Raw genomic sequence first — 220,505 nt, 5'->3', positions numbered from 1 at the left:
CTAGGATGACCAGGTTCATACCTTGCAGCCTCAGTCCTTGCAGTGTCCCCTCCTCGCCTGGAGGGCAGCAGCTGCGTGGGTCCCGCTCCGTGCAGTATGGTCTTCCTTGCCGTGGGGCCTGGCGCCGTGCAGAGCCTGCCTTGATTGCCTCTGCCCTTTACCCAGTTACCTCCTTATCGAAGCAGGGATAGATGTAGGAAATGTTGAAATAAGGTAGTGCGCCACCTAAGAGACAGCTTCAACACTTCGTCAGCCCTCTCATCCGTTAAGCTACGCACCAAGGTGCTTGCTCCCGTGCGCCGGCGGCAGGACTTCAGCAGAGAAAACGCACCACCGCAGTGGCAAGCCCGACCAAGGAAGGTGGCAGGCAAATCTGCACAAAGCTCAGGAGGAAGCTGGGGTTGGGCAGACAGGGCGTGGCGGCTGCCAGGCAAAGGGAGCATTGTATAATGAGGTCCAGGGGCGGACGACTGGTGGTCTGGGATCCTCCCCAGAAATCTCGTGCAAAGGCGAGTCCCTATTCATAAAATTTATCTTCTCGATAGCTTTACCCTTTTTGCCCTATAGACGGTGTTCTCACTTCAGGGTTCTAAGAGGCTTACGTAAGTAAGTTCTTTGGGATCTTTGCATAGATCACCAAATAGGACCAATTTTAGTTTTTCTTAATGGGTTTAATTTTCTCTTTTTACTGGGTAGGTTCATCAGTGGCAAGACCACATTAAGAGTGACAAAAACCACACCCCTTGTATTGCTGCTGAAAGCAATCTTACACTAGTAAGCATATTGGCTATCTTTTATTATTTTGTTTTGTTTTGTTTTTTTGAGACAGGGGTTCTCTATGTAGCCTTGGCTGCCCTGGACTCACTTGTAGAACAGGCTGGCCTTGAATTCATAGAGATCTGTCTGCCTCTGCCTCCTGAGTGCTGGATTACAAGCCTGTAGTACTAAGCCCGGCTTTTAATTGTTTTTTAATTACTACTACTACTACTACTACTATTTAGCTTGCTGTACGCAGTCTCTAAGAGGGCTGCTAATGAGCCTACCTCTCGACAGGTGTGCCCTTACGGTCCCTCCTCCCCCAGGGCAGGTCTTCTTTTTACAAGAGAAATTTATACTTGACCTCAGGTACACAGCTGTATAAAGTAAGATTGCAAATGAATGGCAGGCAGCGGTGGCGCACACCTTTAATCTCAGCACTCAAGAGGCAGAGGCAAGTGGATCTCTGAGTTTGAGGCCAGCCTGATCTACAGAGGAGTTCCAGGACATGCAGAGCTACACGAGAGCAACTCTGTCTTGAAACACAAGCAAACAAAATAAACCTATCCTGAAATTAAATCGTGAAGAGGTTTATCTTCAAATGATTCTTTGGGAGTCAGGTATGGTGGCACATTCGTGTAAGGCCAACACCCAGGAGGTAAAGGCAGGAGGCTCAGGAGTTTAAAGCCATTTTCCTATGTAGGCCGTTCAAGCCAGCCTAGTGTACATGAGATCCTGTGAACAAGAACAACACCCCCAGCCAAAGAACCAACCACCCCCACACCACTTCTTTGGTGTCCATATCATTTTATCATTTATTAAGTACAAAATGGATGCTGCGAGCGCATCTTCAACGTAACGATTGGGGTTAATCGATACCTTGATTTTGATCATACTCAGCGCCAGGACAGTGTTCTGCATAACCATGTGCTGTGGAATAGCAGAAGTACATTTAGCCATTTAAAAAATTCTTCGAAAATATATCCTAAGTCCCAAGCCAAATTTCAGTTAGTGGCTTTCTAAAAGATGAAACTTAGTAACTCCAATAGTGATTAAAAAAAAAAAAAAAACCCAAACATTCTAAACATTGGATTCTTACAGGCTGAGGAAGAACTGTAGCAAAGTATTAAAAACATTTGGTTTTACTGGGTGTGGTGGTGCACACCTTTAATCCCAGCACTCGGGAGGCAGAGTCAGGAGGATCACTGTGAGTTTGAGGCCAGCCTGGTCTACAAATTGAGTCCAGGACAGCCAAGGCTACACAGAGAAATCCTGTCTCCAAAAACTAAAACCAAAACAACAAGAAAAAACAAACAACAACAAAACCCAACAAAAATATTTGGTTCCACAATCAAATACTTAAGAAAAATCACCATGCTTATAAAATGCAAGAGTCTTAAATCTGAGTGAAGGCATTTAGGTCTTGGTTCATGCTGAGCCAAATGCAGGTACTCATAATGCAAAGTGTGCACGCTATGTGTTCAGAGCAAACAGAGTGTGCACATTGCGTGTTCAGAGTAAAAGCTACAATGAAGTTACATGGTCCATCCAAGCTGAGACCTCTCAGAAACATCTAGGATTTGTTACTTGTTTGATTTCAAATTAACCTTTGGTGGCCATGCTTTCAGAATACTTTCATTATTTCCAATTTTTTTCCCCTGACACCCTCATCCTGTTACATAATCTGCCATTTGAGAAACCACGGCCAAGAGTTTATGTCTACCTAGTGATTTATTTTTAAGGATGCAAATATGCAAAGTGATGGAATGCCACTTGTGAGATTATGACCCTACCTTGGGTGCCCTCACTTACCTGCTCTGAAGAAAGCTGGGTGGCATGCTCTACGTGTTCCGTGGAAATGAACTGCCAGGAAAAGAGGCAGAGAAGAACTGGGGGCCTTAGTGCAATAGTTCCTGAGAAAGTAAATCCTCTGCAACGCTGTGAGAGCTGGGACTGTACCATCGCAGACAACTTCACTTCAACCCGAAAAAACCTCAAGCCAAAAGACTGAAAGATCCACCTGAGCCAAACCTGCATACTAGAAGATCCACTGGAGCCACACCTGGGTACCTAGAAGATCCACCTGAGCCACACCTGGGTACCTAGAAGATCCACCTGAGCCACACCTGGGTACCTAGAAGATCCACCTGAGCCACACCTGGGTACCTAGAAGATCCACCTGAGCCACACCTGGGTACCTAGAAGATCCACCTGAGTCACACCTGGGTACCTAGAAGATCCACCTGAGCCACACCTGGGTACCTAGAAGATCCACCTGAGCCACACCTGGGTACCTAGAAGATCCACCTGAGCCACACCTGGGTACCTAGAAGATCCACCTGAGCCACACCTGGGTACCTAGCCCTAAAACCTGTGAGACAAATATGGCTTGTTACATTCTGCATGCTCTGTTTTGCAGATATAGAACTAACCTTTTGTAATGTTGAGAAGTTCTCTTTAATTCTCATTTTCTTAGATAACAGGAAATGATTAATTATTTGCTTTAAAATAATGAATGAGTGCTGAATTTATCAAACTCTTTTCTTCATCTGTTTCTTTTTCCATTTCCATGTGTGTATGTGTTATGTGTATGCACATTTGCATGTATGTAGGTACCTGTGTGTGTGTGTTATGTGTATGCACATTTGCATGTATGTAGGTACATGTGTGTGTGTTATGTGTATGCACATTTGCATGTATGTAGGTACATGTGTGTGTGTTTGTGTGTGTGTGTGTTATGTGTATGCACATTTGCATGTATGTAGGTACATGTGTGTTATCAGGAAATCATCTTCCATGGTTCTTTGGTCTTATTCTTTTTTTCCTTCCTTCCTTTCTTTCTTTCTTTTTTTTTTTTTTTTTGTTTTTTTTGTTTTTTGAGACAGGGTTTCTCTGTGTAGCCTTGGCTGTCCTGGACTCACTTTGTAGACCAGGCTGGCCTCGAACTCACAGCGATCCGCCTGCCTCTGCCTCCCGAGTGCTGGGATTAAAGGTGTGTGCCACCACCGCCCGGCTGAGTAATGTTTGATTTTGGTTGATATATATTTTTAAAGATTTATGCATTTTATTTTATGTATGTATGTATGTGCACCACATGCATGCTTGGTCCCTGCAGAAGAGGGAATTGGGCATGTGGATGCTGGGAATTGAACTTGGGTCCTCTGCAAGAGCAGCAACAAGTAAGTTTAACTCCGGAGCCGACTCTGTAGCCCCATTGGTAGACATTCTTGGTTTTGAGATACGTTGTTCTGTATTTTTTCTAATGAAGCTGATTCACAAGTGAGTTGAAAGTATTTCCTGTTCTTGCATACTTAAAAGACACTGACTTTTGATCGAAACTATGAATTCCTTAAGTGTGGGGGATAATTTGCTAGTAATTCCACATAAGCCCGGCTTTTCTTTGTTGTAGTTGCAATTACAAGTTCCATTTCCTTAAGAAACTGGAGGACTCTGAAGGGCATTTATTTCTTCGTGAGAGAGGTTTGTTAGTCTCTTTTCTTCAATGGATTCATCTACCTCTCCTAGGTGAATGGATTTGCTAGGTTCCGTTGTTCAACATCATCACTTTGTGTTGCTGTCTGTTGGAGCTATAGTGGTGTTCTCTTTCTGCTTTCTGCTGTTGTTGTTGGTTAGAGTCGGCGTCTCAGTGTGGTCCCCAGGCTAGCCTGGAAATTTGTAATCCTCTTGCCTCAGTTTTCAGAGTGCTAAGGTTTTACAGGCTGTGCCATCATGCCAAGCTTTGCTTCATTCTGGATAGTGGTGCATGTTTTCTCTGAGTTTCAAGTGTCGATTTTGTTGATCTGTGTAAATGAACTAGCTTTGTTGTTGTTGATTTCCTTGTTTTATGTAATTTATTGATTTCATCTCTTTAACTTTTATTTTATTTTCTGCTGAAATTTTAGCTGTTTTATTTTTTAAAGATGGAAGCCTACATCATTAATTTTAGGCTCCTCCTCCTTCTCTTCCTAGTCGGCTTCTGCTTTTTCTGCTTCTTCTCCTCCTCCTCCTCCTCCTTCTTCTGGTTTTTCTAGACAGTGTTTCTCTGTGTAAAAGAACCTTGGCTCCTAAACTCGATTTGTAGACCAGGCTGGTCTTGAACTCACAGATTTGCCCATCTTTCCCTCCCAAGTGCTGGGATTAAAGGCGAGTGTCACCATGCCTGGCTGTGACTTCATATTTGATCTAGGGTTGATTTTTAAGTAAATTGTTTAATTCCCAATGATTTAAGAATTTTCCAGAGGACTCTCTCTAATTGATTTCCAGTTTAATTCCACTTTACCAGAGAACTCTCTCTAATTGATTTCCAGTTTAATTCCTTTTTTTTCCCCCAGAGAACTGGCTTTGTATAATTTAAATTATTTGAAATATGTTAAGGTTGGTCTTACCGCCCATAACATAGTGTGCATTGGTAACTCTTTCTTTTTGACCATTAAGAAGATACTTTAAAATGAAGTGAGGGTGTCACTGTGAATTTTTCCAGCACTACCTTGTAGAAAGTTCATATCAGGTTAAATAAAGTTTGTTTGGAAGATTAACTTTATGGACTCCGCAAGGTTCAGTGCCCAAGGACCGTGGAACATAGCCAGACCCAGTGGTAGTCGGAGTACTGGCTGCTTAGGCTTAAGCAGGCAGCGAACCAGAAAGCTAGCCTGACTTCCAGCCCAGAGTTGTTTTGTTTGGAGAGAAATTGGAACAAAATATTAGCAAACAACTTTGAAAGGGAGACAGGCAGTGCATGTCACCTCAGAAGACACCATGGGCATGGACTCTCAAACCAAAGGTCCTTTCAGTTGGCAAGTGCAGAACTGGCTTGGCGAGCAAAGTGTAACTCCCAGGGTGGAGCTCTCGGGAAGCTGAGGGATGGCCTGGCATGGGGGCTTTCTCCAAGCAAGAGCAAAGAGACCGTGCAGCCCGCCTCTTGTAGTGGTCTTTTCTTTGCGGTGCTGCCCCTGGGAGAGTATAAATCGCAGTAGAATTTTAGTCACTTTAGAGAATGACAAGCCAGGCATGGTGGTGCATGTCTTTAATCCCAGCACTCGGGAGGCAGAGGCAGAGGCAGGCGGATAGCTGTGAGTCTACAAAGTGAGTCTAGGACAGCCAGGGCAACACAGAGAAACCTTGTCTTGAAAAACCAAAAAAAGAGGCGGGGGAGAGAGAGAGAGAGAGAGAGAGAGAGAGAGAGAGAGAGAGAGAGAGAGAGAGAGCGCAAACCGTGGAGCATAACAAACGTGCATGGGTTTGGGGTCATACCAGGACTGCTACCTTCTTACCGGTGTCTGATCCCAGGTGAGGGATGCCAATGCCAACCATATTCAACAGCTGATGAGCATTTACTTCAAGATCAGCCCCCTGCTGAGCATATTTTTGCCCATGATCCTTACAGTAGCCTTACGTAAGACAATATTATCCTGAAGATTCAGAGGAGAAACTGGAGTCGGAGAGGATGAGGTCAGGAGACACAGCTCACAGGCTGTAGATGTTAAGGTGCTGGCGTTTTGACTCCAGAACCTTCCTTCCTGTTTGCCAATACTACCAAATGCATAGGGGTGGATATTGGGGGCTTCTCAGCTGGTCTCACTGGTCTTATCCCGTGCAATGTGACACATCCCTCCTTCCTCACTTAACCTTCTCAAGTGCCTCAGTGGCCTCCCCACGAGCAGCAGTCTCAACGCTCAGGAGGCTCCCTCTCCGTCGAGTTGGGCAGGATGCTGCTGCTGCTTCTGAGTGCTGATCCTAGGACCAATGCCATCAGTGTTACCCCCAGCTCTGTTTCTTATAAGGAAGAGGGGATTGAGTCACCGATGTTGAAGAAAATGACACAGTGTAGCAGCTTGAGGGAATCGCTTGCATTTATTTTTCCTTCTTTAAGTGAGTTTGGGAAGAAAATGGTTTTCAGGGCACATAAAAATAATCTTTAGTCATTACCGTGGGAACACACATCTCAGGCTCAGTGTCTACACTTTCTCCCACTGGTGTTCATCAACTTTAGTAGTTTCTAAATAGTAGTTACCTGTCTGTTCTATAGCAGTTGCTGAGGCCCTGAGTGTGGAAAGGGTCACTCTGCTACCTGGGCTTGAGACAGGTTTCAAACTCAGCTCTCCCTCTTTCCAAGTGGAGGAGGAAGGCCTAAATGCACCTTGGAGTGTCCTCTGCCTCCAGAGGTTTGGACCCTGGAGCAGACCTGATGGTCCAATCTCAACACGCAGCAACGTGAAGAGAAGTTACGGCCACAATCTTCCTGACCAGTCCCTGCAAAGCCACTACAGACCCAGGTGGAGAGAATGCTTTTCTTATTCACTGATACTGCTGAGGCTAGTGAATCAGTTTAAGTGTGAGGAGAATGTTAAGTTTAAAAGAGCTGAATGTCGCTGGGCATGGTGGCGCACACCTTTAATCTCAGCACTTGGGAGGCAGAAGCAGGTGGATTGCCAAGAGTTCGAGGCCAGCCTGGTCTACAAAGTGAGCCCAGGATAGCCAAGGCAACACAGAGAAACCCTGTCTCGAAAAACTTAAAAAAAAAAAAAAAGAGCTGAGTGTCTTTGATTTTACGTGTGGTCTCAGCCAACCAGCGAGTAAGATGTATTACTTCCCTGATAGCGTAACCTCAGTTTTTTTCATGTATGTTGTCCTGGCTGGGTTTGTTTGTCCACTTGACACAAGTTAGAGTCATCAAACAGAAAGGACCCTCCGTTGAGGAAATGCCTCCATGAGCTGTAGGGCATTTTCTCAATTAGTGACCAATAGGGGCGGGCCCAGCCCATTGTGGGTGGAGCCAATCTAGGCTGGTGGTCCTGGGTTCTATAAGAAAGCAGCTGAGCAAGCCAGGGGAAGCAGGACAGTAAACAGCATCCTCCATGGCCTCTGCATCAGCTGCTGCCTCAGGATTCTACCCTGTTTGAGTTCCTGTCATGGCTTTTTTCGATTGATCACCAGTGCTGTGGAAGTGTAAGCCAAATGAACAAACTTTTTCTTCCCCAACTATTTGTTGTTTGGTCATGGTGTTTCATCACAGCAACAGGAACCCTAAGACATATATGGAAACCAATCCTTTCAAAGCACCTCTAGGACAGTGGTTCTCAACCTGTGTGTCGAGACCCATTTGGCAAATCTCTATCTCCCAAAAATAGTTATATTACGATTCATAACAATAGCAAAATTACAGCTATGAAGTAGCAATGAAATTAATGTTATGATTGGGAGTCACCATAATGTGAGGAACTGTATTAAAGGGTCATAGCATTAGGAAGGTTGAGAAGCATTGTTCCAAGACCTTTCTTTGTTTTGTTTTTAATTGACTTATTTTCATGCATGCATATGTTTTGCCTGCATGTATGTATGTATACCATGTATGTGCCTGGTGCCCATTTACATCGGAAGAAGGGATTTGGTGCCCTGAAACTGGAGTTATGGATGTGAGTCATGTTGTAGGTGCTAGGAATTGAACCTGGGTTTTCTGCAAGAGCAGCAAGTGATGTCTGAAAAAGTCATAAGGAATCAGACTACTACCTACCTACCTAAAACTACCTACAATGTGTGGGGGGTGGAGGAAGCCCTGCGTGAGGGCAGTCCTGAGGGAATATATGCTCTTGACATGAGCCAAACATGTCAAGGACCCTAGCCTCAGACCAATGTGAAAATGGCCACGCCTCTCCCCACCACCCACCAGGGTGAGACTTGGAGGCAGATGGCCAAGCCTTCCCTCTGGGTCCACGTGGATGCGGACAGTGTGTGCCAAAAATCCTCAGCATAGCTCCCCCCTTGGGTATTGATTTATGGCCTGAAGACTGCTTCCTTACAGACTGCTCCTCCTGAGACTGGCTAAAGCTGCCTCCTTGGTCAAGCTTTATAGCATAAACCCTGACTACATGTTTGTAGTAACCCTGACCCCTTGTTCAGCTGCGTGCAGTAACCCTGGCTCTCTGTTTAACTCTATACAACACACAGCTTCTGGAGGGGCAGCAGCTTCTCCATCAAAGAGCACAGAGCACTGGAACCCAGTGTTTCTGTGTGTCCATGTGTCTGTTTTTTCCTCTATTCCCTTGCTAACCCACTCAGATCCATTCCTGGGGCTCTGCTGGAGCTAGCAGTAATACACGTAAGCTTAAGTATGATAATACAGATATGGCTTAAGTGACAATTCTCCCACTTGAGTGACAAGGCCCACCCTGAGAGCTACAGCCCACCTTAAAAAAAAACCAACCAAACAAAAAACAAACCCTAAAACTAGGCATGAGAAGCCCACTGTCGTGTTGTTGCTCAGGGTTGCCCAAGAAATTCCCAAACCAGTACAGGCTACTGCTATCACTGTTGGCTGCTCCCAGAGGTGGGACGTGAGTGCCTGTTGCTGAAGACACTGTGCACTTTGAGTTCAGCACCCAGAGGAGCTGAGCTGGATCTGACTGGAAAGTCACCTCCCTGACATCTATGGAACTAGAAGGGACCATGCGAGCTTCCGAAGGACGAAGGCAGCCACCAGTCCTACCTAGCTATGGTGCCTATGAGCCACAGTGATGACCAGAATGTATGACCAGTAACCCTAAGGTGCAGTAGTGGCACACGACTATGCCTTGGCAGTAACTAAGAGCTCTCTAATCAGGCTTAGGGCCTGCTCAGTTAGAGGGAAATCATGTCCGGTACTGGAAACCTTGCCAGGTTTCCCAGTGAGAACCAGGGCTAGGGAAGCCATGGATCGATGGGGAGAACCTACAACTACCAGTTTGCTAAACCAGCAGAATCCCCCAACCACATCCTGAATACCTGTCCTTCTCCCCCACAGAAGTGTTCTCAGCCCTCATCAAGGAAACTTGCCTTTGCAATGGCCAGAGACCATTACAGAAAACCACAACCAATCAAAATGCAGAGTTGTGGAGTCCAGTGCAACTGCTACATCTACAACACAGCTCTTGTAGCTAAGGCTCAGGGATCTTTTCAGAAGAGGGGGGCAGAAAGATTGTAGAATTCAGGGGAACAGGAAGTTTGCTGTGAGGTTGTCTCTCAAAGAAGCTACACCCACGGAGGCTCACTAACATGGCTGCCTAAACATGGCCTGGCCAAGGAACACACCAGTGGACATGCTAACGTGGAAAGGGAAAACTCACAAGGCCTCAAACATAGACAGAGAACCACAGGCAACTAATAAATACTCAGAGTGGAAGAAAGTCTTCCTGGGGGAAGAACACACTGTGTAAAAGCTGGGCCGTAGGGTGTTCTCTGCAACCTGGTGCTGGGGTGGAGACAGGCAGACTCCCTGGGGCTTGCTGGCCAGCTGGCCAAGCTCAAACTACAAGCTCCTTATCCAATGAGAGATCTTGTCTCAAAAAATAGAGTGGTGAACAATAGAGGAAGACACCCGATGCCGAGCTCCACACTCATGTACATATGTGTACACACACACACACACACACACACACACACACACACACACACACACACACATATGCTGAGTAACTGTGTTTAAGCTCTTCAAAACTGATTGGCATTTTATTAATTTTGTTTTCTTACTGTGTAAGAGCCCTGGCTGTCTTAGAACTCTCTTTGTAGACCAGGCTGGCCTGCAACTGACAGAGACCCACAATTAATTTTAAGAGCTATGTTAAGAGTCTTAGTGGTACTAGAACATCTCTGATCTAAGAGACAATACTAAGACACAGACATCTTCAGAGATTCCCTTGTATCTTCATAAAAGATACTGTAGGGAACCTCAGAAGTTGGCTGGACACCCCAAGACTAAGTTATCAACACCAAGGAGATGTATTTGCCCCAGAGGGTCAGAGATCACAAAGATAAGGGATAAAGACAACAAAGGAGAAGGGGAAGGAAACAAGAGGCGGGGGTGGTCAGGGGTATCTGTCTTGGAGGACAAAGGTCTGTCTCTGGATAGAGAGGAGGCAGATGTGGCACATAGGCAAGCTAAAAGGGGACACCCCTCCAGTGTTAGGGGACACCCCTCCAGTGTTAGGAGGAGGGGTTTAATTTTGATTGGGCATGTTAATTAGGTGAGCCAAAGGGGGCTTTTGTTTGGTGGACCTTGGTAGTCAGTCTCAGAAGGAGAAAGTGGCCAGATAAGGCACTAAACCCTGGGGGCTAGCTTTAGGTGTGTAAGCTACTGGTTGTTAGCAAGGCAGAGGGAATGGGGGAGAAGAGCAAGGCCTGCCAGAGCCACATGTTGGCGTGGGCTAAATGTCCTTCAGACTGACTCTGTTGAAAGTTCACAGGAAAAGTATGGAAAGCAATTGTATCTGCATTTGGCACTTTTGACATTCTAACCTTACAGGTCGTAGGAAGGGAGTCCCTGAGGTTAAGTGACATGGATGGTACTCGCTAGATGTTATCTTTGCCCCTTACATTGCTTTAGGTGGTGTGCTAGGCCCTCTCTGGGGACCCTGTTTATAAAGTGGTCCCCAAAGGCAGTCTGAGAGGCCAAATGTTGCCTCGGGAGGAATTGTCATTAACATTTTGCAGCTCCAAGTTTAGTCCAATTAGTTTTGTTGTTCTATTGGGGCTAGAATTCTCTAGAATCCATTTCCATTGGGTTCCGTGAAGAAGAGAATTGGTGAGAGAAAGGCTTCCTGCCGTTTGATGTACCTTAATCGTGGAAGTTCCCTCTAGCCAAGGCTTCCTTCTGCTCTTCCATCACCAGCCTTACTTCCCATCTTCAGAGATAGCAGCAGCTCCACATCTGCTCTCTCCACTTCACAGGACCTGGACTCCAGAAGCTGCCGTCAGCCAGGCAGCAGACCTTCCTAGGGTGTCAGAGCACCAACGTGGGCCTCTCAGAGATGCTCGGCCTCAGCAATCTCTGTCTTCATAGTTCTGCATCTCCAGCCTGATGGATACTGCTTCCAGGAGTTGGTACCCATGTCCTCCTGAAGCGGCTCCCTTAGCTTCCCCAGTTGCTACCTACGCTTTCCTGCAGTTGCTTCCTACTGGTATTATTTTGTGTCCTTTTTCTGCAGCCCTTTCACTGTGCAACAATTCTGTGTATTAATATACTCCTCTTAAACACTCAGAACATTTTTGCTTTCTTACCTAGACTGTCTGACACGATAGCTCAATCCATCTAGAATATGTGTTCATTTGACTTGGCCATTTCAGAAAACTGGTGGGTATTTGCACTTGGTTTGCATTTTACTGTGGATTCTAGGACCAAAGACTTTTTTCTACAAGTTATACTTGTGAACGAGTTACTCTGTAACATAGCGCAGTGGGCATTCTGCTGTAGTTCGTATAATTTACTAACCTGTAGCTCCTGATGCCATGTGTAGGCAACTGATCCTGAGAAACTTGCCACATAGGTTCCAATAGCCTCAGCAAAGGGTGCACAGGCTGCGGGATCCTAGGCTTCAGGGACCTTATCCAAGGGGGCTTCAAAGTCCACAGGTACTTAAAAGTTTGACAATCAGTGCTTTCTACAGAACACTTAATGTGGCAACTGGCGGCCCACCCTGGCAGGCGCTCAATGGACCCAAATCTATTTACTATTTACTCTATTGCAGTGTTTCTCAACCTATAGGTTGTGACCCCTTTGACAAACCTCTATCTCTAAAAAATATTTACATTACTATTCATAACAATAGCAAAACGACAGTTATGAAGTAGCAATGAAAATACTGTTATGGTTGGGGGTTACCACAACATGAGGAACTGTGTTAGGGTGGCAGTTAGGGAGATTGAGACCCACTGCTCTACTGTGTCCTTAAGTCATCACAAGATAACCACAGTGAAGCAGCTAGTCCAGGAAACGAGATTTGAGAAACATGACCAGGATGAAAGCCACAGACACCCAATTCAGCGTTGTTGTCAGAGTTTGCTAAATGCTGTGCTTGCTGAGGCTACTGGGCAATATGGGGTCAGTTTAGTGAGGAGGGTTTTGTTGAAGTGTCACTGGGTGGTGCATCATGGCTTCTTAGGCTATCCATCGCCTTCTTCAGCTCACAATCCCCTCCTCCTCCTGCACTGTGTGGGAACCCCTGTAGGACGGTCCTTGCAGACACGTTCTCCTCCACAGTCAACGATAACACAAGCTTTGTACTGACTCCTAACTGCTAAGGTGCCATTCTCTTTTAGATACCTGCACCCTCTAAAGATGTGGCTTTAACATAATGTGTGGGACGCTGTTAGGATATGAGATCTCGAGCTTGCCTGAGGCTCTTCTATCGTACCATACCCACCTATGTGAAGAGCCTGGCTGTTGGCATCAGAAATGATGTTTCTGCTTTACCGGCTGTGGGAACAGCATTGGCATCTACACATGCGGTACTGTCAGGCTTTTGACATGATGAGTCTTGTTTTCTGGTATAGTTTTGTACACTTTCAGAAAAATGACAATCTTCTGGCCAAATAGAACTCTACTTGTACACATACTACATTTACCTGTCCATAGGATAGACATGGGCTGAATCTGTGACTTGGTCTCTGTGGCTTGTGCCACAATGAACATGGAAATACATGTTAACTCTGTGGTAAGCTGACTGGGTATACGCAGAAGCAATGGAGCTGGACCATACAGTGGTTCTAATGGCAGTAATCTGAGGAAGCTCCACATTCCTTTCTGTAGTGGTTTTAACTGTATTCCTACTAGCTATATCCACTGAGAAAGACATGGAATCTCAATGTATTTCTTTTAAAGATTAATTGTACTCCGTGTGTATGAATGTTTTGCCTGCATACATATCACCCTAGCACATATTGGATCCCTTGGAACTGCTGTTACAAATGGTTGTGAGCCCCCATGTTGGTGCAGGGAATCAAACCCAGGTTCTCTGCAAGTTCAACAACTATTCTTAACCGCTGAGCCATCTCTCCAGCCCTCAATATAGTTTTGATTTGCCTTTCTATGATAGGACTTGTCTTCATGTATTTGTTATTTTTTTTCTGGTAAGAACTAACTTTTGTCCACTTTTTGACTGGATGAATTTTTTTGGCACTTGAGCTCTTTATATTTCTAGATACTAATCCATTAGAGGTATAGCTAGCAAAAGCTTTCTCCTGTATGCTTTCTTCATTGCTTCCTTGGCTATGAGGTTTTTAATTTCACGTAATTCTACTTGTCAATTCTAAATCTTTGCTGCTGGAATCCTTTCCATAATGTCCTTTCCTAGGCCAGTATATTGAAGCATATTCTGTATATTTTTCTTAGCAGTTTCAAAGACTCGGTCCTTTGGTCCATTTTGAATGGATTGTTGTACAGGGCAAGAGGAAGAATCTAGTTTTATTCTGCGTGTGGATGGCTAAGTTCTCAGTGCCATTTGTTGAAGAGGCTGTTGTTTTTCCAACCTGTGCTTTTGGTGTCAAACTGAAAGACCAGATGGCTGAAGCTGGGCTCGGTCCGAGGTCTGTTAGAAACCTGAAGGCATTGCCCACAGACACTTGAAGGCATCTGAGTTTGTATTCCCTGTTATGTAGCCAACCCGGTTTCTCTTTCATGCCAATGTCCTTGCAATCAATGATGTGATTTGGTCTTTTTGTTTTTATTAGATCTTTGAGTTTCAAGTGTCATATATGTTTTGATTACATTCATTTCCCCCAATATTTTTCATTAAATTCATTTTGTGTGTTGTATGTACCCATGTATATCTCTATGTATGTGTGTGCATACCACGGTGTTTAGCTTGTTAGCACTCTTTGATCTAGAATCTAATGTTCTTCAACACTGGAACATTTCCCTTTTTCTTTTCTTTCTTTCTTTCTTTTTTTTTTTAAAGTTTTTCAAGACAGGATTTCTCTGTGTGTAGATCAGGCTGGTCTCAAACTTACAGAGATTGGCCTACCTTTGCTTTCTGAGTGCTGGGACTAAAGGCATGTGCTAACACCACTCCGTTGGGATATTTCTCTTGAGACGGAATCTCACTATATGTAGGCTGGGCTGTTGGCCTCAACCTCCTGAATGTTGGAATCTATGTGTGGACCACCATGCTTGGTGAACTATGCAATTGATGTTTTGTTCTTTTTTTAAAAACTCTGAGACTGATGTTGGGCTTCCTGAGCCATTAATTTTCTTTTGCATTTTTCAAATATTTGAAATTAAAGTATAATCATATAATCTCTTCCTTCCCTTTAATTTTCTTAACTTTTATTCTTCAATATTTACATTTATTTGCCAAATTATTTTGAGAAATTTTCTTACTTTTATATTCTAAATCTTCAACTACTTATATTCTTCCCCAAAGCTCCTGAAGCATCTGCTCATGAGTCTTGGTTGTGACATCCTTCTGGCTGTGACACCACCCTGTGACATCTTCCGGCATTGCTATTACCCCAGCAGTTTGTTTCCTCTAGAGCTCTTCCCATCGCTTTCCCTTCTGTAACTCTTAACTGACTGCTCGTTTTTCCCAGCACAGGACAGAAGCCTGACTGCAAGCTCTGGGCACAGCATAGCCTCCACTTTTACTGTAATGTTCTCTAGCCATGCAGCTTATTAGCAGGCGGCCTGAAGCGTCAGGCTCTTTCTTGGGTCTTTTCATGTGCAGTGGCTCCTTGTACAGCATCGCTAGGATGGCTGCTGGGAGGTACAATAACAATATCGTCTTTGAATTTCCCCAATGTTGAGAATCATCCTCCTGTTATCTACTGCATACAGCATTCCTCAGTCAGAGGATCCCCTTAACACTTCCATATACACAGCCATGTGCGCTACTCAACTGTTATGGTGTGTGTGCCAGGTCTGCATGGGGGGAAAAACCCCTCTACTCAGTGAACCTCTTGCTGCTCCTGACCCCAAAATGTGCATTTTAAAGAACAAATACTCAATGGTTCATTTGTGTAACATTTTATTACTTGTATATTGCATAGTGAAGAGAGCAGAGTCGGAAGACTCTTGGTCTGGCTCAAGGACTAACCAGTATGAAATGGGTAAGTTGCTTAACTTTGTTAAACTCTTGTTTCCTCATTTGAAAACTGGAGATGACATCATGTGCTTTGTAAAACTGCTAAAGATGACAAAGGTATACTGTTTTCCTGTCAAGTGTCTGCTCAGAGTATTTCTACAGTTGGCTACTACTAGCCCCATGCTCATCACCTCAATGCTAACTGTTCTTAATCAATGCATCAAGACAGTTGGTACCAGAACACATCAATTCTGAACTCTAAGATTTGTAAAAGAAAAACAGACTAAAAAATGGCCCTATCCTTTTAAAATTTTAGTATACCGGCTTCTTAAAAAAGATAAAAACAGCATCATTTATCTATACTATCCCATCAGAAACTCCAATTCCACCTAAAGTATTTTTTCTTAAAGCTACTCACAATGAACACCTATGTATGTGAAAACCCCAAGATTACACACGCAATTACTTTGCAGTTCCCCATTGGCATAATATAAGTAAAATACATAATATGGGCAGTTAAATACTTTTCTCTAAAACATTAGGGATCATGATATATATGAAGATTAATTTCTTATGCATTATCCCTAACATTTAAAAAAAAAAAAAACCAAAATCACAGGTTTATTATACTGCTTGTCAAAAATACGGTAGTCACACCTAGACATTACATGTCCCTGCTAAGGCTTTCTGTCCACCATTGGTATTTCTGCACTAACCCTTACAACCATCAGCAGTTGAAAACACAAATTCTCTTTAAGGCAACCCTGCATGAAACTGTGTCATAAAATATTTTGTTAAATGAAACTGCATGTGCTGGGCCCCCAAACACATTGCCTGTAGCCTCTAAAGTACTACTCTGTAAAGGTAAACAAGTTTTTCACACATTATAAAAAAATTCAGCTGCTCTGCAACCTTCCTTTGCTAAAAGTTAGAAACATTACACCACTCCAGCAAGAGATTAATAAATAAGGATTAAATATTCTATCTTACAAAAACATACAGAATGGCCAATGTCAAAGTGAAAGGCAAGTTTGATAACTTCTTATCAAATTATGTTCACTAGGAGGGAGTAAGACATGGTATAAAACGAGAGCTCACTAAACTCTCTCTGAAGATAATCACGAGTATTTAAAAACACCATGGCACCTTGTTACAAACATTATTTTTTTAAAGGACTGTTTCTTGGAACTAGAGGACTATTTGTCTCATAGCTTTTATTAAGCAAACTTGATATAACCACCACACAGTGGCAAGAGATTGACTAGCTGTTTCCAGCTACTGAAATACTGAATTCTACCCTAATGTACAGATCATTTGATATAAAACCCACAACAATTAAAGCAAGTCACACTGCAGTCTGTATTGAATTCCCTTACAACACTCTTGCATTCAGTGGAGCATATTCATCTTCTTGTCACTTGGACTTCATCTCTGTTGCTTAGTAACTGTTTTCGTGTCCAGCCAGGATGTAGAGATTGCTGTGTGCCGTGGGGTTTTCTGTCGGCCTGCTTTCCAAAACAACAACTCTGAAATGAAACCAAGGAAAAGCTTAAGTGTTGAAAACAGGCTTCAGTGTTCGCATGATGTCCACCATAGCCAGCATCACCAGCTCCTTCCAGAGAGTTACACGGAATTCAAAGACACCAGCCAGAGGCATCAGGTGGTCCATAGCTTCAGCACAACTGTACAGTAGTGGTTTACGCAAGGGTTGAAATGGTCAGGGAGAGCCTCACCGTATTCCAACTAACCTGCAGCTGCTTACTCAGCTATGCCAACAACAGCTGTGACCAATGTCTTAGGGGTCAACACCAACAGGAAGAAGGGTCAGAGAAGGAACAGGATCCTAAGAGGACGTTTGAACTGCTCGGGGTCTTTGAAAACAAATGGTTTGAAACAGAGTGGAGAGATGCCTCACATCTCCCTTTCCCCTGGAGTAAAGACAGAGAGAGTCAGAGGACTGATAGGAAAAGGGAAAAAAATTTAAGAGCCACCCCATAGCATTTGACTGTGAGGAGGAAGGGCTTGAGAATAAAGTAAGGAATAGTCCACACAGAGGAGGCCGTCTAGAGGGGAAATGGAGGAGACAGTGCACACATATTGAATATGCTGGTAGCCTGTGAATTCTACGCAATAAAGTTATACCTTATTCATTGCGGAAAAGTAGAAGAAAAAAATAAAAATACCTACCTGTCCAGAGTTAACCACTATTAATATATAAGCAGGCACAGAGGCTTGCCGAGGGCCCCACTACCTAAGTTTTGTTCTTGGGACCCACATGGTGGAAAGAAGCAATTCTTGTAAATTGTCCTCTAACCTCCACATGCATGCACACAGACACAATAAATGTATTTTTTAAAAAAGAAAAAAGAAAACAAAATACAAAAACCTGCATGTCTATATAAAAGAATCAACGGGTGCCTAAGCAGGAGGATGAACAGAAGTCAACGGTTTGAAAACAGATGTGAGAGCCAACTGTGACAGAATAATGAGATATTAGAAAGAAAGGACAGTCGAGGAGAAAAGTCTGGGCAAAGGGGAGGAGAGGAAAGCATTAGCTGTGAGGTGTCACTGTCAGCCAGCAGAGTCCCTGCAGCAGGAGTTGGCACCTCCAATTTCTGCTGCCTCCTGTTTTTCGGCCACATTACTTACTGTCATGTCCATGGCTTTCTTATTCAGGAAGGTAACCACCATTTTTCAGGAATTCCTTTCTCCTTATAACCCCCTTAAAGAGTCATCAACTCTACTCCCCTGCTCCTTCCTCATGCCTAATGCTTCTGCAATGGTGTAGGCATGCTCTCCAGACCCCAGCCGAGCATCTTATGACATAAAACTAACACCAGATAGAAAGGAACACAGCAGGAAGACACAGTGGAGATAAAGGGACTTGAAATCTTGTGCAGTCAAAGGGGTGTGAACCCTACTATTACACACTTTGTCTTAGCTGAGTGTAACTGTCTCTCAAAGCACAAATCTCACCCCGAAAAGACTGCTAACCCAACAGACTAAATACAATTTTACTCTAAGTTGATGAGCCCTCTAAGAATTTTCGCAATCCAACATAGGCTGACAGTATAATCAAGAGAATGATCTTTGCTACTGTCACACAATCAAACACAACCAACTATACCTGTCTGATCCCAATAAGCGGAAAACTCTTGTTTCATCGGAAATTTCCTGGGTGACCTACGGAAGAAAACACCCATTAGGAACACTGTAGTCCTGATACTACTTACACAGTAATTTAACAATCTCTTAAATATAGCAAAAGAAAGAGAATAAATAATTTTTTTCAGAGATGTAATCCCCCAAATCAAATAAATTTCTGTAAGTTTGGTTTTTTGATGACTATCAGTAGGATTGGGCCAATGTTACAGAGCACCTGGTCTGGGTCAGCTACTTTCCATAACAACTGTGTGATATGCATTTGACTTCTATTGTACAAACAAATAAACAAACACAGCAAACCAAGGCCCTAGAGGTTAAGTAAGTTACGAGGTCATGTAAGTGTTACTTTCCAGGGAGGTGCTGTGGGGCACCGTGTTGTGCTGCCCAGCTGCCAGTGCCAGGCTGTCACCCACGATTAGAGGACACCTGCTATGGTATGCAATGGCTGCACCACTGCGCACAAACACTTCCCAAAGAGTGGGGAGTGGGGCAGCCTTTCTTTATCCAGGAGAGAAGCTGCAGTACGCAAAACTCTGTTCCCCTCCTCTAAAGGAGTTGCCGCCAAGGTACGATCCGCATCACTTCTTGACAGCCCTGTTGTACAGCAGGCGCCCACTTACGGGCATATACTTTTGATGTCCCGCCCTCTTTCTATTTCTATGTGTCTCCATACATCCCCTGTTTTCTAGATGCCTAGATAAACCACCTCCACTTGCATTGTTATCTTAGACTGGCTTTTGGAGGCACTCAAACTAAGTGTGGCTATGATTAGTATAAAAAGTCTATTAACAGGAGCTTGCAGTCTATCTGGAAAGACAGAATAAATGTCAATCTGCAAACAAGCTAGGTGCTGTATACTCCAGGTGGCTAATTTTCACGGTATGAGGCTGAGCTAATCTAATTACTGTGGAATGTTACTTTACGGCAGAGGTTAAACTCCACCTGGGTGGACATCAAAGGATGAGAACACAAGCGGACAGACAGAGGTGCAGAGAGTGTTACAGTGAGATGCAGTACAAGCAGCAGCGACATGGCTGGGAATGTGGGTCAGCACAAGACACCTTCCCAGCATGCCTGAGGCCTGGGTTTGAGTTCCCCAAAGACGGACATGATGCCACGGAAATAGCAGGTAAGAACAATTAGCATGGCTGGCTGTGGCGTGCTGTGCTGGTGGTGCATACGAACTTCGGAAAAAACTTGCTTTAAAAAGAAAATAATAGCCGGGTGGTGGTGGCGGCGGCGCACGCCTTTAATCCCAGCACTCGGGAGGCAGAGGCAGGTGGATCCCTGTGAGTTCGAGGCCACCCTGGTCTACAAAGTGAGTCCAGGACAGCCAAGGCTCCACAGAGAAACCCTGTCTTGAAAGAAAGAAAGAAAGAAAGAAAGAAAGAAAGAAAGAAAGAAGGAAGGAAGGAAAATAACAACAACAAAAGAACAATTAGCACTGTGACAGTAAGTAGGGCTATAAATTTCATTAAATACAGGGACCTGGTGATGGTTAGTGACAAGGGTCAGTAAATACACCAACACATCAGTGACCGCTGGTTTATGCCATTTTTCCTTAGATGTAAAAATATATTTATTTAGAGGTAAATATAAGGCTATAAATAAGGCATATTCAAATGCAAGCAGTTGCCTACACTTTCAGGCAGCTTACAGATGTATGAGCCGTTAGTGTAGAAGATGCCACACCTGGGAGATGCTTCTGTCAGGGTGGGAGGCAAACCCCACCTCCTGCACACAGGCATCTCATCACCTCAGCTAAAGGTGAGGCCTGAAGACCTTCTACACCCGTCTCTGCCATTTAACCAGGCGTGAGCCTACTCCACTGGATCATTCTGAGCCTTAAACATGCTAATATTTGTAAACTGCCTGGAACATAAAAGGTCTTATATACTATTTATAGGAAAAGTGTCTTCAATGTATATGTACTTAATATTTACTAAATGAACTTATTTTCTCTAGTTCTCTGATCTAATATATATTAACTTACAGTTTTAAAAGAAGCCATGCATTTACAGATGATGGAAAATATTCACTAAATGCAGCAATGCCAGCGGCTGTATTTTACAAATTACAAACTAAAGGAATAAGGTTGTGCTAACGTTTTGGAATTCCCTATGCTACTGGGAATTTAAAACCAAAATATCAAAGTGATCATATGAGAAGAGAGAACACAGGCGTGCAATCTGCCATGTCATGGCATAAACAAAGCAATGTGACTCAGAGAAGAAATGCATAAAATGAACATTTCACCATTAAAAATCTATGTAGGAGTCAACAGAGGTAAACTTACCTCATCTGATTTGAAGCTTTTACCCTGCATTCCATGTTTCCAGAAAGCCAGCACACTGTCTTGAAGGCACACTGAAAAGATGAGGGGGAAATGAAACAGAAGCAAAAACGATGGATGCACTACAGGTTCCCCTGAACTGTTTTTTTTTTTAAGAAAAGATTTATTTTTATTACTTTTAATCATGTGTATGTGTGCATGTGTGACGGGTGTGCCTGCAGTGTCTGAAGAGACCAGAGGCAAAGGAGTCCCTGGAAATGGAGTTACAGGCGACTGAAAGCAGGAGGGTCACAGCTGAGCTCTTCAACACTGAGCATCATCTCTCTGGCTCCTCCCTAACTGTTTTTTAACAAATGATAATGTAAGGCTTTTCAAATGCTCAGGGCAAAATTCCACTGTCTAGACCATTACTGTTTAACATTTTTGAGACTAAGACGTGTCTAAACTCAAGTAATTTACTCAGACAGTTAAGCAGCCTCCAAAGCTGTCTGTCATGGGCATTCCTCCAACATGGGCTGGCTTCTGATGGGCTGAATACTGGCAACTGGTTTCTCTTCCATATGTCGTATCTTCTATTTTAAGTGATTAAAACAATAAAAACTTGCAGTTGGGTTTTTGGATTTAAAAGAAGTTGTTCAAGTAGTGATCAAGCAAGTAAGTTTTATGTTCATATTTTTCATTATAAAAGTAGTTTAAAAAATAAACCTGTTTTATAACCCGAAATTTAATCACACATTGAATATCATGAACTGAAGTGAATTGCTAAACAAATATCTTAGTATTTTACTGACCATTCTGATAAATAGAATTAGAAAACCACAAATACAAACATAACAGTGGAAAAAGATTGAAAATTACTACTGTCCTTTTGTTTCTGCTAGGGAGCAGGGTTTGTGTATGCCAGACAGGTACAAATACACGACTTTTTCTTTTAAAAGATTTATTTATTTCATGTAAATGAGTGCTCTATTTGCATGTACACCTGCAGGCCTGAAGAAGGCAGCAGATCTCATTATAGATGGTTGTGAGCCACTATGTGGTTGCTGGGAATTGAACTCAGGGCCTCTAGAAGAACAGACAGTGCTCTTAACCTCTGAGCCATCTCTCCAGCCTGAATACATGGTTCTTATTAGAATAATGAGGACATGGCTAATGTGAGAATGCTGGGACGCAATTCAGCCTAATAAAAACAGAAGCATTTGATGATGACAGATGGCATGTGTTTGACTAGCTGTGATAAATGAAGAATCCAGGTACTTGTCTTATTTTTGAGACATAGTTTAAAGGGATCTTTTCTGAGACGATCCTTGCAACCATTTTAAGATTTATTTGAATGAGGTGATGGTGATTTAGGAGGAGAAAACTTCTGTACAACAATAAATATTCTCTGAACACTGACATATATGATGTCAGTGCATCTCAACTAAGACAAAGAGACTCTAGATCGACGCCGTTGTTTGCGGAGTTAAAGTGTCACTGCTCTGGCAGCTGGCTTATCTCTCTAAATGTGAGCTACCTTCACAGGGGACAGGTGGCGGTCACACCAGATGCAAAAAGACACCAAGGACTTGCAGGTGACAAAGTACACCTCAGCCTAGATAGATCCCCAAAACTCAAAGGCTAAAATTCACACTCAATGCCTTCTCTTCTTTTGCTCAGGGCAACCAGCTTGTCTCTAAAACGGGGTGCATTTCCTTGGGAGACAAGTAGCAGCTTAACCTACTCATCAGGTGCCACAGAGCCTAGAGGAGGACATTTAATTTAAAAGGTGGAAGTGTCCATCCCCTATGGAGAGAAGGGATGAGACAAAAACACCTGCAACAATTGTGAAAACCCAGGTACAAGGTGCCTAGGGTATGGATAAACTCCTTGAAAATGGGAGTTTATGTAAGTGTGTAAACCCAGGTACTAATGCCTAGGGTATACATGAGTTTATTTAAGGCTTAATGCCATTTCTTTTGCTCAGGGCAACCAGCTTGTCTCTAAAACGGGGTGTATTTCCTCGGGAGGCAAGTAGCGGCTTAACCTATTCATCAGGTGCCACAGAGCCTAGAGAATGACATTAAGAACTATACAATCTTGTTTTGATTTCAATTAAATAATGATTGTATGGTCTTTGGTAATGGTAATATTATACTTCCTTTTTGAAAGAGGTCAAAATAAAACAGACCTGGATGAAAAGGAGACTGCTCTACTGACTTAAGTCAGTCTATACACGTACATGAATTCAAACTACACTACTAACCTTGATTGTATAATGCTGTGCATCCTGCACACCTCATGTATTTATAGTTTTGGAATTGTATAACGCTTGTGAGAAATTATATAATTTCAGAACAAAAGTACCAGACACTAATGCTGGATCAGACCCGACAGGATTCATCCTCCAGCAAGCTGATAATGCTGACACGCTGCATTCCTCATGTTCCATCCACAAGTGCTTTGGCTGCTGTTCTCAACCAGAACATCTCCCAGGACAGCTTTGGAGAAAGCTCCTGATTCCAATATCCAGCATTTCAGACCGTCCCACACAGGACTTTTATTAAGCCTGAATTCTGCAACATTTAGAGACTGGACCACAAATGCGTCTCAGCTTGTTTAACCATTTTCCTAGTTTTATTTGGGCCCCTGTATAGGTATTATTTGTCCCAAATCAGCCTGAAGAAGCCTTAAAAAAGAGAATGCTGTCCCATTTCCCTTAAAGGGGGGTTGAGAAAGGTTTTTGGGCTATGGATGTTTATCTTCATTGGGAATTGGTTGTATTAATATTTGTTTTATTCAGAAGAGTATGAGGTTTGACTCAGGGGTTTTTCTCTGAGAATATAGAAATATATAGGGATGATAGGACTAAAGGTGGATTATTGAACCTACTCTTCAACTTAAGGCCTTAATTGTTACTCACAAGGCTATTTTTAATTCATTGGTATAGAATATTAGATAGTGATGTAAAATAAGTTTATTTTTAACTCATTGTACTATTCAGTTTTATCATAAGACTATATATCCTAGGTTTAATAGATAAGGTAAAATATTTAGATTAAGTCATCAAAAACCTCAGAGACCTATAGAATATGGCATTTAAAGAAATTTTATTTGTTTTGAGCATTCTTTGAAAATGAGACAGGCTGACTCCTGGCAACACCCATCCTGTCTCAAGGAAGGCAATGAGCATCGAAGAACCTCCTTATGGAGATGGCTTCAGATGTGGCAAACCAGCCACCAGGCAAAAATGTCCTTGTTTTCTGCCACAGACAGAATTCTGCCTGAAATGGGCAAGCTGGGATGCATGTGGAGTTGATGGCCTAGCTCTGCCAATACAGGGTAAGCAAGTCCTCAATAGTCCCTGCTTCACAAACATGTCTGTCAGAAAAGTGGGCCAGAAGGCTGAAGGTGATGCTCCAATGTGTTAAAGAGTTTCAAGTGACTGTTCAGTTAGCAAAGTGGCTCTGCCATTCCCCCCCCCCCACCCCAATTTTTGAAGCTGCTAACCTGCACTTCCTATTTACTCAGCTAATTAATTTTATTCCTTCTCAAGTCTCTGATGGGGTTGAAGACAGCGAAACATTATGAGTATTTAACATAATGATTGTTCTGTGGTTCTTGTGTATGTATATTGTATATTAGTGTAATGCTATAAATGTATAGGTAAAAGGTTTTTTTTTTATTAGACTAAAAAGGGGAATTGTGGAGGAATGCTGAGTAGATTTATCAACCATCAATAAAGTGCTGTTTAGCCAACCAGCTGGGCAGAAGGACAGGAGTGGAAGGCAGGACTTGTTGGGGGGAGGAAGAGCAAGTTCGGCAGTTGAGGGGAGAGATGGTTGACTGGGAAAGAAGACCAAGGGGAGAGATGGCTGGAGGAGCATCTTAGCTCAAATGCTTGGGGTATATGTATTATATAACAGTTTACAGTAGTTTGTTTATCATAGTTTAGGAGTTGATTTGTATTAGTTTAGATCCTGCCCAGCGTTGTGCTAGCAGCTTTAAAGTACGCTTCAGACTCTGTGTCTTTATTTAGCATCTTAGGTTGAACTGATACATTTCTACTGTAACATGAACATAATATCTTTTATTCACTCTGGTTCTAGTCCCCATGGTCCTCATGGACTCTACCACTGAGCTATGTCCTGTGAGCATTACCCTCTGTGCCATAAGAAAATTCTAGTTTAATATAAGAAACTCAGGTTCTAACTAGTTAAAGAGCTTTTTAACTAGTTAGAAACATTTTTAAGAGCCATATAAAGGTAATTATATGATATGCACATATATTTCTTTTATGGTAGAATCATATAATCAATTATCTAAACTATTTGAATCTATAATGTTTTTCTCACACCTTCTACATCCCTGTGAAAATACTGACATACCAGCAATAGAGATGAAAGTGGAATTAATTATAATTCCTTTGTTGTTTGAAACTGGGTCTCAGGATATAGTTTGGCTTGGAACTTGCACTAGGGGCCAAGCTGGCCTCAAAGTCACAGGGAACCACCTGCCTCTAACTCCCAAGTGCCAGGGTTTAAAAGTGTGCACCACCACACGCAACCTTATAAGGCTTTTTAAAACTCATATAATTAATGAGCATTTACTTATTTTTACTTTATGTATATGGGCGCTTTGTCTGCATCTCGTGTGTGCAGGGGCTGCAGAGGCCAGAATAGGAAATTGGATCCCTTGAGACTGAAGCTACAGGAACTTGTGAGCTGCCATGTGGGTGCTTGGAATTGAACCCAGGCCCCCTGCAAGAACAGGCAGTGTTCTTAACCTTGGAGGCATCACTTTGGCTCTAAACTTTCTATTTATGTAGAAACTGATCTAAAACAGTAATCATCAACACACAGGAACTGGGTTCTAGTGACAAAGAATTCCAGTGTACTACACAATGTTCACCTCACTCAGCAGCTTCATGACTTGGGAAGAGTTGGGAAAAGTGTAATTCACTTGGTACAACACTGGGAATATTGAGCATATTTAAAATCCAATACTCAGGGAGCCATGATCAAAGTGAATTACATGTATGAAACTTATAAAACACACAAAAAAAATCAAGATAAAATTGGTTGAAAATTTAGAACCATGTGCTAGTGCATGCAACACTAGCTCTCAGTTCTGAGCTCTGAGCTTGGGATGCTGGTCTACGCATCCCAAAGTGGAGCACGGACAGAGCCCCCGATATCCAAGGTCAGTGATAGAGAAGAAGACTCACCTACAGACTCGATGCGGAAGTCAAAGCTTAGCTCAGAGGCCAGCTTCTTACTTGACTTTAATTTTCCTTGTAGATTCACAATTTTTACAAATTCTTAAAGAAAAAAAAAAAAGTCAAGACTGGAAAAGAAAATTTCCCAAAATAAGTAAACCGTATTTTATATGAGTATCAAATAATATTCCTAATAAAGTTCAAAGATTTATCTTGATTTGGGTATGGTCAGTGAAAAATCATCATTGATATGTTTTAAAAGACAATTACAGCATCCTTTTTTAGTGAGACTTTGCTATTTTAAAATTATGTAGCACATACTGAACATCAGCATCTTCATTTTTAAGAAGTGGCTACTTTGATGCTCAAATATTTAGTTGTGATCTTTTCCCTCACAAATCCCCCTGTATTGGATAAGTAGTTCTTGAGCAATTCTCAACTCTGTCAGTCTGTCGGGCACATGGGGCCAGACGCTGTACTCCCACGCTCTGGGCTGGGGTCAAGCAAACACAGCCTCTTTCCCTCTGGTGCCTCTGACTTCTCATTTCCTCACAGTAGCTCAAGGAGACTGTAAAAAAGTACTCTTTGCTTTTCAGCTGCCCACTCCCATGAACTGAGATTACAAGCTTGTCTCCACTGCTGTCTACCAAAGCCAACCTATAAGCCACAGAGCTGGGAACATAGTTCCCAAAACTGCTTCTTTAGAAACGGAAATGGGTTTAGTCAGGAAGCAGGGAGTCTTGTTAATCAGTGTGTTCTTAAAACTGTGTTACAGTAGATGACAAAGATGAAGGCTAAGCTTGAGATCTTTGCTTGATGAGTCACCAATGTGGAGGGTTAGCAAGAAAGCCTCAGGCCTCTTGAATTCTTGTTATGCTTATTTGGTTAATAACAAAATTTGCATCAATTAGGATTAAACAACTTTTGATGCAGTTTCCTTATAGATAACGTTGTAACACTCCCACATTACTGGCATTTAGTGTCAAGTCCCTACCCAAGGGATGGCACTGAGTGAGGCCCAGCAGGCTTCGCTTTACTCTGCTGTGTTACTAGATGGAAACAGACTAATTACAGAAAATAGAGCCACGTTTCAAATTGAATCCCGACTGGGGACGGACAGTCCATCCTGTAGTACCCACTGCAGGATGGTTAGATGGGTTTTAGGAACCAGAGTGTCTCATCTGCAGAATCAAAGCAACACTGAAGCTAAGCTGTTTTTCCCTGCCTCCCCTGCTTACGCTGCAACATGCTCCCATGAACTTCTCTCCTGAAGAAGAGGTCATGGGCGGCAGGTGGAGGCGCCAGAGGCCTGAGTACGTTGGAACTGACACGCCTCCCAAAGTTCATGTTCAGTGATCCTAGGACCACAGTTTCCTGTGACCTTCTACTCTCATAGTTACAGCAAGAGGGAAGAGGTGACACAGATGTTCCCTAAGATGTGGGGCAGCGCTAATGTCCCCATACAAGTCAGGTGTAAAATGAAAAGATGGCACCAAGAGACAGAAACTCAGCCCCCTGCTGCAGTGACTTTAGCTGCTTAGTCATTACAAGCAGGTCGCATAGAGAGGAAGAGCTTGAGTGACAGATTCATCTTCACTAAACAGGCTGTTTATCAGGTAGTACACTCAAGACAAACCTTAAGTAATACTCACTGTCTAAACACACCAAAACAGTATCTCTCTCCAGCTGCGTCACGTGAATGGAATCCAGCTGCTGGCTGCCTAAGTGGGGAAAGGTAACAGTTAACAGCAGAGTCAGAACCTAGGGGTGATGACTCTTTGAAATACGGTGAGAACTGCACTTTGCCATGCTATCTCTGAGAAGAAGTATGCCTCTCAGCCTAGGCAACACATGTAATTTTTCTCAGCTAATCTATGTTCACACACTCACTCAACAAACACCAAGGAGTGACCCCTGAGGGCGGCTACCCTTGCAGTCAAGGACCATGCAATAATGAACCCGAATCTGCAAAGGAAGGGCTCCTAGAACAGAGCTCATTCCAATGCCACGGTTTTGCCAGCTGAAGGCTCTTGGCTCAACAACAAACATAGTTGAGAGATGGATTAACAATTACTTGTGAAAACGAAGCCTAATGAGGACAGAGGCTGGACTGAAAGGGTGCCTTACCCACGTGCGTGGGCGAGCTGATGATGACCTCAGAGGCCCGAGGCTGTCAGGAGGTAATATTGGTCTGTTTTAATTTTAGGTGGGACAATGTCAAAGGTGGACATAATATGACACTTATGGCATTAGAACATAATAAAGTCTCAAAAGCCAACTCAAAGTCTGAGATTCGAAGGAGCATTCAACAAATCTCTAGCCAAGAGACGTGACCTCCCACATACCACCCAGAAGAGAGGTTGTATATTGCCACTGGGTAACTGTGCAACAATCTCTGATGCTATGCCAACCAGCAAACAAACTGCTGGGCTATGGGATAGAAATCATTTGGGGTTTTGTTGTTGTTATTTTCAATTCTTTTTGAGATAGGGTTTCATTATGTTGCACTGCCTGCTTGAGTTAAAGGCCAGCGCCACCACACCCAGCCTGATCATGTTTTAACAAACTGATCCATACTCAGTTCTTGAGTGGTACTTGCCTAGCCAGGAACCATTTCTATTTAGGCTGCTTACTCTGGTGAAAGGAATGCTACTTCACACGCCTTTCCGTTAGCTTCGTAAGGGGCACACACCTAGCTGCAGAAGCCATTAAGCTGCAGAGAAAGGTGAGGTACGGGTACAATGGCTTTCTTATTTTTCCTTCACTTTGGCTTGGTCCACACACAGGGAGTTCACAGTTCTGGGCATGCCAGCTTGGTAAATTTTCAGTAATTCTGTGAGCCACAGAACGTTAGGCGGGTTGTTGGAGACTGAGTGTGGCGGTAGTGTTACTCTTAAGGTAGCCACTACAAATGTCTACAATAAGATGTCGCAGACCACCTCTGGGTCACACTGATTGTTCTCTGTGATGCGTGGGATAACACAATCCTTGGGCATGCTAGCTGCAGACACTACAACTGAGCTACACCCTAGTCTTATTCTGAAAGTGACGTTAATGTGGGGTCAGTGTTAGCTTAATGTATGTTATCAATAAAGCCACGAAGCATCAAATGCAATACTTCTACCACATTTCCTCACAATTCAGGGAAGACTGTAACCGTAGTCTGTAATAAAAGTGCCACAGGCAAAGTTTCCTTGAATTCTGTTTAAAAGTGGCCTAATAAACCAGATTTTTACAAAATAACACACCAGCATGATTAATGGGAAAATTAGGATTCCCTCTCTTCTCATCTATCCCATAGGTTTAAAAAATGAATTCTTCAAAATCCTCTCTGATAGCGCTTTTGAAACAGACATTTAGTTGTTGTTAACTAGCTACCCTGTGGAGCTAGAGCATCAGAACTCCTGCCCAAGCACAGCCTCCGACTGTCTGACACCTTTTCTCACCCTCACCCGCACTGCGGCAGTCAGTCTTCCTGGGGAGCCTCATCTTACTTGACTTGCAAGGCTCACTGCTTTTGGTGCCCGCCCCGCAGGTGAGAGCACGCGGCCCCTGAACTCTGACGGTCACTTAGCATGTTACCCGTATTCCAGTTAGCTCCACTCTTCTCCCCCTCTACTGAGGTCCCTGTGTGCATCCAGGGTGGCCTGGCTAATTATCCCCATCTTTGCCTCCTGCGTGCCAACACACCTAACACACGGTCACATGTTTTTAATGGTTGAGCAATGCTCCCCAGTGTAACCGTGCCATATTTTCTTTACCTGTCCATCTGCTGAAATCAGTCTAGGGTGATCTGCTCCTACCTGTGTTATTGTGGAGAATGCTGTAATAAACATGTGTGTGCAGCTCTCTTTGCAGCATACTGATTTTATTTTCTCTGGGAAAGAGACAGTGACCCAATAGTGAAACTGCTGTGTGACAGAGCGGTTCTATTTCTAGCTCTCTGAAAAGCCCCCAGGCTGTCTTCCATAATGGATCTATAACTGAGTCCCATGGCCAGCTCCTCTCTCATCCTCACCAGGGTTTGCTGTGCGGACAGGCATGAGATGATGTCTCGCCACAGCACTGATGACTTGCTTTCCCTGTTGGTTGGTGGCACTGGGTATTGTTTTCCTTTGAAAATTTTATTTTTGACTGATTTTTCCAAACTTAAACTGTGAGAAAAACTTCCCTGTCCTTCCAGAACTTTCTCCGAGACATGTGATCAACTCCTACATTAGCCAGCCAATCACAGAAAGAACAATGAATATTCTGATGGAAAAAAGTGTTAAGGCCATGTCTGAAGAGCATGCCCACCGAGTGTAAGGGTGGGTGGGTGGGTGGGGGTGTAGACAGGAGAAAGACAATAGGGAACTTTCTTAGCTTGAGATGCTAATAAAAATTTAAGAATATATTACAAAACATAACTAATTATTTATTTAGTAAGCCCAAAGATGAATTGGTAATGACTCAGACTTGAAATAAAAAACAAAACAAAACAAAACAACACAACTGTGTTTTGTGTATGATGTGTATAAGTGTTTGCCTGTATGTGTCTGTGCACCACACGCACTGTTTGGTGTCCACAGAAGCCAGAAGAGAGCATTAGATTCCCTGGAACTGGAGTTACAGAAGTCTGTAAGCCATCTTGTGGATTAAGCCCGGGTCCTCTGCAAGAGCAGTCAGAACTAGCTTTCTGGTCTGCCAACAATTCAGACTTTTAAATGTCAAGAATATTTAAAACTTCTCTAGTAAAATTAATTTGTATAAGACTTCCTTGGACAAGGGGCTATGAGATATTTGCTGTCAAATCTGACAGCCCGAGTTCAATTCCTAAACCCACATAACAGAAGAAGAGAAAGAACTGACTCCCACAGGTATGTGTACCACCCATAAATAAAAAGAGTAAAGTTCTTGGACAAACAGAGATGACAAACTATATGTAGATAATTTCTTGGGCTTCCTTGGAAAATGATACTTATATTTTTACTTAGGAGTCCACAATGGTTTGGCGTAAGTCTCTGCCTCTGATATAGGTAAAAGCATGAATATAACATAAAGTGAAAAATACTCACCTGCACCGATTTCTGTGAACCAGGAAGATGCAGAATTCAAGTTGATTGTCTCAAACTGAACTACCTGGTTTGAGTCCGCGCCTTTGCTGATGGCTACACAAACCATGGGGTACTCCTGCTCTGGTATCACCAGCATCTCAAAAACATTCAATGGACTTGGTAGAGGAAAATCAAAATGCTGCAACAAACAAGATAGCTATAGCAATCTCCGTTCATAACATGTTGTGTGAAGTCAGCTGAAAGGCAGGTTCTATAAAAGCTCGCTTCTCTGTGACAATGAGCAAGTGTGCCATTCAGAGAAACTTAGAGGACTGGCCACATTAATGTCTGTGGTTAGGAGGGTTCCGGAAGCTTATTAAGTAACAGGAAGTTACAGAGAAGATATTACTAAGAACATAAGACATCACACACACTCTCGAGGGGCTGTCCCTACGCAGCAGCAATTACAGTTTTAGCCTGTTGTAGTTATGTACGAAAGCCACACGTACCTTTATCAACATGAATTTCTGCATCGGTTCATACCACTGAAGAAGAACAATCCCAGACTGCAACGCTCCGCAGAGGTACTTATGTCCCGTGTAAGGGTTTCTAACTGAAAACAAAGAAAGAAATAAAAACCCTAGCTACATACACATCACTGAATTCTTTTGTGAGAAAATATGATTAATTTAGCTAAAAGTGACAACTGAACTACATTCACCTAAAAGCCGAGTGACTCTTCTTTTGAGACAGGGTCTCACTGTGTAGCCCTGGCAGGCCTGGAACTCGCTCTGTGGGCCAGTCTGGCTTTGAACTCACAGACTCCCCCTGCTTCTGCCTCCCGAGTGGTGGGATTACAGATGCGCACCATTTCACGCAGCTCAACTTATTTATTTACTTCTTAATGAAGGTAGTTGCTGGTGTAGGCAAACCTCAGTAGCATGTAATGTGAATCAACACCGCAACACAGATGAAGAAGAAGAAGAAACTCTTTGAAGGACTATTTTCAGTTGACAAACTACTGTCTTAACCAGAGTGACGAGAGGGAATGGAAAATAATGTTTTCATTTAAACAGAAAATACTAATCAGAGATCACATGTATTTATTTCTAAATACGCTTAATCTGCTGGTTCCTTAGCCACAGGGAATTGTTAATGAGATCCATAGCTCTAAAACATGCAAGTTACTCTGTAACTCCCACGCTGCTTCTAAATAAATGGAAAGAATAAACCTTACAGGTCTGCGGCAACTGCAAGTGTTACATAACGTCCACATGCCAGAGCAGCTTAGGGACAATGAAGATAATTTATCGCATTTATCACGTATACATGTATTAATTCATCTTGCTGGAACACCCTTGATTCAAATCTACAAAAACTCCTATCGGTCTGTCTCTTTCACCCACAGCACAGGACAGTTAGGTGAGCAGGGTCTTGCTCTAAGTGCTGCACAACTGCATCAAGTCTTTAGACTGCAGGCTTCTGCACCTTCCTGAGCCAGACCATAGTGTGAGGAGAGACTCGCGAGGCCCCCAGGAAGCTGAAATCTGTCACTAGAACGTCTCAGTCAGCGAAGGCTCAATATATATACTCATATAGGCTCATAATATATTAGGTTTATTATGGTGGTTCCACAGATTAAATCACTTGGTGACATGTCGGTGTGTGGAAGTACAATGGTTAAATCACCGAGTGACAGATGCACCATGACGTGACACATGACTGTAGCCAGAGCACATTGTGATTGAGTGTTTTGTTGTACAGAATATCTTTTCATGAAGATATGTACGCTCATTGGTCAGGCAACCAACCAAGTCCTGGAAGTTAGAAGTCCGAGATCAGAAAAGACTGGACCCGGCGCTGATTCCAGGTTTCATCACTCCCTCCTGAAAGTCGGTGTCAAGAATAATTTAGGGTAAGTGAGATGGTTTTAAGGAATGTGCCTCGGCTTCACGCCCACCCTGTAACACTCCTCTTCTGACAAGTGCCTGCTAAGCCTTTAGAGCGCCATGCTTGGACCTCACATCAGGCCTAACATCTAACAATGTAATTTAGGGTGGAGCCAGCAGCACCAGATCATTTTAGTAGGAGGAGCTGGTCATGCCTGGAAGACCAACTGTATGACTTGGTGGGGCTTTGGTATTTGTAGTAGCAGCCAGTCATCAGAGGGGCTGGAAACTAGCCTTGTGGATAGTCTCACATCATTGCCATGGAGCCTCAGTAAGAACTCTGAATGCTTGGACCAACACCTGACTGGCAATGCTGTGTGAACTGCTGTGGCACTGCGCCTGGCAGTCCTGTGTGCGCTGCCTCACGCTCTTCTTCACACTGCTGATTTTAACCTGGGTCACACCTATCAGTGAGCTCTGTGAGTCCTCATAGCCATTTCTGTACCCGGGGGAAGTTTGGGGTTAAGACTGACAGGAGACGGGAGGATAGTTTGTGTGGGTGATGCTGTTCCACAGCTGGTTAAGTTCTTATATTGACTTTTCTTCTTATTTATACTATGAGACTCTTCAAGTAATTTTAAAGACAGCAGAAGTTTTAAGCCTCTCGCTTGAGCAGCAGCACTGACTCACCTATGCAGCATCTGTGGCAGCCTTTCGTGTCGGGGATCTTTGTGGTTAAGGCAAACTTTCTGAAAACAGAAGACAACATGAACTCTCTCTACTGTGGCCTCCATATGGGGCGCACAGAGCAGCTGTACCAGAACCAAACAGGAAGAGGCTTAAAAAACCACCCTGGACTCTGACTTTAGACTATGATCTTACAGGATAAAGAACTCATTTTAAAACTCCCACAAATCATTTTTCATGCAGGAAACATGAGTTTTCTGCAGTTTGGAGGACATATAAATTAAGAAAAGGAAGTTATTTCACTAGACAAGGAACACTGGCAGCTTAAAAATAGACAGATAGCCTCACCCCCAGTAGTATCAAAACGGTATGTTGTACCTTGGCAGGATGCGGTCAGGAAATCTATGAGTTTGGATATGGGCAGCTAATCCTGGTTTTTTGGCTTGTTCAAACAAAGCAATAAGATTGTGAGAGTAGAGCTGAAAGGTTTTTCCTGTAAAAGAGAAAGAAGTTGCTTTTACTAGAATAAATTTCAATAGAAAACGACAATTTTCAAGTAAAAGAAAATGCAATTAGCTGGGCACAGTGATGCATACTTTTAGTCTCAAGAACCAGAAGGCAGAAGCAGGCAGATCTCTCTGAGTTCAAGGCCAGCCTGGTCTACAGAGTGAGTTCCAGGACAGACAGGGCTACATAGTGAGACCCTGACTCAAAAAAAAAAAAAAAAAAAAAGAGTTACCTTCTAAAGTGACGAGTCCAGTAATGTTCAAGGAGCAAGCAAAACAGAAAAACATGCAAAACACAACAAACAGACCTGGTTAATATTATTTTGAAGGTAATGTGCAAAGTTGTTTTTAAGCAAGTAGATAATTCTATTTAGAAATATTCTGACAAATAGGTGATCTGGGAAGAATAAATGTAAACCTGTTTTGCTAGTGGAGAAAGAGAAATTGTTAAACACAGTGTACACATTTGTTACAAACAGTTACAAGAATACACAAAACAGAAATCCTGTAATATTGTGATTATCTCTTTGGGACAGATGTGTCTATCTATCAGCAATTTATTCAATAACTTCCAACTAAAATTGATTGTGAATAAATTTTTAAATGCAGAGGTTACAATAACAGGAATGGTGAAATAAGCCCTAGTACAGTGATAAATTGAGTTGTAATTCATACATGTCAAATTGTAGCTATGTTTAGCAGGGGGTACACACAAACATCATCTGACTCCTCATAAATGGTGACAGAGTGACAACATGAGCCTTTCACCAGCAGAAACACACACAGAGGTATTCTATCCTCACAAGAGTTTCTGTGTTTTCTCAGAAGAGAACCGTTGGCCAAACAGGGCATCTTTCGTTTCTCTCCACCTCTCTCCATGCACTTGGACTTGCTTTGATGCTTATTCTGTTTCTGTTTTAGGAGTAATTCTAACTGCACTACAGAAACGAACTAATCATAAACTGTTCCCTGCCATCCCATGTTATTTCAAGAAAACATAAGGTGTACTATGTGTAATTCTAAAGCTATGGCTGAAGACAGCCATGTCTAATGATAAAAATAGTGAGTGTTACAGAGAAGCTATTCTCTGGGCAAAATTCAGAACCACTGCACAGCTATGCAGTGTGAGGGCCTGGGGGACTGAGCAGCCAGGCTGGAGAGGCCATGGAAGCTTCGACAATGGTTGTAGGAGCCATGGGCTCATGGAGGTAAAGTGGGAGACAAGGAGTAGATCCCCTTCATCAAGATGGACTACTGCCTGGTCAAGGGCATGAAGGTGAAATCCCTAGAGGGCAATCTGCCTGTTCTCCCTGCCATCAAGGTATCTGCAATCATTGACCTTTCCTGGATTATACCTAAAGGATTAGGTTCCAAAGATCATGTCAGCGCAGAAGTGACTCAGGACTGTGGGCCAGCTTCAAGGCTTTTGTTGCTACTGGAGCCGACAATGATCACACTAGTCTTGGTGGTAAGTGCTCCAGGAGGTGGCCACTGCCATCTGGGGGGCCATCATCTTGGCCAAGCTTTCACATTGTCCCTGTCCAGAGACCACTGGGGGGGGGGGGGGAACAGGCAAACCCCACACCATCCCAAGCAAGGTGATAGGCCACTGTGGCTCTGTGCTAGTGTGTCTCATCCCTGCTCCCAAAGGCACTGGCATCATCTCTGCTCTTGTGCCCACGATGCTGCTGCTGCTACACATCAGCCAGGGGCTGTACTGCTACCCTGGGCAACTTCACCTTTGATGTCATCTGCAAGACCCACAACCTGGCCCCAGACCTGGAAAGAGACTATGTTCACCAAGTCTCCCTTTTCAGGAATTCACTATCTGTGAAAATGCATACCCTGGTCTGGTTCAGAGGACCTAGGCTCCAGTTGTGGCTACCATATAAGGGATTTTATGTTAAAAGCAAAAACCACCCCCCACCAAAACAAAACAAAACAAAACAAAACAAAAAAACAAAGCAAAAAAACCCACCAAAAACCAAAAACAGACAAACAAACAAACAAACAAAAAAACTGAAGTGAAATAAGTCTAGTAAAAAAAAATTCAGAAGTCACTCAAATAGAATTGGGTTTGTTTCTTTTCACAAGAGAAATATATAAGTATTTGCTAAATGAAATAAAGAACGACAGGCTAATCATAATTAAAAACAGGGAGCTAAGTACTTTTTAGATCTGTGGGTCATGACCCCTTCGGGGGATGGAACAACCTTTTCACAGGGGCCGCCTAAGACCATGGGAAAACATAATGTTTTCATTATGACTATAACAGTGGCAAAATTACAGTGATGATGTAGCAACAAAAATAATTTTATAGTCGGGGGTCACCACAACAGGAGACACTGTATTAAAGGGTCACGGGCACTAGGAAGGTTGAGAACCGCTATTCTACAGGATCCCTGCTTCTTACAAGCCATTTATACATAAAGGCTGATTTTTCATAAATATTATTATTAACTCAAATACAGATTCCTGAAGAATCTCCACTGGGGAGAAACAGCAATTAGATATCTTGCACTACAAATGAAATCAACCAGCCTCCAGGTAGCTAGGTAAGTCTACTGGGTAAGAAAATATTGTTTGGAGGGTGTGGTGGCTGGCACAGGAATGGCTCCCAAAGGCTCATCTACTGAAGGCTGAGTCAGTAGGGAGTGGTGCTATTAGACCGGATTAGAAGGATGAGGGGGCATGGCCATGCTGGAAGCGCTTTAGTGGGGGTGGCTCTCAGCTCCTGCTTCGGTGCTGTGCGCTGCCATGCCCCTGCTGTGATGATGATGATGATGGACTAAGCAAGACTCCAATTAAACGCTTTCTCTTTATAAGAGCTGTTTTGGTCATAGTGTCTCTACACAGCAATAGAACAGTGACTAAGACAGTGGGTAAGAACTACAAGAAAAATGTCTAAAGATATGGTAACTTATCCAATCCTTTCGTTATCACCAGCTACCAAAAAACCCCTGACAGCGCTTAAACCTTTAGATAAGCTGTGTGTGTGGGTATGGCTGCCGATCCATGTACAGCGTAGGCCAGAGCTCAACACGGAATGCTGTTCCTTAGTCAATGTCTCTCTTGTTTAGGAGATAGCTTCTCTCCCTGGTCTGGAACTCACCTACCAGGCTAGGTTGTTGGCTACGAAGCCCAAGGAGCCTCCTCCCTCTGCCTCACTAGTACTGTAATCACCTATGTGCAGCACACCTGCTTTTTACATGAATGCTGAGGAGAGAACTCAGGTCCTCATGCTTGTTGGAAAATACTGTACAGACTGAGCTATCTATCTTGCCAGACCCCTAGATGAGAAGACTGTAAAGCATCAGGTTAAGGTCATATTGGTCCAGAACAGCATTTACTTAGCACTTTGGGCTGTTATTTTAACCCTCACAACAACCTCTGTGAGACTTTTGTTGTTCTGTTTTTAATGCCACTGTCCTGTTTTGACAATTAATAAAGTGAGGCTAAGAGTGGATGGTTTGCTGGAGTTCATGGAGAAAGGAGGTGGTGTGACCTTCTGCCTCTTCCCATTGCACTGCTAATGCCCAAAGGGAAGCAGGGTGCAGGCAGCAGAGGCGGAAGCTGTGAAAGGCAACGGGCTCGGAGATCAGCTCCCTGTTCCCTCCCTCAGGATTCGGATGCAGGGGAAGGGATGCGGGAAATGCAGCCTTCGCAGAAGACAGGGTCCTCTCTCAAACTGCAAATGGTGTCGTCATACAGTATACACTGAAATTACATTTCTCTGCCTGCCTATGTTTTCACAATCATGCGTACCTGATAATGACATGAGCGTATTGTTGATGACGTAGAGCCACGTACATTTCCGAGGAAACAGCTGAGGAGGAGAAGAAAGAAGACGACTATGACAGCATGGCGTCCATTCTCTCCTCTTACCCTGCCCCCACACCCCGGCAAGTCAAGGGCTGCTGCGGGGACATGATGGCAGAGCGTGCGCTTGGTCCCCAGCACCAAGCAAAACAAAACAAATGGCACTATAAAATACTTTCTTTGGGAAAATTACCAAAACTTTAAGAGAAAAAAGAAACCTTTCACCATGAACACGAAGACAGTGCCATGTCACCCCCCTTTGAGACCTCGACTCGGTGTATCTCTTGAATTGCATCTTCCTCAATGCCCACTCACACCCCAGCCTAAGCTATGAGCATAAACCCTTTTGCTCCTAAATCTTTCAGGGTGTATTTTTTTTTTAAAGCAAGTTTTATGCAACCATAATATGGTTTTTATTAAACCATAAAAATTAAGATTAGAACACATACAAATAGATTCAAAATTATGATACTTCTTTTATTCAATTTGTTCAAACTAATTCTTTAAGTTAAAATTCTTATTACCTGTTCCATAGTTGCTTCATGTAGCTCATTGAGATTCAATGTGTAAATACCATCTTCAGTTCCAAAAATGATGTACTGATCTGTAATAGCAAGTTACCGAGTTTATTATCATTTTCTGAAATTGCTCACTCAGATAAGAGCTATACGCAGTGAGGACACAGCATTAGTCAGCCACACGTTCACCGAGCACAATCATTTTCTAACATTCATGTCACCATGTCTCTTTCCCATGTTATAAACAGTTAATCTAAACTGTGTAAGACTTCACTACCAGTTCTGCCTTTCAACTGAACTTCAAACTGCTGTTGTGGTGGTGCACATGTGCAGGACACTGCAAATGCTCAAATACACACGGGAAACCCTGACACACACAGATGACAAATACGTCTCTTGTCTAGATGTTGGTTTCTGAATACTATTACCACTAAAAAGAACCAGAGACTCTAGGGTAAAAGACTGATACCGATTCTGAGGAAGGAAGGTAAGGGACTGTCCCCACACTGAAGGACACAGGCACCACCACTGCCCATAAATCCTGGGAAAATGTAAGTGCCACGATGAGTCACAGTGATAGGTCCAGGTGACTCACGGGGCCAAACGGAGTAAGCTGACAGGGAACTTTGAACTGAATGCCAAGACGGCAGGAACCAAAATAAGTGGAGTGAAATATAAGTAAGTTTCCTGATTTTGTTTTGAGCCCTCGTCTCAGTATATCGGACTGGTCTTGAACTGCACCCTCCTCATGTCTATTCACAGCCTACAGCTAAGCTATGAACACAAAACCCTTTCACTCCTAAATATTTCAGTGCGCAGTTTTTAAAGCTAGTTTTATACAACTACAGAGCACTGAGACTGAAATAGACACCCACTGCTGTAGACCCTGATGGCTGGTTACAAACTGCCTCATCCTTACAAACTGGGAACACGACAGTTGTGTTATTTCTTTAGCATCTTTACAGCAGTTCCTATAACCTGTTCAGTTAATGCCCTTGAACCAAAGCCTACCAGCTTAACTTGTCATAGGGTCCTCTGCACTACAGTATCTTTGGGTAAATCTAAAGTTAACAACTTCAGTTCACTAATTATAAAGACCTTCCCTACAGTAAACACTTTATAGGAGGATTATATACAATTCAGAAATTGTACCTTTTGTATCAGGGTGTATCCAGGAAGTTGCACAATTAATTTTCAAAGGGCAGCCATCAAAAACTTTGGAAAAACATGCTCCCATCTTGTTTATAAAGAAAGAAATATGGATTATCTTATTATGTAAGTTTAATATTTCTAGCAATCATGCAACGTCAAACTCTTTGAAGAAGTTTGGAGAAATACAGAAATACAGATTTTTAACAAAGTTAAACCTTTTCTACCAAGAGTCATGGTCTGACACTTTTTAGGGTCAAAGTATCAAATATACCAAACATCTACGTATTGAACAGGCTGCAGGAACTTTAAGTTATTTCTTCAGGACTAACACTATTAAAGTGATAATATTTCATTTTCTCCATCATCACTGCCGTGTAGCTCTCAAGTACATGCAACAGACAAGAAAACCGAGTTTGTATTCTAGACATCGACTGAATCACTGAGTACAAATCATAACCCTGTTCACATGGTTGGCAGCACCACCTCACAGTACAGAGAAGGGTTAACCTGAGCTTCCTATTGTTTTCTCACTGTGCATAGCTCAAGGGTGCGGACGGCTTCAGGGGAGAAAGACAGTTACCACACAGGCAGGAAGGCCCAGAAGTAATATCACACTAAAATTAAGCTGGTGTCTAGATGCTTAGCTGAGAACCCACGGCCGGAATCTATGAGTTCTCCATTTTGTTTCTCTTTTTGTTTTTTCTTTTCTCCTGTTTCTTTTTTTTTCTTTTGGTATCTGATTGCTCAGGTGTGGCCTGGAACTCACTGTGTGGGCCAGGCCAGACCCATGATCTTCTTGCCTTAGTCTACAGAGTATTAAGATTATTTAGACACCTACTCTTACATCCACTGTGATCTGACCACAGTACATTTGTATCTACCCACCAACTTTATATTTACAGTATTTTTTCTTTTAGTGGCCCAATGTACTTAACAGAAAATCTACTGCTTCTAAAGATAAAAAATCAGCACATGGACACATAAAAATAGTCCTCACCAGCACTTTTGGGGTCGGTGGAAGGCCATTGATGGTTGGTCTCTGTGGAAAAAAAAGTAGTTTTTAATACTGTGAGAAACCCTAGATTTAAAAACAAAACTTGAGCCCTTTATTAGTTCAGGTATTATATACTTGTTTTGAAATTATTTTTATTTTATGCATATAGGTATTTTGCCTGTATGTATGTATGTATGCATGTATGTATAACATGCGTGTATCTGGTGCCCATGGAGGACAGAAGAGTGTGCCAGGCCCCCTGGGACTGAAGTTACGGAAGTGCAAGAGCTATCACGTGGCTAAGGGAATTGAACCCTGGCCCTCTGGAAGAGTAGCCAGTGCTCTCAACTGCTGAACTATCTCCCTATACACATAAAGGGAACAGACCTGACCCCAGACCTCTGAGCTCTCGCGGTGCCTCTGCTCCGGCCCCTGGTAAGCTGGGCAACAGCCCACGGTGCCATGCTCTACTCTAGTTACTTGAGTTCCTATCCTCGCGTCCTTTCTATGAAAACCCCCTCAGACACAGCCAGTGCCGAACGCCTGCGGTACTCACAGGGAAGTCCCGCTTGTCCTTTTTTCGTGGTAGCTGCGGAGCTTGTGCTGATCCCTCTGTATTTTCGCTGATCAATTTTGAAATACCATCACCATTTCCTAAGGAAACCATGATTAAAAGTTGCATGAGCACACAAAGAAGACCATTCTCTGAAAAATAACTTTGTCTGCTCCATTATTTCCTTTCCTCTTGTGTGTGTGTGCGGGAGCACATCTCTGTTGGGTGAGTTAACTCGTCTTCGGCTTTGTCCTCTAGACGCTTAGGTTGTCCTGCATCCTTGTCGGTTGTGCTCTTAAGTTATGACACACATATTATGAGCGCGGATAAAATCTAGCCTGCACAGTGATGCGCACAAGGCCTTTCCCAAAAGAATTTCAATCTTCACTTGCAGTCCTATCTTCTCTTTAAGGTGTGTCCTCTTACAGCACACTAGACTGCTTCAAACCCGACCCAGACGCTTCTGTGCTGGTAGGAAGCCCTAAGCACAGGCTCTCCCTGCAGCAAGCTCAGCAAGCCCTTCACCACCTCCATTCTCTGCCCTCACCTCCCTCAGAAACGCCAGGGCTCCGCTCAAACAGTTACTGTTTTGGTAAACATCACATTAATTTTCTTTTCCTCTCTCCATCGTGCTATTTTTTTTTTAAATAATTACAGAGACCTGTCTGATTATGTCGTTTGGGCTGCTCTCTGCCCCTGGAGTACTGGGATAACAGACAAGCATCACCAGGCTCAGCCATCTTTTATAACGTATATGTTTAACAGGTATGACTTCTGTCATAGCCTCTAACCTCCTAGAGGGCGGAAATGAGGGTTTTTTCTCTGGATCCTATAATATTTACTAAGGGATTGAATAAGATTGAAATGGTCTGAATCTTTTATATCCCATTTGTGTATAATTAAAACACAGAAACAAAGGTTTGAACTGCAAAAGGACTGACTAAAGAAAAGAGATATTCTTAAACCCAGGAAGAGAATGGCTTTCCATCCCATCTGCCTGACTCATTCAGACCGCGGAATCTAGCTGTGCACTCCCCCGGGCCGCTGGCATGCTGGTCGTACCTATAGCAGATGCCTCTGGTACAGGAACACAGCTTGGGCTACTCTGTCTTCTGAGAACCTGAGGTGCTCTAGTCTCTGGATCAGGGCAACGTTTGATGGTTGATGATTTTTCTTCATCTGGGAGGCTGTCCTCAGGGTAACTGTTTATCCGTGGCTAATGACAAGAGGATAACAAAGCACTCTTTGAAGGGCCATAGTAATCTTCAGCAAAGTATTGCAGTGAGTCACTGCCCCACACAACTATGAACTTACATGTGGATTTTAAAATGAGTCCCAACCCCAAATCATAAAACTTTTATAACCAATAAAATTATGTAAGCAGATGCCAAGTATTTAACGAGCAGAAACTGACAAAGACTTAATGAAAAATGATTCGACTGAAATGTCAAATTAGGCTAATAAATAACTTTATATCCCCCCATGATAAATGAACTTTATATCTCCCCTATGTAGTCGAATACTTTCCAAAGAGCAAAAACTTCTTTCTTTCTGGCATCTATTGAAGTACATTGTTTCACATAAAATCTTTGCTATGTACTTTCTATCTCTACCGTCTAAAAAAAATAATCAACTTAAAAATGTGAACAAAGCCAGTGAAGTTATTTTCAAAATTTAATTATGGAAAGAAGGATTTATTGTTCACAACCCTTCAGCAGCTCACCTTAGGAGGCAGGGGAGGTGGTACTGCACGCTTGGAGGTGGATCTAACCAAAGAGAGAAACTTGACTTAGACGGTCACACAAGGCTTTAACATAGACGACACTATCACACATGCACTGAAATGTTTACACACAGAGGCTCTGAGAAACAAACAGATCATCATGGAGACCTAAGACCTCACAGTCCGCACAGCTATGAAAGACTGTGCAGTGGCACAAAGTCTTCTGCAGTTACATTTTGTTGCACTTAATGTGTAATTCAAGTTGGATTAAGCTTAGGAGAGAAAGATAAATTCAGGCTGTGGGTGCAGCTCGGGGGCAGAGCACATGGTTAGGATGGACATGGCTCTGGCTTTGTTTCCCAGCAACAAAAGAAACAAACAAGCCCTCCGGTTTCCTGGAGCCTGTGGAGACCTGCTTGGAACAGGACTTTGGAAAGGCAAGTGTGTGTCTGAAAGGTGATGGTGCAAGCCACTTTGCTGGAAATGAGGGAACATACAGATTTTTTTTTTTTTTAAAAAAGACAGGGTTCTTCTGTGTAGCCTTGGCTGTCCTGGACTAACTCTGTAGACCAGGCTGGCCTTGAACTCACGGCGATCCGCCTGCCTCTGCCTCCCAACTGCTGGGATTAAAGATGTGCGCCACCATGTCTGGCTTTCATAAAGACTTTTTAAACCAGAGGTGTTGATGCTTGAGATGAAATGAACTTTTACTTTATCCAGAGATGTGCTCATATGTGTAAAACAAAGAGCAATGCAGGGCGGCCTGGTGGCAAACCAACAAAACCTGGGTGGCCTGGAAGTGGTAAGTCAGGGGACCGGGGACAGTAACATGGTGCATGCCACACTCTAAGCTACCTTTTTTTTTTTTTTTTGTCAAAGCAGTGTATACAGAATACATGCACTGCTATATTCCCTAAAGAATTTAAACCAAATGAAGAGTAAATACACAAAACCAGGGTTGTGTATTTATAAAAAATTAAAAAATAAAATTGAACCTCCCTCCCACCAAAAATGGAGTATGATGCACATGCCTGTAATCCTAGGACCAAGACGGCAGAGGCAGGGTAGACCAGGGTAGACTAGGGCCTCAAGGCCAGCCTGGGGTACAGGAGACCCTACCTTAAAAAACAAAACACCAAACACCACCAACCAAATGAAAATAAAGCAAACAAAACCAGAACAACCAACAATGAAATTCAGAATTCTGGAGCCCATGGATGCACATGCCTGTATTATTAACCCTTTGTTTCTCAAAGGAGGCCCCTAGAGACCACTGAAATCTTTGAAGACCCTCTGCACCAGAACCTGCAGCTTAAGAGCTCCAGGTGACCGGCTGGCAGATCAAAGCCTGAGGGACAGTGACACAGCTTAATGGTCATGAACATTTCTCCAGAGTCTTTCAGTGAAGTGGGATACTGCCAAGGTCCTCAGATTCCATTTGCTAAGACTGTATTCAATAACAGGGGTTGGCAAACTTTTTGTAAGGGCCAGATCCTAAATAGCACGTACTTCAGATGGCATACAGCAGTCACCGCTCTGCTGATACAGTAAGAGAGCTACGGTAGCAGTACATAAAGTGGTTAAAGTGGTTGTGTTCTAAATAAAATTTGACTGACAATTTCATGCAATCTTTCTATACAACAAAATATTCTTTTATTTTCATCCATTCAAAGTGAAATATTTACTTTTAACTTAAGATTATATTTACTAATTTTATGTGTATGTGTACACATGTATATGTATGTCCACCATATGTGTGCACTGATTGCAGAGGCCAGAGAGGGCACTGGCTTCTCTGAAAGCGGAATTACAGGCAGTTGTGAGCTGTCTGATGTGGGTGCTGGGAACTGAACCCAGGTCCATTGGGAAGAAAGCAAGTGCTCTTAGCTGTTGAGCCATCTCTCCGCCTGATTCTCCCTTCCCGCCTCTCTACCCCACTGTTCCCCACACATTATTCTCAGAGAATGGGCACGACCTAGCCTAGACCCTCAGGCTACAGTTTGCCAACCTCTGCTCTACTGGCCTAATGTGGGGACCCAGAAGTCTACATTTTCAATGCATTCTCTAGTTTATTAAAATTCACAAACATGTAAACAGTTCAATGACTCACTGAGGCCAGCCCCTCAATTCACTGTTGAATACAGACAGGTCTAGAATATGAAGAGGCTACATCAGAGAAACAGAATGAGGCTCCCTGACCACCACTGCAGTGCTTTTCCCAATGACATCTTTTAATGCATTATCATTAGACATGGACTATTTGGGTTAAAACAGAAACCATGCTAGGAACGGTGGCACATGCCTGCAGCTCCTTGGGAAGCAGAGGAAGTTCAAGGCCAATCTGGCCTAACTAGGAAGTGCCAGGCAAGCCAGGGCTATATAACATGATCTTGTTGCAAAGAAAACAATTGAAAAACAAAAGATAGAAGAAAATAAACAGAAATCCCCCCAAACAAAAGAGACACTTTAAAAACCTTACTAAATAGTTCATGGCGCTTTTTGTCAACCGTAAGACAAATCCCCATCAAAGTTGTTCACATGACCAAGTTATTAATAGAAACAACTTACCTGCCCGTATTTGCACCGTCCACAAAAGGATTCCAATGTGATATAAAGTTTGGTTCAGATGAGAGTCCCTGTGCAGGTTACAGTTGAAATGTTACTTTCACAGACACTAAGCATGTTCATATCAACCCTTTGATTTACTAATTATGCATCAGCCATCTTATCTGGATCAAGAAAAACCCTGGTGTTGTGGCTGTCAGTTATCATGGCATCCAATCAGTTTTTACACTGCTCACAATTTGTTCTGTCATGTGACACATTTAGATGAGTGACTCATTACCATTTGATGTAAACCTAAGCACTTCCCCACAGCTACTAAATATAGCTTTCAATCTGACAAGCAAGACCAAACAACATAAAATAACCCACAAACATTTTAATTATTTGCATAACTACTCCATCAGCCAGGACAATTAGATAACCCATTAAACATGCATGGAAAATGCTGATGCATACAAACACGAGCAGAAAGAATGACAGTTAAAAGCCACTAGAAGCTACTTTTATTGACTAAAAAATCTAGATATTAAGGAACTTTCTAGGCCAAACCTAACATATCTTATTCAACCCCTTATACAAAGGGTACTATATAGTTAATCTTAACATGATGTCACTTCTGGTATGAAGACATGCTTGTCACCCCAGCACCAGGCAACGGAAGCAGGAGGATCTAGCAATTGCAGGGCAGCCTGGGATACACTGAGAGGCCCTCTCACCACCAACAGACGAAGCACATGAAGCTACAGTAACGAGCAGATAGCACCACAAGTGGTCCACTAACAGCCACGTGCCCAACCCCACAGATAAGACTTTAAACAGCAAAGCAATGCAAAAACGTGCCTACTAAAAACCCAAGAGAATCAGTAAAGACAAAGTTAGAAGCCGAGTGAGTCCAAGCTGTGTTTAGTAATTCATGCACACCCTTTGAAGACAGAGCTCTCATATGGGCGGTCAAACTACGCTGCCATGTAGTCCACCAAGATACCTACTTATGCATTTCTCACACTTTAGAGGATAAACTAGATTAGTAAAGTTACTATGCATAAAAAGTAGTTACTTTATGTCCTAGAATATATATCACTCTAAGTTTTCTCAAATTTTAACATGAAAATGTTTTAAAGTCACAGTTACCATTTCATCCCGGGCTTCTGTTTCTTTTCTCAGAGGAGGCTCAAACTGTAATTTGTCAACTGCAAAACATAGAACAAAGAAATACATGTATAAAAATGCTTATATATAAACTCATCATCTTAAGTGGTTAATTTAAGGAATGAATTGAGAATGAACCCTGTTGAGGGGGGGGGAATCTCTTATTTCTACCACAAAATACCTTTATATTTACCCAGATAAAGTGACAATCAGAGATTTCTCCTAGCTTCTATGCTTAATTCTTGGCTGAAATCAGGAAAAATTTAATGTACTTTTATGGAAAAGAAAATGTTTAAAATTTATTAGAAAAAAAAAAAAGCAAGCTTCAAGGTTTCTTCCCATGTTGCACAATGCTGTCTTGAGGCTGGGTGACAGCTCTGCGGCAGAGAGAGAACACCCAGCGACACTACGCACAGGTCATCTGCCAACAACGACATGCAGCTGCTTCTCTAAGGTCCTGTTCTGCGGTGCATTTTACTTGATCTTATCAGGATACTTTCAGAATTATTCCAAGTACTCAAAGAGCAGTATCTTTTAGATGAAATAGTCTAGAGTTACTTCATTACTTATTTATAATTATTATAATTAAAAAAAACTCATGTGACTAAAAGGCCAAAAAAGTTTTTTTTCAACTATTTACACCCACAAAGAAATATGATTTCTAAATGCAATCTTAAGCCAGTTGTTAAAAGGCTTCAATCAGACCTAGTTGTATTTGTTTCTAAAAACAAGATTTGTAAAAAGTAATGCAAAATAATAACAATTCATTATATGGAGCAAAAATAGTAAATCATAAATTTCCCTCCCTCACGTACTCCTTTCTTTCCTTCTTTCTTTTTCTTTCTTTCTTTCTTTCCTTCCTTCCTTTTTTTTTTTTTTTTTTAGAGATAGGGCCTGCTACATAACCCAGGCTGGCTTGGAATTCACTATGTGCATCTTAGGCTGGTTTCCAACTCCAGATCCTCCTCCTGCCTTAAACCCTTTAGTGCTGTGTGGGATGACAAGTGTGCACAATCATGTCTGGCTTACAAATTTCAGTATAAGAGAGGAAGACATTTCATAAAATACGTTATCTACTTAACACAACAATCTAAAAATAAAAGGCACTATTCATTAGTAACATTTAACATAGCCTACAAATATTTTTGAAAAAAAAAAACTTTATTTTTGTTTTTGTCTATCAATGCTTTTGCCCTAGGAGGCTAGGAGCTGCACGCGGTGGTGTGCAGCTGGGAGAGGACACTGTAGGCACGGCACAGTCTGCAGTATGAGGGCAGACATCTGAGATTCTGCCCCAGGAACCTTGTGAACACTAGAGAAACGGGACGGGAGCCTCAAAAGGGTCAGCCTAGCTGCGGGTAATTAACTCTGCTAAAGAAGAGGACAAAATTCAGATGATCAATATGGCGTTACGCTGCCCAAGATACAACAAAGAATAGTACAGGTGAAGGTGGAAAAAAAGGCCAAAGACAGACGAAGGAAAGAAGAAACGGACAAAGCCGATACAGGCAATCAGCAGACAGGAACTTTAACGATGTATCGTAAGAGGGCGTAAGACACAGACACTGCGTGAGCAGACAATCTCAGCATAGAAACAGAAATTAATTTCCAAGTACGTGTGTATATGTACACGTGTCATCTGCATTATGACTGAAGTTTATATATGGAAAATACTGAACCTGAAATAAAACTCACTGAATGGCTTAACAGCAGAATGGATATGGGAACCAGGCTCCTCCCATGGCAGCTGTGAAGGCAACGCCTCAGTGGTCTACGAAATGAGTGTGTTCATACCAAAGAAGGGTCTCACACACAAAGAAGCAGCAGGCAACCTTGATGAAAACACGGATCCATAGACCTAAGAACCTTAATGAAGCCCAGTGGGGTAAGAGAACCTGAGTCCAATTGGCTAACACTGGGTACCCTAAACGCGCCTCAACTATGGGCCTGAGACAAGTGCGGCAGCTGGAGCTGGGGCGGCATTTCTCCATGCTTGGGGCTCGACCAGTGAGGCCGTTTAACAAGCTTCACTGTCACGCAGGCCAAAGAAACAAAACACTTCAGTCTGTGTAAGGGTAAGAAGCCTGTAAAGCGTACTCATCTAACTTGTCTAAACTTAATTTTGTCTTTATAAAAAAACAAAAACAAACAAATAAACAAACAAAAGGCCAGAGTTTCACCATGTTGTCCTGGCTGGCCCTAACACTTGTCATCCTTCTGTCTCAAGCCTGTGAATTCTGGGATTATGTGCCACAATACTAACATGCCTATATCTTGGCCAGGGAGGCAGGGAGGGGTGAGGGAAAGGGGAGGGGAGTGGGGAGGGAAGGGGGCGAGGGAAAGAGGAAGGGAAGTGGGGAGGGGAATGGAATCCTTCCTGGCATCCACCAGACTGCGAGGACAAATACAAGCCCAAAGGCAAAGGCAGGAAGGAATGTAATTTCCCCCAAGGCTACTCCGCACGTGTTGCGTTTCATGTAATGAGCACCCTCTCTGAGCTATACAGCTTTCTCACTGGGAAACTGCTCTTTAGATCAGACTGTCAGGAACCTGCCTGTGTAACATCATGTTCATTACAGTGAATCATCGTGTTATGTCTGGAAGATCTAAGTCACTGACTCAAATCCAACCCAGACACCGAGCTTCAGATGAAGGCACTCCTAAACACAGCGCCCAGCTACAGGCTGCAGACTCCGAGCTTCAGATGAAGGCACTCCTAAACACAGCGCCCAGCTACAGGCTGCAGACTCCGAGCTTCAGATGAAGGCACTCCTAAACACAGTGCCCAGCTACAGGCTGCAGACTCCGAGCTTCAGATGAAGGCACTCCTAAACACAGTGCCCAGCTACAGGCTGCAGTCTACTTTCTCAGCAGACCTTTCTTTACTTTCATCATTTTAACTGAAATATGAAAAATAAGATATGAAATATGTGGCACAACAGATATGATGTGGAAAAGTTTATTGTATGAGCATGGGGGGAAGAAGAGGGTACCCCAAAGAGAGATATGAGAGAGAGAGAGAGACAGAGACAGACAGAGACAGAGAGAGAGGGACAGAGAAAGAGAGAATAAAGAGCTAAGAGAGGAAGAGGAAGAGGTAGGTGGGTTTGTCCTTTTATATACCCCTGGGCAGAGGCATGCCTAGCAGCAGGTAGGTAATGACGTCATAGGTTGCTAGGCAGATTGGGCTAGAATACTAACATCAACTTCACCTGAATTCTACTCCTTCTATTTCTTAGTTAGATAAGATGCCACATGGTTTCTATGGTATGCTTTATGTCACTGCAAGGAATTGATAATAAATATGACTTTGTTGAGCTATTTCTTTATCCCTGGCCAGTTTGGCACAGATATGATAAGGTTTTGATGTGAAATGTCCATGGTTGCTGGCTGATGAGCTTTTGGGAAGTGACTGGCTCACGAGGGCTGTGACCTCAAAATGGGTTAATTCTATGATAGCTTCATAAATGAAAAGACAGCAGCGAAGTGGTGGAGCCTAGCTCACGGGAGGGTCCCTGTCTGGCCAGGTGGAGCCTAGCTCACGGGAGGGTCCTTGTCGGGCCAGCTCATCTCACTCTCTCTGGTTTCTCATCCCATGTGGTGAACAGCTTTTTCCCATGATGGACCTCTGCACTGCTCTGCCTCAGTGCAGGTCCCAAACCAGGAGAGACGACTAACCACGGACTGAAACTCAAGACACCACAAGCCAAAGCAAGTCTTTCTACAGATACTTTGCTATATCAACAGCCAGGCTCAAAAAGTATCCCTGTCCAGCAAAGACACACAGTAAGGTACTAGGAATGATGATAACAACCCAACACAAAGCCAGCTGAACAATGTGTGCGCTGTAACACACAATATATGGACAGCCCACTACCACGTATTCCTAAGGCCACTACCACATATTCCCACACGACGGTGTGGACGATGCTCATGGATGTGGTCAAGTTAAAGGAAAGGGCCCCCATGTCATGCTGTTTGTCTAAAGGTCAAGAGCAGCTAAAAAGGAACCTGTGACAGGGATCAGAGTATCTATTAATCTGGAGAGAAAGGAGAGCAGGGGAGTACATGATGGACAGGGATAGACGGTGACAGAGCATGGCAGAGTCTGAGAGCACAGCCATGCTCTCCATAGTGAGCTGGAGGCAGTTACATCGGGGCACAGACAGTTAAATTTTTACCATGTGTCACATTTAAGATGATTGTTTTACTATATATAAGTTACCAGCTCAACTTAAGAAAACTGAAGCAGAAACCAGAAGAGAAATAAAACCTATTACACAAACAAGAACAGAGCCACAAAACACTCTGGTGTCTATGAAGGGGAGGTATCTAAATGTGAAGACAGGAAAAAAAATCAGTAAAATGACTTCTGATTTTATCTAAGGCGTACTCCATGAAATATCAGTATTCATAAGAACTAAGTCATGACCGTCTCAAAAATAAATAAGAGGCTCTTTAGTTAACAACGTCAACTCTGTTAATATATAAATTTAGTCACATATCAGTACAAATATAATTAAAAAGTAGATAATGAAGGGCTGGAGAGATGGCTCAGGGGTTAAGAGCACTGTCTGCTTTTCCAGAGGTCCTGAGTTCAATTCCCAGCAACCACATGGTGGCTCACAATCATCTATAATGTGATCTGATACCCTCCTCTGGCCTGCAGATGTACATGCAGGCAGAGCTCTGTATACATAATAATAATAAATAAGTAAATCTTTAAAAAAATCCTAGATAACAAGGTTCTAAAATTTATTTATATAATAATCAGATATAATTAAAAGACGAGCAATGTGTGCACCAGGGCAGCGAATAATGAGAAGCAGGAGGAGAGAGAGTCCTAGCAGGCGGGAGCAGCTGTAACACTCACAAGCGTGCTGCTGAGCATGAGCAGGCGCCTTACAGTGACGTAACAGAATGGCCAGAACACAAGTCCTATGACAGCCGTGGAGAGTTTGCACAGAGAAACAACACTACAAGTTTTAACAAACAGCACTGACACAAGAGGGCGGAAGCAACCAACCCAACTGATGCTGAGGCCTTGCTCTGAGCCTCTAACTTCATGTCAAAGTGTAAGCATCTAAACAGCGGATTGCAAAGTGCAACTACACCACAGAACATTCTTTTTGCAGCTTCAAAATCAAGAACATACCACAAGGGGCTGAAAAAAAAATGGCTCAGTGATTAAGAGCATTTATTAGTCTTGCATAGGACCTAGCTTTGGTTCTCAGCACCCACATGGTGGCTCACAACCACCCCTAACTCCAGGTGCAGCAGATCAAATACCCTTTTCTGACCTTTGCAGGCGCCAGGCACATTCATGGTACACCTGCATACATGCAAGCAAAACACTCATACAAATGAATAAAAAAATGAATAAAAGAAAGACTATAACATAAAGTGCAAAGGCTATAAATGAAAGACAAATTAGATTACATTAATAGATTATTATATAGCTACACAAGGTAAGTTCAATTTTATCAAAGGTTATCTTTGGTATCTGGGACCATGGACATTTTTCCTAAGAAGCAACAAGGCTCTGGGAAGACGGCTCAGCAGGCACACAATAATAAATAAATTTAGAAAGAAGGCAGCAAGCTGGGCACTAGCACTAACAAGACAGAGAGTCTTTAGTTATTATTGGCTTATCTATGGCAAGTCCTGCTGAGCAATGGATGAGGAAGACATTCTTTTAAAGAGCCAGGAGAACGGATTTAAGCTGAGGGTGGGCTGGGGAGGCAGTAGGGGAGGGCTCCCTACAGTCTCAGGGCTCTGGAGACTGAGGAGAAGCCACTATGAGTTTGAAGCTGGCCTAGGTAATATAGCCATCTCCCTAAAAATAAAAATAAAATGAAATGCAGACAGAGATTTAATGTTCATCTCTAAGAATTTTAATTGGTTTAATACTTAATGAATTATCTGATCTCATTATGGTTTTTGTATTGTTAGACATGCATCTCATTTTATTATGAACTACTTAAATCCCTTCAAACAATATTCGTGTGTCTAAGTCTGTAGACCAGGCTGGCCTTGAACTCAGAGATATGCCTGTCTCAGCCTCCCAAGTGTTGGGATATTGAAGATGTGTACCACCATTGTCCAGCCCTGCAAAGCTTCTAATTTTTAAAAAAAAATGCAACTGAGATGACAAAGGCGGTGATACAAAGTTTTTGTCTGTTTATGACGATTAATTCATTAAATAAAAAAAATAAAAATTATTAAGAGTCATTTTCATATTGATCTAAAATATTTAAAGCCTACCTGCACTATCTCCTACATTATGAAACAAACATGATTCAACCTGCTACACAGTGCGGAGCTATAAAGCCAATGCCAGTAAACAGTTGTTCTATTACATAAAAGTACAATTTAGCAACATAAAATACTATAGGAAAACAAGAAGTCAGAAAAATATTAACAATGGGATGAAAAAAATAAATAAATAAACCAATGGGATGACTGTAGGTTATGTGATGATATGCAATGCAAATTTTCTATATTTTAATTCTTGTACATTTCTAGCAGTGGGCAGTTATCTTTGTAATTAAAAATAAAAACTATTTAAAAACAATAACCAACAAAATTCTAATAAAACTAGAAAAGCAACCTATATTTTCAATATATTCTGAACTGTTAGAGTACGCAGCCTCGATTAGTCTAAGATTTTATAATCCAGTAAGAAATATAAGAATGCCCAGATCAACCCTCCAAGACCACAGATGGAAAACGCATAGCAAACACATACAATTTATTTCTGAAGCTGTCCGTTCAGCCCTGGAATTCCTGTTTGTAGATCTAATGGTATGACGAACGATGGCATGGGACTGTGAATAGAAGCACAACATACAAACTTAAACATTTCAACAACTAATACAAGGCTTACAAACTCTTCTTTAAATGCTTGCTTATTGGCAAATATGACTATCTACCAAAACATTTCTTCAAAGAAAACCAACAAGAATATAACAACCATTACTCTGTGTAAAACACTGAAGGGATTCAAAGTCAGCCACAAACCTTGTCCTCAGAGTTTAGTCTGGGAAGACACACGATACGGACGTGTTCAAATCAGACAATGGTCAGTGGTTTTTTTAAGGAAGAGTTACAAGCCTGGACAAGGGAAGCGAACCGAGGCGCAGATGCTCTGCACACAGTCTACGTAGGGCCTCAGGTACAGCAGGCGCTGGCTGGGCAGTGTTTGGAGATGCAGCAGACACAGGCTATGTTCACATGACGCAAGAAGGGAGCGTTGGGGAAAGTGGGGCTTGGTAACTATTTGAGCTCAGTGTGAACAGACTGGGTACGCCAGATCACAAAGGCCCTGGATGGCAGGTAATGCCTCTCAGTTTTTATTTTTTGAGCAGAAGGAAGTGTTCAGAGATTTTTACTGCAAGGGAGTGCAGGGATGGCTTCAAAGGGTTTTTTTTTTTTTTTAAACAGGTGTGTAAGGTACAGAGAGGAGAAATATCGGCCACAGGCCATGGGGCTAGAGAGGCAGCTCAGCAGTTAAGAGCAGCTTGACCTCTTCTAGGGGACCCCACAAGACAGCTCACAGCTGCCTGCACCTCCAGTTCCAGAGAATCTGATGCGTTTCTGGCCTCCATGGGCACCAGACACACCTGTGGTGCCCAGACAGAGACGGGGGCAAGAACCAAACACAAGCACTGATGCACATTAAAAGAAAGCGAGTATTATAAACCTAATGAGGAATCCCCTATTTCCACCTCTTAGCATGAGGCCTGGTTCGCCTGAAACTAAGCCTCAGGTGCAGCCCTCAGCTACCTAATTTCTGGTGGCTCTGACAGTGGCTTGAGTCGTTGCTTTTCCTCTCTCCATTTCAAGGTCCAGCATGGTGACAAAAGATCTCAAAAGCTGAAGTGAATGCACAGATCTGGGCTGAGGATGCTGTCAGATAGCTGGATGCCCCCCACCCCCGACCCTCGCATCTGCGCCACACTCCATACTGTACTCCAGGTCTGACTTTCCGCCTTATTCTCTCACTTCCGTCAGTTGTTCGGCGTTTTTGCTTGAGCATCAACTTCATTGATCCATTACTGTCTTACTCGCCGGTGGTGTCTGACCTTCCCTCTTCTCCCTGTCTAGTTTATATCTGATAGTCTAAAATTTTACGTAATCTCCTGTGACTCACATCTACATAGTTCAAATTCTCCCCTGACATCCAGCATCCGGCTCCTGACCAGACCTCTCGGCACGGAAGTCCTATGTAACGCGTGGTTCAGTAAAAAAGTGAACTCATTCTTCTCTGCAAACTTGACTCACGTTTTTACCCCACTAAGTGGTTATATGTACTGGTCTTCGAGTCAAAATCTGGTAGCAATTCTCGGCAGGTTCCTGGTGACTCTTGAGCGACTGTCATCTCTATCCTGCTCACACTGGTAGTTCTTTAACAGGTTTTCAGCAGAGGGACTCCCATTATGAATTCATGGATGTTTTGTAAGGACACATCTGTTCATGCCACTTCCCTCCCTACCACCCTTAGTCTACAGCCTCAGCACGGTTTGAGAGACAGTATCTGGCTTTGCAGCTTTGTGCCCCACGACTTATTTCTTACTCTAGCTAGGCTGAGTTTTCTTTAGACCTCCAAGTAGTCTACTTTCTCTATTACCGTCAGGTTCAAAACATGCTATTCTCTCCTCTACTTAAAATGCTTTATTATTGGGTTGGCAGGTTGGCTCAGGAGTTAAGGAGCACTGGCTGGTAGCTCACAACTGTCTGCAACTCTTTTAGAAGATCTACCACCCTCATCCAGGCAAAACACTTGTACCCTGAAAACGATTAAACCTAAAAACCCCAAAAAACAAAACAAAACAACAACAACCCCCCCCAAAAGAAACCCAACAACAAATAAAACAAACAAAACCTCACCTTAATCTTGCTCTCTCTCTTTCTAAATCGTCAAGTTTTTGGCTCAAATATCACTTTTCTATTGAGCTTTTCCTGTCCTATGTGTGGTACCCCCCTCACAGTGCCCTATATTTTCTACGACATAGAATTATCAGTCTTATAATTTTGTATGTTGATATTTCTGTATTTCTTTTGACAGTAACCCACCATCTTTGAATGTGGGGCCAGTGTCAGTCTTACATCACTGTGCCCCATGATATGCTAGGAGGTTTTGTGTTTCAAGGGCTGAAAAGAATGGCCTGTCACTAAACACTAACCAAAGAGGGAGGTCTCAGGAAGTAGGCCGGACAAGGGAAGCCCAACACACCTGCACGCAAGGGGTTTGTATATTTACAGTTGGGAGTCAAGTACTATTTAACTCAACACTTACGCTGTAACGCTGTAAGTTTTAAGTTAAAGGATTAAATCTATTTGTTGTTTTCAGAAAGGCAATCCATAAAGCAGCCCCAACTAGACTAGAACTCACAACGTAGCCTGGACTGGCTTTGCAGCAATTTTCCTGAGTCCTTGGTTTACAAGTTGAATGTCAATATGCCTGACGTAAAATTCTGTTAATCTTAATTTTTTAAAAATTGTACTTTTATATGTATGTGTTCATGTGTATACGTATGAAGATCTTCTGGGAGTCAGTTTCTCATTTCACCACATGAGGATCCGGAATCTAACTCTAGGGAATTTATGTGTGCCTAGTTTATTTAATGATTGCAATTCTACTTAATTTAACATCAAATACAATTATATAACAAGATTATAATTATATGAGGCATTGGGGGAACACAGATTATCTTTTAAAGATTCTCTAAGGACTACATTTATTAAGCACTTAAACAGAACAATAGTCCCTTATCCTAATTTACAAGTTGTGCTACTATATATGGTACCCTCAAAATAATTCTATAATATTTTCAGAGAAGATATGCAAAGTAGCAGAGTACCTGCATGTAACAAGAAACAATACTTAGGGCACCTCTGGGCTTCCAGGTGTGCGTGCGAGGTGTGGAGAGGATGACCTCATCTGAACCTCAGAGCTCGGAATGAGAAGAGGGCCAGGAAAAGCCTTAGCAGCTATCATTAGCTATATATTAATAATTAACATACAGTTACAATGTTAATTTTTATAGCTTAACCCGTTTTAACTACATTGAAGGAGTAAATTAGAAAACAAACTCTCAACTGGGTGTGGTGGGCCACGCCAGTAACACCAGTACTTGAGAGGTTGAGACAGGAAGACCTCTGAGAACTCAGTGCTAGCCTGTCCTACATACTGAATTCCAGACCAACCCCGACCCTATGAGACCTTGCCTACAAAGCCAAAAGTTAACAAATAACAGAAATAAACAACAGATGTTACAAATCTCAAGAAATTCTCAAGCACCTGCCTGCATCAGATTCTTACCTCCAAGTCGTCATCGTCACCTTCCGTGTAGTGTGCATGGCTGTCTGGATTGTTCACTTTGTCCAACAGTTCAACTGCCAGGGCCCGGGACAGACCTGACTGTCCAACAAAAGTGTGCTAGGTAAAAAGCAAACACAGTAACATTTCACAAACGTGCCTTCACATCTACAGCTTATAAAAACGTTACTTGTGATCTTTAAGTTAGTAACTCGTAAGAAGAGGTAAGCATGGAGTCTACAATGAGAGATGGAGAGTGCAGCAGTGGACACGTGGCATGAGATTAGAAGTGAACCATCTCTCTATGTACAGTAATTTAATCTATATTATGCTGTAAAATTATAGCCAGTTAAATGTCCATTTACATATTATACTGGTATGCAAGTGAATACTGTGGGATGTTTCAGAATAATAAAAAGCATGCATGTAATATATTTGCATGCATTTATTTCAGTTAAATTATGTTTTCTTAGGTTGCCATACTAATTAATTTCTCATACAAAGGTATTTTGCATATACAGGTAGAGTACATTATAAATTTGTATAAATTAAGAAAGGCAAGTTAATTTGAGATGATAACATTTTGGAGGTTTTTCTCACAGGCTGGGGTCATCTAACTACAGTCTCAGGGAAAATCTGGCATACTGCCTACTTCTGTGAATAAAGTTTTCTTGGGTATATAAAACTAGGCCCATGTATGTATACTGCCTATGGGTGCTTTTGTGTTACAATGGCCGAGCTGGATAGTTGTGACAGAAACTGTACAGTCTACAAAGGAAGAACTATTTAGCATCTGGTCCCTTAGAGAAAGTTTGCTGATCCCTGCTGAAGAGGTTAGTAGCAACATAACTTTTATGATATATACTTTTTAGCGACACGTCTAATTACCATGTGACTAAGACACCCTCGTGAGCCAATGACTTACAGTCAGAAGCCTTTCAGCCGTTGGTCTTTTCTTGGGGTTTTTAGTTAGTGCTATTTTGACAAAATTATGGAATGTTGATGACCTTCAAATAAAGAGAGATAGTATAAAAATATTTTACTAGTATTAGTTGTCAGCTATTACTATATAAAGTTAACTTAGGAACAGTTAGAAAGTTATAAATAGCAATTTTCCCCCTTACTCCTCTTAGTTCTATACAGGCCAAAAAAACTAAACACAGAACTCAGTATACCTCCTGGACATACATGCAGCCGTTTTGACTTTTAAGGACTCTAAGAAGCCCTATATAAAGGCTATGTCCGCTCAGTTCCCTGCTGTCCTCTCCCAGGGGCAGGGACAGCCACCCCTGGATTCGTCCCTTGACACCCGACCCTCCTAATACATCTCTTTTATGAGATTTGCCGCCTGGTGTGACTTTCTCATCAGAAGAAGCCAGGAAGCAATGAGGAAGGGAAGAAGTGGAGCTGGGCTGAGGCACCAGAGCTCCTCAGCTCGGCTGGGATCTCCTCCCTGGGAGCTGCAAGGCTTCTGCTGAGGAGGTTTCCTCTCAGAGCTGTGTGGTTCCTGTGTCTTAGGATGCCCTTCCATTGGGATACTTTCTCCCCTCAGGGCTGTGTGGTTCCTGGGCCTTTTTTTTTTTTTTTTTTTTTTTTTTTTGCCTAATTTAGAAATCATTTTTTTATTTGTGTAGCAAGTGAGATTACATGGAGGATAGCAAGACTTAATATGAGACAACTTAAATTCTAAAAGAATTTTTGGAATTCATAAGGAAAGGGCAAAGAAAAATGAGTGCTTTTAGCAACCCAAAGGATTTCCCTGCTATCTGCACTGACAAAGCAGGGAAAGGGAGAAGAAAAAAGTATGAAAAGAATTGTATTTTCATTACTAATCACAAGTGGGCTTCTTTCTGACACTGTCAAGATTCCACTAGGGGAGAATGGCTAAAGTAAGCCAGGCGTGGCGGTGCACGCCTTTAATCCCAGTGCGTGCAGATCACTGAGTTCCAGGCCAGACTGGTCTGCAGAGTGAGTCCAGGACAGCCAGGGCTACAAGAGAAATCCCATCTTAATGCATCTCCCTCCCCCAAAAAACCCAAAACAACAAAAACAAACACAAAACAAAACAAAAAGAACCAGGGAGTTGCCATAGGCAAGAGAACACACAGCACATCTCAGCAGAGAAAAGCCATCACTGTGTTTCCTGTGGTGGCATGACAGACACTCCAGAGAAACAGCCTGAGACCGGCAGGGAGTCTCTGAAGCTAACAGTATCTCTGGAATCTGACCATGCGCTAAGTGTTGATATACAACATTCATTATTCCTCAATGATACTAAGGCATCCTTGTCACAAAGCCTTCCCGTCCCAAATGGCTAGGAACCTACGGCCACTGTCGGTACTGACGGGCACACTACAGGGAAGCTGCCGCTCATTCTCGCCATCGTCCTACGCTGACCTTGCTCCTAAATGAAACTGTACCCTCACCAGCTATGACACATAATGCAGCTCGGGGCCTAGGGGGAGGGGCTGCTGGAGTCTGAACTCTCACAGTATAGACTGTCTCAGCAGGAAAACAAACACACAAATTTGGAGGCTCACAGACTGTCAAAAAAACCCAAACAACAACAACAATAACAATAACAACAACAACAACAAAACCCCTATGTACCTATGTAAGAACTATGTTTATGATATAGAAACTTTTATTTCCTGTTTTATTTTATAAAGTATATATAGACTTCAATCAGAATGATTTTCAATTTTCCCATATAATACTTATGAACTATAATGAGAGTTTCAAAAGAAAAATGATTGAGATGAAAATGAGCAGTATTTCCTTTGAGCATCATGGAGGAAGAACAAAGCCAGTAAGGACTAATTTTAAGCACCATAATACCTGGGAAACATTCAAATATCACAGAAAAGACTTCAATTCTGTCGGCCTGTATGATCTTAACTCACCATTTAGTTTTGTCCTTTAGTTTTGGAGGCTGAAAATTACTTTTTGACATTAAGAAGAGAGCCCTGAAATAGAAATTTTGGTTAAAAGCAATAGTAAGACACTTTCGTCATCGTAATTAATAGTCAGAACGAATATTCTGTTATAAACTTGTATAAGACTTCCTCATGGAAAGGCACTGAGATACTGCTTAAGACATGGAATTTTTGATATTCGTATTTTGTTTTCTAATGACACTGGGGATCAATTCCTAGACTACATACAAGCTAAACAAGCACCTCTACTGTGCCCATGGTCCTTAGCGTTTTTATATTCGGGTAGGTTTGGAATATTTCTACTAGCTTTAAAAAAGATGTCAAACAAACTCTTATTCACAAAACAAAGCGTAACGTGTCAATGTTTCATGACCATACAATTACCTATATAACTAAGATTATACTGTAGACATATTTATATAATTGTATATTAGTTTATAGCACAGGAATGACATGTTACTTTAATATATGATCTTAAAAAGCCTGTTATCCATAATAATTCTGGCAAATTACATCCATTTCTTGGTGTTTCTTTTATTTGGGCAGCAAATTCTTATATTACCTTCCTGTGCATAAGCTAACCCGTGAGTGCTCTATGTATTCACCTTTGACCTATTTTTCTATAAGAAGGACTTAAAGAATTTTTAAAATGTTATATTTCAGCATTTGCTACAAAAATCCCTTTTCATTGAACACTGCAAAGATATTCTCTATAAAAAAATGAAATAACTTAATAAAAACCTGAAAATGGGGAAAAGCCATGTTCTTATTATTTTAGATATATAAAAATATACCTTTTGAAATGCTTTTATCCAAATATTTATACCATTAGGTAATAGTATGTTGGGGTTATTTTGTTATTAATCAACTCTGCAGGTTCCTTTGGTTATTACATATATAACAGTTGGCCCAACTGCTAAATAACGTACAAAGATACTTATGTCACCCCACAGTTAGTTATAAATGGGTAATTCTTAACTCTTCTTTTCCCCTTCAAGTTTTTTTACTTTTACATTTATTTATTTAATGTGGGAGAGGCATGGCTGGACAACCTGTGGGAGCTGGTTCTCCGTCCACCCTGTGGGCCTGGGATCGAGCCTAGCCAGTCCTTTCCCTGTATAGCCTCCTGAGAGGTGCTGGCATCGAAGCTTCTGCATACTGTGACCGTGCAGACTGAGTCGGCTTCTGGATTGCCTTCTGCACAGTGGGGCATAAAGTCACTTTAATATGGTCTGAATCTACCGGCGCACTGGTCAGCGGTAGACTCTCCCGCGGCCTGCAGCCTTCAGGGCCCATGTGCTCCTTTAGTGTCTGTGTTGGTCATAAACTATTTGTGGTGGGTGAATGCGAATGGCCTGGTTATGAACTGCTTGCCAAGGCTTAGGTATGCTCTTGCTAGGGGAGGTGTGTCACTGGGAGTGGGCTTAGACGCTTCAAAAGCCCCTGTTAGGCCCAGTGTCTTTCTGTCTGCTGTCTGTGCGTCCAGATGTGACGTCTCAGCTACTATTCCCAACCTCTGAAAGTGTAACCACGCCCACAAGGAAATGCTTTCTTCTATAAGAGTTGCTTTGGTTATGACATCTCTTCATAGCAATGCAACGGTAACCAAGGCACTATTTTTGCCTACAGTCTTTGAAAAGCTCCCCATGTAGCATGTTCATCTGTGGCCAAGCATGTATTAGGGGGGCATGTCTCCCCTTCTGCTGCTTTTAGCTCAATATAGCCTTTCCTTCAAAATATCAAAAAATATTTTCAAAAACCTTCACTTTCTTTTTCTGGAAGAGAATTCATCTTAAAGCATAAATGACTATTATACTATGCCTGGATGCTTCATTATTCCTTAAACAAAGTAAAAGAAATTCAAGTCAGAACATGAGAATTCAAGTGTTTATATCACTTATAATTTCATACAGGTCAAAAAAAAAGAAAAAAGATGAATTGTTAGAGGAATTAAAGTGAAGACTCAAAAAAGACTTAAGGACAGGGTCTCTCACTGAACCTGGAGCTTTGCTTTGTCTAGAATGGCAGCCCGGGAACCTGCCTGTCCCCGTCACTCCAGGTACGTCATGTCATGCCCCACTTTTATGAGGGTGCTAGGGACAGTCTGTACTCATGTGTAGAAAGCAACCTACACTGCGGCACCCTCCAGACCCCTCAGCAGGCAACGTGACATTACTTCTGAGTCCCTTACAGCACTATTGCTAGTGTGATGCACATGGTTAGACATAAGCTCACAACCCCAGCTTCCTCCCCAGAGTGTTGTAAACAGTGACAACACCTCATTGGATGAAGGTCAAACATAGGTGGCTGAAGTTCTCCAAGCTCAATTGCTGTTATTCCAACTGCCCAGATATCACAGAGTTGGTTGTAGCCACCGTTCTTTTCCACTGCGGCAACTTCGGGAGCCATCCTAGAGGGAATCAGTGAGGACAGCAGTTTTTATTTCTTAAAATGATATAAAATATGCCACTTGTTGTTATGCTCATAAATGGGAAGAGGCTGGAAGGTAATTACTGGGAAAGAAGAAACCTCGCCCCCTGCCCCACACCCCGCTTCAGGAGTCAGTGGCTAGAGTGGTTAGGAGACATGTTGCTCTAGTCAAAGATCTTGGTTCAATCCTAGCACCCACATATGACTCACAGATTCCCCTGACTCCAGCTCTGGGTGATGTGAGGCTTTCTATGACCTTCGTGGGCACACACGTGGTACACATACATACATGTAGACAAAAAACCCATACATAGACACTAAAGTATAAATCTCTAAAAATCAAAAATAAGTAAAATTCACTATTTACAACTCTTGACACCCTCTTCTGAATCCCAGAGCTCCAAGAACACATGCTTTATGCCAGTCAGTGTTGGTAAGAGTGTAAGGAACACTAAACACCTTGTGCAGATCAAAAAGAAGTTCCCAAAGGAGGTGAAACTTCGAGAGTGAGTCAACAGGAAGCTGAGGGTGAAGAGTCTGCACATTTCAGAGGAAACTCCAGCAAGTGCAGGGCGCTATAGAGAGCGGAGGGGGCGGCAGGACTCATCCTGTGACTTATACACCGAGAAGGCACCAAACACTGACTGTCACTGTTGGGGACGAGTGCAGAAACAGCAAGCACTCTCTCTCTTGCTTAAACACATCACTAATTTTAGTAATTTATTTATTTTACAAATGTGTAAGTCTAGTCTGAAATAAAAAAACAAAACAAAACAAAAACCTCTTCGTATTGGAGGGCTTAGAGGGTGTGGAAAGAATATGGAAAAAAGACTGCCAAGATGGGCTAGGTATGAACAACCTACTTTTAGACTACAATATACAGTATATTTTATATACTTTTATAATATATAGTAAAACCAGGTGTGTGTGTGTGTGTGCGTGTGTGTGTGAAAATCATGTGGACCCACCAAGACTTAATTATGGAAGCAACTTCATTTAGAACTCTCACCAACATGAAGCAAAGTGTGAGAGGAGGTGAACCGGGCAGGCAGAGGAGCCACAGGGAAGCTCAAAAACCCAGGGTGTGATAGCAAACACCTATAACTACAGCCCTTGGGAGGCTGAAACAGGAGCTATGTTAGTTCCAGGACAGCCTGAGCTGCACAGAAGACCATGTCTCAATATGCAACCCCCCATCTCAAAGTAAATAGTGTTAACATCAAGGTCATAAGGTGTAGGTGACACTGCTCAGGTGAAACAGTCTCTTCTTATTTCCACTTTCAAGTGTATTATGGTTATATTGAATACCCCCAAGTTATTATTGCTTTTTAAAAACATTTTTGGATTTTTGAGACAGGGTTTCTCTGTGTTTCTCTGGCTGTCCTGGACTTGCTTTGTAGACCAGGGTGACCTTGAATTCACAGAGATCCAGCTGCCTGTGCCTCCTGAGTGCTGGGATTACAGGTGTGTGTCATTGTGCCTGGTCATTGTTATGCACAAAAAAATTATAATCTACATTTGACGAGATACATAGGTTATTTCAGCTTAAATGTGGAAAAAGTATATGTATTCTAAAGTGAGGACATATACATTTATACTAAACTTCTTCACTTTCTTGCTGTGCTGGGGATTGAACCCAAGGGCTCTGCTGTTGAGCTACACTCCTGGCCCTTCAAAATGTGAATATTAAAAATTGCTAACACAGAAATGTATAGGCTGTATGCAAGTGCTAAACAATAGCCATGGGCACAGGACAAAAAGGAGACCACAAGTACCACTGAGCCAGTGTGAGGCTCAGAAGAGACTGAACTGGGCCCAGACACAGCAAATGCATTCAACTTCTCTACCCAGTGGAGTGAGACTGTGAGCCCACTGCAATGGCAGCCTGACTGAGTCTGCTGTGCTTCCTAAGTCAAGAGAGACCTGAGCTTAGCCCAGTGAGCTCCATAAATGGTGGCGGTGTGTGCCTCTGAGGAGCAGCAGACTTAGGGTGGGCACAAGCAAAGGCTCTCCTGGGAAACAGAACCCACAGCTACAGTAGTTACAGATGTGTTAACATGGAGTACAGTCACAGAAAGTCATGAGGCTTTATAGATGATCTGACCTGTTTATATTTCCATTTAACTTTTATTTAAGTGATACCTGTTAAGGCTTTTTTGGTAATTAAAAGTGGTTAACTGAAGAAAATTATAAATATAGAGAACAATATGGGAGAAAACAAGCTGTGGTCTTGATGAAATACAGCTACTGTCTCTCATATTTTCATCATACAGTATTTTTTTCTAAGATTGTATTCTATTGCATTTGCTAATTTTAACTTTTTATTTTATTTTTTTAAATTATGTCCATCTTGAGCCTTTCTGCTCACAACTCATCTTGGACAACATCATTTTTAACACTATCATGTTAGTCCTATGAACTGACATGTAAAATTCCCTTAGTTTATTCAAGCCTCTCTTTTCTCTTGAATATCAATATTAAAATATTACAGAAAGCACTTTGTTTATATAAAAATGCACAAGCCTCTGATAAATTCCCACTAGTACAAGTGTTCAGACTAGAGGATGCAAACACTACTGAGAGGCTCTTAAAAGCCTTACTGACGAGGCGCTCTACCCATGTTCACGGGATGGGGAGGGTTCCTCACTGACTTCAAGCACTCCAATCCGACTGAAAAGAACGTCACTTCTCTGTGCTTATGTTCATCAATGGAAGTGTTCCTCATATTTTATGATTTCTTATGTGTTACTATAATAACTGCTGCTCAAGAGGCATTCTTAGTGGCATACTGAAGATTTTAAATAGCTGTGTCAATGTAGCCAGCCCTTCCTGTATTTTACTTGCCTTTTAGGTTTGTTTCAGCCAGCAGGCGCAACTGTCAAGTGGTGTGAACAGTCTTTTCCTGTAAAGTTTGATGCCAACAAAGGCTTCTTACATCTTTCCTTTTTCTTTGCTGTCCCGTGCCTTCCTTTTCTGAGACAGGGTCTCATATATCCCAGGCTGGTCTTGAACTTGCTTCTAGCTAAGAATGAACTTAAATGTCTGATTCTCCTGCACTTCCAAGTGGCCCCACCCCACTTTATGTGGCGCTGAGAAAGTTCTCTACCAATTGAGCTACATCTCCAGCCCACCTCATTCGTCTCCCCCACCCCCAGACAGGCTCTCACTATGCAATCCTGGCTGGCTTGGGGCTCACTAAGAAATCCTGGCTGGCCTCACACTCACAGAGCCTGCCTCTGCATTCCAAGAGCCTGTGCCTCCATGCCTGGCCCTGTCTTTACTTTTATATTTAACTCTATCCTCTGGAAGAGTAGTCAGTGCCCTTAATCACTGAGCCGTCTCTCCAGTCTCCATATATACTTCATTTTGGCATTATTTATGAGGTATAGAGGTATTCTAAATTATTTTCAAGATAATAAACTATCCAAATACTATATATTAGCAAACCCGACATTTAACACACACTTATTGGATGTCGCCTGCTGTAACATTCATTATATTATATTAAATATTAATTTTATTATTGCCTTCTTTTGAGTCAGGGTCTCATACTGAAGCCCAGGTTAGCCCCAAACTCAGCAATCCTCTTGCCTCAGTCTCCCTAATGCTGAGATTACAGGCATGACCCACATGACAGACTCACACTAATGTTTAATATGAGCTCTTCTGTTATACCTCAACTACTTGTCAATAAGGATGGCAGTGTCTTAGAGATCACTGTGGTAGTCCCTAGTAGGCTACACGATGCATGTGGAGCTTCTGGACCCTAGTATAAAGTGTATGGGTTTTAATACCCAGGAGCATAGTCCTCAATTAAAACAGAAAGTTAGAAGAGGTACTACAAGTCTTTCTTTTGAAAACTCCATACTCTCCACGTAGGCCCTTTACCACGGGGAGAGGTGGATGCTATGAAGAATCAAAGCTCCTAACGTAGTCAAAGCTAGGAAAGCACCAAGTAGCACACAAGTCTCTTAGCCTTTGATGGTCACTTGCATTATCAAGGTTCAGCACAAACCATAAAGAAATGAGAATAGAAAAAGGACAACCGTGACAGCGTCTTACCAGTAAGGGGTGCCAATGAAAGACTTCCTCTTTGCAATGGTAGCTGTGATTTTTGCAGCCACACCAAAGTCAGCTGGTGAAGGAAAAAACAGCAGAAAATTGGTAGGTTTTTTTTTGATACAACTACCTTCTAAGTTTTGTCCCTGGCACAGCATCATTAATATTTTAGGTATTAATGTCAAGGAGCTGTGCATAAATTCAGTACCAAGATCTGTTCTTACTTGGTTTATAACATAGTCATTAAAAGAAAACTTACTGAAATTTTACTAAAATGAAAATTTTATTTTATAAGGCTAATTAAATTATTTTAATTGTAAACACACTAAAGTTAATTTGGGGAAAAATGGCAAAACTAAAAACATGGGGAAAACATACACCTAAAGTCCTTTAATCCTAAAACCGTAGAAAGCTATTATTGTTGCTATTTTTTAGAATATTTTCCTATATTTGTTGTTAAACATGGTAGTAAAAATTAAATATACTATTTAGCTCAATTTTTTCCATTTAATATAGCAGATCTGCCCACATATTTTCATAAGTATTAATGATTTGATGAAAAGTATCCCATAGGTTTATATTTTTCTACCATATGTAATATGACTAATAGCTTTATGAAATGAGTTTTTTCACCTATAAGATTAACTTTCTCAAGTTCAGTAGATTTTTACTCCGTCAGGAATAAGACAGGTACCACAGGTTATGATTATTATGATTATATATAAAAAATTAAACCTATTCAAACTTAAATGTTATTTAAATTTTTGGTAAAAAAAATTTAAGAACTCAAAATAACATACCTAATTTCACATCACCATGGTCTGTTAATAAGATATTTGCACCCTAAGACAAAAGCACAAATACTATTAAACTAGCAACATAAAATTTCTTTCAAAACACGGCAATTTAAGTATATTAGATGGACTTACTTTGATATCTCTATGCATTTTGCCTTTAGTATGCAAATAGGCAAGACCCTGGAGGTAAAGAAGAATACGCGTTAGGAAGAGAGCATCAAACGTCTACCTCAGTAAGAAAAACTAGACAGCCTCATCGGGGGATGGGAGGGTCTCCGAGCACGATAATCTAACTCACTTTCTGGTAATACTGGAAAAGAATCAACATCACAGTTAAGACAATGAATGCGCTGGTCACTCCCCAAAGCTTCCTCCTCTTGGCTCTTTATGATTCTTCTCATTCCACCAACACTGGTGGCTTGTCCAGGTGTCCAGAGTTATTTGTCTAGTCTACCTGCTCATTTGTCAAGTTCACTGTTGTTCCCCTCAAACCCCCAGCTTTCAGGAAGTAGCATATACTGGCCTCTAAACTCAGTCTTCCTGCCTCAGTGTCTCCGAGTGCTGAGATAACAGGTGTAGGCACAAAGCCTGACTGCCTTGACAATTTCTTTAGCAACAAGAAGCCTGGTTGGATTTGACTGGACCTGGGTTGGTTCACTCTGGGGAGAACTGACACCTTCACCACACTAATCTAACCCATGGGACTGTCTAGTTATCTATGTGCTTAGGTCCTTAATTTCTCTCGGCACCATGTGGCTTTCGGTACCCAGGTGTCTATGCATTTCTGCTGCATTATCTGTGGGAACACCAAAGCCCTTATGCTCATGTAAGTAGTATTAAAGTTAACTAAAGTGTTGAGTAGTACTAAAGTACTGTCTGATCCACCTGACCTTTGAAATAATCTGAATCTTGCCAACACTGGCTCAAGCTTAACCTATTAGCTCTAGCGGCTGCTCTGTAGATTCTCTTGCATTTTCAGTAGTATGATTATGCAGCCTTGTGAATGAAGAGTTGTGTTTGCTATTTTCAGAATTGAGTTCCTTTCACACTTCAGAACCCCTCTACAAGGCTGGGGTTGACATCCTTGCTCGGTCAGTGTAGAGAAGATTTGGCTGCAGTGTTTTCATAGAGACTCTGTGTTGAGTTATCAAGTTCCTTCCACATGTGCTGTGCCTGGGGTGTTTTTACATTTCATGTTTTTAATCAGTGTACAAAGTAGCAGTTTTCCTTCTGGCTTTGCATACCTTTTTGGTGTCTCAATTTTCCTCAATTTCCTCACTGCACCCCCAGAGCTTTCCCACACTATTCTCCTCCCCCAACCCCCGTTACCTTCATATACAGAATGTTCTCCTCCCCCACCCCACCGCAGCCCCCCAAAGCCATTTTTCCTCTCACGGCTCCTTTCCAGCTTCCTGGCCTCCTCAGACATTCATACCCACGTGAACACACATACAGATCAGAAGCTAGGAGCCACACGTGAACACACATACAGATCAGAAGCTAGGAGCCACATGTGAAAGAGAAGATGCGGTATTTGTCTTCTGTATGCTCAGAAACTTAACCAGAATAAGCGCTGGATGTCACCAATGTTCCGTTCACTAACTTCACTACTGTTCACAATGCTCCATTTGGCTTTCCCTAAAGTTTATTCACAGTCATTTACTTGAAATGATGAGTGATGCGTTCAGTGACACTACAACCAAGGACCGTCCACTTTTTATACAGCATCTGTTTTGACATCTTGTTGGATTATCTTGGCTAGCTTATTTAAAAGGTTTCTGTGTGTTGCTGTATGGTTTACAGCACAACTGCCTTTGAGTGACATATAACTTTATTTATGGATACAAATCTTGTGAGTATGTGTCCATCTTTTATTCCTTTTAAAAATGATTTATTGTATGTGTATTTGTATTGTGCCTGCATGTAAGTCTGTGCGAGGGTGCCAAATCATTTGGAACTGGAGGTACAGACCGTTCTGAGCTGCCATGTGGGTGCTGGGAATTGAACCCAGGTCTCCTGAAGAACAGATAGTACTCTTCACCACTAAGCCATCTCTCCAGCCCCACACCTCCAGACTCTTGATCCACATGAGATAATTGTCACTCTTACTTAGACACACTGTAACTGCTACAATACACTAATTAGCAATGCTGTAAAAGTATTTGCAATATAAACTAATTTTTAAAAGCCTTCACATTTGTCCAAACATTTATGCATGTGGTAATCCCACAGTATTCACTTCTCTGACACATTTATATTTTTACCGGATGCTATTTGATTTTGCCTGGAGAACTTCCCTGCATTCTGAAAAGGTGGCCCCCTGTTGTAAACCTGGGAACAGTTTGTCATGGTTTGAACCTGTAATGTCCCTCACGTGTTCACTTGGGTGAACATCTGGTTCACTGAGACACTAAAGCCACCTAGTCAACGTGAGGTGTTAGGGCCAGCCTTTAAAGTTAGATCTAGCCATGGTCTAGCCCAAGTTCTCCACTTCCTGATCTGCTACGATGCGCACAAGGCACGCTGCAAGCTTCTGGGGCCACCAGGTTGTCCCGCCATGATGGATTGTACTATCCGAAACTGTGAGCCAAAATGAATCCCTCTGCCTTGTTTCTGTCTGTCACTGTGACAGGGGTTTGTCGTGACTTCCTCTAGGTGCTGAATTCTGGATGGACGCCTCTTTTCACCTATGAGCGTGACGGGAAGGCGCTCCAGCCCTGCGCTGTTTGTCTCCTCGTCTGCACTGTTCCCACTGAGACATCTGCAGCGCCCTGTCACCCTCCTCTTCGTTCTTCTGTACACGTTGTGCCTTTTGTCCTAAGAGTTTCTCCTTACATGAGCATTTAGATGGTGGTGGTGTGGCTTCCCCCACGCTTCCTGTACTAAGAGTTCACTGAATGTTTTGGATTAGTGGATCTAGTTTTCATCAAATTTGGAACTTTTTGTTCTAATCTAGTCAGCACATCATTTTATCAGCTGTGCCTTAGATTCATTGATTTTTTTCATCCTTATGACACTTCTTTGCATGCCCAATAATCATGAACGGTCCTTTTTTGAATACTGTATATTTTGGGGTTTAAAACACACCCTGACAATCTGCAGCGTCCTGTTCTGAAGACTCTAGCTGCACATGGGGTCACCTTCCTGCACCATGGTCTGGACATGTTCCCAAGGCCGTGGTGGACAACAAAGCCTTCCTTGCTTGTTTCCGACCTCTGGAGATGTCCTGTCTGCCATGACCTCCTGCTCCCTTCTTGAAAACCACTATTTTACATATGCTGCCAAGCTTCTCAGACTGTTTTGGGTAGTATGGGGATTGCTACTCTTTGTTACTCCATTTTGAGCAAATTCAGAAGTCTCTTAGCTAGACAGGACTTTAAAATTGGAACAGGGTTGGGAGGCCATTGCTTATAAGGCCTCATTTCACACACAGGGAGCTAAAACCATGTAAGAGGCTGAAGTCATAGTTACTGGACCTGACTAAAAATCCAAGTTGCCAATCTTTCTCTTTGGTTTACCATCCTATCTGTTGCTTAAAGAAACAATGAACTTCAGAACTAAAATATAAAGAAACTAATTTGTCAATAATTCTTTGCTAGGACTCCATAGTTAGGGTTGTATTTTATTAGCACAATATACTTCTTTTTAAAAATATTTGTTAGGTACATACTGTGGAAAAATAAATTTCTAGTCATTCCTCCTACTTGTATATATGGATTAAAACAAACAGAGATTGAAAATACTCGAGAGGAAACAATCTACCTCTACTATCCATACAGACTTCTTTGTTGTTACCCCTGAACAGCAGGAGAGCAATGGCTTACACAACACTTAATGGTGCACACGCTATTTAGTGTAAGTAATCTGCAGGTGATCTCAATGATCACAGGAACATGTGCTTAGCTTGTGTGTAAATATCATGCCATTTTATGTAAAAAAAAAAAAAAAGACATGCATACCTATAGATATCAGGACTCATGGGGATCCTGGAAACAAGCCCTTATGTGTACTACAGAGGATCACAGACACAGAGGGGAGTTTACCTGCATTAATCTCATAGTAGACTGGGAACAGTATGTCTTAGAGCACAAGAATATGCCCTGTAAAAACTGACTAGAAGTTTTCCTGGGTCAGATCAATTTAGGGTCATTTAAAAATACCAACTACTTAAGACATACAGAACACCAATTTCACTTTTAAACAGACCACAGTCTAGGAAGCACGTGGAGAATCAACACTGAACAAGTATCAAGTGCAAACCTCATCCCGCCCCTTACTACCACTTAATCTCCACTCATTTAAATGCCTTAAAGCAGATGAAAACAATATTGTTTACACTAACTTTTTTTTTTAATGAATTATCTTTCAGGTAACTAGAAAAATAACATAGAAATGCCTCAGATGACAGACACACTTTAGTACACTGACGCTTTCGTTGCTTCTGCAGTAAAGAAGCAAGCATGCTTTCAACAGTTGATGAAACTTAGGAAAGAACTCAGCCTGGCAAAAGCCCTCACGCTTCTCTAGGAGCATTCTCTTCACGCCCACGAAGCTTAAGGGGAAGGCTGCAACGTCACCACAGCTGACACGTATACGGACCCATCCGCAGTAAACAGTTCATAGGTAGGGCTTTCCTCAGCTTTGGTAGCAACCCGTGTCATCCAAGCACACTACCACACGTGGCCATCTGTACACCAGCATCAAAGATGACCACATGTGAACACTGTGCTTTTCAGCATCTGCCTGAATAAGTTCTTGTAAACCACTCACAAAAAAGGCAGTAGCTTCACAAAATTAAAACATGGAAGCTGAGCTGGGAGACTATTTTCTTTTACTCTTTTGCTTTTGGGCAAACTACCATTTTTACAGTTATTAACTGTGAAACTGCCTTTCTAGGTACTTAAGCAAATACGGTACCTGTAAGGTCTCTCTGCAGACATAGGCTATTTGCAATTCAGATAATGGTCCAGTAACTAGAAAGAAAGAACAAAAACCTCATATTGTCATTTGAAGTGAACATTAAAAACAGTCTAATTGTAAAATGTTAAAGCAGCACATATCACTGGATGCCTTCTCTTCTGCCTAAGAGCATAGAGTAGTTGAGTAATTAAAAAATAAAACAAGGGGACTAGAGAGATGGCTCAGCTTTTAAGAGCACTGTCTGCTCTTCCAGGTCCTGAGTTCAATTCCCAGCAACCACATGGTGGCTCACAACCATCTATAATATGATCTGATGCCCTCTTCTGGCATGCTGGTGTACATGCAGATAGAGCACTCATACATTAAATAAATAAATAAATAAATCTTTTAAAAAACAAAAAGCAAAACACTGAGAATTTTAAAGTCTATTTTGAAAATAAGAAGCTTATTCTTGGACAACTCTGGACAGTGAAAATGAAGTATCCATAATGCGCAAAACTTAGTGCAGCTGGCAGAGGAAGGCCACAAAGAGCCAGGGCTATACGTTCAGTCCCTAACACATTCTCAGTAACAAAGCCAAGAGTGTGGCTGACCCTGTGCATGGATGACACAGAGGTGCAGAGCCCTGGAGGGAGACCCTCTTCTGACCTCTAAGAACACCAGGCATACACAGTGCATGTGCACACATGCAAAATAGTCATAACACAAATAACACAAAACCTTAAAATGTGGGCCAGGTGCATACCTGTAATCCAGTACTTGGGGAAGCAGAGGCTGTGAGTTCAAGGCCAGCCTGGTCTACAAAGCAAGTCCAGAACAGCCTAGGATACACAGAGAAACCCTGTCTTGAAAAACCGACAAAACAAAACAACAACAACAACAACAACAACAACAAAAAAACCCTTAAAATTTAGTTTGGAAACTCTTCTAATGACCTCTTTATAATTTTTATTTTTATTTTATGTGTAATGGGTGCTGAAACTCACTGATGAATAGTGTCATATGTATATTTTTAGAAGCTGAGGTAATCTTTCTAGATTAATTCTTTACACATCTCTCAGAATAAGGAGGCCTGATTCAGTACCTTACCAAAGAATCAAAAGTAGCCAGATTATTTCTGGAAAGCAGATCTTTCTTTAACTTGAGAGAAGTCTGGAGCGCTGCGTACAGATGGTGAAACCCAATCTAGAACTGACATGAGCTCTTCGCACACAGCAACGACTCACTCATCACTTAACTGCTGGCTGATCACTCAGGAACATAAAGATTTGACTCTTAGCTGGTGGAACAGCAATGTAAGGAGTGATGCCATTTCACTAACAGCATCTAATTTACACACATGCACACACAAGCACATGCATGCACATACATCTTTCCAAAATAGAGTGTCTCTATGTAGCCCCAGCTGGCCTGCTGCTACTCTCTCTATGTAGATGAGGCTATGTTTTTCTTTAAAATTACTGTGTTTTTTAGTATAACACTTAAAGGAGTAATATTTCTTAAATTCAATTTAACTAAAAAATAATCAGGCTTTATTTTAATTTTACTTTATTTTAGGTTTTTTTTTTTTTTTTTTTTTTTTTTTTTTTTTGAGACAAGGTTCATTGTGTACCCTTGGCTGGTCTAGAACTAGCTCCACAAACCAGGCTGGCCTCTAACTCACAGAGAGACACCTATCTCTGCCCTCTCAGTGCTGGGGTTATAGGCATGCATCACCAACACCTGGCTAATAATCAGGTTTTAATATTGCAAACAGAAATTTCATGAAAATGTCTCAGAACAATGTTTTAAGCATAAAATGGAAAGTGGTAAAAATTACCAGCTGTATTTTCTAATATTTTCAACAGCTCTCTCTCTCTCTTTTTTTTTTTTTTTTTTTTTGTTTGTTGTTGTTGTTGTTGTTGTTTGGTTGGTTGGGTTTTCAAGACAGGGTTTCTCTGTGTAGCCTTGGCTGCCCTGGACTCACTTTGTAGACTAGGCTGGCCTCAAACTCACAGTGATACATCTGCCTCTGCCTCCCGAGTGCTGGAATTAAAGGTGTGTGTCACCACCACCTGGCTAACAGCTCTCATTTGTAAAAGCAAGGATGGGTAAAAAGTATAACTAACAACTTTAGATAAAAGTCATAATACTTTATAAAATATTGGAAAAGAATTTTAATTTAGTGGTATATAAATGTCATTATTTAACCAATATTTCTTTAAAATCAATAAAAGGTCAAAAGAGAGTAGTCATTCTGGTGGTTAATACATAAAACATGAAACATTAAGAGAAAAAGCATTTTTCCTTATTTTTTAAAAGTACGTTAATGCTTACTGAATTTTTTTTTCTTTTGAGATAGGGTCTTATGTAGCCCTGTTTGGCTGTGAGTCAGTCTCCTACATAATCAAGGATAACTTTGAACTCCTGATCTTCCCAGTTTACCTCTTAGGTGCTGGGATTATACAGATGTACCATGACATAGGCCCTTATTAAAACTCTTAGGAGACAATCTACACCACAGTATTTTCTGTAGTTGTAATATCTATGTGGTAAACATAAAAACAAAATAGAGAATAAGTAGCCAAGATGTTTTTGTTATTTGTTATAGTTCTTTGCTGTGATAAAATTAGACAACTTCAAAATATATAAATGAATGATACAATAAAACATATTTATTGTAATTCTGAATTTTACTTTTGTGTGCCACTTTTCCTCCTTTAGAGGCAGTGACTTAGGAATTTGGCATCTTATCCTCCCATTTTGCTCCCACTAAGATATATATATATATCTTAAAAATTCAAAAGCCTAAGCATGACCAACTGTGCTATGCATATTTTTGAGGAGAAATATTCAGGCTAGCATATATACTTAAGTCATATACTGTCAGCTGCAGTTAGTTTCTGCCATCATTGGTACCTGATATAAAAACTTAGATCTTTATAGGGTACAAAAGTGGAAGAGCACTTCTGTTTTTACATCTGTCATAGCTGTTTCAGAAGCTGCATCAATAAACTTTGATGACTTTCAATGTAAAGATTTAAGCACAAAAATATTTTCACATATTTCACATAATTCTTAATAAATTATACATATTTGAAATAGGCCCTTCACTAGTCCATATTAAACAAAGAAGAAAAATATTCATAAAGATTCATACTTTAGTTAGTTTTACAACTTTTGCAAATCAAGAATAATCAATCATACCAAAACTTAAACTGTAGAGGCCGCACAAAAACTACTCTAAAACAGGTTATGAAGAAAAGCCATGTATAACTGAGAAACTGACTAAATTAGTAGAATACTTAATATTCTTTCTTTTCAAGGTCCTATATTTGAATAAAAATATCATAGTCATAGTAAGCAGGACACAGTGGCGCATGCTGTAATCCTGGAACTCAGGAGGCAGAGGCAGATGGATCGGTGTGAGTTTGAGGCCAGCCTGGTCTACAAAGCGAGTCCAGGACAGCTGAGGCTACACAGAGAAACCCTGTCTCCAAAAACTAAAAAAAAAAAAAAAAAAAAAAAGTCAGAGTAACAAATCCTTCCTATAGCTCTGTGCAGGTCCCTTCTTTTTATGACTGCCCTATTAACAAAGCTTAGGCAGTGCCCTCTGCACGTGCCGTTTTACTTTCTTAGAAACTACACCTACGTAGTACTTATTTAATTTTAGGCAGACTTTCAGTTTCCAGGCCAGACTGGCTAAAACTCTGGGCCCTTCTGATTGTGTCTCACGAGCATTTGGGGTAACCATGCCACATGAAAAGTAAAACTCATATTCTACAGGTATTTATGGATTTCCAAGCTCAAGCTCAAGCAAAATCCGCTAACTAATCTAGAGCAACAGTAAGAATTCTGAGTTTTTAAACATGTCTCTGGGGACAGGGTGAATCTACACAACTCCTTTCCCTTGTTAGCTAGAGATGTTAAACAGCGATCACAAAGCAGGCTTGCGGAGGGACCGCTGTCTCAACAGTACCGTGATAAATATCTTGAAGTGATCCGCCACCACAGTACTCCATGCAAATCCACAGCTTCTCCCTGCTAATGTGAGAGAGAAAGGGAAGTGTATGAGCCTGTAAGTCCAGCGACTCGCACGGGGGTTCAGGGTGCTATGCAGAGAAGTGGAAACTGCCAGAGCCATCGATCCTTAGCACAGATGAGAGCACATCGGTTTCAGATTTGTGGTGATCATCACTCATACTGCTCTATTAAGGCTGCCAGACAAGGCGTGGCCATTTAAACAGAGGTGCAAACATCAACACAGCAGGGACAATGTTTTCAAAATGTGCACACACGGTGGCATTTACACAAGGAGGAGGGAGGGTGGTAGGAAAAAGAATGTGAGAAACAGAGATGACACTCTTGGATTTTTACCTGAGATAGCTCCCAAAGTAGGCTACAATGTTGCAGTGTTTACATTCCTTAACCATAAATATTTCTTGTTGAATCAAAGAAAAATCATCACCTGAAAAACAAAATAAGTTGGTCATCATGTTACTCCAAATATGAAGAAATACGAGAAGACTGTGTTTTGCATCTTTTGGAAGGGTACTACTGAGCTGTCTGTCACACTCATTTGATGTATGGCATAGTTTAATGCTTAAGTTTTTTAAAACATTTAATAATATACATTATAAAAATACCTCACGCATGCTAGGATAGCACTCCTACCACGGAGCTATAGCCCATCTCTTTGTGGGTGGCCTATGCATTAATGAAAATGGGGTAATGAAGTCACCCAGTACTTTATTTCACCAGGGAGGAAGAAGGGATGGTGAGCATTTGTGCGCATGCCCGTGAAGTTCAGAGGTCAGTGCTGGGTGTTTCCTCTATCACTTTCCACTTATTTTTTGAATAGGGGCTTGGTGACTAGGCAAGACTAGCCTGTGAGTCCCAGAAATCCTCTTGTCTCTGTCCCCCAGTACCGGGGTTGCAGACACACCAGCAGCAGCAGCTTTTTATGTGCTAGGGATTCAGACTCAGTACCTATTCTCAGACAACAAACACTCTACACACTGAGCCATCTTCCTAACCCCGAAATCACCCACTACTACAGCAATATACCTTTATGCTGTTTTAAACAAAATCTCCATCATTTGGTTCTTACCAATAAAGTCTCGGGAGCTAGTTGCTGGGGTGAAAGCCTGCTAGCTCAGAGAGGTTGAGAAGGCACCCAGCTGACCTTCTTCCTCAGTCCTTGTCCCAGAAGGAATCCTCCTTCTCCCAGGCCATCTCAAAAACCCCTCAAATTGAATGTCTCTCCTTCTACTTCCTGTGCATCTCCCTATCCACCATCCTGACTTCCTCGTACTCTCTAATTTTTCTTAATAATCCTATGTTCACTTCCTGTCAACTGGTTGCTTGTTCCATCTCTTGACCTATGGTTGATTTTTATTTAATCCTGTTTACAATAGTCAAGCAGAAAGCTCTTAAGATTAAGGTGTGTGCTAAGGCTAGGCCACACCACAACTAGAAACAAGTTTTTCCAGTAAATATCACAATCTCGGGGTTCACAGTGTGACCAAATAGACTGCAATACCTTTATGTACAACAGTGTTTGCTTTATGAAATTGGGTTTGATATCCAATACATATCTATTTAGATCATATTTTCTCACCAGACTGTTCCATTTTCATGCGTACATGCATACTGTTCAATCTATATTTCACCTATAACAACATGTAATGTTCACAACTTTGTGGATTCGGTTCTCTCCTTCCATCATGTAGCTTCCAGGGACTGAACTCCAGTCAGAAAGCTTGGTGGCCAGTGTCCTCAGCCATCTCTTGACCCTGGCTCAGTGTTTACTGTCTGGGTCTTTCACATAACTGGTTAGGCTTAGTCCTAGTTTGTTTTCCCCTAATTTCCTTCTCAACATGCTCATTGCTGGTACATAGGAAAGGCATATCTGGGCTTGCATGCTGGGTTTGCAGGATGCAGCCTACTTCTAATCCCATAGAAGTGGGTTTTACGATGTGCATTCAAGTTGACTTTCATCACATCCAGGGCAAGCTAAGGTAAGACAATTAGCTGAGAACCACAAAACTCATCAGCTCTGGTTTTAGCAGCCCTCTCCCTCTCACCTGAGTATCTTGAGCATGCTTTGACTTTAGTATGCACTATGGTTCCACTCTCTCTTAAAACCAACTCCTCTCCCTAACTGTTTCGATAATGTTAAACACTCTTTAAAGGACTCCACTAGCCCTCTGCTAGTTGTTCCCAGACCTTCTAAGACTACACTCCTCCCTTTTCTACAAGCTATTATCTGTGCCAAATCATGTGGCACAGACTAAAGGTTCCTAGGTAGACAACAAGCCAAGCAGAATTCATCTACAGCCTGGCACAAGACTACTTGGGTCTCTTGAAAAGTTGAACTATGAAAACTGGTGGAGTATAGACTCAAAAGCTATGGATTACCAAGGCTACAGTTCTTCCTGATGTTCTCTGAACACCACACAGCTGAGTAAGTCCTGATAGAGGAAGCAAGTGCTCCCTAGATAAGCCTCTGGTGCGTTTTCCCTGGCTCCGATAAGGGCAGCTACTGGCCACACCAAAGTGCAACAGAGAAAGCTGGGAGCCACTGAGGCCACTTGCTTGCCATCCTGGCCTCTTACAGTCTTCGGGTTGGAGACTTTAGCCTGAGACTCCCAGGAAAGGAGTGACTCATGTCAGGCAAGAAGGGAACCCCTCAGGTGTGAAAGAGGGATGGAATCTCTGCATACTTCACAACAGACACTGGGACAGACCTAACTCCAATAATTTGAGTCACCTTTAATGTTAATATATTTTAATTGCATTAGATATTTACTACCAAAAGCAAGTCTTTCCATTTATTATTTCATCGAATATTAGCGGATTTATGCTTTTAAGGTCTACTGTGTATGTTTACATGTTAAGATTATTACCATGATGCTTCTAAATTATACAGAAAGCTAAACCATGTCCATCCTATAAGGGCACTAATAATGGAACTGTTGCTTTTTAATAACAAAACCTTTTTGTGTTCTAGTCTATATTATCGTATCAACATTAATGTAAGCATTGTCAATATAGAGAAACAATAAGAATGAAATAAAAATTACTCATAAATTTAACAACTAGATACACACTAATCAGCATATTGGTATTTTCTTCCATTTCTATAAGTATGTAATTATGAGGTTCCTTCTACCATATCCACGAATGGGACCCATATTCCATAACCTAACCAACTACATTCAGCCAAAATTAAATAAGCGCTGTTCATATCATTAAAAATCACTTTGAAAACTCCCAAACTGGAAAGGAAAAGTAACCATACGCTCACAGATGACATGACCCTCAAGATTCTACTAAACGCCCCCTAGCCTAGTGAAGCCAGCACACCTGCAGCACAGGAAACTAGAGTTTCTATACAGAAGCAAGAAACAACTAGAAAATGAAGTAAAATAATTTCATTTACAAAAATAATAAAATACTGGTGAATAAAATGAGCCAAAGAGGTGATATATATATACACTGAGAACCATCACACAGTGCAGAAAGAAGACTCAGGAGCCATTCCAGGCTCAATACTGTTTATTTAAAACAATTCCCACAAAAATCACAACAGAAATTTCATTCAGTAGCAGAAAAAAAAAATACTCCTGAGATTTCAAGGGACCCTCAGCACCAAAACAATCTTTAAAAAGAAGAAAAAAATTGGAAAATTCACTGTTTCTGATTTCACAATACACTGAAACTGTAATAACCAAAACAGTTCAATACTGGGATAAAGACAGACACACAGACAAATGGAACAGAACTAGAAATAAGTCCTCATATATGTGGACAGTGATAATTTACTTAAACAACAGTCCTGGGAAAGTTGCATATACTGTTGTAAAAGAATAAAGATGGGGGGCTGGAGAGGTGGCTCAGCGGTTAAGAGCACTGTCTGCACTTCCAGAGGTCCTGAGTTCAATTCCCAGCAACCACATGGTGGCTCTCAATCATCTATAATGTGATATAATGCCCTCTTTTGGCATACAGGTGTACATGCAAATACAGCACTCATACAATAAATAAATAAATAAATTTTAAAAAGATGGAAACTTACCTTAAAATAGACCCAAGTTAGTAAAAATAAATTAAAGACCTAAATTATCATAACTCACATCCTAGAAGGAATCCTAGTAAGATGCTTATGATAATGGGTTTAGCAACTAGCTAGGTATGACACCAAAAGCACAGCCAACCAAAGTGAAAGAAGACAAGAATACATCAAACTGTAAAAATTCATGTTCAACAAAGGGCACCATCAACAGACTAAGCAGCAGCCCATGGGATGGAAAAATGATATCTGACAATGATGTATCTGATATGGGGTTAATATCTATAATATATAAAAACCTATAGCTCAACAATTACAAATAAAATATTTCATCAAACAATAGGTAACATGTTCATTAACATTATCCAAAGACCAGAAAAATTAATAATCATATGAAAATATATTCAACCGCATTGGTCACAGAAACACAACAGCAAACCACAAAGAAATATCACCTAAGTCCACAAGGATGGGCTTGGTTCGTTTGTTTTTGTTTTGTTTTTTTTCAGTTTTTAGTCCTAGCTGTCCTGGACTCGCTTTGTAGACCAGGCTAGTCTCGAACTTACAGAGACACACTTGCCTCTGCCTCCCAAGTGTTGGGATTAAAGGCGTGTACTATCATGCCTGGCTGCTGATGTAGAGAAGATGGAACCCTTGTACCCCGATGCTGGGATCATAAAATGATGCAGCTACTACAGAAAAAGTATGATAGCTCCTTAAAATTTAAAAATAAAACTAGAACTATTATATTATTCGCTTATTTATCTAGTAGCCAACTTTTCAGAACACACCCAGAGATTACATCTGGAGTCTCAAAGAGAAACATGCATGTCCACGGCACAGCAATGCTATTCACAGGAGCCAGAGGTGGAAGCATCCATTCACCATGAGAGAGTGAGAAAACACCACTAAGGTATCTATACACAATGAAACTATGCAGCCTTAAATGGGACACACACGCACGCACGCACGCACGCGTGCGCATACACACACACAAGGACCTGAGTTTTCATTCCCAGAACCCACATAAAGAAGCAGATGTGGCCATGCACATGCTTTAACCACAGGTCTGGCATGCAGGGCAAAGACAGGATAGCTGGAGCCTTTTAGCTGACAGCTTAGTGCCAGGTTCATTGAGAGATCCCGTCACGAGAGAATAAGGGAGAGAATGAGGGTAGCTACCTCTATGTGTATACATAGAACACACACACACACACACACACACACACACACACACCTTAAAAATAAAAGAAACTGTTTAGTTCTCTTTTCTTCTAAAAGGTCATTCAGGTTTAAACCGTTTCAAGAAGTGAGAACACACAGCTTAGTAGAACAGCTGATGGTTTTGTTCAAAGCGCATCTTCATGCTCATCTTGACCTTTCCCCTTTTACATTCTCTTTTACACGTCCAGAAAATAGGATTCTCTGGTACCATAAACATCTATTGAAAGATATTAGCGCATTCCCACTTATTTAGAAAACTCTAAACTAAGGAAATATACTCAACATTTTATTGTAAAGTACTGGGTGATTTCATGAATAATCTAATGGCACTGAAAAACAAAAACCAACTGGCCAAACAAACAAAATAACAAGCAAATGAACAAACAGAAGTATATCGCACTAATTATCCAGGACAATGATTTTCTTAAAGTCCATCCTTAGAGCCAGGTATGGTGGCACGTCTCCTCAACCTCAGCACGCAGAAGCGGAGGCGGAGGTAGGTAGATCTGAATTCGAGGCCAGCCTCATCTACAACGCAAGTTCCAGGACAGCCAGGGCTGTACAGAGAAACCATGTTTCAAAAAGCTTTAAAAAATAAAATAAAATAAAATAAAATAAAACCAAACCCATCCTTGTAAGCAAGATTCACAACACTTAACATACCATAAACCGCCTATTTTTAAAAATATCCTTGCCAGGTATGGTGGCCCACATGATGCCGGCACCTAAGAAGCAGAGGTAGGAGTATTTCTGAGTTCAAAGCCAGCCTGGTCTACACTGTGAGTTCAGGAAGCCAGTACTGTATGGTGAAACTGTATAAATAATCAGAAAAGGGATAAAAGAGGAGAGAAAGAAAGAGAAAGTTTTCCTGGGGTTTTGTTCCTGCTTTGGCTGACTATTGAACAAGCATTAGGCTAAGCTAAGCATCCAGACACAAGACAGGAAACCGTGGTGGCACACATCATCCCAGCCTAACTCTCCAGGGCATTTCTGAGGCCTGACCAAAGAACAGAAGATTTAAAGCTCACAACAGTGGCACCAACATTTCAGTGGTGATCACAGGTAAGCCAAATCCTATTTTATGCCCCTATGTGTAAGGTGGCATCTGATTGATTAATCAGATTCTACTATGAGAATGAGAAAGAAATAGTCAAGTCATCCCTAAAAAATAATCATTTTTCTGTATATAAAAAAATGACAAAAAGAACATAGGGCCCCAGAAAGAAGCTAATTTCACTTTCTTTCACAATCGTTTTTGTGGACAATGAACAATTTCTGTGTTTATCTTCATTTAAAAAATTTTATGACTAGTAGGAAGAACCCCTAAAGCAATTTGTTTCAGTAAAAGTTTGACTGAAATATGATAAAATTAAATTGCCAAGGGCAAGTCAGTAAATCTGTAACAAAATTTAAGGTTCTAAATGATCAAAACCCTTTTTTTTTAACTATGAAGGGAAAATTACTATTAAGTCCCCAGCTGGCATTTCATTTACTTAATGAAAAACAAACAAACCAACCTCTTCTTTACAGTTTACCAGACAGAGGCTCTTTCCTGTCATATTGGCAAGTAACTACCTCTTTATGTCTAGCACAGTTCTAAAACAGTTCATCTGCTAAGTCAATACAAGGAAGTGCTTTTGCATTATACTGGCTCCAGTGCAATTTAAGTTGCTAAACACAGTTAAGAATTCCATTTTGAAATAATGCTGTCTACAGAATTTTTAAAAACATCTGAACTGAATCCTAGGAAAATTCATTAACATGTTATTGTGTTTTGAGTTAACATTCCCAAGTCTGCTACAAAAATATGGGAACCACTATCTACTTTGGCTTCACTGACAATGCTAAAGGGAAAAACATTAATCCTGCTCAAAAATTTATCATGAATAAGAAAGTAATTACAGGATGAAAAAAAACCCGTGAGTATTCTTGTTGAATGAAATGAAAGGGGGAAAATGAATACAGGAATATTTAGGCAACAAATGAAATAAAATAACGACGGTAGAGTCCAGTGGAGAAGCTGAGGAAAAACAATACTTGTACAGAACCAATGAAGGAGGCAAGTAAGTCACGGATGTATGAGGAGTACAAACGCATATACAGAAAACAGGAAAGATGCCTAGACAGGCATGCCCTCAGAGAAACCAGCCAGCGTACAGACAAGGGAGGAACTGTGAACAACTGGCAGTGTGTGTGTGCGCGCGCACGCGGGTGCCTGTGAAGGCCACTAATGGGTGAGAGACTCCCTGGAACTGGAGTTAACATGCGGGTGTGAGCTGCCCAGTATGGGTGCTGGGAACTGTACTCAGGTTCTCTGAGAGAACAGTATGAACTCTTAACTACTGAGTCATCTCTCCAGCCTGAAATTGGCATTCTTAAAGCAGTAATTGTTTTTTAAAGTCTAAGAATGATACAAGAAACGTTGTGAAAGAGAGAAAGAACAAGATTTCAAAGGAAAACAATAGATTCACTATACTTCAGGTGGGGAAAAGTATCTCCAAAGAATTCTCAAAGACCACAATGTGTTCCATGAAGAACCTGGCTTCAAAGACAAGAGCAGGTGCCAATCTCCTCTACAGAGCAGCAAGCTCCCAACAAGGGGGAAACGCATCTCCAGGCAAACCAACAGCACAGCACTCTCCTCCAGCATCAGAGGAGGAACGCTGCCGATGTTCTGACAGGAGACTGAATGACACATTCGTCCCATATGTAGCTGATGACCATTCTTATTCAAAGGCAACAGGAACATGTGCTTCTGTAGGAGAGTGAGTGTGCCGTGTGTGCCTATGCTGTCCACATGATCTATTCCAACTGTACTTTTTTAACAGCTAGAACTGAAGTTAAAACGTTCACTATAATTGCACAAGAAAATTATTTTGTCACCTACTTTGTCACTGTGAGTCAGTGCAACTTATAAGTTTTAGTCATGCAAATTTAAAATTAAATTTCCCTTAGCAACAAAACTGTCACATCAATTGTGACTCTCCTGCAATTTAATGCAAGATGTAATTTAATATGATCATACTGGAGATATTCTATTAACCTGAAAGAAGGCACAAAGATTTATTTTAGGAAGAAGGGGGTGGGGTAGGAAAGAAATATAGAATACGCATGTAAGTCTTAAAACTCTATAACAAACTGATAAAGACGTATAGAGTATTTGAATACACACCCACACCTGGCAGGGCTTAATTCCCAGTGACACACGTACATACGCAAACAGAAATACATACCAGGCTCCAATTTGATGATTTTTACTGCAGCTAATTCTCCTGTATGTACATTTCTGGCCTAAAAATGAAAATAGAAAAATTCAAGTTTGTTAATTGTATAAATATTACTAGGTACTACACTAATAAACTGCCTATCTCCTAACAAAGCAAAAACTCAACATCTTTATTTACAGTAAGATTAATGTCCTCATTTTCTCATTAAAGAAAAATATAGAAAAGACACAAAAGGTCTTTCTAAAATTTACTTTAGTCCCGTCTCTCAAAACATCTACTATTTCTTTTAGTATAGTTCCTACAATATTCTTTGTTTACATGTTATTTATTTTCTCAGGAAAAGGAAAGAAAAAATAGCTGAGATCTGGGAAATAAATCCTGTGTTCTATTGTACAATATAGTGACTACAGGTAATTATGTGCTGTACATTAACTAGATGTTGTTTCCACAAAGAAATGACAAATGTTTCCAGTGACAGATAGGCTTACCCTGACTTATGCATACACAAAGTAGCCATCTGCCAGTCCTGACCTCATAAATATGTAAAATTACCACGTGTCAGTTTAAACAAAGAACAAATGAGCTGGGCACCATGGTGCAGGCCTGCAGTCCTAACTCCCGGGACGCAGGCGTAATCACTTGAACTCAGGATCTGAGACCAGGCCGGCAGCACAGAGTGATGAGCATCTCAATGAATGAATACATAAATAAGATTTCCACACAGCCACAACCACAGAAACAAAACCTGCATGTTTACTTTATACTATAATCATAACCACAAGCCACTAAGTAAACGAGAAACCTAAATGATTTGTATCTAAGTACCCAGAGAAAAACACCTTTCCTGTGTTTGCTCCTCCCCATCTATACATGTATGTGACTGTGCGTGCCCATGTGAGATGGAAGACGGCGATCCCATTGTAGTCCTCTACATTTGCAATGCTGCCTAATCTTCCACCTGTAGAACACATAGTTTACCTAACTTGCAACTGTTATAGATCTAGGATTTTAACATTCTGCAATTATTAACAAAGGAATACATGTACCACAGATATTGCATATCCTGATTGATTCTCTATATCTTTTCACTATTTGAATTATTTCTTCCAAATGGTTTCTAAGATAATAGAATTTCATGTTAAAGCTTATGAACACTTAAAAACATTATGTTCCTACCATTAATATCAGAGCTCCTTTTCACTATGACCAGTTGTATATTCCATATATGAAGATTAAATTTAATTACTCATAACATCCTTACTCATATTATATTTAAATGCCCACTTTCAGTGTGAAAATAAGTACTATACAATAAAAAAGGCAAGAATGACTTTGGTAATTTGTTGGATTGAGTAAATCACATCATCAGAGAAATAAGAAAAAGAAAAGGGTTGCAAGCCAGGCACAGTGGCACATGCCTGTAATCCCAGAACTCAGGAAGAGAGAGGCAGGCGGATTGCTGTTGCATGTGAGGCCAGCCTGGTCTACAAAGCAAGTCCAGGACAGCCAAGGCTACACAGAGAAACCATGTCCCCCTGTCTCGAAAAACCAAAAACCAAAAAAAAAAAAAAAAAAAAAAGACCTCCCAGGACTTGGGAGGCAGAGGTAGGCGGATCTCTGTGAGTTTGAGGTCAATCTGGTCTATAGAGTGAGTCCAGGACAGCCCAGGCTACACAGAGAAACCCTGGGGGGGAGGGGGGTAGAAAGGACAGGGATGCAGGAGGAGAGTGTTAAAAGAGATGTCTGCAGAATGACCCAGAGGCTGAGAGAGAATGGTAGAAAAATAGGTGAGCCGGCCAAGCAGAGGGCAAGATGACTATAATCACCCCACACACTGATGGGCTAGCTCACATGCTCCTCCTCATGTGGCTAAGGTCACTCTCTGTTCTCCATCCACAGTCACTCCTTCTCAAACCATGAACACATATGGGAAAAAACAGGAGCAGAGAAGTCTCCCAACCTTCTTGCACCTTCTCTTCAGCCCTTAAATAAAAGAACTACCTGTTAACTCCAGGTCTTGCAGCTCTTGCTACAGTTCAGCATTTTAATCTGCTCTAGATGTAGGAAGAAGACAGGGCCGGCTGCCCTGAGCAGTGCACACGCCAGTAAGCGGCTAGGGGAGGCACCCGACCCCCTGAGCTTCTTATTTAGGGAATTATTAAATGCGTTTCAGAAGAAAGACTCCCCAATGATGATGGCAATTACATCCGTATTGCTTTATGGTTTGTGGAATCTTTCACATGTTATTTAATTAATTTAATCATAAAAAGATTCAGCTCAGTAAAATCAAAAGACTATCCAAGGCCAAGCCACCAAAGGGGAGGGTCAGGTTCAGAACCAGAACTGTGCACTGATGACAAAGTGATGAGGGTCCCTTTCAGAGTGCTGAGTGAGTACCCTCTTTTCCTTTCTAAAGGTAACAGGTACTTGATAAAGCATTTAATTGTGTAATATTTAACACCGACGACTTTTACTGAAAAAATCCACTAACAATAATAATCATCTTTCACACTGAATTAATGGCTCCTATGAAGACTCTATTCATTCACTCATTCACTGGTGCCTGTATGGTGGTAACAAACGCGTGCTAGACAAGGTACATTCCTAGGGCTTTATGATGATTCTTAATGTCACAGAAATTGAATTATTACACGTTAAAGCCTTTTTAAGAATCTTAAAGGCTGAACTTAATCCACGAAGATATAAAATAGTCTAGAAAGCACACACACACACATACAAACACACATACATACACACACATGCACACACATGGCCAAAAACCTTCCAACATGCATAAAATACACCTTGGAGGATGGGATCAAAATAAGCTTTAGAGTAAATTCTTCACTCACCGGCCAGTAGCAAACTGAGGACCGAGCGCTTGTGTCCTCCCATGCCAGCACATTTCCTGACTCTGATTTTGTCTCTACAAGAATCTTTTAAACCTTTCTGTATACAACAGAAAAGCATCTATGGGCAGAGTGGAAGTTTCTTTCTTGGAAGGAAGGACTGAAGACCACAGGCAAGCAACGCATCTATGACTACAGAACGGCAGCAGATCAGTAACAATAACAAAGCTGAGGCTGGGAGTCTTAGGTAAGAAACACAAGGTCCAACACACGAGACAGTGCCTGACATAGTTCCAACCACAAACCACTCTCAAGGTCCTCCCTATCCCATGCCTTCCTGGCATCTCAGGGCCGGTTAAGGGTGTAGTCCTCAGGACACAAGCTTTTGAAAGGCCGGCTGACACTTGGGAGGCACTCTACCAATCCAGTGACTACACAGACTACAATACCCCAGTCTCCTGTCACTAGGACATGTGATGAGACCAAAAATAGATTGGACCACTTTGTTTTTGCTTGTATTGATTCATTGTTATTTTTATGTCCACAAACTAAAAAGAAAATTTAGAGGAAAAGCTATAAAGCTATCATAGAGCCGGGCGTGGTGGCACACACCTATAATCCCAGCACTCGGGAGGCAGAAGCAGGCAGATCTCCGAGTTTGAGGCCAACCTGGTCTACAAAAGTGAGTCCAGGGCAGCCAGGGCTACACAGAGAAACCCTGTCTCTAAAATTCAACCAACCAACCAAACAAACAAAAAACCACTACCACCACAACAACAACCAGAAAACCAAAATCAAACTGTCATTAAGTAAGATTTTGTTGTAAAAAAATTAAAATAGTATGACAGCGAATATGGTCCTCACTTCTTTCCCAATTTCCTCTCCCTAAGGTGACTACTGCTGACATCTAGAATGCATGCTTCCGAGCTTTTAAGTAGGGTGATTTTATTTTTTAAGATTTATTTTTGTTCCCTGTGTATGGATGTTCTGCCTGCATGTATGTCTGTACCTCACCCACATGCCTCGTCGTCACAGAAGTCTGAAGAGGGACTCGGATGCCCTGGAACTAGACTTAAATCTAATTGTAAGCGGCCTGTGGGTTCTAGAATCAAATCCAAGTCCTCCTGAAGAACAACACCCAGGGCTTCTAAGTGCTGAGTCATCTCTCCAGCCTGGATCAGACTGATTCTTAAGAGCACAAATACATCCAGAGCCATGAACACGGAAAATGTTCTGAACTAAGACAAGCTGAACTGTCTTAACATACAGCAATCTGCTTCTAGGAATTTACCCACCTGAACTAAAAACTCATTCTGCATACAAATGTTTATAGCCATCAGTCCATAATAAAATAAGCCAGGTGCCATTCATGGTGTCACTCAACATATAAACAGACAACTGTGACATATCTCCTGGTAATAAAAAGACAGGAGCCAATAAGCCACGAGCACAGGTGGAGGAGCCTTAAATATAGATTGTAAACCGAAGAAGCCAATCTGAAGAAACTATAAATATAATAGAATATACATATAATCTTACCCACATGATATGAAGAGGCAAAGCTTCAGAAATGGGAAAAACAACTGCAACCACAACCTCCTTACCAAAACCAATCAACCAACCACAACAAAGGCCAAAGAGGAAAAAACCATGTTATCCGTGGTCAGGAAGAGAAATAGATAGGTGACACACAGACGATTCTTGGGCAGCTAGTTCTCCATATGAAGCTGTAACACTGCACGTCATTATATGCTTGCCAAAAAGCATGCGCAACACTAGGAGTAACCCTCTATAAACTAAGGGAGTCATAAACATGGTTATTAAAAGAAGCACACTACACAGGTGCGAGATAGATAGTCACAAAAGGTGAAGTTGCAGGTAGCTACTTCAGTTTAGGAATAGATAAATATGTCGGATCAATTTTGTAAATATAAAAACACACCAACATTAAGTCAACTAATAACTTTCAAAGATTATTTCCTTTCTTTTCTCCTTCCTTCCTTTCCTTCCTTCCTTCCTTTCTTTCTTGACAGGGTTTCTCTGTATGTAGCCTTGCCTGTCCTGGACTCACTTTGTAGACCAGGCTGGCCTTCGCGATCTGCCTGCCTCTGCCTACAGAGTGTTGGGATTAAAAGTGTGCCACCACACCTGGCAAAAAAAAAAAAAAAAAAAAAGAAGAAGAAGAAAAAAAGATCTGTTCAGAGGCATTTTAAATTCTTTTAAAATTATTTATCTATTATGTATACATGCCTGCACACACACCTGCATAACAGAAGAGGGCATTAAAGCACATTATAGATGGTTGTGAACACCATGTGGTTGCTGGGAATTGAACTCAGGACCTCTGGAAAAGCAATCAGTGCTCTTAATCTCTGAGCTATCTCTCCAGCTCCCTGTTCAGAGACATTTTAAAGTCAATTTTTAAGACTGGAACTATAAGATGACATGACTGCTCCAAGGTATGATTAAGGGGAGGTTTTTATTATAGATTTGAGAAAGAGAGAGAACAGCCAGAGGCAACGGAAGAGTCCAGAGCAGAGAGAGGAAGAAGTAGACTGGACACGGCCGGGGCTGTCTGCAAGAGGGGGGAGAACAGCGGGGATGGAGAACAGAGAAAACGTAAGGAGAAGCATGAGCAGAGCGAGAGAGCCAGAGAGAGCGAGAGCGAGAGAGAGAGAGAGAGAGAGAGAGAGAGAGAGAGAGAGAGAGAACGAGACAGGGAGAGAGGGAGGGGAGGGCGGAGAGAGAGAGAGAGAGAGAAAAAAACCAGACCAGTAGCTTTAGAAGGAAAAAGAATAGCTGAGGGGAGGAAGGGAAGGGCAGCCTGTGAGCGTTCAGGGGAGACTAGCACAGACTCTGAAATGTGTAGCTTGTACACTGAGGGAGCCTGGAGGCCAGCATGCACTCGGATATGCTGACAGGACCGGCACTGCAGGTAGCTGTATGTCCCTTCTGCCAGAGGCAAGGGAAGTGACTCCTTTGGTGAGGGGGAACAGTTTCACAAGTTCCTGAGGGATGCTGGCTTTTATCTAATTGCCAGAAATCTTCCTACAGTCCAGGCTGAGCTCATTTCTGGATATTTGGCCTGCCTTTCGGCGCTCAGGGAAGTGAAGTTTCCTCTGGACCTGACAGGAACCAGTATAAACATACTCTTTCAACTTAATAGAACTAAAATGAAAAAGCAATGCCCAAGGGCTCATAGATTCCCCTCCCCTTGCCCCCCCCCCCAGTGGCTCAGAAAGAAACACAGCTTTGGAAAATTTGAAAACCATGGAAGCACAGAAAGAGGGTATTTTAAAATTCAGCTGTACTGTGTCCAAGCCTGAAGATATGTAGTTACAGAAGTAAAAGTAAAGAACCACAAACTACAACTCCCCCTGACAGGAATATTCAAATGTCAGCTTGCATGCGGAAGACGTATTTCTGTCGTCTCCAAAGGAAAGAACTGATGGGCAAATGTTTGTACTCTGTAATTTTCCAGCTGAAGTTTTAAAACAGAAAGCAGTACCAGGCTCTTTTATAATGAAAGGCAAAGAGGCTTGGAGCGGGTGGGGGTGGGGGTGGGGGATGGAGGGTTTGGGGGGGGGGGTGCCGGTGGGGGGGGGAGCTGGGAGGCATGCACATGTACACACATACACACGCACACACACAGACTTTTCAGATCTAATTCAAATCAAGTGATTTTCCAGGAATTTAACTATGTAATTTCACAATAAAATCTTGGAATACTAAATTTTAAAGTCTCAGTGTACTTCTTTTTAAACGAACATACATAATTTGAAGGTCTTGCACTGCTTTCAAAGGGAAGTAAATTCCCACAGCACCTCTACAAAGAAATCCTAACATATTATTAATTCCTACTTAGTAGGTTACAATAAGCAGACAAGCATGGTAAGCACCCAGAAATCCAATACTATGTAATTAGTATAGTTACGTGTATTAGTTAACTCTGACCAGCTGGCTACTGAAATTATTAGATTTAAAAAAAAGATAAATTTCTAATAAATAGGCTTTATTGTTCTTCACATTAGATACCACATCCTACTCCAAATTAACATTCTCTATGCCTATTTTTATGGTTACAAATTTCATGAAGCCCACAGTGACAGCCAAGGTTTGACTTTCCATATGCCTGCCATCTTTCTCTCTCTTTTATTTTTTTTTAAAGTAATTAGAAAACAGGAGTCTCAATATTCAGTAAGCTATTTCTATGCCCAGTAAGTGCTCATTAGGGTCAGGGTTACAGAGCTCAGATTTAAGGACTGTAATTATACTACTCAAATAGCAACGCAGTATCTACAAAGTTATAAAAAAAAAATAGTAGAAGGTTCATATACAGACAGAGTAACTAATTGTGCCTCAAGCGTTAAAGATCTGACTAGTTTAAGGACTTTGTTAACAAGTTCATTCATAGCACAGTACTTCAGGGCACTCGTGTGTGCCGGGCACAGTTACCAGTACTAGAGATGGAATAAAACCTGTGCTGTCTTCAGGAGTTCTTCCAGGTGGGGTAGCTACAGAAGCAGACGGCAAAGACACCACAGGATGTAAAGTCCTGAACACTACAAAGCACAGGAGTGTGCTGAGCCCAGGTACAGTGGACTGGAGAAAATGTTTCCAAAGGGGAAACAAATCCAAACTGAGAGGACAGACAAGATTTTCTGGGTGGTGTGGAAGGTTCCATTACAGGGTTATGGATGGGAGATATCCATGCAGCACTCAAGGACAGGAGGACAGATTGCACCACTCTGTTTTCCCAGAGCCGTTACCCACTAACTTTTAGTACATGGGTCTTTTTCTCCCACCGGTTAATAAATAACCCATGGCAATTTCCTCTTCACTCCTCCTCTTTTGCCACCATTCCTGCTGATTTCAGCATTTAGCTCCACCCTCCGACCTCTCAGTCACTGGTGTAATAGAATTTCTGACCCTCCTCACCCTACTTTGGGATTGCAGGGTGAGCTCCCAAACCCAGTTTATACAGTGCTGGGGACTGAACCAGGGCTTTGTGGATGCTAGGCTCTATTCCAAGCCAAAACAAACAAACAATTCACTATTTTTTGTTTCATTTATTTGAGAAAAGATCTCACTCTGCACCTCAAGCATGCTTAGACCTCACTGTGCAGCCTTAGCTGGCCTCGGACTTGCAGCGACGTCCCTGCCTCAGTCTCCTGAGTCTGAGTGAGTCTTGCCCGGGCACATCCAGCCCTCCACACACACTTGCCTTCCACCCTCCACCACCCTGCCGGTTCAGAGGTTCTTTCACTCCGCCAGGCAAGCTCCTTAGGTTTTGATGTGCGCCTCCTTCCGCACAAGTGAACAAATGTGGACAGGTGAATCCTCTCAGGGGAGAAGTCTGTACTTGCAGGGCTTCTCCCACTGTTAGACAGACAAACTCAGATCCTCTAGACAAAATCTGAGCACGATTTCTTTTTTAATTTTATTTTTTAAATTGAGATCAATATTTTTCATACAATATACTGATTATGGCTGTCCCTCCCCAACTCTTCTCTGAGCCTCCCTACCTCCCCCACATCTTCTCCTGCCTCCTTTCATTAGAAAACAAACAAGCGTGTTTAAAAAAATAATAAGATCAAAAAACAAAAACAAAAACAAAAAACAAAACCTGGGTAGGGAAAAACAAGCAAATAAACAGAAAAACAAAGAGCCAAAGAAAAAGCCCAAGAAACATATATAAATACAAAGACATATACATACATCGGCATACACACAGAAATCTTTTAAAAACACAAAATCAGCAGCTATAATATATAAGAAAAGACCTGTTAGGTGGTGGTAGTGGTGGGGGAAGCCATGACAAAACTTTGAGACAAAAAAAAAAAAAAAACCTTCAAAAACACCATGGAGTTTTAGTGTTAGCTGCCCACTGCTGGTGTGTGCCCAGTGAGACTGAGACTTCATTGGAGAAAGTAGCAGCTGTCAACTGGAGATGGCTTCTGATGGATGGGAGTTTGTGTCCACCCCTCTTAGTGCTGGGACCCCCATCTGTCGTGCGCAGATCCGGAGGGCACGATTTTTCTGTCCAATCAACTAAAGCCAGTCTGCTAGGAGACTCATTTGTCTCCGAAAAGATGGCTCCTCTTTACTAATTTTGCTAAAAGGCAGGTTGCTTCCGAGTTGAACTATTATAAGGAGGTCACAAAGGCAAAGGAAAGGAAGAACAGCCTAATGTAAAGACTGTGTTAGTGTGCACAGGAAGCACACGCGCTTCAGCGGGTGTAGATGGGAGTTGATACTCTCCTTCAAACACATGGCTGCTGGGGACTGAGCTCAGTGAGCGCCTTCTACCTGGTGAGGGCTTTCAGTCAGTCAGGAGTCCAGCTGGTCAAAACTCACTGAAACCCGCAAACAACTTAGAAAATCTGATTCTAAAATGGACTTAAAGAAGTAACTAAGGACCTACAGAAAGAATCTGTCCATGGATACTGACCAGAGCTTTGTTCCTAACAAGGAGCTGTATAATGCACTAAAGCCTCCCAGGGAGACCCAGGAGAGACTTTCTCATCTAGCTGAGGACCCAGGGTTGGCTCCCAGCACACATGACTGCTCACATCTGTCTGACCCTCCAGTTCCAGGGATTTGACTCTCCCTTCTGGATTCTAGTGCCAGGCATGCACACAAACACATAAGCAAAAACTCACTCATTTTTAAAGTGAAAAAACCTAGTAGGGCATAGCGACACTGCCTGTTCTCTCAGTGTTAGGTCCTGCTGAGGGTGTGGCTGGCATGGCCTGCCCTCTACCTAGGGGCGGGGCTTCCCTCTCCCAGAGACTCATGATACAAACCAGGCATTTTAGTTTCCCTGCCCCCCTTTGCCCTTTCCCTTTTCTACTTCCCTGCCCTCTCTCCTTCCCTTCCCCCCACCCCAGGTGCATGCTTCCCCTTCCCCTCCCCCCACGCTGCTTCCAATAAACCTGCATTTATATATTATAGCTTTGTTGACATGAGCTCATGTTGATTATTTAATCAGTCATCCAGCATCTGGGAGACTTAAGAGAACCGCGAGTTCAGGACTAACCAGGGCTACACCAGGATGCTCTGTTTTACTTACTTACTTACTTACACACACACACACACACACACACACACACACACACACACACACACAGAAAAACAAGGGAAAAAGAACAACCATATAAAGAAATAATACAAGAATGTATATTTACTGAAACTAAACGTTGGGCATACTATTTAAGAAACATCCCAAATATGTCTATGTAACTTGTTTTTTAATGATTATAATGTCTAGACTTTTATTTATGCCTATTGTTGTTGTTTGCTTTTCTGTGACTGTGATTAAACATCCCGACCAAAAGCCAATTTGTGGGGAGGAAAGGAATCATTTGGCTTAAACTCCAGGTTACAATCCGTCATTTAGAGAGGTCTAGCAGGACCTCAAGAAAGGGCTCAACGAGAAGCACCGGGAGAAGGCAGCGCTAACTTCTTCCCTGGCCTCCACTCAGCTGGATTTCTTACACATCCCAGGGTCTGAGGAGGGGTGAGGCTGCTCTCAGTGTGCTGGGCCATTCGACGTCAATTAGCAATTAAGAAAATGTCCCACAGGCATGTCCACAGGCCAATCTGATTTAAGCCATCCCTAACTGTCACTCACTCAGGCAACTCTGGGCCACTGGATCTCAACCTTCCTAACCCTTTAGGACACTTCCTCACCTTGTGGTGACACCCTAGCCATAAAATTATTTTCGCTGCTGCTTCATCACTGTAATTTTGCTACTGTTGTGAATCATAATGTAAATATCTGATATGCGCCCCCCCCCAAGGGGTTGCAACCCCGCAAAGGGGTTAAGAAGCACTGCTCTAGGCTGTGTCAAATTAGGAAAATGTTTTAAAGTCTAAGGTGATAGATAACAATGCCTTTCTACTGGTGAAGAAAACCCAAAGGCATTTTCATTTCTACCTGTATCACAGTTTTCTAAAATGAGCATATAGTACTTAAATTAAAAATAAAAAAGATAGTAAAGAGAGAGCAGCCTATGCACAGGCAAGGAGAAGAACAGCAACGCAGGGCTGAGGCCCACCGGTGAGCTTGTACTGCCTCAGAAACAATCCAGCTCTACCACAGCAGTAAGAGTTCCCAGCCATTTGTTACAAGTCGCTAGTATAAAATGTATTCATCCACGCAGGGCATAGAAACACACAACTGTGACCCTACAACTAAGGAAGTGGAGGCAGGGGAACTGAGAGTTTGAGGCCAACCAAGCCACACAGTAAGGCCTATCTCAAATGTTAAAAATTACCTGCGTATGTGTGTGTGTGCGTGCGCGCACGTGCGTGCGTGTCCCCCCCCCCCTTCTCTCGATTGCATTTAGTGACAAGAAGGATCAGGGGGGTGGGGAGGAAGGTGTCAGCATGGAGGTTGGATGGGTGTGAGGAGAAGCCCCCGGTTCACAAACTCACACCGGAAGTCTGCTCAGGCAGTCCTATTTTTATTAGAGACAAGCAATCACCTTTTGCTGCAGAATCAGGACTTTGTCTAAAATGCTTAGCGTTTTGTTCAATTTGTAACTGCACTTAGAATCTAGTCTACTGGGACCCACCAGCTTCAGTAACAGTAACCATAAATCTGAAGTCCAAAACAAGGAGGGCAAAAGGTAGCAAGGCAGGAGGGGTCCAATAATGGGTGGGCAGCAGCAGTGAGGAACTGAGGCCGAGCTGAGCGGGGAAAGCGTGATGGTGAGAGAGATGACCACAGAGAAACCAGGAGGAAACGCTTCTGCAAACTGCTGTTCATGTGTACAATCAAACATTAGTCCATAAACCCTACAGCCCCTCAGCAGGGGAGCAAACCTGCCAGGGGGGCTCACCACAATCTGTGTACCAGGCAGTGTGTGAAGGTCTGGGTATTTAAATGTTGCTTAATGAATTGAAAGAAAGTTTCCAGGAAGCCTGGGATTAAAAAAAAAATTTTTTTTTAAAGCAGCAATTGGGAGACTGGGAGATCTAGAGTCAAGTCCTGATAGTGTACAATCTACCAAGAAGGCAGAAACAAGCTTCTTTTTGAGTAAAATAGGGATGAAAATACATCTGTTCCACCTACTTCATTGGATTACTGCGTGAAACAAATAATGTGTTGGAGGGTTATGCAAACATTAGTCACTCTTAGTCATTTTAATCCGATTTTATTTTTATTAAATGTTGGAAGGTGGGGGCTACTGTGATTCATGAGCTCTAACACCTATGAGGATAGACCTGGCCATCAGACATAGTCTGAAAATCTCCCAGGGAGATAACATAGTCAAGAGAAATGGAGCTACAGTAAACAAACATTCTTGCCTTCTTCAAATGTCACCCTCTTTCTCCAACTTAACTAGCACTTTGCAAAATCAGGAAGCAACAGCCTTCTAAAGGCACTCCAACATGCACAAACGCCAAAGACAGCGCTTGCTCACATTTACCTGGTCGTGGGGGAGTTCTCATATTGCTATGGAAGGCCTGAAAACACAAGTATCACTTTTAATAGGCTTCATCTTTCTTTTCCTGTGTTCTTGATCCAAAACCACAATTTAAAGTTCAGAAGTGAGACTTCAAATTTTTGAAAGCAAAACTGAAAAATAAAATCAGTCAATCTGCATTCCATCCTATGGATCTTTGTCAGAACAACTGGCAATGATCAAAGCAAAAATGCTTAACTTGTGTAAAAAAAGGAAAGCGAACATGAGACCTGCACAGGCTGTGGTGACATCGAGGCACAGAGGCTGTGCCCGAGATAATGACCACACCGTCTCACGTCTGTCCTCTCTACGCTGAACTACTTTAAAGACTTCCTTCACAGCGTCCATACTTCTGTGCAAGCAGAGAGGCATTTTGAAATAATCTGCTTGCAGTTATGGGTCAGAGACTCACAGCCGTCATTAGAATCATGTTTCCTTTTCAGATGGTCTTAAAACACACTTAGTTCTGAACTGTAAGAAAAAGAAGTGCTAAGTAAGATCTTAACCACATGACTTACTGATAGTAAACAGTTGTAACACTTCATCTCAACCATTTTATTTTCATAGTAACATACTATTTAACAAAACCTATTTTTTAAAATTTTCAATAAGTTATTACTGCTTAACCAATGTAACTTGAGATTTTTGAAGCACATTCCTTCATTTCATACTGTTAGCCTTACTTCCAAGTTATTCACTGCCAGACTCCAATGTGAAAACCAACAGTCTCTCTGATGTCAGACTCCCAGGCCACTGAAAGAACACACTTTAGTAACATCCCTATCAAAAGCGGTCTCTCTTAACTTCAGCTCAGGCCAATAGGTACCCTGACGAACTATTAAGATTTAATGACCAGAGAATCATCAAAGAGCAAGATAAAGAGAACAGTGACACATCTTTGCTTACAAAATCAGGCTTTAAAGAGTAATACAAGATTTGGTCATACAACTGATAAACTTTAATTAATTACATTAAATATTTATATTAATTATAATAACTTGTAGTTCTCCTGCCTCCCCGCAACCAAGGTCGGAAGATGGCAGTTTTTGTCTAGGTTCAGTGCCCGCCCCTGAGCTTGCAATTTAGCTTTGGAACCAGGTTCTGGTGATTCAACAAAACAGAGAGGTACTGCTCACACCTCTGCTCAGATGAGCACCTGGTTAGCGCCCTCACCTCAGGCTTTGCTCAAATCTACCCTTCTCAATGAAGTTTATCCCAACAATCCCTGTGATTCCTCAAGGTGCCTCCAGCATCCCACGCAGGCATCCTAGATCCCCTTAACCTGTTCATTTTCTTCTTCATGTTTATTCTCTCCAACATCACACACATTTATTGTCTCATGCACATAGACATGCACATATTCCACGAAGGTGACCATCTTTATTCTCTCTGTTCACTTGATATGCCCAAGGGCGGTGTCTGTACTGTAAGAGCTGCTATACAAACATCCCTTCCTTGCTATCCCAGCTCTTCAACACTGTTCCTCAGCAGTCAATGCACCTCACTCTAACCATGCTCATGAGGAAAACAGGCTGGCACCTGCTGGAGGAGTTGGTTCTAGCCTTCTACCATGTGGGTCTTGGGGATCAAACTCAGGCTGTCAGGCTTGCCAGCCTTTACTTGCTGAGTCATCTTAACAGCCCCACACCTCCACTCTTACTAAACCTGTGACTTTCCATGATAACTACATTGCTCTTTTCTTCAGGATCTATTTACTGAGCAGACACTGTGTGCTAGCACCATGCTAGACAAGCTAATACAGTGGTACACCTAAGGTCACTGTTTTCATATAGTCTCAGTAATAATAATAATAATAATAATAATAATAATAATAATAATTATTATTATTTAAATTTTATTAATAGAATAATTTTAGTAAAAAATTATCATTAGTGGAAGACCATTCATGCTTCCTTATTACAATCTGAGCAGATGAAAGAAGATGGCAGAGAGCAGGTCTCAAGACACCTATAAAAAGAACCTCTTGGGCCCTGTTTGTTCTGACATTACCGGTGAACTGTTTTCTTCTGCCCCCTTTCTAATACTATAGTCCCCTGGGCTCTCCTGAAACCTTCCTGGGTGACCTCACTGCATGGCATAGGTACTCGAAGTCTCCTAACCCTGTATCCCCAGGTCAGAGCTCTTAAGGCTAGAGCTGCATTTCCTCTTACCTAAGAGACACATTTACTTACACAATATCTGATGTTCAAACAAACCCACGCACAAAATTCAGATCCCACAAAATTTGTATTTCCTGTTAATAGCGCACACACACACACACACACACACACAAAATATTACCCAAGACAAACAAGCACAAACACACCCAAGTGTCGTCATCAGTTACCTTCTCTTTCTCTTACATGGGTATTTTAAAAAACTTTTATAAGTCAGAACTCAAATCCACTCTTTGGTCTCCTACATCAGTATCCTAATTTACATGAACCCTCATCCAGATTATTCAGTAACGGTCTCTATATTCCAACTACTCTGTATTTTTTTACCCTTGTACCAAGGAAAAGTTCCTCCTGCAATGCTTCTTCAGGTTACAGAAAAAAAAATACAGATTTCTTCATGCCCGTGTACAAGATCTGCCATCTTGCTTTTTGCTGCCCTGCGTTACCAGCTCTCTTAGGCTGGTTGGAAGGGCCCCGGCAGGAAGATGCTCGCCTTTCACGACTCTTCAAGGCTTCTGCAGGTGCCAGCCCCTAGGTCCCTAGATGCTTGCACACACAAGTTCCACAATCTGATAGTGTTTCCTATCTTGTCAATCTCCATAAAAATCAAGCACGCAAACAAACAAACACCCTTCAGTTACTGCCTCTTCTTCTGTTAGTTCCCCAGTTACCCCCACACCCCCACACCCTCACTACAGAACTGATCATTCTTCCATATCTATTACGCCACTTACCAAAATGTGATGGTCGCACGTCTGCTTTCCCAACTAAATTACACACTGCTTTTTTATAGTGTACCTGCTTTCTCAGGCCTGCATCTCCAGACCCCAGCACCAAGTCAGCACTCACTAGCACTATGTATTAAGCTGTGTCTTTACAAATGGGATCCTGGCGTATGTTTCAAAGTGCCTAAAGCCATCCCAGAAGTGTGACTGTTGGCTTAGGGGAGAGGAGGGAAGGCCTTGAAGAAAAGAGGGACTCGCTGCAGCACATGCCATCTGTCTAACTTCCAGAAGAGCCCACAGAAATGGTGAGACGACATGGCAGAGACCCCACACAAATTACGTCATTTGTAACGGCAAAAGAATCTTAAACATTGGAAATAACTAATGTGAGACTTAGAGGTTCATTCAATGGATCCTTGTAAAAACAGTCGATTTGAAGAAAACTCTTGAGTCACTACAGGCACATGCTCCATCATGGCTGGCGTCATAAAACAATGAGGTCATTTCAGAAACAATTCATTTAAAAACACTCAGGAAAATGCTTGAGAAAAAAAACTATGTTATCAGTAGTGTTTATTATATCTGGGAAATTTACTACTGCTAATGTCATTAGACAAATATTTCCTAAGCACTGGTCTGTTTGCTATAACACAGTTTTCGGCTGCTGTCCTGGAACCAAACATGTCACACCTGGACAGTCAGTCAAGAGTTAATAAGAGTTTAAAGGAAGTACACAGGTCCCCTACCCTAAATTTACATCCTATAAAAGGTGACAAGATCTTAGGATTTCTCTGGAAACCAGATTGGAAGCAGTTTTGGTACAACATGGCAGAAGGGCTCGGGTGCTGGCTGTGACCCATGAAGATGATCCAGGGCCGCTCTGGGGACAGAAGGTGGGAAGACACTATCTAGAGGTCCCCTTCCTGTTAGCAAGTGTCAGATCTCACAAACAGGATCTGCCTGGCTACAACAGACCTTCCCCACCAGCACCACACTTCTCTCCTTTGTTTCTCTCCCTTCCACCATTTCCTGCTCTGCCCTCAAAGATTTCCTCCATTTATCCAAATCTTTACACTCCCCTTCTTTCCAGCAGAGAACAGCCAGTTAAGATGGAGTCTGCACCCCTTGGGAAGTCCTCGGGAAGACAGGAAGTTCCGAGGGGACCTGTGTGTTTGCGGAGTGTAAAGATTCACAAGGACTCTCCAGGCCGGAAAAGTTACTGCTTCATAATATAGCTCAGGCATAACAAGAAACTGGGATGAGTTTGTGGGGAACAGACTGCATTAGTTCTCACTAATTATTTCACTAGTTTGTATCATGGATGCAAAACACTTTTAAAGCTCCCTAGGATTTTCAGTTTCTTAAAAATACAGAATCATAATACAATCACTCTGCCTTAAAAAAATTCCAAAGTTTCAATGTTCTAGGCATATTAAGGAGTAAGTATAAACTCACAAAATTCCACAGGACTTAGATCACTGATAATAAATATGCTATGAAACAGCTTTTCAGAAATGTTTTCCAGAGAACTCAAATTATTGAAATTTGTAATAAAAACAGACATGGAGCTATCATAAAAAGCAGTGCAGGGATACTGAGATTATAGACTCACACTGTTGTGATGTCAAAATTAAGTGTTCAGACAACTAGGTGACAGAATCCTAGAGTCATTTACTTCTTTGTCAACCTCTTAGGAATCATTTACTCTGTGTGTTCCCTAATTCTAGGCGTTAAGATAAAACAAAATGGGGAAATCCCTGTCTTTGTGGAGTATTTATATTATTTGGATCAAAACGGATAAATTAAAAATAAATAAATAAAACTGTGCTGGACGGCAGTAAGCACAATGACGGTCAGGTATGTCTAAAAGGAAGGAAGCAAGACACTGTCTGGGAAAAGATACTGAACAGAGGAAGTAGCAGGAACAAAGACTTCCCAAGAGCGAAGATGCTTATTGTTTAAGGGGCAGCCAGCGGGCTAGTGTGGTTAGAGCGGCCAGGGAGACTGAGAGGGAGAGGGAGTGAGGTGGGTGAGGTTAGAGGTCAGAGTGAGGGGCAGGGGCTTCTCAGAACTGAGTAATGTCTTCCTAGACAGCAAAGTGGCAACAGGTGGAGAATGGGAGCGGGAGGTGAGCCATGGTAATTACAACCAAACCAAACCCAAGGCAGGCGCAGGAATTCTAGGGGCTGTGTGAGGCTCGCAGACTGGCCCGGAGTGCAAGGAGTGTACATAAAGTGGGCATGGTGGTGAGAGGTGGGGGACCAGGGTCGGGGTGGTAAGTATTTAGCCTCAGATTTGTCTGTTGAGTTGTCCACGTGAGCAGCAGGGCCAGGAAGCAGCTGGGTAAGAGGCAGGCAGTCAGCTGTCCTTTTAACATAAACATTGCTCCCCTCCTACCCCCCACCCCCCACCCCCCTACCCAAAGAATATGCTCTGTCCTGAGAGCTGCTCTGGTTTTCACTCTGTAAAGAAAAACGTGCAGGTCTTGGCAAGATCCTTGTGGGTAAAATATTCCCTTAAAATTTTCTGTAGTAGGGGAAAAAGGGGCGGGGGGCGGGGGAGGAAGAAGTAGAATTTAGATTACTGGATAATTGCCATGGAAGGTCTACTTTACAGGGAATCCTAAGAGAAAGATGATTGAAAACGGGACTGAGAAAGCAAACAGGAGTTTGTTTCTTAAAGAGCAAGCATTTCCTAATAGGGCTAGTGCACAGACAAACAAGTATGTGCAAACTACCCCTAATTTTACTTAAGGAAGGGAATTCCATTATAATTGTGCGCTTTGCATCCAAGGTATTCAAGGCCAGAGTCTGCTTCCTGATGAAGAGCCCTGTATCTACAACAGTATCTGGTTAGACTCAAGGGCCTGTTTTTAGGGATAAAAAGCCTATCCAAAGCCCTCACCCCAGAATCCAGCAGTGCTAGTGGTACCCTGATACCACCTTGAGGGACTACTGCTAGAAATTTACTCAAAAACCGAGTAGAGAAAAGAGGCGTTTTCCTGGCATAGTCGTAATTAACATACCTCAGTGGAGTCAAGCGATTACTCATGAAAAAGGCCATTAGGGCTATATGCAGATTGCTGTTTGGAGCATATTGATATATAGGTCAAAATAGAAAAGCAACTTTTTCTTAGTAGCCACAAGGATCTGCACCGATTCCGTCCTTTTGGAACAAAGAACAAAAGCCATAAAGGAATCTCCGACAGTCTCTTCCTTCTGAACTCTTCAAAAATGTAGCATTTGTTATGTTGGTTTGCTTTTGTTTTGTCAAATACAAATTTATTATTATTTATCTTAATATAAGAGACCAGTAAAACGGCAGCAATTATCCACTCATGATTATGGAACGCTATAAATCCTAAAGAGGGAAATTATTGGAGTAGGAAAACCCAGTTAGGTTATATTCCTTATTATCAACCAGGTACAAATGCTTAAGCTTCTGCCAGGTGAAAAACAACTTGTCTCTAAATTTGTTTATATTTAATTACATTGTACTTATTTACTGGGTTTGTGTAAGGGGGGGGGGGGGTGCATGCGTGCAGAGGTCAGACTTTCCACAAGGAGAATCCGGGGACCAAACAGGGGTCCTAAGGCTTGGTACCAAGTGCCCTTACCTCCTGAGCCATCTCACAGGTCCCCTAAAAACATCTTTCTACAGGCTGTCGTGTTTATGCTGTTACTCCAGAACCAGACTGCTTACAGTACAGTTCACAATTTAGAGCCCGGCTCTACAGAGCTTTTTAATGTCAAGCTCATCCATAACAATACTTTACAAGGCAAATGTCTGGATTCCCAGTATCCTTCCCTGTCTACAGCCTTCCGCGAAGCATTTTGTTTTCTTTCCACGCGAACACCAGAACACCCTTCAGACTAACTTCACTACCATAAATACGCCTTAAAAGCCCCACACACACAAAAAGCTCAGCCTTGGTTTGGAAGGTGAGGTTAGCTCTGCTTGTTGGTAAGCAGTTAGAACCGGCGGGGAACCCAGGGTGCTCGGAACGGTGCCGCGGGGTCCCGGCCACTTCCTGGCCGGACGCTCTGGTCCGGCGCATCCCGGGGGGTGGTGGTGGTGGTGGTGGGGGAGCCCCACGCTCGCAGGCCGGCCCGGGCCTCACCTTGTACACGTCCCCGTAGGTGCCGCTGCCGACCCTCTGCACCAGCTCGTAGTCGTGCTGCGGGTTCCGCCTCAGGATGTCGGCGGCAGGCCTCAGCGGGGCCTCCATCTTCGCTGCGCCCAGCCCGGGGCTCTGCCCGCGGCGCCCGGATCCCGCTAACGAGGGCGCGCGGCGCTTCCCAACATGGAGCCTCGGCCCGCAGCTGCGCCTGCACCGGCGAGCGCGGGGTGAGGGGCGGGGGGAGCGGGCGTCACGGGCGCCGCGACCCCCGGCAGCCTCCGGGCCTCGTCGGCCCCGCGCCGCCCGCACCCGAGGGGCCGCCCGTTCCCCGCCGAGCGCCGCTTCGGAGACCCGCGTCCTCTCAAGAGTCGGCCGTGCGCACCGTCGCCGCCGCACCACGTTCCCCCCCACACACCCGCGGCTGCGTCACCGGGAGACACGTTCGCGACCGGCGTGGAGCGAGTCCGGCCCGCCCGAGAGCGCAGGCCCAGAGTGCCGCCCTGAGGCCCGCCGGGCGCATGACACCCTCGCCGCCGCCGCCGTCGCCGCCGCGCCCCGCCTCCCGGCTGCTTGAGGGGCGCCCCGGGCGTTCGTGCCGGTGTCTGACCCGCCCAGGCCCGGCCGGGATTCGTCCGGTTGCCAGCGGGACGGGAGGAGGAGGAGGAGGAGGAGGAGGGAGGAGAGGCGGGCCTTGTGTGTAGGCCACGGCAGCGCTGCCCTCCCAACTTCCACACGGCCAAGGTAAACTGAGGCTGCCCGCAAAGGAGGTAGGGAAGCGCCCTGTTGTAAACGCCGCCGGCACGCCCGACTGCACCTTCCTGTTTTACACCCTGTTCCCGGTGGTACCAGTTCTGAGGCTGGACCGCACACCTACACAACCTGTCTTCCACCGGGGTTTCCCGAGCCGTTTCTGAAACCCCCCCACCCGCCCCCAGTTTCCCGAGAAGTTCCAGTGGTCTCTGGGCATCGCCGCAGTGTTGCAACTTTAATGGGACCTGGGGTTCCCGAGATCCTAAAACAAAGCTGGAGACCTTAGTCGGCTTTTGGCTTCAGCACTTCCAAAGGAGGTGATCTAGGACAAGGCATACTTGGCAGCATCCCAGTGTCCTTATCTCTAATGGGAAGAGGATAGATAGGTTTTGCATTGACACCCGAGAAATGTTTGCAAATCGCTTTACAGGATTGTAAAGAGATTATCCAAATCTAAGAGGTTTTAAAATGCTTACAGCGCACAAAATATTGGGCAGGAGTCCTGAGAAGTGATTTGGCTAATGTTTCAGTCCGTTTTGCAGTTTGAGTTCCAGTCTTGTTCTTAAGGTCGAAATGAAATTACCAATTTTATGTATCCTGGTAAAAAACTATTTCTAGAGCCCTGCAGAGATTTTTTTCAGTAGAAAAACCAGGTAAGTACTGGAAAAGATGGTTCAGAACACTCCTGCTCTTCAGAGGACATGGCTCCCAGCACCAGCTTGGCAGCTCACACCTGTCTGTATCTAAGTCGAGGTCGGGGTGGGAATCCACTCCGTAGGTGCCAGGCACGCACATGGTGCACTGACATACATGTAGGCAGAAGACGAAATTAAATAAAGATTTGAGAAAAATTGAAAAAAAAACAGATTAATACACAGCTGCTGTGTGCTTGAGTGACTGAAAAATTATGAGTTTCAAATGACATGTGGCTCCAGACACAATCCAATTCTGTTTAGAGAAATACACTTCTAATAGTTAATAAATGAAGAAATTAAATTAACACCTTAACAGGACAGGGAATATATGCATTTTCTTGTGTTCCACACACAAAGAGCACTTCTTTAGGGAACATAAGTAAGCCCAGACTTACATGCTCCAGGGACAAAGCCTGTGTGTGTGCTGCATTGGAAAAAAAAAAATGTTGAACAGTTCCTTCTTTCAAAGCTTCTTGGCACTTGTTTTGGTGGGCACATACTTTTGGCTTCGATGACTCAAAAATCTCTTCAAATGTTCTATTGGTATCTTAGTACTTGTTTACTGTCATGGATTTATGTTGGTCATGTAGTTAAACCCACCCTTGTCCACTCTGAGACTAAAGCTGAGCATTCATGGGCTGAGGACCCTGCACCACACTGTCCCCAGAATAGTGGAGAATACTTGGAGAGTGGGTGTTGTGTGAGAGGAAAGCAGCCCTCCAAAGTCAGGGTTGAAGGGAACATTCATCTTTTCTCTAGCATAAAATGTGCCTGTTCTTATTTATACCTGCATTATCCCATGGGGGAGTTTCAGGCAGCTCACACAAAATACTTATTTTTACACAAGATAAAAATAAGTGAGAGGAAACTGCATGAGATTTGGGGGTAGGCGGGGGTGGGCAGGAAACCAGAACAATGAAAAAAAAAAGTCATAGCAGAAGACTTGAGAGAGGAACTTTGTTTGTTTGTTTTTGAAATAAAGATGAACAAATTAATCAAGAGAGGCATATCTTTCCCTGATGCTAAGACCTCAGAAAAAATTCCCTCATAAGCCTTCACAGAGTGGAAACTCTGAGTACCCAGTTTGAAATGATGACAAATATCTTCTGACAACCCTCTAAGTATATTATTCTAGAACACAGTATTTAAAATGAATTAGGTAATAAAAAGCTTGAGGTCACAAGTGAAGATATTTTATGTTGCCAGTAATGGCAGATCCATATGCTTTGATCATCAACCAAGAAACGAATAGCATGGAAAGACAAGAGTCTGTGTGATGGTTAAAAATAGTGTCTGCTATGATCATTATTGTACTTGTACCACAGATGATGCGAACAGGAAAACATTTGCTTTATACTAACTTCAAAAGAATTTTAAATATTTTTTTCAAAACTAACTGAGTTAATTTTAACAAGGTCAGTGACGTAGGTTGGTTGGTAAAGAAATTAAAATTCAATGTGCTTATAAACAAACTGTGAGTAAGCTTAATTTGTATCTTAAACAATTAAGCATATAATTTTAAGGTTGAACGTCATATAATAATAAATCATTGTAGCTAACATTGAAAGGACCCTTACAAATTGCACAGTTTTATAATGACAAGATACAGAATAAGAAGAAACATGACCTAATAGGTATTTTATCTCAAACCAATATATGTGTGTGTGTGTGTTCTATAATACTTGACAAGTAAATATTTTTCATCTTTTAAAACATTTTTGATACAATTTATTTATTGGGGAGACAGTGCTAATGCCATGGTGTTGTGGTTAATCTAAAAGTATGACCTAATAAATGTTTATTATTATAATTACTATGGCAATATTTTCTAATCCTCTATAAATCAATAAAAACACAGACACCTGTTATATTTTTAAATAGCCTTGGTTCACCTGGGGCAGGGCAGATATTAATCTCCTAAACTACCTTCCATATCTCCCTGCCCCAATCCCATGCCATCTGCTTCTAATAATTTCTATTAAGCTACCCCTGTGAGGCTTGTCTGGTCTATATAGTGAATTCCAGGCTAACCAGAACTACACAGTGAAACCTTGTTTCAAACAGCCAAGGAGGGAGGCAGGGAGGGGTATATTGGGAGATTATATTGCTAAAATCTCTCTGTTGTAGAGACAGTGTAGCCCAACTGGCCTGGACTCACTCTGTAGACCAGGCTGGCCTCGGCCTCTCAAGTGCTGGCTTTAAAGGTGTGTGCCTCCACATTCACCAGATACATTTTAGGATTTTAAATAGACAGATTTTGTTTGCATAGTAAATTTTGAACCTTAACTACGTAAAACAAAAAATTCGGTGGCCTTCAAAGCTGGAACATAGGGCCAGTCAGATAGGCTCTGGCCTCCACCTGACGGTCTGAGCTTGATCTACATGGTAGAAAGACAGAATTGACTCCTACCAGGTGGGTTGGTATCTGTCTTTCTGTCTGTCTCTGTGTCTGTGTCTGTGTCTCTCTCTGTGTGTGTGTGTGTGTGTGTGTGTGTGTGTGTGTGTGTGTGTGTCTGTCTCTCTCTGTCTCTCTCTCAGACACGCACATGTGCAACTCACACACACACTATGGTGTTGGGAGTTGGTCTGGTTGCTGCCCAAATGAGCAGACTCAGGTACCCCCAAATGGTGCTCGTGACTTTGCCAAAAACGTATTCCTGTTTGACCAATAAAAAGCCAGCACACCTGGGCAGGGTAAATGGAATAGCATGGTTAAGGTTCCTAGGCTTTGAGGACAGAGAGGATCTTGGGAAGGAAAGTAAGATACCAGAGAGTAAGAAGGGCGATAGTAGAAGAAGAGCAGGAAGGAGGCTGCCTCCATGGCTTAGGTGGAGTAAGAAGCACATGGCCAGCATGTGTGTGAGTTGTGTGCATGCGTGTCTATGAGTGTATGTGTGAGAGAGAGAGAGACAGAGACAGAGACAGACAGCTGTGGGAGTCAATTCTGTCTTTCCACCATGTAGATCAAGCTCAGGCCGTCAGGTGGAGGCCAGAGCCTATCTGACTGGCCCTATGTTCCAGCTTTTTGCTCTTTTCCACATAACAAACTATAGTGTTTGCTGTAGCTGTGTCGTGCCCACCTCCCCTTCACTCCTCCTCAGTGGGCTGCTAGATGTGATTGGCGATCTCTAGAGTCAATTTTTATTTTAGCCAAGGTGATAACACCCAGATACCAAACACCCAGAAGACAAAACCAAAAACACAGCATGCAGGTCAGGAGTGGACTCTGAGAAACACTCATTTTTTGTTTGTTTGTTGTTATTTTTTGTTTCAATTTAAAGCATGAGTTGAAAAATCTAGACATTATTGGGCTTTTTCTTTGTTATTTGGATAGTTTTGAAGAAACTCATTATGTCTTATAACTGCCAGTCACCAATGGCTGAGGTTCAAGGCCAGGGCCTGACTGCAAGGGCTACAGAGTTGTAAACTCAATAATTCCAAGTTCTATGTCTGTTAGGATAAGGTAAGGGCACTGAAGGGGATGGTGTGGGACCCTGCTCGAGGGCTTGGATTATTTGAGCAGATAAAAGTCCTGAATATGAGTTAAACTTTCAGCATAGCCCAGATGGAAAAGTTCTAGCCTGGTCTTAGATGAAAGAGTGCATACACTTGAGGACATTACAGAATCTTGCCAAATACTTGCCTAAAATTGAGATGTGTGCTGACTGAGCATCTGTCCTTCCACATAGGTTAGTTGAAGCTAGCACTTAATAATGTCTGTCTTACTTACTTTTATTTTTCTGTAATAAAACACCATGACTAAGGCAAGTTATAAAAGAAAGGATTTTATTTGGCTTATAGTTTCAGAAAGTTAGAGTCTATGATGGTGGAATGAAGGAAAATCTGAGAGACCACATCTTGATCCACAACAACAAGGCTGAAAGAGCAGTCCCTGAGAATCACATGAGTCTTTTGAAATGTCCAAGCCCACACCCAGCTGTGAACATTAAGGTTACTGTGTAATTTAAGTGCTGATTTCTCTATCCCTTCCCTCATATCTGGTTGCAATCATTGTTTTAAGTGTCTCCTGTCTCAATGTTGTGTAAACACTGCTCCCCAATTGTCCCCTGATATACCAATAAAACAGTTTATAGCCAATCATTGAGCAGGGAGAGAGTAGGGCTAGACTTCCTGCCAGCTAGGGTAGGAAGAGTTAGAAGAGGAAGTAGGGGATTGAGCCCCAGGCAGAGGTCCAGGAGACATCAGGAGAGAGGAGCTGGAGCAGGAAAACTACCAAGTACAAGTTTCTCTGGGATGTATGCTGAGAGAAAGCCAGATTAGCTTAGAGACTTAAGATGAAAGTCTTCACTTACCAGGAGATTGGGATAGAGGTGAGGACATCCTACTGGGACTCTAGGTAAGAGAAATATAGCAGATGGGGAAATAGAAAGAGCCAGAGGATCTTAGAAACCTACAAGAAGAACATTGTAATGGGTAGATCAGGGCCCAGGGATGTCTGCTCAAACTATTGCACTAACCAAGGACAATATAAGTATTTAACATGAACCCCTACTCTGATCTAGCCAATGGACAGGACATTCTCCACAGTTATGTGGAGAATGGGGACTGACTATGACATGAACTCTGGTGCCCCATATTTGATGACCTCCCCTTGATGGGGAGGCCTAGTGACACTCAAAAGAAAGAATAGGCAGGCTACCAAGATGAGACTTGATAGCCTGTGACCATAAAGTGGGGGAGGGGTCCCCCTTGGGCATGGACCTAGGGGAGGAGAATAGAGTGGGAATGGGAGGGAGGGAGGAACGGGAGGATACAAGTGATGGGATAACAATTGAGTTGTAATCTGAATAAATAAATTAAAAAAAAGAATAGAGTAATAAATGCTCAGGTATTATGCTGAGAAACTTGTTAAAATAACAGAGTCTTAATTATTTCGGTGGTAGCTGGGTTAAGAGAGAAGCTGAGAAACAAACACAGTTCTGTAAATGTTGGGGTGTATGTGCAAGAGGAACAGCACAGCAGCTCTAGAACTCATGGAATGCAGCCCACCAGTTAGCAAACCCATGATGGGTACATCTTGGTGAGGCATAACCCCAAGACTACGTGTCCTGAGGACTTCATGGTGTTCTGGAGCATAGCTCTGCTTGTTACCTTTGCGGTCCTTATAATCCCCTTAGTATGTGAATTGTGTGAGTACTATAAAGTACTATACTTCCAGCCCCTCATTGGGCAGTATCATTGGCATGCACAATAACAATGCTTGATCTCTTTCAGGCATTGCTGCTGGAACAGATTAATGATTTAACTACTACCTCTAAAACAACCTGCAAATGTAGATTATTAACAATGATCAATACCCTTAGAAAGAATTTGGTTAGGTAAAGATGTTTTTGCTAGTGGCTCTGATGCAGGAAATCTTAGGGGACAATTGAAGTTAAGAGAAAGTACATTCTTATTAGTAAGGCCAGGGACTTTTTGAGGTTGGCAAAGCAAAAACAATGGCCCATAGCAGCATTGGCTGACGTGACTCTTTCAAGCTGGGCTGGTGACTGAGATGACGATTGATTTCCTTAATCTATTTTTCTGCCCTCAGCTTCCTGATATGATTTAATAAAACATATTAATGAGTAGATGAGCACCTTTAGGACTTAAAATAGAAATGGCTGATTATTTTTATATAGGAGTTTAGATTTGTGATTCTTTTAAGATTTTTATAAGATTACTTCTTAAGGTAATTGATTCCTTCTTTGTAGCCGCAAATTGCAGCCAGCCAGTAAAGAAAAGCTGGCTGAGAAATTACCTTGCTTGTACTCTGTTAATATGTACAAATGTGTGTGTGTTCTTGGAAATAACTTGTTAATTCATGTTTGTTTCTCACCCATAATACGTAAAATGTTTAATTGTGTGAAGGTATTGAGAACATGATTTTCTTACGTATATCCATTGTAATCATTTATTTATAGAGAAATAGAATGTAAACACATTGTGATTTTTGTACTGCTTGAAAGATTTTGTTGGGGTATATAAACTGTGAGAAGAAGAAGAGTAAGGATAAGGATAAGGATGAAAATAAAAACATAATCATAAAAAGAGAAGAAGAAGCAGCTTGTTGAAACCTACCTGCGGGAGTCTGTCTTACTTTGTCATCTAGTGTAAGTGTGTGTGTGTGTGTGTGTGTGTGTGTGTGTGTGTGTGTGTGTGTGTTCCTTTTCTCCTTATTTCCCTTTCTTTTTAGATGCTTGCTGCCATCGGTAGAAGCCCCCGCTAGGAACCATCAACTCTAGCCCTTCCTAGGAGCCATCAGCCCTAGCCCCAGCTTGCCACCATCATTGGAAGCTGTTGCCAGTAACTATCAGTTCCGGCCTAGAAGGATGCCCTCAGAGAAAGTCCACAGGGTCACCAGCCAGCCAGCCACAGGATTCACATCCCATCTCGGTTTTCCCCAGTTGATGTCAAAGCTGGACTTCAATATGTAAAAACTTTTAACACCCACTGACATACCTTCTTCAACAGGGCCACACCTCCTAATCCTTCCTAAACAGTTTCACCAACATGGGACCAAGTGTTAAAATATATGGACCTATGGGTCCATATGGGAGCCATTTTCATCCAAACCACTACAATGGCTTACAGTCTCTACGTGGAAGTACCAGAATTTCTCTCATATATTGTAAAGGAAGGCATCTATAGATTTAGGAAGATGGAAATGTTGAACTCTGTTATATATATATGAAGTGTACCTTCAAACGCTTAGATATGGAAAGTTTTATTCATAGCTGGAGCTCCAGTAATTAGTGGAGGGCTCTGACCTAACTGATGGATTGATTCACTGATAGTGTCAAAATTTCAATGAGCTTTTGGGTGTGTTGGAAACTATAGAAGGTGGGACCTTATGGCAGGAAGCAGCTCGTTGGGAACACATGTAGAAGGGTATTTTTTGGGCTCAACCCCCTACTCTATTTCTCCTTCCTTTGTGACTGCCATGAAGGGAGCAGCGGTGCTTCAGCAGGCCCTTCTGCCATGATATCCTCCTTTCCACACAACCAGAAACTATGGAGCCAGTTGACCATAGCTTATAAACTCTGAAAGTTGAGTTTTACATTGTTTTTGTCAAGTATTTTGTTACAGTGATGAAAAGGAGACTGACATATGCTCTCCAGTGTTCATCCTGCACAGCTATGCTCCGTACACACCTCCTCTGGGATGGCCCATAGAATTTATCCAATCAGGACACTGAGTGAAGGAGAACAGAGATATTCTTGCCAACTTCTCTAGTGACTGTCCTCAGTAGGTTGGAGATGATGTTGCCACAGTAACACAGGGAGATGATCCTTGTAGAGGCTGGAAAGAAGACTATCAAGTAGTGCTGGTGGTTACTATTGATAACCGTCAAGAGGAAGTGATAGTCAAGGTATTTTGACTGCAGGGGATTAGGGTGGTGGCCTGTTGATCCTCAGATCTGTGGAGTGAATGAAAGCCATAGCCTACTTAAGTGGTACTTGATATATGTGAGTGGAAGAATTCTAGGAATGGTGGGTGGAAAAGGAACTGGTTACTATAATAGAGATGCAGAACATTATCTAACATTTGGTTGTAAGCCAGTTCTTAAACCCAGAATCCCTTACTTAAGGGATGGGAGGCAGTTTTCTTTGGGGAAGAATCCTGCCTCTAGTTATGTATAATGAATGTCCTCTACCTGAGGCTATTTCCAGAGAGACCTGTGACCAGGATGCATATGAATTGAGGAATGTGAAATTCTTAGGCAGTCTGGAGGATAGTGGCCTAAACAGTATTCCCTAAAGAATCATTGTAACACACCAGGATTCCAGTGATCTTAGTAGAGATGGAAGGAAGTCAAATGTAGTCCTGGCTCAGATGTATTTCATGAAAGGCCTAGAAGAAGCAGAGATAAATGCTGAGGTTATTTTCCCAATTCCAAAATGTATGTGAGAGTGGGCACACTGCCCAGAGGAAACCCAGCAAGCAGCTTGTGAGTGTCAGCTGAGGGATGTGAAATGTAGGACTGATAGGCCTAGTGTGACCCCTGTGCCTATAGTAGAAAATCAAATTAAACTTTATCACTTGGGAAATTAGTTTAGTGTAACTCTTAAAGATCTGGAAGACATTAGTGCAAGTGTTAAAAATCTGAGAGATGGGGCTAGAAGGATGGCTTAGAGTCTAAGGGTACCTGCTGCTCTTTAAGAGGACCAGGCTTGTTTTCTAGCAACTCCATGGTAGCTCACCATCTCCAACTCCAGTTCCAGGGGACTCAGCGTTCACTTCTGACCATTGCAATCACCCTTCATACCGGCAAAATGCACATTAAGTAAAATCTAAAAAGAAAAAAAAAAAGGAGAGTCAGAGATCTATGTCTTTTAGCATATCTGCTTGGTCCATTTAGTAGTGTCTTACTACATTTTATGTTGCTATAACATAAGCACAGACTGAGAATTTGTATCTCTCAGTTCTGAAGACTAGACAGTCAATCTCAAAATGTTGGTATCTGATTAAACCTTCTGGTTATATAATGACTTAGCAGAAGGCAGGAAGACAGTAACTTGCTGGTGTGAAATAGGTAGATGACGGAAACCCATTATTAAAAAATATAAGAGGGGCCAGCCTTCATGAGCTAATCATTCCTTAAAGGGTCCATCTTTTGACATGGTTACAAAAGGGATTAAATTCCCAGCATAAGAACTTTGGTTGGCATATTCAAACCATTCCAAATAGATAAATTAGCTTGAAAAAAAATATTTATTTTTTGATTGGGAGATACTGCTACAGATAAAGTACTTGCTGAGCAAGTGTGACGCCCTTAGCTCAGGTCCCCAGCACCCATTTGAAAGCCAGGCAGGGTGATGTTACCTGTAGCTCCCACATTGGGGAGGCAGAGACAAAAGGACCTCAGGGGCTTGCTGGCTAGCCAACCTTGCTGAAACAGTGAGCCAGGGGTTCAGTGAGAGATGCTGCCTCAAAGAGATAAAAAGGTAGAGAAGCAATTGAGGGTAATTCCTGGCCTCTACTTACATACACATGAGTGATCTCACAAGGTGCACACTTGTGTACACCACATGCAAACATAAATAGTCAATTAAATGTTGATGCCATTTTGTGATATTGCAATTAGGACCTTTACTAGAGCCAATAAATGTAAGCTTGGAAGTCTGAGCATTGCTGCTGACTTGAAGCTCAGAGTGTAACTTTTTCAGTTCCTGTTAATAAGGATAATCTGAAGCATTTGCCTTCATGAGTCTGTGACAGCGTGGTTACTGTTTGACCTTTTCTGTGCAGTGACATAGTATAATTCTAGACTGACCTTTATTTCCTTGCTATCAAGAAGAATATCATAGCAGTCTATTAATTTGATTCCTTTATATAAATAGGACCTGAGGAACAGGAAGTAGCTACCATCTACATACTTTAGAAAGACCATCAAAGCAGATGTGATCTCATACATAAAGTCATGGATATTTAGGAACTGAAGACAGGACATCTATGAGCCAAGGAGTTTGGGACCACCTGGGCAAAAGTATTTTAAACTTATTCCTTAAAGCAAAAACAAATTACCCTTATATCAGAGGATGGAACAAAAAATCAATGTGGTCCTAGCACATTGTTGAAATTGATCCACCTCAGCTGTCCTATTTGGAATTTGAAGACAATGTACTACACTGATCTTTGATCCTTTCCCTCATAACACGTGACTACCAGTTTTCATAGGACTTCGAATAATGGCTGATGACTCATGCTGTGTCATAGGGTGTCTTGATGCTTGGGTTTTAGGACTCAGCAGACCTGATGGCATATATCATATGAAGACTCTTGCAAACCAAAAACAAGTATTCTACCTCTGATTTTGGAATATGAGGATGCCCTATCTGTGATGTGTGCACCACTGAAAGCCAACTCTTGGCTTGGTACCAGGCTTTGGCACATAGTTGACACCAGATTATGGGATACTAAGTGACTATGTGACATAAACTGTTCTTTAGAAACTGTGTGTTATCTCGTTTACTAAATTATAAATGCAGGCAGCAGAATTCTGTTGTTGAATGTAAGAGTACATACCGGAAACGTTTTGCATGATCTGGAACCAAAGTGGATTTTGAACAAGTTTCCATGGCATCTGCCCTTCTCTCCCCACCCCTGTGCCCCATTTCTTCTACTTATATATGCAGACTCAGGGTCATTAGCATAGGAAGAACATGTGTAGGCTTCATTTATTAATAGTTGGCATTCTGTGTTAGCACCAATGTGAAGAAGCTTGCCACTGATTTATGGTCTGATTCTACAAAAAGGAATGATGACAATGAAGAAAAATTCTCCCAGTGAGCACAATATTGAACAGACTATTTCATTGACCTTTTCGTTAGGAAGGAGAGTTGGCCTGGGGTAGGAACCAATATTGATTTATGCACAGTAGGTAATAGGTTGGTCAGTGTCTTGGAAATATCAAAATGAAGGAAATCAGTAGATAAGGTATTGTGGATGGATCATTAGGAATACACAGAATGTGAAAACATTTTTGAACTGTATTACCCTCCCCTGAGGTTATCCATCCTGACAAGTGATTCTTTTAGAGGATATGCCATATAGATGTCAGCTAGCCAATCTCTGCCCAGTCGCTGTAGAACTTGCTTAGTTGCCTCATGTAGCGATAAGAACTTAAGCTAAATAGTAGACTCAACAGTATGGATTTCTGTTTGCCAAGTATAATTCAGTTATTGTCATTGTGGAGTGCTTAACCGGCTTACATCAGAGGCCATGGCAGAGCCTCAAGTCTGATATTGTTGCCTAAATCAGCCAGCCATCTGATGGTGATTTAATTGTACTAGATCTTTTCTATTTTGATGGGAAAGGCAGTTTGCCTCCACAGGGATAGATTTATATAGCACATGGTTTACTTTCCCTGTCATGAAGCTCCTTCTAGTGTCATAATCCATGGGCTCATAGAACAGAATGCTTCATCTCCATGTATCACAAACAGCATTATCTTTGGACGAGAAACTGAGTTTGATAAGAAATGTGTCATTATAGACCTGCCCATGGAGTTAGGTACTTTGGCCCAACACTCATCAGTCAGAAATGGCTAGTTTGATATGATGGCGGAGAGGGGGGAAGGCGGCGGGAGTCTTGTGACTGAAAGGTAGCTCCCATGAAGACATGGCACACAAATTAACTCAGCATTCATATATATTGCCATATATAACCCATGATCAGAATTCATAGGCCTGTGAATCAAGGTCTAGAAGTATTATTACTCTTAAATTATTCTGAATAATTCTTGGAGAATTTTTGTCCTTAAACCTTATTTTCTACACAGTGAAATTGGTGGATCTGAAGGCCTAACTAGCCAAGAGACAAATACTGTCCCTCATATAAGTAAGTCACAATTCTGTTAACTGGGGGTGGGAGGGGGTCAGCTGATACTACTACATGGCTGCTTTTTGGTCTTCAGGCCACAGAACCAACAGATCAGAGAAGGAATATTGTTTTGGTTGGTGTTCCTGGTCCTAATTACTATAGGGAAATTGCTTGTTGTTCCACAAAAGGAGTAAGGAAGACTGTGTCTGGAGCCCTTGGTGTACCTCTTAATATTCACATGTTAGAATAACAATGTTAATATTCAAGCTGGAGTGGGTAGCTTAGGTCATATGATGAAAGCCCCGAGTAGAGAATAGAAGAAAGTACAAGTCTTGGTATTCTTGTTAAAGGCACCATGTTGGATGTTCATGTTATTCCATGAATGAGAAAGAAAAGTTATTTATTTTTTAACACATTTTTATTGAAAAACAAAATAATTCATATTACATCTCATTTGCTATCCCATCCCATGCATCCTTCCATTCCTCCCTCCCTTCCTCTTTCACCCCTTTTCCCTTCCCTATGATTGTGACTGAGGGGGACCTCCTCCCCCTGAATATGATACTAAGGTATCAAGTCTCTTCTTGGTAGCCTGCTATCCTTCCTCTGAGTGCCATTGGGCCTCCTCAACAAGAGGACATGGCCAAATATGGGGCACCAGAGTTCATGTGAAAGTCAGTCCCCAGTCTCCACCTAACTGTGGAGAATGTTCTGTCCCTTGGCTAGATGTGGGTAGGGGTTTGACAATGACTGCACGTATTGTCCTTGGTTGGTGCCTTAGATTGAGCAGAACCCCTGGGCCCAGATCTGCCCATCATAGTGTTCTTCTTGTAGGTTTCTAGGACCCTCTGGATTCATCTATTTCCCTATCTCCTATATTTTTCTCACCTAGAGTCCCAATAGGATGTCCTCCCCTCTGTCCCACTTTCCTGGTAAGTGAAGACTTTCATGGGACCTGCCCCTTGGGCTAGTGTCCAGTTATAAGTGAGTATATGCCATTTGAGTCTCTCTGCTTCTGGGTTAGCTCACTCATTATGATCATTTCGAGTTCAATCCATTTGTCCACAAATTTTGGAAATTCCTTGTTTTTAATAGCTGAATAGTATTCATAGTGTAAATGTACCACAGTTTCTTTATCCATTCTTCTACGGAGGGACACTTAGACTGTTTCCATGTTCTGGCTATTATGAATAAGGCTGCTATGAATATGGCTGAGCATATGTCCCTGTTGTGTGCTGGAGCATCTTCTGGGTATATTCCAAGGAGTGGAATAGCTGGGTCTTGAGGAAGCTTTAATCCCAGTTTTCTTAGATAGCACCAGATAGATTTCCAAAGTGGCTGTACTAGTTTGCATTCCCACCAGCAATGAAGGAGTGTTCCTCTTCCTCCACATCCTCGCCAGCATGTGGTGTCACTTGAATTTTTGATCTTAGCCATTCTGATGGGTGTAAGATGGAATCTGAGAGTTGTTTTGATTTGTGTTTCCCTGATGACTAAGGAGGTTGAGCATTTCTTTAAGTGTTTCTCAGTCATTCGATACTCCTCTGTTGAGAATTCTCTGTTTAATTCTGAGCCCCATTTCTCAATTGGGTTATTTGGTTTGGTGGTGTTTGATTTCTTGAGTTCTTTATATATTTTGGATATTAGACCTTTGTCAGATGCAGGGTTGGTGAAGATCTTTTACCAGTCTGTAGGCTGTCGCTTTGTTCTGTTGTCAGTGTCTCCTGCCTTACAGAAGCTTCTCAGCCTCATGAGATCCCATTTATTAATTGTTGACCTTAAGGCCTGGGCTGTTGGTGTTCTGTTCAGGAAGTTGTCTCCTGTGCCAATGTGTTCCAGGCTCTTCCCCACTTTTTCTTCTAACTGATTTAGTGTCTCTGGTTTTCTATTGAGGTCTTTAATCCATTCAATGCAATCCCTATCAAAATACCTACACAATTTTTTAAAGACATTGAAAGGTCAGTTCTCAACTTTATATGGAAAGACAAAAAACCCAGAATCGCTAAAACAATCTTATACAATAAAAGATCCTCAGGAGGAATCTCCATACCTTATCTCAAACTGTACTATAAAGCAATAGTAATTAAAACAGCATGGTACTGGCACAGTAATAAGCTGGTTGATCAATGGGATTGAATTGAAGGCCTAGATATGAGTAACACACATATAGTCATCTGATTTTTGACAAAGAAGCCAGATCTACTCAATGGAAAAAGGATAGCATCTTCAGCAAATGGTGCTGGTCTAACTGGATGTCTACATGTAGAAAAATGCATTTAGACCCATACTTGTCACCATGAAAAAAAATTTATTTAAGCCACTAGACTTTTGTTTTACAGCAGCCCAATATACTTCCTAACAAGTATAACACATGATATGCTGAGTTGTTGAGCTATCTACCAAGGTCAAGCCATCTTCAAACAAATGTTCATGTGAGTGTAAAATTCTATTTTATTTAAGCCTTTTTGAGATACATGCAAAAGCATGCTAATCGATATAAATACCTTGTCATAGACTCTATAAGATAAACTCTATTTTATAGACTATAATATAGATGGAAGCAGCATGTTTGGGTATCAGTGATGGTAAAAACTTATGGAAGACTTTATGATGAGGTTTGTAGGATATTTGATCACACTGTAAACCCCAAGATTGTGTTATTTGCTGGAAAAACTTGTTTCTAGTTGTGGTGTAGCTCTGCCCTAGCTCACTCTTTTAATCCAAGAGCTTTCTGCTTGAATATTGTAAACAAGATAAAATAAAATCAACCATAAGTCAAGAGGCGAAGCATGCAACCAGCTGACAGTAAGGAAACATAGAAAAAACATATGAGGAAGTCAGGAGGAGGGATAGAACAATGCACAGGAAGTGGAAGGGAGGGACATTCAGTTTGAAGGTTTTTTGATTTTTGTTTTTTGTTTGTTTGTTTGTTTGTTTGTTTTGCGAAGGCATAGATAGGAAAAGAATAGAATTTCTTTTGGCATATTGGCTGAGGAGGAAGGTCAGCTGAGTGCTTTCTCTGCCTATCTGAGCTAGCAGGCTTTCACCCCAACATCTAGCTCCCTAAATCTTCATTGATAAAATTAAATGATTGAGATCTTGTTAAAAACCAGTGAGGTAAAATGAATGTGAGAAAGGATCAATAGCAGAAAAATTAATTGAGGATACAAAGTAGAAAACAGTTTATAGGATAAGATATGAGAGGTTCATACTGCAGCATGTATCAGTGTTCCTTCCTTATGACCAAATATGCAAATGGTATGTCATGTTTTGTTTACCAATTATTTATTTGGCATTTGAGTTGTGTCTTAGTTAGGATTTATTGCTGTGAAGAGACACTCCGACCACAGCAACTGTTACAAAGAAAACATTTAGTTGGGGCTGGCTTACAGTTCACAGGTTTAGTCCATCATCATCATGATCAGAAGCAAGCGTGGCAGCACCCAGGCAGACGTGGTGCTGGAGAGGTAGCTGAGAGCGCTGCATCTGGATTGGCAGGCAGTATGGAGAGAGAGTGACACCTGGCCTGGTTTGAGTTTCTGAAACCTCAAAGCCCACCATCAGTGACAGATTTTCACTAACAAGGCCACAAGTCCTAATACTTTAAAACAATGCCACTTTCTTCTATGAGCCTGTGAGGGCTGTTTTGGCTACTCAAACCACCACAAGTTGCTTCTGGTTTTTTCCATATTATTAACACTAACATTCCTGTACAAGTTTCTGTGTAGACTTCCACTATAATTTCTTTGAGATAGACACCTAGAAGTAGAATTGCCAAATCACATAGTCATTCTGTATTTAGTTTGAGGAACTACCAGACTTCTTTCCTGTGTTGCTTCAGCATTTTATATCTTCACTTGTGTGTGAAGGTGTCCATTTCCCTATATGCTCATCAATGCTTTCTATGGTCTTTTGGTTATAGTCACCCAGATGTGAAGTGGTAACATCGTTTTAATTTGCTTTTCTGTAATGAATAAAGTGTTTTACTGGCCATTTACATATATTCACTTGGGACATACAAAAGGTCTTGAGAATTTTTGGATCCTTAAAATTATTTGTATTTTTATTGTATCACACTAAAACCTTAGATTACAATTCAATGTCTCAGGGTTCATTCTTTCCTTCCTCTCCTATCTTCTAAACCATAGGTTTCTCTCTCTCTCTCTCTCTCTCTCTCTCTCTCTCTCTCTCTCTCTCTCTCTCTCTGTTACTATGTGCTTCACTAATCCATGTATGCTAAGCAAAGCAAAGATAAGTAGACAGCAAAACACATAGTTCTTACATTTACCTCCTCTTGTTATAATTTTTATTTGTATTGTCCCCAGGCTCTCACTATGTAGTCCATTTTGGCCCTGAATTTATTTATTCAAGACTGCCCTTGGACTTGAAATCTCCACTCCTCAGCCTCCGAAGTATTGGGTTAAATTCACTCTTGATTTATTTTATTGATTAATCCTTATGTTTATTTATAATTTAGAAGAAAGAGTTATAGATGTCGTAGCTGGAGATTGCTCTCTTCTTCTTCTGTGTGGGTTTGCGTATTGAGCTTGGGCTGTGGGGCTTGGCAGCAAGTGTTGTTGGCCTTCACTTTTAGTTTAAGTGGAGTTTGCAGTTGAATTTTAGTTCCTTCCATGTCTTGTACTTGATATTAGCCAAAGGGCTAAAAAAATATCCTGTCAGCATGCTGGTCAGTTTACTTGTTTATTTTGGAGAATGTGATGTAATAGAGTTGTGTGCACAGGCTACACATGGAGAATACTAGTACCCCCAGCCCTTCCTGCCATTTCTATTCTGAGCCCACATGCTTCCCATCAGCAACCTGTCTAATTGCCTCCTTGCTTATTTTCACTGTGTTATTGCATAAATACATAGAAACAACATTTTATAGCCTTTTCTATGTTATAGAAGGGTATACTATTAATTCTTTGATCTATCCTCCATTTAAATGGATGGAAATCACTTTTGTCAGTTTATAATGATCTTGTGAATTTTTATTTTAAGGACACATACCAGTGCACATGCAAATGTATCACATTTTATTCAGCCACTCTTCAATGTTTGGGCATTTCACTTGTTTCTAGTATTTTACAGTTACAACCCCACACATACAACAAATAACTATGTTCATCTCATAAAGTTTAAAGTAGTTCCTTGGGGGTTATTAAGTTAATAGTTACAAAAATAAATAAAAGCCAAAGGCCATCATGGTGGCATACATATTTAATCCCAGCACCCAGGAGGCAGAGGCAAGAAGGTCTCTGAGTTAAAGGCCAGGGTGGTTTACGTAGTGAGTTCTGGCTCAACTAGGGTTGCATAGTGAGACCTTGTCTCAAAATATAATACAATAAAGTAAAATAAATCCAGGTATGTCAGTAGCACATGCTTTACTCAGGATTTGGAATCAGGAAAATCAGGGATCAAGACCAACCTGGGCTGAATAGCAATATCCTCTCCTAGGTGAGGTTTTCCAGAAATGTCTACCAAAAGAATAAAAACACAGTGACACTCCTGGAGCAGTAAGCACAACCCAAAAGGAGCCAGAACTGCCTGGAGAAATGCCTCATCCCAATTCTGAGGCAGAGAAATAGGAGGGAATCCTTCCTTGTACCAGAAAACAAGAAGTCCTTAAAACAAATTAGGCAAATGTTACAAATACAGGAACAGACATGCAAAGAGGCTCCTTTTGGCTAAATCTAGGGCATTTTGAACATTAAACAGATCAAGAGGGCTGAAGAGATGACTCAGTGAATAAGAGTACTTGTTGTATAAGTATAATGGCCCGAGTTCAAATCTCTAGTACCCATATAAAAAGCCAAGTATGGCCCTGGTGCCTATAACCGCAGTGCTAGGTAGGGGAGAACAGTAAGATCCCTGGCCTTGCTAACAGCTAGCCTAGCCTAATTGGCAAGCTCCAGGTTTAATGAGAGACCCTGTCACATGAGTTCAATTCCCAGCAACCACATGTTGGCTCATCTATAATGAGATTTGTATACATAATAAATAAATAAATCTTTTAAAAAAGAGAGTTTTTGGTTGGTTGGTTGGTTTTATTTTTAAATGTTTGTTGCATTTTGCTTTTTCTTCATATTTGTCTGCAACCTTTATGGCTGTCAAGGCATCCTGCACCACCTAGACAATGGAGCCTGATTTTACTAAAAATGTTTGCTGTCAGACTATATATAACTTCACACTGTCTTTGCAACTTTGGGGGAAATGTTGACATTAGACATTGTGCCACTTTCAAATTACAACAAATCTCTAGCTTACTTTGACCCATGTTAGCCTAATTTTAAGATCTAGTCTTGCTTAGCATACATATACAACAATATAAGGCTTCCTCTTTTTAAAAATACGACCTTTAAAAGCGATGCCTAGAGGATGATACAGAGCACTTGAATCTGTCCAATTTAAATTGTGGCTATCATGTATTGGAACAACCAGAAAAAAATGATGGTATAAGTATTTCTGTGGTTAGTGTTTTTTAATTCTGTGGGAGTATTCAGGGGTTCTGTTGATTTGTGTGTGTTTTGTGTTGAAAATTATGCAGTCAGTATATAGTCTGTCACTGTCTTCACAGTCTGGGGATGGGCCAAGGTACAGAGGGGGTGACGCTGGTATTTGTGTGAACTCCAGCTGGTGATGCTGAGCTTGATTCAGCTTTCCCCTCCCTTTTCCTCTCCAGTCCTTCCCACCAGCGCCACAGCAACATCCTCAGAGTCTGAGCGAACTGCGCCCAGAGCGGGCACAGAGCCTATTATTGCCAGCAACCTGCGGCCCCTGAGAAGACCGCAAGAGCAGTGACAGCGCCTCGCCACCACTAGCCCACGGACCGCCATGGCCAAGAGCCGCAGGGACAGAAACAGTTGGGGTGAGTAGCAATCGGTAACTTGTGCAGCCTTCGCTGGGTCTGGCCCTGTGTTTTCTGCGGCTGGGTCCCAGCCTCTGCTGCGAGGAATCGCGCTGTCACCAGTGCTGAGCCTGGTGCAGGCTGGGCCTGCGGCTCCTTCCCCATCCTGCGCCGCCTCCTCCCAGCATTTGGACAGCACCTACCCGGCTCCACCGGGGACTCTGGGCTCCGCCCTAGAGATAGGTTGGAAGGTTGGCGCTGAAGGTGGTCTAGGGCTGTGGTGGCCCGCGAAGAGAGGGGCACAGGGTCAATATGGAGCAGGCGGAGCCCCGATCCTCTTTCTGGGGCAAGGGCTTACTTGGATGCTGGCGGGCTCTGCGCGGGCGATGGAACAATGAGGTGGAGCGTGCGGGCTAGGGTGCTGCGCCAGCCTGGGAGATGGGGTGCCTTCCTGAGAGTCTCCAGCACCGCACACCTATTGCAGTCCAGGGTTAGTGGAGGAATGGGGAAGACGGGGAGCAGGGTTGGGGTTTCTAGCCTGCCGGCTGCTCGGACCTTCTTTTGCCTTATTCAGACCAGCCTCAAGCCTGGCTTTGTTCTTCGATTTTTACCTTGTGGAAATACTGGGTTCATGATTCAGCACCGGGCCTAGGGAAGGGCTGGGCCCACTGGGTTCACGCGCGTGTGGGTGGGCGGTGCTCACGCAGGGAGAAAGGAGAGGAGCGCAGCGATGCAGGAGAAACCAAACCGCGCCCCGCCTGCTCTGCTGTTCCAGACCAGATCTGGAGGAGTGTGGGCAGGCTAGGCGGCCTTGCAGAGTTGGGCTCCAGATTTCCTGCAGGCACAACGCTTACTTAGCTCATCAGCATCTTAATCCTTATAAACACATTTTATGATCTGAAAGAGTGTGGATCTCAAAGCAGGAACAGGGGGTGTATAGGGAAATACTGTGTTCAACTGGCTTTGCCTTGTTATTGTTTTGAAAGTTCACGCCCACTAGGAGTTCAGTGCTCCGTGGTTCTCTGACTGAGTTATATTTCTGTCTATCTTACTAAGAGCACAGATGTACCTTTTAGTTGGTTATTTCTGTTTCCTTTTGTTAAAAGATGGTAATGCCTCCTTGCCTTCCGTTGATGCAGTGGTCACAAGACCAGCCTCTCCTGTGGGCAAGGCTTGCATCTGAGAGATTGTCCGAGACTCCTGGTTGCTGTAGAGAGGTGGAGCAAGCAGTCAGTATTGTCCCAAACCGTCAAGCCCAGATTTCAGTACTGCAGACACCGTCCTTGCTGCCTTAGAAAGCCTGGGTGGAGGTGTCCAGTGTCCCCTTCCATTCCCCTTCTCCCTCTGGGGCAGGAGTTTGAACATTATTGGCCCTTCACAGTGAAGATGCCTTTATTCAACTCAGGTCTTAGTCTTCATCTCTGGGTTAGATTGTTGACTCCATCCAGCTAGGAGCCAGGCACGTGGAAATTTGGTCTGATATATACATTTTCTTTTTATGCTTTGGCTCACCATTCTTCAGTATTGGGTTACAGGTTTCTTTGGTAGTGGGTCCTCCTTCCCCTTTTAGGTATGCTACTCTCAAATGGGATTTACATCCGATCATATTGGAATCTTAATAGAAATGAAGGTTCCCACAGCTTAATTTTGAGTGAACATATCTGAAGTAGGGTCTAGAAATTTGTCTTTTGATTAATATTGTAGATGGTTGAAGAACAGCTAATCTGTGATATTATTTTGAGAAACAATCTCTTAGCTCATTTATATTTGATAATCATCTTCCAAACAGTTCCCTCCAAAGTCATGAAGACAGTACCAACGTACATGATAAATTAGGGGGCAGTGTCAGAGTCATTATGTGTCTACTGGAAACTTTGATTGAAAATAAACATTGGGGTCTGGAAAGATGACTCAGAGGTTAAGAGCACTGTTCGCTTTCCCAGAGGAACTGAGTTCAATTCCAAGCACACACATGGTGGCTCACAACAATCTATACTGACATCCAATGCCCTCTTCTGGTGTACAAGTGTACATGCAAACAGAACACTGTATACATAATAATAAATAAATCCTTTTTAAAAAAGAAAAGAAACACTGGAATTGTAGAGTGTGACTTCAGTGTACTGTGGGGATGCTTCTCTACCTAGGTTTTTACTTGCTGTCAAGTATCTATAAAATAAATTATTTAGGAAATACAGTAATGAGAGGCAGAAGTTTTAACAAAAATGTTAAGCATTCCTGCCTTAGTTTCATTTTATTCTCATGACTACATTTCCAATGAAAATTCAGCTGATTTATCCATTTGGTCTTTAGACTTTTTAAAAATAGTTTTTATTAATTTATTCATATTACATCTCAGTTGTTATCCCATCTCTTGTATCCTCCCATTCGTCCCTCCTTCCCATTTTCCCCTTACTCCCTCCCCTATGACTGTGACTGAGGGGGACCTCCTCCCCCTGTATATGCTCATAGGGTATCAAGTCTCTTCTTGGTAGCCTGCTATCCTTCCTCTGAGTGCCACCAGGCCTCCCCATCCAGGAGATGTGGTCAAATATGGGGCACCAGATTTCGTGTAATAGTCAGACCCCACTCTCCATTCAACTGTGGAGAATGTCCTGTCCATTGGGTAGATCTGGGTAGGGGTTCAAAGTTTACTGCACGTATTGTTCTTGGTTGGTGCCATAGTTTGAGCAGGACCCCTGGGCCCAGATCCGCCCATCATAGTGTTCTTGTAGGTTTCTAGAACCCTCTGGATTCATCTATTTCCCTATCTCCTATATTTTTCTCACCTAGAGTCCCAATAGGATGTCCTCCCCTCTGTCCCACTTTCCTGGTAAGTGAAGACTTTCATGGGACCTGCCCCTTGGGCTAGTGTCCAGTTATAAGTGAGTATATACCATTTGAGTCTCTCTGCTTCTGGGTTAGCTCACTCATTATGATCATTTTGAGTTCAATCCATTTGTCCACAAATTTTGGAAATTCCTTGTTTTTAATAGCTGAATAGTATTCATAGTGTAAATGTACCACAGTTTCTTTATCCATTCTTCTACGGAGGGACACTTAGGCTGTTTCCATGTTCTGGCTATTATGAATAAGGCTGCTATGAATATGGCTGAGCATATGTCCCTGTTGTGTGCTGGAGCATCTTCTGGGTATATTCCAAGGAGTGGAATAGCTGGGTCTTGAGGAAGCTTTAATCCCAGTTTTCTTAGATAGCACCAGATAGATTTCCAAAGTGGCTGTACTAGTTTGCATTCCCACCAGCAATGAAGGAGTGTTCCTCTTCCTCCACATCCTCGCCAGCATGTGGTGTCACTTGAATTTTTGATCTTAGCCATTCTGATGGGTGTAAGATGGAATCTCAGAGTTGTTTTGATTTGCGTTTCCCTGATGATTAAAGTTGTTGAGCATTTCTTTAAGTGTTTCTCAGTCATTCGATACTCCTCTGTTGAGAATTCTCTGTTTAGTTCTGCGCCCCATTTCTCAATTGGGTTATTTGGTTGGTGGTGTTTGATTTCTTGAGTTCTTTATATATTTTGGATATTAGACCTTTGTTGGATGTAGGGTTGGTGAAGATCTTTTCCCAGTCTGTAGGCTGTTGCTTTGTCTTTTGACAGTGTCTCCTGCCTTACAGAAGCTTCTTAGCCTCATGAGGTCCCATTTATTAATTGTTGACCTTAAGGCCTGGGCTGTTGGTGTTCTGTTCAGGAAGTTGTCTCCTGTGCCAGTGTGTTCCAGGCTCTTTCCCACTTTTTCTTCTAACTGATTTAGTGTCTCTGGTTTTATGTTGAAGTCTGTGATCCACTTGAACTTGAGTTTTGTGCATGGTGACAAATATGGGTCTAATTGCATTTATTTACATGTAGACATCCAGTTAGGCCAGCACCATTTGTTGAAGATGCTATCCTTTTTCCATTGAATAGATTTGGCTTGGTCTTTAGACTTTTAAATAATCATATCTTAACCTATGTGTTTTGAAGATAGAAAAAGGAAAATCAGTAGTAAGATAAATGACTTAGTTAAAGTCATATATTTTGTAAGTTAGAGAACTGTGCTTAGAAACTAGGGGTTTTTTCTGATTTACTTTTCGTAGCATGATAACATGGGGTGTGAGGATAATGTGGAAGCCAGGTTCTTTTAAGAAGCCACGGGTTTCTCTTCTGGGAAGATAGTCTGCTGATGTTTAAGGGCGAACAGTGCATGGCCCTTTACCTAGCGATCATAAGAGACATTGAAAAAAAAAAGTCAAAGAAGATAACCCAGACTCAGAAACTACAATGGCTTTCAAGTAAAGAACAAAAAAAGGCATTTGCAAACCATGTAGAACTCTGAGATGAGGATTCTTTTCACTGAGGGGACAGTGCCCTTTTGCAGAAGTCAGGGAGGCTTGAGCGCAGAAAGGTTTATGTTAGCCACCAGAGTTGGAGGTGGTGTTAAGGGTCATACCCAGAGACACCACTGGGAGCAGGCATGTGGACACAACTGAGAATCCATCACCTTGACCTGAATCTGCGTGAAGGAAGTTTGAGGATATGAAAGCACTTAAGAGTCAGCTTTTCAAGGGGAGCCATCATTATTGTTGTTTTCATGATTGGGAAATCTGTGATTAGAGAGCCGAAGGAACTTGTCAGAGGCGCCAGCATTTCTGTGTTCTAGAACTAAAATTTTGGTTGTTTCCACAGTCCATGTACTGAGGACTAGAAGCTAGAACAGATGCTAAAAGCTGACACAACAAGCTTATGTAGGACTAAGCTGGTAGAAGAAATCAGTGCTCTGTAAACTCAATCACCTTGCACTAGAAAAGTTGATAAAGTGTGCTGGTGTGTACGGTAAAGAGGACAGATGAGTATCAGAAACAGTAGCCCAGAAAGCAGTCTTTGAGTACAGGCTGCAGCTACAGCTACCAGAAACAAAGCAGCAGTGTATACCTTTTTGCTTGTTTATTTCAGTTAATTTAACGTTACCCAAAATTGAGATGTAGTGTAAGGAGTTAGTTTTCTACAGTTTGACAAAAACTGACAGTACAATAATACCTTATAAAAATGTTTGTAATAAAGTGGTAATTTGGGCTACCTTGAAGTAACCCATCTTTGCTACACAGTAAGTATAAGAAATATCTATTTGTAGAACAGGCATTTTGTGTAAATTTTAGGTTAGGAAGTTTTAGGTTTCTTGTTTTGTTTTGAGGGGAGATTGGCAATGGTCAGGATATAGTACAGCTGTGAGCAGGACTGTGGCGAATGGGTCAATATTGAAGAAGGAATATGTGGAAGCTAACATTTAATAAGTTTGATACGTGCATACTTGAAACTTGGGAATAAAAGAAACTGAGATTTGAAAAATAGAGAGTGGACGTGAGTCATCAGACCGAGGTCCTGCTAGTGCAAGCGGGAATGAGCGTTATGTGAAGTAGGGAAAAGAAGTAAAGTTAGAACTTGAAGTGTACCAGAGAAAGTCAAAGAAGTGCTGTGCCATCAGAGCTCAGTGCTTCTGGGGTCTCTGATCAAAGTCCAGGTCCAGACTCAAGTCTCAGTTTTGATCTAGATGGAGCTTTCAAAAGTGATGCAAGGCTGGGATGTCAGTCCCACTCCCAGATTTTAGAGCCAGGATTATTTCAGAGAACACAGTCACTTTCTCCCGTGTCCACTCAGGCGCATCATGTTGGGAATCAGGAAAACCGTGACCCCCACCTGCTGTCCTGGAGCCTGGGAGCTGAGTTTGTACACCACAGAAAGAGATCGGAAAGCCACATTCTTTAGATACGTTCCATTACTGATGTACATGACCAGCAGCCTAAATATTCAAGTGAATTTGCCTTTTTGTGTTTTGAAATGCAGATAATGTCAAAGAAGCAGAAGAGCATGCTGGTGAAATGGAGCTTAATAAGAGCAGAACAGAACTGATGTCTCTCTAGCAAAAAGATCGCATATGCTGCAGCAGGCATTTACATGGGAGAACTGCTTACGGCAGAACACAGTCAGGATTATTATGACAGAGGGTGTGGTTGTGGTTATGATGAGCAGGACTACTATGGTCAGTCATCTGCAGGAGGAAGTGGAGAAGCTAGTGGGTTAAGAGTCACTCCAGACAGAGGTCAGATCTACACAGGACGCCACACTCTTCTTGCTATAGATATGGAGGGTACAGGGTGTATTCCATACCGTGGTCCGACTCTGTTCGTGGCTACTAAAGCATGAAGTTGACTTTCTGAAACCTGCCGTAGAGCTGAGCTATTGTTTATGGTCAATATTGTTTATTGTCTCTTCCCTAAAAAATGACCATGCATAGCTATAGTTGTTCTTTTTCTTGTCTTGGTAACAACTGCTTGAGAAAAACAACTTAAAGAACAGGGTTTATTTGGGCTTGTGATTTAGGGAGAAGATTAACAAGATGCAGGAAAAACAGACAGGAAATAGGGCTTGGATACAAAACCTCATGGTCCTCTGCCGTTGACCCACTTCAAGCCTCCACCTCTTAAAAATTCCACAATATTGTTGCATAGTGCCACCAGTGGTGAACCAATTGCTCAAACATGTGACCCTAGGATGGGTGTTTTTCCATATACTTTGTCCTTATAAAACAAAACCCCACAAATTTCTAAATTTCCATTTGTACTATATAACACACACATATAACATGTGCTGTATGACACTTACATTTACATAACATATACTGTATTACTCATTGTTGAAATCTTATTATTTAATATTGATTTACTACTTTAATAAATCAGTGATTACTCCTTGACCAGCTTTATACCCAAATAACCACACAGAGAGACTAGGATCTATTTAATTAGCCTAGAGCACATTGCTGTGTAGTCATTACTCCATTCTAAACCTCCAGGCTGGTATAGTTTACTCTCATTTATATTTCCCACATTATACTTGCTATTTACCCATATCCTAGGTCTAGTTCGTTCCTCTTGGTGTTTCCTGGTCCTCTCCACATACATGCCTCCTGTCCTTCCTGCCCTATCTCCTCCCCTCACTGGACCAGGATGTCCCACCCTAATCTCTGTTATTACTCAGCATTGGCTACTTAGCTTTTATTGGCAATGCAGAGAACAAATAGTGGCATGTTTACACAAACTCGAGACAGGAAACACTTAGAATAAACATCACAGTGCAATGTTGGGATTGATCCAGATAGTGGGGTAGAGAAATCAGCATTTGAAAGGACAAGGGTAAACTGTACACAGTCCACAAGAACATTATGCCAACAATACATACATATATATAACATATGCTGTATATTAACTGATTCCACTGCTTATTATTCCAGATACAGTTTTCTTTTTTTTTCAATTTTCTTGAAGATTTATTTTTATTACATGTTATGATAGCAGATACAGTCTTCATATGTGTACACAAATATGCACAGGCATACACAACACACACACACACACACACCTGTACACACATGCACACATGTACACACATGCATTCACAGACACCTTGCACATAAACCTGTGTGCACATGTACACACCCTGATGCACACATAGACTTAGGTTCTGATACCAACTTGTTTTAATGACTCCTGGGATGCACCTTTGCCCTCTTCTTAAAGTTACCTTTAGTCCAGACTAACTATAAATTAGATTCTATGCTCACTAGGAAAATGAGTCACCCTAAGATACTTCCTGTTTTGAAAGGCCTTTACGTTTGAAAGCTTTTCTTCTTTTCCATAAAAATTCATATAGATATCTTTATAAAAAGGAACATATAAAGTATATATATTCAGCTTGAAAGTAATAGTGATCTCCTGTGTCCCACTCTCCAGCTGAACTTTATCAGTATTCCTTCACTCTCCTGTGGCCCTCCTTAATGACAACTTCTCCTTCCCCTTACAAAGGTGAATGCATTTACACACTTGGCGTTCTTATCCTCCTGATAATTTGAAAGGTTTCACTAAGTAAATATATGTACCTAACTAATAGATTATTTACCTCTATCCTTCCTTTTTTCTTTCTTTCAGTATTGGTGAGTGAACCTGTGCCCCATATGAGTTTGGCAAGCACTCTACAAATGAGCTATATCCTCAGCACATTTTTTGCTTTTTAAGACAGACTCTCATTAAGTTGCTCATGCTAACCTCGAACTCACTCTGTAGCTTATGCAGGTATTGAATTTATTATCCTCCCACTTCAGCCTCCTAAGTGGCCAGTATTATAGACTCATACCACCAGGACTGCCTTAATTTTATACTTAAATTTATCTGAAGCTAAGATTATAATTACATCATTTGCTCCTTTCCCTTTCTTCTTTCCCTCTCTTCCGTGCATCCCTTCCCCTTGAACTTTCTCAAGCTCATGACCTCTATCTCTTTAATTGTTGTTACATATGTATGTGTGTGCTTATATATCCCTAAAGACATAAATACATCCTGCTCAGCTCATATAAAGTTACTTGTATGCAAGTCATTTCAGGACTGGCCACTTGGTACTGAATAGCCAGTTCAAGGCCTTTTCTCTGGAAAACTATTTGTCCAGCTCTCAGCATTCCATAGTTGCCTGTAGGGTTGAAGCCCCATGAAATTTCCCTACTTCCATGTTAGCATGTCTATTAGTATTGTCCCTGTTCAGGGCCTGTTGAGGGCCTGTTCAGGGCCTGTTCAGGGCCTGTTCAGGCAGCCATATTGATGGGATTTAATAGGTGTGGCTTTTATGACATTTCTAGGAGACAAAATCTCACAGTGTCATTGTCTTGACCCACCTGTACTGACGTGTGAGCACAAGTTTATTCATGTTTACATGTTCCACTCTAGGCCTGCTTGTCCTTTAATTATTTTATTAATTTTTCCCCTTGATTTTCTAACTTCTTTGTATATCTTTATGGTGCAGATGACTTTGTTCTTTGTAAACAGACATTTTAGTTTAAATGAAGTTGTTAATCAGCACTTCCGTTTGTGGTTTATGAATTTACAGAGTAAGAAATCTTTCCTCATGTGAAGGTTGAAAAATATTCTCTTACCTGGTTTTAGATGATAGTATGTACTTTTCCCAAGGACATATATATATATATGTTTGTGTGTGTGTGTATGTATGTGTATATATATATATATACGTATTATATATATATATATATATAATTTTACCACTTTAATCATTTTAACTGATGGGCTCATGTTTAGTTAATGAGTGATATTAAATATTCACATTTTTGTATCAACACCATATTTACTTTAAATTCATTGTAAAACTGAAGTACTGTACCTGTTAAGCAGCACTTTCCCATCCATCCTCTGCTCAGCTCCTTAAGATGCACCCTGAATTTTCTTTCTCTGTGATTTTGAGTACTGTAGGTTCTACTTTATATAAGTGCAGTGTTGTAGTATTTTTCTTTTTGTACTTGACTTGTTCATTTGGTTTTATTTTCTATGTCTATGTTTTAGTACATTTCATAACTCTCTCCCTTTCTAAAGACAAGTTCCATTGTACATACACGGCATATTTTGTTTATTTTTCTATACTTTAGCTACTTAATGTAAATGTTTCTCTAAATATTGGCATGCAAATTTCTCTTTGAGACCCTCTATCTATTTTTTTTCCTTTTGGGAAATGATTATCTTTTATTTTCACAAATTGCAGGATTCTCTGGATGATGGTTTCACTTTGAGGTCATCACTTCCTTTACTCCATTTCTCCTTATCTCTCTCAGGACAAACTTAGTCTCCAACATAAATGTCCAGGTTCTCCTTTTCTTCTCAAAGTGTACATTTTGAGTTTCTTTTGCCCCATTTGCTCCTTTTTAAATGCAGATCTTCATAATATGAGTCATCACTGATAACCATGTGACACATCGATATTAGGCTGTCTTTAAATCTCCTCTGCCAATGAGATTAATCTAAACTTCTTCAATTTAGTTGAAGGCAGATTTTTTAGGACAAGGGCAAAATCAGCCACATTCTTCGCCAAAATAACATATAATGATCTCTAGTCTAGTTGGCTAATCCTGTTCCCCCACTGAAACCTCTTGAGCTGGACCTCTACAGTCTGCATAGCTCTCAGCACTTCCATTTTCTAAATTCCTAGTAGTATGTTCCATTAAATCTGGCGTACAGCATTCAACAACTTTCTTAATCCAAAGTTCAAAGTTTTCCACATTCCTCCAAAAACCAACAAGGTCTGGCCTGTCATAGCAATAGACTACTCCCTGGTACCAACTTCTGTTTAGTTACTATTCTGTTAGTGTGAAGAGACACCATGAATGATGAAGGCAGCTTATAGAAGAAAGAGTTAATTATGGCTTACAGTTCCAGTGGGTGGTCCATGACCATCATGACAGGGAGCACAGTGGCAGCAGGCAGGTATGGTGCTACAGCAGCAGCTGAGATTTTACATTCTTATCCACAAGTAGGAAGCAGAGAGAGTCAACTGGTGTGAGCTTTTAAAGCCTCAAATCTTACCTCCCTGCCCCCAGTGACACACTTCTTCAACAAGACTGTAGCTTCTAATCTTCCCCAAACATTTCTATCAACTGTGAATCAAGTATTCAAATGTAAGAGCCTGTTGGGCCACTCTTATTTAGACCACCACACCCTGCTCTCATTTATTTGGGTGTAGAAGCAAAGGCATAATGTTGACTCTGTTGGTCATTTTTTGAGAAATTACTGTGCTACTTTTATATTACCTGTATACTCTCACCAACAGTGTACTTAAGTTACTCTTTTGACACTTTTTTTTCTGTGCTTTTCAGCATTTTGGGTAACTTTTTAATTTTTAATTTCATTTTATGTGTATATGTATGTCTGTGCACCACATGCATGCTTAGTGCCTGAGGAGGCCAGAAGAGGGTATCAGATTTTTGTTTTAAATTTTATTTTCTTGGTTTTTCGAGACAGAGTTTCTCTTTGTAGTCTTGGCTGTCCTAGACCCACTTTGTATATACCAGGCTGGCCTTGAACTCACAGCAATTGGCCCGCCCAAGCACTGGGATTAAAGGCGTGTGCCACCACACCCAGCTGGCATCAGATTTTTTTTTTATATTGGAGTAGCAGATAGTTGTGAGCTACCATGTGGGTGCTGGAGATTGAATCTAGGTCCTCTAGATGAGCAGCCAGTGTTCTTAACTTCTGAGCCATCTCTCTAGCACCCACTTTGTTTTAAAAAAAAAAAAAAAGCTATTCTAAAGACCAGGGCTCGTTATTGTTTTGATTTCCATTCAATTTGCATTTACTCTGTGATCTATTGGTTATAGGAGTATTATTTAATTGCCAAATATGAAAATTATCTAATTGGTGGTATTTGTTAAACCTAGTAGAGTTTTTAAAATACATTATCTTTCACAAAGTAGGAAATTTGTTGTTACTAATTTTAAAAAATATTAATTATTTATTTTTATTCTATATGACTTGGTGTTTTGCTTGTATCTGTGTCTCTGGAAGGGTGTCAGACCTTGGAGTTACAGACAGTTGTGAGCTGGCATGTGGATGCTGGGAATTGAAGCCGGGTCCTTTGGAGGAACAGTCAGTGCTGTTACTGCTGAGCCGTCTCTCCAGCCCCTAGTTACTATTTTTTAATTATCTTTCTAATTGCTACAATGTATTTGCTGGCACACTTGATTGCATTCTTAGGTTTCTTAGACTGTATTCACTTTTAATGTGTATCCATGTTTGTGTGCATGTGTGTGTGCATGCATGTAGAGGCCAGATACAATTCCTTGTATGGCATCCATCTTGCTTTTTAGACAGTTCTCTCATTTGGCCTGGAACTAGGCTACCTGGATAGCCAGCAAGTCCCAGGAATCTGCCAGTGTCTGTCCTGCCAGTGCTGAGATTGTACATGTGCTTCACCACAGTTGGAATTTTAAAGTGGGCTCTAGGGATTTAATTTAGGTCCTCGGTATATACAGCAGGAATTTTACCAACCGAGGTTTCTCCCCCGCCCATGTTTTCTAGTTTCCATGTAATGTGTTTTATCTGTGCATGATTAGCTCAGATTTTCTCAATGTATCGTTTGTTATCTTCCATTTACTAGCAAGTTTTGGACCTTTTTCATCTATCAGATCTAGCTGATTGACATTTTAAAATTGCCAGATAGGTTGATACTGATATATTTGTCAAGTATCCCTTCTTTTCTGTTGATCTCTACTTACATACTTTTGAACGAGTAAGAATTTACCAATGTGATAGTATCGTATCTTCTTGATGAGTTTAGCCTTTTATTTTGGTATAGTAGGCTTCTACAGTAATATTTTTGCCTCAAAATCTTTTTTGTCTGATACTAACATAAATGCCTCTTGTTTCGCTGGTTTCATTTGTGAACGTACCAAGCAGTGCCTATAAAGTGGGTCCTTTTGCCTGCCTGTAGCTGACGATGTCTTGAGCAGTGGCTGCTGTGGGAGAACTTACGTAACGATGAGTACCCTGCTCTGTGCTCACTCTGGAGGTCCTGAGTACCTGGCTAAAGCGTTAAGATTTGGGGTGTTCCTGTAGCCTTGCTGTGGCTGCTGTCTGCTCACATTTCACTGATTCTATTGGAACACATGGCTCTTTTTCACTGTCTTCCAACTACCCTCAGTGCCTTTCTTTGACAAGATCCAAACTAAAGCTCGTTAAGAAAAACTGTAAGTTATAGTGCTGTAGCTTCCAGTCTGTGTTTTCAGCCTCTGCCTACAGGGAAGAGCTAGGAAGAGTGGAGAGACCTGAGCAGGACAGACACTACTGCAGACAGAGAGCAGCCATTCTTCTCAGGGTAGCTCACCCAGCCATGAGCAGAGGCCCAGATAATTCTGTAGGAAGAAAGTGCTTTGAAAGCCCACTTGTTCCTCTAAGTCGATGCATATTTGCTTGTTTTCCTTTGTAGAAACTTTACTTCCCATCTGTTGTTTTTTTTTTTTTTTTTTTTTTGCTTAAATATGTGAATGTGTTTTCTTATAGTTTTTTCCTATAATGTGACTTCAAATGACTGTATATTTCACATAAAATACCGATGCCACAATTTATTTACAATATCTTGCAATTAGGCCTTTAGATTATTTTTTATTTCTTACCGTATAAATAATGTTTTATGAATCTCTATATAAATACATGGTCACAGTTCTGAGAATTTCCTTAGAATAGATTCAGTGAAATGGAATTGCTTTTGGCAAAACTATATATTTAAGTTTTTTATTGATTCTAATACCATGTCTATCTATAATGTGCACACTTTATTTATTTATTTACTGATTATAATAAGTAGAAAGGTTTATTTCTTTTTAGTTTCTGTATCTTTGCTTGGAAGGCTGAAATTTCCCCCTGTATTCCTATCAGGAATTTGAATTTCATTTTACATTTGTTTCTTTCTTTTTCTGTTGAGGTATGTACACATGCAATCCTCTCAGTGTGAAGTCAGGAGCAAACAAACATATAGGTATCAATGGTCACTGATATATTTGGCATGATTTATGGAATTTTGCTTCCAAATAAATAAAAATCCGGCTATGTTATTTTCTTATGCTTTCCAAGGCTGTGAGGTTGCAGGACTGGCATTGCTGCCTTGATTCCTGTTCTTCAGATGGGCAGCAGCAGCAGCAGCAGCAGCAGCAGAACTCCCCAAATGGTTACACGGTAGCACTTTAAGATGCACCGCACCAAGTACACCATCTCTTTAGAGCCCATAGGGCTACTCTTGCTCTAAGACTGGCCTTCCTGGGCCGGCATTTTGTGCTGTCTCCTTGGCCCCCAGTTTCTTCTGTATGGATGCTATCTTGCTGTTACTTGGGAGGCATTCTCAGCAGACAAAGGGTCCCTCAGTAGAAATTCAAGTTCTGCCGTTCCACATACTACTTTAAAGAAAAGTAGTAGTTCCTTTACATTTTTGGTTGCTAAGGTACAGTTTTCTAGGCACCATGTATTTTCTCTAAACTATCTTCAGTGTACTCAAAATCGCTTATCTCTCTTGCTTTAATAGTCCCTGAACAAATAGAATATAGTGGGTTTTTTTTTTTTACTAAGTTTACACTTAAGAAAATTAGTAACAATTCTCGTACCATTTCTATTATATGGTAATGATTATTTGCCTTGGTTATTCTAAATTTTTCAAATTTTCCTTCCTATATATCAGAATTCAGTAGCTGAATACCAGCTTCTAATGACTAAAGACTAAAATTTTCCTGCATAGAATACAAAGATCCAGTATGCAAAAAGTTGAAATAGCATGTTTGCTTCTTTGTCAATTTTCTATTGCTGTGTCAGAATACCTGAGACTGAATGATTTTTTTTTTTGAAGCAAAAAAATTTATTGTGACCTACTTCTCTAAGATGGATAAGTTCATGAGCAGATGGCCATGTCTAGTGAGGGCCTAGTGCTGTGTCATGACAGGAAAACTAAAGGGCAAGGGACTATGTTAAAGAGACAGCACATCAGGCACAGCTTCATTTTCCTCTCCTATTTTTTTTCCATATAATGTATTTTGATCAAATCTTCCCTCTATTTCCTTCCTTTATCTACCCCTCACACGTTCCCCCTCTCAGCTTCAGGTGCTTTATTTTTAAGCCTACCAAGTCCTGTGTGTGCATGGGTAAAGGACCACTTATTGGACTATGGGTAGTCTCTCAGAGCCCACATCCCTAAAGAAAACTGACTCTTCGTCTCCTGGCAACCATCAGTTGCTCCTCAACTGGGAATGGGACTTCATGAGCCTCTCCCCATCCTTGCTGGGATTTCACTGACTTGATCTTGTGTAGGTCTTGTTTTTGCAGTCATAGCTGCTGTGAGTTCTGTGTGCAAGGACCCTGTCACATCTGACAAATACTGTTTTGCTGCATCTGGGTCTTACAATCTTTCTTGCCTCTCTGCTATGACAGTGCCTGGGCCCTAGGCCAAAAGGGTGTGATATAGATGTCCCATTTAGAGCTAAGTACTCCAGAGTATTTTATTCTCTGTGTAATGCCAATTGTGGGTCTCTGTATTAATTGCTATCTGCTGCAAAAAGAAATTTCTCTGATGAAAGCTGACAGCTGTACTAATCTATAGGTATAAAGATTTAAAAATTATGGGACAATTTACTGTACATTTAGCAAGAGAATAGTACTTAGTTCTCCCATAAGACTTAGCCAGCCACAGGTTTGGCCTAGTTAATTGCACCAGGCGTGGGTTCTGTCTTGTGGAGTGGGTATCATATGTGGCTGGTTGCCCCCTAACATTCATGCCACTATTACACCAGTGTGCATAGCCTGCCTGGTAGGTACGGTAGCTCACAGAGTTCACAGCTAGGCAAGGCTATGCATTGCTTTGCTTCCCTTCTAAGGGTGCATAGCACTGCCCTGCTCTAGGAAAGCTAGCTAGTAAGAATGAAGGTTCCAGGTTAGTGCCTGCTTGATTTCTTTACATCTTATGACTCAAACATGTGGTGATTTCAGTAGTAAGGGCTCACCGTCAGTGTTTGTAGGGTAAATAATGGAACAGAAGGATTAATGGAGTAGGGCATGGGGGGGGGGCGAGCAGAGGAGGGATTTCTAACATTAAAGACCTTTGACACAGCTTTACTTTTTAACAGTCCACTCTTGCTATGAATAATCTAGTCCTGAGAGAACAGAACTTAGCAGTCTTCTGAGAATTAACTGAGGCTTTTAAGAAAGACAGCAATATGGTCATAAGAATTTTAATAACCTTATCACTTTCTAACCGTCCCACCACCTCTCAATGGGAACCAAATTTCAACATGTCTCAGAGGGGACAAAGCATACTCAAACCATAGCCCATTGGTTCTCTGCTGATGAACCATCTGTCTCTACCACAATGAAGTGCTTTCCCTACCTGGCTTGCCTCTGACCTGTTTCTTTTTTTTATCTTTTGAAATCTGATGTGGACAAATCTTGGTTTAGGGCTGGGGCAGGGACAGCTCAGTGGTAGTGTGCTAGTTTAGTGCACAGAAAGCCCTGGGTTTCATACCCAGAACTGCAAAAAGAGGAAAACAAACAAAAGAACCCAGCAGGTTCTAACTTACCTGTGTCATCTACTTCCACCCAGCAAAGGCAGAGGCAGGAATGACAAATCACCCTGCCAACCCCTTCTCTCTTGCCATGGACCTTCTTACTCTCAAGCACCCCAAACCCTCAAGCATTTCTCAGAGTTATACATAGTGTACATGCTGTGCTATATCTTGAGTTATTAGAATATTCAGCAGCATTTGTTCCAAATGACTCTTCCCATTCTTTGCAGTTGTATTATGTTTTGTAGGTGATAAACCACAAATGACCAGTCATTCCCTCATTTGAAGGACATTTACATTGCTTCTGGTACTTTGTATCCATGTGATTATATCTGTGGAACACATTCCTTGAAATAGCCCCTCTAAGTTAGAGAACATTTACATTTACACCTCTTTTACAGCTATTTGCTTAACTGCTAGATAAGGTGCTGCATTCATTTTACAGTCCCTTGCAATGACTGACCAGCCATGCAAGGAGCTGTCATGCCCTTGATCTTTGAAAATCAGATATATTAAAATGCTTTTGTCAGTATACTTTTCAGTTTTAAGTGCATAACATTGGATATATTTTCATATGTATATAGTCCTTTGATTTGTTTCTTGTTATTGCTTGTTTGTAACCTTTGTCTGCTTTTCTTTTTTTTTTTTTTTAACTTAAATCTGTGATTTAAGTTGTTTTTGTGTATGGTGGGAAGTAGAATTGGAGATTAATTTTCCCATATGAATATTCATATGAATATTATGCTTTGCATAATTTATTGGGAAGATCATTCTTTCCTTGTTTATTGTAGTTATATCTTTGTTATAAATCAGATGATTATTTGCGTGTGTCTGGAATCCTTAAAACGTTTTTATTACTTTTTCTATTGCCTTGTCTTTTCTTTTGTTAAACAGAACCATACTGTAGCCCAGGTTTGCCTAAACTCTGACAATCTTCTTTCCTTAGCATCCCTAGTACTGCTGTTATAGGCATGAGCCACCACACCTGTTTGTTTGTTTGTTTGTTTGTTTTTATGTAGCCTATGGCAGACTAGGACTTTCCCTGTAGCTCAGGCTAGTCTTGAACTCTCAGCAGTCCTCTAGGCTCAGCTTCCTGGGTGCTAGGATTACAGGCGTGTGCCACCACACCTAACTAATACCACCATATCTTAATTACTGTGTATGTGAAATACCAATGGCTAGTACTATAAGTCTCCCAACTTTGTTCTTCAAGATTTCTTTGTTGGCTTTTGTTGTTGTTCTGTGTGTTTCCATCTGAGCTCGTTAATTTGTTTAAGAAATATTGCTGAGAATTTGATTATTATTGTGGCTAGTCCAGGAAAGAGGTAACATTGACAGGTTTGCAATGTAGAGTCTGAGAACATTTGTGTTGTATTTTAGCACTATTTTACATTTTCTTTAGAGGTCTGAAGATCCTTGCGTTAGACTGCAGTAGTATGTTGGCATCATGGTGGCTGATTGTGCATACCTCTTCCTGTCTCCACAGTCAGACACAATGGGCCTTGGTAGCAGCATTTATCTCTCATGGAACTTGGCAAATATTGTAAATCTGAACCTTTTCTCACCAATTACAACCATACTCTGTATACCAATGTATCATTTAAGTTTATTGCCAAATGTGTCATATTTATAATGTTATGTAAAAGACATTTCTTACTAAAAAAATGATGCTTGATATACAGAGTAAGATTTCATGCTGTCCTTTGACAAATTTATAAATCATGTTATGATACTGTAATCAAAGTATAATCTTTACATTACTCCATATACCTTTTCCTCTCTTTGTAGTCAATTTCTTCTTCTGTTCAACTTCTAGCCACCACTACTATCCTTAGCCTGCTATTGACTTTGCCTATGAGTGGGACCATGAAGCATATTGCTATTTAAGTGAGATTTATGATGACATTAAATCATATTGCATGAATCAATCAGTAGTTTATTCCCTTTTATCGATGAATAATGTCCCATTGTGTGAATATACCAATTTGTTTATTTAATCCCAGATGAGCAGCATTTGTTTATAGTTTAAGCAAATATGAATAAAGCTACTATAAACATCTCTGGATACATTTTTTGTTTTCATTTATCTTAGGTAAGTTTTTAGAAGTAGTATTCCTGGGTCTTTGAGTATGCAACTCTGAAAAACAAACTGCTTGCAAATGTATTGTACAGCTTTGCCTCCCTACTTGGAAAATATTAGTATTCTGTTTGCCTCACATTCTCATCAGCACTTGGTTCTCTGTTTTCTTTCTTATAAGTGTATAGTGTTATATTTTTTATTTTTATTTTTCAGATTATAATATAAATACAGTATTTTCCCTTTCCTCCCTCTACGCCTTCCCTTATATCCCACTTGCTCTCTTTCAAACTCATGGCCTCTTTTTTGCATTAATTGCTATTATATTCATATGTGTATATGAATATGTTCCTAAATATAACCTGTTTAGTCTGTATAATGTTACTTGTATGTATCAAGACTGACCATTTGGTATTGGATAACCAGTTGGTGTGTTCATCCCCGGGGAAGGCTGTTTCTCCTGCTCTCAGCGCTTCTTTGTTGCTTGTAGTTCTTGGTGTAGGACTGAGCCTCGTGGGCTTTCTCTGTCCACTTTAGCATGTCTACTGATATCATATTTGCTCAACTCATGTTTGGGCAGTCATGTTGGTGGGACTTTATGGTTGTAGCTTTTGATATTACTAGGAGACACAATCTTACAGCAAACTTCATGTTCTTCTGGCTCCTACAATCTTTCTGCATCATTATCCATAATGTTCCCTAAGCCTTGGTGTGGAAGTGTTTGGTAGATGTGTCCTTTGGGACTCATAGCACTACACTTTGTTGGGTATAGTTTTCTGTAGTGGTTCCCTTCTGTTGCAAAGAGAAGTTTCCTGATGAGGAAGGAGTGAAGATGACAGCTGTCTGTGGGCATAAGGACAGACGTTTAGATGTTAGTTAGAGATTTTGCTGGCCCATATAACTGAGCTAACTAACATGTCTCTAATTAAACCTACGACCCTCTCAGCAGGAGATCATGCCTGGGACTGGACACCTACTCCTCAGGGACAATGGAATCATGGATCTAAGCGGAGAATTCTAACAACCACTCTACTAAACCAGCACAATCCCTAGTCTTTTTGTTTTTTGTTTTTTTTTTTTAGAAAGGTCTTATTTATTTTTATTTTCTGTGTATGAGGTTCTCCCAACCCCTCCCCTCTTTCACCTCCCCCCACCCCTGCCACATCTGTGCATCACGTGCATGCAGTGCCTGAAGAGGCCAGAAGAGGGCAGAGGAACTCTTTTCTTACTATACTGCCCAGGCTAGCTTCAAATTCAACATTCTTTTGCCTCAGCTTCCTCAGTTATTGGATTGCCTCCATCTGCCACCATGCTTAGCAGTACAATGCAGTTTTAATTAAACACAATTAGCATATTGATTATAATATTTAGCTCCAAAGGATTAAAACAACACAAAGTAATGTTAGACAAGAGAGGCATTCCATATTATAGGTAATAACTTTTCTAAACTATTTCAATTATTATAGAATGTTATTGGTTTAGGAGAATTTTGATTTCTATCATATACTTCACCCAAGCACCAACTCCTGACAGACATTAAATATCAAAAGCAAAACCTTAAGGCACAATAGATATGAATGTTTTTCAGATATTTGTAAAGAATTTGTGAGACACGGTGAAATGCTAAATATATAAGGATACTATAATACAATTTATTATATTAAATCAACAGTTGCTCTACATCAGCGTTAACATGTGAAGAATGGTGCATGTGTGTGTGTGCAGTAGCTTTGCATGTTGAATATATGTTGTTCTCCTCCTGTGTTTTCTATTTCTCATTCTAAATGCCTCTTACGTTTGGATGTTCATTTCTTTTACAGACTGGAAATTTTTCTGCTGTAATTTTATTGAATAATTTATGCTTTACTGTTTATCTTAACTCCTTTTATCTCATGACTTCTTAGATTTGGTCTCTTGATTGGCTTCTAGAGTTCCTGGTCATTTGGATCATTTCTTTTCTGCTTTTTTTTTTTTTTTAAATAATGGGGTCTGGAGAGGTGGCTCAGTGCTTAAGAACATTTGCTGCTCTTGCATGTGACCTGAATTCAGTTCCCACTACCCACATCTGGTGGGTCACAACTGGCTGTAACTCCAGCTCCAAGGATCCTGTGCCCTCTGCTGGCACCTATGGGCACCTGCACACACATGGCATACTTACACATAGATACTTATCACACACATAAATAAAAAATCAGTATGTATGTGTGTTTGCATGTCCACACATATACATGGTCATGATATATGTGTGGGCATGCATGTAGAGGTCTGAATACAAGTTTTTGGAGACAGTTACATGCTTTCTGTACAAACATGAGGGTCTGAGTTTCATCTCCAGCAACAAAATGTACATACCCATAAGCCCGGGGCTGGGAAGGTGGAGATGGCTGGGTGTCTGGGGCTTGCTGGCCAGCCAATCTAGTGGAATCAGTGAGCTCCAGATTCAGTGAGAGGTCTTGTCTCAAAAAATGAGGTGGAAAGTGATTAAAGAAGACATTTGATAAAGACCTATGTCCTCAGCCAGGTGTGGTGGCACTCACCTATAATCCTAGTACTCAAGGAGGAAGAGGGAGGCGATCTCTGAGTTCGAGTCCAGTTTGATGTACAAAGGACAGCCAGGCTACACAAAGAAACCTTGTCTCAAGGGGGAAAAAAAGACCTGTGACCTCCATTTGTGTGCACACTCATGTGCATGTGATCTCTCACATACACTCCTGCATATGCACAAAGAAGCATTGCAAGGATCCTTTGTTTAAATAAGCCTATTCTTAGAGGATGGAGGATATGTAAAATATAATTATGATATTCATCTGCTCTAAAAGCTGAGTACTCGCTTAAGTTTCCCCCCTTGTTTAGTAAAGAACTTTGTACCAATTTAGAGCATTTTGAAAAGAAATCAATGGTTGATTGAGTCACATGACCAGGAAGACTAAGTCTCTGGTCTGGCCTAAGTGATATGGTCTGAGTGATATAAAATATGTGACTAAAATAAACATCCCCAATTCCATGTAAGAGTTGAGAGGCACGTATTCATGGTGTTCTGGGATAATTAGCTAAAATAATTGATACTTTGTTCAACAGGTGGATTTTCAGAGAAGTCAAGTGAATGGAGCTCAGAAGAGGAGGAGCCAGTAAAAAAGGCAGGACCTGTCCAAGTCCTCATTGTCAAAGACGATCATTCCTTTGAGTTAGATGAGGCTGCGCTGAACCGGATCCTTCTCTCTGAGGCTGTCAGGGACAAGGAGGTAGTTGCTGTGTCCGTTGCTGGAGCCTTCAGAAAAGGAAAGTCCTTCTTGATGGACTTCATGTTGAGATACATGTACAACCAGGTACAGGATGCTTTAAATCATCTGTTCCTGTGCATCTTTTATGTTGTGTTTTTATTAGTGTTCAGTGTTTGTTTCTGTTATTATGTGTGTGTTACAATAATTTGTATCGGTTCGGCCTCACAAGCCAATAACTGACACAGAGTCTGAAATGTACTTTAAAGCTGCAAGCACTACGTCGGGTAGAATCTAAACTGATTCTAATCTACTCGTAAACTAAAATAAACTACTCTAAACCTCATAACATACATGTATCCCAAGCACTTGCCAATCTGATCCTCGGATGCTTCTTCCTCCTTCTCCTATCAACTGTCAACCGTCCTTTCTCCCAGTCAACTGTCAATTCTTCTCTCCTCCCCCCTCCAGGAAGTCCCACCTTCTACTTCCTGTCCTCTGCAGCCCAGCTGATTGGCTAAATAGTGCTTTATTGACAGTTGTTACATCCATTCAAGTCATTCCTCCACAGGTCCCCTTTTTTGTCTAGTTAAAAAAACTTTTACTTATACATTTATATTATTACACCAATATACAATATACACACACAAGAACCACAAAACAATCATTATATTCATGTTATACTCATAAGGTTTTGCTGGCTTCAATCCCATCAGAGACTTGAGAAGGAATACAATTAATTACCTGAGTAAACAGGAAGCACAGGTTAACAGCTTCCAAAATGAAAAAGTGACAGGGACACTTTGCTGCCTGAACAGTCACTCAGAACTCTTTAACATGTTGGAGCACCATGTGTGCCTAGTGTAAAGGCTGTGGTGTAGCTCAGTGCTCTGGAAATTAACTACACATACAATTTTCCTTGGATGCTACTGTGCTGCATTTACTTGAGGAAATAACTTTCTTTTTGCTCTTTTAAAAATTAGCATTAGCATAATGACATAACTATAAATTTTACATGTTATAGTATTTAAAATGTCAAGCAGCTCTTACCGTAAACTTCTCTTTTTAATAACTTCCCCACAATGTTTGTGATGGCATTCCTAAAGCTTGAGGCAAAAGGATTTCACAGTGGACATGTGGGTGCCAATGCCTGCATTTCTCCACAGACATTAATATTCTTGATTTATCATCTATGTGTGTATGTGCTCATTCTTCCTAGTCATTCATCACTCCTGGATATTGAAAAACTTCAAATTAAATTGCTAACATTAGTGTATTTTCTCCCCATGTTTAGTATAAATAATATATTACTCTTACAGCTTTTCTTTTTAAATAAAATATATACTGAAAGACACAAATATTAAATGTGCATTTTTTATAAATGTATATCTCTCTGCAGTCCAGAACTCAAAACAGAGCACCACCATTCCCCCAGACAGTTCCTTCACAGCCTTCCCTAGTCCATGCTCACCTCGCCCGACCCTTAGAGGCAGCTGGTAGCGTCTGACAATTATGTGATCCAGAAATGCGCCCTCAAGGGCCTTGGCTATACCAAGTGCAGAAGGATGAATGGGAAATTAGAAAGAGGCTCGAGCTGGTGAAGGGAAACCATCTGGCGTGTCCCCCACAGTGAATTCCAGGGCAAACAGGGAGTTTTGAAGTAGAAGAGGTACACCACCTGAAGAATTTTACATTCTAAAGCACTGGAGAGGCTGAGGGAAAAGAATTACAGATTAAGAACCAGCAGGTGGCAGTGAGGGGTGGAGGGCTGGGGGTGGGGGGAGGAATGGGGGGAGGGGTGGGGAGGAGGAGTGTGGTGGCACATGCCTTCAATCCTAGCCCTTGGGAGGCAGAGGTTCGTGGATCTCTGTGAGTTGCAGAAAAGCCTGGTTTACAAAGCAAGTTCCAGGACAGCCAGGACTACACAGAGAAACAAACATTTAGCCTAGACTGTATAGCAAGTTCCAGGCCAGGCTGATCCACATGACAAGACTATTGCAAAAAGACTTTGGACTATGCGTTTATAGCACAGTTATTTATTTTTAGTTTGATCTTTTAGGTATGAGGTATTTTAAGACAATTTTTGAGGCTAACCTTTATCTAGCTTTAGTTCAAACAAATAAAGAGCAGAAGTACTAAGATAATTCAGGCTGTGAAAGCAGTTAAGACTCTAAAACCCTGATTTCTAGCACACCAAAGGTGTTATGGTACTTAGTGTAGACTGGATATTGATGTGCATTCTGTTCAAGTCAAGTCACCTGTGGTAAATTGTGCTTGCTTGGGTTCTTTTTGTCTTTGTCGGCACCTAGCTGAGCATTAAGAGCGAGGCACAGGGTGTGCACATTTGCGGGGCTGCTCCTGCAGAGCGCAGGCACCACTGACTGTGTGGACCTATTCTAGTCCCACTTCTGCACATACAGCTGCCACTCACGTCAGAATGGTGAAACTTTATTTAAGATGTGCATACTATGTTCTTTTTTTTATCAGGAAAACTGTTAACTTTATGCCTGAACAATAGAATTCAATAATTCATCATTAAACATACAACGAACGCATACCTGAATGAAACAAACTAAAATTTCAATCTTCAAAAGTCATATCCCTTGTCTTTCAAAATTATTTTTCTGGGGTAGAACTTCCATAATATCTTAGGTAGATCATTGTCCTCAGTTAATATCACAATAATGTTATTTTCCTAGTTCATAATTACATCACAATTTATCCATTGAAATATACTTCCCAGCTGTTTTTTTTAATACGGCATGTTTTGATTAGCTTAAACATCTACATTAACTAGTTAGTATCAACTGACTCCTTACTTTGTATTAGGTACTATGGAGGATACTAAAGAAGACAGATTTTATACTTAAGCATATTTTGGTTTGGATAAAGATACAGAATTAAGATTCATGAAAACATTGGAACAATGCTCAGCTCTAAATGGGACACCTGTATCACATGCCTTCCTCCCAAGGCTAATGGATCATTGTAGAAGAAAGGCTAGAAAGAGTTTAAGAGCCAGATTTGGTGAACGACTGCAAGGAAACAGTGTCATCCAGACACAACAGGACAGCTACACTTATGAACTCACAGAGATTGTGACAACATTCACATGACCTGTGCAAGCTCAAGCCAGCTCAGATCTCAACATGGAGAGCTGAAATGGGCACAAAGATCTGCCCTAGCTGAGGAGCTGCTGAAAGCTGATAGCTGTGTAAGATCTGGATCAATATGGGAAGTAAGCGGGGCATTCTAGATGAAGAAGAGTGAATGTGCAGTCTGCATTAAACAAAGGGCACATCTTCCATCGAGTGCGTCCTATACTGGAAACGAAGACGTAAGACTGAGTAGCACAGATGGTACAGCCATTATTATGCTTTTTATAAGGATCTAAAATTGCTTTATAGAATAAGACAGGATATAACAACACACCCTCTTCCCAAGACTCAGCCATCATTGTGCAAGAGGTAATGGAAAGTTTTTATGAGCCAAAGGCTGTGGAGGACTACAAGGAAACAGTGTTTTCTGGACACAAAAGAGCAGTTGGCCTGGTGAACCCACAGCTGCATAGACTATGCGAGTTCAAGCCAGACAAAATCTCAGCACAGAGGCAGGAGGTAGTCAGGAAATCTCCCCTCTAGCTGAGGAACTGTTGGGAACTGATATCTATTAGGAGAAGGAGAAGAATTAGTTTTTTTTAAGGGTGTCACCCCTGGTAGGTCAGCATGCTCCAGTGCACGACTGCATAGCCAAGACTATATTGGCAGCCCTAACTGAATTAGATTTGGATTTTTGTTTGTTCTTAGGAGGATACACACACAGTAGGGTACATATGGGAGGGAAGTGGATCTGGGAAGAATTAGAGGAGAGGAATGAATATGATCAAGATATTATAGATAAAATAATCAAAGAATTAATAAAAAACTTAAAAGATAAGCTATAATAAAGTTATATTTTCTACTAGTTTGTATAGACTTACTAATTCAAATAGTCTATTCCCAAATTTCTCTGCATTTGTAAAGTTTTGTAATTTAGTTAATACAAGGTTTTTAATTCCAGGATTATATAAAGAGGTCTTCCCAAAAAACCAATAATTTATCCTCTGTAATAAATCAAGTGAGTGTAGCTACTATTCCCAAGGTTATCAGTGAAAAACTGATACATCTAAGTGATTCTTTTTCTTTCTTGTCTCATCCAGTATTTAGTTCTGATGTAATTTTCAGTTTAGTTTTTCTTCTTTTGGCTTCTCAAATCCCTCTTGTATTTGTTCCCATGTGTCCCTCCCGTCCGTCCTGGTCATGGTCAGGCCCACAGCATGTTTTTACCTTTTATGACAACGTGCTTTTTGGTCCTTCCTATTATTTATTTCCCTTACCAGCCCTTTAATACCTCTAGAATAATCTTTCTCCTCATAGTGATGATGGTGGTTTCCTCTGTGTCTTCCTAGCTCCCTGTAGGGTAAACACCTGCATTAGGTACCTTTTTGGGCCTTTGGAATCCTGCAATCTAACTTCTCTACCTGCCTCTTCCCCTCAGCCTTGTACAAAGTATTTGTATATGTCTTTTTTTGTTTGTTTGTTTGTTTGTTTGTTTTTTGAGACAGGGTCTCTCTGTGTAGCCTTGGCTGTCCTGGACTCACATTGTAGATTAAGCTAGCCTTGAACTCACAGAGATCTACCTGTCTCTGCCTCCTGAGTGCTGGGATTAAAGGCATGCGCCACCACGCCCGGCCTTGTATGTCTTTAGATAATATTCTTCCTCCCTCCCTTCCTTCCTCCTCTTTTCCTTCCTTCCTCCCTTCTTCCTTTATTTTGTCCTTTTCCTGAACATCTTCTTCAAGTTGTTTACCTGCACAGTTCCCAAATAGTCTTTTAATATCTTTCCATGAAGTCTTATCTCGTAAAAGATTAGTTGTTTCAGGGAGATAGTTAGAAGTTGAAGAGTGCTTACTACTCTCCCAGAAGACTAGAGTTCAGTTCCAATACCCGTGTCAGGCAGCCCACAACCTCCTGTAACTCCAGCTAGAGACGATTCAATACCCTTTTCTAGGCTGCGTGAGCACCTTCACACATACATGTAAATGAATGAAATAATCATTTGCTCCATTTTCTATGTTTCTACTTATACTTTATATACATTTCCTTCATGGCATATATATATTACACATATGTGTATGTGCATAAACTGTAGTGATGCTAGTCAGAACCTAACATAACCATCACAGATGGTTGCTCCTTTGTAATTACTTTTGAATGAAAAAGGTGATTGTATCAATGTAACAGATGTGCAAACACTTTTTCTTTTGAGTTGGAGAAAGAGAAGGATTGAAAAGGATGAGAGGAAAAACCATACATGCGTATCCAGTTCTGAATCATACATAGACTTTATTAAATTTATAGGAATCTGTTGATTGGGTTGGAGATTACAATGAACCATTGACTGGATTTTCGTGGAGAGGTGGGTCTGAACGAGAAACCACAGGAATCCAGATATGGAGTGAAGTTTTCCTTATCAACAAACTTGATGGTAAAAAGGTATGACACTTTTTAAATAAAATTAAAACTTTATTTTAATAGTAACTTTGAAATGTTTTTTTGAAAACTGATTTGTTTGTTTTACACAATGCTAACGGAGTGAGAATATCATCCTATCAAATGATCCCTCTTTAACTCTTTAGTTATCCTGGGAGAAAAAAATCATAAAGAACACAGAATAGCAGGTAACAAGCTGATATTTTTACATTGTATCAAGGCTATGTTTTCAACATAGGCTATCAGTGAAACTAAAGATGACTGTACCCAGCAGCTAATTAATCTTTTATTTTCTTGGCACTCATGGCACATGTAAGTAGTTACCTTTTAGGTATCCATTGATAATAGAGTCCTAAAGTTCTTCTGGTGTTAATGTCATGATAACCCTGGTACTCTGTATTTCTGTACAATATCAGTAGTGTGTTCTGTTCTGTAGGTTGCAGTGTTGCTGATGGATACTCAGGGAACCTTTGACAGCCAGTCAACTTTGAGAGATTCAGCCACCGTATTTGCCCTTAGCACTATGATAAGCTCAATACAGGTATGGAATAAATAAATCTGGCTGTGGATGTTTCTTTAACTAAAACTTATGAGTAGTGTTTCCACATGCTTATGGCAGTGAGACAAAGACCACTGGCAAATCATGTGCTGCTCAGTTAACTCTACATTAGTAGTTACTGTCACTGGAGTCTGCTTACTCATCAGTTTCTAAATTGGCTGCTTTGGTCCAAAATGGCTTCATTATTTTTACTTTTTCTGTTAAAGTTCAGACTAAGTGAAATAACATTGAATTTTATAGCTAGGGATGTTGGTAGTGTTTGCCTTGCATGTACAATGTCCAGAGTCCAGTCTCCAGCACTGAGTAAACCAGGTATGGTAAGAAGGCCTGTTTATCTTGGTACTGAGGAGATGGGGCAGGAAGATCAAAGTTTAAAGTCATCTTTGGTGACACAGTGAGTCTTGGTTCAGTGAGATAGCTCAGCAGGTAAAAGATGCTTGATGTGCAGACCTTATAACCTGAGCCCTATCTCCAGAACTCGTGGAAAGAGAACCGACTCTGCTGAACTGTCCTCTGCCCTCCGCACACAGGTCATGGCACCATGCCCCTACATGCACACTCATGCACACGGACAGTAATCCTCTGCCCTCCGCACACAGGTCATGGCACCATGCCCCTACATGCACATATCACACATGCCAACAATAATAATAAATAAGCAAATTTAAAACTTGTATATGTAGATTTGAGGACAATCAATTATAAGTTGTTTAATGAAACAGGGTTTATAAGTTTACATTGTTATTATACATTATCTGTGATAGTATTTCTAAATAAAAAAGCTATACATATTCATAGCTTTTTAAAAATAGTTTATGCACTGAGTGGTGGTGGTGCACGCCTTTAATCCCAGCACTTGAGAGGCAGAGGCAGGCGGATCTCTGTGAGTTCAAGGCCAGCCTGGTCTACAAAGTGAGTCCAGAACAGCCAGGCTCCACAGAGAAATACTGTCTTGAAAAACCAAAAAATACAATAATCATAATAGTCATAATTTTATGGGGCTGGAGAGATGGCTCAGTGGTTAAGAGCACAGGCTGCTCTTCCAAAGGACCTAGGTTCAAATCCCAGCACCCACATGGCAGCTCGCAGCTGTCTGTAACTCTAAGATCTGATGCTCACAGACATACATGCAGACAAAACACTAATGCACACAAAAAAAGGTAAAAAACAGTTTACATTTTAGATGTAAATTATGAGTACCTAAACCTTTTCCTTTTCTTTTGCTCCTTTTTCTCATTTTGAAAGTACTATTGGTGATGGGCAGCTTGGTCTCCATGTGGGTCCCCTAGTAGGGGGAGTGAGGGCTGTCTCTGACATGGACTCTGTTGCCTGCTTTTTAATCACTTCCCCCTGGCGGGGCAGCCTTGCCAGGCCACAGGGGAAGAGGATGCACTTGGTCCTGATGTGACTTGATGTGCAGGACTCGCCTTCTCTGAGGAGTTGGGGAGAGGGAAGAGAGATGGAGGGGGCTACCTTAAGGATGTAAAGTAAATAAAAATTTTTTGTACTATTGGGTGGGGAGGTGGTTATTGTAGGCTTTCTAAATTGTTCTAAAAGTCAGTGCGTGGCTGAAGCAGTTTTAAAGACTGTTAGATGTTTTTGGTTTGTTGAAGAGAGCATGGAGAGAAGGTAGTGAAAACACAAAAGCAGATTTTTTTAAAAAAGCAAGATAGCTTGTAAAGGTGGAAAGGCTAAGCAGGGTGAGACAGTTCAGGCTGCGATGCTATGCAGACAGGGAAATGGAGCTAGTGAGCAGGCAGCCAGTGTGTCTGTATGGTATGGTCAGCACCTCCCAGACAGGCACAAAGGGAGGGGAAGGGTGAACTGAGTTTTTAAATAAATGAATTTAACATAAAAGTTATAGTTATAATCCATGGTTGATGCTTTGAAAAAAAAAAATCTACTACTTGGGGCTGGGGAGATGGCTCAGAGGTTAGGAGCACGTGTTGCTCTTGCAGAGGGCCTGAGTTGAGTTCCCAGCACCCATACGGCAGCTCATAGCCTAGGGGATCTCACTCTCTTCTGACCCTTGCAAGCACCTGGCACACAGGTGGTGTGCACACATACATACAAACAAAGCATTCTTACACATAAAGTACTAAATCTAAAAATTATTTTTTAAAAGATTGGTACAAGAAATCTATTTATGGGCTGGAGAGATGGCTCAGCCGTTAAGAGCACACTGCCTGCTCTTCCAAAGGTCCTGAGTTTAATTCCCAGCAACCACATGGTGGCTCACAACCATCTATAATGAGATCTGGTGCCACCTTCTGGCCTATAGGTGTATATGCATAATAAATAAATAAATCTTAAAAAAAAATCTATTTATAAAACAGCTTATTACTATAATATAAAAATCAGCTTCTTCAGTGAATCTATTAAAATGCCAAATATATGTATCAATAGGAAAGATATTTGTACAAGTCAATTTTTTAAAAGATTTATTTATTTATAACATGTATAGTGCTCTGCCTACATGTAGGTCTGTACGCCAGAAGAGGGCACCAGATCTCATTATAGATGGATATGAGCCACCATTTGGTTGCTAGGAATTGAAGTCAGGGCCTCTGGAAGAGCAGAGAGTGCTCTTAACCCCTGAGCCATCTCTCCAGCCCCTGTACGGGCCAATTAAAACAAGTTTAACTTTGCTTTTATCATTCATTATTTAGTATTTATATTTGACCTGAAGACATTGAATCTTTTTATAGAAAAAGTCTGTTAAGTAATGACTTTCTTAAACTATTATCTGAGAAATTATGTTATTAAATAAATACAAAAAGGATAGTGTTTGTGTTAATATATAAACATATAAACAGCCTTAGTTTATCTTTAAGGTTCCTAATGTTATCACCTCAAAGGAAAAAAAAATAAAACGAAACCACACAGTGTCATCTGAACGCTGTGCTGTAGTAGAGGAAAAATATGGTAGGAACATAGAGCCATGCATGTGACGTTCAGAAGGCTCTATGCGGTGGGGCTTCCTGAAAACATAAATAAATCAATAAATTATCAAGAGTTAATCATAATTTTCCAAACAAATTTCCAGTTGGGCAGGACAGCCCACTCTGTAATCCCTGGTTCTTGGGAGGCTGATGCAGGGGGACCACAAGTTTAAACAACATGATAAAACTTTCTCCTCCCCACCCCCCAAAAAGGGCTTGAAGTGTTAAACTATAAAAACACCCCCTCCGCACACATGTACTTTTCCATAGGGGTTGTTTGGGTTTAGATTGGGACTCACTTGGCGAGCTGTGAAGAGTGGGTCTTAAAGAGGTTCATAAAATAATTGTAATATTTGGCTCTGCAGCAGGTGACTCTTGTATTTGTGTAGCATTTTATGATAATTGTACATTGTTTTTTATCTGTCAGTTTACTCCTTTCTTGAGTCTCATAGTTGTATGTAGAAAGTTGATTGTGTAGTTGACATTTATGAAAACAACATCGAAGTGCTCAGACTGATGCTGATTGGCTTCTCGTTTTGACTTCTTATCCTGTCATCAAGGTGTACAACTTATCCCAAAACGTCCAGGAGGATGATCTCCAGCACCTCCAGGTAAGAGCGCCTCTTGCGTATCTGGTGGTCCTTAGGACATGCAGACCGAGACATGTGGCCAGGTCTCGTGTCCAGCCTTGCATGATTCTTTCCTTTCTAATTCAGGTTTCATATTCCTTTGTTTATAAACCTGCTTTTTGCCAGTGCTAAATATATGGAAGCATATGGCAAGTCAAAGCGGACAAAAAGTCTTCAGTGTAAAGAGTCTCGAAATTGCAGTGACATTCTCTGCTGTCTCAGGCCAAGTTGTTCTCGAGTAGGTAGCAGAGCTACTATCCTTTTGATAGCTCTCTTTCTACTCATTTCACATAAAATTTTATTTAACGTGTGTATTGAGTCCGTGTAGTTAAATGTGAAGCTTTGCTAGATATAAAGGACAGTGGAGCAAAATAACCCATGGCACTGGCACTGGCACTTGGAGTTCACCTCCAGGGTTGCTCCCTGACACATTGTGGAATTGCACACTAGTCATTTATGACAAATAGGTGATGCACAGAATAATTGCTGGGTGTGTTTCCATAATAAAAACAGCTACTTCTTTGGCAAGTGTCATAATCCAGGCAGCTTCTTTCCTAGTGAACAAAATGTCGCATTGCACACTGGCTCACTTATGCACACCTACAAGAGGAGTCTTCTTTGGCAGTGATGCTGAGGGGCTATTGTAAGGGAGCAAGGGTGGCAATGCTAGCTGTCAGCATTCTTCCTCAACTCCAAGAAGTTGAGTGGCTTGTCAGCCCTTTGTGTGAAAGGAGCGTGTCTAGTTTCATGTGGGAAACATTTAACCAGCCTGGATGATACTTTATCAGGAGCCCTATCATTACAGGAGCCTGTATTCACTAAAGTCTTACATTTGTTAAAGGAAAAACTTTTGTTGTGCTTTGTGGTCTTAACTGTACATAATAAAAAAATAAGAAAAGACATTACATTTAATTTCCTACTTTTAAAGCCAAATGCCTAATCTGTGTAACCCTATTGCACCTTTAAATTTCCCCGGGCTACAACTTTTGTTAAGTGTACCCTAGATGTACCCAAGGTTAGTTCTACACTGAAAAGTCATGTCATGTGTGCTTCCTTTCTGCACTGTTTAATAACAAAGGCATGAGCTCTAGGGCTGGGGTGTGTGCTTGGCACTCAGGGCTCAGGTGCTTGTGCACATGAAAAACACACGGAAAAGAAAGAGGGACAGGTGTAAAGTGGAAGTTTCTTCTTAAAATGTACTGTCCTTACTTTTAGATATGTAGTTACCACAGCTTTGCTTTATATAATTAATGCTTGTTTCCTGAGATTATTATGAAATCTTAATACAGTAGCATTCTGTTACAGTGGGGGGGGGGGTGCATGAATAGAAGAAACCCAATAAGTAAATGAATCTCAATCTTTTTCTCCCTCTATCTCCCACTCCTTCTATCCTTGCTGTCCTCCCAGCTTTTCACTGAGTATGGCAGGTTGGCAATGGAAGAAACATTCCTGAAGCCTTTTCAGGTAGGTGAAAGTTGAATGATGGAAAATTCTTACTGAAGTTTTATGGAATCTGCAATTATGCTTTTAATCAGGGTCTTGCTCTTTTCCTTGATTTATTTCATTCAAGAAACATTTTTAGTCTGGGTGCGGTGGCACATGTCTTTAAATCCAGCACTAGGGAGGCAGGGATTTCTGTGAATTCAAGGCAGGTAGATTGCTATGAGTTCAAAAAGCTGAATCTCTATGAGTTCCAGGCCAGCCTGATGGACACTGGGCATTATCTAGGCCAGCCCGAGTTACACAGTGAGTAAGAGACCCTGTCTCAGAAGAAGGAAGAGGAGGAGTTTTAAGTTCCTATTCCATGCTATTCTGTATGAAGAAAAGATCAAAGAAATAAAAATGTGCCTTAGATATCTGGTTCATGTGAGAATGTCAGCTTTTCCCCAAATTTAGCCCTAGTAACATAACAGAAGACAGTTTGGTGCATTTGCCAAGTATGAAACCTAGACCAGCCAACCTAGGGTAATACAAGTTGGCTGCAAACCACAGTAGTTGACTGACACCTGAGAGGATATTGGGTGAGACGCTTTTCAAGTGCCCTTTCTTATGTGGTAGCATCTCCCATTGTCTGAGTGTAACAGCAGCCAGCCAGGCTGATGCTGGTGTGACCACTGTGTTAGGGGTACTAAAGAGTCACTTGTATTTATCCCTTCAGCTATCAGACCATTAAAATACCAGGTCCCAAAGAGTTAAAATCTTCCAAGGAATCCCATGCTGGTGGAAGGAAAAGATTGAAGCCCTACTGTGAGCCAGAGGAGGAATGTGCCTCCCAGGAAGAGAGTGCACATGGTTCTGGCAGCTTAGTGAACCCCCTTGCAGCACTGATAGTCAAGGTAGTGGTGAGCCAGTAACAGGCATGAGCATGCTTAGTCAGGACTGTTTAATTGCCATAGCTCTTACCCTGCATTTAAACCTAAGCCTCATCTCAGTACTCCCATTAATAGACTTGGGGTAGGGATGGGATTACTGGACCATTTTATTTGTTGCCATTTCCAGTGTAGTCACATTGAGTAAATTCCCGTTCTCAACATTTTGTCTCTTTTACTGGTGTATTGGGTAACACTGGGGTCAGTGACTAACTTCAAATACCATCTAAGTTTGGTTGAGCACTGTTAGTCACTTTGACAGTCCTTCAAATCTAACAAGAGTTAGAATTAAGTTAGACAGCCTTCAGACCGTGCCTGAGGAGGAAACGGTTTTCACATCATCTAAAAGCTAACTCCTTCAGCCTAAGCTTGTCAAAGGAAGCTATAACTGAGCTCCAGATATGTGTAACACCCAAGGAGGGTCATACCACTACTTAGCAGTGAACCCTGTTGACATTATGAAATATGAGCCCACAGGAAAAACAATGATCAATAAAGGACAATATAAAGTGAGAAGCCCTTGTAGCAAACAGTAGACTAAGATGAGCTGTCTGTCCTCTGTTGCTAAGTGACAAAAGATCGTAAACTGCTAACATGGTTGTGAGGGCGGGGATCAGGGTGGCTTCAGCACGTAGATTTGACTAGGAGGTCTCCTATGAAACTGCATTCAAGATGTCCAGGAGATACTTCTCTGAAGATGTAAATAGAGGACTCTTTAGAAGCAGTCGCAGCCTCGCCCCTGACCCAGGGAAGATGAGAGCAGGTGATGAGGAGAACAAAACCCATCCTGCTTTGAAACCTTCAGCGTGGCTCACGATACTTTCTATGCTCTTGTGCTTCTTTTCACTTCATCTCTTAGGAGGCAGTTGAAGTGTTGAATGGCATTTGGAATATTGCTTTGACTTTTTACTCTTGCTGGGGACTGCTGACTCTGATTGTAAATTGTATAAATGGACCCCGAGTCTTTCCAGCAGGTGTCACTGCTCCTAGTACATGGCCAGATAAACCAACAGGAAGACTGAGAGGCAGGCAGGCAGGCAGACACGCAGGTAGTGTGTCTTTGGTTAGGAAAAATGCCAGTGACCTAAACACAAACAATGGGGAAAACTTTTGATACTACTACTTAGCAGTGAACCGTGTTGACATTATGAAATATCAGTGAGAAGAAAGTTTTTGGGACTGGTGAAATGGCTCAGTCAGTTGAGTGCTTATTAGTTTGAAGATTTGAGCTGGATCCCTAGCAGCAATGTAGAAAAGTCAGGCATAGTAGCACATGTCTGTAATCCCAGCCGTTGGGGACACCCCATCCCTTCCCCCATGTAAGCCTCATGGCCTGCAAAGGGGAGCGGGGTGTGACCCTTGCAAGAGGTGAAGAATGAGACACTAGGTCACAGCCTTCCAGAGACTGACCCCGTGTACACATAGTAACATAGTAGACATGTAAACATAGTAGAACTTGTGACCTGTGACCTTCACAGGAAGAATGAATTCAATTGGCTGATAAACAATGCTCAGGACTAAGGCCTAGAGGAAGGATCTGTGATAAGCATCAGGATAGATTTATTGGTGGAGGATGCAAAGTACATGGGGCCTCTTTCATGGGGAAGTTTCTATTCACTACAGGATTAGGGCCTAAACAATGATCAGGATATTGGCGTGGGGTGGGGAATTCAGGTGGAGGCTGTCTTCTAATGTAACAGCGAAGAACCGCAGGTTAACCATACCGCTCCAGCATCCTAGGCGATGGACTAGGCGCCATTCATTTCCTTCCATTGAAGAATCAGGCCCACATGATTGACAATGCTGGTTTCTCCAGTGTTTATTCTAAGCTGTGCATGTGGGGACAGGCAGCTTGATGACCAGCTAATCTAGTTTACTTGGATAGTTCTAGGCCCAAAGTGAACAGCTCCTGAGGAATTACACCCAAAGCTATTTTCTGGGTCCCATATGCATATTAACATTTGCATAGTCAACACCACACATAAATACATGCGCCTGCACACACACTAGCACACACCATACACACAAATTTAAACAAACAAACCGAACCAAAAAAACAAAAAACAAAAACAAAACAAAAAACAAAACAGGTTTGAGACTGGAGAAATGGTTCAATAGTTAAGAATACCTGCTGCTTTTTGAGAGAACTTGGGTTCTGTTCCCAGCAGCCACAGTTGTGGCTCACAACTGTCTGTAACCCCATTTCCAGAAGACTCAACACCCTCTTCTGGCCTCCCTAGGTACTGCATGCACATGGTACACAGTTGTAAATTCAGGCAAAAAACATTCATATATATAAAATTTAAAAAACAAACCCACCACATTTTTTATTAAATGAATCAACAATGGCTTCTTAAACAAATATGGGTTTTTAAATCTATTTGAAATTGAGATGAGTAACTTACTAAGCAGTAACATCCAAAGCCTTTGAATAACATTTGGGATTAAAGCAACTAAGTTCAAAACAAAAAGGTGCTGTACATCATATAATTAAAAGGAGAGCCCCAAATATGTATAATATGTGTATTACACACACGCATGTATATGTATGTATGTATGTATGTATATATATATATATACATATATATATACTGTAACAAGGTGCTAGGACATATAACATTAGTGACATAATTCATACTTAGATTAGAAAAAGTGAGGCTGGAGAGATGGGTTACAGTTAAAGATACTGGCTGCTCCTCCAGAAGACTTGTTTTTCTCTCCACTATGTCCATGGTGGCTCACAACCATCTGTAATGCCAGGGGCATTACAGCTTCTAGCTCCTGTGAGTACCAGACACTTGAATAGTATGTAGACATATATGCAGGAAAAGCATTCATGTGCATAAAATAATAAAATATAGAACATAACAGCATAAAATAGCTTTTCAATGGTAGTTCCATTTACTTAACATATTGTAATAACTGTAAGACCCAAGATGCAAGCTCTAACAGACAGATTGCAGTCTGTAGGGAGAGATAGTAAGATCTCTTCGGGTGACATTGCTTGTTTTTCTCTTGTCGTAGTCACTATGAGCACTCCCATCTTGAATGTAACAATCCAATAGGAGCCATTTGCTGAATATACCTATCCTATAAATAACAAGGTTTTTAAATTACCCTAACTTTGGCTTTAAAAGGTGTAGTTGCAAATGAAAATACTTTCCTTTGATTGAAATCCAGTGTCCAGTTCCTGAGAACCTGGTGAAAGTCTCTGGTCAGATGCAGTGGGCGATTTGTCTCTATGTTGCACTGCTGCAAATGTTGTTTCCTTGGTCATCTGAGCTTTCATGAGCCATGCCTGGCTGCAAACTGATCCGCACTGGATGAGTACATTCTTGGATCTGGATCTGAATGACTAACTGTAGATATTTTTCAGATTGTCAGATGTTAATTTAAGCTCATTCTAAATCCAACTTCAAGCAAGTCTGACTTGTTCTAATGCTCTCTCTAAGTGTGGCCAAGGTCTCTGAGACAGATCTTGTTACTCATAACCTTGCAGGCGAGGCTGCAGAGGTGGATGGGCTGTCACTCTGCTGTGTGCCAATGCCAGTGTTTGTCATTAGATCTCAGCTGAGAAGATCCTCCCTTAGCCTGAAATACGGACTTCAAGATGCCCTCTGTTTTACCATTAAATGTTCTCCTTGCCCAAGGCAATCCAGGAGTTTATTGCTTAGCCATTTTATATCCTCTGATTATGTATCTTACAAAGAAATGGAAATATTTCCCAATCCATTACCATAGTCTCAAGATTCCCTTGGACCAGTGTTTTAGATACTGATACATGTCTGTATGGCAGATGTGCTTTGTAGCCAGTCTAAAAAGCTTATATAGCTGTCATGCTATTTCTGAACCCTGATCTCTTTAGGCCAGAGCTCTAAATATATCTGCTGACCTCTGGGCCTTTCTGAGCCTGGTGACCTGAGACAGATGGGAAGTGCTGGCAGGATTGTGGCAGTGCAGCTAGAAGAGAAGAGATGGAGCTGGTATGTCATCCATAGCCTTGGCAGTGGATGCAAAGCTTCCGTCATAAACACTCGAATTTAAATCCTTTCTGCATCATACCATTGCATTCTCTATGTTAGGATGAGGAAGCTGCACTGTCCAGGTCACACAGAGGCCCAATATGGCTCAGGTCTGTTTCAATCACTGCATACCCGTCAGACGGCATCTGCAACAGGGAAGGTTCCAATACAGAGAGATGGAGTGCCATGTCTATATACAGATGGTCAGTAAATTTACATTTACTTGTAATGGGAAAAATTAGAGTCATAAGCCCTCTAAGGAGGGAGAGGGCACTTTCCTGAGCATGAACTGTACTTCCTCTCCGAGCTGTGATTTCTTTCTCAAATGGGCAGTTGAAGAGTGTTGACACTTAGTCTCTTATCGCTCATGTCTTCAGCATTAGTACTTTATTTTCTTAGTTTTTTCCATAGTTCTTTTTCTTTTTTGTGGTATGTAAATAGAATCCAGAACCTTCCACACTCTGGGCAAGTACTCTTCCCTAAGCTGCTTCTGTATGGCAGATGTGCTTTGTAGCCAGTCTGCAGTGCCTTTATTAACCATTTTCATGTCCTCAGGTCCCATGACTGGCTTTGTAATCAGAGCAGAGCTTAATCTTCTCTGAGATAAAAGAGGAAGTCCAGGTTTTTCACACTCATCTGATCAGTCCAGTGAACTTTCATGTGTGTATGTGTGTGTGTGTATGTGTGTGTGTGTGTGTGTAGGAAATACAGGGCATTATTTTACTCTAGTCTACCTAAGTATATGCAAAGTCACTCGACTCCCATGGTTTAAGATGTTTAGTTGCAAAAGTCCTTGGAAGTGAGTCAACATTCTTGTCAAAAATCTGTGATGATTGGAGCTATCAAATAATGTCAGAGAAATACCTGACCTCACTGAGAAAAAGAGGGGTGGAAATTAGTATGTGATGGGGCCAAGGAGAAGGACAGCTAGCTGGGACAGCCACCTGCCATCCTTAGGTTCTGTCCAGAGAGCACATTAGGTGTTCCAGAGCTGCATGAGTTAGAGTTGCTTATCTAGCAATGAGTGCAGTTCGGTCAAGGTTCAGGCCAAAGTTCTCTTCGTTTCCACATTCAGGTTATGGAATGTAACTGCTGGAAAAAGACACAACTGAGCTAGTGTTTGTTTTGTGGCAGGCACAGTGCAAAAGCATGTTTTATGCATTATTCAGACTAATGCTCACCATGGTAACATTATTACTTCTCAGTTTCTTTATCTTTTTACCCACTGAAGAAATGGCAGACAGAGTAGCTTATAAACCTAATACTACCTACACACACTATGACAGTGTAGACCTGATATCTGTCTAGGCCACAGGTCTGAAGCTTTGGATCCAGCCACCATCCTCTCTTCCTGCTCCTAATCCCCAGCACTTGTTGAACTATAATTTGTGATCTTGTTTGTAATGAGCATATCCCTGCTGTCTTAAGGGCAGCAGCTTTGTAATTTGCATTGGTTTAGCCTAGAGTACCTATTACATGAAACTCCTCAGACAAACAGTGACCCACTAATGGGCCCACTGTGAGTGCCCACTAATGGGCATGGTGCATGCATTCAGATTTGTATGTCATTTTCATATAAGAAAATCCTCTGAGTTTAAAACCAGAGACCCAAACTCACTGACTCTTAGTTCATCTAGCTAACTGCCTGGAGCTCACCACCCTGCATTCCTTCTGCTCAGTTTCTCTCCATCAGGCGTGCTCTCTGGGGAGTGCCTTCTGCCCTTTCCCTAACCTCTGAAGAAGCTCCTCACTGGAAGAGTCTCATAGAAAGGGACAGCCACACCATCCCAGTCTACTGGCTCAGAGGTTATAGAAGTTGAATTTAAACCTGGGTTTAATTCCAGAGCTGAGTTTTAAGAAATTTTATTTAACACCAGAAGATAGAAATGTGCTGTAGACGTCTTCAGTATTTTGATAGGTATTCATTGTTCTCACCTGTCAGTTCCATTCCAGCTAGTCTACTCGTTAAACACTCAGGTGGAAAAAAATTGGCTAAGCCAGGTGGGGTGGAGAAACTCCTTTAAACTCAGCACTTAGGAGGCAGATGCAGGCAGATCTCTATGAATTCGAGGCCAGCCTGGTCTACATATAAAGTTCCAGGCCAACCAAGGTTAGGCAGTGATATCCTGTCTCAAAAAATAAAAACAAAATAAAATAAGAAGAGAAAGAAAAATAAAAGAAGAAAGAAAGAAAGAGAAGAAGGAAGAAATAAAGAAAAGGAAGAAATTGGGTAAAAGCATTGAGAGCTTTGTGTCGAGTCAGACAGAGGAAGGCTTGCTCGGGAATTCACTGTGGCTGACTGGAGTCAGCTTCTTCCTTGAACCACATAGAATCCTTCAACAGAAGATAAACTGGAAGGCCAGTACTACCCACTCTTGCCTCTGTAACCCACACAAGATCATCAGTGAGCCTTGCAGATAGGCTGGCTTTCACAGGTTGTTGATTGAAGCAAGCTGTTGTTGCTATGGTCCCAGAATAATTTCTAGTGTTTTTCTCTACCTGAAACTGAAGTTAAAACTGAAATTGATTGATTAAACACATCGAAGACTAGTTCAGATATTTATTGGCCACTGATTTAAAGTCAGTTTTTCTTTCAGAGGATATGATTAATTTAATATATTTTATGACGGATGTGTGTATAAATTTAGCATTAGCTTTCCAATATTAGATCATTTAAATATTTTATATGGACATGAACATAAGTACTGATGTACTCCATATGCTTCTAACATTAATATCTTAATATTATCCTAAGAACATGCTGTACTTTGCATGTTGTTTTTGAATCTGGGTGTTTGGTTCATATAGATATATCCAGCTGTTGAACCCTTAGATTGTGTTTTGTTTCACTGTAACTCACAGTAGGGCTATGTCAATAATTTTATAATGACTAGTTTTTTTGCAAAGAGTAATTTTCATTATTCAAATAAAAGAGCATTTGGAGCATTTGCCTAACTCAGGGTGTTTTGTTTGTCTGTCTGTCTGTCTGTCTGTCTGTTGAACTATAATTTGTGATCTTGTTTGTAATGAGCATTATGAGACAGGGTTCCTCTGTGTAGCCTTTACTATCCTGGACTCACTTTGTAGACCAGGCTGGTCTTGAACTCACAGTGACCCTCCTGCCTCTGCCTCCAAGTGCTGGGATTAAAGGCGTGCACCACCACACCCAGCTTGCCTCTGTTTAATTCATCTGAAAACTATTATGACTTGATGCCTTTTTGTCTGACAATTAAGGGGGATTTGTGGTGTTTCCTATCTCTGTCCATTCAGACGAGCATATCAGGATTGAACAGTAGGAAATGATGGCTTTTGGAATGAAGACTACAAATCTAAAATTCTATATGTGATAAAATGTAAAGCACACAAAGTACCTGGGACATAAGGGAGGCAGCTGTAGTTGCCATTGTCAGCTAACGATAAGCAATTAATAAGCTAATCAGTAAACTACCAGTGCCCAGAGATCATCCACAGTGGATGTGCTTACTCCACAGAAACTGGCAAATGCTGTAGAAACCAACGCTTCTACATTGTTTTGGTAAAGAGCCAGATCACCAGCAAGTTTGGGAACTTGAGCAATAGCGTTGATTCTGTGATGACTATTACTATTAGAACTTGCTGACTTGGAAAAGTAAGGTCTCGTGTTGACTTGTCTGCACATTGTCTTCATTATCTGGAAGGAAGATGCCTAGTGGAAAAGAGCAAAGATGGAGACTAAACTTGCTTAAGAAAAGTGCAAAGTCCACATACTTCATTTATTTATTCTGGTTTACAAACTTCTACTTTATTGCTTAGCTAACTTCTGTTTTCAGGATATTTGTTTTAGGTAGAAATGTTTCTGATACACGTTATATTTTGATATTTTTTTAAAGCAAAAAATGGGCATCCATTTAAAGTTAGAAGACTGAAGTTAGTAGTTTTCTCTGCAAAGCGCTCTCCTCTCTCAGTGAGATCTATATAAAAGGAGAAAGGCACCGTCTTGGTGAAACATGATAATAACTGCACAGTCACACACCAAGAGGCCCATGGGAGAAAAGATGGATCCAGAGATTTTATATCCAGCAAATCAAGTTTCTAACTGTGACCAGGATGTAAAAGGGTCAGCAGCACTGTTCCATGGCTCCCAGGTGAACGATCTATAGGGTGACTCTCCCTAGACAAGGCTGATGTGAAGCCCAGGGTGAACGTTGTATCTTGTTTACTGTGGTAGGAAGAACAAATGAAAGATAAAAGAGAGTCAGGTACCCAGCACGAGGGAGGCAGAGGGAGGCGGATCTCAGTGAGTCAGAGGCCATCCTGATGCACAGAGATTGTTCTAGGACAACCAAGGCTACACAAAGAGATCCTATCTTGGAAAAACAACAACAAAAAGAAAGATAAAAAGAGAATATCATTTTCAATATCTTCAGTCTATGAGCAAATAAATTAAAAATAAAGAGGAGAACATATGCTGAAAAGTTTTTGAAAGCTTTCATTAAATATTCATAGCCACTGATGGCAATATTGGCATTGCTACTCTGAGGCTTTTGTGTTTGTATTGTGATATAAAACAACTAAGTAATTATGGGATGTCATAATTCAGTATTTTCCTGTGCCTAGGAAGATCAAGATTCCTGATTCAGGATTCTGGGTAAGGAGGCACAGATATGATAAAGGAGTTCAATGAAAATGTCTTACTCCTGTATCTGAGTGTTCAAAATGCAAATACCCGCATAAATTAAGGTAATAGTCTATCACATACACATTACACACCCACATACATGTACACATGCACACACATAAAAGTACTAGCTTTTCCCCCTGAAAAGCCCTAAGAATAACGAGCAGGTAAGCATTACCCCGCATTGGTAACGTTCATATTACAGTTTCCAACTTGAAGAAAGGGTGCTGCCTGGGGAAATGCTTGACTCTGTCCTCGGGGTGAATCCCAGTGCTTGAAGCAGAAGTACCATGGTCAGTGAAAGTTTGATGCCAGCTTGGTTTATATAGCTAGTGCCAGGCCAGTCAGGGGAACATAGTAAGACCCTGTCTCAGTGTGTGTGTGTAAGGTGGGTAAGAGAGGGAGAGGGGGGAGGCATAACTTGGAACAGCTCCCCAAAAGAAATGTGATCAAAGATATATTATCTATTTGTCTGGTTTTGTCTGTCTGTCTGTCTGTCTGTCTGTTTCTCTCTCTCTCTCTCTCTCTCTCTCTCTCTCTCTCTCTCTCTCTCTCTCTCTCTCTCTCTCTCTCTCTCTGTGTGTGTGTGTGTGTGTGTATTTGCAATATTTATCAGACTTTTCCAAAGACTTTTTGTTGTTGTTTTGGTTTTTCGAGACAGGGTTTCTCTGTGTAGCCTTGGCTGTCCTGGATTTGCTTTGTAGACCAGGCTGGCCTCGAACTCACAGAGATCCAATTGCTTCTGCCTCCATGAGTGCTGGGATTATAGGTGTGCACCACTACACCCACTTATATTTATTTTTCTTATAGAGAACCTCCCTGCCCCACAAATTATATAAATTTCACCTTTGTATACTACGTGGCATAATAAGAGCCCCTAAAGAAGCTAATGATATAAATGTAATAGAGAGAAACTATTTTAAAAGAAGCAAAATTTGAATGTTTATAATATCTCAATAGGAAATACTGATGAATTCTAGTCAACATTAGAATATACTGATATACTTAGTATACTTTTTTCTTGTTTTGTTTTGTTTTGTTTTGTTTTGTTTTTTTGGTTTTTTGAGACAAGGTCTCTCTGTGTTAGCCTTGGCTGTCCTGGAGTCACTTTGTAGACCAGGCTGGCCTCGAACTCACATCGATCCGCCTGCCTCTGCCTCCTGAGTGCTGGGATTACAGGCGTGCACCACCACGCCCGGCTCCCTTAGAATACTTAAGGATAAATAATTCCCATAGAATTTGCCATAGTAATACTCAATAAGTAGGGGTAGATGAACAGTTAAGAGAGAGCTTTGAAAATCACTTTAAGAATTTTATTTCTAGCTTATTTGTCCAACAACTATAAAATAAGCAGAAGATTTTCTCAAGAATGAGAATAGTCACGAAGTGCAGCAACTCTGAGTGTCTTGTTTAGATTGCTGGTGACCTACTGAGTATGAGGCCCTGGCTCCAACCCCAGCACCACCGGTGAAAGCTTGAGTATGGAGGCTGATTCCAAAGGACTGCTGATGTGTTGGATCAAGTCAGAAACAAGCCCAACCAAGACTAAGATGATTAGAGAGCATAATACAAGCATTTTGACCCTTGACATTAATGTTGATATTAAAATTTAAGAAACTACACAAAGATACTGATCCTATGCTAAGCACTGTGCTTATCCTAATAACTAGCAAGCAAGAGGCTTGCAATCCATGACAAGCCAAAGTAGTGCAGGAGTGAGATCTGTGGTTTCTGTGTGGTCCCAGGCTTCACTTCTAGCTATTAGTAGCACTTCCTCTAATGGGAATCTGCTCTTAGTGGTTCCATTCAGATCTCCTTCTGACCACAGGGATAGTTTCAGGACCGCCCACAGTCAATCACAGCAAGTCCCTGGACTTGGCTGGTACAGCTGTCAGTGAAAACTGAACTGCACAGCAGTGCTAATCTAGTGCAGTGTTCTTCAGAATCTCAATGTCATCTTGGTCATCATGTAGAAAGGCCTGATTAGAAAGAGAACTGGCTCTGGTATCGTCAGTTATGGAACCAGTGAGAAATTCCACGCTTTTTAACTTAATTGTGTTAAATTGGATTTCTTTATTTACAATAGAAAAACTATAATCAAATTCTGGTATGTTAAATTATTGTCGTGAGGAAAGTACAGAATAACATGGGGGCATAAGTTGGACCTTCAGAATTACCTTATGATTTCCACATGCATTTGTCAGAGCTATCAGTGTTCATTGTATTTTAACCATTTATACTCAAACTTTTATTTCAAAGTTATTAGGAGATAGAAGGAAAGATAAGAGGAAGTCTGAGAATGCTAATTTTCTTGTGGTAAAAAGTTAAGGGTCAAACATATCCTTAAAAAGAGATACCAAGCCTGGTGCAGTAGTACACGCCTGTAATCCCAGCACTCGAGAGGCAGAGGCAGGCAGATCTCTATGAGTTTGAGGCCAGCCTGGCTACACAGAGAAACCCTGTCTCCAAAAACCAAAACAAAACAAAGTCTTGGGAAAAGCCTCACAAGTATTATAAACACACACACACACACACACACACACACACACACACACACACATTCTGAGGCTAACCATCAACTTTCTCACCTATAGTAGAATGAATTAATAATCACTCACATAATGGAATGTTATGCAGTGATGACTATGAATGAGAAACAGTTTTGGTAAAATTCACAAATATGATGTTGGATGAAGACATGCAAAACCAACTTACGATTTCTCAAGTCAAAATAGTGATCCCCTTTAAGCAGAGGTGGAGGGGAGAAAGCAGGAGCAGGGGCTCTGGAGTGATGGACGTGGCTTTTCTATCTGGTGCTGGTACATGGCATGCTCAGTTTCTGAGAGTAGGTTAAGCCATGTCATTATGTGTGATTTTCTGTATGTAGAACATACTTCAACATAGAAGATTTTAAAGTGAACATACCACTTGAGAGCTTCTGATGGTGAAAGTTGATTACTAAACCTCCTCAGCCTCTTAAAATGCCATCTTAGTAGACTTCTAATTTCAATTATATTTTAATGTAATATTTTTTACTTTGGTTGTGTCATTATTTTAAAATTTGTATTTCTTTTTCTCTTGCCTTATTCCTTGTGTTACCAAGTGTTAGCTGTGGTTGCTTTTGAGATTTGGAATGCATTTTAAATTTCTTTCTCTGGATTTTGTACTTTTGTGATAAGAAAATGCATATTAGCATCTCTATTAAGATAAAATAATTCAGTTTAGGGGAAAGCTAGTAAAGGGCAGGCAAGATGGCTCATGTATAGGAGTGCTAGCTGCTAAGCCTTATTAACTGAGTTTACTCTCTAGAGCCCATAGGGTAGAAAGAGAGAACCGATTGCCACCAGTTCTGACCTCTAAACATGTACACATAGACACACATACATGAAAAGTTCAAAAAGAAACATTTAAAAAGAAAACAAAAGAATAAAAGCTGGTAGAGTATGCTTTCCACAGGACTGCTGTGAGTTCAGCGACAGGCTGGTCTGCACAGTGAGTTCAACATCAGAGTGGACTATGTAGTGAAATTGTCTCAAATGTTTTACTTCTTTAAAAGCTAATCTGGTATCTTATGCATATTACTTTGCCAGAGAGAGGTGGGGGGGGGGTAAGAAGGGGGCAGGGAAAGAGGGAAAAAGAGGGGAGAAAGGGACAGACTCTCATGGGAACACACACAAAATCTAATTATAGCTCCATTCAGCCAGCTTAATGGTGGGTCATGGCTGGCCCTCATCTCAATGGGATGCATTCATTGTGGAGTTAGTAGGCAGCTTGCTGATGTCATGGCAGACTGCTGAGAAGCTGGTGTTTGCTTTGAGTGCCACAATATGATAAGGAACATGGTTAAGATTCAATAATGTGATCAGCTTCAGTAAAAAGCAGAGGGCTACAACCTCCAAGCACTCTTACTTGCCTTTTCTTACTATTTTCAGAGTCTGATATTTCTTGTTCGAGACTGGAGTTTCCCATACGAATTTTCATATGGAGCTGATGGTGGTGCCAAGTTCTTGGAAAAACGTCTCAAGGTTGGTTAGCTGTGTCGGTGCATGCCATTTCCCCTGAACTAAAGTGGTCAGATGATCTTCTGCACAACTTCACTTGCCTCTCACAGTATCTCTATATACAACCCAAGATGGATTTGTTAATAAGCCATGGTGGAATGGTAATTTTAAGTATTGTCAGTGATTTGATACAGATACATTTTTGGTAGTTGTGTAAAACACTTATTCCTGAAAGTATAACTTTTACCTTGAAGATGCAAAACAGTTCAAGACTACAGAGTAAATATCTAGATTGACATTTTCTAGGCAATTTAAATAAGTATTTGATTCTGTCATTTCTACAGACTGTTAAACCCATGGCTGAAAGGGATTGGGGTATTTAGGCTTGTGTGAAATACCTAGCCATTCAGATGCCTTGCTAGAATTTAAGTGTTGAGCTGGTTTGTTTTTTTGTTTTTGTTTTTGTTTTGTTGGGTTTTTTGGGAGTGGTGGGGGTGTTTGCTTTCTCAACCTCATCCAAGCTAGAGTAACCTGGGAAGAGAGAATTTCAATTGAGAAAATGCCTTCATCAGGCTGGCCTGTAAGAAGCCTGTAGGGGCTTTCTTGATTGTTCAGCCATTGTGGCTCTGGAATGTGTAAGAAAGCAGGCTGAGCAAGCCCTAAGGAGCAAGCAGCACTCCCGTGGCTTCTATGCTTCAGACCCGCCTTCCGGTTCCTGCCTTGAGATCTTGGCCTCATGTCCCTTGGTGATGAAACATAAGTGAAGTGGAAATAAACCTTTCCTTCCCCGAGCTGCCTTTGGGCACGGTGTTTATCTCTGCAGCAGTAAACTATGACAGGAATTTGTACCAGAGACTGGACCAATACTGAAATAGACCTGACCGTGTTGTTCTGTGGGAAGACAGTGGCTTGTCAACTGTGCTAACCGTGCTGTGCATCTGCTATACACAGATATGGCTGTATGGACAAATTCAGTCCTTTAATCCCAGCCACATCATGCCATTTTTATCATTATGGAAGCAGACAGGCAAAGCAAATATAGGATGTCACAGAAATCCTGTGTTCAGTTTCTGTCCCCCAAATGTTTAACTCCAGAATGACTTTCTGCAGGTCTCGGGGAACCAGCATGAAGAACTACAGAATGTCAGAAAGCACATCCATTCCTGTTTTACCAACATTTCCTGTTTTCTCCTACCTCATCCTGGCTTAAAAGTAGCTACAAACCCAAACTTTGATGGAAAACTAAAAGGTTTGTCTGCCTTTTAATGAGTATGTTTGCTTTGTTTATCTGATCATGGAATCGGCTCCGCCTGCTTGTGGCTGCTGGCTTAGCTTTCATGTGAGGCAGGTGACGAGATGCTGGCCAGGGAACTGGGGGTCAGGCTTGGTGACTCTGGTGCTGTTTGTGAACACAGACCCACGTCTTGCCTCCACCAACAGCTAACAGCCTCACCTCTCATCTCTGTGCTTTGAAAATTGCCTCTGTGTATGCTTAGCTTTCCTTATTCATATTAAAATGGGAAAATGTCTGTGTTTTGGAATATTGTATTTGTTGAAACACATAATTAGATGCTGAGAGCAGACATTGGATTCAAATGGCTACTGAAGAATCTAACAAATTATAAAAACTTCACCAAAAACCAAAGTCCTCTCCATATAAGAACAACTTTCTTTAAAACAAAAGAATAAGCACTAAATGTTTTTCAGGTATTATCTTTTACAGCATGTAATTTGTGCTAACAGAGGTTGACTAATGTTTGAAAAGACATGGAGGTAGAGATAGGATCTTCAGAAATGGAAGTTCACATTCTTGAAAGAGTCAAGGCACTGTCTTTAGACAATTGCTCTGTAGTTGATTCGATGTACTTCAAGGTTCTTTTGACTTTATACTTGTGAGCCTGTCATTGAACATACCATAGACTCCAAGCTTTCTTGTCTAGTTACAGCTTTTTGCATTGTGTCAGAGGTGAAATAGTGACATTTTGTTGCTTTTTCATTCATCACAATTATTATCAAGGGGATTTTAAAGTACATTAAAAATTAACAACATATCTTGTGCCAATTTTTTAAAACATGCAGATTTGATCAGCAAAAGTATTTTCCCTTGGGACCATGGAATTAGCTGACACCTTTATCTTAAACATTGGCAGTTGATACAATAAGCACCAGCATTGCTTTTCTATACCTGAGAATTTTCCTCTTTTCCCTGTGTTTACAGCAGCAGACTGCTGTGTGCACATCACATTAACATGCAGATGCCAGAAGCCTGTAATTTCACTGCTGCTCCTGAACTCTAACCTCCTAGTGGACACACAGCCCTCTTCCTGTCTTTCTTCTCTAGGGTTGGGAGCCATAAACAGGAGCGGGGGGGGGGGGGGGGGGAGGGTTGGAGAGAGGGGTGGACCTGAACAAGGCTTCCTTACCCGCTGGTCTGTTCTCTCATATTCCAAGTAGCTGTGCCTCTTGCTTCCACTGAGGCACTTTGCAGTGCCTATGCTCAGGAAAAAAAAGTTAGGAAATATCACAGATACACCCACCTACTTTGTAATAATTTGTTCTCCATCCAATTGAACCACTATGCCTACATAGATATTGGCCTACACAGTTGACTACAAGCATCTGCCAACTGTGAGTTTGCAAAGTAGCTAGCCCTGGGAGAAATAGAAATGAAAACAGTTGCTCTAAGTTCCATTTTAATGAGGCTTATATACCTTATAGGATTGCTGCTAAATCTGCTTTGTGCACAGAAATGTTCTTCTTCATCTCACTGTTTTGTTTGGCAGTTTTTAAAATCTGTTATCTACAGTATTTTTCCAAGTAACACTGAAATGTTTTCTTTTATTGAAAACAGGTTTTTTTCTCACATACTATACCCTGATTATGGTTTCCCTTCCCTCTCTCCCTCTCAGCTCCTCCTTCCTCTCTTCCCATCTGGATCCACCCCCTTTCTGTCTCTCATTAAAAAATAAACAGGCTTCTATGGGATGACAATAAAATAAAATATAACAATAAGATAAAGCAAAACTAACACATCAGAAATGGACACAGCAAACAAGTAGAAGGAACAGAACCCCAGAGAAAGCACAAGAAACAGAGTTTCTTACGCTCAGGAATCTCATAATACATACACAAAGGACCTGTAGGGTAAAAGGAAGACACACACACACATACACACACACACACACACACACACACACACACACACACACACGTATTTTAAAAGAAGAGCCCCGACAACACATTATGATACAAGGAACCTCCAAAGATGCCGCTGAGTCCGCTTTTTGTCGGCCATCTACTTCTGGCCATGCAGCCTACCCTGAGAGTAGTTTGTCTCTCCAGTGAGACTCCCTTAGAGGAAGCTAAATTTTCATTTGCAAGTGGTTATCAGTTGGAGATAGCTTCTGGGTTAGGGATAGGGGCATGTTCACTTCTCTTTTCAGCTCTAGGGCCCCAGCTGGTACATACCCATGCAGATCCTTGGATGCCGCCTCAGGCTCTAAGTTCGTATGTGTACCAGTCGTATTGGTTTCCTTGGTGTTCTTCCATCCTCTAGCTCTTTCATTCTTTCTGCCTCTTCTTCCATGTGGTCCTCTGAGCTGTGAGGGGAGGAATTTGATGGATCCACCCTGTGTAGGGCTAAGTGGCCCAAGGTCTCTTACTCTCTGCATAATGTCTGGCTCTGGGTCTCTGTATTGGTTCTATTTGCTGTAGGAGGAAGCTTCTCTGATATTGCTGAGCAAGGAACTGATCTCTGAGTATATATAACAGAATATCATTAGGAGTCATTGTGTTGCTGTTTTGTTGTTTTGTTTTGATTTCTTCAGAACAGTAATATTTGGTTCTACCCTAGGTCCCTGGGGTATCTAGTCTCAGGTTCTTGGTCACCCAAGCAGTGTCAGGTATGGATTGAATCTCATGGAATGGGCCTTCAGTCAGATCAGACATTGGTTGGCTACTCCCACAAACTTTGTACCACCATTGCGGTAAGGACACCATTGTAAGTCAAAGGCTTGGCAGTGTGCAGAGTACTTTCCTGTACCAAAGACACATGTAGGGGTGAAAGCTCTGTGTAGGCCTGATTGACTTCTCCATGTTCAGGGTGTTGTGTAGGTGTTGTCTTCAGCAATGTGGCCTTGCTGTCAGTTTGTGGAGAGCAGCCTATTGTCTTGACAACAGCCCGAGTTGTTTGGAGGTTCTCATTGAACCCTTGGGCCAACAACTCGATTAGATGTAACCCAATCCAGTACTGGAAGCTTTGTTTGGCTGACGAGTGGTACACTTGGGGTTCCGTCTCCCCACTGTTTGGCGATTTCATTTAGATCTTCATACATGTACATATTTTAGGAAGCTTCTACTGTATTCGGTTTCCATAGTACCTCTCAAATGACCCTTAAATCTGTCTCTCCCTGCATTCCCTCATCTCCCTCTTTCCTCAACTTTTCGATTTGATCCTCCCATTCCAGTTCCACACCCATTTTTCTCTGTCTCTTTCCCTTCCCTAGGGAGATGTGTCTATGCCACCAGTGCCTTACTCTGTACCTAACCTCTGTGGTTTTATGGATTGTAGCTTGGCTGTCATTGACCACTGCTAATATCCACATATAAGAGAACACATACTACATTTGTCTTTCTGAATCTGTGTTACCTCACCCAGGATATTTTTTTTTCTATTTCCATCCATGTACCTGTAAGTTTCACTTCTTTCTTTCTTTCTTTCTTTCTTTCTTTCCTTTTCTTTTTGTTAACAGCTGAGTGATACTCCATTGTGTAAATGTACCACATTTTCTTTATCCATTCTTCGGTTGAGGGACATCTAAGTTGCTTCCAGTTTTTGTTGTATGAATAGAGCAGCAATGCCCATGCAAACCCTGAGTCTTATAATGTGATGATTTCTACCCTGGATGTCTTATGGGCGAGCCATGGTATTCTTCAGAGGGCTGCATCAGAGTGGTTGTCTGGCAGAAATGCCTTCTGGATGCAAACAGTTGTGAAAACTTTGTTCTTTGGTAGTAGCTTCTCATGTGCTGTTCACAGGCAGAAATAACTTTCTAGCTCATCATCAACACTAATAATCTGCCCACCATCCTGCAGCGCACTGCAGTCATTACCATCTTTAATAGCACCAGAAATAACAGTATTTTCAGTGTTCTTAAAATGTTATGATTAGATTTAATTGCTGGTAATGAAGGAACTTCCCATACTGAAAACCACAGGTCAAAAGTTTTGAGTCATGTTCATTCACCCTACACTCAACTAGCCTTTACCGAATCAAATACCTGTGCTAGAATAGAAATAGTTTTTTAATTAGCAAGGAGTTATGCATACACTGTGGGGCCACTTCTTTAGCAGCAGTTAAGATTTCAGAGTCAAATGCTATGCAAGACAATTGCTTTTTAAAGAGGAAAAAAAAGCTGGGCGTGGTGGCACTCCGATGGCAGAGGCAGGTGGATTGCTGTGAGAAGCCAGCCTGGTCTACATAGCAAGTCTAGGACAGCCAAGGTTACACAGAGAAACCCTGTCTCAAAAGGGGGTGGGGGAAGAGACTTCTAATGATTTTGCAGGTAATCTTGATAATTACCTTCATTAGTTTATACCCCAGTCCTATGCCATTGTGCCTACTCTGTGTAGTTATTTATAAAGCATACATTTCCAGGTGTATATTTGGTAACTAAGGTAACTACCACATAGGCCCAGCCTCTGGAATCCTAAGAAGTTTGTGTTCTCTTGAGGCAAAACTTACTGAAGAATTTATGAAAAGACATCATCTTGAGTGCTCATTCACTTCTGTGGGAACCTGGTGCAGGGCATAGTCTTGTTATTAACGGGGCTGGTCCTGAACGCCTGGACTCAAATGGTCCTGCCTCAGTCCCACAGCAGTTGGCCCACACCCAGCCTCCCCTTTTTGAGCCTCTATACATAACCATAAGACACCCAAAGGTTCAGACTACATGAAATGCTTACATAAATGTCAAGAAACACTTTATAAGTCATTGGAGTGGAGGTAAGAGAGCCAAGCAGTGGATGATTGTCAAGAAGACTGTCTCCCCAGCCTCGGGTTCCCGTAGTTGCCAGGTGATGGGAAGGGAGTGGGATGTTGCCACTGGGGCCAGAGAAATGGAGGCAATCAGAGGAGGTTTGATTCTGAAGCATGGAGGACGGGACTGGATTTTTAAAATAATGGTGGATTTCCTTTAATTGTAGAAATCGATGATGAATTCATCAAAAACTTGAAAATACTGATTCCATGGCTCCTTAGCCCCGAGAGCCTAGATATTAAAGAGATCAATGGGAATAAAATCACCTGCCGCGGCCTGCTGGAGTACTTCAAGGTATCGTCTCGTGTCTAGGACTCTGTGAGCCTTCACATACAAGCTCAGTGGGGCAGATGTATAAATAAGGCGCCCATAAAAAGCTTGGAAAAATTATGACACACCTAAGAGAAAACGCTTTCTGAGGAAATACAGTCTTTTGAGGAAACTCCTTAGAAGTAAATTTACCATTTGAATTTAACTTGAGGGAACTATACTCTGGAATAGTATTTCATGGGGTGATTTCCAGAGCTCACGCATACTGAATTTCACCTTTAAGATTGTTCCAAAGCAATTATGTTTTCCTCTTGAAAAAGATTCTTCCAAACTGTTATCTGCACCAATGGGGTTTTTAGGACAATTACTTTAAATCTGTATTTAGCTCTTAACTTTAACACCAAATGCCCTTTGCCAACATGCATACTTAATGAAGAAGTACTTCAAAATTAAATGTCAGTTTTTAAGTTGGTATTTACCATATAAAATGCATTCTTATGTGTTCTATTTTCCTTCATCACTCTGTACAATGGTTGATCTGAATGTCCCATCTAATGCTGTAGATAAGCTTACAGTTTGGGTTCATGATCCCTCAGCACCTCAGGTCCATACAGCATGTGCTGTCAGCAGGGCACAGACTCAGCAGGGGGAGGTACTCCAACAAAGGGGCTTGGGAAAGCTTTAGGGAGATGAATTGAGCCTTCCTGAAGATGGGCAGCATTAGCTATGTATGTATGATAAGAGCATTTCAGAAGGTGGGAACAGCATTAGTTTAAAAAAAAAAGCAAAGAAATAATAGTTCCTGAAATATTTTTTAAATTGTCAAGACCCCACAATACAACTTACCACAAGAAATGTTGAATGAAATTGCTTGACTAAGTCTTTCTCCTTTGTCTTAGGCATACATAAAGATCTATCAAGGTGAGGAGTTACCACATCCCAAGTCCATGCTACAGGTGCGTACTAACCGGAGATATGGTGCTTGAAAACATCTGTCCCTAAAGCCAAGCTTTCCCGCTCATAATCACCTGAAGACCATTTGCCTACCAATGCGTCCATCTGAACGCTTCACACTTTACTGACCAGCTAGCCGTCTGCCCATGCAACAGCTTTATGTAACAGCCTTATTTATGTTGAGACCCACTTTGTACCAAAAACTTTGTGTCCTCTTTGTACTGAATCTGTTTAGAAACAGATTCATTCTGTTCTGCCCAGTGTACTGGTTCCCACTGCACTTACTGAGACAAGACTAATATACTTTTAAGAGAAAAAGTCATCCAAATGAACATTTATTTTAGCATATGGCTTAAAAAGTAAAAATTTAGGTTTTATACATCTTAAAAAGTTAATAATAGTAATTTAAACATGCAATAGAAACACTTGTTTCAGTTCCTGGATGCCGGTCCTCGTACACTTCTTGCATGTGATGCATATGGTTCCACTTTACGTTATAACATGTACTTTGTCCCAAGGCCACAGCAGAAGCTAACAATTTAGCGGCTGTCGCAACTGCCAAGGACACATACAACAAGAAGATGGAAGAGGTAAGAATTCAGGATTTATAAAAGTAAGCAGTATTTCATTTTTGAACCTTTTCTTTAATGTCACATCATGCTGTGTACATATGAAAAGGGACTTTAATGACACTTTGCTCAGGATATATATATCGCATGTCTCATATTCCTAAGATACTTTAAAAACTGAACATTGCACAACAGGCATGGGAAGCTGAGGAAGAAAAATTGCCATGAAAGTGACACCAGCGTGGCCTATGTATGAAACTCTGTCCCAATAAACAAACAAACACCACACACAATGCACAGAGTGTTTGTTTGTTTGTTTGTTTTTTCAAGACAGGGTTTCACTGTGGTAGCCCTGGCTGTCCTGTAGACTAGGCTGGCCTCAAGTGCAGATATGTACCTGCCTCTGCCTCCTGAGTGCTAGGATTAAAGTCGGGGATCACCACAGCCAGGACACAATGCACAGTTTTAAAAGCATTAAAACAACTTTCAGTTCTCTCCTAACAAAATATTTTTATTCTCATTTTATTTGACAAGGCGTCCCACTGGGAAATGCTACTCTCTCCACTGTGCATACTTAATTCTACAGTGTTAATATTTCTCTTAAAACTTGCAGGAAATAAAAATCAAGCCTCAAGAACCAGTATTTTTATGCAGTATATTTTCTGATTTTAGTTTTAACTAATGTGAGAGGAATCATTTTCTCTTAAAAATGTTGTAAGATCAAAGTGACATCTAAAATTGATGGAACCTTACAATAAAGAGAAATTTGGTATATAATTAAAGGATATTCAGATGTATTGTCAACATTAAAACTATAGCCAAAGTTAAGGACACGGTTAACTGAAAATTGCTTTGTAACTACTTTTTATGTGCATGCATGTATGTGGGGGTCAGGAGTTGTCCACACACATGTAATTTCCTCTGTTGCTCCCCACCTTATTTCTCTGAGAGCCTTACATTGAACTAGAAGCTAAGGTGGCCAGTGAGCTCCACCCCTCAGCGCTGGGGTTATAGCGTGGGCAGCAGTGCCCCGTTTGTTGTTGTTGTTGATTGTTTTGTTTCGTTTTACATGGTTGTTGGGATTGGAAAGCAGGTCCTCCTGTTTGCATAAGCAAGTATTCTACCCACTGCGCCATCTCCCCAGCCTGCCTTGTAATGTTTTAAAAACTTGAAAGTGAAGTTCAAGAACATGTAATGTGCTTCTACCCAGTTTAAGAAAATATCCAGTTGGCTCCGTTTAATTTAAACCAGTGAAATTGCTAAGGAAAATACACTTCATAGTTCAAGGGTTTTATATTTGATTATCATTTTAAATTAAACTTCATTGGTCAAAATTACTTCAGTATAATTTGACTCCTAGAAGAACTGTTTTCTTGGCTTTGTATTCATTCTGTGAACAAATAGTTGGCAATTATGTTGAGTCGTGACTTTTCATCTTAAAAGAATTTGGTTAAGTCATAGATACTATTTCCTATGTCTTAAAAGAGAAGGGCTGGGCACTGTGGCACTCCTTTAATCCCAGCACTCAGGACACAGAAGCAGGTGGGTGGCTGTGGGTTTGAGGCCAGCCTGTCTACAGAACAGGCTCCATGCCAGGGCCACAGCAGTGAGTTCCTGTCAAGAGAGGCAAAAACAGAAATGGATTGTGAATGACTTTATTATCCAGGCATGGTGACACTCACCTTTAATCCCAGCGCTCGGATGCAGAGGCAGGTCAGTCTCTGTGAGTTCTCAAGTTCCAGGACAGCCAAGCCTACACAGAGAAACCCTGTCTCAGGAAACAAACAAACAAAAAAGACAAAACCATAAAACTTTATTATATAAGCCTTTATACCAGCCACATCTGATAGTTTAATGCCTCATGGATATGGGGGTAGATACTTTGGGCTGACAACACATATCTGCCTCCTTTCTGTCACTTAATGACAAGATTATATTTTCAGAAATGCATCAAATAATTTTGTTGTGCAAACATTACTATGTATTTAGATCACTCAACTTGTCCTGTTGATGCAATCAAAATACATAAATGCAAGAGGAATGAAGTTGTAGTTAGCATTACACAGTGATCTTTTTATTAAGTAGAAATGGCTTCTAAGATAATGATGAAAAGTATAATGTGGTAAGTACGTAGCCATTTATTATGACGAAATCTGTAGTGCATGTAATTGTATATGCTATACTTTAAACAACAGCTGTTTAATAGGTTGTTCAGATTAACCTTACTGTAACTGGCAACACTGTTCTAGCTGCAGTGTCACCAGGTGATGGAAATGTAGCCCATCTGAGTTTATCATTCTTATGCCTCATACCACTGTGCTCTAAGAAAAGTCAGCTACTAATGGAAATTTTGGATACAGTTGCTAATTTACTCCCTATTACATAAGCAAACACTTCTCTGTCTGACTTAGGTTTGTGGTGGTGACAAACCATTTCTGGCCCCCAACGACTTGCAGACCAAGCACCTGCAGCTAAAAGAAGAATCTGTGAAGTTATTCCGAGGGGTGAAGAAGATGGGTGGGGAGGAATTCAGCCGGCGTTACCTGCAGCAGTTGGAGAGTGAAATAGATGAACTGTACATCCAGTATATTAAGCACAATGATAGCAAAAATATCTTCCATGCAGCTCGCACCCCAGCCACGCTGTTTGTCGTCATCTTTATCACATACGTGATTGCTGGTGTGACTGGATTCATTGGTTTGGACATCATAGCTAGCCTGTGCAACATGATCATGGGACTGACACTTATCACCCTGTGCACCTGGGCATACATCCGCTACTCTGGAGAATATCGAGAGCTGGGCGCTGTAATCGACCAGGTAGCTGCAGCTTTGTGGGACCAGGTAAGAGTACTTTTAATTTTTCTCAGTTAAATTCTGTGCACACTGTGTAATTAATGTTGCATTCAATATCAGAAATATACAGGTGAACATGACTTGGGCCTATTCTTTAAAACTTCATAATATGGCAAGATTTTGAACAACTAACTATAATAGAGTATGCGTTATATAACTGTTTTCTAGTTAACATTTTAATATTGAAAAGATATGTAGATAAACTGTTTTTACTCTCTGGTTCTAAAATGTTAATATTGGCAGAAATATGAGAAAACAGTTACTGAGCTGCTTGTGACCCTGTGTGCACTGGCTTTGTGAGAGCTTTTCTATATAGTATTCACTTTAGTATCAAATTCCTACAGACTCTGTTTGACCCAGACTTTTGCACTAAGCCACAGCATAAGACAGTGGTCGGCCTCTGACCTAGCTGCTTTGGGTTAGCTCCTTGGCCTTTTAATGCAGCTGAGGGAGTCAGGGCCCCATGGCATGATATCCAAGTAACTGACTAAAGACAGGAAGGCAGTGGTAAATATATGGAAGACAACACTAACTTACCAACTCAATGTTCTAGAAGTCTCCTTAGTTACTTATTGAGAATTTAGGGAAGTTAAAGGTCTCCATACAATTTTGTATTTTAAGCTTTTGAACATTGTGGTCTAGAGGGGTAGCTCAGAGTAGCATGCATGTACACACACGCACGCACGCACGCACGCGCGCGCGCACACACACACACACACACACACCATGAAGAACACAGTTGTCTGTACTCCATAATAGAATGGTCTACAGGGGTAGCTCAGAGTAGCATGCATGTACACACACACACACGCACACACACACCATGAAGAGCACAGTTGTCTGTACTCCGTAATAGAATGGTAACTAAAGAGTAGCGTGCCTTCAAGGACTCAAACGGAAGCACCCGATGAGAGCACACTGGAGATGAATGCAGTCCAGCTGCATCCTGAGCCACTCATTACCCCAGAGCCTCACGCACACCTGTTAGTGCTAACAGATAGATGGGTTGCTGTGTGAACCTCAAACCATCCTAAACACAGTGCTAAAACCTACCAGAAATACACAATTGGCTTCTTTAAACTATTTTTGATAAAATAGCTGGAAAATGTTTGGGAGTATTTTTCCTTAATGCTCACAACTGATACTACAAATAAAGTTGAAAATTATGTTATTAATTAAGCAAGATAATAATGCTTTTCTTTTTTTAAAAAATTGCCTTTGCCACAGGGAAGCACAAATGAGGTAAGTTAACATTCTTATTTGTAAACATATTCCTATTTTATAACTGACTAAGCATTAAAGGATATCTTAGTCTTATCTTAGAAAATACTTCTCTAAAACATAAGTTTGTATGAAACTTTAACATATTCCAAATATTATGTAGGATTTAATTTGCACAAAAGTGTCATTAAAGAGTGCCTGATTTAGTTCCTATGTAGAAAATGTCATGTTTTAAGCTTTAATAGTACATTACGTAATTTCCTCATTTTGGTCAAATACCAGACAAGAGAAAACATGTAGAAAGCATAGGTTTAATTGGCTCAGTTTAATAAGAGATCATGGTGGAGAAGGCATGGTGGCAGGAGCAGAGGGCAGCAGAGAAGGGAGGCTGGCGCTCGGCTCACTTTCTCTTCTATTCAGTCTGGGACCACAGCCCGTGCGGTGAACAGCCTCACCCATACCGAGGGTGCATCTTCTCTGTCTAGTTTGTAGACATACCCAGAGACGTTTGCATAGATGACAAAGAAGACTTGACAGCCACAGGTGTCCTCTGCTCTTCTGCAGTGAAGCCTCGGGTCTGCAATCTGAGTAAATTCCATTGCAGAGGGCATGTAGATGCAGCTGCCACCTTAAGAACTTTGGCTTTGAGTTGACAGCTATGGAGCCCATGTTAAGAAGGCCCCATCAAGGGGTGAATTCCCAGACATGGCCCATGAACTAGCATTCCTTCCTTCCCATGTACAGGGAAAGAAGCTGAGCTTCCAGACAGAAACTGTCTTTGGCACTAAGAAAAATTGTGTCTATAGAATTGTTGGGTCATTTTCTTCAGTTAATCTTGAACAACAAATAATTCTTCCCTAAGTTTCTGCTTGACTATATATGTGAATTATGTCCTCTAATCAAATAACAATGGAACATTTAATATTTTAAGGTCAGTAACAGCTACTTTATGTAGAAGTAAACTAAATTCACTACAAAAATGAAACAAATTTCAACTTTATACATAAAATCTTTTTTATACATAAAAACCTAACACTTGAAGGGAATTGGAATGAAGCTAAATATACTGGGAGCAGAGCAGGACAAAGCTAGGATGCTGCCATGCTGTACTGACCGCATTTACAGGACGATCACAGCACTGAGCAGAGCAGGACAAAGCTAGGATGCTGCCATGCTGTACTGACCACATTTACAGGACGGATCACAGCACTATCTGCACTTACAGTGTCAAGAAAAACAGCTATTGAGGCTAGAGAGATGGTGCAATTCCGAGAACCCACACAGCAGCTTACAACTGTCTGTAACTGTAGTCCTGTGGGATCCGATGCCATCATCTGATGTGTATGCATACATGCAGACAAAGCATCCATATATATAAAATAATTAATGTTTTAAAAAAGGAAACAGCTACATAGAATCACAAATGAATTCTCTTGAGAATAGCTATATAAATATTAAGCTTTTATCCAATTCTTAAAAATATTAAAACTACAGACTCCAGAATAAGTTAAGTCAGAACTGAGTATTCAGTTTGTGACAGTCAGAGGGGATAAATCTTATACACTAGCCAAGAAGGGAAAAGGAAGACACTTAGGCCTACCCAAAAATGTACAGTATGTAAAAATGATTGCTGGGTGTGGTGGTGGCACATGCCTCTAACCCCAGTACTCAGCAGGTGGAGGGAGGAGGATCATAAATTTGAAGCTAACCTGGATCACATAGTGAAACTTTATCTCAAGAAAATCCCTAAAAGCCTTTTGACTCAAACACCATTAAATTAACCATTAAATACAAGGAATTATTGGAGGAGGTCATTTCAGTGAGGAAAGGCTTTTTTAGGGTGGTTTTTCTGAATGAGGTTCTGTTCAGTCAGAACTGAATAGTGGAAACACAGCAAAATACGTGAAATAAAGGAGCCACCATGGGGACAGAGCAGTACCCCTTTAGCTGCCCTGGCACACACACAAGAATGGAAAAGGAGGCTGCAGATCCGACTTGTCTAAAACTGGCAATGTTCACAATGGGGGAGTGCCCACATGTCCCTGGGACATGGAAAGCTATTGGGCTGGGAGATCGCAGTCTAAAAGATGTTTAAGAGAAAGAAAGTGCAGTCAGAGAGTAAATGCTTGGGAAGCTCAACCAGTAGCACATGACATGGAACAAAAATACATTTTAAGATACTAGTTACTGCTGTTTGTTTTATATGTGTGTGTTTCAGCTGCATGCAAGTCGATGTACCATGTGCATGCAGTACCACATAGAGGCCAGAAGAGGGAGTCAGATCCCTTAGGACTGGAGTTACTGGTAGTTATGAGCCATCATGTTTGTGCTGGGGGTGGAACCCGAGTCCTCTGGAAAAGCAAACAGTGTTCTAACCTGCTAAGCCATCCAGCCCCCCTGCAGCCCCCACCAGGCTGTGTTTGACAGAAGGAGTATCAATTCAGGACTGAGAAGATGGCTTAGTGGGTATATCACGTACCACTTAAGGGTGAGGACCTGAATTAAAATCTCCAACACCCACTTAAATGCCAGGTGGATGGAGTGGCTTACCTATAATCCCTTTGCTTACAAGTTAGAGATGGGACTCTCTGGGCAGGCTTGGTTGCTAGACTGGCCAAATTATGAGAGTCCCTGCCTCATATATAATGTAGACAGCAATAGAGGAAGACAACCAACAACTTCTGGTCTTCACACACACATGAACTCTCATATACAAATGCACACACACCATATAAAAATGTATTTTAAAAATATGACTTCAGTATGCTGAATTTTATATAGTACTATAAGCTTAAAAGGGATAAGTTACATCTGTTGTGCTTAATGGTCTATATAACCCTGATTCTTACATTCTAGGCTTTATACAAGCTTTACAGTGCAGCAGCAACCCACAGACATCTGTATCACCAAGCTTTTCCTGCACCAAAGTCAGAACCTACTGAACAGCCAGAAAAGAAGAAAATTTAATTTTAAAAAATTACAGGTGCATGACCGTTTGTTAGTTACCTATCAAAGCTTTTGTTTCCATGCAAACATTCAAAGTGCTTCCTTCAGACAGATTGAAAACCAAACACCTGAGGACTCAAACAGTTTAATTCTTTACTCCAGTGTTTAATAAGCAAATGTGTGTATGCATGGTTATTTGTTAACCTGTACAGTTTCTTGATTTCTGTCTTTAAATATGCTGTTATGATTTCAGGTATTTGTAAATTTGAGGACAATAGATGTGTTCTGCTTGACTTTTCTAAGTTCTACTACTGGGCTATAATTAAATATTGTGTGATATTACTCCAGGATTGGATATGCTCATTTAATTTCTATAGAAAGTTTAAGTTATTTTGCATAGCTATTTGTTAAAGCACAGCATAACTCAGCAGGCTTGATTTAATCCATATAATCTTACACATACCACAGGCTCTTATCTTGAAATATATCTAAGAGCTTAAAGTTGCTTTACCAAAAACTACACATTGTTTCTTTTATATTTATGACTTAATATAGAATGTAAATCTTCTGATAAAAATGCACAAAAATTGTTTTGTATATGTGTTTGAGTTCCACTGCACTGTATATTTTTTCATTTGGTACACCAGAAATGTATTCTTCATAGGTTTATTCTTTTAATACGTGAACTATTAAACTTGACTGTTTCCTAACATTAAAACAAATGCTCACTGACTTTTGAGAGGTGCTGGTGTGGCATGAAGGGCTATCCCACGTTAGTGAAGGTGCATTTTCTTTCTGATACCATTTCAGGACAAGAATGGGTGCTCTGGGTGGTGAGACCATACACTATTTCCAATACCAGTTCAAACTTAAGTTTCCATCTTACGAAGCATAAGCTAATTAGTTACTCTCCAGTTCTTTGATCTACTGTTTTATTTTTTCAGACAAGATTTTTCTGTGTAGCTCAAGCTGGTATATTTTTTTTTTTTTGGGTGGTGGTGGTGGTGGTGGTGGTGGTGGTGGTGGTGGGTGTTAATACAGGGTTTCTCCATGTAGCCCTGGCTATCCTGGGTGCTCTGTAGACCAGGCTGGCCTCCAACTCAGACATCCACCTGCCTCTACCTCCAAAGTGCTAGGATTAAAGGCGTGTGCCACTACTACCCAGCTATAATATATTTCTAATGGCAGAAATCTTTAGTAGAGTTTTATTAAGGAAACCAAACCCTTTAGAGAAAAATAAAGATTAAGGTGGGAGGGAGAGTAGTCATGGGGGAAATGGTGACGCTTCTTATCAGGAGCCCTCAAACATTTTTAACTGTCTCAGAAATGGTGAATGATAATCGAGCCAGAAGAGTATGTGCACGTTCATAAGCTGCTGTCCATCAGATATACTTTAGAATGCCCGACCTATGCTCAGTACATTCCCTTTCCTGCTGGTAACATCCCACTAGTCACTTTAGTTTTCAACTTCCCCTTTCATTATAGGCTTCCTCAGCTTGTGGGCCCTTCTGAACAGAAAAGCATCAAATCTAGATCTAGAACACCAAAACATGCACTCAAGGACCAGACAGTTTCCACAAAAATATATTTAATAACTTGTTATATAAAATCAAACACAAAATTTTATAATTCAAACTCACTTCTAACAGGGAGTGCTTGTATTTAGGAAAACTAAACTAAAATATATACATATTCACAACACTTGTAAGCACAATTGAGCTATGAAACTTACAGAATTCTACATTTACAGCTGGAAATTCCATACATTTATCTGTGATCAAGTTTTTGGCGCTAATTATGAACACTGTTAAGCCCAAAGCAAGAAAAACGGGATGGAATGACATAGTTTTCTATATGAACCTTTATGAAACACTTCTCTAAGATAAAAAAGGTATACAAAATTTACTTAAGTGACGAAGATTTCTTATGGATCCCTGATTGTCATTTTTGGCAACTTAGCCCAGCCTGGTGGAAGGCAGGGTACTCTGTGGTCAGGAAGCATATGCTGTGTCTCACCAGAGCCTTGTTATGGGCTCTGGGTCAAAGTAAGGAAGCAGTAATAACAACAGTCATGCATAGGCTAAGGCCTTGTGTTTAATAAATGTATCCTGAAAGGTTGAGCTCCCTGCTTCAGAGGTGTTCCTTACATTAGGGAGGAGGGGAGTAGATGTCACCATACACCACATACAAGTTCATCACAATAAAGGTCCCACGTCCTATTCTGTACTCTGAATTACACCCATGGCAATGGTTAGACCGTCACATTGCAGGAAGTACTCACACCACAGTAAGCACCTTTTCAAAAATGTGCTCTGCCCTCTTCCTTTTTCTCAACACAAAGTGAGTGCTCCATGAAGAGAGTGGGGTTTGCTACTTAACGCCTGATTATGGCGATGTTCTCTTCCTGTACTCTTTTACATCAACAGTATTCAAAGCAGTTTCCTAATGCAGCATTTGGAAGCATATGCCGTATTTGCTCTTAAGTGATAAACCTGGTTTTTTGGTTCAATAAAAGAAAACTTTCGATAACTAAATATATGTAAAACTAGAATTTTATAATTCCAAATAGTAAGTTGCCTTTATTAACCAAAGTACTTGCTTGTAGTCACCTATCTGAAAATATTTTAAAGCTCTTACAAAACGTGTATTGTGGTAAAGTTAACTTAAAAACTTCTTGCCATGCTGCTGGGCATACCATTGCTGTCTCTGTTTGCGGGTTTCCAGCTCAGTGAGAAGAGCCTGTCTGTAGGCCTCGTACAGCTTCACAATCTGCTCCAGCTCCTTCATGAAGAGCAACTTCAGCATTCCCTGATAGGTGTCCAGGTCAGCCAGCTGGAAGAGCTCCCACTTCAGAATGTGGTCATATCTGTTACAAGACACAGTGTTCATGCATAATACATAAGTGTGCATTTACAACAGTAAACATCTAATATAGAGATATTTTATTAAAAAGTAAAACTGTTATTTTGAAATCGTTGAGTTAGTAGTACTTGCTATCTAGGTACACTAGTTTGGGTTATTTTGCGCTAGGGAGGGACCTAAGCTGACCTTGCACTCGTCAGTGCAGGGAATCCTCTTGCCTCACCCTCCTCATCGCTAAGAAGACAGGAGTACACTAATAATTACGCATGGCTCCAAATACACTATTTTCCCCTTCCCTCTCTTTTTAAAATTAATTTCCTTTGTTTGTTTTTTGAGACAAGGTTTCTCTGTGTAGCCATGGCTATCCCAGACTCACTTTGTAGACCAGGCTGGCTTCAATGCAGAGATCCACTTGCCTCTGCCTCCCAAATGCTGGATTTAAAGGCGTGTGCCACCACCGATAGCTCATTTCCATTTTTTATGTGGATGAATGCTTTGTGTGCATACATGTAAGTGCACTGTGTGCATGCCTTATGTCAGAGAAAGCTAAAGACGTGAAATCCCCCAGAACTGAAGTTAGTTTTAAGATAACATATGGTTCCTGGGAACTGAACCAGAGGCCTCTGCTAAATCAGCAAGTGCTCTCTCCCCAGGCCCAAATACATTTTTTTTTAATTGAGAGTCTTTTGTTTTTTGTTTTTTAAGATTTATTTTTAGCCGGGCGTGGTGGCGCACACCTTTTATCCCAGCACTCGGGAGGCAGAGGCAGGCGGATCGCTGTGAGTTCAAGGCCAGCCTGGTCTACAAAAGTGAGTCCAGGACAGCCTAGGATACATAGAGAAACCCTGTTTCAAAAAACCAAAAAAAAAAAAAAAAAAAAAAAAAAGATTTATTTTTAAGGGCACGGGTGTTTTTGCCCCCATGATAATAGCTGTGCAGCACATGAATGCTAGTGCCCATAAAAGAAGAGGGCATTTGATCTCCTAAAACAGGGACTTTGTACCTTGGCAGTGGTGAGCTGCCAAGTGGATGCTGGGAACTGAACTTGAGTCCTCTTCCAGAGTGGCCAGTGGTCTTAACAACTGGGCCATCTCTCCAGTCCCAAATATGCTAATTTTTTTATGGAAGGGGGAAAAAAATCTGTTAAACATTTCAGGTTAAAGAATGTCTGCTTATTTTAAGAATCAATTTTACTACTAGTCCTGGGAACCATAAATACCAACTCCAAACTAATAGTTCTTTAATTTCCAAAAAGCACATCCTATGCTCTCCGTAAGTTCATATAAAGTTAATGTCGAGAACCTGGAGTACTTCAGAGCACACCGTGCTTACAAGTGATGGTGCAGAAAAGCGGGCACCGTCACTGGTGCCATTAGCTACAGCAAACAAAGAGAAGATGAGCCATCATGGTAGGCCAGATACTCCTGAGGATGAGTAACGACAACTAAACCCAAGGAAGGCAGGTTTGGGGAGACGGCTCACAGGTTAAGAGCATGGAGTACTCTTGCACAGGACCCGAGTTCAATTCCAGCACCCTCATCAAGTAGCTCCCAATCCCCTGTAACTCCAGCTGCAGGAAACTGAATTATTTTCTTTTGGACTCAAGCTACACTCTATATATCCATGGACAAATATATTCATACACACAATTTGACATTATGTTGATTATACTTATATGTGTCTTTTGATGCTTAAATGGCTCAGGATGAGTTGGAACTACAAAACCAAGGTAGAAACTTACACTTCAAAAGGGAGGAGCTCAAGAGACAACAGCATAATTCAGTTTTCTAATTTACGGATGAAAAATTCTGAGAGCTAAAACAAAACAAAAACAAAAAACAAAAAATATCCTAATTATCGCCTGCTAAACTGTTCAATGACTAACAGTTCAGAAAGGCAGAGTTCTATGTAAATACAGTAAGTTGTGTACCGATGTGATGCTGATGTCATATCTCTAATCATTGCAGGGCAGACATAAAGAAAGGTTTTTTTTGAGACAGGGTTTCTCTGTGTATCCTTGGCTGTCTTCGAACTCACAGAGATCCACCTGCCTTTGCCTCCCTGAGAGCTGGAATTCAAGGTGTGCGCCACCATGCCTGGCCATAAAAGGAAACTCTAATTACAAAATCTAGTGAATTTATTTTTAATAGTCACTTATGTCCTACCTAATGGATACTTTGGTAACTCATTTGTCATTTTATTCCAAAAAGATCATCTATCTAATATAAAAACATACATGGCTAAAAAACAAAAAACAACAACAACAAAAAAAAGAGAACAGAACAGAAAGTATCCTGAACAGCTACTGTAAGCAAGCTGCCCAGACTGCACAGTGCCTGCCACACACAGGGCCAGTTGTCTTGGGCGTGTGCACCACAGACATCAGCACAGTAGGCAAAGCCACAGGCAAGCGTTTCACTGGACTCCCACTTTCATTCTATTCTGTGAGGACTGAAGGTTTATTACTAGACTAATTTCTTTGCAGAAACCTGGATACTGTCCTTTCTAAGCACCTAACTCCTCGTGGTCAGGAACTGGAGTTGCATAAAAAAGCAGTTACATGTCAAGTGGCGCCTAGAGCTGCTGTCATTCAGGTAGTTTAGTTTACTTACAATTTCTCTGAAATTCACTAGTGATTCCTAACGAAGAACTTATCCTCAGAGTGTCTGCTTTGTTTCACCAGTATGCCAAGCCCTCAACTGGGTGCTCTTTTGGTTATAAATACTGTATCATGTTACATGTTAATCTCATATAAAAAATATAAAGAAAAAAATTAAATGTGTCATATTTAGCATTCTTATATATTCATTACCAGAGGTCTGCACACAAAGTAATGAGGATTCAGACATCTTTGAAGAATTCTTACTTCTAATTAAAGAGTCAAACTTTATAAGTTCTGATATTTTTTCTTAACTGTCACGCAGAAACCCAATATTATAATAAAAAAGCACAGCACTTTTTTTTTTTTTTTTTTTTTTTGGAGACAGGGTTTCTCTGTATACCCCTGGCAGTCTTAGAACTCAGACTTGCTCTGTAGACCAAGATCTCTGGCCTCAAGCTCAAGAGATTTGCCTGCCTCTGTCAAAGTGTCCAGGTCCGTGCCCCACCCCCAGGCAAAGATGGTTCTTCGTAAGTCTAGCTTGTTAGAGACCCCAAAGATGCTGGTGCTGTGTGCTCACTTACTTCACAGGGGCTCGGGCATAAACCTGAAGCCAGTCAGGAATTTCTGCAGTATGGTAGGGATTTGCAGGGACCAGGAGAGACTGATTTCTTTCCGTTTGCTGTGGCTGGTACGTGATGGGAGGAGGCTGATCATACCGAGGTACACTAAGAACAAATAATTGACATTTATTAAAACAGAAGCCCTTTACCTAGGCCAGAAATGCTGATCACACAGTGGTGTTGTTGTTGTTTTACCAGTACTGCCTAATATTATTATCAGGCCTATAATTATTATTATGGCAGTATAACCTGCTAGCAATCAATCAAGATACAGACACCTGTTATATTTTACAATAGCCTTAGTTAACCTGGGGCAGGGCAGATATTAATCCCCTAAACTACTTCCCATAGTGGGGGCAGTTATGGAATTAAGTTAAATTAAATGTATTGCTTCTCAAGTCTCTGATGGGGTTGAAGACCAGATAGTTTTAAAATTAAGCTTAGTTGTTTAGGAGTTAAGAAGATACTTTTAGTTCAATAGATTTGAGCTTTGATAAATATTTAGTTCAAAACTCACCAAGAGAAAACAATATTTTCTTCAAAGTTGCCAAATACCTTTTGATTAGACATTATGTAAGTCTTACATATTGGTTTTTATAATTTTTCATAATTATTCCTACTGTATATTTTAAAATGGCCTTTTATTTAGAAAGGGGGAATTGTTGGTCTGATGTATTGCTTTTGCTGTCACACCTGGGCAGGGCAAATGAGATAGGCATGGCTAAGATTCCTGGGCATGGGGAGACAGAGAGAATCTTGGGAAGAAGAAAGACCAGAGGAGCAGAGAAGAAAAGAAGGTTGCACTATCATGGGTTAGGTCGAGAAGCATGTGGCCGGAATGGATGGAGGATTTGGCCCAGATGAAGAACATTAGCAAGTATATGGGATTATGGATGGGAGATAGCCTGACAAAAATTATTAGAAACAGATGGCATGGGACGTAGTTAGAGGATTAATATCTGCCCCAGGTTAACTAAGGCTGTTTTAAAATATAATAGGTGTCTGCATCTTGATTGATTGCTAGCGGGTAATACTGGTAATACTGCTGTAATAATGATTAATTATAGGCTTGAAAATAAACATTTTAGGCAGTACTGGTAAAATAACACTACAGCTTTTAAGAATCTTCAACATGCTTTTTGATCAAACTCTTATCTTCTACCCCTAACAGAACTTTCCATGATAAAGGTGTGGTTTTGTTTTATTTTTTTAAACTATACTATCTGGAAGTACACTCCATCTTATTTTGGAAGCTAATATGCTGCTAATGATAAACAGCCATGTTGAGGGAAGTTGAGAAAGGGGCGGCTCCCACTACAGCCTGCTTCAGCCCTGGGCCCGCGTCTCATCCTGGTGCCTCCTCTGCCTTGTTTCTTCCTCAGCCCCTCTGGCACACCCCCATTCTGCATGCCTCAAGCTACGATGGAAGGGGGGGGGCGAATGACTACTACAGGCCATGCATAATATAATGGCTAAGCAGGCAATAGAGTTAGAAGAGGAAGAACCAATGGATACTTCCAGTGTAACTCACATAACACTACAAAACCCTGACAGAGGCTGGCCTATCGCAGAAGGGGCAGGAAGACAGGATGAGATGCTTTAGATGGGGTTGGTAGTGTACGCTGATATTGATAAAGAGCAATTGATGCTCTCAAAATTTAATAAAGAAGAAGCCATGTGTACTACAATGATTCATGAACTATCTCATGTTCAGGAGAAAAAGATCTTCTGTGGCATAAGCACAAAGCAACAGTCTCCCCCGCACCACTTTATACAACAAAAGTGGAATTGGAAGACCTGCAAGCAGGCAGAGAAGCTGGGAAAGGTGCAAGAGTCCACAAAAGGGCCTGATGGGACAAAAGACCAAGCAACGTCTTGCTTGAGAGGACGAGTTATACTCTGATGTAACCACAGGACAGAGGAAGCATGGGGTCTCCCACCAGACCCTGCGTACTCAGGTGTGCAACCTGGAACTGAAACACAGGTCTTCATAGGTGAAAAATCCAAGAGACTTGTGTGAGGATGAGCTGGTGCCCCTTTGTGAGAAGGCTGGTCCCATCTGGGATCTACGTCTCGTGATGGATCCACTTTCTGGTCAGAAAAAAGGCTATGGAAAGGAAGCTGCCCAGGAAGCAGTTCAGCTGGGTTAAGAGCTATGGAATTCATCCTGGCAAACACCTGGCAGTGTGCATTTCTGTGGCAAGCAATAGACTTTTTGTTAGAGCCACTCAAAAGAATAAGATTAAAGAAAACATTCTGGAAGAGTCCAGTGAAGTCTCAGGCTTCACTGAGGGTTTGGTGGGCATTATTCACTATCATCAACCTGATGGCAAAAACAAGAATCGTGAGTTCTGCCTCCTTGCAAATGAAGAGCACAAGTCAGCAGCACACGCCAGACGCTGCTGATGAACGGAAAACAAGTGTGGAGGAAGGAAATTACAGGTGCAGTGGTTTGAATAGGAACGGCTCCCAAAGACTCATGGATTTGAAAGCTTGGTCATCAGGGAGTGGCACTACTGAGGTATGGTCTTGTTGGAGAACGTGTGCCACTTGGTGTGGGCTTTGAAGTTTTGGATGCTCAAGCCAGGCCCAGTGTGTGTCTCCCTGCTGCCTGCAGATCCAGGTGCAGAACTCCCAGCTCCCTCTTCAGCACCATGGCTGCTGCACACCCCATGCTCCTCTCCATGACAATAACGGACTGAAGGTTTGAAATGTAAGCCAGCCCCAACTAACTGTTCTCATTAGTAAGAGTCACCATGGTCATGGTGTCTCTTCACAGCAATAGAAACCCTAACTGAGACACAGTTGAATGGACTGACCCTGTGGAAGAATCAGATCCAGAAGTGATGGCTACTGTACTTTCATTTTTAGGAAACTTGGCAACTACGGTGACAGAAGAAATATTTGAAGTGTCATTTTCTGAGCTTGGAAAACTGGAGTGAAGAAGATGAAAGATTATGGATTTGTTCATCTTGGAGACAGAAGAGCTGCTGTTAAGGCTATGGATGAAATGAATGGAAAAGAAACAGAACATGAAGAAACTGAAATTGTCTTAGCTAAGCCACCAGACACAAAAGGAGTGCTGAGCTCCTAGACAGCTCCTCCTCCCCACATGAGATGGCAAGGCCATGGTGGAGGGAGAGGTGGCTATGGCTACCGTCCAGATCACTGCAGCTATAGAGACTTTATAGTAATAAAGGTTACTATGGTTGTGATTGTTAGACCTACCATGGAGCCTATGGAGATCCCTACTAGAGCTAAGATGATGGCTATGCAGTGAGAGGAAGAAGAGGAGGAAGGGGAGGGCAAGGTATTCCATCACTACCAAGGAGGCAGGGAGCACCACCACCAACAGATAGAACTGGTTATTCACAGAGGGAGCACATCTGGGACCACCAAGAGGCTCACTGAGTGGCAGACGGGTCCTGCAGAACAGCAGAGGGGCCGTGGTTCTTGTGGCGCTTGGGGCAATCGAGGGGGCAATGTAGGAGGCAAGAAAAAAGCAGATGGGTACAACCAGCCCAATTCCCAAGTGTCATGAGACCAACAACCAACAGAACTGGGGTCCTAGCTCACAGATCAGCGGCTGCCTCAACAAGGGTAACTATTCTGGTAACTGCGGTTACAATAATGACGACCAAGAATTTTATCAGGATATTTAGAGGTAACAGTGGAAATAGACACAAGAGCTTGAAAATAATACTGGCAAGATAAGATTGGCTCTAGACTTGCATTCCTCAAAACAAAACTGGCGTAACTGTTTCATCTTTAGCCGTTTGTTGCCATCTGTATCAGCAGCAGAAGTCACTATTGTATGTACACTCAAGGCTTTCTATTTTTCTTTTCATAAATGCTTTTGGACGTAATCAGGCCTGCAGAGTTCCCTTGTTCTGGGGTTCCAATGCTCTTATCATTCCAGGCTTTATTTCAGCTTCATAACAATCTGTTCAATCAGAACCTTTGGCTTGGACAGTTGTGTGTTTATGGGTTTGGAATAGATTCCATAGGTGTATGAGGTATGCTGTAAACAAAAGTACAAGCTAGTGCTTTGCCATAGTAGTCTTAAGAAATTAAAGAAACTTTTTTTTTTTGGTATTGAAACAAAGCTATGACTGTATGTTTTCCACTCCTAGAAGCAGATTAACTGTGTTTTTAAATTGTTTTAACTTCATACCTTTTTGAAATCTGTCCTACAAAATTTATTTGGCTTACATGTCTTCGATGTGACTGTATTTCTAATTTCTTGTTTATGTAAAATTTCAATAAAATTCAAAGAAACAAAAACAACAAAATCCCAAGTTAATCTCTTCTGTATTTTAAGACATTTCTTCTGGCTGGTATTTTTGTTTTGTTTTGTTTTGTTTTTAATAGCCTTAAAGGTTATTTAAAAAGTTGAGTCTTAGTTGTAACCTTTATACAAGGCTTAAATTATAAGCATAGATTGCTGCAAATTACTAGTACTTTGCATATATATATGTGTGTGTGTATATATATATATATTGCAAAGGATTATAGCTTTTTCTCAAAACAACAACAATAAAAGATGTTTTTCTTTCTCCTGTTGACTGAAGGTGAGGTTGGGGTTTGTACTGCAGCAGGACTCGGCACTAGGCCAGGTTAAGAAAACAACTGGGAGTTGACTAGAGCCTATTTTAAACCATAGAGAATTTAAAAAGATCATGTTTCAATTAGCTCTAACAGCCTGTGTAAGCTGAGCGGGGAGGGGTGGTTACATAGGAGCGAGGTGTTCATAGAAGGCTGCTATGCAAAGTACTGAACACCTGCAGGCTGCAATGGATTCTGGGAAACCAAACTGAGCTGTTTCAGACATAAAGACAAAACTTTAATGAGCCTGCCTCTAAACATAAAAGACATGTGAATATTTTAAAAGGTCACTGCTTTCTTAACTGGCATTAAAATAAGGTCTGGATTATTTTAACATGGTTAACAGTTCAGTTTAAGATTATTTATGTGTATGTCTGTCTCTGCTTCCTCTCTCTCCCCTCACCCTCATGTGTGTGTGTGTGTGTGTGTGTGTGTGTGTGTGTGTGTGTGTGTGTGTGTGTGTGTGTGTACACCCATGGAGGCCAAAAGCGGGCATCAGATCCCCTGGAACAAGAGTTACAGGCTGCTGTAGGACATCAATGGAAGTCCTAGGAACCAAACTCAGGTCCTCTCAAAAAGCAGCAAGTGTTCTTGATGACTAAGCCATCTATCCAATCCCAACAATTTAAAGATGAAAGCTAGTGAATGGTATCTTCAACATTTTTCAACAGTGGGATCAGAAGGAAATGGTAATTGATACAAAACTGAAATCAAATATACCTGTGTTTGTGTTTTTGTTTTGTTGCAGTTTTAAAACAAAGTCTACCTAGGACTCCATAAAGACCAGGCTGTCCTTGACCTCACAGAGTTTCTCAGCCTGTCTCAGTCTCCCAAGTACTAAGATTAAAGGTGCGTGACCACGCCCAGCCTGTGCTCTAAGCTCAGTTTAACCATTTACAATTTGTATGAAATGTGGGTAGATCTGCCTTTGCTTCTCTAAACCTCATTTGTAAAAGTGGACAAATAAATTCTTAACGCAGACGTCTTTTCCCAAGAGTTAATGAAGCAACGTAAGTCACACGTTCTGTGTAAGGACCATGCCACACAATCAGAAAGTTACTGATACCACTATGTGAACTGCAGAGTGCTGGGTCTCTCCTGCCTAACATCTACGAAGCTGCTGAGAGAAACAATCTCTGGAAAAATGCATTATGAGCTCTACAATAATGCAAGGTTGAGATAAATGAAGTCGCCTTTCCAATCTGGTTGTAAGCCTGCTACTGTGCGACAGCAAACCTTACCCATGGCCTCAATTCTCCAACACCGTCATGAAATCATTCAATAAACACCGACTAAATGCTATTAGATATAACCATTGGAAAAAAGTTTCAGGTTGATTACTAAATATGAAAATGCAAAATGTTTAAAAGAAATACACCGATAATGTCATCCTCGAGGTGGTAATTCTCAACTATATTCTCATGCTTTTAATGATCCTAAAAAAATTATAGATATCCTCCATAGCCAACACATTGTATTAGGGCAGGTGATCAGCATGCTTACGCCATTTCCCCCTTGTACTCAGTTCTTGCAGCTTAAACTATTTATTCTTCACTATTAAGCTAATATAGGTATATATGTACTCTGAAGTACAGTGGATTAATCAAGTTTCAAGTGCTCGTCAGCCACGTATGACGACTACAATATTAGACAGCACAAGGCTTAAGTATTATTTTTAAAAAAGATTAAAGAATTACTGGCTATATTTATTAAAAAGCTAGAATGTTTTGTTGGATTCCAACTTTTACTTCAGTAAGAAACAACAAAAGATCATGACTGGAGTTGAATTAAAAACAGCAAGATAAACCAGGTGTGGTGGCGCACGCCTTTAATCCCAGCACTCAGGAGGCAGAGGCAAGCGGGTCTCTGTGAGTTTGAGGCCAGCCTGGTCTACAAAGTGAGTCCAGGACAGCCAGGGCTATTACAAAAGAAACCCTGTTTCAAAAACCCACAAGACAATGTTAAAATTTCAAAGTATACTTTGACTTAATAGGAAGTGGGTCTAACTTATGGGAATTTAAGATGAAAACACAGGTGTCGTATTAGCCTCAATTACTGGCTATCTACAACAAAAACATTCTGACATCTCTTCTAACTGGAATCTTAACAAAAAGATAAATTTGTTTCAGGTTGCTCAAAGAAAAATACTTTTAAAAACTTATTATTAAAAGCATTCCTTACTAAAATATATTAGGATAAATACGAACTTTGAAAAATAACTATTTAAAACCTCAAGCTTCAGGATACTTATCTCTTCAAACACGAGGGTGATCTCAAAACAGAGCACTGAAAATGAAGCTGCCACTTTACCTGGGGGCACAGGGGTGCCTGTATTGAGCTCTTTTGTTTGTGTGATCCACATAATAGGTTCCAAATTCTGATGACTCTACTCGTTCCCATCCGGGAGGAAGTCCTTCTCGCTCAAGAGGGTGGCTCCAGTGAGTGGTGTTTGTATTGTGATCTATGTAGTATTTTCTCCCTCTCATTGTCCAGTCCACAGACCAGCCAGGAGGAAGGGGTAAATCTTCAGATCCATGGTTAGTTAAATTCCCTAAAGACGTAGCAGCAACTCTCCCAATACCTGAGGAGAAAAGGAAATGGAACAAGTATTCAAATATCTGTTAAAATTAATTATTATGTCAGTATAATTTCCACAAAAGTCACCATTACTATTAAATTAGCAAGAGAAAGAAGAATGGCATTTTGAAATGAATATATGTTTTGGCTTATTTGTTTGAATCTTCCATTACCAATATTTATACTGCTAAAGGAAAAGTGAAAAAAAGAAAAATCTCAGTCAAGATGTAAGACTTGACAGTTCATCTAAAAAAAAAAAGTGTAAAACCATTCACAGTTTATAATTTTATAAAAAGAATCTAGCTGTACCCCAGAATTGTTAAGTAAGATTATCAAGGCAAGTTGTAAGTCAATATACAAATAAATCAAATAGCCTTGTGCTGATCACAACTAAAACAGAAGTTAGTGAAACAATACCACTTATAATGGCTCTAAAAACAAAAACAACCAAGTTTCCAACTGAAATATACATTTTAAAGTATATACTATATATTTTATATTCAACTAATCAAAATGTCTAAGGAATGGCAATAAACTCATTTTTAAACTCTCTTGAAATCATACTGACAGTGTAGTGGTGTGCACCTTTAATCCCAGCACTCAGGGAGGCAGAGGCCAGTGGATCACAGTGAGTTCGAGGCCAGCCTGGTCTACAAAGCAAGTGCTGACAGCCAGGGCTGTCTTGAGACCCTGTACTGAAAATAAAAATCAAAAATGAAAAAAAGAAATTATACTGACAGTCATAATATGCTGACATGTCAGAATCTCCTGCTTAGGTTAGGGGAATAGTGTTTCTGTCAATCATTTCAGTATCTATGTAAACAGCAATGACAAAAAGTCATTTTTAAGAAACATTAAAATTAAGGTGAATACTTCGATTCAAACTAAAATTCAAAAGGATGAAATGTAAGTTTATAAATATAGGTTATTGGAAGGTGGTTTAAAAACTGTATTCACTATACAGCATACAAATGATAAATGCAAAAAGCTTGCCACTAGCATTACTGAACGGCTGACGATAAATTAATATCGACACAGTAGGTGTCCTAGTGGATGCACAGGTCAGAGCAGAGTACTAGACTACACAGCTGCACTCATGAACATGCTCCCTACTTCCTACCCTGAGAGATTATGAGTAAGAGAGAAACCAGGCATGGTGACTCTTGCCTGTAATCCCAGAATTTGGGAGAGTATGGCAGAAAGAATGCCGCAAGTCTGATGTCAGCCTAGGCGGCACAGGGAGTTCTAGGCCAGCCTGGGCTAGAAGGAGAACCTGTCTCAACCCTGCCCACACTATCCCACTCCACCCAAAACAAGGAGTGGACGAAGTGCAGGTAATATATTTCCTTTATTTAGTTATACTTAAAATAGTCCTGGGTCCTACAATCCCAGACTACCTGGAATTCACCTGTCTTTGTGAGCAATAATTTATGGCAGAAAGGATGGTATATGACTTCTGAAATTAAGATACAAATGACCGTACATGTAGCTTCTATCCTTATCAAGCGCATGTGCTTCCCCTTGGATCACTCAGAAGAAATGTCATAAATAGTAGTGCATGAAATAAGGAACTGCGGCCTCCAGCTATAATTAAAGCCTCTTCGGGAATGTTTTCTAAACTATGTGCATCTCAGGAAGTGAGTATTACCACCCAGGTGAGACACTGACAGAAGTGAAGCCACACAACTTCACAAAGGCCCAAGTGAGAAACACCCAGCTGAGCTGCTTCTGACATCCAACCCACATAAACTCAATTGTCTGTCATGTCACTGAGTTTAGAGTAACATACAAAAGAATATCAGGAGAGATGAGAAAAGTATGTATAATTCATTCACACATACAGGTATTCATACTACTGAAATGTAAAAATATAAAAATTAGTGAGACTGGTTATTTACAGAAGGAAGAGGATAATGACAGAAATGATTTTGAATTGCTGGATAGCCTTGAACTATGTAGGCCAGGCTGGCCTCAAACTCAGAGATCTGAGAGTAAAGACACAAGCCACCATGCCAGAGAAATGAGTATCAACTCTCAACAGAAATCACTATTTTCAATATGAAAAAATATCTGCAAGCACAACACCACAATGTGAATATACAGAATATTAATACAAGCAAGATAACCAATGTGCTTGAAAATGATGTATTTTTTGTCACATGTTCTACAATAAATTTTTTTAAAGCAAAAAGGAAAATCTAGAATCATTTAAATCACCAATGAATGGTATAAATGGATGGAGCTGTCTCCAAAACAAACCCCAAATGTCGTTCCTGGATTTGGAAACAATAATCTATACAGTCGCAACAAATCCAAGTTGTGGTTCCCAACACTGAATCTTGGCCCCTGTCAAGAGGAAGCAGAGTTCCTGGAGGGTGCTGGGAATCAGTGGTTGATTCCAACTCTGACACAGGACAGGCACCAAAGGGGTCTGGAATATTCAACCATCCAGGCACATGAGCCAGCATAAACAACAACAGAGGCTGAAGGACACCAATCCTGAGGGGACTTTAGTGTCCACCAGGGTGCAAACAACAGAAGTATCCCCCTCAGCAACATAGTAACTTACTAGCCCTAGGTCTAGGTCAGGAATCACAGGATGAGCATAACATTTTATAGTCTGAAAACTATGAAAATAAAATATGGAGGTCACCTAGAAAGTTCCTATTGTCCAAAGTTGGGTAACAAGTGACTCGATCACATTGTAACCTTAAATATAAAATAAACATATATAGTACAGAATGAGAGAAAAGGAGAGAAAACGTCCTTAGTGAAGATTTCACCTGTGTAAATACTTAGAGAAAAATTGCACATACTTAGATATCCCCCCCCCAACAAGCTTGATAATACTTCCCTTCTTCAAAGTACATTAGTATTAGTTGGGCGCAGTGGTGCACGCCTGCAATCCCAGCACTCGGGAGGCAGAGGCAGGCGGATCACAGAGTTTGAGGCCAGCCTGGTCTACAAAGTGAGTTCAGGACAGCCAAGGCTACACAGAGAAGCCCTGTCTCGAATTTTTTTTTCAAGTGCATTAGTGTTAGTGACTCCATAAACAGGGGTATGGAAAGGGGGAAACAATGAAGTGCTACGGAGAAATCTGCCACAGTGACATCACATGGGTTCCACGTGCCTCTTTACACACTAGATGGTCTTCTTTTTCTTTTTTTCCATCCTTCTTCCTTTATCCCTTCTCTCCTCCTCCCCCGCCTCTCAAAGCCAGTAAAATAAGTCAATCAGGAGGAAAGTATCAGATGAAATTCATATTGTGGGATTCTACAAAAGGTAGGACATGAACTCATCAACACAATAAGGATCACAGAAAATACAGAGTTGAGACTGTGGCAGAGACAACAGAAGGCTACAGAGACATGAGTGGATCTTGGAACAGAAACTGTCTATTAATGAAACAATTAAACCTAAATATTGAAATTAAAAAACATATCTATGAGGTCATGAAACTATCCCACACACACAAAAAAATTCATTACTTGCTTGGAAGTGGCTACGGTATCACTTCATCACTCTGGAAATAGTAAATAAACAGACACCTAGTGTTTACACCATCTTTCCTAAATGAACAATCACCAAAGCACTTATAAAAGAAAACTGTTTTAGAATTCCAACTTATAAATTAGAAGAAATGACAGAATTAAAGTGTCACAGTTTGAAAAATCCAACAAAATGGATCATTACTGAAGGCCCAAAAGCATCGAGTAAGGCTGCTGGAGGACTTCTTGATCTGTAAACCAGGCTGAAATCAGAGTGGGGTCAAAAGGTCAAATGTACCAACACAAAAAGAGAAGCCAGTCACAAAGCCTTCTCTAGAACTCCTGGAATAAATGCACGCCACACCACACCCATGAGGAGCGCCACAGAGACTCACTACCATTGCACATTAAAGGGAAAGAGTCTAAGAAAGGTATTTTACTGAAGTCCATACAATTTAAGATCAAATAGTGAACATTGCTAACCATATAATTTTAGCAATAAAAGATCAATTTTACTCTTCAAAGAAAAACATAGTTGCTATCAGTAAAAGCAAGCAAGCGAGCTACCAATTCTGAATTAATCAATATGAAAAAAATAAGAACTTCAGTTTCTAAGATACAATTAAAAAATCAGTTTTCCATAAAATTAAATTAGTCTCAGAAAACAGTAACTGGTATTTATTTGTAAATGAACAGCTCTAGTACTATACTAATATAAAGTAAGCATGCACAAGCGAACGGCAGCATTTTCCAAGAAGGATCAACTAGCACTTTGTCTTCACCAGGCTTCACTGGGCATGGCTTCCAAGACCTTACCAACCAGAACGACTCCTGACACCTACATGTGGAAGTAAAGCTTGAAAATCCTGGTTTCCAAATTCAGCAGTCCCTACAGCCAGTAAAGTGGATTCCGGCGTGCTAATGAGCTCCACAAGGCCCACAGTGGCGGACTCCAAGCTCTGTGCTCTTAGGTTAGGCTGTCCGTGATGGACCCTTAGTGTTGGACTAACTGCTGCCTCTCCTGCTCAGCAAGGGCAAGGCTGTGTCTACAGTATCAGCTCCTCACAAGACGAGCCTGTTAACTAAACACCTGCACATGCACTAGAGTAAACCCAAATTCTGTCCTTTTAGATAAATAACGTGTGATGCTTTCAGTGTTTGAGTTCTTAAAATTTTACTCCTTCAGTGATCTTTAAAACTTTAAATACAAGTTTAAGACCAACTCAATAATTCAGCTAGGCTGGCCAGCCAGCAAACTTTGGGGATCCATTGGTCTCTGGGAGAAAAAGTACTTGCCACTAGGGCAGATGGCCTGAGTCTGGTCCCCAGGACCCCAGGTGGAAGGAGAGAACCAATTCCTGCAAGGTGTCCTTTAACCTCTACACATGCCCTTCTGTGTGATTGGGAAGTTGTTTTAAAAATCTGCCTTTATTAACAAAACCATATCCGACTGTTCCTAGGAGAGACTGGTAGAAATTTATAGTATTCCCTCAATGATATATTATAAACTAGAATTTTAAGACAAGATTTCACTTTGGTATTTCATTTCTTCATATTTAAAATACTGAAATTTAAGGAAGAAACTAATTACAGGTTGAGTATCCTTTATCCAGATGCTTGTGACATAGTGTTTTGAAGTTTGAAATTGGTATGTGTATATCTTGGACATAAGGCAGCAAATCCAAACAGCAGATTTGTGTGTGCTTTACATCTCTTATTAAACAGCCTCGGCTGAGGAGCCAAAGCCAGGACTTGGTGCGCAGCTCAGAGCTGAAGGGCGGTAGGCCCCCAGTGCAGGGTTGGGGATCATGTCCACAGCCTTCACTGCCTCCTCCTCTTGTGCCAGTAAGTTGATGGAAGTGCCATCACAGGTCTTAACTTCAGGGAGGTCGACTACAAGGAGATGCAGGTGGAAGAGCTTGTCTGAGAAGACTCTGGAGTTTGCAAAGCTAAGTAGAGAACAAAAGATGTTGCTATTGCCTTATTACACTGCTGTCATGAGCTGGTGTTTACAGTGTTCCCAAGGAGTGGCTTATCTGCACAGCATGCAGCTCAAAGCTCTAATTCAACAGGGACCTCAAGCCCCCAAACTTGCTGCTGGTTACAGGAGCGACAGTTCTAAAAATCTGCAATTTTGGTTCACCTTGTGACATCCAGACACACATGACCAATAATAAAGGGAGTGCTGCTTGGATGGTGCCTGAAGGTAGCAATTACAGCAAAAAGTGTGATGTCTTCAGCTAGGATATTATCCTTTGGGAAGTGATAGCATGCCAAAAAGCCTTTGATGAGATGCCTGGCCCAGCTTTCCAAATCTTGTGGCTGTTCGTAGCGGTACTCAACCACCACCCATCACAACTTACCTGAGCCTACTGAGAGCCTGATGACCTGCTGTTGGTCTCAGGACCCTTCACAGTGCCCTTCAATGGAGGAATTTGTGAAAATAATGACTTGCTTGATGCTGTACTTTCCAGCAGCTGATGAGCCCATACAGCATCCTTGTCAGATGAAGGGCAGAGCAACTCAGCCACCAGCACAGGCTCATTCATGGACATCACTTCTACAAATACCAGTAATAAAAGTGACACTATTATGGAGCAAGTTCCTGCCACAAATGATACTTACTATTATACGCGTAGAGTCAAAACTGTTGAAAATCAGGCAAAGCAACAGAGGGAATCTGGACAACTGAGCTTGGGAGCCTCTCGTAGGAGCAGCGTGGAGAACTTGCCCCCAAACTCTGAAGGCAAGAGGAAGAGTGCTGACATGTCTGAGACAGAAGCTAGGATCACTGCAACCATAGGCAACAGGCAACCAAAGCATAGATCCATCCAAGACTTGCCTGTCACTGGGACAGAGCCTGGTCAGGTGAGCAGGAGGTCATTCAGTCCTAGTGTCAGAATGACTACAATGACCTCAGGACCAACCTCAGAGAAGCCAGCTCGAAGTCATCTCTGGACCCCTGATGACTCCACAGATACCAATGGCTCAGATAACTCCATCCCAATGGCGTACCTTACACTGGATCTCCAGCCCAAACTCCAAAGAATCCATGACAGGGTTTGAGCTTGTAAAATGGCACAGGAATAAATGAAAGCTCAAACCGAAATCACATTGCTACTATAGAGAAAGCAAAAACTAGCTGCAGAATTGGACCAGGATGAAAAGGACCATCAAAATTCATCTCATCTGGTACAGGAACATAAAAAGCTCTTAGATGAAAACAAAACTCTTTCTACTCATTATGAGCAATGTAAAAACAACTAGAGGTCATCAGCCGCCAACAGCAGAAACCACAAGGCACTTAATGATTCTCTAGGACTGCTAAATTTTAAAATATGCAAAGACTTTTTAAAGAAAAAAATCATATAACAACTCATGAATGTTAGCTTTTTGGAGTGTTCTGAATTTGTTGCATTAGTTACGTCAGTTATTTTTCTTCTTATGGTCTCTTGTTGCATATGATGATGGACAGGCAGCGTTCTCACTTTAGAGCACACGCAGTGAGCGTGGCTGTATATGCATGCCCCTGGTGTGAGCTACTGACAGGTAGGGTAGCACATTGGCTTCTGTGTACAAGCATCATCCTTTTCTCTGTAGTAAAAGATGGAACCTCAAAGGTTTTCTTCTTAAAGCTCATCTCTAAAAATCTGGGTTTTCTCCCCAAAAGGTGGTATGCACCAACATAAAGACAGGGTATTATAAATAACTGGTGGTGCATTCATTATAAAGGACACAACGTTTAGTCTGAGTTCAAAGATAGGGTTTTTTGCCAACACATCCTACATCAATACTAAACATAGTTCCATCTATTATTAATGGTATCTATTACTAATGGTAAAGATAAGTGGTGGCAGCTGTGTTTAATAAAAGCAAGGTTAGTGATTTTCATTGGTCATGAACACTGGTAAGAGATGCTGAATAACTGTTCTTTTTTATGCCCCAAGGATTTTCAATTCTATGTGGAAACAGAAACTTTTTAGCCTTTCAATATTAGCAGCAATGAAATTTAAGAAAACATGATACAGCTTAAATGATCCTTCCTGCAACAATTATTGAACTGTTTTATGATATATTTGAAGAAAATTGAAAAATAATACAAAATAAATATTTGGCCCTGCTAAAAAGGCTTGAACTTAGATGTCTGTTTATGATAACAAATAAGGTACAAAGCAGGCAAATCAGGAGACCTGTGTAAAAGGTAGATTTAAAAATAAAATTATCCCACTTTCTGTAGATATTTGGAAGGTTGATTCCTCTGAAGCCTGCTCTGGAATGCCTCACACTTTTAAGAGAATTTCAGCACTTACAATGAGAATATTTATATTGTTATTGTAACAATAAGTTTACTATCAACCTTCAAAAAATAACAAAGGTAATAATAATAAAATGCCATTGAAAAAAATAATTCCCTAAGATCTATTTTTTCAGTCCATGCTAGCATGTTTTGATCCCAGTACAAGAATGGCTTTTAAACAAGGATGCCATCAGTCTCACAGTCGAAGAGAATCCTTGGGAACTGAAAGTGTAACTGCTGGGGTCCTCAGATGTCTATCGTGTTTCTGCCCTATCTCAGATGAGCACAAGAAGCTATTAAAACTGTGAGGCACCAGAGTACGTGAGAAAGTCATATCCCACTCTCCACTCTACTGTGGAGAATGTTCTGACCATTGGCTAGATCTGGGTAGGGGTTTAAAGTTTACCGCTTGTATTGTCCTTGGCTGGTGCCATAGTTTGAGTGGGACCCCTGGGCCCAAATCTGCCTATCATAATGTTCTACTTGTAGGCTTCTAGGACCCTCTGGGTCCTTCTACTTTGCTATTCTCCCATGCTTCTCTCATCTAGAGTCCCATTTGACCATGTCCCCTGGAGGGGGAGACCTGGTGGCACTCAGAGGAAGGACAGCAGGCTACCAAGAAGAGACTTGATACCCTATGAACATATACAGGAGGAGGTAATCCCCCTCAGGAACAGTCATAGGGGAGGGGAATAAGGGGAAAATGGGAGGGAGGGAAGAATGGGAAGATACAAGGGATGGGATAACCATTGAGATGTAACAAGAATAAATTAATAAAAAAAACTGTAATTGAAAAAAAAAGAAGCTATTAAAACTGTTTTTAAAAAAGCTAACTTTTCTTCCATTATGCTTTCAGCTCTAAGATTTATAATGAATCCTTTCTGTATACAAACAGTAAAGGTAAAGGACAGTCTATAGTAACATGTGCCTTCCTCAAAACCTGTAACTGGAAAGCTCCCGGGAGCCAAGTGTCTTCTTTCACATAAATAAAGGAGGTTATCATTCCCAAGTCCTATTAGGTGAAGTGACTGTTGAGCTCAACATTAATAGTGAAATAAAACAGACACAAAAGATAGCTGTAGGTCTCCCTGACGTGCTGCCAGTGCCTACAGCTGGCACTCCCCCGCAGAGGGGCATGCTCTCTGTTATGCAGCCTGTCGAAAGTATATCAAAATATGAATACTGAGGTTTGACTTTCCATTAGATTCTACATTACATTGTTGTAGTCTCATTTCTTGCCAGAACTCTATTTTGGAAGATCATCTTACATCTAAAAGGAAATTTTATCATTAGCATCATCCTATGAGGAAACTTGATAAAACTATTAAAACAGGCAAATAGAAGAAAATGCTAGATTTACTCATGATACCAATGTCAAAAGCAGTTGGTTGCTTGTTTATGGTCAGTGCCTTGGGGCTTTGGTACTCAAGCAGTCCTGGTCAGCCGTAGTAAGTGCACTGCCACACTCACATGAGCATGACGCCATGCATACTTGAAATCCATACCAGTTTCCTCGGTGTCTCTACCCATACATCCTTCAAATAACCAAGGTACCAAGGAGGCAATTGTGGCACTAATTCTTGTTCTACAATTTATTCAAGCCTCACTTTGGGTAGAAGTAGCAAACAGACAGACAGATTTGCTAAAACAATGTTCAAGAACAGACGCCAGTGGCATTTTGTTCTCCCATCCAGGAAAGGAAGGACATTTGTGTAATGTGGAGGGAAATCTGTGTTCTTGGCTGAATAAAGTCAATTAAGAATGTTACCTTACAGTCACATGGCATACTAAAAAGATCTGCTTAAAGTTACTTATAAATGGTTGACTTTTTTTGTTGAAGTATTTTTTAAAGAAGTCAATGTCTTTTTCCTTCAAATTTCAGTTGTGCTCTTAATTCTGCCTCCTGCTGCAGCCAGTACAGTGTTTTCTCGTGTGTGTGTGTGTGTGTGTGTGTGTGTGTGTGTGTGTGTGGTCTTTAACACCCAACTCCTCTCTTCATATACTAGTAAGTCTACTACTCCTGTTGCTCAGATACTGTGATGCAGAAACTCTTGTGCACACTATATAACTGACTTGATTTATTTTTGTTTTTAGTAAAATTTAGAGTGTTAAAAAATAATAAAGACAAGATAATTTCATATAGTATTTTCAGTGCGGCCGCCAATGAACTATGAGGGTTTCTCTTATCATCCCAGCACTAAGAAGAAAGAGGCACAAGGATCATCCCAGACTAGCCAGGACCAGGACTATACAGAGGGACACACACACACACACACACACACACACACACACACACACACACACACCCCATTGCATTTTTCTGGAAGTGGGACAGTTAATCTATTGGAGCTATCAGTGACATTTACACTACACACACATGGGAAGGTGAGGACAAAGAACATCAGTGTTCCCAACCTGTAGGTCACGACCCCTTCTCACAGTGGCTGCTTAAGACTATCAGAAAACACAGATATTTACATTGTGATTTTTTTCTAAGATCTATTTATTAAGTGTACTGTGTTTTGCTTGCATGTGTGCCTGTATGCCAGAAGAGGGCACCAGATCTCACTATAGATGTTTGTGAGCCACCATGCAGTTGCTAAGCATTGAACTCAGTATCTTCAGAAGAACAGGCAGTTCTTTTTGTTGTTGTTGTTTTGTTTTTTGTTTTGTTTTTTTGAGACAGGGTTTTTCTGTGTAGCCTTGGCTGTCCTAGACTCACTTTGTAGACCAGGCTGGCCTCGAACTCACAGCGATCTGCCTGCCTCTGCCTCCCAAGTGCTGGGATTAAAGGTGTGCACCACCACCGCCCGGCTTTTTTTTTTTAAATTATTTTTATTTTATGTGCATTAGTATTTTGCCTGCATGTATGTCTGTCTGAGGGTGTCAGATCCTGGAGTTGCAGACAGTTGTGAGCTGCCATGTGGGTGCTGGGAATTGAACCCGGGTCCTCCTGAAGAGCAGTCATTGCTCTTGACCGCTGAGCCATCTCTCCAGCCCCCCTAGGCAATGTTCTTAACCTCTGAGCCATCTCTCCAGGCCTACATTACAACTTTTAACAGTAGCAAAATTATAATGATGAAGTATTAACAAAAATAACTTTATAGTTGGGGTCACCATAACATGAGGAACTGTAAGAAAGGGTAGGCAGCATTAGGAAGGTTGACAACCACTGATCTATATTAACAATAAACACAGCTATTATTTCTATTCTCCTTCAGCTAACAAATTATGTCATCAATCTACACAGATTTGAAATCTCTGAATTAACTCACTCAGTCATTTAACAGCATGCCCTTGGTACCAAGTGCTATGCTATCTGATTCTTTCTCCCTTATCTCTCCAACCCTTCTAGGGACCTACTTGGATGTGTCCCACTTTCCCTGTCCCTTCCAAAGATATAAAGCAGATCTTCATTAACTTGCTTTAAAATATTAACCACTGGCTGCTAGAGATGACAGGTTAAGAACACTTGCAGGGCTTGCAGAAGAACATGGCAGCTCATAACTGCCTATGACTCTGCTTCCAGGGGATCAGGCTCTCTCTCAGACCACAGACCTCGAGGTGCCGAGTGCCTGCAGAGGCCACAAGAGGGTGTCGAAGCCCCTTGAACCAGAGTCAGAGGCTGTGAGTTGCCATGCGGGTGCTAAGAAATGAACCAGGTCCTCTGAAATAGCAGCTAGTGCTCTTAACCGCTGAGCAATGGCTTCTTTGTTTTGTGTCTAAGCTTTCTGTTGTTGGACTACAAGTCTCCATTTTATTCTATTATCATCTCTTCAATTTACCACCCCTACTGTTCGCAGTGGGTAGTGCCAATTTTTCAACTAAGACGTCTTTCTTCTCCCCGTTAATGCCAAGTCCAAAGCCTACTTCGGGTTCTGGGTGCTCCTTGGGGCACGCATTCCTCTGAGTAGTGCTCAGTAACACTCACCTTTCTGCTGACCACTAGTTGTCTCAGGGATATTGTGTGCGTGCTGGTTTCGTCTCCCTAAAAAGGTATCCCAAGAGGATCAAAAAAATGCTAAACACATAATTGATGGCCAAAACTGTTGTATTCCAAACCCTTAGGTCAGTTCCTTAGAAGCTGTGGCCACTAGAAAGCAAATCGGCCTCACACACTTATCTTTATTCTGCCAAATTGAAAGCCTGAAATAGACTAAGTGGGACAAAGCTCTCCTTTCGGCTTGCTCCTGTTCATCCACAGTAATGAGCACTTTAGGAATCAAGTGGAGCTGCAGTGTCCTCAGTCCCCTCCTTGGAGAAAACTTCCAGGTCAGGAGGTGAAGCACGAGCAGCTTTCTTAATCACATAATCAGTATTTCCTGCCTGCTACAAAAGGCATGTTTCACACATAACTAGCCAGTCTTTTTGAGCAACCTGGGACATAGTGACTACAAATAGTGAGGTTTAGAGAGCTAGATCATTACGTATGCAACTGCCCACACTATGTATACCTAATACAGTCTTGTCTGCCTCTATTTTTCTTTCCTGGGTTTAAGACCAATTTGCCTACAGACTTATCCTTCTCATTCTACCACATCTAAATATAATTTCAATCTAACCATTTGAGACATTAAATTTTTCTTTTCTTTTCTTTTCTTTTTTTTTTTAAGCAGTCAAGATGGTCTTGAGAAAAAGCACCAAGTTCAATATGATGACATAGTAAACAGACACAAGAATTCTATCATTAATTTTAAGTTAAAAACTGGCTGGGAGTGGTGGTGCACATCTTTAATCCCAGCGCTTAGGAGGCAGAGCAGGTGGGTCTCTGTGAGTTTAAGGTCAGTCTGGTCTACAAAATAAGTCCAGGAGAGCCAGGACTACAATCCTGTCTCAAAAAATAAATAAACAAACAAAAATAAGAGTATAAGTTAAAAACTACTAGCAAGCAGGTGGAAGCAAGAATGACAAAATGCAAAATTTTTTTCTCTAAGAGTTTTCTTTGGTTTTTCTTTTTTGCTTTTAGAAAAATTCACGGAAGATCACCTTTTTACTAGAAATAGCAGTAAGAATAAACCAATGTGCTATTAATTATGTCAAGTTACCTGAAGTGTGCCTCCCTTGATTCTGTGGCATTCTTTGGAAGAGCTCATGGTTGTATTCATAATATCTGTAGTCTTCTTGTGCACGATCTCCAAGTGGACGCCTTCTCTGACCATCAAAAAAGTTATCTGAATAAAAGAATCGGGAACCAGAGTCTCCATTTTCAACAGCAAAATTAACTTCTGTTAAAAATGACTGTGATGAGCCATACTCTCGAGGAACATCCGCCAGGCTCCTGACAAGGTAAGAAGGTGCAGACAGTCTGTTGCTTTCTCTTCTCATGACTTCATGAGGCGTCCTTTGAATTGGAGTTCTCAGAAAACTCTGGTTTCTTGAGACTATTCCATCACCAGAAGTTGAGAAAGCATTAGTGCTTGAATCAGGAAGACATATATCAGTCCGTCTAGGAATTGTTGGACCGTGCCGAATGAATGAAGGCATAAGATCTCCAAAAGAAACAAAGAATAAAAATCACCATTTCAGTAAAGGAGTACACTATTCTAAAGTTATTCATTTATGTCTACTATCCTGAGATCAAAATAACGAAGGGCTTTAAAAAACCAAATTTTACATTTTAAGACACTACTAGTACTTTAAATTGGGATTCTTTTCCCAAGCAAATAAATGTATAATCTGCATTAATGTGCTAGGTGTTAGCTCAGTTACAATCGAATGGATGCTGTATGATACAATGTCAGTAAGACAGAAAATAATTAACCAATGCAGTCACCAGCATCATATATGACTACAGTTTGGCTGTTTTCACCTGATTTTAGTATTGCCAAGAATCTTTCTTCATGCAAACACATTTTGTTAAAAAAAAAAATCCCTCCAAAACATACAAAGGCAGAGTTCTTTTAAACGATTTTTATATTAATAGTTTTGTCTTTCTACTCTCAGAATTACCTAGTTAAAAGTACAATGGTCAAAACTAGAAAGCAAAGCTTTTCGGTGTGGAAATTAAAAACAAAATCATCTAATTCCAAAGAGGCACACAAACGCTGAGTTTACTGAAAAGCAATGAGCTTGGAATTATGGCTCCTTTAAGAACAGATAATTCTGAACAAGATAATGGGCTGCTGAAAACAATGTGCAAGCAGCTTAGATGTTCTCAGAGAGAAAGCAACTACCTTTAAAATGCAAAGAAATCTGGATATGAAGCATATTTTCTGAATTCATTCAATAAATTACATTAAGGTGTCAAGACAGTACTAGAATAACTTAATATTGGAGTAATTATAATAGTCAACGACAGAAACTGTATCAAGTCATTAACTAAAAGAGTCAACTCAACATAGTGCATGATTTCAAATAACGGGGTTTATTCTCCCCCCGTCCCCAAGACAGGGTTTCTCTGTGTAGTCTTGGCTGTCCTGGACTCACTCTGTAGACAAGGCTGGCCTCGAACTCACAATAGATCCGCCTGCTTCTGTCACCCTGAGTTTACAGGGTGATTACGGGCATGTGACACTGCACCCAGCTTCTAATAATGTTTAATAAACCTTATTTGTAACAACAACAACAACAAAAAAGCTATGACCTAAAAACAGAAAAACAAGCTTTTAAAAATAGTTTCAAGGGGCTGGTAAGATGGCTCAGCGGTTAAGAGCACTGTCTGCTCTTCCAGCGGTCCTGAGTTCAATTCCCAGCAACCATATGGTGGCTCACAACCATCTATAATGAGATCTGCGCAGGCATACACACAGGAAGAACACTGCATATGCAATTTTAAAAAGTAAGTTTCAAGTTACTGACATATCCACCCCACTGACTTTGCTGTCAAGCAACACAACCTGTAAGGCTTGACACATGGTCACAATGGAAAAGTATGCTCTCCACCCCTTTCTGCGTGATCTTGGGCAAATACTAGGAACCTCTGTGAAAAGCTTTCCCAACTACAAAATGACGTAATGCTTAATTTAAGTCACAGGGTTACTACGAACTTCCAAGAAGGAAACCTGCACGACACAAGGGGCCCAGCTCCTAGACCGAGAACCAAAGGATTAGCTCCTCCTCGTAACTATTCTGAATGCGCCAGCATTTTCAAAATGAAACTCAAGACGTTCAAGTTAAAAACTCAGAGTCAAATATTTTAAACGGTGGCGGGGGGGGAAGTTATGGAAAGAGATGGAACATACTCTAGAAAGAGGAGGGAGGAAGTAACTTGCCTGCTGCTACGGCAGAAATTATTCTGAGTACTTTGCTTTTTCAGAATTTTAGGAGCAAAGCTTATTCCCGATACTTTGAGAAATGAGGCGGCTCTGGGTAGTTGGCTACACTGACCAGGCTCTTCCCCCTCAAGTCTGTGTCCCACTGCAGGACTAAGGAATTCAGCCTTCTGCTTGGTGCTACTCAGGGCGCAGGCAAGTGGCGCCTCGGAAGGTCGCAAACACCGGGCACGCCCCGACGTACCCAGCAGAGAGGTGGCCGGGTCTGAGCACCTCTTGTCCAACACCAGGGACAGCCATGCATCTCCTAGAGTCTGTCGTCCAGCAACACCCGGGGCAGCGCTGGGTCCCCACCCGTCCCTGCCCGCGACACTCACTCCGCAGCAGGGGCGACGTCTCCTTCTTCACGTACTTGCCCTGCACCTCGGCCGGCTTGGACACCTCGTTTTTGGTTTTCTTGCGGGACAGCATCCTCGCCGACGACGCCCGCCTCCGCCCCAGCAGCCTCGCTCGCTAGGGCCGCGAGCCCGCCGCCCGCCGCCGCCTCCCTGGCCGGCGCCGCCTCCGCCTCGGCCCTCCGCCGCCCGCGCCCGCCCGCAGGCTCCGCCGCATGTTGGCGGCGCTCAGCGCGCCCGCCGCCGCTCAGTCGCAGGGCAGCTCCTCCCGGGAAGTCAGCCGGCTCAACGACGCCGCCCGAGGCCGCCGTGGGACAGGGCCGCGGCCGCCCACCAGGGCCATGGTCCGCCGCCGGGAGCCGCTACCGCTGCGGCCACCGCCTACGTCCGGTAAACTTTCCCCGCGCCGCTGGGAATGCTGGGAAAGCCGACGCCGCGCGGGCCGCCCCTCCCCCGCCGGGCGCGGACGCGGCTGCGTGCGGCGACTCGCGTCGGACGGCTAACGGGCCGGGGACGCGGCTGCGCGGGGCGGCGAGCGGGGGTCCGGGCTGTCCGGAGCTCGCGGGGACCCGCAGCTGCTGTCGCCTCGGACTTATCGGCCGCCCTGCTGGAGGCCGTGTCCCCGGAGCTGAGGAGAACCGTCCCGACTGCCCGGTACGCTGGACCGGACCACAGCCCGGGCCGCACCTGGTGACACAGATGCCTCCCCTGGTGACAGTGGGACTACTGCATAAACTGAGTCTCGCTCTTTGCTTCTTCTCCTTCTCCTTCTCCTTCTCCCTCCTCCTCCTCCTCCTCCTTTCTCCCCCACCCTTCATCCCTTTCCCCCTTCCCTGCTTTCACACACACACACACACACACACACACACACACACACACACACACACACACACAGTCTTCGGATTAAAAACACAAAACAAAGGACAAGATGGAATTTCTACAACTCCTAAAACAAATTTAACGTTAACGTATTTAATCTCATCATTTTAATATCTATCCGTAATAACCACGTTTTCTCTCGCAGTTGAGTCTTGGAATCTCGAGGCCTCTGAGCACCAGCACTCAGAACTGGGAGTTTTCCATCTAATACGGCAGATTCTAATTTGTTCTCTATAACTCAGGTACACAGAATAACCCTTAGAAAATAAAATGGATTCACCCCCTCTTGGCCGAAGTAAGCCTTCATAATGAAGAGAATGTGCTTACAACACGGACAGGGAGGACTAGACGTGGTGGCGCACGCCTTTGATCCCAGCATGTGGGCGGCAGAGGCAGGAGGATCTCTGTGAGTTTGAGGCTAGCCTGATCTACAAAGTGAGTCCAGAACAGCCAAGGCTGCACGAAGAAACCGTGTCTCGAAAAACTAAACCAAACAACACGAAGAAACCATGTCTCGAAAAACTAAACCAAACAACACGAAGAAACCGTGTCTCGAAAAACTAGACCAAACCAAAACCAACAACTTAGGGGCTGGAGAATTGGTTAAGAGCGGGAGGTGAGGGCGGGGGGGGGGGGGGGGGGGAGGGGGGGGCTGTTCTTCCAAAGGACCCAGGTTCAATTCCCATCACCCACATAGCAGCTCAGGAATCTCTGTAACTCAAGTTCCAGGGGATCTGACACCTTCACGCACACACATGCAATGTACATAAAAATTAAAATGTACTAAATCATTTAAAAAACAAAAGCAAAACAACAACAATAATAAAAGTATGAGGTTTCCTTATATAAGATAACAAAACTGCTCAAATTCTTTTACCCATGCAGATAAGAGACATTTTATCAGTTGTCTGTCTCCATGGTTTTATGAAATGTTTTCTTGAAGGTCCCTGCAACTCTTTTTTTTTTTTTTTTTTTTTTTTTTTTTTTTTTTTTTTTTTGTCTTTTGAGACAGGGTTTCTCTGTGTAGCCTTGGCTGTCCTGGACTCGCTTTGTAGACCAGGCTGGCCTCGAACTCACAGCTATCCGCCTGGCTCTGCCTCCCGAGTGCTGGGACTAAAGGCGTGCGCCACCACGCCCGGCTCTGTCCCTGCAACTCTTTAACAAATATTTATTGAGCACCCACCAGGCAAGGTGCTGTTTTAGGTCTCTGGGATATGACAATAAGTCCTGCTGTTGTAGGGAAGAGAGATCACAGAGAATGAAAAACTAGTAAAACACAGCATGTTCCGTAGTGAGTGCTGAGGTAAGCATAAACAAAGTGAGGTTTCACAGTTTTGGAAAGGATGACAGAATAACCAAGCCCGTGAGAAGAGAAAGCTGGGATTAACTTGCCACACAGCTACCTGGTGTGAGGCTTCCAGGCAGAGCAGCAATCACAAAGTCAGTGCCAGTGTTTCTGGCTGGTTGTGGGACCAGTCAGAGGGTGCATGGAGCTGGAACAGAAGAGGAGAGGGAAACGAAGCTCCTCAGTAAGAGGGCCAAGCACCTAGGCCTTTGCAGTGGAGGGTGACAATTTTAACGCGTTCACTTTAGATGCTGTGTTGAGAGTAGACTTGAATGGAAACGGGTTTCAAATGCAAGGAGGTGACCAAAAAGTACGGTTAGTATGCACATAGATAAAGGCAGCAGGAAGAGCAATAAGTAATCGTATTTTAGCCATCTTAGAGACACAACAGGGTCTGCTGACAGATTGACTATGGAATTAGAGTAAGAAACGAAGGTGGCTCCTTGTGTAAACCTTCATTAGCCAAGTGGAGAAGAACAGCAGTTAAGTGTTCCTGTGGCTCAGATGAAAGTGCTAGTACTAAAGTGCTGGCAGTGTGGATAGAGGACCAACAGGGGTGAAAGGAAAAGACAATGGGAATTTGTTACGTGGAGAATCTGAGGAAGGAAGGTAAGGAGGGGATTGCCGAACGATTCCCAAAGCTGACCTCAGAGGACAACGAAATGAGGTCGTTGGGATCTTGTTAGTAAAAATAGTTCTTTAGACCTGGGGCTTTCCAGAGGTTGAAATAAAGGACGCTTTTCACATTCAAGAAGGGAAGAACGGTAGGATTTAGTAGCTGGGTGGGAATTCTGAAATCAACTATGCTAATCTAATGAAAAAATAATAATACATGTTGTCTTAGATTACCTTTGTTTTTAGTAGCAGAACTACATTAGTCACTTTTCTTATAATTGTGACCAAATGTCTGACAAACAATGTAAAAGAGAAAAGACTGACTTGGGGTTATCATTTTCAAAGATTCAGACCATGGTCATTTGGCTTGTATTTCTGGGCCAGCATGATATAGCAGAAGCAGAGAGACAGGAAGGCATCACAGACAAGTTACTTCCAAGAATCTACCTCCCTATGGCCTACTTCTTTAAGCTTGCACCCATCTCCTATAGTTTCTAGACCCTTCTAAAAATTGCTCCACCAGCTGGAGACAAGGTCTGATGACAGGTATGGTGAGCAAGCCATGAAGCAAGCTCAGTACTTAAGGGGTTGACAGGAGGAAGCCTGTTGAGCCATACACCGGGGGGTTAGCCTGTGCTAACAAGAGCCTGTCTCGACAAAGCAACAGAACAAAGCAATGAACCATACACCGGGGTCAGCCTGTGCTAACAAAGCAAGGGGAGGCAGGGGAGAATATTTTATATTTATACAAGAAAACTAGTGTCAGAACTGAGTTTTCTAGTATCTTAGGCCTTTTTCATGCTATAGCACATTTAAAAAAAAATCACACTAACAGGCTGGAGAGATGGCTCAGTGGTTAAAAGCAATCACTGCTCTTCTAAAGGTCCCGAGTTCAATTCCCAGCACCCACATGGCAGCTCACAACTGTCTGGTGCTGTCTTCTGGCAGGCAGATGTGCGTGCAAAGTCCCCATACACATTAAATAAATAACCAATCCTCAGCGTCTGCTGGCTCCTAAGTACCTGTAACTCCAGTTCCAGGGGCTCCAGTGCCTCTGGCCTCTCAAGGAACCCAACGCACGCACAGCTACACAGTTGCTTTGAAAGCCATCCGCATTCCCTACAAAGCACACTCTTTCCCAGTGCCATTCAATTGTTTGAAATACTGCAGAGAGAAAGCCTCAATTAGCTGCTTTGTAAGACCTATAATTTGTCTTTTTTACCAACGAGGGTGCATTCCCAGAATCAACAGTCTATAGGCAGCAGTGGCTGTGCAGAGTAAACAGATGGGGCTTTGAACTCACATCTGGATTCTAAAAACCCCCAGATTTCTGGGGTAACAGTTGAGTCATCCAGGACTTACAGCCCTAATTCCTCAGACATTGCTGCTGATAACACTAGTACCATGTTACATAATAGAGGGTCTTTTCTTTTTTCATTGAAATTGCATTCTCAGAAAAAAATGGCAATTAGGGGGCTATATCTTATTAGCAGCCATTTTAATTTAATATTAAAAGTTTGTTTGGAGGAGACAATAAGGTACGATACCGGGCTAACTTCATAGCTCCCTAGTCCTTCTGATCTAAAAATGAAGTAATGTGGCTTTGATTTCAATAGGTTTGTAATGTTTTAGCTTAACACTTTTGCCACATATGAAAAGGTAAAAACATATTCTGTAGGATAGTAGGTATATAATTTGGTCTTTTTCTTTCTTTCTTTCTTTCTTTCTTTCTTTCTTTCTTTTTTGTCTTTTTTCTTTTACAGTGTTTTTTTTCATAAAGAATTACTGAAGTATCAAATATTAACGTAGGAAAATCAAACTTTCATTCCTACTTGTTGCTCTCTGTGACGCAAGTTCCTTATGCTATTTTGATTTCCTTTTACAAGATGCATATGAAAATTAAATCGATGTACTGGAAAGATTGCCCCACGCTTAAGAACATCTGTTACTCTGCAGAGGACTGGAGTTCAATTCCCAGCCCCCACATGCCAGCTCACAACCCTCTGGTGCAGGTGTGTGTGTGTTGGGGAAAAGTTCAGAGGTCGGCATTTGCAGTCACACTTTATTGCTCCTAAGACCTTGTTTTTAAGACAGTGTTTCTCACTGAACCCGGAGCTCACACATTGAGCTAGACTGAATAGTCAGTGAGCGCCTAAGATCCACCTATCTCTACCTCACCAGCACCCTGGAACCCCAACACATCTGGGATTACCGCTACCTTCAGCTGGGGAGTCAAACTTGGGTTCTTATGTTCGCATCACCAGGACTTTAACAACTGAGCCATTTCCTCAGCTACCAGGAGCTACTCAGTGCTAGGCACGTGTTCCAAGACATTTCTTCTTCATCCAGTCTGGCCTAGAGAAGCCAAAAGGTGGGACACTTCTGCCTTATTAGATAGTCTGCCCATTTGATTTAAAATATATCTATTTATTGTGGATATGGGTGTTTTCCCTGTATGTGTCTGTGCACCATAAGCGTGCAGTGCTCAGAAAGCCCAAAGAAAGCACCAACCTCTTTGAAGTTGTAGTTACAGATGTTTGTGAGCTGCCATGTGGGTGCTGGGAATTGAACCCCGGTCCTCTGCAGAGCAGCAAATGTTCTTAACCATGGAGCTATCTTTCCAGCCCACCCATTTAATTTTTACATGCACCAAGAACTTGAGTCAAGGAGAGCAACAAGTAGGAATGAGAGTTTTGTTTTCTACAACATTAACATTTGATACTTCAGTGATTCTTTATGAAAATAATTAAAGACTTAGAAAAGAAAAAGACCAATTTATATACCTACTATCCTATAGCTTTTTCATATGTGGCAAAAAGTGCTAAGCTAAATCAAATAGTCGAATTGCTTCATTTTCAGATTAGAAAGACTAAAGAGCTATGAGGTTTACCCAGGATCACACCTTGTTGGGACCTCTAAAAGAACTTTTAATAATAATTAGCTCTTACTCCAGGTTGTAATAGGTGTGGCCCCCATAGACTCACGTGTTTGAATGCCCATGTAGAGTGAGTGGCACTATTAAGAGGTGTGGCTTTGTTGGAAGAGGAAGTAATTCAAAGCTGATTTGTATCATACTGTTACTGCCTGGATTTAGAGTCATCCAAAATCCTGAAAGTCAGAGTGAGTCTTACTCCTGGTGTTCCTGTCTTTGACTTCTGTAAAAGTAGCTTTTATCCTCCTGACTCAACTGTTGTCTGGGAGGCTTACTGCCTCCTTCTGCTGACCTAGGCCTAGTCCTGGAAGCTTCTAGCCTAGGCCTAGAATATTTCCATACTCTGAGACTTACTCTTTTTTTTTTAAGAACTATTTTTATTATTAAATATTTTTTACCTGTACATTTATATTATTACACATATACACAATAATCTACATACATCAAGAAGAACCATGACAAAACAGGAATTATATAAATGTTACATTCTTAGTGTTTTGGCTATTTGTATGAGACTTACTGCTTAATGAGCTCACCCTCACTTGGTTTTTCTGAGCTCTTCAACTCAGCTGTTCTGCCTCAAGCGCTTCTCCCAGCTGACTTATTTAATCTGGCTTCCCTCTCAACCCGGAATTGCTCTGCTTGGCCTCAAACTAACTCAGCAATCTGCTCTAATCTTTTGGCTTCTTCGCATTTTCTGCCTCATTCCATTATCACCTGAGTTCTCTCTCTGCAACCCATGCGTCTATTACTGTCCTAGTAAAACTGCCTCCTCTCTCTGTAAAACTGCCCCTAAAGTAGCTTCTCTTCCCTCTCTCTTCTTGTGAGAATCCTGTTCTGTCAAATCTTCTCTGATTCATCTCTTTCAAACATGGGTGCTTCCTTCTACAAACTAACTTTACCTCCGTTTGGGATTAAAGGTGTGTACCACCTACCTAGACCTAAGCTTTTCTTTACCTCCATACTGGGCTGGCCTCTGTCTCCTGGATTAAAGGCATGTTTGTATTCCAGCCAGATCATACAGACCTAGAAAATCTTTGGATGTGATCTCTTGCCAGCCAGAACACATACACCTAGAAGGTCTTTGGATGTGATCTCATGCCAGAACAGCCATGTTCTGAATTAACATTCCTCTACTGACTTCAGTTGTCTGTTCTTATAGATCTTCCTGTTAGTTAGCTTTTCTGGGTCTAGATACCTTTTTATTCTAAAATTAAGCGTTATTATTAGTTACATCCAACTTTAATTATTCCTTGAAAATAGTCTTTGCTTGGCATATAGTAAGGCTTTATTGTTTTGGTTTGGTTTTTTTTTTCCTAGAATTCAATAAAGCTTACTTAACCCTGCTATTATAGCCTATACATGAAAACATATGTATTGGCTCTTTAATCTCATGGGAAGCAAGTCAGATACCCCATAGCACCTATCCACCCAGATGAACCACTCCCTGCTGGGTTAAAGGCTCCAGGTAAAGATGATCTCGAAGAGTGCCAAATGGACATGGAGAAAAATACTCATCTATCTTCAACAAGTTATTGGAGAATTCATT

General features: G+C 41.5%; 3 protein-coding genes and 2 pseudogenes across 12 annotated transcripts; 3 read left to right on the top strand and 2 right to left on the bottom strand.

Moving 5' to 3' along the window:
• Positions 1-15,507: 15,507 nt before the first annotated feature.
• MAP4K5 (mitogen-activated protein kinase kinase kinase kinase 5) lies at positions 15,508-104,520 on the bottom strand. Its single transcript, XM_084791356.1, has 31 exons — positions 104,136-104,520; positions 84,798-84,855; positions 76,644-76,734; positions 76,246-76,310; positions 72,285-72,340; positions 67,500-67,547; positions 67,371-67,413; positions 66,574-66,646; positions 62,360-62,491; positions 60,049-60,111; positions 58,071-58,152; positions 57,149-57,265; positions 53,573-53,651; positions 46,807-46,865; positions 45,679-45,746; positions 43,111-43,153; positions 42,450-42,603; positions 41,391-41,488; positions 40,838-40,879; positions 39,841-39,925; positions 38,695-38,774; positions 38,117-38,177; positions 34,224-34,338; positions 33,849-33,907; positions 31,779-31,882; positions 31,291-31,468; positions 27,889-27,957; positions 26,246-26,338; positions 21,043-21,113; positions 18,709-18,764; positions 15,508-17,107 (listed from the first exon to the last, which is right to left on the bottom strand). Exons 1-31 carry the CDS (start codon positions 104,241-104,243, stop codon positions 17,020-17,022), a joined length of 2,538 nt encoding a protein of 845 aa, XP_084647482.1. The 5' UTR covers positions 104,244-104,520; the 3' UTR covers positions 15,508-17,019.
• A 34-nt stretch (positions 104,521-104,554) lies between these two features.
• On the top strand, positions 104,555-184,875 carry ATL1 (atlastin GTPase 1). Of its 7 annotated transcripts, none has more exons than XM_084791357.1 (15): positions 104,555-104,876; positions 123,588-123,773; positions 144,826-145,073; positions 150,365-150,499; positions 150,933-151,037; positions 154,558-154,608; positions 156,034-156,090; positions 169,607-169,699; positions 170,786-170,924; positions 175,880-176,007; positions 176,883-176,939; positions 177,456-177,527; positions 179,918-180,349; positions 181,589-181,603; positions 184,439-184,875. In XM_084791357.1, exons 2-15 carry the CDS (start codon positions 123,740-123,742, stop codon positions 184,547-184,549), a joined length of 1,677 nt encoding a protein of 558 aa, XP_084647483.1. In that variant the 5' UTR covers positions 104,555-104,876; positions 123,588-123,739; the 3' UTR covers positions 184,550-184,875. The 7 variants fall into 7 exon arrangements, with proteins under 7 accessions (XP_084647483.1, XP_084647484.1, XP_084647489.1 ...); XM_084791358.1 differs by having other exon boundaries at positions 104,555-104,902; XM_084791359.1 differs by lacking the exon at positions 104,555-104,876 and adding an exon at positions 123,340-123,358.
• A 1,224-nt stretch (positions 184,876-186,099) lies between these two features.
• SAV1 (salvador family WW domain containing protein 1) lies at positions 186,100-213,570 on the bottom strand. Of its 2 annotated transcripts, none has more exons than XM_084791365.1 (5): positions 213,168-213,566; positions 210,625-211,068; positions 197,528-197,798; positions 190,574-190,717; positions 186,100-187,394 (listed from the first exon to the last, which is right to left on the bottom strand). In XM_084791365.1, the coding sequence occupies exons 1-5, from the start codon at positions 213,259-213,261 to the stop codon at positions 187,187-187,189; spliced, it is 1,161 nt and encodes a 386-aa protein (XP_084647491.1). In that variant the 5' UTR covers positions 213,262-213,566; the 3' UTR covers positions 186,100-187,186. The 2 variants fall into 2 exon arrangements, with proteins under 2 accessions (XP_084647491.1, XP_084647492.1); XM_084791366.1 differs by lacking the exon at positions 186,100-187,394 and adding an exon at positions 187,431-189,205 and having other exon boundaries at positions 213,168-213,570.
• Positions 190,725-194,922, top strand: LOC311602796 (heterogeneous nuclear ribonucleoprotein R-like; annotated as a pseudogene). Its single transcript has one exon. The product of its transcript is annotated as a heterogeneous nuclear ribonucleoprotein R-like (transcript).
• LOC311602793 (mitogen-activated protein kinase kinase kinase 7-like) lies at positions 197,809-206,134 on the top strand (annotated as a pseudogene). Its single transcript has one exon. The product of its transcript is annotated as a mitogen-activated protein kinase kinase kinase 7-like (transcript).
• Positions 213,571-220,505: the final 6,935 nt, after the last annotated feature.

The sequence above is a fragment of the Acomys minous genome, assembly GCF_964271855.1.
Source record: "Acomys minous genome assembly, chromosome: 8".
NCBI classification, from domain to species: Eukaryota; Metazoa; Chordata; class Mammalia; order Rodentia; family Muridae; genus Acomys; species Acomys minous.
The sequence above is the reverse complement of the archived record's forward strand: the minus strand, read 5'-3'. Positions and strand labels throughout refer to the sequence as shown.

Bases quoted from the DNA above. Each gene is read 5' to 3' on its own strand.
- MAP4K5 (XM_084791356.1), bottom strand. From the start codon at position 104,243: ATGGAGGCCCCGCTGAGGCCTGCCGCCGACATCCTGAGGCGGAACCCG. The intron at 76,735-84,797 runs GTATGTATTTCT...TTTGTTTTTCAG, and splicing joins AATCATCAAATTGGAGCCTG to GTGATGATTTTTCTTTGATT. The intron at 41,489-42,449 runs GTACGACCAGCA...TGGTTTCCTTAG, and splicing joins ACCAGAGGCATCTGCTATAG to GAAATGGTGATGGTATTTCA.
- SAV1 (XM_084791365.1), bottom strand. From the start codon at position 213,261: ATGCTGTCCCGCAAGAAAACCAAAAACGAGGTGTCCAAGCCGGCCGAG. The intron at 211,069-213,167 runs GTGAGTGTCGCG...TTTCTTTTGGAG, and splicing joins GACGTCGCCCCTGCTGCGGA to ATCTTATGCCTTCATTCATT. The intron at 187,395-190,573 runs GTAAGTGAGCAC...GTCTTGTAACAG, and splicing joins TATGCCCGAGCCCCTGTGAA to ATATGACCACATTCTGAAGT.
- ATL1 (XM_084791357.1), top strand. From the start codon at position 123,740: ATGGCCAAGAGCCGCAGGGACAGAAACAGTTGGG. The intron at 156,091-169,606 runs GTAGGTGAAAGT...TACTATTTTCAG, and splicing joins CATTCCTGAAGCCTTTTCAG to AGTCTGATATTTCTTGTTCG. The intron at 177,528-179,917 runs GTAAGAATTCAG...TGTCTGACTTAG, and splicing joins ACAACAAGAAGATGGAAGAG to GTTTGTGGTGGTGACAAACC.